The following is a 243,793-nucleotide window of genomic DNA, read 5'->3' as shown; positions in this document are numbered from 1 at the left end:
GAAATCAAAGAAAAACTGGGAATGAACTCTATAGATGTAGCAGTCAGGGCGAACAGGCTTAGATGGTGGGGTCATGTTACACGCATGGGAGAAGCAAGGTTACCCAAGAGACTCATGGATTCAGCAGTAGAGGGTAGGAGGAGTCGGGGCAGACCGAGGAGAAGGTACCTGGATTCGGTTAAGAATGATTTTGAAGTAATAGGTTTAACATCAGAAGAGGCACCAAAGTTAGCACTGAATAGGGGATCATGGAGGAACTGTATAAGGGGGGCTATGCTCCAGACTGAACGCTGAAAGGCATAATCAGTCTTAAATGATGATGATGATGATGATGATGATGATCATAAGTGTTCATGTATTCTTTCGCTGTTACACAGTAGCCGCCACTGGTAATACTAGGGCGTGATGCGACGCAATAACTAAAAGTCGTAAATAATAACATAATAATAATAATAATAACGACAATATTATAAAAACTGTCTGGTCACGATATAAAACACGTAGCTTGAGTGCAGGTATGACATGGTATTGTAACTGACCTTCATTTCCCAGTAACCAGGAACAAGAAAGGAAAGAGAAGTGTAGTAATACTTCCAGAATGAGATTTTCACTCTGCAGCGGAGTGTGCGCTGATATGAAACTTCGTGGCAGATTAAAACTGTGTGCCCGACCGAGACTCGAACTCGGGACCTTTGCCTTAGGTCCCGAGTTCGAGTCTCGGTCGGGCACACAGTTTTAATCTGCCAGGAAGTTTCATGTAGTAATACTGTTACAGTTCTTCCCTATTAGTTTCAAAGTATATCCCAGTTCTGCTCAGAATCTAACAATTTTTCGCAACATTTATCCCAACGTCTACCAAAGGGATGTCCATCGTGGGCGAAACGTAAGGTTCTCCTCCTGTGTGTGCGTGCAAAGTTCAAACATAGTGGTGGCTCATAGGTATACACCCTGGATGTTCACAAATTTTTAAATAAAGATAAATATCAGAGTGCGAAATTAATGGCGTCTGCTGTATAAACTTATGCTTATCAACATATTTATAGAACTTCAGCTGCTGTCAATAATAATAATAATAACATGCATAACTTGTCTGAAAAGAGAACGAAGTGTTTTTGTGAAATTTTGTTTTTTGTACGTAATTATGTACAGTTTACGGCAAGAACGATATAATGTTTAAGCTTTCGCTACTCTCCGTTTCACTTTTTTGTGTAAGTGACAGTTTTCGTGCTTTTCTATTTTCCAGACAAATGAACTAGATCCCTAATTCACGTACTGGTTAACGAATAAATTTCTGGGATGAAAATCAGACGTTTTTACGTTGCACCCACACAACAACTTAACGCTTGTTATACACTTCTTTGTTAAATATTCGCTTGTAGTCACCCTTATTTGATTTCGTCACTTTCTGAGACAACTGGTTTGTCTGGGGGCCCTACTTTCTTTGCGGCTAATTTTTCCTGGAAATTTTCTTTTCTGTTGGCGCTTGATACAGGTTCATTAGAGTTAATGTTGACTCAGCTCAGGAAAGTCGATTCCTGAACAGTAAACAACCAACTCCAAACACAGACTGCCGTTGCGGTAATTATTAAATTCAAGTACTACTATCTACCGACAGGGTCACTGGATTAAAACACAAATGACGCGCTGAGAGCCGTAAGGATAAAAAGCATCCCCTCTTCGACACCCCCCCCCCCCCCCCCGATATTTAAATGAATACCATGTACTATGTCTCATTCAGAATTCCACAAAATAAGTTTTTCTGTCAATATAACTATAACATATACTGACGACCGATCTAATTTCACTGTATAGTGAGTGAATTGGTACACCTGTGGAATGTGCTACCGCCTAGCGCTATTTATGTCAAGCGAACGTAATAAGTCTCCTGGGACGTGCTACCACCTGGTGGCATTGACATAAACATGCAGTTGAGTGATAAGGACTAGCAGCGCACGACGCAAGCCATGCACATTGTTTATCATATCAGTATGTATTTGGCCCGTAAGACACTTACATTATGCCAGTTGCGCATGCACAGAAGCTCCTTAAAATGTGCACAAGTGAAGGTGTGGTCACGACCCTAATGCCAAGTTTCATCGAGACGACCCTAATGCCAAGTTTCATCGAGTGTAGAGGAGCAAAGATGAACAGCGTGGTAGATTTAGTGCAGTGTATTTCAGATTATGGCATCTACATTATGTTTAACAGTGTTCAAAGAAAAATAACTAATAAATTCGCAAGGTGTCAAAAGTTAGGGTGTTCAAGTGCTCTTTCCCAACAGCTGCCACTCTGTAAACATTAACATGCGATGTATTTTGCCACACCAAAGGTTTATATTACAATGGTTTTTCTCTCTGTCCAAGATAACTGTGTATAATCAGGCAATACCCTATATTTAATTTGGTTAAAGTGAGTTTTTTCCATGTGCTAATAATCAAGGCTGGAAATTTTGTATGTTTTGTTCTTCATACAAGAGGATGGCATAATTTATCACGGTGTGTCGCGTACATGCATATTTCGATACTGTATCGGCATCACCAGTGTCCTGGATAGCTTTTTCGATGAGTTGTTCTCTGTCTTTACTATGGTGCTTAACACATCGGTTAATGCGAAATTGCCGGAGAGTGGATCAGTGTGACATAATCCCTTTTCAAGTCCTATGTTATGGAAAATTCAAAAATATTCTATGGCACTTGAAAACATACGTTGACATTCTAGATTGTTTGTAAAGGCTCGTGAACATTATAGAACAATCTCTAAATTTCTGTGTTGAAAACCACGCTGCTGCTAAAGAGACAGAAGATGTCTTGATGACAACAAGTATGTGATTTCGACCACTTGGAACACACAACTTCACCTTTAAACACTTTTCTGCTAAGAGCTGTCGGACGCATTTTCTCTGGTGTTTCGGCAGGTATCTGCAATTTCGTTTTTGCAGCGTTTAGCTAGAATGCGCCCAAGTGAACACGTATTTCATGCAACGCCGAGCGTCGACGGAAAACATGTTTGTGCCCCGTTACCAACAAAATAGTTTTTAAATCGGAATTTTACGTGTCCATTCGATAGACCAGTCCTAAACAATACTATCGATGTGTATTAACAGAAACATTAAAAAACGATGACTAACCAGCATTCCAGTAACGAGTGGACAGAACTACTGCATGGTGGTCACAATCAGCGCGGGTTAGGGCGATGCTGAAGTGTTGGTTATTCATCATGTATCACTTTCCCACCGCTGCGGAGAAGCTCCACGTTATAGTAATAGCTCTGACTCAAGTTCAATATGAGGCCCGCGTGCACCACAGTTACTAACAAATTACGCTTACACAGTTACTGGAAGACATCGAACCGGACGTAAGGAAATCCAGGTGGTAACGATACTGGCAGCTACCCCTCCACAACCCCACCCCTCACCCAACCAACGCGCACAGGAGATAAACTAACATTTTAAAGACATTTGGAGATCGTTGGACCCGCCGTTCGGGATGGTACGCTCACCAGATTTGACAACTGTGGACTTTTATCTCCGGGATAAATTGAAATAAGAGATGTTCAAGGAAACGATGACGATCTCCAAAGTCTTGAAATGCCGAATCAGATGGATCTGTGCTGTGGTAAGTCCAGATGAAATTCAGTGTGATGTGTGTCCGGAATCTCATTGTTGTTGTTGTTGTTGTTGTTGTTGTGGTCTTCAGTTATGAGACTGGTTTGATGCAGCTCTCCATGCTACTCTATCCTGTGCAAGCTTCTTCATCTCTCAGTACCTACTGCAACCTACATCCTTTTGAATCTGCTTAGTGTATTCATCTCTTGGTCTCCCTCTACGATTTTTACCCTCCACGCTGCCCTGCAATACTAAATTGGTGATCCCTTGATGCCTCAGAACATGTCGTACCAACCGATCCCTTCTTCTAGTCAAGTTGTGCCACAAACTCCTCTTCTCCCCAATTCTATTCAATACCTCCTCATTAGTTTTGTTATCTACCCATCTAATCTTCAGCATTCTTCTGCAGCACAACATTTCGAAAGCTTCTATTCTCTTCTTGTCCAAACTATTTATCATCCATGTTTCACTTCCATGCATGGCCACACTCCATACAAATACTTTCAGAAATGACTTCCTAACACCTAAATCTATACTCGATGTTAACAAATTTCTCTTCTTCAGAAACGCTTTCGTTACCATTGCCAGTCTACGTTTTATATCCTCTCTACCTCGACCATCATCAGTTAGTATGCTCCTCAAATAGCAAACTCCTTTACTATTTAAAATGTCTCATTTCCTAATCTAATCCCCTCAGCACCCGACTTAATTCGACTACAATCCATTGTTCTTGTTTTGCTTTTGTTGATGTTCATCTTATATCTTCCTTTCAAGACACTATCCATTCCGTTCAACTGCTCTTCCAAGTCCTTGTCATCGGCAAACCTCGAAGTGTTTATTTCTTCTCCATGGATTTTAATACCTACTCCGAATTTTTCTTTTGTTTCCCTCACTGCTTGCTCAATATACAGATTGAATAACATTGGGGAAAGGCTACAACCCTGTCTCACTCCCTTCCCAACCACTGCTTCCCTTTCATGACCCTCGATTCTTATAATTGCTACCTGGTTTCTGTACAAATTGTAAATAGCCTTTCGCTCCCTGTATTTTACCCCTGCCACCCTCAGAATTTCAAAGAGAGTATTCCAGTCAACATTATCAAAAGCTCTCTCTAAGTCTACAAATGCTAGAAACGTAGGTTTGCCTTTCCTTAATCTAGCTTCTAAGATAAGTCGTAGCGTCAGTATTGCCTCACGTGTTCCTATATTTCTACGGAATCCAAACTGATCTTCCCCGAGGTCGGCTTCTATCAGTTTTTCCATTCGTCTGTAAAGAATTCGCGTTAGTATTTTGCAGCTGTGACTTATTAAACTGATTGTACGGTAAGTTTCACATCTGTCAACACCTGCTTTCTTTGGGATTGGAATTATTATCTTCTTCTTGAAGTCTGAGCATATTTCGCCTGTCTCATACATCTTGCTCACCAGATGGTAGAGTTTTGTCAGGACTGGCTCTCCCAAGGCTGTCAGTAGTTCTAATGGAATGTTGTCTACTCCCGGGGCCTTGTTTCGACTCAGGTCTTTCAGTGCTCTGTCAAACTCTTCACGCAGTATCATACCTCCCATTTCATCTTCATCTTCTTCCATTCCCATAATATTGTCCTCAAGTACATCGCCCTTGTACAGACCCTCTATATACTCGTTCCACCTTTCTGCTTTCCCTTCTTTGCTTAGAACTGGGTTTCCATCTGAGCTCTTGATATTCATACAAGTGGTTCTCTTTTCTCCAAAGGTCTCTTTAATTTTCCTGTAGGCAGTATCTATCTTACCCCTAGTGAGATAAGCCTCTTCATCCTTACATTTGTCCTGTAGCCATCCCTGCTTATCCATTTTGCCCTTCCTGTCGATCTCATCTTTGAGACGTTTGTATTCCTTTTTGCCAGCTTCATTTACTGCATTTTTATATTTTCTCCTTTCATCAATTAAATTCAATACTTCTTCTGTTACCCAAGGATTTCTACTAGCCCTCGTCTTTTTACCTTCATGAGCCTCTGCTACCTTCACTACTTCATCCTTCAAAGCTACCCATTCTTCTTCTACTGTATTTCTTTCCCCCATTCCTGTCAATTGTTCCCTTATGCTCTCCCTGAAACTCTGTACAACCTCTGGTTTAGTCAGTTTATCCAGGTCCCATTTCCTTAAATTTCCACCTTTTTGCAGTTTCTTCAGTTTTAATCTACAGTTCATAACCAATAGATTGTGGTCTCATTATAGCAAGCATAAGTGTTTACGATCAACGTTTTGAGCACTGTATACGATAGTCATAACGATAAACACACGAACTGTATCCGAGTTATGTTTTTGCTTACATTTGGTACAAAAGTGTAGATTTTGGTAGCATCTCTTCTCCTGACGATGGGACAGTCGCCTGCAGTGTTGTTACTGTACAGCCAAGTTCCGCTCATGTCATTAATTTTTTGACATTTATAGAGAATTAATAGCGTGACCTGTGCTGACCGCGGCATGCTCTTCCGATGCTGCCTGGGCCACAGTATCTCTTCGCACCTGCAAGGCCGGTGGAGATGCTACTGGTTTCGCGGCATACGACGTGTCTCCGGGAGCAAGTTACTTGTTTTTCCCAAGATGGTGATGCCTTCCAAAAAGTATTTTGATTTTATAATAAGATTGTTTTATTCTTTGTGTTCTGTTTTATGAGTCTACACATTCTAGTGCATCATTTGGCTTAGTTTTAGTTCATGGGGCAGAGTTTTATTAACCGTTCACCGGTAGGCACAAGAGAAAATACAAATTTTATAGTTACAACGTCGTGTTGAGGCAAAATTTGTTTAATACTGAAGTTTTTGCTGCTGTAGTGTAGATACTTCTGTAAAGCAGATACAGTGAGTTCTTGTCAAATTCATGTGAACTCTACAAGCACTAATTTCCGCCACTTGAACATTTACTTTTATGAACGTACAATGCAAAGTTTCTAGTTTATTTTTGGTATTCAAGGGAAGTGATCTGAGCTTTATATTGTCATTGGATGCGTTATATTTCATATCTGTAGGCTAAACATTTTCCAAACAGTAGTTATCAACATGCGATATGTTTCGCCACATGGATTCTGAGTACAAACACTGTGATCCTTAGTTGCTAGTGGTATTGTTGCAGCATCATTCTAAGAGAGGCTAGAGAGTAAGTCGGATGATGGTTATACTACTGAGTGGTCTGAAATAGTTTGAGGTGTACAGAGATAAATATACAGAGGATGATGAATTTTGGGATATGATTTGGTAAAGATTAATTTCACAAATGAAGATATGAGATAATGTCGTTGCTGCACTGCTTGCTTGTGCGTAGTTATGATGTATTTGAATAATGGAAGATATAAAGGAATTTTTCTTTTTTTGTTTGGGTTAGTTAATTTCATTGCTCAGATGTGATTAAATAAAGTTATCAGTTCACGTGGCTTGCATTTAGAGGTTGTATATTTACCACTCCTTTGCCAATTCAATAGTTAATTTCACGACAGAGTAATATTTGTTGTAAAAAGTAATTTTTGTAAATATCGTTGTAAATGTCAAAAGATGAGTTTTAGTTTTCGCAATACAGTTTTGTAAAGTTTAGATTTTTTCAGTCATTTAGCAAGTTGAAATGCCGCCCCCGTCTCCTCAAGAAAGAATTTCTTTTTATTTGATCGTGTGTCACCACATTGCACTCTACGGAATACAGTGGCTAAACTCCTAGCATGATCTACTTAGAACAGTCACATGTCCTCGCATTGCACTGTACAAGGTTTGGTTTCCTGTTAGCTAGCTTGCTACTGCGCTATATTTTTCGTTTTCACTTGGAGCAGTTCCGAGTTTCCTTTGCCACAGGTGAACAATATGAAATTTGTTAGGCCGGTTTCAAAATCCAGTCAGATTGCAGTTGGCCGGCCGCGGTGGCCGTGCGGTTCTAGACGCTTCAGTCCGGAACCCCGCGACTGCTACGGTCGCAGGTTCGAATCCTGCCTCGGGTATGGATGTTTGTGATGTCTTTAGGTTATTTAGGTTTAAGTAGTTCTAATTTCTAGGGGACTGATGACCTCAGATGTTAAGTCCCATAGTGCTGAGAGCCATTTGAACCATCAGATTGCAGTTGGGCTATTCTCAGCCAGCTTCGGCTATCAAAATTTATTATCAGTTGAATTAGAAAAAAGTTCATTTCAGTCTGTTTCTCACAGTGCAGAGCTACATATGCATGTGTGTCACTTAGTGTTTAGATATTTGTTTAGCGAGTTTGCGTATATACTATGTAAATCACAGGTTATTTTTATAGAAATATATCGGTCATTTATTCTTTGAAAATTAGTTTGGCAAATTTATGTGTGATTTAAAAAATTCTGTTAGCTTTTTGTGTGTTGGCATTGCAAGACACGTATTGTGATGCCACACGTTGTAGCAGTGCTCACTGTACCGCACACAATACAGTTACACAGGTCAGCGTGTTTAGTTTACAGTTCTGGCTTTCTAATTAAGTTTGTGGAAGTTAATTAAGATACAATTGTACAATTTAACTTTTGGCGACTCGTTTATCTGACAGCGTTTCCGCAACTACTCCACTTGCATGATTCAGGATCACAATACAGATACACAAAGTTAAAGGTAGGATACTAGTCCAGTCTAGGTTCATTTCACAAGACAGTGGACACCCCGTTTCGGAATAGGTTTTACTGATACCAACACTGAATGTTGTTTTACGTGTTATGAGTTTTGGTAATCAAACTTTTGAAAAATTAACATTTTAATTTTTTATCTTTTGTAGCTTGACAATGTACAGGGTGTTTATAAAGGATTTTCGGGGGTTTAACGCTTTATAATATTTGTTACATTAAACTTAGTTATGAATGATATGTCAAATGAAAGAGCAAGTCAAACAGTTTTACCAAGAACCTTACAAATGTTCAATGTGAGCACCATTTGTCACACGGCACACATCAGGTGTTGAACTTCACTGTACCCAAGCGCTGGATAGGCCGCAAGGTGCCCAATGACAGGGCTTGCTTTGCGTGGCCTCCACGTTCACCTGACCTAGCGCCATGCAATTTTTTCCTCCCGGGCTTCCTCAAGGATCGTGTGTACGTGTCTCCGCTACCAGCAGACCTCCCTGAATTAAGAAACCGGATTGAAGCAGCTGTTGCTACAATCACTTATCAACGTTAGGGAAGAACTCGGCTATAGACTTGATGTGTGCCGTGTGACAAATGGTGCTCACATTGAACATTTATAAGGTTCTTGGTAAAGCTGTTTGACTTGCTCTTTCATTTGGCATATCATTTATAATTGTAAGTTTAATATAATAAATATTATAAAGCGTTAAAACCCCGATATTCATTTATAACCCTGTATAATAAACACCTCTCGTTCTTTATGTTCATTTAATCTCAATTACAGAGTTTATGATGGCAGTAGCGGAAGCGATATTATAAATTATTATTTTATTAAGCGATCTAGACGGTTTTATTCACAAAACTTCCGGGCAAGACGTAGAAATTCTCTTTGGAGCGCTTTACAAAGTCACAGAGAACTACAGGGTTACATTAAAAAGCGGTAGTCGGTGTCATAATCCGGCAACTATAAGCGATAGAAATTACTTCTATGGGTCGTAAAAGTCGTTGCATTGTCTGTTATAACTTGGTGTAAAGCGCACTTCAATGTATTTACTCGGCCTGGGTATACACTATTGACGAAAGCAACCTCTGCATGACGTGTCATTACCAAGTAACATAGTTTGATGAAACGTGAACCATACATAGAAAGAACTGTTACAGTACAGTACAGTACAGAAGGTACCCGAAACAAATAGGCAATAACACTAATAGAAATGACACTTTTATTCAAAGACAATAATTAAGCTGAAGACACTGTGATTCATGATGGTCCCCTGGACATCGCAAAATGTGGGACGTAGTTCTCAATATGGTGTGTGATCACCACGCTCTGCAACGTGCTCCCATGCTGGGCACAAGTTTGGGAGGGAGTTATTCTGGCAGGACGTTCCGTTATTCCAACAGCGAGGTTGGCAAATGATGGATGGTCGTTGGTGCATGTGGACTCGTAGCAATACGCCTCCCCGGCGCATACCACACGTGGTCGATGAGAGTTAAGTCGGGAGAATGGGCAGACCAGTCCATTCACCAAGTATTCTCTCTTTGCAAAAGCTCCTCCACCCGTGATGTTGAGCTTGTCATCCAAAAATATGAAGTCAGGGTCGAATGCAGCCCTGAAAAGGCACACGTGGTGAAGGAGTACAGTGTCACAATAACATTACCGGCGAGCGTGCCGTGTTCTCTACAGTGGTTCCCAACAGGTGGTCCGCGAGCTATGCCAGAGGGGTCCGCAAAAAGTTAATAGAATAAAAAATATATTAAATATATTTCGTATGATAACAGATGTTTTGTTTTGGCCGCTTCCTGCATGAGCAGAGCTTTAGCGAACTCTAACTTTTGCGTCTAGCGTCTTCCTAGAGCCAACTGACACTAGCACACTCTAGCGCAAAACTAGAATTATATAGAGGCAAATAGTTCTGCTGTACGCCGTTAGGCAGCGCGCGCTGCCGCTTTGCAGCTGACAACTGACAGTCACTTTACACAGAAATTCGCATTTCAGATGACAATCGGCCATTGTTAATTTATTGCCAGTGCTTTCAAAGACCGTGTTGTTTACGTATTCAGTATTCTGTATTAAAACAGTAGCGTTCGTAAAGCGTTGTTTTTCGCGGAAGCTACAGTTCGCGTAGTTAAAAATGGACCGTTGGTTAAAAAGTGGCTCGTTAAAACGAGAAAGGCCTACAGAAATAATGGACTCAAAGGTCAGATTGAACTCATCTCATTAAGAACTGAAAATTAAAACTAACTGTATACTGATGGAGTACTATGTTGTAACTGTATTTTTTCAAATAAATAATACCTTTTATGAAATTAGTGTTTTCTTATTTTTCACACATGTCTACTCAATGCCATCTCAAGTGTAGTACACTTGAAAGACCAATACACTCAGTTTTAATTTTTTCCTGTCATTTTCAGTTCATACTCAATTTTTATTTTTTTAAGGGGTTTGTTATACTAAAAACCCAGATTTGAAGACAAAGATTTTGAGCAATAATCAAAAATTTAACAATGATGGCTAAATTGAAAAAGTTTTAAGCGCAATATTTTTTCAATAACGAATGTGTCAATGTTTTTTCTAAGTACCAAACAGAAAACGTATGAAAAGACTCTTAATTTGGCTTTCTTAGGTACTTGATACTGTGATATGACAAGGTACCAATCATGCTCGATGAGGGAGTCATCGAGAAAAGTTTGTTGGGAACCCTTGCTCTACGGAGCTGCGGCAATACTGAAGCGTAGCCATAGAGACGTATACAAGAAAGTAGTTACGTGATTGGTGAGGACGACGCGCGAAGCAGCCACACCCAGCCCACTGTAACTGTCAAGAGTTCTTTCAGTGACTCTGCTATAGCCGGCATTGGTCGCTTTAACCCTCATATACCTGCATTTAATGATTTATTTGTCCTATAACTGAAAAAATCCATTATTTTTGCTGTGTAGTGATCTCTTTTACTATACAATCAGTATCGAGGTGCAGAAATGGGTGTATAAACAAAAATTATGCCGTGTATGTGCACGATTTCATCTAAAACTGAAGGGGGCGTATTCTTAAGTAAAAAAATCGTTATATACGTCGCTATATGTTAATTTGTATGTAAAGTGATTCTTTTATTCCAGAGGCTTCTGGACAGTGATCGAGAACAGGTGCTAATTGAATCGCAAAAGATGCGGGAGTTTTACTGTAGCTTGGATCGCCGCTGAACTGTGCACAGAACGGTTGCTAATAACTGCTTATAGATATTTTGTTCTCTATCCACTATTTTACCACCAACAGGTTATACAGGGTATTACAAAAAGGTACGGCCAAACTTTCAGGAAACATTCCTCACACACAAATAAAGAAAAGATCTTATGTGGACATGTGTCCGGAAACGCTTAATTTCCATGTTAGAGCTCATTTTAGTTTCGTCAGTATGGAGCACATTATCATGATTTCATACGGGATACTCTACCTGTGCTGCTAGAACATGTGCCTTTACAAGTACGACACAACATGTGGTTCATGCACGATGGAGCTCCTGCACATTTCAGTCGAAGTGTTCGTGTGCTTCTCAACAACAGATTCGGTGACCGATGGATTGGTAGAGGTGGACCAATTCCATGGCCTCCACGCTCTCCTGACTTCAACCCTCTTGACTTTCATTTATGGGGGCATTTGAAAGCTCTTGTCTACGCAACCCCGGTACCAAATGTACTGTAGAGGCTCTTCGTGCTCGTATTGTGGACGGCTGTGATACAATACGCCATTCTCCAGGGCTGCATCAGCGCATCAGAGATTCCATGCGACGGAGGGTGGGTGTATGTATCCTCGCTAACGGAGGACATTTTCAACATTTCCTGTAACAAAGTGATTGAAGTCACGTTGGCAGCGATCTGTTGCTGTGTATTTCCATTCCATGATTAATGTGATTTGAAGAGAAGTGATAAAATGAGCTCTAACATGGAAAGTAAGCGTTTCCGGAGACATGTTCACATAACATATTTTCTTTCTTTGTGTGTGAGGAATGTTTCCTGAAAGTTTGGCCGTACTTTTTTGTAACACCCTGTATATTTATTTTTACCTAGTTGAGTTTCAAATGTGAAACGTCAATCCTGTAAAAACGCGGCTTCATAAACATGTCTAAAGATTTTATAAATAAATGTTTCCCTGAGACATTTAAGTCTCTTTTTATTATCTATGATAATGATCGAAACAGATGAAATAATTAAAATTTGTTCTGTAGGCGGGGCTCGATCTCGGGTTTTCTTGCTTGCTAAGCAGAAATGCTAACCAATTCACTTCCACAGCACGGTGGTCAAAGTTGCTGCACGAAGCATTACGTCCAATGCTGGGGTGCTTGCCAATGTCGGAGACCCCTGGCAAAAAAAAATGGTTCAAATGGCTCTGAGCACTATGGGACTTAACATCTATGGTCATCAGTCCCCTAGAACTTAGAACTACTTAAACCTAACTAACCTAAGGACAGCACACAACACCCAGCCATCAAGAGGCAGAGAAAATCCCTGACCCCGCCGGGAATCGAACTCGGGAACCCGGGCGTGGACCCCTGGCAGTAGTGACAATATGTAAGGGGAAAATGAATTGAAGTTTGTGTTGGGGAGAGCACTCAGGTTAGGTACTTTCAGCAGCAATGATGTCTAGCGAGCTGTGGTAGTGTAATGGTTAGCGTTTCTGCCTCGCTACCAAAAGACCTGGGTTCGAGTCCTGGTCGCAGTACAAACTTTTATTCATTTCGTCTGCTTCGATCATTGTCTAAAGATTGTTAATGAAAATAAGTATTCAATAATTACGAATCTGTAACTATGTTGTGACAGAAGATGTAGAGAAAGAAGAAGAATGGCAACCAATTACAATTTTTTATAAAGGAAAGAAAAGGGAAGGAAATAGAGCATGCAAGACACATCAGTGCTCAGTTTATGAAAATCAAGCGCAAGAGAACGTTCACTGTTTTTAAAGATGCAGCTTTCGCCAGACATATATCGCTGGTCATCATAATTAATACTGTCTGCAGAACTATACACAAATAAATCGGGTAAAGATTTAACTACTGAGATGAGTAGGATTAAATGATACCCATAGGCTGTAAAAGGTAAGAATTTATTTAGTCTGCAAGAGCAACATTTCCAGTAAACATTATGTCCATAAGCTACTTTACGATAGGTGGATTCACCGAGTAGCTCACTGCAACCTGTCTGCCGTTCCAGTGAAGAAGCCACAATGTGTCGCTTAACACGCTGCACACTCCATTCCTTCGTAGATAACGCGACGCAGGTTGAATGCACAAGTAGCCCGGGCCACGAAATCATACATCTGGGTCAGCCCTCCACGACTTGTGGTTTGCAGCTGACCCTTCATCTAGAAGGACTGGTTATGTACAACCGTTAAACAGAACACATTGCCTGCAGTACGAGGGTGCAGTGAGCGCCCAGCGTCTCCGACAACATAATTATAGCTAGTTTGCTATTTCACATTATTTCTATACAGGATAAACAAAAAATATATATAGAAAACTATCCTATGCAAAAGATATAAAGTTTCAACCATTATTACAAAAGTGTTTACAGAATGATTATGTGTACAGCTTATCAATGTTCAAACAGAGGAACAAGAGTGTAAATATCACAATAAAATGGTAACAGAAGTAGTAATTAACATTACCGCTTGTTTCCTTGCACTTGAATGAGTGTTTAAAAAAATACTGAACAAATCACATGAGTACAAAATACTGAGGACACGGAACAGTAGTTAAATTTTGAACAGTCTGCTATCGTCAATCGGGGTATATTTATTTAATTGTTAGCTATTTCAGACAATTTTGGTGTGAGATGAATTTGTTCCTTCTTCGAACGTAAAGCAAGTTTCCGGACTTAGGGCAATGGAAGAAGAAGGAAAGGGAACTTCACAGTTCAGAATACATGACAATTCTCAACAGAAAATAAACTAAGTATCAAATATTTCGCGGTCAACAGGTATGTGATGCATGTTTAGGGGCTTCATACTTTGGCTTGAAGAACGTGTCCAGAAGGTGAGAGAGGGAATGTACTGTGCGGAGCAGTTAGTGTGGGTTGTTGGAGAACACGCTGGGCGCGGACTGGATGAGGCTGACGATGTCCTGCTGGAAGGAGAGCGGCTCCGTGCTGGGGTCGTACCGCTTCACTGGCTGGCCGTCCTTGGACACCAGGAACTTCTCGAAGTTCCAGCGGACGTCCGACAACAGGAATCGGTTGTAATCGAGGCTGTGCTTGTCGGAGAACCCAGTGCGGGTGGACGGGCACCGACTCTGCGAAAATCAGCACGTTAAACATTTGACACAAACTCTATTCTACTACTTGAAATAAGACAGTCTCGGTTGCTGTCTTATTTCAAGTAATTCATAACCGGTTGCTGTACCAGGTGTCCAGTACGGAATGGAACGTTTTACTCTATTCCATGAGTTGTTTTATGACACAGAACGCGAGAGGAAGTGAGAGGCACTTTTACACAGGAAAAAAATGAGCTACTAAAAGTCTTTGAATAGACAAAGGCGCATATGTCTGTTGAATTCCCCTTTAAATGGGTGAACGAGGACTTCCCTCCTTTCTGCAGCTCCATTTCGTTTAAGTAAAGGGTTGCAAAACAGTACTTTTGTTTTCCTAATTATGTTTCACTATCTTCAAATTTGTGAGGGAAAATCGGTCTCTATTTTTTATGTAAAATAAGAGGTGGTATAAAGAAGTAGCCTTGTGAAACTTCAAATGAAATAATTTGTGTGTGACAGCCACTTTTTATTTTCTTTCATTACGCGTTTCGAGAGTTTATACTCTCATCTTCAAGTGGAAAACGGCGATATCTTCTTAAGTGTGTATCAGCTGGGTGCACTAGCTATTTGTTTTGATTTCATTTTGCCACAGAAAGTGTAGCAGGCACTTGTTATCATCATATGACACTAAGATTATACATCTGAAATGTTGATGGAGTTACAGTCTGCTCCAGTGTACAGAGCCCTGCAGTTCGTCATAAATGAACACACCACAGATTGTAGCGATATAAAGATATGGTACTTTGCCTCATGGATCATTCGTGGTTAATTTACATTGTGGATCAGAGGTACTTATATCAATTATAAAATTATTTCTTTCTTTATAATATCTCGTTGAAAGTATTACACTGCAAAACATATGACAGTAACATAGAGTAGATAAAGTATATATACATACACTCCTGGAAATTGAAATAAGAACACCGTGAATTCATTGTCCCAGGAAGGGGAAACTTTATTGACACATTTCTGGGGTCAGATACATCACATGATCACACTGACAGAACCACAGGCACATAGACACAGGCAACAGAGCATGCACAATGTCGGCACTAGTACAGTGTATATCCACCTTACGCAGCAATGCAGGCTGCTATTCTCCCATGGAGACGAGCGTAGAGATGCTGGATGTAGTCCTGTGGAACGGCTTGCCATGCCATTTCCACCTGGCGCCTCAGTTGGACCAGCGTTCGTGCTGGACGTGCAGACCGCGTGAGACGACGCTTCATCCAGTCCCAAACATGCTCAATGGGGGACAGATCCGGAGATCTTGCTGGCCAGGGTAGTTGACTTACACCTTCTAGAGCACGTTGGGTGGCACGGGGTACATGCGGACGTGCACTGTCCTGTTGAAACAGCAAGTTCCCTTGCCGGTCTAGGAATGGTAGAACGATGGGTTCGATGACGGTTTGGATGTACCGTGCACTATTCAGTGTCCCCTCGACGATCACCAGTGGTGTACGGTCAGTGTAGGAGATCGCTCCACACACCATGATGCCGGGTGTTGGCCCTGTGTGCCTCGGTCGTATGCAGTCCTGATTGTGGCGCTCACCTGCACGGCGCCAAACACGCATACGACCATCATTGGCACCAAGGCAGAAGCGACTCTCATCGTTGAAGACGACACGTCTCCATTCGTCCCTCCATTCACGCCTGTCGCGACACCACTGGAGGCGGGCTGCACGATGTTGGGGCGTGAGCGGAAGACGGCCTAACGGTGTGCGGGACCGTAGCCCAGCTTCATGGAGACGGTTGCGAATGGTCCTCGCCGATACCCCAGGAGCAACAGTGTCCCTAATTTGCTGGGAAGTGGCGGTGCGGTCCCCTACGGCACTGCGTAGGATCCTACGGTCTTGGCGTGCATCCGTGCGTCGCTGCGGTCCGGTCCCAGGTCGACGGGCACGTGCACCTTCCGCCGACCACTGGCGACAACATCGATGTACTGTGGAGACCTCACGCCCCACGTGTTGAGCAATTCGGCGGTACGTCCACCCGGCCTCCCGCATGCCCACTATACGCCCTCGCTCAAAGTCTGTCAACTACACATACGGTTCACGTCCACGCTGTCGTTGCATGCTACCAGTGTTAAAGACTGCGATGGAGCTCCGTATGCCGCGGAAAACTGGCTGACACTGACGGCGGCGGTGCACAAATGCTGCGCAGCTAGCGCAATTCGACGGCCAACACCGCGGTTCCTGGTGTGTCCGCTGTGCCGTGCGTGTGATCATTGCTTGTACAGCCCTCTCGCAGTGTCCGGAGCAAGTATGGTGGGTCTGACACACCGGTGTCAATGTGTTCTTTTTTACATTTCCAGGAGTGTATGTATGTATGTATATAAAACTTACAGACTTGGTACACACACACTATATACAGGGTGTTTCAAAAATGACCGGTATATTTGAAACGGCAATAAAAACTAAACGAGCAGTGATAGAAATACACCGTTTGTTGCAATATTCTTGGGACAACAGTACATTTTCAGGCGGACAAACTTTCGAAATTACAGTAGTTACAGTTTTCAACAACAGATGGCGCTGCAAGTGATGTGAAAGATATAGAAGACAACGCAGTCTGTGGGTGCGCCATTCTGTACGTCGTCTTTCTGTTGTAAGCGTGTGCTGTTCACAACGTGCAATTGTGCTGTAGACAACATGGTTTATTCCTTAGAACAGAGGATTTTTCTGGTGTTGGAATTCCACCGCCTTTAGAACAGAGGATTTTTCTGGTGTTGGAATTCCACCGCCTAGAACACAGTGTTGTTGCAACAAGACGAAGTTTTCAACGGAGGTTTAATGTAACCAAAGGACCGAAAAGCGATACAATAAAGGATCTGTTTGAAAAATTTCAACGGACTGGGAACGTGACGGATGAACGTGCTGGAAAGGTAGGGAGACCGCGTACGGCAACCACAGAGGGCAACACGCAGCTAGTGCAGCAGGTGATCCAACAGCGGCCTCGGGTTTCCGTTCGCCGTGTTGCAGCTGCGGTCCAAATGACGCCAACATCCACGTATCGTCTCATGCGCCAGAGTTTACACCTCTATCCATACAAAATTCAAACGCGGCAACCCCTCAGCGCCACTACCATTGCTGCACGAGAGACATTCGCTAACGATATATTGCACAGGATTGATGACGGCGATATGCATGTGGGCAGCATTTGGTTTACTGACGAAGCTTATTTTTACCTGGACGGCTTCGTCAATAAACAGAACTGGCGCATATGGGGAACCGAAAAGCCCCATGTTGCAGTCCCATCGTCCCTGCATCCTCAAAAAGTACTGGTCTGGGCCGCCATTTCTTCCAAAGGAATCATTGGCCCATTTTTCAGATCCGAAACGATTACTGCATCACGCTATCTGGACATTCTTCGTGAATTTGTGGCGGTACAAACTGCCTTAGATGACACTGCGAACACCTCGTGGTTTATGCAAGATGGTGCCCGGCCACATCGCACGGCCGACGTCTTTAATTTCCTGAATGAATATTTCGATGATCGTGTGATTGCTTTGGGCTATCCGAAACATACAGGAGGCGGCGTGGATTGGCCTCCCTATTCGCCAGACATGAACCCCTGTGACTTCTTTCTGTGGGGACACTTGAAAGACCAGGTGTACCGCCAGAATCCAGAAATAATTCAACAGCTGAAGCAGTACATCTCATCTGCATGTGAAGCCATTTCGCCAGACACGTTGTCAAAGGTTTCGGGTAATTTCATTCAGAGACTACGCCATATTATTGCTACGCATGGTGGATATGTGGAAAATGTACTATAGAGTTTCCCAGACCGCAGCGCCATGTGTTGTTGAAAATTGTAACTACTGTAATTTCGAAAGTTTGTCTGCCTGAAAATGTACTGTTGTCCCAAGCTTATTGCAACAAACGGTGTATTTCTATCGCTGCTCGTTTAGTTTTTATTGCCGTTTCAAATATACCGGTCATTTTTGAAACACCCTGTGTGTATATATATATATATAAAACTTGAAGACTTGGTGTACTGTTCCTGTTTCTCCACAGTGTTTTGGGATATTTCATTTATTTATAACTGACTCTGGAAGGAGAAGGTAGAAAGAATTATAATGAATGGTCTAGTGTACCCATAAAGCTCTTAAAGAAGCTCATTCCCACTGTCTCATCTTTTTCTTTTAGTGTGTTCTTCCATGTTTTCTGTTGTGAATGAAAATTTCCAGCTCTTCATAAAGGTTGAGTTTGTGGTCTTTATTCATTTTGTGAAGTATTACCAGATTGTCCTCCATGTTACCAAACAAATGTCCTGTGTCCTGAATGTGTGTAGCTATAGCAGATTTGTTGGCTGTGTTGTACCTAAATGCATTAAAGTGATTCTTGAATCCAGTTTGAAAGCTTTGTCCAGTCTGACCTACATATTGTACAGAGCACATCTTGTATACACCTGAGTTGGAGAATTGGTCTTTATGGATTTTTGTACTGTGTGGCATTATATTACCAAATTTATTGTTTGTGGAGAAAGCAACTCTTACATTGTATGGTCCCAATACATTAGCAATTTCTTGTGATATGGTACCTAAGCTGGGAAGGCATACTATCCAGGCATCTGCTTTAATATAATCCATTATGGAGTCGAGGTAGCAGTTGTCGTTACACTGGTTATCACTGTTAGCATTCAACCGCGATTCTTAAACATATATTTTAACAACGTGTTTCAAGAGACAATGCTCCCATTAGATTTTACAACCTGATGATGGGAGCATTGTCTCTTGAAACGCGTTGTTAAAAATATATGTTTAAGAATCGCGGTTGAATGCTAACAGTGATAACCAGGCATCTGCTTGTTTGTCGTTGTTATTTATGTTTCTGTGTATTCCTTTCTTAACTTTCTTAGATATTTTCTCTATGGGTATAGGTTGAAAGCCATTTGCGGCTGCTATCTGTTTGATGGCATCAATTTCATTTTGGAGTGTTTCCATACTTAATGGCAACATAGATCTAAAGGCTGCTAATTTGTGTGTGTGTGTTTGTGGGGGGGGGGGGGGGGGGTTGCATGCATGCATGCAGAAGCTTGGAATTTACATCTGTAGCCCTGGGTTTTCTGTAAATAGGAAGCATGTGTTCACATTTTTTTTTAGTGATGGTGAGGTTCAAAGCACTTATTGACTTCTGACTTTCATATTCACAAGTGAACAGAATGTTCTTATGCAAGATGTTGAAGGCCTGAATTATTGCCTCAACATTTTGTTTGCCTCCCTCCTATGTTATTATTAACGTGTCATCATATCTTTTGCAAAACTTAATGTCTTGTACATACGGGTTTTTGAGTGAACACTTTTTCTTCAAGCTGGTTTGTGAAAACGTCAGCTATGGTCCCTGATATACTACTGCCCATTTCTAGACCATTCGGTTGTTTATATTTTTATTGTTGAAAGTGAAATAGTTTTAATTAAGTACCAGTTCAAGCAAATCAATGAGTTCAACTATTTCAGCCACTAATAATCTTTTGTGTTTTATGAGACTGTGTTTGATAATTTCCACTGCTTCATCTATGCGAATGTCGGTATATTCATAACATCTAGTGATATCATCTGGATCTGTCAGGAACAGGAATGTTTAGTGGCTCATGCCCTGCTGTTTTCGACAGATAAGTCTGTTTCAAATGTGTAGTTGTTCCTCAGAATCTCATTTAGTTTATGTGTCAACTTATGGCATTGGCTGTTTCTAGAGTTAACAGTAACTCTCACAGGACAGTCCTCCTTGTGAATCCATAACTATGACTCCAGTTGTGGTGCTTTTGGGTTCATGGATATGCATCTGTATTTCTCCTCCTCAGTAAATAAGAAGTCAGTTTTCTTTAAGAGTGCCTTGATCTCAGCTTGAAATTTGTCTGTTGGATCTTTCTTTATCGCTTCAATATTGTTTTGTTGAAGAATTATGACGTTTTCTCAATTTAAGTTTGTTCATGTACAGTCATCAATGTATTGCCCCTGTCTGCTTTTGTTGCTATTGCTTCGTGTTCTCTTGGTTTCTTGTTTGTGGTTTTGAGTGTTTTACTGTCCTTATTGGATTTATTTGTGCGTTTTTACTGTCCTTATTGGATTTAAAAGTCCTGCATTTTGTGCCACTGAGTTCTCATTCCAATATATTGTTTACTTGTGTGCTACTGAATTTTTTGTATTATTACTGCCGAGGTTGGCAATAACACAAAAATTTCAATAACCCACAAGGTAGTGTATTAGAACGAGAACTGAATGGCACAAAATGAAGTGCTTTTAAACCAAATAAGAACAGTAAATCACTAACCCAATAACGACAGTAAAACACTCAAAACCATAAACAAGAAACTAACAGAACATGAAGCAATTGTAACGAAAGTACTGACACAGATATTTCTTTATTTGAACTTTTATTGTCAAAACAGTCGTAGTTTCCTTTTAAACACTTCAGCATGGGCGACATAAGGAAGTAACCTTACAGTGAGGTGAGAAAGTTATGGGATAGTAATATGCTATAGATGACGTGAAAATGTTTCCGACGGGATTATGGCTGCAAGACGCGACCTTAGGACCAAGATTTGCAAATGACTGCAGAGATAGTCTTCTGCGTTCGACGTTCATCTTGAGGACAGACCGTAAGTACCACATAAAGCTACGTTCGCAGTGAGAGGTTTGCCTCGGAGATTTGTGTCCGCCAGAAGTCGCGATGAAAAGTATCTCGGCTCATGTACTTGTATATCGCGACTTAGTTCAGGTACCTGTGCCCGGCAGAAGCAGCCAACGTGAGCAATTTGACTGGCGACATGTAGCCAGTCAGTTTCACGGAACATGGCGTCGAACGCAAAACTTCTATTCCTTTACGTTAGCGCTGCGAATATAACTGTAAAAAGGAGGAATAATCGGAGAAAGGAATGTAGGTGGTGGGTGCGTAGCTTTCTCACTAAACTGTGTGCTCATGGATCTTGCAGTTCAGTGATGACTGACCTAAAAGTTCAAGACATACAGGGTTCCAAAAATTTTGTTCATGGTACCTATGACGGACTTTTGAAGTATTACTAGACATGACACCTAAATATTAAACATTACATGATATAAATTTTCGAGAAGCTGTAACCCCTGCTGAACAACTTGTCGTTACATTTCGATTTTTAGCTACTGAAAAATCATACAGCTCCCTCTACATCTACGTATATCTACATAGATACCCCACAAACCACCGTACGGTGCGTGGCGGAGGGTACCCTGTACCACCACTAGTCATTTCTATTCCTGTTCCACTCGCAACAAAAGCAAGGGAAAACGACTATCTATATGCCTCCGTATGAGCCCTAATTTCTGGCATCTTATCTTCGTGGTCTTTATGTTGGCGGTTGTAGAATCATTCGGCAATCGCTTCAAATGCTGGTTCTCTAAATTTTCTCAATAGTGTTCTTCGAAAAGAATGTCGCCTTCCCTCTTAGGGATTCCCACTTGAGTTCCCGAAGCATCTCCGCAACACTTGCGTGTTGTTCGAACCTACCAGTAACAAATCTAGCAGCCCGCCTCTGAATTGCTTCGATGTCTTCATTTATTGCGTCCTAGCACGGATCCCAAACACTCGAGCAGTATTCAACAATAGATCGCACTAGCTTCCTAAATGCGGTCTCCTTAACAGATGAACCACACTTTTCTAGAAGTCTCCCAATTAATCGAAGTCGACCATTCGCTTTTCCTGCTACAGTCCTCATTTGTTCGGCCCATTTCATATCGCTTTGCAACATCTGAGGCCCAGATATTTAAACGACGTCTCGAGCAGGATACTACTAACGCTGTATTCGAACATTACGGATTTTTTTTCCCCACTCATCCGCTCTAACTTAACATTTTTTTACAATTAGAGTCATTCATAACACCAACTATAAATTTTGTCCAAGTCATTTTGTATCCTCCTACAGTCACTCAACGATGTCACCCTACCGTACACCACAGGATCATCAGCAAACAACCGCACATTGCTGTCCACCCTGTCCGTCCAATCATTTATGTATATAGAGAATAACAACGAGCCTATCACACTTCTCCGGGGCAGTCCTGACGACAGCCTTGCCTTTGATGAACGTTCGCCGCCGAGGACAACATACTGGGTTCTGTAAGCCACTCACATACCTGTGTACCTATTCCATATGATCGTACCTTCCTTAACAGCCTGGAATGGGGCACCGTGTCATACACTTTCCGGAAACCGAGTAGTATGGAATCTGCGTGTTGCCCATCATCCGCAGTTCGCAAGCTGAGTTTCGCACGAAAGATTCCTGGACATAATCTTCTCGGCCTCAAGAAAATTTAGTACGTTCGAGCTGAGAATACGTTCAAGGATTCTGCAAAACGACGTTAGGGATACTGGTCTGTAATTTTGCGGGTCCGTTCTTTTGTCCTTCTTATGCACAGAAGTCACCTGCGCTTTTTTCCAGTCGCTTAGGACTCAGCGCTGGGCGAGAGATTCGTGATAAATGCAAGCTTAGTAAGGGGCCAATCCCATAGAATACTCTTTGTAAAACCGAATTAGGATTCCATCCGAACCTGGTGACTTATTTATTTTCAACTCTTTCAATTGTTTCTGTACGCCTGGGACGCTCATTACTATGTTGTCCATTTGGGAGTGTCTGTTCGATGGTCAGCCGACGGTATGTTTGTACGATTCTCCTGCGTGGCCGACTTCCTGGAGGTGAAATTAAAAACTTTGTCTTTCGCTTTGCTTTCTTCAACAGCCACACCAAACTGATAGACAAGTGACTGGATGAAAGCCTTAGACCCAATTAGCTAGAATTTTCTCAGGCAGATCTTTTACTAAGGTATGACGGTGGTAGCAGCTCTATGCTTCGCGCATAGATCTTTTCACAGACGCAAGAATCTTCATTAGCCGCGCGGGATTAGCCGAGCGGTCTCAGGCGCTGCAGTCATGGACTGTACGGCTGGTCCCGGCGGAGGTTCGAGTCCTCCCTCGGGCCTGGGTGTGTGTGTTTGTCCTTAGGATAATTTAGGTTAAGTAGTGTGTAAGCTTCCCGTGTGGGGTTGCTAGTCCCCCATCGGGCGCCTCCCCGGGTGGCGGATTGGAGAATGCTCTCCAGATATGGGGGGTACCGGGGAAATAAAATACCAGGGGTGGACCAAAACTAGCACGGGTAGGGAAGACTCGTTAAGCCATGGTGAAGGCAAATCCCTAGGGGTAGAGTACCCCAAAATCAAGACTCCTGGTCCTCCAGGTTGGGGGTTGTGCAGAGGGCTACCAACCCACTCATGTAAAACAATGGCCGGTCAGGACACTCAAGGTATGCCTCGGAAACAGGACAGAATTTACTGGAACAGAAATTGGCAAAGTTACAAGGATTTCTCTTTTGGTTCGTGGAATGTCAGAAGTCTATACCGCCCAGGAAGCGCACAAATACTAATAAACGAACTAGGAAAATACAAGGTACAACTGGTAGCGCTCCAAGAAATAAGATAGCAGGGAACGGTATCAATGAAAATAGGAGACGGGACAATAATGTATGGAGACTGCGGTCAGCGCCATGAATTTGGAACGGGCTTTTACATTCATAAAACAGCAATTGACACAATAAAGGAATTCAAATCAATTAATAACCGAATATCACACATTACAATTCAGGCTCAGTGGTTTGATATTACATTTATAAATGTTCATGCACCCACAGAAGATAAGGAAGATGACGTGAAATAAGAATTTTATAGTCAACTGGAACAGACATATAATTCAATAAGTAGACATAATGTAACAATAGTGTTAGGAGACTTTAATGCCAAAGTAGGAAAAGAAGAAATCTACAAACCAACCATTGGGAATTACAGCTTACATGATGAAAGTTCAGAGAATGGTGTGCGACTCATAAACTTTGCAATGGCAAATGGTCTCACATTAAGCAGCACAAAATTCCAACACAAACGCATTCATTTAGGGACATGGATATCACCAGATGGAAAAGTAGTGAACCAGATTGACCATGTCGCCATCCAAAGACGATTTCAAAACAGTATTAAAGACGTTAGAACTTTTAGGGGAGCAGATTGTGAGACAGATCATATGTTAATCATAGCTCAAATGAAAATAAAGCTAAAAAAGAAACAAAGTACAAATAGGGTTGAAATTAAAAGGTACGATGTAGAAAATCTGGCAGAAGAAAAAATAAAAGAAAACTTTAGGAAAGAAATGGAAATTAACCTATCGGAATCTAGACTGACACATAGTGACCAGCAAGACGTGGAAAGTAGATGGAGACACCTCAGAAACAGTATTCAAAATGTAGCTTCCAAAACTATAGGTAAAAGAAAACGAACTAACAAAATCTGGCTTAATATAAAGTGCCAAGAAAGAGTACTGGAGAGGCAAAATGCGGGGAAGGCATGGTTACAAGACATGGACAATATTACACTAAAGGAGAGGTACTATAAAATCCGCAAGGAAACACAACGAACTCTAAGACAAGAGAAGAGAAAACACTACAACAACATGGTAAGAGAAGCGGAGGATGATTTCAAGCATCACAGAGCAAGGCAGATGTACCAGAATATAAAAAAGTCCTTGGGAGAATTCACTAAAAGGGAACAGTTTATAAAGGACCATAATGGGAAAATACTTACAAACAAGAATGACATACAAGAAACATGGAAGACATACTTTACACAGCTGCTCAACTGTAATGATCCACAATATTACTTTACATTTGAAGAACCAGATACAGTTGATATACAAGTCACCACACCATCAGTAAATGAAATAAGACAAACAATAAAGAAATTAAAGAACAACAAGGCCTGTGGGGAAGACCAGGTATATGCTGAGCTTTTAAAAAATGGAGGACCACAATTGGAAATAGAACTACATTTCTTAATTGAAACAATTTGGGAGACAGAAAACATACCGGCCGATTGGAAAACTGCAATTATATGCCCCGTCTTTAAGAAGAATGATCCCCTTGTCTGTGATAACTACAGAGGAATTGCCCTACTCGATGTCACGTATAAAATTTTGTCGATGTGTATACTACACAGACTGATTCCCATAACCGAAGAACTGATTGGGGACTACCAATGTGGTTTCCGCACTAACAGATCCACTTTGGATCACTTATTCACATTGAGACAAATAACTGAGAAGGCATGGGAATTTAATGTAGATATCCATATTCTATTTATAGACTTCAAGAAGGCCTATGATAGCATACATCGACAGACACTCTTAAACACCATGAAAGAATTTGAAATACCATTAAAATTAATCAAATTAGTTAAAATGTGTTTGGTAGAAACCATATGCAAAGTTAAGACACCTGCAGGAGAGACTGAAAATTTTAAGGTGTACACTGGACTGAGACAAGGGGATACCATCTCACCTATTCTATTTAATATTATCTTAGAGAAGATTGATAGAGAATTCACCAAAAGTAATCCACAAGGGATCCAACTGCAGGGACAGAACATTACTAGACTTGCTTATGCAGATGATGTAGCCTTAATAAGCACTTCAAAAGCTGAATTAATCAGGTTGATGCAAAATTATTACAAAATAGCTGAGAAAGCTGGACTTCATGTGAATGAAGAAAAGACAGAATATCTAGTCATAAGTAAAAAACTCCAAAAGAATACACCACTGACCGTAAATGGTCTCACTTTCAAGGCAGTTGACCACTTCAAGTACTTAGGGAGTCTTTTTAGCAGAGACAATAGAGCAGAAATAGAAATAGACGCCCGTCTAGCAGCAGCTAATAGAACTTTTTACAGCTGTATCAAAATTTTAAGGATGAGATCACTTAGTACTGAATTCAAAATCCGTTTTTATCAGTCAACTATTGTACCAGTAGCATTATATGGATGTGAAGCTATTACATTCAGGAAAAAAGATGAAGAAAACCTGTTGATATTTGAAAGAAAAATACTAAGAAAAATATTTGGACCAATCTTCGATGAAAATGTCGTGGAGTGGAGGATAAGGAAAAATGAAGAACTACGGGAGCTGTACAAACATAGTACCATTGTGGAAATGTTAAAGAAGAGAAGACTGAACTGGGCTGGTCATGTAGCAAGGATGCCGGAGAACAGACTACCCAAAATAGCATCCACTAAGAAATTAGAAGGAAAGAGAAGAAGAGGAAGACCTCGAATTAGGTGGATGGAGAATATCTGGGAAGATGCAGCTAGGATGGGCATCAACTCTGATTGGACAACAATTTCCCTGGATAGAAATAATTGGAAGAGGCTCGTAGAGCAGGTGTATGGTCGACAAGGCCTTAGCCACGTGTAAAGTAAAAGTAAAGTAAAGTGTGTAAGCTTAGGGACTGATGACCTTAGCATTTAAGTCCCATAAGATAAAAAAAAATCTTCATTAACCTTTGTTTGTTGTCATTTGCGTGTTCTCTTTTCAAGGGAGTGCAACAGCCTCTGCTTTCTCAACAATTTCCGAATCTCGTTATTAAAGCAAGGTGGGTCTTTTTCGTCCTTAATCTTCATACTAGGCACATAATTCTCCATACCACGATTTACAATTTCCTTAAACTTTGCCTATAATTCGTCCACGTCCATCTATTGGACGTGCCAATTCACTGTCTAGGTGAGATGCTAACAACTGCTTATCTGCTATTTCTAGCAATAACACTCTCTTAGCGTTCTTCACTGATTTATCAGCTTTCGTAACCGTAGTTGCTGTAATGACATCATGATCACTTATCCACATTTGAATAATGGCGTTGTCGATAAGGTCCGGCCAATTTGTAGCTACAAGGTCTAAGATACTTCCACTCCGTATGGGCTGCCGGGCTATCTGCTCATGACAGTTTTCAGAAAACGTGTTCAAAAGTATTTAAGTATTTCGCACGACTGTTTGTAACCCTCCCCCCCCCCCCACCCCCCACCCCACCCATCGCGCGCGCAATGAATCCGCAGACATCCCAGTCTATACTTGGTAGGTTGAAGTCGCCTACAAATAACAATGCTTGATATAGTAGCCGCGCAGTCTGAGGTGCCTTGCCAAGGTTCGCGCGTCTCCACCTATCGGAAGTTCGAGTCCTTCCTCGTGCATGGGGAGAGTGTTGTGCTTAGCGTAAATTAGTTTAAGTTAGATTAAGCAGTATGTAAGCCTAGGGACCGATGGCCTCAGCAGTTTGGCCCCATACAAACTTAGCACGAATTTCAAATTTAATCTGGTATTTACGCGCTACTAGCAGTAGGCTCTCTTTGAATGACTAAAACAGTCACAGCGGAAACGGGTGGCCGGAAAAAACATCCAACAATTAACTTGTTTTCACCTACACCTGTTGTATGTGACAGGATAAGTCCATTGCCACACTCCACTTCGACCTCAACAGACACAATATTTTTGTCAACTGCAATGAACACTCACCCTCCTAGGGCCTATAATCTGTCTTTCTGATATACGTTATTATACGCATAGCTTTTCGAGAGCCAAAATCAGTGAATTAATACCGAAACTGTTGGTTCGTTTACATCCTTCAGGAAAAGAAGCGAATTGTAGGCGTACCACTTCCCTGTTAGATCGTGGTGTCTTACAGGACAAACACTTGTTAAATTCACGGAGGAATTGTGACCTCAGATTGTGAATTTTCCTGCCTAATTCTTGATCCGAAACGTCGAATAAAAATGAGAGTTGGTGGACTGCAAAACGTTTGGCGATGCGGTTTTTGAATTCGTGTGATGTAGGATCCATAACTAAAGCCTTTCGTGAAATTCTTCAGTTTGTTTAACGGCGTTTTTTTCGTCTACTCCATCTTCACAAACTGTTACTGAATGTACACAGCTGATCACCTTACCCAAGATTCTACGCGACGAGTCTACCTGTAAACTGATTCCGAACGCACACGCGCAATAGAAATTTTATCAGGGATTTGTGTTGTGTTTTCGATGAGCGAACGGATACAGGCGCATGTATCACAATAGAGTTTTTCTCGGAATTCTAGCATTCTTGTCGCAGCTATATGTCGCAGGAACTTGAGACTTGTGTTACATGTCATCTGCTAAATGTGACGGTCACAATTCTATGCAACAAATTTCTCAGTGTGAACGTAGCTTAAGAGAGATTAGGACGACAGCCAGTGATTTGTATCTCGTTCCATTTGAGAGTGGAACAGGAACGGGAGTGAGTGGCAGTGGTACAAAATACAGTCCGCCATGCACTGTACGTTGGTTGCCGGAGTATTTAAGTAGATATAGAAGTAATGAGGACGTAGCTCTGAATTTCTTGGTAGCGAATCTCCCTCACACACACACACACACACACACACACACACACACACACACACACAGAGCCTCTGCCTCTAGCTCTGGTGAACAAGAACATGCCGTTTTGTACATGGCGCGCACCTTGAGGAATGTGAAGAGCGGGTGCTCGTTCTCTCCGTTGACGTCCGTCTTGGCGAACATCTGGAAGTTGGGCTGGAAACCGCTTCCCGGCCGCACGTAGGCGATGCCGTTCAGGATCTCCGTGGCATTGGCGCCCGGCTCTTGCTGTGGAAAACACACTCAAACTTAGCACCTACATATAGAAGAGAATGTTGCAAAATGATTCAGCCGATTTCTCTAGACTGATTCTTCCACGCGAATAAAGCTACAAACTTAGGGTGAATTTCAACTTATGCATCGAAACTAGAAGTCTACCTTGGCCCCAGTTGTAAGTTGCTGGGTCATGATGTACTGGATAAGGGTCTCACTGGTGCAGCAATTCAGTTACATCTGTGAGGTGTGATTTTCACCGAGAGAGCACCACTGCACATCGTACAGCTCTTATCATTCGACGACGGCACCATAAGTTTCAAGACAGGGTAGGCAACGTTCCCTGAGAAGGTCATATGCATATATGGCAGGAAGTGCCTTCCATTGGAGGTACGCCGTCTTGAAAATGGAAGTAAAAGATCTTTGAGAGTGTGGGCTTCATAGACTGAAAACACACATGAGAACATACTAGGCAAGTGGTAATGTTCTGTCTGTATTAGTGTTTTATCTCCGCATTGAAGAGGCGGTCGCCGACAATCCTTGTCCACACATTAAGTCTAAAACTGTGCTGACGGTTTGCTGGCACCATACCATGGCAATTCTCCGTACCCCACAGGCGAATTTCGAGAACGTTGAAAATACTGCCCCTCGTAAAGGTGGCCTTATCTGTGAATAGGATGGACGACAGAAATCCCAGCCACCGTGATGGCCGGCCGGAGTGGCCGTGCGGTTCTAGGCGCTACAGTCTGGAACCGAGCGACCGCTACGGTCGCAGGTTCGAATCCTGCCTCGGGCATGGATGTGTGTGATGTTCTTAGGTTAGTTAGGCTTAATTAGTTCTAAGTTATAGGCGACTGATGACCTCAGAAGTTAAGTCGCATAGTGCTCAGAGCCATTTGAACCATCTGAACCACCGTGATGGCCTGAGCCACAAACCAGTGACAAAACCGTCGCCGCGGAGGCAAGTCCATTGGTAATATAGAGGCCTGCACGCATTGTAAACAATGCAGGTAATGACAGTTACCGTTGAGAATATTCCTCACGATCGTATCACTTAGCCTACGCTGGCATACCATATTCCTGGTGCTGATAGCGGGGTCATATTCCACAGTGTTCAAAACCTGTTATCTCTACCTTCAAGTGGTTGTACTTCTCTTGAAACGCATTTCCGACCGTAGATCATTTGACCTTTTTTGCTCCTTATCCTCTCAGTAATCTTTTGTTGCCGTTTGTCTCCATTTAGCAAAGTGAACCTGTATAAACGGAAATCCACGTCTCCCCCGTGTTCTCGTTCAAGATGTAGAGCGCGTTTAACAGCGTTTTCCGTTAGTTCACAGAAATCCACTCTTCGTTCCAGCTGAGAGTTAAGACATTCCTTATGTGCTTGTCTGGCATGTTTATCGAGGACGTTTGTATTTCAAACCATACGCGATCCCGTTAGTAGAAGCTCTTTGTGATTCTGGTAAATAACAACATGAAGTGATGGGCTACGTTCCGTTTAAGTGGAAAGATAAACTGCGGCAACCTAAGAATATCACATACACGACAGTCACATACTTTAGTCGAGTAAGAGAGAGACTCTCTAAAGCTTCAGGTATTTTGTGCCGTTTCCAGAGAAAAGATTTACGGCCTGTTCTCCTCTGTGGAAAAAAAAGGTTACAATAATGATCCACGTGGATACGTTTCACATTTGCGACTACGTAAAAAAATTTCATTTTTCAACAGGACGGAGCATCATCGCACTGGCACCTGCAGGTGACATAATTTCTTAAAAATGAACTGCCTGAATGATCGATGGAGCATACGGATGTCGCAGTCCACCATTAGCCTGCAAGGTCCCATGCATAAGTAACAATTCACCCCAAGTTTCTGACTTCATTCATGCAGAAGATAAGGTCTTGTCCAATCAGATGAATATTTTTGAAGGACCCTGTACTAGCGAGAATTAGTAAGCGATGCTTTAAAAATGAAGTAGTTAAATAAGCTAAAGGTAGCGGGCAATCATATTTGTAATAGATGAACTTAATAGTATGTGTTCTAATTTGTACTCAAAGAAATAAAGGAAATTTCTTTAATTTTTGTCCCATTAAAAACGTTAATAATTAGTAATCACAAAATAACTATGAAAGCCGAGCTCGGTTCAGCTGTGACTCACCAGACCAAACTGATTACAAGGAAAACCGAGGACCGCGAGGTCATCCCCCATACTGGATTGTAGTGCATTCAGTCCATAGTAATGGGGAGTGAAACCTCAGTAAGTCGCCACGTTGACGACTAGCACCACCTGTTCAAGAATAAAGACAACAACGTTTTTCGAAAACATGCGTATATTAGTCTCATTAAGAAAAAATAATGTTAATGTGGTAGTTAAAGTAAGGCTCGAACAAAACAACAGTTGTGTCTGTGACAATGTCAATCTTTACGTTTAGCGTTACAACTATCAGGTGAATATTTGCACTTTTCTCAGTTAATTATTCAAAACAAATATAAAGAGTTAGCTTTGTTGAGATTATTTGAGATTTTAACTCTTTTCTGAGTCTTATATAGCCTCTAGATGATGACTCCGGCACTGGAAGACGGAACGTTAGGCGAGAAATGTGCCTTGGACCGCGGACTAATGTTCGTAAAGCAAAAATCAGCATGTCTTAGAATTTTTCGTTCAAAGTTTGAACTAAGTTATCCATTGCTTTCTTTATATTTCCGGTCTTCCCTTTTTGTAGACTGGTATCTCGGGTTCTTAACTGGGATTCGGTTTGTCGAAATGTGACATCGCTCCCCAGATTCCCGTACTCATTACGTTTCTTAGTCACTGTATGGTTTTAGCTATGTTCGTCAACCCTCTTAGCTCGTCTTCACCAGTACATCTCGAAAGAGCTCCCACTCAGTGGACAGGACAACAGTGGCTAACCTTTACAAAGGATCCACATTCCACTCCGCATAACATAAACTCTCTGTCTGTGGGACGCTAATATGTAACAGTCCTTGTTTCGTACAGAAACATCGGGAGCACGATCTGGAGTCTTCTGTTGCTCCAGTCACGTGACTGGACTCAGTTCTCCTTTTTCCTTCTTCGCAGAGTTGGTTTGTCTTTTAAGCACTTTAGCCCGCATCTCGTGGTCGTGCGGTAGCGTTCGCGCTTCCCACGCCCGGGTTCCCGGGTTCGATTCCCGGCGGGGTCAGGGATTTTCTCTGCCTCGTGATGGCTGGGTGTTGTGTGCTGTCCTTAGGTTAGTTAGGTTTAAGTAGTTCTAAGTTCTAGGGGACTGATGACCATAGATGTTAAGTCCCATAGTGCTCAGAGCCATTTTTAAGCACTTTTCCTCCGAGCAAAATTTCTGAAGTGACAGTCATTTCTTCCAGTGATGCAATTATTGTTTATTTTCCAATATTGTCCGATTTCAGCTATTATGTCATTTTAAAGTGGTCGAAAGCTTTACATTTGCCCTCCATATCCTGGTAACTGGAAAGCTTGGTGACTTGTCCTCGTTCACGCCCTCGCACGATCTCTGACACTGAAACGGGGTTGCGTGTTTGCACTGCTTACTTTCACTCTATTATCTCGTATGGTGTTCTATTCTGTGCAACACCGTGCGCTCACTAAGCCTACAAAATGGCAATTTAACAGATCTATTGCGCCAGTTCGCGAAATTTACAGAGACCTTTGTACAGATGTCCTGGAATTCTAAGTATGGTACCCTTGTGCAAATATGCCATTATGGGATCATTTGTTGAGAACAATGACTCATTCAGAAGAAACTGCAACATTAATTCAGTGGACATTAGGCAGAATAACGATGTGCACTTGGGTAACGTTTGCTTGAGAGTGATACAGAAAGGCGCGCATGGTACCAAGGAACTCGAGAAATACATTAAAAAAGCGCAACACCGAGAAGAATTTGTACGACATAAACGAAAATTGGTAGGCGTGTTTCTACATCTGACAGACAATGTCTATTCAAATTTTACGCCAGTCGCATAAGAGTGGGGCTAGTGGCGTCACTATGAGGATGCAAAACAGCTTTGCTTTAAATACACCCTTTGACAGTGTTGAGCGTTAGTTACCTTTGAGATCGGACGTGGTTAGTTGACGTCTGTCGGGAATACTTTTCAGGCGACAAAGACGCCATTATCAACATCTCACTGAGTTCGAACGAGGAGCTGGATGTTTTTCCTACGATATTGCAAGAAGGCTTGGCAGGAATGCAGCCACTGTACATGATTGCTGGCAGCAGTAGTGACGACAATATACAGGGCTATTACAAATGACTGAAGCGATTTCATAAATTCACTGTAGCTCCACTCATTGACATATGGTCACGACACACTGCAGATACGTAGAAAAACTCATAAAGTTTTGTTCGGCTGAACCCGCACTTCAGGTTTCTGCCGCCAGAGCGCTCGAGAGCGCAGTGAGACAAAATGGCGACAGGAGCCGAGAAAGCGTATGTCGCGCTTGAAATGCACTCAAATCAGTCAGTCATAACAGTGCAACGACACTTCAGGACGAAGTTCAACAAAGATACACCAACTGCTAACTCCATTCGGCGATGGTATGCGCAGTTTAAAGCTTCTGGATGCCTCTGTAAGGGGAAATCAACGGGTCGGCCTGCAGTGAGCGAAGAAACGGTTGAACGCGTGCGGGCAAGTTTCACGCGTAGTCCGCGCAAGTCGATGAATAAAGCAAGCAGGGAGCTAAACGTACCACAGCCGACGGTTTGGAAAATCTTACGGAAAAGGCTAAAGCAGAAGCCTTACCGTTTACAATTGCTACAAGCCCTGACACCCGATGACAAAGTCATGTCGGTCGTGGTGGAGATCATGATCAGCAATTCATGTCATGGCCTCCACGCTCTCCCGACTTAACCCCATGCGATTTCTTTCTGTGGGGTTACGTGAAAGATTCAGTGTTTAAACCTCATCTACCAAGAAACGTGCCAGAACTGCGAGGTCGCATCAACGATGCTTTCGAACTCATTGACGGGGACATGCTGCGCCGAGTGTGGGAGGAACTTGATCATCGGCTTGATGTCTGCCGAATCACTAAAGGGGCACATATCGAACATTTGCGAATGCCTAAAAAAACTTTTTGAGTTTTTGTATGTGTGTGCAAAGCATTGTGAAAATATCTCAAATAATGAAGTTATTGTAGAGGTGTGAAATCGCTTCAGTCATTTGTAATAACCCTGTAAGGTCGCCAGAAGGCTGGGCCTCGAACGGCCACGTGGTGCTACCGAGAAGGGAGACCATCGTGTTCGGCGTATGGCAGAGGCGCATCGTACTGCCTCTGTAGTAGCAATCGCAGCAGCAGATGGCACCACAATGACAGAACGAACTGTTAAAAATGGGTTACATCAAGGACAGCTCGGAGCCAGAAGCCCTGTTGCGTGCATTCCACTGGCCCCAAAGCACCGCCATTTACGACTTCAGCGGTGTCAAGGGAGGGCAGGGAGGAGGTCTGTTGTGTTTTCTGATGAAAGCTGGTTCTGCCTCAGTGCCAGTGATGGCCGTTTGTTGGTTAGAAGGGATCCAGGTGAGGGCCTGCAACCAAAACGCCCCCGTGCTAGACACACTGGACCTGCACCTGAAGTTATGGGCTGCGCTGTGATTTCGTATGACAGTAGGAGCACTGGCGGGGTTATCCCGACTGTAAATTTGTACGTCCATCTGGTAATTCGACCTGTTGCGCTGCCATTCATGAACAGCGTTCCAGGGGGTGTTTTTCCAACAGGATACCGTTCACCTGTACTCCGTCAATGCAACCCAACATGCTCTACAGAATGTCGACATGCAGCCTTGGCACGGTCAGTCACCAGATCTATCTCCAGTTGAACACATAGGGAACATCATCGGACGACGTCTCTAGCAACCGTCCCTGTACTGACCGACCAAGTGCAGCAGGCATGGAACTCCATCCCATAAACTGAATACGGCATCTGTACAACACAATATATGCACATTTGCATGCTTGAACTCAACGTTCTGATTGTTGCATCGGTTATTAATGTAGCAGCGTTTCACATTTACAATAGCTTATGTCGCACTTATATTAACGTATGATCTTGCTATGCTACCCATTTAAATATATTAGCCGGACAAATTTATTTCATTACTCTACATTAATTATTATTTGGTGTTGCGTTTTTTTCTGTCAGCGTAAGTAAATGAATGTGAAACTTTCTGGCAAATTGAATGAAACTGTGTGGCAGACCGGGACTCGAACCTGGGAGTACTGCTTTTCGCAGGCGGGTCCCGTACCGACTGACCACTTCAGCGTACAGTCCACTGCAGAGTGAAAACACATTCTGGGAAATAAATGTGAACTGGACAACCCTACCCTAGTGCTTTCTTCTGGAGCACAACATGATAATGCTGCACTTATTGCTGAGGCAGATACCTGGCTTAATCGGACTATAGCGAAGGGATTCGTAAGAATAGTGTTAGTGAATGGTGTCGACCTTGCCGCGGAACTTGGAGAGGCTGATGTTGCGCTCGCCCCAGATGTCCTCGGCGGTGTAGTTGTAGATGGAGTCGCCGTCGTTATAATCGTTGGAGCACTCGACGGAGGCGACCCGCTGCACGGCTTTGGCCGCCCCTTCGCCCACTGCCAGCGCCGCCAGAAGCAGCAGCACCGGCCCCATCTTCTGCAACACAAGTGCACACTACCTCAGCGCATGCGCCAAATATGTGATAACATTCACTGAAGAACCAAAACATGAAGACAACAGTCCACGGCGAGGCTCACTGTTGCCTCGTGGTGTTGCTGCCACGTGACGCGTTAAACAAAGTATACAGGGTGGTCCATTGATCGTGACCGGGCCAAATATCTCACGAAATAAGCGTCAAACGAAAAAACTACAAAGAACGAAACTTGTCTAGCTTGAAGGGGGAAACCAGATGGCGCTATGGTTGGCCCGCTAGATGGCGCTGCCACAGGACAAACGGATTTCAACTGCGTTTTTTAAAATAGGAACCCCCATTTTTATTACATATTCGTGTATTACATAAAGAAATATGAATGCTTTAGTTGGATCCCGTTTTTTGCTTTGTGATAGATGGTGCTGTAATAGTCACAAACACATGGCTCACAATTTTAGATGAACAGTTGGTAACAGGTAGGTTTTGGTTCAAATGGCTCTGAGCACTATGGGACTCAACTTCTGAGGTCATTAGTACCCTAGAACTTAGAACTAGTTAAACCTAACTAACCCAAGGACATCACACACATCCATGCCCGATGCAGGATTCGAACCTGCGACCGTAGCGGTCTCGCGGTTCCAGACTGCACCGCCTAGGAACCGCACGGCCACTTCGGCCGGCTACAGGTAGGTTTTTTAAATTAAAATACAGAACATAGGTACGTTTGAACATTTTACTTCGGTTGTTCCAATGTGATACATGTACCTTTGTGAACTTATCATTTCTGAGAACGCATGCTGTTACAGCGTGATTACCTGTAAATACCACATTAATGGAATAAATGTATGTAGTTAATGTTTATAGACAACTGGTCCAAAAGAGGTTCGTGTAATTAAAGTTAAAAAAGATGATTGGCCCTGAAAGACAAAGGAAATGTGGAAACCGTAACAGACAATAAATTGGAAGAAAATTAGAAGTGAAGCGTGACAAGAAGGAAAAAGAGATGAAGAAGAGCGGGATAAGGAGAATATTTGTGTTTCTATAAAAATGGTTCAAATGGCTCTGAGCACTATGGGACTCTACATCTTAGGTCATAAGTCCCCTAGAACTTAGAACTACTTAAACCTAACTAACCTAAGGACATCACACACACCCATGCCCGAGGCAGGATTCGAACCTGCGACCGTAGCAGTCCTGCGGTTCCGGACTGCAGCGCCAGAACCGCTAGACCACCGCGGCCGGCTGTGTTTCTATAGCTGCACAACCTTTTTAAGAGGAACTTGTGGATTTTTTGTTTGGGTTTGTAATTTCTTGATACGGAGAGATATGGAATATCCTGTATTCGCTTAGTATTAACAAACATTTCTAACAGTGTTAAGCGTAGTGACAAAATTATGCGGACCACCTTCTCGTTGTGTGACGTTAAGCCCATCTTTGTGGTTACGGAAGAACACGCTTTCACCCTCAAAGCACAGTACCTCTCAAAAAGAGGGCCTGAGCGCGTCTAGAACTGAAAAACTGTGCAGCATGCTTTAACATGATAATGCAGGACGCCAATGCAGGCGCTGTAAATTATATATAAACTACAACTACCTGAATATGACGCTGAAAAGCCCGCAACACGGATTCAATATTTACAAAATCACTTGTGTCTGGTCATAGACGTCAAGTTGTTTTCTTTATTCTCAACAAATCTTGTAACGTATTTTATTGTTACCAAAAATTCTATATGAAGTATAGAGTTACGTTATGAAGCAATAAGTTTCGTTCAATCACGGCATACCAGCAATTATTGCCAATGTAAGCCGGCCAGTGTGGCCGTGCGGTTCTAAGCGCGTCAGTTTGGAACCGCGTGACCGCTACGGTCGCAGGTTCGAATCCTGCCTCGGGCATGGATGTGTGTGATATCCTTAGGTTAGTTAGGTTTAAGTAGTTCTAAGTTCTAGGGGACTGATGACCTCAGTAGTTAAGTCCCATAGTGCTCAGAGCCATTTGAACCAATTTTTTTTATTGCCAATGTAAATTACGCCATATTTGAGTTTTATTTCATCATTTACTAGAAGAGCCTACCTTATCTCAAACAATTTGTAGCCTGTAATGAATATGTATATAATTCAGAGACTGCTTCTCAAAATGACTACCTATTAAAAATGCGTGATTGGCACATGCATAACATTTCTTTTCTCAGATGGGAGCTTGTCTGCTGGTTGTCACATCAGGCACGTATCCAGCGTATAAGTTATTGGAGGGAAGGAGGGGAGGGAGGGAGGGAGGGAGGGATAGGACTCACATGTTGTTATTGTTTTCTTCCCTCCCCTCTCCCCTAGATATAAATCTGCGTTATCATCACTTTTAATGTGTCACAGATGATTCTGATAGTAACAATAATAATATTGTCTTTAATTAGAATAAAATATATAAAATATTTTAACATGCTAATAATAATAATAATAAAAATAATAATAGTCTGTTTATATTTGTGCTTAGTATTTAGTTATAGCACAGCTTCCGACAAATCGCAGTTCTGAGAAATACAGCATTTGAAAAGTATTCGTCTGAAAATCTGAGACGTACACGTAACATCATAGTGTGCGCTCACCACTGTCAATTTTTCACTTAGCACTACAATGGGAACAAAGGTGTGCAAACTATGGCTATGTAGATGAGAGGAATGCTGTTTCTTTGGTCGTTTCCACCTACAGTCACAAAGTGGGTCCTTCTATTAGTTTTTCCTAGTGGACGGTCTCTGCCTTATTCAACTTCCTGCAGATTGCCGGCTGTACAGGGTGGTCAGGAAAAGTCTGAAAAGCTTGTAAGGGTGTTCCAGGGTTGGTAGCGCTGGGAAATAATTGTTAACAAAAAAAATCCGATACGTTGCGTCGTTTCTGAGTTCATTAGCGCTGAAGTTAGCCAATCAGGCCACTGAGCGTGCAATTCAAGCCGCCCGCCAGATACAATTAGTGTCAGTTCTCATAGCTTAGGCGACAACGCAGGATGCTGCTCAGCCTTTGTCTCGGGCTAGATCCTTACTGTCCTCCTAAGTCCAATTTTTATGTCGCTCTCTTGTTCGGTTTTAGAAAACCAAGCGAAGAACACGTTTGGCGACACCATCTCTAGCGGGCCGCTAGTGCAACTTGTGCAACGGCCTGTTTCGCTAACTTTAATGTTAATTAACTCTGAAACGGCGCAACGTCTCGATTTTTTTTCTTAACAATTATTTTTCACCACAACCTAGCACGCAACACATTTGGAAGCCTTTCAGACTGTCTCTGACCACCCTGCATATATGGACTTGCGAACCTTCGGATTTGTTGCTGACAGCAGGTACGATCAGTGTGTGAATGTGTTTTACCTACCTAGGCCGCAAACCTATCCACGTGGGTAAGCCCTCACGCAAAACAACAGAAAGTATCCTGTGTCAAAACGTGGTGCGTGATTTCTAAGGTTTGGTTGCCATTTTTTGAGACTCTCACTTTTCATACTACTTTACTCTCTGAAATTCAGATGACAAATTTTGGAAGTGTTGTACGTAAAACCATAAAAGCTTTTACTAGAATGTTTTAATGAGTCATAACCGCATGACCTGGTCATTTGTTGCGCTCCTGGATCAGATGAAAGACAATACTGAACACTGAAACTTCCTGGCAGATTAAAACTGTGTGCCGGACCGAGACTCGAACTCTGGACCTTTGCCTTTCGCGGGCAAGTGCTCTACCAACTAAGCTACCCAAGCACGTCTCACGCCCGGCCCTCACAGCTTTACTTCTACCAGTACCTCGTTTCCTACATTCCAAACTTTACAAAGCTCCCCTGCGAGGAGAGCTTCTGTAAAGTTTGGGATGTAGGAGACGAGGTACTGAGCAGGAGAGCTTCTGTAAAGTTTGGAATGTAGGAAACAAGTTTATCACCGCACACGCCGCTACAGAGTGAAAATCTCATTCTGGAATACTGAACTCTGTTGTATTAATCTATCTCCTACATCATCGCATTGTTGATCGCACGTAGTAATTCTCTTCTTTCCAACGAACATGCTGTGGCAGCAGCCAGTTGAGGATTCCATACGCGCCACAGGAGTTTATGTTAAAAAAGTTAGTTACCATTATATAACTTTCATGATAAATTCTGCTCTCGTAAACTGCAATTCTGCGTCGACAGACGAGATCACGAGCCAAGGCCTTCCTGGCCTTTCGGTTACGGCACGGTAAGAGGTAAATACGTTAAGCGCCGAAGGCCTCGCGACAAAACAAGAGTTGTTCTCCGTGACAGGTTCAGTCACAACTGCCTCCTTGACTCAGCCAGTTCCTGGAACTACGGTTCGCTTCCGGTTTGTGAAAAGAGATCGCCGTCCCCTTTGCAGACTGTAGTACGCCGTGCCCTTGCTGTTGCTCTCGTCTTGCGACAGGCGAAGCTTGTCGTACAGACAAGATTTGTTTTTACTATCGTTGACTGAAGGTCAGTGTGAGGTGAAGTAAAGGATTGAAGAAAGAACAAATAAAGGTCATAAAATACAGGAAAGTCACCATATTTCGCCTGCGAACATTGGGAATCACTATCGGGAATCCATGGTGGATTTTATAATAAACAGTTTTCCTTATAAATATATTTTGAGGCTACAGCTGGGGCGATCGTAAAAAAAATTCATTTGTTGAGCGCACATAGGCGCGATAGTTCACTTTTTGAAAAAAAATCAACTCCTGACGAATGTAATTTTTTCCCAAGGTTGTTTCCAACGGAGCGCTGCACACCATTTTGTTGACGGATTCTCGATAGCCGACAATGTTCGTAGTGTGGATGAGTGTGGCAGGTAGCTGATACCCGAGTGTGATACCTAGTGCTACCACGTCGCCTGTTCTTGCTTGGAGCCGGTCGCGGTGGTCTAGCGGTTCTAGGCGCTCAATCCGGAGCCGCGCGGCTGCTGCGGTCGCAGGTTCGAATCCTGCCTCGGGCATGGATGTGTGTGATGTCCTTAGGTTAGTTAGGTTTAAGTAGTTCTAGGGGACTGATGACCATAGATGTTAAGTCCCATAGTGCTCAGAGCCATTTGAACCATTTGTTCTTGCTTGGAAACTTGGACGGAGCCATCTGTTTTAATTATTCCAAAGACAAATTATTTTTAGGCTGACCCCGCAGCGCCCAGCTGATGATTATGCTTGACATTTGTCTGGATGGAGAGTAGGGGAGGGGTAGGAGGGGGAAAGAGAAAAGGAGGGGGCCCACCTCGTCAGGGTGATGTAAATACTTTGGCCGTAAATGATTGCAGGATTGTACAGAGGCTGCGACATGGACATTAGCTTCCTTAATAATCCTCACTTGCTTTGTGTTTTACGATGAAAAGTTGATTAGTTTTACTTGCCTGTCACATGGAAAGAATCAACGAAGCAAGATACAGTCATTATTGGTTGAGCCCCATTTGGATGGGAAAAAGGTCATTCGAGCTATGGGCTGTATTCTGTTTAAGGAATCGTTCTGACGCTCGCCTTAAGTTATTTATGAAAGCCACGGAAACAACAGAGTGTCTCAAAAGCTAAGCTACGACTTCAGTGTGTTATAGCACCCAATCTAACTAAGATATTCACACCGTGTTTGGCTTACGTGACAGACAAACTCACGAAGTTTTGTTTGTGCGTGTTCCAGGTTGTCGTGACTGAAGCATAATGACAATGGTGTAAGAAAAGGCTCAGAGTGTGGAATGGTTATTCAGGCCGAATCTGACACGCAGGTTGGTGATACAGGATATCTGTGCAGACAGAAATCGTTGATGTGAAGCATCATACTGAACGACCTGGAAAAAGTGAAGGCGACACAGAATGGATACGGTTTGCTTTTCAACGCCCACCGTAGAACGCTGTTCGGAGGGTTTCAGAGAAACCCCTAGGGCGACTATGCAATGTGTCCTTCGGAAACATTTACATATGTATCCGTACCGACTGGAACTGTTGCACGCAGTGAAACCGAACGGCAGGCCATAAGATATGAAATTCGTTGTGGGTGTGGAAGTTCTTCACTGTTTAGAGGCCGGCCTTGGTGGCCCAGCGGTTCTAGGCGCTACAGTCTGGACCCACGCGACCGCTACGGTCGCAGGTGCGAATCCTGCCTCGGGCATGGATGTGTGTGATGTCCTTAGGTTAGTTGGGTTTAAGTAGTTCTAAGTTCTGGGGAACTGTTGACCTCAGAAGTTAAGTCCCATAGTGCTCAGAGCTATTTGAACCATTTGAATTGTTTAGAGGAAGAGGGAATTTCCTAAAGAACCTAGCGTTTTCTGACGAAGCAACATTCCACGTGTATGGTAAGGCAAACAAGCACAATGTTCGCATCTGGGACACAACCAAATCACTTATTGTGACGGAAGAGATACACAATTGATGCGGATACATTGCGATGAGTATGGATAGAGCTTGAGTATAGAATGGATGTTGTGTGTGTCTCCAAAGGAGCACATGCTGGAGTTGACTGAATGGCATAACAACTTTGTGAGTTAGGGCATCACATAAGCCAGGCATGGTGTGAATATAATTAGTTTGGATGCAGTAATACTTTAAAGTTGTGTCGTACCTTTTGAGAGAACCTGAATTCGTAACGGTAGATGGACGGAAATTCCGTACCCTGTTCCTTCTGAATATAGGTCTGGTGTCACACCTGTGAGTAGTAGGCTACTTTACTTCGGCGTTCTGTCGAAAGCTGCGCTAAATACAGGGTGTTTATAAATGAATATCGGGGTTTTAACGCTTTGTAATATTTATTACATTAAACTAAAATAATTGTTCAATGTGAGCACTGGCATAGCGAAGTACGCGATTGGTTGAACTTCACTGTACCCAAGCGCTGGGTAGGCCGCAAGGTGCCCAATGACAGGGCTTGCTTTGCGTGCCCTCCACGCTCACCCGGCCTAGCGCCATGCGATTTTTGCCTTTGGGGCTTCATCAAGGATCATGTGTACGTGCCTCCGCTACCAGCAGATCTCCCTGAATTAAGAAACCGGATTGAAGCAGCTGTTGCTACAATCACTGAAGACACACTCATCAACGTTTGGGAAGAACTCGGCTATAGACTTGATGTGTGCCGTGTGACAAATGGTGCTCACATTGAACATTTATAAGGTTCTTGGTAAAACTGTTTGAGTTGCTCTTTCATTTGACATATCAGTTATAATTTTAAGTTTAATATGATAAATATTATAAGCGATAAAACACCGATATTCATTTATAAACACGCTGTATATACACTCAGCCTGAATGGAAGTTTTGCACTGTTTGACAAAGTATTTGCCGTAGCACTCATAAAGAAGCAAGGGACGAGCTTAAAGACCTTTGGACAGTGTGGTCATTAGAGCATGAGCAGTTGCACAGTTGGAAGAGACGCGGGAAAGGCGTCTGAACTTACTTATCATAACCGTGGAACACACAAATCATGGTGAGAGGACAGGGATATGAACTCCGCTACTGCGGATTATGAATCAGTTGTCCGCTAAGCTCAGAACGAACGATTTAAGATCGCGTGGTTAGCTTCTAGTGTTAAAATCGCAGTATTCGTGATGCATAATCCTGTACCCTGTGTACCAGAATCGAGTTGGCAGTACATCCCGCTTATCCTATGGTTAGTTTTGGACTTTCGTCAGTTTGGGTACACAGTTTCTCGAGGGCTAACACCTAGCACATTTTATTGAAAGGCGTCGACTAGAATATCGGAAACAAAGCTTTTATTTTACTTGGCATATCTCTGAAATAGTAGGACGAGAAAAGTGAAAGGAGTGATTAGAAGTCGCCAAAAATTAACGTCAGCGACTATTAATTGTTTTAGTAAGAACTTCATGCCTAGCACTGTGGGATGTCAGTGTGAAGTGGGCGGCTGATTGTAGTTTCGACAACACCGATGTAACCTGTAAGTAGATGATCAGCAGAAGATACCCTGATATTCCGTTTTATCTAATCGATAGAAAAGAAATGTAGTTCACTGCGTCCCTCCAATTTATTTCGGTACTACTTATTTTTCACAGCGTGGATTTCATTAGCAGCGGGGACGACACAGTCTTAGGTTCGGAAAATTTCTACAGCATTTTTAATCAACGCATACTAAAACAAAATTATGGTAGTAATTGTTTAAGTGTCTATCCTGACTGATGCAAAATCAGCTAAGTGACTAAGGCGCGTGTGTAGCGGTGTTGGGCTCTGATGAGTGAAGTGATTCATCATATTTTATTCTACACTCACGGCAGCTTAGCGCCAGCATCGTCTCGTATTGCACGAGCAGAACAGCAGTTGGAGGATGACAGAAGAAGTGTTAGTGTCTAGCGTCCCGTTGACCTATAAGTCATTATTGATTGAGAACTTAGTTGTAAATGGCTGGGGGAAGCAATTTGTCGCCAGAGGAACCATCCAAGTATTTGCCTGAAGTGATTTAGAGAAGTCACGGACAATATAAATCTGGACTGCGAATCCCGTGTGTCAACCAATGCGCCACATTTTTCGATTGTAACAGCCGACTTGCTACTAAAATTCCTATGGAAGAAATATTTCAAAATAATTTCGTAACAACAATACACAATACTATAACAGATGACAAGAAAAGTATGACGGGTATTAAAAGAAGAATTGCAATGACTAAACAATCCTTCAGAAGTAAGAGTAATTTTGCTAACAAGTAGAGGGACAAGGAAAAAACATTAATCAAGACATGTATGTTGAGCATTGGTTGTGATGGGCGGACTATGGAGAGACAAGAAGAGACAAAATTAGAAGCAATAAAGCAGTGGATATGGAAAAGAATCACAAAAACATCCTGGACTAAAAGAAAGTCTAATGAACACATTCTAAAAGACAGTAAAGAGAAAAGGACATTGATACACAGAAGAATTGGTACGAAGAAGAAAACTGGGGAAACAAAGAGACAGGGCCAGAATATCCATAATGCGAAGTGTTGTCAGTGGAATGAACTGAAGCAACTAAAACAAAATGGTAAAAATTGCGAGGGTCAGAGAAGGATGGATACAACAAGGCGTCGCCTGTAGTGTTGAGTGATGAATAAGCCTCTGCGTCAAATGTGCGAACTGTGCGCAGTATTACACGCACGTAAAATTATTCTACACTACTTCGGGAAGTATTTCTATTCCTTGCAGACATATTTCTCTATCTCGCCTCGAAGATTATGAAAACAAACAATAGACGATAACATCGGCAGCCGCTTATAATAGGAGAGAAAATCACTGTACAGAGCAGTAACTATGTTACAGGTGTCGCCACAAAGACTTTGCTTATCTGACTAGATGAGGAAAAACTGAACGAGCAATAAAATATTTCCTGGAAGTATGTTCGCAACAACACGAGTTGAAAACTTCACTTGCCTGATTAGACGAAGAACTGAACGAGTAATATAGTATTTCCTAGAAGTTATGTTACATAGGTATATGTCCCGGCTACACTATGCATACTGAAAGCAAACTCCAACGACAAAATTTGTAGTTTGTTCAGGGACATTTTCTGAGTATCTAATGTAAGGGGCTGGTGGTCTCCGGTGGCTTACTAACGAGTAATAATGTAATCACAATTAATCATGATTTATACAGCTTGTTACCCTTATTACTCATTTTTGCGTTAAAATACCTTCGCGACAGTGAAAAAGCCTGAAACATACCATCATTCCAATATGGAAGTAGTCGGTCTGTCGTAGGTGCCTATGTACAGATGCAACAGCATAATTCGCAGTGCCGCTCTTCCATTGCATTAGGTGACCCAACACATTTTCATGTCGGCTAACTCTTCATCAGTAAACCGATTCATACTGCTGTGTATCACTGCTAACGTACAACGCTGCCAGAAAAACAAACCAAATACATAATCGGAAAGTGCTGAATGCAATCTTGAGAGTAAGTGAGCAATATGTTGTCAACAGCAACTACTGTTAGTAAATGGAGCAAGACTGTTTCCAAATAAGATAAACATCGCACTTTTGCGCATATATTTGCAGTGGAGTACAGGTACAAAGACAAATGGGTGTAAGAAATAAAAAATGCAATCATTCTATAACGAGTCATAAAAGGCTACGGATCACTTGCACCAAAATAGTTAGAAATTATCCCTCAGCACCGTTCAGAATTTTCTAGGCCGAGTTAGGGTTTACCCTGTACATTCGACGTAAGGACGATAATAATTACATGACATGTGCTATGTGGAACAAACTTTACGTGTTTAAATTTGAAAGTACAATGAACATTGTAGAAACAATGTTCGTTGAAACCCACAGTACGTAAGGGCCGTGATTGCCAAACGTTTCATTTGATGAACTAAGACTCTTGGTATGTTTATTTTGAAGGTTAATAAAACTTTTAAAATGAAAAAAACTTCTCACGCAATAACTAGTAACACAGGAATCATAACAAAGTTTTAAAAAATTACTGTCGTCAAAATGTCCAAAAGAGAAACGCCATATTATTAATAGTTTTTCGTGGAGCGCGTATTCATTTCCCGTGGACCACCAATGTTATGCGGAACGGTTTGGGAAACCTCGCACTAGCCACACATTTTTGACAAGTTCTTGACTTTTCCTGTAGGGCACATCGTGAATGCGCTCGCTTGAGGTTTGCTGCTCCCAATGCAGCTGTCTGTCCATATTTCGAAGACTAAAATTAATAACATTCTACAGGTAACAAACAACGGGAAAACGTTATCTAAACCTACGATCCAAGGCGTGTAATTTTATTTGACTACCACTGTAAATATCTACAATACTTGCTGTGGTAGCTTCCACACGTTAAAAATCTATGAGCTGCACAGCAGTGCTTTCCTGTCCTTAATGATTAGTTCATAATAATTAATTTTGAAATAATTTCATTTTTTACCTTACGTCGTTCTTACTCTGACTCACAAGCGAACAGGCAACCTTTCCCAGCCGATCCTAAGTGGCGTTGTGAGACAATCTTGACAATACCTGCTTTAAAGTTAGCCGTTGTAAAATTCTACCGGTATTTCCTTTTGTCCTTTCATTCTGCAATATTTACTTCACGGAGTTTTGTAGTCGTTGGCCTATGCCTCTCAGTAGGAATATCTCTGGAGAAGGCATAGCGTTTTGAGAATGTCACCAACAGTAAACATTAATTGTCACGTGATTCACGTATAACGTCACAAGTTTATATTTTGTGCTAAGAGTGAAACCTCAACTGTACTCTAATTTATCCTGTTTTTAAACAAGTAATAGCAATCGTGAATAGTTGTTGCTGCTACGGATGAAATCGGAATACGTTACAGGAGGAAAGGCTGCCTCTCATGGGTAAGTACTACAAATACGTAATTATATTTTTATACTAGTAGGAGGTACTTTATTTGTTTAAAAATATCGAGACGGCGTAATTAATGTTGTAGGGCTAATTTATGTCACTGTATTGCTATATATTTATGACAAGTTCTAGATGAAATCGGTAGTGAGGGAGTGTGCTGCCATTCAGTCCGCTGAATACATACAAACTTTGAGAAATGTTAACCTGTAGATAAGGGTTTAACTATCATATATAAATCTTATCTCCAGATTATGCAGATTTCCAAAGTGATATTCTTGTTTGTAGTTGTTACAACGGTAAACTGTAGCTCTAACTTCTATGATGTGTGTAATGAAAACGTTCGCTAAATATTTTAGTTTTTCTAACGATGAACAAAGATTAAGCGCTTGGCACCATAAAGTGAAAGAGGAGGGATTCCATCGCAAAAAATTTCTTGGTTTGATAAATCGCTAATTTCCTGCATGTCATAGTTCCAAATTCGATGTTTCTCTTGACGCTTTCACTTTGGCACACAAGGATGCCATTTCTCAGAACCGCCGCAGTGTAATTTATTAACACAGAGACTTGGTATTAATCGCGCAAACAGTTGACACCCTTTGCGGTCGCTTCCATCAGCCACCGCGGTGAGTGTCAACTTTGTTTGCGCTTGCAATAAATAATTAAGCGCCGCGCAAACCGTAAACAAAAAAAGAAGAAAGTGGCGCGGTTCTGCCTTCTTTTTCTACACCAAAAATATTAGCGACATGTGACCCTTGACGAAAACAAGCGAAATTCCCTTCTCTATAAGTTGACGATTTGCGTGGTGGCTGCTTAACTGACAGTTCCCTCGGATCGAAAATCACCTAATTTGTTTACTTATTCATGCTCGAGAGTCTTACCTACGATTTATGTATTACTTATCGACAGTAATGAAAAGTTAAAGTAGATAAATTTACGACTTACGACACTATGAATCGAATGTCAAAAACTGATTTTTGGAATATGTTTGCACATTGCATTTATTAAACACAGCATAGCAGTAATGTTAACAAAGTGTAATTAAATGTGTCTGAAAGAATTGTCAAAATGACGTTCGCTAAAGATCAGTGTCATCCGTGTTTGATTCGAGATCATTATCATCATCATTATCACAGCTTGAGGGCGTGGTATTGCTGGTAACTTAATCGACGACCATTTCCATTATTCCTTATCGTGTCCAATATTCTTGCTCCAGCTGCTGCACTTACCTGCAGTAACATTGCCAGTCCTAGGCAGTAACTCAGAGGAAAGCAGTATCAACAAGATTCTGCTATTTTTCTTCGACATGTCGCCAGTGACATTCTTTTTCGCGAAGTTGTGTTTTATTTTGGCCCACGCCAGTTCTGTCGGAATAAGATCGCTGTTGTAGTGCTGTAAACGGACTGCTTTGTGGTCTCTGCTCTGGGCGATTTTATCCGCGACGTACACATTTACGGCTGATTTGTCTTCTTGTATTCTAGATAATAGTTCGGCCCTTCTCATTGAGTAGTTGCAGTTTATTTGCCCGTCTCGCAACCACTCTAACATCGCAATCCTGAAATCACATTTATTAGTCATTCTGTCGAACTTCCTGCTGTGGTGTGGCGCAATATCCACAGAATCACAGAATTGGGTGGAATATTACGAACTACCGTGTCTGCACTCCCACGTCGACGTCCGTTAGTTTAATACACTTCAAGAAATTCGCGACTTAGTAGAAACAGTTTCTTGCATGAAACTTCCTGTCAAATTAAAACTGTATGACAAACCGGGTTTCTAGGTTCGAGTTCATAGTTTCAATTTGCCAGAAAAGTTAAAATCAGCACGCACTCTGCTGCTGGCTCAAAATTCGTTCTAGTTTCTTGCATTTTCCTGTAAGTACTTGCCGAATTTGTCATTTCGTGGAAGTTTTTCTCAAACTTGCGGAAGCTGTGTGTGTTCAGAACCGATGCGAAAATATCAGTATCGAAAAGGAGAATGATACAAAGACAAATGGGCCAAAAAAAATTGTACCATTGGAATCCATGATCACATGTAATTGGCACCATCAGTCAAGGAAATGCGAAATGAGTTTACCAGTAAATTTGTTTCAGAAGTAGAGAAAGTAGAATGGCAGTACAGAAGTTTTTACATTTTAGCTGATTATTTAATGTTACGGCAAACATTAATGCTTTACATTTTTGATAAAAGTATAAATACTACTTGCATCGAAGAGTCTCTTTGTGTCATATTACGATTATCTTTGTTTCCTAAGGAAAAGAAATAATGGTTGGTAGAAAACTGCCGTGGCACTGAAAAGTTCAGCTAGGGACGTGAGACAGGCGATAAATTCATTAGATGCTTGCATCAACTGGGAGCGGAGTGATGAAGCACAGCCTTTTATTACTTTTTATTAAAATGGGGAAGCACAAAAAATATCTTTGAAAGTAAACAAGTTCGAATGTGTGTTTATTGTGCTGATTAAAATAGAAATATACGAAAGACCTGATCATTTTTATTACTTACGTTCATGGTATCTGTAATTATATGGCTGATTCGTCACAGTTAACGTTAGATATTTTTGTTGATAGATAAAAATGATTTATCCGGGATCACTCTATCTACCGCTTAACAAACTGCAGAACACAGCACATTTTATCAAGTTGCCTATTTGGCAGGTGGTATGTGTATTTCACATTTCAATAATAATGTTTTATTGACGTTATCTTCCTTAGATATTCTTCAATAAAATCCTTTAACTGCTTAGCATATCCCAATGCAGATATCAGCAACTATATGAGATATTGCAGCTACTTAAATGGCAAACAATCATTAATATGTTTCTCCAGTTCCTAAGAAACATAGTGTTAATGTTACTCTTTCTTCGTGTTAGGCTGGTCACTGGTAATCAGCATTCTATTGTGAAATTTCCTCGACTGTAATTAGAAGCCAGCAGAAAATTTCAATCGACTAATGCACGAAGTTTTGAAATAATGATACGGAAAGCTGGAGCTGTAATTAAGTGTTACGTGCACTGTCTCTAAGCATTTCACGCGAACTGCAAATCCAGACGCCGACATTCTTCTTTTTCTACGCTCTTTTGCGTAATTAGTCAAAAACAGTGCTCCCTCCAGGCAAAATAAACCTATCTGAATATCAAAGTTTTACATCGTGAGTGTAGCCACAGTATAACAGTTACAGTCAGGATTCTGCTCACTTTTGTTATACTCTGCGACAGCGGCGCCCCAGGCGGCCAGCAATCTATACTTAAGAATTCGGTATCAGATGAGTGCGAATAGTATAGTCTTTATTGACTTGTAACACAGTTTTTTTAACAGAGAGCGTATGTTGTCATAAAAAGACAATAATTAAAAAATGATACTACATCTGCCTAAGGGCCCAGGGAGGTATGAAACGGTATATTACAGAACAGCTTATTTACGATTCTCGTGTAACCTACAGATATTTATTGAAGAATTTCGTTTTCTTGTAAGATACAATAAATGGCTATTAAACAGCAGAAAACTTGACATTTGCAGGAAAACATCGTATGCCTACTCAAAACGTGAAGTTCTGCTCTCTACGCTTCCACCACAATCAGTGAATGAGTATGGAACGCATTACCTACATCATTTCACGTACCAAATAAGCCACCACATCTGTAGATAAAAGGAAAAGAACACAGACGAAATAATAAAACGTCAAAAGCAATAAAGCTGTTTTTCAGCACAAAAAAAACAATTCCTCTATTGTTGCTATTGGGCCACAAACGGCAAGTATCTTTAACACATTCGCCTTTCAAACAAAGTAGTTACATTTACAAAAATATTGGTGCGTTGGAAAGCAGAGTGAAGTGTAAGAAGTTATAAGTCATTAGACTCCATACAAAATTGTTGCGTGTCAAGAAAAGTAGCCGTTCTATATTCTCCTGATTTCAACGATATAAGCTGCAATTATAAACATATTCGAATGCATTTCTTCGCCAATAGGCTATGTTGTAGCTTATGGCACTGAATCAATGAGATTCGTCTGTTTTTACATTTATTTCACAATCATTTAGGTCTATCGATAATTTACTAATGCTTGGAACGGAAAAATATAACAACTATTTCGTTAATTAAGTAGAAAAATATTAAAAGCGAACGTTAATCGTACGGATTCTTTCTCGTCGCTAGGGGCGCTGGTGTCGTTCCGACTTTCAGGAGGTACAATTTTCACACCAGTGAGTGTCGCGGCTTTATTTCTTAGTCTAGTTGGTGTAACTATATAGTGTTGTGTCCTGTGTGCCAATTATTAATGCCAAAAAGCAAAAAAGGAACGTTGATAGACTATGCCGGTTATCTGGTGTCCGCTTCCATTCTATTACGCGTATCAGAATGCTCGTACTGTATAACCTACGCGGGAGATATTACAATTTTTGAAGGTATTTATCGTTTACTGGGAGTACAGATGGCCTGTTATCACTTTCATTATTTAGAGACTCAACGCCTTTTTTAAACATTCAAAAACTTAATAAGTAATTAACAACAACATTATATACAACGTGTCGGTGATTTGCCAAATACAACGGTATGTGTGACCAAGTGCACAATCTGAAGTACAGTACAACAAAAACAACTAGCAAAATATTTTTATAGCTACCTTTCCTTCATCACAAAACGAAACAAAAAATAATCTTATAGAAAATGATGTACGTGTAGTTTTCTGTAGTCTGTCAAAAATAGCTCCTAGAAATAGGAAGGTTTATGCTTCGGTACGTTAACAGAAAATCTTTTGCACTTAGTGTCTGTTCTGTAGTTCCGAAGGTCCTCAAAACAGATCGACTCTACTTAACGGCAATCCGTTTTCAAGAAATTACTTACTTTTTAATTCTTTGTAAAAAAAATTCGAAATGCGTTCATATTGATGTTTCGCCGATCAGCATTTTTTACTAATTTCTTCGCCCTGTTGGGGAAAAATGGAAACTACTACAACAGAAAACGACTTATCTTTCGAAAATTATGCCCAGAAATATACATAAATCGCCCCCATGAAACTGCTTTCGTCGTTTCTCTGCCTACCTGCTGATATGTAAATATTTTGGTCAGCTGATATGACAGCTCTCTCTCGCCACTTGTAGAACTTCGTCCAAAACGATTTGTGTAATTCGAGATAAACAGGGAGTTCGCGAGCGCGTGTGCGTGCGTGAGTGTCTGCCAGCACGCAGTATGAAACCTCTGGTGACGCAGCTTCAGTTGTGTTTGATATGAGCAACGGACACCCACAGAAAGCGAGCAATAAATGAGTCTGTAGCGCCAATGTCATAGCGAGCGTGATGGTACAATATCACAAACTCAGTTAGTTGAAGAAGTCTTCTTCAAACTCCAATCCAGTTATGTTTATCTGTCTGGACTGTCTCTCCTTCGGACAGTTCTGGGCAATTTCCCAATGGATCCTGCAGAGTATTATCTTGCCTAGATCAGTAAGAGATTCTTCTCTATAAGGAATATGTTATCAAAGGATTGCACAGGATTGGATACGCCTTTATCGTGTCATAAATAAAGACGCATAATACTATGCACAGACGCCGTAAGGCAGTTATTGAATCACTGGTACACTAGGGAATGTTCTGGCCTGCATGTCACTTGGAAGAGCGTGTCTGGGCGGACTCCAGGAGTCCGAGTTTATCGTAGCACAATGATCCGACGGGTCGGACAGTTCAAGGAGCATAGATAGCGGGGAGCGCCGCGTGTGAGACATGGTTGGATATCGCTTCACTCTTTTGTCGCTCACAAAACTCGCAGCCATTTACGGATGGCAGGCCTCAGTACGCAAATCTTTGCAAATCACTTAGAAGTACATTACTATAAATGTGAGTCGAATTTCTTGTTCGACGTGGCAATGATGGACTGTTTCTTAGATTATTAATTCAATAATATTTCCGATTTAGTCGCGTTTCACCTCGCGTAACATTTGTCCAGTAGTCATTCTGGAAAATCTGCAAAATATTTATCTGTGGTTGCGATAACTTCATGGACTCAGGGCGTCTTCCAAGAACACATTTCTTCAGATGTGCAAAAAGATGGGAGGCGAAACATCTTTGTGGGAACTCATATTGACTAATGAAAATTTTCGCAGTGCAGGACTCGTCTCACATATTTTTAACACGTTTTTATTAGGTCCTTTCTTCTCCGTTTGTCTGTTTATGAATTTTGCAATTAATTTTAAACTAATTTCGCCATAAAATAGAGTCTCGAAACTTTTAGCATAGCTCAGAGCTGGATGACAATGCAATAAGAACTCACTTTCTTGTCTGGTGAGGGCTCAGCATACTTTGTGTACCACTGCTACTTCCCTCTTTCCCTGTCTCAGTCGCGAATTATTCGTAGTAAGAACGACTGCTTCGCGAATGTCTCGCAGTAAGAACGATTGCTTATGAGCACCTGTGTAAGGTCGAGGGTGTTTCTTTTTTACCTTCAGCTCTTTTCGAGAGATACACGTGAAGGAACCAATATACTGTTGGCTCAGCTATGCCTGTTGTAACCTGAACAAATTGTTCGAAATCGATTGAAAAATTTCATACACACAAAACCTAAAAGGAGAAAATTATTATTTAAATATTTTTTAACATAACACGTTTTGAAAAGGAATTAAAAACTATAAAATAAATTGTTTTAGTCCCGTACTCATTTCTAACACAATACAATTAGTCCTGAAAATGTGAGCTTGTGAATTTTTAATAGCTACGAAAAAAATTGTAAAATTTAAAACTAAAAGCGCGGGGTGCATGCATTAGGTAATAGTTAGGCGTGTAGAGAGTAGCTGTCGTTGAGAAAAGTCACTCAGCAGTCTGTATTATTTGCAGCGCTATAAAATTGTTAGTGACTTAAGTGACCTGTTCATGCGCATCAGTTATCTGTTGCATGCGCTCCAAGTTTTTTTATTTCCAACTTTACAAGTATTGTCCTAGTTGTTAAAAACATACAATAGCAAATTTTCAGGACTATCTGTATAGGGTCAGTAATCTGTATGAGGCTGGGAGAAATTATTTTATAGTTTTTAGTGCGCTTTAAAAATCTGTTATATTAAAAAGTTTATTTAAATAATTATTTTCCATTCAGTCGATCCAGATTACCTGTACATTATTCGCAGTTATTGTTTTGCCATTTGCAAGATAGTTACACTGACGGAAATGGAAAATGATTACCATGAACAACTTGAACAAACGCTACCAAACTGATGCTCTCAAATTTCCATGGTTCTGGGATGTGCCGATGAAAATCTCATCCTCATGCGAGCTTGTTGTCAGTACAGAACAGAGCCATTCCCACGGATGAAGAATGGTGTGAATACACGATGGTAATTGCGTGTATCTAAAGTTACTGGAACTTTTGAAGTAGAAATCGCAATACAGCCTGCCCACAGGACATGCGCGTGCAGTTTATTGCTTTCTTTCGGATTTGGTGGAAGGTGAATCATTGCCATGAGGAACATGGGGACATCATACTAACCCTAGTTCAGTGCCTGCATAACGAGCGGTGACGAGATAAGCTTTGAACAAGAGTGGTGCAGTGACATTTGTCACAGGTCCTTCCAGGAGGAGGACTTGGCGAGGAGGTAGTAGGCTTGTTCAACGGACACTGACAAATAGGCTGATGACAACAGCTGAAATCCGGCTGAAGTTATAGGCAGAGTGTCCCGTGAACCATGCCCGCCCCAATAGCTGCATGGTCAGCGTGGGCCCGGGTTCGATTCCCGGCTGGGTCGGCGATTTTCTCCGCTCAGGGACTGGGTGTTGTGTTGTCTTCATCATCATTTCATCCCCATCCGGCGCGCAGGTCTCCCAATGTGGCATCGAATGTAATTAGACCTGCACCAAGGCGGTCAGACCTGCCCTGTAAGGGGCCTCTAGGCCAATGACGCCAAACGCTCATTTACATTACCATGAACCGTCGGGAACAGAGTACTGGAAGATAGATTGAGATTTCTGGTTGGCATGCGGCGTCTACCGTTGACGTCATACTTCTGCAAGATATTGCAAGACCCTACAATGTAGTCCACACCACGAACGCCTTGAGGAATGTACGGACCCTTGACTGGCCTGCCAGATCCCCTGATTTGTCGTTCACCAAGTACGTGCTGTATATTTTCATGCAAGCCACTAGCCAGGAATCTTAATGAACTGATATGCATGTGTTTCAGGCATTGCAACAAATTCCTCTTGAGGATATTCGGAGGCTGTTTGATTGCATGCAACAACTAATATAAGAGTGATTTCGTGTTACTAGGGTCACACTTTGAGGTGTGCATGTTATTTTGGTCACTTTATATCTTCAGTAAATTGTCTTCCTTACGTAAATATTGATATGTGTAGCTCACACAGAGCCGGCCGCGGTGGTCTAGCGGTTCTGGCGCTGCAGTCCGCAACCGCGGGACTGCTACGGTCGCAGGTTCGAATTCTGTCTCGGGCATGGGTGTGTGTGATGTCCTTAGGTTAGTTAGGTTTAAGTAGTTCTAAGTTCTAGGGGACTTATGACCTAAGATGTTGAGTCCCATAGTGCTCAGAGCCATTTGAACCATTTTTTTTTGAAGCTCACACAGAGCAGAACCATGTAGCTGCGTAATCTTTCACAGGTGCTACAATATCCTTGTGTTGCTTCACCGGCGCTGCCTGAGAACGATAACAAAGTTACCGATTGGTGGAATTGGATTGTGAGTACTTTTGATGCAATTATAGAGAGAGAAGCTAAGGCGATTATTTGTGAGTTTTTTCGGGAATGTTGAGAAATTGAGATAAGCGTGCAAGCACGTAGCATTGTTTTGTGTTATTAAGATTGTGGGAACGAAGCTCAGATAGTAGGATTGTTATATGGATTGCTCTGATCGGAAGACGAGATTCCCCTTGCTTAAAGTTATTTATTAAGTCATGTTATGTATATACTATTGTGAACATTCATTTGATTTTTGAGGCATTACTTTTGAACACAGAGTTTCTTGTGAATTTTGTCAGAAGTCATTTATTAGCAGTTAAAATTTCCACACTTCATTCAGGTTAGTATATAAGTACGCAGATTGCACTTTCTTGCACGGAATTTTTCGTCGTAGTTTTTTGATGTTGCTTTGCTGCTGTATGTTGTGAGCTGCTTTAGAGAAGTCTGCAAAAATGTTTGTCAAGACACAAGGGAAGTTAAAATACAGTTTAGGTCCACGATTTTTTTTTAAAGTTCAGTTGCGTATTTATGTCAGAAGTCAGGTTACATTCAGGGTAGCATCGCATTTTTATAGAAACATTTAGCTTCAATTTGTAGTGTTGAACAAATCATATTAAGTCTTCGTACAATTCATTATAGTCAGAGTTTTGCACAGGGCACGAGTTTAAGTTACGAATTAGTTTGTCCAGAATTTTCTTTTTCTCTCTCTTTTTGTTTTTTTTTTTTTTTTAAAAAATTTTGGTTGACAGTTCTAAGAAGATTCATTCAGACAGAGAGAAGCAGAAAAGCAGTTAAGTTACAACACGTGAAACTCGTGATTACGGATATCGGTTCCGAACGGAATTAAACATTTAATACCCATTACGTGATGAATACTTTCACAAAGTTTGGTAAACACTGAACCGATGCTTCGTGGTTCGCACCTACTGTTTCAATTTTTTTTAAAAGAAAATATATTCTCAATTCCAAATAACACTGGGCATAAAATTTCTAGCAGATGAAACCGACTTCGCCTTAATTGGACCACGAGTTTCATCTACTTCTCTTATTGTTGCTTCTTTCACAGATTGAAGCTGTGAACCCAAAATCTCGGCCACTGTAGCAAATCAGCGTGCAAAATCAATTTGATTCTTTTTAAAACTGTAAATACTGCAGAGTGTTTTTGCGTTTCCTTGTATTCAGCATTCAACAAATGCGGCATCACTAAATGCGGCATCAATCTTTCACAAACCTTTATCAAAGATAATTATTCACGTGCAATGTTGTGTACTCTTTCCTCAGTTACCGGCAATAGCTATTCTTTACACCTTTAATTTTCGATCCTTCAGTAACATATTGTGCACTTTGTGGTGTTTTCTTTTGTAACTGCAGTTTTAGGAGGTTCTTTATCGGTATCGTTTTCAAGAACAGTACGGTTGTATTTCAATACACCCGCCTATTTCGTAAATAGAGAAGGTGAAGGAGCCGACTGCCTATAAACGTTCACGAATTTCCGACGAATTTCTGTATGCAATGTATCGTAGGGGGGGGGGGGGGAGGGAATAAAATTATATATAAAAAGCCAGAGCGATTTTTCAGTCCGTCTACTGATCTAAACAGGCTGAATACCTCCAATTTTTTATCCAGTAGCAATGGTTGGTCTATTTATAACTGCTTTGTTTACTGTGATTACAGTTTTGGGGCATTATTTACCGTGATCATGCTCAAGAGGCAAAGGAAGGTCGCTCTATACTGAAGAGCCAAAGAAACTGGTACACCTGCCTAATATCGTGTAGGGCCCCCGCGAGCACCCAGAAGTGCCGCAACACGACGTGGCATGGACTCGACTAATGTCTGAAATAGTGCTGGAGGGAATTGACGCCATGAACCCTGCAGGGCTGTCCATAAATCCGTAAAATTACTACCCATAGTGCCAGTAGTGACAGTGTCGTCGTAACTGCCGCCTGCTTCACGTCTGCTGTGCAGCGAGCTATCTTAAGTATTAACTGTATTTTTCTTACTTTTCACTTCTTCTTCGGTGTGTTTTTGCTTTTAGGAAGCTTTAATTGTCGAGTGCTAGTAATAGTGTTCCATAGATTTCGTGTTTGTTTTGAATACAGTCAGAGAGAGTCCCTTTAGTCAACCATAGTGGTAGTAGTGCTAGTGTTTATTTTCAATACAGTCCAGAGGCAGGTAGTGCTATTTTCATTGTTTTCTACAAGAAGTGGCTAGCAACTACAGTTTAGTCAACGATAAGCCGCCTTTAGTGAATTAGCAGTCTAGTTAAAAGTTGATTAACTCTCTATTGTAAATTGATACCTTAGGATGGATAGGATGTGTGACTGCTGTGTACGGACGCAGGAGGAGCTGGCCACTGTTCGCGAACAGCTGAGCGTGTTGATGGCCGCGGTCAGCCGTCTTCAGGCTGCTGCCTCGGAGTGTAGCGGCAGTGGGGAGTCCGGTGCGTCGCATGGTACACCGCAGGTGTTACATGCTTCACCCACTCTCCCTGCTGTCGAGACATCTTCGCGGATACCGGGCGCGGTTGGGCCACCCTCTCCCCAAGGGGAGTGGCGTGTTCAGCGGCGTTCGCGGCGCACGAGACGGAGGGTAAATGTGGAGGCTGGCCGTGTGGCATCGCCCGCTCTGCCTGTGAGTGGACATGTGGCTGCTCCTTCAGCAAGGTCAGAGCAGGCACATGGGGGGAGGGGTTTATTAGTTATTGGGAGCTCCAACGTTAGGCGGGTGATGGAGCCCCTTAGGGAAATAGCGGAAAGGTCGGGGAAGAAGGCCAGTGTTCACTCTGTCTGCTTGCCGGGGGGTCTCATCCGAGATGTGGAGGAGGCCTTGCCGGCGGCGATAGAGAGCCTCGGTGCACCCGACTGCAAATTGTTGCTCATGTCGGCACCAATGACTCCTGCCGTCTGGGTTCAGATGTCATCCTCAGTTCGTACAGGCGGTTGGCGGAATTGGTGAAGGCGGAAAGCCTCGCTCGCGGGGTAGAATCTGGGCTAACTATTTGTAGTATCGTTCCCAGAACCGATCGCGGTCCTCTGGTTTGGAGCCGAGTGGAAGGCTTAAACCAGAGGCTCAGACGATTCTGCGGAGATCTGGGGTGCAAATTTCTCGACTTCCGCTATCGGGTGGGAAATGGAGGGTCCCCCTGAATAGGTCAGGCGTGCACTACACGCAGGAAGCGGCTACAAGGGTAGCGGAGTACGTGTGGAGTGCACATGTGGGTTTTTTTAGGTTAGAGAATTCCCTCCCTAGGCCAGACAAGACGACTCCTGAGACGCGACAAGGTAGGAGTAGGCAAAATGCAACAGGGAATAACAATATTAATGTGCTAATAGTAAACTGCAGGAGCGTCTATAGAAAGGTCCCAGAACTGCTCTTATTAATAAACGGTCACAACGCCCATATAGTAGTAGGGACAGAAAGTTGGCTGAAATCAGACGTAAACAATAATGAAATCCTAAACTCACATTGGAATGTATACCGCAGAGACAGGCTGGACAGTGAAGGGGGAGGCGTGTTTATAGCGATAAGAAGTGCAATAGTATCGAAGGAAATTGACGGAGATCCGAAATATGAAATGATTTGGGTGAAGGTCACGGTTAAAGCAGGCTCAGACATGGTAATTGGATGTCTCTATAGACCCCCTGGCTCAGCAGCTGTTGTGGCTGAGCACCTGAAGGATAATTTGGAAAATGTTTCGAGTAGATTTCCCCACCATGTTATAGTTCTGGGTGGAGATTTTAATTTACCGGATATACACTCCTGGAAATGGAAAAAAGAACACATTGACACCGGTGTGTCAGACCCACCATACTTGCTCCGGACACTGCGAGAGGGCTGTACAAGCAATGATCACACGCACGGCACAGCGGACACACCAGGAACCGCGGTGTTGGCCGTCGAATGGCGCTAGCTGCGCAGCATTTGTGCACCACCGCCGTCAGTGTCAGCCAGTTTGCCGTGGCATACGGAGCTCCATCGCAGTCTTTAACACTGGTAGCATGCCGCGACAGCGTGGACGTGAACCGTATGTGCAGTTGACGGACTTTGAGCGAGGGCGTATAGTGGGCATGCGGGAGGCCGGGTGGACGTACCGCCGAATTGCTCAACACGTGGGGCGTGAGGTCTCCACAGTACATCGATGTTGTCGCCAGTGGTCGGCGGAAGGTGCACGTGCCCGTCGACCTGGGATCGGACCGCAGCGACGCACGGATGCACGCCAAGACCGTAGGATCCTACGCAGTGCCGTAGGGGACCGCACCGCCACTTCCCAGCAAATTAAGGACACTGTTGCTCCTGGGGTATCGGCGAGGACCATTCGCGACCGTCTCCATGAAGCTGGGCTACGGTCCCGCACACCGTTAGGCCGTCTTCCGCTCACGCCCCAACATCGTGCAGCCCGCCTCCAGTGGTGTCGCGACAGGCGTGAATGGAGGGACGAATGGAGACGTGTCGTCTTCAGCGATGAGAGTCGCTTCTGCCTTGGTGCCAATGATGGTCGTATGCGTGTTTGGCGCCGTGCAGGTGAGCGCCACAATCAGGACTGCATACGACCGAGGTACACAGGGCCAACACCCGGCATCATGGTGTGGGGAGCGATTTCCTACACTGGCCATACACCACTGGTGATCGTCGAGGGGACACTGAATAGTGCACGGTACATCCAAACCGTCATCGAACCCATCGTTCTACCATTCCTAGACCGGCAAGGGAACTTGCTGTTCCAACAGGACAATGCACGTCCGCATGTATCCCGTGCCACCCAACGTGCTCTAGAAGGTGTAAGTCAACTACCCTGGCCAGCAAGATCTCTGGATCTGTCCCCCACTGAGCATGTTTGGGACTGGATGAAGCGTCGTCTCACGCGGTCTGCACGTCCAGCACGAACGCTGGTCCAACTGAGGCGCCAGGTGGAAATGGCATGGCAAGCCGTTCCACAGGACTACATCCAGCATCTCTACGATCGTCTCCATGGGAGAATAGCAGCCTGCATTGCTGCGAAAGGTGGATATACACTGTACTAGTCCCGACATTGTGCCTGCTCTGTTGCCTGTGTCTATGTGCCTGTGGTTCTGTCAGTGTGATCATGTGATGTATCTGACCCCAGGAATGTGTCAATAAAGTTTCCCCTTCCTGGGACAATGAATTCACGGTGTTCTTATTTCAATTTCCAGGAGTGTAGACTGGGAGACTCAGACGTTCATAACGGGTGGCAGGGACAAAGAATCCAGTGAAATTTTTTTAAGTGCTTTATCTGAAAACTACCTTGAGCAGTTAAACAGAGAACCGACTCGTGGCGATAACATATTAGACCTTCTGGTGACAAACAGACCCGAACTATTTGAAACAGTTAACGCAGAACAGGGAATCAGCGATCATAAAGCGGTTACGGCATCGATGATTTCAGCCGTAAATAGAAATATTAAAAAAGGTAGGAAGATTTTTCTGTTTAGCAAAAGTGACAAAAAGCAGATTACCGAGTACCTGAAGGCTCAACACAAAAGTTTTGTCTCAAGTACAGATAGTGTTGAGGATCAGTGGATAAAGTTCAAAAGCATCGTACAATATGCGTTAGATGAGTATGTGCCAAGCAAGATCGTAAGAGATGGAAAAGAGCCACCGTGGTACAACAACCGAGTTAGAAAACTGCTGCGAAGCAAAGGGAACTTCACAGCAAACATAAACATAGCCAAAGCCTTGCAGACAAACAAAAATTACGCAAAGCGAAATGTAGTGTGAGGAGCGCTGTGCGAGAGGCGTTCAATGAATTAGAAAGTAAAGTTCTATGTATTGACTTGGCAGAAAATCATAAGAAATTTTGGTCTTATGTCAAAACAGTAGGTGGATCAAAACAAAATGTCCAGACACTCTGTGACCAAAATGGTACTGAAACAGAGGATGTCAGACTAAAGACCGAAATACTAAATGTCTTTTTCCAAAGCTGTTTCACAGAGGAAGACTGCACTGTAGTTCCTTCTCTAGATTGTCGTACAGATGACAAAATGGTAGATATCGAAATAGACGACAGAGGGATAGAGAAACAATTAAAATCGCTCAAAAGAGGAAAGGCCGCTGGACCTGATGGGATACCAGTTCGATTTTACACGGAGTACGCGAAGGAACTTGCCCCCCTTCTTGCAGCGGTGTACCGTAGGTCTCCAGAAGAGCGTAGCGTTCCAAAGAATTGGAAAAGGGCACAGGTCATCCCCGTTTTCAAGAAGGGACGTCGAACAGATGTGCAGAACTATAGACCTATATATCTAACGTCGATCAGTTGTAGAATTTTGGAACACGTATTGTGTTCGAGTATAATGACTTTTCTGGAGACTAGAAATCTACTCTGTAGGAATCAGCATGAGTTTCGAAAAAGACGGTCATGTGAAACCCAGCTCGCGCTATTCGTCCACGAGACTCAGAGGGCCAGGTGGATGCCGTCTTTCTTGACTTCCGCAAGGCGTTCGATACAGTTCCCCACAGTCGTTTAATGAACAAAGTAAGAGCATATGGACTATCAGACCAATTGTGTGATTGGATTGAGGAGTTCCTAGATAACAGGACGCAGCATGTCATTCTCAATGGAGAGAAGTCTTCCGAAGTAAGAGTGATTTCAGGTGTGCCGCAGGGGAGTGTCATAGGACCGTTGCTATTCACAATATACGCACATAAATGACCTTGTGGATGAAATCGGAAGTTCACTAAGGCTTTTTGCAGATGATGCTGTGGTGTATCGAGAGGTTGTAACAATGGAAAATTGTACTGAAATGCAGGAGGATCTGCAGTGAATTGACGCATGGTGCAGGGAATGGCAATTGAATCTCAATGTAGACAAGTGTAATGTGCTGCGAATACATAGAAAGATAGATCCTTTATCATTTAGCTACAAAATAGGTCAGCAACTGGAAGCAGTTAATTCCATAAATTATCTTGGAGTACGCATTAGGAGTGATTTAAAATGGAATGATCATATAAAGTTGATCGTCGGTAAAGCAGATGCCAGACTGAGATTCATTGGAAGAATCCTAAGGAAATGCAATCCGAAAACAAAGGAAGTAGGTTACAGTACGCTTGTTCGCCCACTGCTTGAATACTGCTCAGCACTGTGGGATCCGTAGCAGATAGGGTTGATAAAAGATATAGAGAAGATCCAACGGAGAGCAGCGCGCTTCGTTACAGGATCATTTAGTAATCGCGAAAGCGTTACGGAGATGATAGATAAACTCCAGTGGAAGACTCTGCAGGAGAGACGCTCAGTAGCTCGGTACGGGATTTTGTTGAAGTTTCGAGAACATACCTTCACCGAAGAGTCAAGCAGTATATTGCTCCCTCCTACGTATATCTCGCGAAGAGACCATGAGGATAAAATCAGATAGATTAGAGCCCACACAGAAGCATACCGACAATCCTTCTTTCCACGAACAATACGAGACTGGAATAGAAGGGAGAACCGATAGAGGTACTCAGGGTACCCTCCGCCACACACCGTTAGGTGGCTTGCGGAGTATGGATGTAGATGTAGGGTGAAGATCTCTTCTGGACAGCACGTTGCAAGGCATCTCAGATATACTCAATAATGTTAACGTCTGGGAAGTTTGGTGACCAGCGGGAGCGTTTAAACTCAGAAGAGTGTACCTGGAGCCACTCTGTAGCAATTCTGGCCGTGTGGGGTGTCGCACTGTCCAGCTGGAATTGCCCAAGTCCGTCGGAAAGTGCACTGTACATGAATGGATTCAGGTGATCAGGCAGGATGCTTACGTTCATGTCACCTGTCAGAGTCGTATCTAGATGTATCAGGGGTCCCAACTGAACACGCCCCACACCATTACAGAGCCTCTACCAGTTTGAACAGTTTCTTGCTGACATGCAGGGTCCATGGATTCATGCGGTTGTGTCTACACCTGTACACGTACGTTCGCTCGATACAATTTGAAACGAGACTGGTCCGACCACGGAACATGTTTCCAGTCGTCAACAGTCCAATGTCGGTGTTAACGGGCTCAGGCGAGGCATAAAACTTTGTGTTGTGCAGTCATCAAGGGTACGCGAGTGGACCTTCGGCTCCGAAAGTCAATATCGATGATGTTTCGTTGAATGGTTCGCACGCTGACACTTGTTGATGGCCCACCACAGAAATCTGCAGCAATTTGCGGAAGGGTTGAACTTCTGTCGTCTTCAGTCGTCGTTGGCCCTGTTCTTGCGGTATCTTTTTCCGGCCGCAGCGATGTCGGAAGTTTTATCTCTTACTGCATACCTGATATTCATGGTACACTCGTGGAATGGTCTTACGGGAAAATCCCCACATCATCGCTACCTCGGAAATGCCGTGACCCATTGCTCGTGCACCGACTGTAACACCACGTTCAAACTCCCTGTAATCTTGATAACTTATCTTTTAGCAGCAGTAACCGATTTAACAACTGCGCCCGAAAATGGCTCTGAGCACTGTGGGACTTAACATCTGAGGTCATCACTCCCCTAGCGATATGCACATATACAGACGGCGGTAGCATCGCGCACACAAGGTATAAAAGGGCAGTACATTGGCGAAGCTGTCGTTTGTACGTAGGTGATTCATGCGAAAAGCTTTACGAAATGGCGTCGGCCGCACGACGGGAATTAACAGACTTTGAACGCGGAATGGTGGTTGTAGTTAGGCGCATGGGTCATTCCGTTTTGGAAATCTATAGGGAATTCAATATTCCGAGATTCATATCGTCAAGAATGTGCCGACAATACCACATTTCAGGCAGAAATCAATATGGGTCGTACGGCGAACCTATTCTTTAGGACAGTGCGCGAAATTTGGCGTTAATGGATTATGGCAGCAGACGACCGTCGCGAGTGTCTTTGCTAACAGCACGACATCGCCTGCAGCGCCTCTCCTGGGTTCGTTACCATATCGGTTGGATCCTAGACGACTGGAAAATCTTGGCCTGTTCAGATGAGTCCCGATTTTAGTTGGCTAGTTGTGTTCGAGTGTGGCGCAGACCCCACGAAGCCATAGGCCCAAGCTGTTAACAAGGCACTGTGCAAACTGGCGGTGGCTCCGTAATGGGGTGGGCTGTGTTAACACGGAATGGACTGGGTCCCCTGATCCAACTGAACAGACTGAACAGATTATTGATTGGATATGGTTATATTCGGCTACTTGGAGACCATTTGCGGACGTTCATGGACTTTATGTTCCCAAACAATGATGGAATTTTTATGGATGACAATGCATCATGTCACAGAGAGACAGTTGTTCGCGACTGGTGTGAAGAACATTCTGGACAACTCGAGCGAATGATTTGGCGAGCCAGATCGCTCGACATGAATCCCATCGAAAATTTATGGGACACAGTCAACAGGTCAGATCGTCCACAAAATCCTGCACCGGCAATTCTTTCGCAATTATGGATGGCTACAGAGGCAGCGTGGCTCAGTATTTCTGCAAGGGACTTCCAAGTACATTTTGAGTCGATGCCACGTCTAGTTGTTCCATTATGCTGGGGAAAAAGAGGTTGAACACGATATTAGGAAATACCCCAGACTTTTTCACTTTAGTGTAAGCAGTGTAATGGTACTTGAATTACGCAACCATTACGGCACCTCACCTCAACCTCTCGATACCAGCAATATTCTACTGTGTTTCTGTAAAATAGTTAACATTTTTCTGTGACAACATTCAGATTTGATTTCATTAATGTAGAGGTACTTTGATACATCGATATGTTTATATTGCAATGATATTATTCTTATGTGTATTCTTTCTTTTGTCACTATGATCTTTGATGTACTTGTAACTCTGATTTTTGGGCGTGTAAGCGGTTATTAGAGAGTCAAGATTTGGTCGTCATGTTGAAAAGACGCAAATTGTAGTCAGTTTATGAAATGTGAACTTTAACAGTGAGGAAGATATTTTCAAGTATGTTTTATATTGTGAAGTGATGTTGCAACAAAAGTAATAAAAAAAAGAAGTGTAACTTAAATTCGGAGTGCTGATTACTTTTTTACATCACCATTGTCCTAACTTGCAAAAGTTCAATCTTCAAGAATGGTTTATGAAACACTTCTATAATACTATTGAATATCGCAGAATAACACCTAGGCCTCTTTGCATCCGAGCTTTGAATCATCACTACCTAAATTTTCGACGATTGAGCCATGAGTTCACAACGAGACCAGCGAGACCAGCGTGGGAAACACGAAAAGATGAGAGCCTAGTTTATCCATTATTTCATGAAATGACTTTATTAACTGTGCTCTAATGACACCGCCGGCCGGAGTGGCCGTGTGGTTCTAGGCGCTGCAGACTGGAGCCGAGCGACCGCTACGGTCGCAGGTTCGAATCCTGCCTCGGGCATGGATATGTGTGATGTCCTTAGGTTAGTTAGGTTTCATTAGTTCTAAGTTCTAGACGACTGATGACCTCAGAAGTTAAGTCGATAGTGCTCAGAGCCATTTGAACCATTTTTTTCTAATGACACCTGCCACATAATGTAACTTTGTTGCTGCCCGAAAATGCAATATTTAGCAGCGTGAGCAACACTACAATCGTAATTAATTTTTGACTGTTGTTGTAGTAGGGTTGTTAGGGCAGGAATTAACAATTTTCTACAGTAATCGTATTGATTTATAAAATACAAGACACGGGAAGTAAGAAAATCGGATCAGATATTAACATCGGAAATTCCGAGAAGTTAACTTCCAGATCCTTTGGGTCATGGGGAGGGGGAGAGGGTAATGTTTCCTTGTCGGAAACATTCTCCTGAAGATAATAAATGATGAAAGGACAGCATACATTTACGAACTGTAACAAATCAGTTACAAATACCTCACAGAGATCTCTTTGCAAATTCTGCTGTGATTGCGGTGACTCCTGACAACAGATAAAACTTCCTTAATACTCTCCGGAGTCCCTGACAAGAAAGGAGAGCCCTTCCGTTCCAGCACTTTGACAACAGCTCCAAGGTAAACGTCCTTGTCGTCCTTGGAACGCAGTCGGCGCTACGTCGAAGACAACTGGTGCGGCTGTTTCTCAGCAAACGGCTAGCCGGCATATCGCATTAGCTAGAGAACAATGCTTATGTCGCTTCAGTGGGCGGAAATGGCAGGTGTTGTTGCTAGACTGAAACAGCCATTTGCATGATTTCTCAGTGTTGAGGTTTTCCATTGCGAGTGGCTGCTGTGCTTCAGCATGAGCGGAAACGATTTTGGTAAACCACGACGGCCTGAATCGGGAGGACAGGGCGGAACTTTGAACATCAATCCTCTAGAATTCGTGTTCTGTGTGTCTAACCCCAGCACCACCTGAATAAGCATGTCCAAGAAACACAATAGAGGTATGTGTAGACATCATTTATACATTCTTTGCTAAGACGGTATGTACTGAGTAGTAATAAAAATGTCTGGCGAAATTTAAAATAGAACAGTAAAGATAGATTTTTGGTAGTTACTGAATAACGCAACCAGCTGGTTTCACCCGCGTTACCATGTAATATCCCGTATGTTCCCCGCTTACCATCGTTGTCAGAAATTATGAGATAAGTTTTTAGTGCAATATTAAGCAGTAACTCAATGAGTAACCTCGATTGGAGATAACTAATATCACAGACAAGGGTCAAATACATATATCTGCCTTTCTGCTTACGTTTTCCCTTCCATAAAGGAAGACCATGTGTATCCATTTTAGGACTCAATCATGCCATTAGAGACAAGCATATGCAATTAGTCTATTGTCGCCATTGTATCGAACTCGAGAACTGAGGGGCTGAGAATACAAATGATACAAGCGACATCTCACAACCAAAGCTTAAGTGAGGATCTCTTGTGAGTGAAAGATGTTCAAGCGATTTCGACATAGTTTAGAATACTCTTGTATAAGTGAAACTGAGGACAGCTGGAGAATTGCTGCCATCTTTAATGAAGATTGAGACATACGTTTATACGTTTTTTTTTTTTTGAAAGCACAGCAGTAGCTTAATATGTACGCTTTTAAGAGAACTTATAGTAATATTTAATATATGTTTAAATTGGCCATATTTTGAAATACCGCTGTACATCTTAAGACAAAACCAGTATACTGACATAATACACCATAGCGTCCTTGAACCTTACCTTATACATATGGAACGCTACTAAGATTTTGGATTCTCTGAAAAGGCAAAGAAACTCTTCAAACATTTATTTGTTCTTCAAAACAAGATGGAACCTGTGAAACAGGTCAGAAGAAAGTTCTCCGTAATGGAAATGAAAAGTGAAAACTTTCTTTCAATTAAAGCAACGGATGCCACAGCAAAGTTGCTAAAGACACAGAAGGAAACAAAATACAGTGGAGGAATATCAGGTGCATTTGAAACAGCAAAGAAAATCCTCTAACAATGCGGTTCATGTGTTCACTAAACGATTATCTTGAGTTTAAAGTAGCGGATTTTAGGAGGCCCAAGACTTTTCCCGTGTCAGTACCTATTCCACAATTTTTGCATCAAGATGACTTTGAAATAAAATTTGAGAAATGGAAAAAATCCAGGAGATGAAGAACTACATCCCACCACTATATCACGAGTTCTATAAGAAAATATAACATTCCCAGACAGTAATTACCATGGGTGTAAGAAAAGGGAGTGGAGAAAAATAAGGACGTGGTCAAACAAGAGGACGAGGAAGAAATGCGAAACACAATGGCACAGCATCACCAGTATTGCCCAGGAAGGACGTTCTTCTACAGATACCATAAAAGGAAATGGTTATGGTTCTGTAGACACTGACTGTGATGGGATTGTGGAAAGTAGCTATGAAAGATCTCTCGTATCTGTTGAACCCCACCAGTATTTTAATTTAATTTGCTATTTACCTATCGTTTTTCAGCTTGTTGTATTAGTTTTGCTTTAACAAGGATATGTGAACTTTGGTAGTCAGTTATTCTATTAGCTTCAGCAATCACTTGTACCACTTGTACTCTCAGACCCTCAATTACGCTGATGTGTTTGAAATTCATTAAGACTCATCATCATCATCATCATCATCATCATCATCATCATTTAAGACTGATTATGCCTTTCAACGTTCAGTCTGGAGCATAGCCCCCCTTATACAGTTCCTCCATGATCCCCTATTCAGTGCTAACATTGATGCCTCTTCTGATGTTAAACCTATTACTTCAAAATAATTCTTAACCGAATCCAGGTACCTTCTCCTCGGTCTGCCCCGACTCCTCCTACCCTCTACTGCTGAATCCATGAGTCTCTTGGGTAACCTTGCTTCTCCCATGCGTGTAACATGACCCCACCATCTAAGCCTGTTCGCCCTGACTGCTACATCTATAGAGTTCATTCCCAGTTTTTCTTTGATTTCCTCATTATGGACACCCTCCTGCCATTGTTCCCATCTACTAGTACCTGCAATCATCCTAGCTACTTTCATATCCGTAACCTCAACCTTGTTGATAAGGTAACCTGAATCCACCCAACTTTCGCTCCCATACAACGAAGTTGGTCGAAAGATTGAACGGTGCACAGATAACTTAGTCTTGGTACTGACTTCCTTCTTGCAGAAGAGAGTAGATCGTAGCTGAGCGCTCACTACATTAGCTTTGCTACACCTCGCTTCCAGTTCTTTCACTATGTTGCCATCCTGTGAGAATATGCGTTCTAAGTACTTGAAACCGTCCACCTGTTCTAACGTTGTTCCTCCTATTTGGCACTCAATCCGTTTATATTTCTTTCCCACTTTCTTTCCCACTGACATTACTTTCGTTTTGGAGATGCTAATCTTCATACCATAGTCCTTACATTTCTGATCTAGCTCTGAAATATTACTTTGCAAACTTTCAATCGAATCTGCCATCACAACTAAGTCATCCGCATATGCAAGACTGCTTATTTTGTGTTCACACATCTTAATCTCACCCAGCCAGTCTATTGTTTTCAACATATGTTCCATGAATAATATGAACAACAGTGGAGACAGGTTGCAGCCTTGTCTTACCCCTGAAACTACTCTGAACCATGAACTCAATTTACCGTCAACTCTAACTGCTGCCTGACTATCCATGTAAAGACATTTAATTGCTTGCAAAATTTTGCCTCGTATTCCATAATCTTGTAGAACAGACAATAACTTTCTCCTAGGAACCCGGTCATATGCCTTTTCTAGATCTATAAAGCATAGATACAATTCCCTGTTCCACTCATAACACTTCTCCATTATTTGCCGTAAGCTAAAGATCTGGTCCTGACAACCTCTAAGAGGCCTAAACCCACACTGATTTTCATCCAATTGGTCCTCAACTAATACTCGCACTTTCCTTTCAACAATACCTGAGAAGATTTTACCCACAACGCTGATTAAAGAGATACCTCTGTAGTTGTTAAATCTTTTCCGTTTCCATGTTTAAAGATTGGTGTGATTACTGCTTTTGTCCAGTCTGATGGAACCTGTCCCGACTCCCAGGCCATTTCAATTATCCGGTGTAGCCATTTAAGACCTGACATTCCACTGTATTTGATGAGTTCCGACTTAATTTCATCCACCCCAGCCGCTTTATTGCACTGCAATCTATTGACCATTTTTTCTACTTCCTCAAATGTGATCCTATTTCCATCATCATTCCTATCCCATTCTACCTCGAAATCTGAAACATTACTGATCGCATTTTCACCTACATTGAGCAACTCTTCAAAATATTCCCTCCATCTTCCCAAGGCATTCACAGGATTCACCAGCAGTTTTCCTGACCTGTCCAAAATACTTGTCATTTCCTTCTTACCTCCCTTTCGAAGACTGCTAATTACACTCCAGAATGGTTTTCCAGCAGCTTGACCCATAGTCTCCAACCTGTTTCCAAAGTCTTCCCACGATTTCTTCATTAAGAGTGATTAAATTAATTACGAGTAGATATGGAGTTGTAGAAAATTAAAAATGTTATTTGATAAGTAAACGTTGTACATTCACATGTCTTGGAGAGAACAATAAAAACAAAAAGGTGTATAAAATATTGTCGTTACTATTTTATAAATGGTACTAATCCCATTTAAAGTTTTGTTCACCGATCCTGTCTCTATTCCGTGGCCCAAATTATTTCTTAAATGTTGCCCCATATTTCATTGCCTTCCCTGAAGGCACGGATAATAAACTGTAATATTTCATGCCAGCGGGATGTATGCTACAAGCAGAAGCATTGTCTGCTTGCAGAATACAGAGCGAGGTGGCGCAGTAGGTAACGCAGTGGACTGACATCGCGTGGAGCAAGGTTCAAACCCCTGCAGTGAGCTAGACTTAGGTTTTACATGGTTCGCAAAAATAGCTGGAGCTGGATTCCAGGATGGTTCCTTTGAAAAATATTCGGTCTACTTCCTCGTCATTCATTACAAGCTTATGCTAAACGTCAATGGGACTTTCAGCCGTAATCTTCCTTCCGCATATCATAATCGCGCATGTGTCATCGGCAAATATTTATATGGACGTGCAGGGCACATTCGAACCCTTAAGTGCACGAATGTATCATCAGAATTAATTATAGTTACAGCAACGAAAGCACGTCCGTTAACAGATTCAAAAGTGTCAGAGGATACTACGCTGAATTTCATATAATGAATATATGCAACTACATGTAAAATGACTGGTACCAGCACAACAAATTAAAAATATTTACAATCTATCCCATTAGATATTTAGAGTGACTGTAACCAGAGGTTTAGCTTTAGAAGAAAGACAGTGCAATTTAATTACGATTTACACCTGTGAAAATATATTTCAATCAGATTTAATTTGTGACAGGACCTGGCAAAGAAGGTAACAAGAAACCAAATATACAGACGAAACAGAAGACATTTAGCATTAGAATGCATGATTAAAATTAATACTGTATTTCTGGAATACTGAATCACAATTTACTGTGATGGAATAAGGCGAGAGAGTAACAAACAGTTATGAGCCGGCTGGAGTGGCCTAGCGGTTCTAGGCGCTACAGTCTGGAACCGCGCTACCGCTACGGTCGCAGGTTCAAATCCTGCCTCGGGCATGGATGTGTGTGATGTCCTTCGGTTAGTTGGGTTTCAGTAGTTCTAAGTTCTAGGGGACTGATGACCTCAGAAGTTAAGTCCCATAGTACGCAGAGCCACTTGAACCATTTTGAAACAGTTATGATGCAAAAGGGATACTGATTATTAACCAGAGGAATAGTGAACAGCGGTCTAAGGCGCTGCAGTCATGGACTGTGCGGCTGGTCCCGGCCGAGGTTCGAGTCCTCTCTCGGGCATGGGTGTGTGTGTTTGTCCTTAGGATAATTTAGGTTAAGTAGTGTGTAAGCTTAGGGACTGATGGCCTTAGCAGTTAAGTCCCATAAGATTTCACACATATTTTTCAGTAGTGAACAAATTGTGAAATTAGTGAGATACTAGTAGATGATGATGATCACGTGTGTCGAAAAAAGTTTTGAAAACTGATAAATAGTAGTAGAATAATCATTATTTTATCCCCTATTATTATAAAATTGGTTTGAAGCATTTCTGGTACCATTAATTGGCTCCAGTTTGGTCCCCATTTAGTTTTTGTTACTATTTTCCATCTTAGAATTGTCTTGCATTCCCTAGCTCCTTTGCTCATAGATCACCTCAAGCAGTCGGTTGTAAGAGTAGATTAGGCCTCCGTGTCAACAGGAGACTAAACCTGCCTCCTATCCCCTGTAACACGGAAGACGTTGGGAAGCATGACTCGTAATTTTATAACTACTCTTTTTTGTATTTCCTGGTGGTCGCTATACTCTCCATAAAGCTGTTTTCACGCCATTGTATCGAGATGTTACGCGAAGGACGAGAAAGAACTGAGCAGCTATCGCTAGCGTCCTCCAGACCTTGGCGCTTCTTCGCAGTTTTCTACTGCCAGTGGTTACGCAAATGGCTCATCAGGGAGAACGCGACTGCCGCCATAAGGGTAGTTATTACTTGCGGTTTACTACTTCCGTTCGCTAAAATGGCAAAGATAAGCGGACTAATTGCCATGTGAAGCTACAGGTTTGTAATACGATGAAGCTGACCACCTCTTTTAATTCACTTTCACTGTGATTGCCTGGTGGTGTGGTACGGGTAGTAATATGTTCTCCGCGTCCACACTGTCTGATAGAAGTACTCGGACACTGCTATGTAATGCGGACCACTATTAGATGTCACCAGAGGCGGACACGCCAGTATGAAAGAAGGCGGGCCATATAGTATTGTCAGTAGAGAAGCAATAACAGGCGAGTGGGTCTGCCAAGACAGTTCAGTTACTTTGAACGTGGATAAGTCATTGGATGTCACTTGAGAACAGTTCCGCAAGGGACATATCAGCCTTCTAAATCCACCCAAAAGTCGACTGTTGGTGATGTCATTGTGAAGTGATAAAACGAAGGAACAGCCACAGCTAACTCAAGCCATGCAGGCCTCATATAGGTCTACTGACGGACAGGGATGGTCTAACATTGCGAATGTTGAAACTTCCTGGCAGATTAAAACTGTGCGCCAGGAAGTTTCATATCAGCGCACACTCCGCTGTAGAGTGAAAAATTCATTCAATTGCGAAGGTTGGCTATAAAAAGTCGAATGAAATCAGGAGGAGGACTCACTTGTGAGTTCCATAGTGCTGCCACTCGTCGCGCTAGCACAATGACTGTACGTACGTAGGGAGTTAAGGGGGACAGGGCGGACTGACGTACGGCAGGAGAGGCACCAAAGTGCATTTCCGTTTCCACTCTCTATAATTTTACAAATAAATTCATAAAACTTTGTCAGCATGACCAGGAAGGATTCAGGATTCATACTCATAGCGGTGGAACTTAAAAGGCATAACAAAATAAATTTTTTTGTACATGTGAAATTTCATAATTTTTCCACTTACTATTGGCTATACTAATAAGACCCCATGTCATTCCAAGCATGTGTGTCAATTTTTATCTCTCTATCTACATTATTCCGTGGTGTATTAAGTTTTCAAATTTATACTGACTTTTTGATCACCCGGTATATTATGGATTAAATTAGGAAATATGGTCTCTGAGCGCAACTCAAAAATGACCATTTGATTAAGGAAAAACAAAACTACGAAATGTAGTGCATCTGCTATTCACAGCCGGCCAGAGTGGCCGAGCGGTTCCAGGCGCTACAGTCTGGAACCGCGCGACCGCTACGGTCGCAGGTTCGAATCCTGCCTCGGGCATGGATGTGTGTGATGTCCTTAGGTTAGTTAGGTTTAAGTAGTTCTAAGTTCTAGGGGACTTATGACCTCAGCAGTTGAGTCCCATGGAGCTCAGAGCCATTTGATTTTTGCTATTTACAAATGAACCATTAACGGCCACTGTAACATACACCTTTTAAACGACCCAGTGGAGAACTAGATGTTTGTGAACGTCAGGTGAAAAGACGTCAACAACTCCTTTCGATTCGGAACGAGCTTCATCCAGCCTTTTGCTTAAGATGGTTACGGTGAAACTTCGAGATATTTGACAACCATACTAAAATATGGTAACTGAAATAAACGAGTAACACACACACACACATACACACACACACACACACACACACACACACACATTGAATAAAAATATCCATAGCCAGTTCTTAAACATTTAGCTTAAATAAAGTTTTTGCTGACACGCTCACCCAACAGTGGCAGACGCTACAAGAGAGTCGTTGTGCAGCACTGCGGTTTCTAGAAGGGCAACGAATATATTCCTTCCTGCTACGTAGGCCTTTATATAGCGAAAAGACCATGAAGGCAAAATTAGAGAGGATCTATCTCGCGCAGTGGCTTAGCAACAAACGTTCGTTCGGTGCACTGTTCGCGAATGGAGCAGATTGGGGGGAGGTGATAGTGGTACGTAAGTGCCTTTCGCCACACACCATAAAGTGGCTTGCAGAGTGTCAATGTATGTGTATATGGACATGTAGATGAAAAAGAAGGAGAAAGAGACGTACGGTGACTTGAGTTACAGTTATTTTACGTCTTACCTTCTCTATGCTGATGTGAACAAAGTGAGCTGAAGTCAGTGGGCTGTACTCAGATAAATGTTAGGCACTTCTCGAATAACACACACAGATTGCGTCACGCGGTGAGGAATACAGCGCACAATGTAACAGAGTAACCTGCGTCGGAGGTTAAGGCGGGAGATGACTGGAGGCGAGGTCAGTCCCCCAGAGATAGCCGGTTGTGAATCGCACCTGCAGACGGCGAGGTGAGCTCACGGCAGAGTCACGTATGCTGCGGGTGGCGGGCTGGTGGGCACGTTCAACAGCTGTTTATCTGCCGCCGAGGTATCCGACGCCACTTTCTTCTGTTCCCGGTCATCGGTACGAGACGCCGAGCACGTCAGCTGGTGGCCGCTGGCGTTGAATCACAGTAACAGATAGTGAGAGGCAACAAAGGCGGCCACCTCACCACTGCTTTCAAGAGCAGCATAGCAATTAGAAAAGTTCGTCACAGTGAACTTTGAACAAATCGGAAGCTTTTTCTGGCCGTTGAGAACTGTAGAACAGCGCCCTCGCGGACAAGGTTTTAAGAAATTTTGACACTTTTGAGGTCGAATTAGAGTGATAACGTTACTAAAATGAAACGTGGATGTTCGAGAGAATTTTGGAACAACCGATTACGAGTAATCGAGTAATTTCTGGAGTATCACGCCTTTTGGAACGGCAGCAAGCCTTCCTTACTTTCAGACTGATCGGCAGACTCAAGAAAGCGACGTTGTTACGTTGCTGTAGTTAATTATGAACCATACAGGATGAACCAAAATTCGAGTTTTCGGGCGCCAAAGAGTACTGTTAAGCAGTCCTGGCAAACGCTGATATGTTGTGAAACGTGGTTGTGGTGCAATTAGAAGGTCTGCTTAAATTATAAGCTTTATAAGAGTAAACTCTTGTTTAAGGTATTGTAGATATTACAAGGTCTGTGTTGTTAAGAAGAACGATGCAATACTCGTTCGGACAACACAGGTCGTATGTACCAGACAGCTACTTTCAATTAAAATGTCCTTCCCTGTACGGGAATTACATTATGTGTATACGATTACAGGTTGTGGCGCAGGAACGACGATATACGGACGTCTGGGTCTGGCCCTAACTCGTGCATAGATAGCCAAAGCGGTTAAGGCGACCGCTCGTGTGAAGCGGGAAATCCGGGTTCGAGCCCCGATCTGGCACAAATTATACTGTCGTCATTCCATTATACAGATGATGATTTTGGTATTCGCAGCTCCGAATACATTTAATATGTATTAAAGTATTTAGTCAAACATTACCTGTATTATGTACAGGAAGGAAAGTAGGTGAAAAAACCTCATCGTTTGAGTGATGATATCCTTACTCAGAAAAATGACAGAAAAACCTATAGAGTCTATGCGTTGTCAGGTGGCAGACAACCTGAATAAAGGATTCCGACAATACGATTCCCAAGTAAGCACTCAACCGAGAAGAAAAGACATCGCAAATACGCAAGCCCAGATAAGAAAAAAAATTGGAATGGCCAACTGAGATTGAGATGTTTCGAAACAACTTGAGAATGAGAACATTGGATCTGTTCATGAACGAATGCTGTATGTGATAGAGTTTGTGTGTGTTAAGAAGATATTCTACAGAATGCAATTGTGATGTTTTGATCCTTCACCAATTTTAGAAAAGTCTCAGTTTCAACGCACTGGCGCTATGAGAATGTCGCCGCGCGGGATTAGCCGAGCGGCTTAAGGCGCTGCAGTCATGGACTGTGCGGCTGGTCCCGGCCGAGGTTTGAGTCCTCCCTCGGGTATGGGTGTGTGTGTTTGTCCTTAAGGATAATTTAGGTTAAGTAGTGTGTAAGCTTAGGAACTGATGACCTTAGCAGTTAAGTCCCATTAGATTTCACACACATTTGAACATTTATGAACATGTCATCATTGAGAATCGTAACCCTGTTAAAATACAGTAATTAATGGGAGAGTAGCTTAGCGAGCTGGTTGTATTGGGATCGCATCTGGGATAATTATGAGTTCTGCTGCAGCAGAGCGACGTCGAACGCAGAGAGAAGTCGCACGTTAACGGTGCCGCCATATTAGGGCTCATGTCTGTCGGAGAAACGTGTGAGACAGTCCGAAAATGTAGGTTTCGATTACGTCAGCCATTGCTGTAGGAGTAATTATCGTTATCGTTGTGACCACAAAAACTCAAAGTACAATACGTTGAACGAGTTTTGTTATGTCTGCTAGAGATGCGCTTGAGGTCGACTGTTTCCGACCACGCCAGTCAGTGGACTTCGGGATTTAAAGTGGCTTAGCAGCGGAAACATGGAAATGCAGCACAAAGATATTCAGTGAGCTCCACCTGAACACCAATAGAGAAAACCGAAGCAGTCATCAAGTACGTCGCGTATCTAGACGTTCAGTACGGTAGGTCACGATTCGATTTGCATTCGTGATGAAAGACGTAGTAACGCGCCGGTGAAGACCAGTCTGCAACTGTTACATAATTTGTGATGCAACATCCATGAGGAAATGTAATTACACGGATAACATCACTTTTACTGAGCCTCGGGTACAGATCTTTGCTGACATCTGCTGGTACTGTGTCTTCATCAGCTCGTTAACTCGAAGCAGCTCGGCGCAAGTATTAAGGGTGTCATGGTAGAAAGTTTCTACGGTTTACAAAATATACAACAGCTGATGCTAAAGTAAGGAAGGTAACGCCAACCCAAGGCGATGACACGCCTTTTCGCCACTGATTGTCGATTTTCTCTGGTTCTGGCCCGTTGTTGAACATCACAAATTAATAAGCAAACATTTTTGAATGCTTTTAGGTGTGAAGTAAAGAACATGTAGCGTTTCTGGTTTTAAATTTAGTGTCATAAAATGTCTTACATCGTTACAATAATACCTTTAACACCTAGCAGACAGCATCCCTGAGGACTTGAAAGACATTAGGTACACACGTCAGTTGCTTCCAATGAAAATCTGATTGTGAGCGTATTGCTATCCGTACGCCATGTATTGCGAAAAATTTCCCCATTGAGATTAAATGTACACACGTTGTTGAGGAAAATTAAAGTTATCATTAAAATTCGTAGTTATTCGTTTGAGAATGCCAGAATACGTGAAATTTGTGACTTTTATGGTTTGGGAATGTGGCGCAAATAAGTAGGCTTCGAGGGTCCCAGGCAAATGTTACTTAGGTGTTGCCGTTGGAGCAGTTCGGACGTGCAGTCTTTATGTTTAGAATAAAGTGAAGTGTGTGTTTCAACAGTGACAATTCTTTGCCGAAGAAGCTGTATACCAACCCAAAACTGGTACTTCCAAACGGCAAAGTACTGAACATCAAATCAACCCCTACAGAACCAAAATAAACAGTAACCTGTAACGTGAAGATTTCGTAGCCCCCAGCGTCACTTAGGTTATAATCTCTCATCAGTAACTTATATTAAAAAAAGCCTGATTTAGAAATCTGTCAGGTATAGAAAATAAGGGAGTGCACAAGGTGTTTAATATATTCTGAAAGCTGCTTTAAGTCTTTCGAGACAGTGGACAGTAAACAACTATAAACAACTAGATCCAGTTGAATAAGTTACGCTGTAACTCATAAAAGTACAACTGAACGTTCCGTTGAGCCCGATAATGATGGCACTAGTGTAACCTGAGAATGAAATAGATTTTAACTGTCTGCACAACGGTCGCTGTTCCCCTCAGGTAATACGCCTACACTGCGTGAAAATGTGACCTGAATAACATATAGGTATAGGAGTAGGATAATGTTTTGGATTGTATGTGTGAGATGTTTTGTAATGTTCTATTTCATGAACTAGCTTAAATTTCAGAATGCTGTTTGTCGTAGTATTACTAGCAAACTGAAATATAAATCGTTAGGAGTTAGATGCAGAAGAAATTGTGGACTGTCACTTACGGGATATATTTTGTACAAATGTCGCGATGTAATTTTGTGCTTCGTTAGAGAAATTAGGTCGGATTTGGTCATCACTACCACTAGGGACTACGACATTGTTAGCCTCAGTGAAAGGAAAAGGATTACAGGATATGTTGAATAGAACGAACAGTCTAAATTGAATTGGGTTGAGAGTAAACCAAGACGGAACTAAGGAAAAGTAGCAGCGCTGAGTTTAGCGACAAATTCAACATCGAAAGTGGGTATCACGTGGCGGACGAAGTGAAGGAACAGTCCTAGATTGGAAGCCAAATAACAAATGGAACACGAAACAAGTAGCCTATAAGAAACAGATTAATATAGGCAAAGAGGGCATTTATAGCAGGCGGAAGTCTATTAGCGTCAAACGTACACCTCAGTTTGAGGGAGAAAATTCTGGAAATTACATCTTTGGCGCAGCACTGAGCCATGAACAGTGGAAAAATCGGAAAAGAAGACATAGTGTTACATACAGATGCTGAAAATTCAGTAGAATGATAAGAAATGAGGTGATTCCTTCAAGAATCGACGAGAAAATGAATATGTGGAAAACACTGACTAAAACAATGGAGAGGATGATAGTAAGTTTAAGACATCAGGTAATAACTTCCATGGTACTAGAGGGAGCTATAGTAGACAAAACCTGGAGAGTGATTGGAATATAGCCTACAGGTAATTGAGGACGTTGAATGCAAGTGCTATTCTCAAGTTGTCACAGGAGAGGAAGTCGTGACGAGGCGCGTCCAACCAATAAGAAGGCTGTTGAAGAGAAAAAAAAATCATAGACGTGGAGGAATGGGGTGTGATACACTTGCCATCCTGTGGACAAATAAGTTAATTCTTGAAGAAATATCGGTGTGTTGTTTACATGCCCCACCAGAACTACTGTCCAACGGTGGGTAACGCATTGCATGAACCTGCTGTCTGTTAGGAGGCCAAGGTTCTGTGTAGGCTGTAGCGCAGATGAGTGCAGTCAACAGGAAGGAGTTGTTACGTGTGGCACACAATATCTTTCTGGAGGAGAAAACGTAGGCGGCACATTTATTCAGCGCTCTAGGCCGAACGTAATCACTGTCTAGCGGCAGCGGGCAACAATCCAAAATGTACATGTCAGGAAGTGCGGCAAAGTGTCAGTGATTATGCCCATATTGCCAAGGTCATCATAAATCTCCCGAGCAGTACGTGTAGATGCATGAACGTATACTCACCCGACGACATTTAACTTCCAAAGTGTGGCGCGGTCATTAAATTACTTTACATTTTTCGAGGCATGGAACCCAGAGGCGACAGTAGCTAATGATAAAGTCGTGGTTCTAAATACTGGGAACGAACCAGTTTCTGCATTACCGTCCCGTCGAAAAAGTCGTTAGAGATTGATAAAGGAAAACGTCCTTCAGCGACGAGGTAACTAGAGAATAAACAGAAGCTCGAATTCACGGAAGGATGAGGAAAGAAACCGGCCGTCTCTTTGTCACAGGAATCATCTGACTATTAGCCTTAAGCGATTACTGAAACAACAGAACGATTAAGTTCTGACGGTCATACAAGGATATGAACGGACATCCTTCAGAATGCGAGTCCTCAGGAATGGAGGAGGAAATCGCCCATGACCTTTTCAGAGTTACCTGTAATTCACCTTAAGCGATTTAGTAAAACCACAAAACACCATACTCTCTTTGGGCAAACGTCGATTTGAACATCACATCCTTTTAGTGCCTTAACTCCATCTACTGCCTCACATCTCTCGAAATCTAAATGTTTTCATTGAAATTGTAGAATTTTCGTAAAAGACTAAAATTCACCTTTTCACGGTATAACAAATATTGCGTTACACTCTGCAAGAGTATGTGTTATCTTACAAAGAAACAATAATTTTTGTCATAATTTGAAGCGTAGTAGAAGGTTTTAGTAATATATTTTTTGCATATGAATGTAAACACCTGAAGATGAAAAAGTATCTCGAAACCGAGGGTCAGTAGACGAAAGAATCCTAATGGAAGTATTTGGTTGTCGGTAATTAAAAAGTTCTCCAAACAAAGTAACTGTGACTAATTTGTTACTGGATGTTTTGGAGAAAAATCTAGGAGCTTGTTATGAAGATTCCATGGCAAAGAATATCGAACTAAATTTTTAAACATTACTGCGTGACCTTTTCGGAGTCAGGCAGTTATGTAAGAATCTAAAAACTGTGTACTTGTTCACCGCTTATATTAAAGCGTAGAACAATATACCACTTTCCTCTATTACACTTCAGCAGTGTCTCTAGTATGCACCTAAATAGCGTCATGTCGTTCTTTCCAGTTCTGAATGCACAATGAGCGCTTAGAGATGACTAGAAAATAGCGTCTCCCGCCAAGTATGGCTGCCAGCAGAGATATTTCACCTGATTTCACCCAACCCCACATAACGTAACTGTCACGCATTTCCGTCTTCATGACAGTTCCCGACCGCACACTGCAGCGCCAATGAGGACACTCCCACATTTTTTTCGACGGGAAGTGTTTTATCGCTCACCACAGAGCCCAGACTTGGCTCCTCCTGATTTTCATCTCTGTTGAAATGAACCGCTGGCCATGAAGACATTTTGGCGCAAACAACGAGCTGCAGTACAGCCTAGAAAATTGCCAGAAAGCACAGGAGGCTGCCTTCTATGAGGAAGGTATTGTAAAGTCGGTACAACGCTACTACAGATGTCTAAGTGGGAGCAGCGACTATGTAGAGAAGTAGCTGGAAGGTGTAGCTAACTGTTGCAAATAGAACATTTTTGATATTCACTGTGTGGTCTCCATTTCGCGACCAATCGTTCCTTACTTGCCTTCTTTCCGAATAGTTCTCGTGTTTCGTGCACCCATTGGTGAAGAAACGTGATTCTTCTGATCAGGTGGTATGATGTCGATGATCCCGCGCACACTGTAATCTTAACTGACGATGTCGTGGGGTCAACGTAAGGGGTCGTCTGGCGCAGAGCCACTTGTTGAATAATGTGCGCTGAACGGTATGTTCTGAAACATTTAACCGAGTGACGCGGCGCAATGGTTAGCACACTGGACTCGCATTCGGGAGGACGACGGTTCACATCCCCGTCCAGCCATCCATTTACGTTTTCCGTGATTTAGAAAAATCGCTTCAGGCGAACGCCAGTGTGGTTCCTCTGAGAGGGCACGGCCGATTTTCTTCCCCTTCCGAGTTTGTGCTACGCCTATAATGACGTCGTCGTTGACGGGGAATTAAACACTAATCTTCCTTTCTTCCGAAACACTTGTATCTGCACCGGCAAAGTACTCCGTTTCAGAATTGCCAAAGGTAGCCGCCGATTCTGCTTTACATAGCTGGCGAGCTTTCAGCCTCCATGTCTGTCTTGAGGCGTAAACTTCCAACGCCTTTCGCCTATTCGTACTTTCACCGTCGCTCAACCACTCACCACAGGTGCTCACGATAGTAGCACCGCGAACGGTCTACCAGCCTCGCCGCTTCCGACGTGCTCGTTCCCAGGCCGTAACAATCCGTCGTTTGTCAAAGTCGCTTATGTCAATGGATTCCCCCATTTTCGGCCCATTTTTTCGCTTGAGTGATTCCCCATTCATCTTTCCCCGCTTACATGCTTTCTTTAGCGCTTCACGTGTCCGGAATTTCAGCCTGCGGCATTCAGTCTCGCAGCGTGCAGTATTCATAATGTTTTGACTTATCAGTTGATACTGTTAACGCCCGAATGACAGGCATCTGCTGTTTGTTGAAACAAAATGCTGCTAGTGTTCTGAAGGATTGTCGACTTCATGCTGTGCGATTTTCTTGTTATAGATAGAGCTAGTAAAATCGGCATAGACGGTATCTCTTACTGCTAGATGAATGCGATGGTCCAAAAGGCTTATTATAACGTGACAGATAGCGAAATTTCGTATAGCGTTCTGGTGCACGTGCGGGCGCTGTGGTGGTCTATGCTAAAAAGAATCCTGTCCGGATCCGTGGCCTGCTGCCAATACACACGGTATTTCTGTGCCCACGTGCCGAACGCTAGCGTGGAGCGTGCAAGGCTGTGGGCTTATTTCCCCACCCACACATTTTTGCACACCCCAGGGACGAACGGCAGGTCAGTAATTTTAGATGAGAACTGGATGTGCAGTCTTAGCACTAGGTTCCAGCATGACCAAACTCAGTTGGTATCTTCACATTCAATACATGTCAAGACGTAAATTGCTTTTGATAGCCCCGACTAACTGATTTATACGAGTGACCTCTGGAAACCGGCTGTTCGGGTTCCGCTTTAGTCACCACGATAGCCGACCCTCTTCAATTAAATGCAGAACGTGGGTAACTTCCTACCGAGTCTAATTTTTCTTCTCCTTCGCTGAACAAAATATTCACTCCGGCCAGGTTTACCAAAATTTTTAAGAACAAGTAGGAACCCGACAACTAAAGCTCGTGTGTCTAAAAAACAGTAGAGCGTTTACAATGGAGCCAACGTCGATCGTGGAACTGAAAATGCGGCAGCTGGAAATGAAGTTGCAAAAACGATTTGGAATGTTTTCTTGACCAGCCACAAGCGTTATTGGAAAATCGGTTTACGAAAATCAGATTTGGTAGGTATATGTAAACGATGAAACGAATCTCTGGATCATATCCAACTTCAGCAGGTATTAGCTGTTGTTTAGTTTACCCTATCCACAGGCATATCGCCGACTGAATAAGTATGCTACGTTATCAAATTCAAATTGTTCAATCACTACGGAACTTAACTTCTGAGGTCTTCAGTCCCCTAGGACTTAGAACTACTTAAACCCAACTAACCTAAGGACATCACATATGTCCATGCCCGAGGCAGGATTCGAACCTGCGACCGCAGCAGCAGCGCGGTTCCGGACTGAAGCGCCTAGAACCGCTCGGGCACAGGAGCTGGCGTGATGATATCACACAGAAACGAACGTGTCAAATTCGTATGTTGTCCTATCTAATTACTGCAAGTTCATATAGAAGCAAATCGCTTGGCATTAGCGCGGATAGTCATTCAACGTCCGCTCTTATGCAACACTTGGTTTCGCTGCGGCCTGTAAGCATAACGTGGCCAGGATAGCATTTATCGATCTTGTGTTTATATCTTTTATTGAATTAAAGCTGTGCGCCAATTAATTCCACGCAAGCAGAATAATCCAAAACAGCAGAATGACAGTAAGCGCTGCGAACAATACGATATTCTTTTTTTAAATAACCTCATTAATGCGTGCTTTACTCCTCTGTTAAGTTTCAGGTTTTGCCTGTTTGTTGTAATTTTGTTCCATCTTTAACTCATTTTAATATTATAGTATCGACTTTCATCGTTGGCTGTGACATCTGGGTACTCTGTAGCGATTCCACCGCCTTAGGATAACTTCATTCATTCATTCATTTCATTGTTGCCCTTATGGACAGTGTTTGAACTCGAAAATCACATGATGACACAATTTTCACTTCTTTCCTTTCTTCCTCTTCTCTTCCCAAAATCTCTTCATCCTTTGGCTGTGCTCCTGTTTCCTTTGCTCTGTCCATAATATTCCTGTCTTCTTTCTCTCCTTTACAATAAATTTTGCACTCCTAACTTTGTTTCTGAAGTATTTCCTGTCTCCTATCATTTGCCTGTTGATCCCTATCTGCCTTAAGTCTTCGTCTATTTCATGATACCAATTTGTTTTCTTGCTTGAGCTGTTTACTACATCAAAAATTTTCTTTGTAAGTCGGTTGTTGTCCATTCTCTGTATGTGCCCATAGAAAGTTAATCTGCGTTTTCTGATCGCGTCTGTTAGTCTGTCAGTGTGCTGGTACAGCTCTTTGGTAGGTCTCTTCATCCATATGCCATCTCTGTGAATTGGTCCAAATATTTTTCTGAGAATTTTGCGTTCTATTTTTTCTGTGTCTATGATGCCTGATGCTCCAATTGTGGTTGTTTCTGACGCGTACAATGCTTCTGGTAATACAACTGTTTTGTAGTGCCTAAGTTTGGCCTGCCTCGATATGCTTTTCTTATTATAATGTGACCATGTGAGTTTGTATGCCTTCTGGAGTTTCTTCGTTCGTTCCATGTTAGCCGCCTTGTTTGATCCTCCCATTTGTATGTACTCCCCTAAATACTTAAATTTTTCGACTCTTTCTACGGATCCATATACAGTATGCATGGTGTGTACATTGTTGGTCTGTCGTTCCATATATTGTGTCTTCTCGTAAGATACCTGCAGACCTGTTTTGGCAGCTATTTCATGCAAGCATTCCAGTGCTTCCTTTGCCTCCTGTGTATTATTGCTGAGTATGGCTATATCATCTGCAAATGCCAGACATTTTATGATTGTTTTGGTTTCACGTGTTCTTCCCAGCTGTATTCCTTTAACTTGTTCCTCCCACTGCTTGATAATTTTGTCTAACACCATGTTGAACAGGATTGGTGAGAGCCCGTCTCCTTGTCGGACACCTGTGTGTATGTGGAAGGGTTCCGAAATTTCTCCCATGAACTTAATCTTGGAGGTAGTGTCTGTAAGCGTCTGTTGTATAAGTGCCCTGGTTTTTCTGCCGATACCATATTCTTCCAGCACGTCAAAGAGTGTCTGTCTGTCCATGGAATCATATGCTTTTTTAAAGTCCACAAAGGTAACTACAGTGTTTCTTGCCTGTCTGACTTTCAAAAGTGTTCTCAAGTTCCAGATCTGTTCGATGCATGATCTCCCTTTTCTGAAGCCTGCCTGGTATTCCCCAATTTGCAGATCTGCTTGTGGTTCTAGTCTGTTTAATAGCACCTTAGAGAAAATTTTGTATGTAACTGGTACTAGCGAAATGCCTCTGTAATTGTTTGGATCTGACTTATCACCCTTTTTATGTAATGGATGGATCAATGCACATTTCCATTCCTCTGGCACTTTCTCTGTGATCCAAATTTCGGAGATAATCTTATGGATTTTTTTGGTGATGTTTTCATCTTGGAGTTTCCAGATCTCGGCGATAATACCATCTTCTCCGGCAGCTCTGTTATTTTTCATTTGTTTTATGATTTCCTCTACCTCTTCTATTGTGGGTGGATCAGAATCGGCATTAGGTGTGGTCTTTTGGAATGTTAATTTTCCTGTAGGTTTTTTGCAATTAAGAAGTTTATCAAAGTAATGTTTGAGAATTTTACAGTTTTCTTTTGTGTTTGTTTCCAGGGATCCATCTGTTCTTCGGAAGCAGAGGCTAGGGGGTTGATAGCCCTTAATATTTTCTTTGAAAGTTCTGTAAAAATTTCTTGTGTTATTTCTTTTGAAATCTTCCTCAATTTCTTTTAGTCTGTTATTGTCATATGCTCGTTTTTCCCTTCTGATTTCCTTCGATGCTAGTTTCTGAACTTCGTGAAATTCTTTCCATGTTTCTGAATTTCTGTAGCTACTGAACTTGTCCCATGCTTGCTTTCTTCTCTCAATGGCTTCATCACAATTTGCGTTCCACCACCTATGTTTGCGTTTTCTAGGTGGTTGTCCCCAGCACATAGTCTTCTGAACTGCCTTCGCCAGATCTGTCCATGTGTCTATTGAATGCCTATTAATTTCTTCAACGATTTTATCCCTGTTTATCTTCAAGTATTCCGGATCAGGTTTGACTATTTTGTTTTGCGCTGTCTGTTTCAGTCTTGGGATTGGCCTAATCTTAACTTGTAGCAAATAATGATCAGACTCGAAGACTCCTTTACGTGTTCTGACATTTAGAATTTCCCGCGAATTTTTCTTGGATATGGCCACATGATCAATCTGAAATTCTCCCCACACTGTGTTGGGTGCTTTCCATGTTGTAAGTTTTCGTCTTGGTTTTTGAAATTGTGTTGACATGATTTTGAGGTTAAAGTTTTGACAATATTTTATGAGGTGTTCCCCATTTCTGTTCGTGCGAATATGTGCTGAGTATGGGCCTGTTATTTCTCTGAATTTTCTCTCCTTACCAAGCTGCGCATTGAAATCACCCATTAGAATTTTCACATGTCTTTCTGGTACGTTGTTAGTTACTTCCTCCATGTCTTCCCAGAAGTCTTCAATTTCTTGTGGCTTCTTTCTGTTATGGTCATTTGTAGGTGCATGTGCGTTGATAATTGTGTATGCTTTATTACCTGATTTGAAGGACAGTGTCGAGATACGTTCTGATATTGAATTGAAGTCTATGATGTTATCCATGACTGATTTGTGCACTGCAAACCCTGTACTAAACAATAATGGTGTTCCTCTTCTGACAGCAGGTTTACCTTTGTAAATCCTGTAATGTTCTGTGTCGAAATGGTTTTCATCTACGAAGCGCGTCTCTTGAATGGCAAGAATTTTGATGTGAAATTTATCTAGCATGTCTGTCAGTTGTTTTAGTTTTCCAAGTTTGAACAGAGTGTTTGCATTGAGAGTGCCAAGGTAGTGCTTGCGAAGAGGTTTTGAGAAGCTCCGACTCTTCTCCTCATGATGTTCCTGGTCCCCCAGAATCCGATGACCAGGAAAGTCCAGTCCGTTGACTGGGGCCTGGGGTAGCGGATTTCTTTCCATTTGTTCCATCATGATTACTTCAAGTTGAAGTTGGTTGTGGTGACCTTTAACAAGATCACGGTAATTGCAGACTTGATTGTTGAGATCAAGCCATATTTCACTGCCGCACCAACTAGGTAAACAGACGCAGACCACTAGTCGCTGGATACCAGAACAGACACTAATGGATAACTATTTATACCATTTCTAAGTGCCTGGTGGTGACTGGATTTTCATCTATTTCATTGGGAAGTTGGTAGCTCTGCCTTCAATTTTCTCCCCCTCCCCCTTTTTTGTACTATCCCATGAATTTCAGGTGCCCTAGTCCAAAAAGTTACTCCTGGTGCCTAATTTAAGCGTTTGTTTCGTAGCATTTTTAGTTGGTTTACTTTTGTGTTACAGGTTGTTCCACATACTGCACTTGCGTGTACTTGTGTGAGTTCGATAGTCGTTTGGTATAACTGCAATCTGTTGTTGTATTTAGATCTTGGCTTCGTAACATTGACATTAGCCCTCGGATAATTTTGAGAGTTGATTTTTTTTGTCTTTGTCAAAATTTGATGGGTGAATGTCAGTTCTTTGTAGAGCCAGGTTCAGAAGTGTTTTGTTTTTATTGCGAAAGTATTCCATATTCGTAGTCTTGTAAATTCTCAATACAATACGGACCGTTTCATTGTAAACAGTATAGCCGCTGTTTTGGTTGCGTTGATGGTGATTTTTTTATATGCGTTCGGGATAGAGATTTATCCAATTGCCTTTGCATGTGGTCTAACATTTGTGATACATTTCTTTCTGAAGTGGAGAACGCTGCTTCGTCTGCGAATAACTCGTACTTACGTTAATTCCTAGTGTTAAGTCGTTTATATAAAAAATTAGATAATAACGGTGAGATGACTGATGTCTCAGGAATTGCTGCTGTTGTGAACTTGATTTTTGACATTTTGCCTTCTGTTTGGACCATTATTCTTCAATATTGAGGGCAATTATCAGTGACCTTGATACAGCTGTCGATGTCTAGCGCTCTCGCGATTTGGCAGAATTTGCGATGTTAATGTGATTACATACCATACACATATTAGTCAGGGAAAGTAATCATAGTATGGCACAATGTATTCTCACTCGTGTTTTTTTCCTAAATGAATTTAATTGACGTTTGTAATTTTATGAATTGACATTGTTAAGGTAAAATTACGTTTGACATTCAAGCAGGTATTTTAGCAATCTCCATACATATCCCAAAGAGAAGATGACATTGATTAGGAAGACAACCGAACTTTGTAAAAGTGCCGCATTTAATAGGATGGCGTTTCAGATCTCCTCACAACTACCCTGATTTAGGCTTTACGTGGTTTCTCTAAATCAAATGATGGGACAGTTCCCTTAAAAAGAACACAACTGATTTGGTTCCACAGTTCTGGTTTGTGGTTCTACATCTACATATATACTCCTCAAGGCACGTGACGGTGTGTGGCGGGGGGGGGGGAGGGGGGTACTTCTGTTACCACTGACTGATTCCTCCTTCCCTGTTCTATTCCAAATGGTGCGTGAGAAGAATGATTGTCGGTAAATTAGTTCTAACTTCTAGAATTTTCTCGTTTTGGTCATTTCGCGAGACATATGCGGGCGGAACTAATATGTTGTCTGACTCTTCCCGGAACATACTCTCTCAGAATTGCAATACTACACCTCTCCGTCGTGCACAACACCTGTCTTGCTGTGTTTGCCACAGGAGTTTGTTGAGCATCTCTGAAACGCTCTCGTACCGTCTAAACGATCCCGTGACGAAACGCGCCGCTCTTTTTTGCTTAGTTTCTAACGACATGGTCATGGACTGAACTTTAGAGGCAAATCTTCTATTTCTCCTTTTCAAACAAGCTACGAGGATGATTTAATAATTAATGAGACAAATTGATCTGGAGAAAAAAGCGTTTATTTTTACAAAACAATACTTTTTCTATTTTTCAACATAATCCCCTTGAACGTTTATGCACTTGTTCCAAGGGGCTACAAGCTTTTTTATTCCGGCTGCAAACAACTCTTTATCTTGGTGTTTGAACCAATTTTCCCATAATTTTTTTCGCGTCCTCGAACCTCTTCCCACGTAATGCCTCCTTCAGTGCACCAAACAAATGGAAATCACTAGTTGCTAAATCAGGACTGTAAGGGGAATGAAGCAGTACTTCCCAGCCCATTTTGTCGATGGTTTCACAGGTTAGTTGAGCGATCTGAGGACGTGCGTTTCTTCCTGGAGAATCACACCTGTCGTCTGAGATCCATGACGTCTCTCTCTCATGGCTGGCTTCACCTTCTTTAAAAGAAAATCCCATTAGTATTGGGTGTTCATTGTACGCTGCTCTTCAAGATAATCACAAAAAAGTGGACCTTCAGCATCCCAAAACACCATCAACATGACTTTTCCTGCTGATGGTTGGGTTTTGAATTTTTACTTGACAGGTGAGTTGGTGTCCTTCCACTCCATGCTTTGTCTTTTTGATTCTGGCTCATAACAGTGAACCCAAGTTTCATCACAAGTTAAAATGTTGTTGAAGAAGTGCTCACTTTCTCTTTCATAACGATCCTTTAGCTCTGTGCACTCTCTCAAGTTTGTTGTCTTGTGTAGCCGCGTCAACTCCTTTGGGACCCATCTTGCACATGTTTTGCGGTACTTCAGCTTGTTACAGATAATGTTATGAACCGTACCAGTACTAACTTCAATATTATCAACTATCATTTCCACAGTCACATGGCGGTCGGCACGAATAATGTCATCAGCTCGACTTTCGAGTGAGGGAGTTGGAACTGCAACTGGTCGGCCAGAACGGTGTTCGTCAGTTACTGAGACGGGACCATTTTTGATCTGCTCTTCCTACTTGTAAAAATTTTTCTCGTTCATTCAACCTTCACCATAAACTTTAGACATTTTACAGTATATATTCACTGGTTTCTCGCCTTTAGCGAGTAAAAAACGAATAACAGAACGTTGTTCAACTAATGAGGACGTTTCAAGTGGACTCACCATTTTGAAATGTGTTTTTGAGGCTATAAACAAAGCAATGTTCAAAAAATGGTTCAAATGGCCCTGTGCACTATGGGACGTAACTTCTGAGGTCATCAGTCCCCTAGAACTTAGAACTAATTAAACCTAACAAACCTAACGACAACACACACACCAATGCCGGAGGCAGGATTCGAACTTGCGACCGTAGCGGTCGCGCGGTTCCAGACTGTAGCGCCTAGAACCGCTCGGCCACCCCGGCCGGCAAAACAATGTTGATACATCAGCTGATCAGGACTCATCCCCAATGATGCCAACTTAAAACAATAAAAGTACCAAAGTTGGCCTACTAACAGTTTTTTCCCCAGGCCAATTTGTCTCTTTAGTTGTTGAATGATTAAATGACCCACGTAGTTTTCTGTCCACGAGATATTAAACCAAAGCCTTCATTATTTAACCTGTCGCTGCGATAGCCAGAGGTCTATACTGCAGCAAGCGGTAAATTCACAAAATACTAATTTTGCTCTAGAGGAAAGTACTCCGGTTAAAATACTTTTTTACCACCATTACTCATACGTGGCAAAAAGTTACAGGCGTTGTTGATGACTAGCATTTGACGTTACTCTTAACTACAGCGAAAATGCTGCTTTTTATCGAATCCAGTGTAGAAAAACAACCGCCTCCCAACAGAGCAGCTGTTCCGGGATATCAGTGATACGAACACAAACAAGCGTAATGCAAGCTAGTGCGCCAAAGGGCCATTGTGTATCGCTGTGGGAGCGCACTTCCTGTCTGTATATCGCTTTCCGGCTACGTGTTCACACTTGGCGTGTCCCCGTCAATCATGCTTTTTACGCCAGTCACGGTGTAGACTCATAAAGCGACACAGTCTGTAGAACTGACACTTTCAGTGCCCTGTACGTGACACCGGACGAGACATTAGCGATAACGTGATTCACTGCCGTATGACTACACAACTCACTCGTGTAGACCGCAGTGTACACAATAGGCGGGCAGGACAAGAACGAACGTTAGCACCACCATTGTTACTGCCAAACCACGATATTATTGCACTTGTCATGCCGTGGCCGTGATGGGAAACTTGCGGCAGCGTTACAGTAAATAAAAACCATTCTCACTTTTTCGACTGACGTATACACTTCAGAAGTCCGAAAAGCTTCACGAGCATGTTGTCTGGTGGTTACAAACGTAGAGAACATTCTGGTAGGCATAAGTAAATACGATCCGAGCGAAGCACTCTCACTGCAAGGTGCAACAATATCGTGGTCAACTAATACTGGATCATCGGATTACTGAAGCGCTGAGCAAACGAAAAAAAACTTGTTCGCTTCGGTGTGAACGTGCCATTAGCTAAGTCACTGTAGTAACATCAGTCCGCGCAGAGGAGCAACGTTGTTCGAAGAGTAACGCTCAAAATGCAACAGGAAGTCATTCTGAGGTCCCTAAAATCTGTCGCCAGTTACGAAGACAAACAGAACTGCTAACGTTCCGGGTACACAAACGATTTATCGGGTTCAAAATGGTTCAAATGGCTCTGAGCACTATGCGACTTAACTGCTGAGGTCATCAGTCGCCTAGAACTTAGAACTAATTAAACCTAACTAACCTTAGGACATCACACACATCCATGCCCGAGGCAGGATTCGAACCTGCGACCGTAGCGGTTACGCGGTTCCAAACTGAAGCGCTAGAACCGCAAGGCCACACCGGCCGGCGATTTCTCGGGCAGGATCTACATTATTATCAGATTATTTGCTGACGATGCTGTTGACCACTGATGGTATCGTTGTTGATGAACGTAGGGGGAAGCATAATGACGTAGATAGTATTTTCCCTTGTTGTACTTCTTGACAGCTCTCTTTCAATACGCAGGGTGGTGTCCATAGTAAAGAGAAAGATACTGATATTGTCTGATTACAAAACTAGTGGGAAATTCCTGAGCCAGCTCCATCGCTGAACCCTTCAAATCCCGAGGTGTAGTTTCTCAGACCACGCGAAAATTTTCGTACTCGCTATTCAAGGTCATTTCTAGCGGAATGCTTCTATATTCCCTCTAACTCTATAATGTCATGTTGTCGGTAGCGTTATCCCCTTCTTTGTACGCTGTTGGCACACGTTATTGACACGTGTTGTGTTCTCCTAGATCACGCCTCGTGAATGACGTACCTGTTTTTCCAGTATAGTACAAAATGTGTTCGCAAGACCACGTCAGTTTTAACGATCCTAGGTTTCATGAAACTGTTAATTGGTGGATGGATGAAGATATCAGTGATGTAGGTCAAGAAATAGACGAAAAAGACGATTTTACAATAGCGAGTGATCAAAAAATGGTTGAAATGGCTCTGAGCACTATGGGACTTAAACAACTGAGGTCATCTGTCCCCTAGAACTTAGAACTACTTAAACCTAACTAACCTAAGGACATCACACCCATCCATGCCCGAGGCAGGGTTCGAACCTGCGACCGTAGCGGTCACGCGGTTCCAGACTGAAGCGCCTAGAACCACACTGCCACACCGGCCGGCCGGACTTCTCTCCGTTGAAAATGACATCAACTGTGCTACAACTCTTAATCCAGTCATACAACTGGTCTGATCATCCGTATGTTCGTCTTTTGTTCGTCAGGGGCAGGGCAGAGTGACTTTCCAGTCGGCGTCGTATTTCCCCAACACCTGTGTCACAAGTCGCAAGACTCAGAAAGGCGCCTGTAGGACGACGAAGGTTAATTACAGCGGCAGCTCATACGCGCAGTAGCCGCCGTGACGGGATTTCCTCGGCCAGGTAGACGCCGTTTATAGCTAATCTAATATGAAGCGATCGCCATTTACTCACTTTAACGCGGTGGCAGATGGATACTGGGAAGCCCGCCTTACAGCCCCGGCCGCGCAGAGACTCTCGTGAAGCACTTTTTAAAGCTCTAAGCATCTTGAGACCACTGTCCTATCAGTTCTTCGGAAACAACTGTGGGATGGCGCGTAATGCATCGACCAACTTTAAGCGATAACAGAAACGTGGTGAATGCAAGTAGTGATTTAATAAAATTATGAATTCCGAGTACATACACTATCTGATCAAAACTATCCACGCACCAGTATGTAATGCGGATTTGATTACTAGAGTCTCGAGAGACGGAGCCACCGGTATAAAATGAGGCGAGGAGTATTGCGTTGTCAGTGGAGAAGCAATAACAGCAGATTGGTTCGGTCAGGAGAGGTCAGTGACTTCGAACGTGAACTTGTTACTGGCTGCCCATGTGAACTGCTGCTGATATGACATTGACGTGGAAACGCGAAGGAATAACCACAGCTAAACCAAGACCAGGCAGACACCATGCACCGATGGACAGGCACGATCGAGCTTTACGGAGGGTAGTGTAAAAAATAGTATGCAATCAGCAGAAAGAATCACTCGTGAATCACAAAGTGTTTCCAGCAGTCCAGCTAGCACAATAAGATTGCGTAGCAGGTTAAAAAGAATGGGGCATATTGGTCGAGCAGGTCCTTATGTGCAACTTACTTCTGTAGTGAATGCTAAGCGACACTGTAACGACCCGCCAAAATATGTCTTAAATGTTCAGACAATTTGATAAGCAAATGCGAATAAGTTCCGAGGGGCTGTATGGGTTTGAAAGATACTGATTCTTATGCAATATGTCTTCAAAATATTTGACAAGACTGGAAAATTCAGATTGTTCGAAATGTTTCATAATTGTGATGCTATGTTTTACTCGGTCTTGAGTAGCTTGAGATCAATGTGCTGAGAGGAATGCATGATAAAATTCTCCTTCACTGTGACAATCGCGAATGATCGAACGCATTCTTACAGCATGTTCATTTTCCAAGTAGCCACACATAAATTCCAATCTGTGCTCTAATGACCAGCTGGGAGGTAAACAATGTGCGAATTGATGAAGCCACGCTTGTGGATGAATGTCGTCGCCAGAATTCTTAAATGTTTTGAATTTACGTGTAGTAATAAACAGCTTATAGTCAAAATGAACATGTCGGCGAGTCTCATATCGGTGATTGTTACGTCGTGTCGGCCGTTCCATCTCAAAATTCGGTGCACCATGCCAATTTCTTTCATAATTTCCAAACTACCGTGTGTTGTTACTTTGTGACTTTTCCTTATTTCTGAATCCCTCTTCCCGTGTCGGAGCGTGTGGTTCCTCTGAAATATGTAATTCTAGTAATACTTGTGACAACTGATCTTGTTCTTCCCGGATTCCTCTTTTGCCTTGCATATTAATTTGATTCTGATTTTGTTTGAATTTTCTAATTTGTTCGTACCAAGTTTCAACACTTGAGATGGTGTAAAGAGCAATGACGCAGGACGCGGGTGACAGGAAGCGAATGAACTGGAGTGATGAACGCTATACCCTGTGGCAATGCGATGGAAGGTTTTGGGCTTGGCGAATGCCTGGAGACCGTTACATGCCATCATGTGAAGTGCCAACAGTGAAATACGGAGGAGGTGGTGTTACGTTATGGGAGCGTTTATCGTGGTTACGGTATGGTCCCCTTATTGAGCTGAACAAAATGCTACATGCGGAAGGACATGGCTGTTTACTGCTTACAGTAGAGGAACATTTCTAAGAGGATGATTGTATCAGCATGTCAATGCACCCTGTTATAAAACAGCATCTGTGACGCAATGGTTCGTGGACAGTGACATTCCTGAAGTGTACTGGCGTGCCCAGAGTTCTGACCTGGACCCATTGGAACACCTCTGGTATAAGTTGGAGCGCCGTCTTCGCTCCAGACCCCACCGTCCAACATCACTACCTTCTCTGCATTCGGCTTTTGAGGTAGAATGGGCTGCTATTCCTCCACAGACATTCAGACACATCATTGAAAGTGTCACCAGGAGAGTTCAAGCCGTCATAATGTCGAAGGGTGGACACACTCCATAATAATGTCCATTAATAGGTCTCTGGACACTTTTGATCACACAGTGTAAATTGGCAATTACTGAAGCAAGAAAAGCAAACTGTCAGACCCCACTACATCTTGAAAATGACTTCCAAATGTCGCCTACTTGCCTGGGTGTACTGCTGAAGGCGTCGCGGGAAGCCTTCCGTAACACGCCTTAACTTATTCCGCAGAATGACAGTCAGTTGTCTGGAAACGCTTAGCAAAGATCCTTTCCCTTGCATAACAGCAGAGCAAGTAATTCGGAGCTGTTATATTTGGGGAATGTGATGGCCATGTCACATCGTCAAAGTGAACATCACACGGTTTAGAAACGTTCGTCGGAGTACAGCCATACTTCGGCGCACTGTGTGAGCCGTTGCATTGACTTACTGAAACCAAATATTATTCAGCAATCCTATTGCCTACAATTCAGGAATGAGGAAATTCTTCAGGATTTTGCAGTGATCGTCACCATTCACCATTGTTACACGTTCTGAGTCATTATAAAAAATTTAGCAACCAATACATGCTAGTGTATAATATACCACAACTTTTGGACTCGCCTGGGGCTTTTCATGTAAACGTCGTGAATTTTTCTGGGGTCATTACCAAAAGATTTACTCATTAACATACTCAGTCATGAAAAACTTCTCTTCATCAGATATCAGCAGTTACTGGAGAAACAGTGGTTCTCCGTTAATCACGCAAGAATTTCGGTGCAGTTGTAGAGTGTTTCGTCTATCAGTGTCTCTCAACACTTTACGCAACTACAGTTTATACGAATGAAACTCTAAATCATCCAGTAAGCAGCCCATTGAAAGTCGCGCGCGACAGTTGTAATGTATGAGCATGTCCCCATGCGGAACGTCCGGGACTGTGTTCGTGACACGCGCTCTCGCTCCAGGTTCGAACACTTCCACTGTCTCGCTCACCTTGGAGTACAGACAAATGGCACTCATTATTTTTCCAACGCAACGCTTTTGAGACTATATACCAGAGCCAGTTTGGATGAAGGCTTACACCGCCAATACGCTTCTGCATAGATCACCGCTCCACGGCTTTACTACTTGCCTGGTCCTCTCCTATTCAGCGATATACACATGCGCAGCACTTCAACCACATTTGCTCGGCGTTTCCAACTGCAGTTAGTACATACAATAGATACTACCTTGTACGTTTTGCGCTGAATGCGCACTATACTTTCCTTTCAGATTATGTAAGGCATTATTGTCAATAGCGTCTTTAGTCCTCATAAAGTCCCCTGTATTCGCTGCTGTTAATCGCCTACGCGAGAAACTGAAATGAAATACAGCCACGTTTAAAGTTTAACGTCTAGTAGAGTGTGAGAACATAAAGAAACGATGGCTCAGTTAGAGTGGAACGGGGAAAGTAATGGGTCGTGGTGTTAAAGGAACCAACCTAACATCCACGTCAATTCACTTCGATAAATGACATAAAAGGTAAATGGGGTAGTTTCTAGACTTGGATTCAGAACTCCCTCACTAGTGTAATACTCCGTTGTCATACCCAATAATCCTCCTCGCCCGGCAAATGAAAATTTAAACACATTAATTATAGTCATGGAGAGACATTAGGAGTCTATAAATGGAAGAATTTTATCGTTAGTGAAACGCGAATTGTGTAATTGGAGTGAATAATAGTAAATGAGATTTCATTATTATAAAGAAAACCTTGGATGAAGATATATGTTTAATAGAAAATAATTTCAAGAGTAGTGTATTTGTGGAGCACCTATAAGCGCAACACAGTATAAGGATTGGGAATCTTGTGCTTATGGAATAGATTAATATTAAGAGGAATGACGAGCACTAAAAGGGACATCTGTATAGCATAAGAAGGAAATACATTATCATTTATGCGCTCTAATGGAAAGAACACGAGGGCCTTGAAAGTAATAAGAGAAACACAGCCTTAAAAGGACACGGCTTAATAAGGAAACCATTCGACGTTTACAGTTAACGGGTACCAGCTTTCAACGAGGATTTACTGTCTCAAATGAAGTTACTATTATACAGGAAACAATGTCGCAGTGAGGCGGCCTCCACGTATGTCCAAGATACCGGAACAGTGAGTCGACGTAACTGAAACACGCATTCCTAACTGGTGGAGCTGGAAAATGTATTCTGGAGTGTTGTACGAGGTGTTACAGAGCAGCCATTAGCTGTCACGCACAACACGCAGCCTCAAGGCTTGGTCTCCTTTCAATGAGTAGACTTCCGAAGACAAAAGACTAAGCTGCCATGTGGCCGCCCGGTTAGCCCATGCGGCCTAACGCACTGCTTTCCGGGCGGGAAGGCATGCTGGTCCGAGGCACGAATCCGCCCAGCGGATTTGTGTCGAGGTCCGGTGTGCCGGCAAGTCTGTGGATGGTTTTTAGGGCGATTTTCCACCTGCCTCGGCGAATGCAGGCTGGTTTCACTTATTCCGCCTCAGTTACACTATGTCGGCGATTGCTGCGCAAACACTTTCTCCACGAACCGTGGGTTAGGTGTGGGGCGGCGGTGGGGTGAATGGACTGCTGTAGCGTGTTGCCGGCCGCGGTGGTCTAGCGGTTCTGGCGCTGCAGTCCGGAACCGCGGGACTGCTACGGTCGCAGGTTCGAATCCTGCCTCGGGCATGGGTGTGTGTGATGTCCTTAGGTTAGTTAGGTTTAAGTAGTTCTAAGTTCTAGGGGACTTATGACCTAAGATGTTGAGTCCCATAGTGCTCAGAGCCATTTGAACCATTTTTTTGTAGCGGGTTGTGGGGTTGTGAACCACTGAGGGCTACGGCGAAGACGAAGCCTCTCCTTCGTTTCTAGGTCCCCAGTTCCATCCATCACAATATAATATAATACAATACAATACAATACAAGCTGCCATGTAGAATCTTTTTTGTTGCAGGGGGGAAGAGGATGTCAACAGTCTTTAATGCACTTTTGTGCTGATCTCTTCATCTCCGAGTAGCACTTGTATCCAGCATCCTCAACAATACTAACGGAAAAAAATCACAGCACCAATAAGCGCGCGACATAAACGAAAGTTAGTAGGCGTGTTTCTTCACCTGAAAGATGATGTCGATTCAAATTTCGCATCAGTCGCATAAATGTGGCGCTAGTAGCGCCACTATGAGGATGCAAATCAGGTTTGCTTTAAATAGACGCTGTAACGATCGTGAGCGTCAATTACGTTTTAGATAGGACGTTGTTAGTTGATGTTAGTCACGAATGCCTTGAAGGTGTAAAGCCGCCATTATCAGCACCTCACTGAGTTTGAACGAGATCGTGTAATAAGGCTACGAGAAGCTGGAGGTTTTTTCTGGGATACTGCAGAGAGACTTGGCAGGAATGTAGCCACTGCACTTGCTTGCTGGCAGCGGTGGTGACGAGAATGTACGGTCGTAAGAAGACCGGGTTCTGGACGGCCACGTGGTACTACCGAGAGGGAAGACCATTGTTCGACGTTTGGCTCTGGTGCATCGTACTGAGCAGCAATTTGAGCAGCAGTTGGCTTTACAGTGACACAACGAACTGCTGCAAATCGATTACTTCCTCCGAGCCAAACGCCCCGTTGCGTGCATTCCACTAAACCCAAACTACCGCCATTTGTGACTTCAGTGGTATCACGCAAGAGCTCATTGGAGAGGGGGGAGGAAGTCTGTTGTGTTTGAAAAAATTCGATGAAAACCTAACATTACTGGTAGTCTATATAAATACAATTAATTCTAGTTAATAACTCGTTGCCTACTGTGCATTTAATCTTAAGATGGATGTAATTTTACATCGTTGAAACAAAATGGTAACATTGGCATTTATGACAAAAAAATAGAAATATGCTGATGAAATATTATCATCATATCCGTATCAAATCAATTTACTAATAATAAAAAATAAGAAAATCGTTTGAGATGCAATACGTAAGTTTTAATAAATATAGCTTTTGGGTCTCTCTCAATCTCACCGAATCAGCTGTACCAGAATTGGAAATTATAGGATTTTGTCCAGTCTTGGATAAATTTCTGCGGACGTCCTCGGTTCTTACCAGTTTACATCCTGCTGATCCTAAAAACACTAGAGAATGAAGACTAAAGCGATATAACGGATATAGCTGGCGCGTGACCCTGTAAATGAAAAATAAAACTTCTTTCCATGTTTAAAAGAAAGGCAGCACATTTTGTATTATCGCTAAATATGGGAGAGAGTGTCACAGAAATGATACAGGATTTGGGCTGGACATCATTAAAAGAAAGGCGTTTTTCGTTGTGACGGAATCTTCTCACGAAATTCAAATCACCAACTTGCTCCTCCGAATGGGAAAATATTTTGTTGACACCGACCTACATAGGGAGGAACGATCACCACGAGAAAATAAGGGAAATCAGAGATCGTACGGAAAGATGTAGGTGTTCATTCTTTCCGCGCGCTATACGAGATTGGAATAATAGAGAATTGTGAAGGTGGTTCGATGAACCCTCTGCCAGGCACTTAAATGTGATTTTCAGAGAATCCATGTAGATGTTATACGAAATAGAAATTGACAGTGTAGTTCTTAACTGTACATCCCAATACGTTAGCTTACAAGCGTTTTTGTAGACACAATGCTATCTGCCCCTTGATAACTCGCCAGAAGACGCGGTCTCTGAACAAACAGGAACAGCTTAGTTGTGATGCAGCACGAGGGATGATACTACTGGTACATGTGTTCTCAGAGTCTCCGTTCAGCCAAGTACCCAACTGTCAACGTCGTAGTTGCTTCGATTCTATCTTCATGCGACGAGGCGTATATCTTCAGTGATTGGTTTAATTGCCTTCAGGTGGGATTTGTTCTCTAGAAGCTTTAGCTGCACCTATGTGAACCGAGCAACGAATTTCCGTTTTGAACCTATTGCGTATTTTTGCCTTCGTTTAGAGGAAAAAGGGCTAAATTACAGTGTTCTTACACAGTTGTTTTGGGCGCACGCAAATCTGTTCTTAGAAGAGCTTCAGTACTCCGTAACAGTGAAATCTTCCCGAACTACTCTTTACAGGCCGGCCTCTGTGGTCGAGCGGTTCTAGGCGCTTCAGTCCGGAACCGCGCTGCTGCTAGGGTCGCAGGTTCGAATCCTGCCTCGGGCATGGATGTGTGTGTTGTCCTTAGGTTAGTTAGGTTTAAGTAGTTCTAAGTCTAGGGGACTGATGACCTCAGACGTTAAGTCCCATAGTTCCTAGAGCCATTTGAACCATTTTACTCTTTCCAGGAGAAACCACAATTTATTCAAGTACAGCTAGTCAGAGTCCTAAGGTTATATATTAAAGGTTAAGCTCATGTCGATAAATACAAGCACACAGTTGAATTCACGTTATTTGTTCTAGTTTGAAGTATGCAGACATAAATATTCAACAAGTAATTCGCTGGAATAGGATTTCGGTATCCTATCCTCTCTTTCCTGTCGAGCTGAAATTTTAACACAGTTTCTAGTGTGAGAAACCGGTGCCGTCTGTGTGAGAAGCACGTGGTTCGCAGCACTTGTTAGCGAGGTTATAAAGGCGAGACCATCAGCGGTGATATCAAAGGTCGGCGCAGCATCGCAACTGCCGCAGGCGTCAGCGCTGCCTGTGGAGGAGCGTCCTACTTGTTGGCTGCACACAGAATAGGCGCATCGGGAGAAAGCGACCCAGGCGAGCTGTTATGTGAGAGCAACAACCAGCCTGCCGTCACACCTCTGCAGGGAGAACCGGAGCTTCACCGACGTAGTTTCTTAGGTTGTTCAGGGGTATTTACTGAGTATTTTGGTACAAGCAATCCGTAGACTGCGGTGGCTCATTACAGCATGTATACATGTTACTGAAAGTACCCCGCTGTTTTTTTCTGCTCAGGAAATAGCGTAGGGGTTTTGATACGGTTTCTACCAAATGAAATACAGACTCACGATGAAGATTTGTGTATATGATTGTAAAATTGTAAATTTGTGGTAAGATCTTATGGGACCAAACTGCTCAGATCATTGGTCCCTAGGCCGGCCGGTGTGGCCGAGCGGTTCTAGGCGCTTCAGTCTGGAACCGCGCGACCGCTACGGTCGCAGGTTCCAATCCAGCCTCGGGCATGGATGTGTGTGATGTCCTTAGGTCAGTTACCGAGCGAGGTGGCGCAGTGGTTAGCACACTGGACTCGCATTCGGGAGGACGACGGTACAATCCCGTCTCCGGCCATTCTGATTTAGGTTTTCCGTGATTTCCCTAAATCGCTTTAGGCAAATTCCGGGATGGTTCCTTTGAAAGGGCACGGCCGATTTCCTTCCCCATCCTTCCCTCACCCGAGCTTGCGCTCCGTCTCTAATGACCTCGTTGTCGATGGGACGTTAAACACTAATCTCCTCCTCCTCCTTAGGTCAGTTAGGTTTAAGTAGTTTAAGTTCTAGGTGACTGATGACCTCAGATGTTGCTAAGGACAACACACACACTCATGCCCGAGGGAGGACTCGAACCTCCGACCGTGACAAGACGCCTTAGACCACGCGGCTTTGTATGATTGATTACCACTACGCCGGACTAGTGGGGTGATTCTCATTAACGTTTAAAAACCGCCGAAGCAACGTAGATGTCTTTGAGACAAGAAATTTAATATGACACATGGGACGGCAGATGTCGGGAAATTCACCAGAAGTGGATGGCAAATGTTGAACATTTGACGTCACCAGATGACTTACCTCGCCACACATGCAGCGGTTGGGCTCTTCGAGTCTACCCTCGTTTATAAGGAGCTGTGTTGTACATCGCTCCGCAACGTAACTCTTCTTTCGAACCTTTTATAAATACGGTATGTTGTAAACGTGGAAGTACAAAGTTAGTTTCGTCGCTGTAACCAAGCGAAAACTGATCTTATTTTGTGATTCTTACCTTTCATGACGTCTTTTTTTTTGCCAACCAACTTTATTTAGTAAGAAAAACGCACGTCATTTACTGACAACTACGCTATTCGGAAGCTTATACTCATTTACTTGCGACACAATACGGCAGGTTTATGTTGTACGGTACTGTATTTTGCAATAAACCAGCGGACACCGCGAGACCGGCAAATAAAATAGCAAATATTACGTCAGTGTAAACAAATAATTGTCTCATTGCAAAAAATTCTGCCTGCCACACACAAGATCCTAACCGTGAGCCCCGCGCGCTGAAGTCGCGCACGTAGGCACAGAGCCACACCGACGTGAATGCTCGACTTTGGCTGGGATGATCAGGTGCGATAGACCGACATGCTCAACCGCTGCACGTTCGGCGAGGTACGTCGCCTGGTGACGTCAATTGTTCTACAGTTGTCATGCACTTTTGAGGGGTATTTCCGGATATTTGTGGCCCCATGTGTCTTATATTAAATTCCTTGTCTCAGCATCTACGTCACTTCGGGGAATTTCAAACGTTAATAAGAATCAGCCTGCATACTTAGTGCTACCCGTACCGAGCTTGGGCGGGTCGCAAGTAATAATGTACACTACTGGCCATTAAAATAACTACAGCAAGAAGAAATGCAGATGATAAACGGGTATTCATTGGACAAATATATTATACTAGAACTGATATGTGATAACATTTTCAGGAAATTTGGGTGCATAGATCCTGAGAAATTAGTACCCAGAACAACCACCTCTGGCCGTAATAACGGCCTTGGTACGCCTGGGCATTGAGTCAAACAGACCTTGGATGGCGTGTACAGGTACAGCTGCCCATGCAGCTTCAACACGATACCACAGTTCATCAAGAGTAGTTGGGTTGGGTTGTTTGCGGGAAGAGACTAAACTGTGAGGTCATCGGTATCATCGGATTAGGGACGGATGAGGAAGGAAGTAGGCCGTTCCCTTTCAAAGGAACCATCCCGGCATTTGCCTGGAGCGATTTAGGGAAATCACGGAAAACCTGAATCAGGATGGCCGGGCGCCGGATCGAGAGTAGTGACTGGCGTATTGTGACGAGCCAGTTCCTCGGCCACCATTGACCAGACGTTTTCTGTTGGTGAGAGATCTCGAGAATGTGCCGGCCAGGGCAGCAGTCGAACATTTTCTGTATCCAGAAAGGCCCGTACAGGACCTGCAATGTGCGGTCGTGCCTTATCCTGCTGAATTGTAGGGTTTCGCAGGGATCGAATGAAGGGTAGAACCACGGGTCGTAACACATCTGAAATGTAACGTCCACTGTTCAAAGTGCCGTCCCCCCCTGCGGGTTCGGGGGTTAGAATAGGCCCGCGGTATTCCTGCCTGTCGTAAGAGGCGACTAAAAGGAGTCTCACATGTTTTGGCCTTATGTGATGGTCCCCTCTCGGGTTTGACCTCCATCTTTCTAAATTATTCCGAAGAGCGAGCCAATTGGGGAAGGGCGCCTTACGTGGTGCACTGTATCCGTCGTGCAATTAGACCTTTAGCCGGCTTTCACGTCGTTGCCATGGTGTCCCGCTCGTTTTCGATCTTTAGGGCGGGGATACGTCCCTGGGTGTGATTACCACGCTGCTCTCTGCAGTGTTTCTTTTAACTGCGGCGACGACCTTGGACAGTTTTGCACCTAAGATCCAGCACGGTAGCCAGTCCGTTGTGGTGGGGCCGCCATGTACCCTCTTGGTTGTAGCCCCCTGACAACACAGGGATCGCTCTACTGATGCCTGCGCCGTTAACTCCCCACGTATGCCAAGGAGTAGATGCCTATCCTCCTGGGGTATCAGGACTCCCGGCAACGGCCATCCTGCCAGGTGGCCTTTGCTGTGGCTGGGTGGCGCCCGTGGGGAGGGCCCTTGGTCGGAGTAGGTGGCATCAGGGCGGATGACCCGCAATGAAGCGTGGTCCATCATCTCTCGCTGGCGGCCAGCCGCCAGCAGTCTCTAAGCGTTCTCGGGCTCAATTTAATGCTCAGAAGTACGATCCGAAAACGTTCCCCTCCCTGGCCACGCCGTGGGAAGAGCGTAAGTCCCAGGATGGAGGTAACAGTTATTCGCCCCGATTCTTAGTTTGCACGAGAGCTGATGGGGAGTCTTTTCTCTCCACAAAGCCTCAGTTCTTCGTCGAGCATTTAGAGGACAAGTTTGGGGAGGTGGAGGGCTTGTCTAAAATGCGCTCTGGCTCAGTACTGATACAAACGGCATCCTCCGCCCAGTCACGCAGGTTACTTGCTTGTGACAAGTTGGGGGATGTTAACGTTACTATTACTCCACATAAGAGTTTAAATATGGTCCAGGGTGTTATTTTCCATAGGGACCTCCTTTTGCAGTCTGATGACGAGCTGCGCGCCAACTTAGAACGTAGAGGTGTTCATTTCGTCCGGCGCGTTCATCGGGGTCCGAGGGACAATCAGGTTGCTACCGGTGCCTTCATCTTGGCCTTCGAGGGTGATACGTTACCGGAAAAGGTCAAGGTGATGGTCTACCGATGTGACGTCAAGCCCTATATCCCTCCCCCGATGCGGTGCTTCAAGTGCTGGAAGTTCGGCCATATGTCTTCCCGCTGCACTTCCAGCCTCACATGTCGAGATTGCGGACGCCCATCTCATCCCGATACTCCATGTGCCCCGCCTCCCATCTGCGTCAACTGCGGGGAGCACCATTCACCTTGCTCGCCAGACTGCAGAATATTCCAGAAAGAGCGCAAAATCATGGAATATAAGACCCTGGACCGACTGACTTATACTGAGGCCAAACGGAAATACGACCGATTACATCCAGTGAGAATGACAACTTCCTACGCCGCTGTTACAACACCTGTGCTAGCCCCATCAGTTTCGCGCCTTTCGGCCGGATCGACGAGTGGTACAACTCCTCCTGCCCCCTTGCCAGTGGGGGGCTCTACCCACCCGATTGCTCCTGTGCCACCTACCTCAGGAGCAACACCATCCCCCCCATCGGGGACGTCGGTCCCCGCTTCTACGCCGGAGAAGTGTCCAACTTCTTTGGCTTCTCACGCTCGCAAGGGGTCCCTTGGGTCCCTCCCTTCCCAGGTTTCCACCGGCGGGAAGGCTGACGATAGACAGTGGCGTAAGTGCCCACAATCTGCAGGTCGAAGGGCTTCCCGATCCTCCTCAGTCCCGGAGACTGAATCGGTGAAGCCCTCCCAGCCAGTTAAACCCAAGGAGCAGCGTGAGAAATCAAAGAAGAGCAGCTCTAAGCCCAAGGAACGCGCGGTGGTAGCCACCCCATCGCAACCTTCTAGCTCTGCGTCTGAGGACGCGGTGGAGATTCTGGCGTCCGCTGAGGACCTCGATCTCGCCGGTCCCTCAGACGCCGTGAATAGCAATAGCACTAGCACGGGTGCTCAATCGGAGGCAGCAGGTGACCCAGCGGCGTAATCTGCCGTCCCAGTCCCGGCACGCCTTTCTCAGCCATGAACAAAACCATCCTCCAGTGGAACTGCAGCGGTTTCTTCCACCATCTAGCTGAGCTCCGCCAACTTATCAGCCTTCACCCTTTCCTCTGCATTGCTCTGCAGGAAACTTGGTTTCCAGCAATGCGCACCCCCGCCCTCCGTGGCTATCGGGGTTATTATAAGAACCGAGCAGCTTATGAAAGGGTGTCTGGTGGCGTCTGCATCTATGTCCTTAACTCACTTCACAGCGAGTCTGTCCCTCTCCAAACAGCTTTAGAGGCTGTCGCTGTTAGGGTGTGGACGCCGCAGGCTCTTACCATCTGCAGTCTTTACCTTCCACCGGAGGGTGATGTCGCGCAGCATGTCCTGGCTGCGCTGATAGCCCAATTGCCGCCACCTTTTTTATTACTGGGCGACTTCAACGCCCATAACCCTCTGTGGGGTGGGTCAGTGGCAACAGGTCGAGGCGCCACCGTTGAGCATTTATTGTCGCAGCTCGATCTCTCGATTTTGAATGATGGTGCCTCCACACACTTCAGTGTGGCGCATGGCACCTACTCCGCCATTGACCTTTCAATCTGTAGCCCTAGCCTCTTACCATCTGTCCACTGGAGTGTGCATGACGACCTGTGTGGTAGTGACCACTTTCCGATTTTTCTGTCACTACCACAGCGTCACTCTTCTGGGCGCCCTAGCAGATGGGCTATGAATAAGGCTGACTGGGACTTGTTCTCCTCCACTGCCGCTATTGAGCCTCTCTCAACTGATGCCATTGATGTGGTGGTTACATCGGTCACCGCCGGCATCGTCACTGCCGCCGAGTCTGCCATTCCCCGTTCTTCTGGGTCCCCTCGGCGGAGGGCTGTGCCTTGGTGGTCGCCTGAGATCGCTGAAGCGATTAAGGATCGCCGGCGGGCACTCCAGCGTCACAAGCGACATCCCTCCATGGACCACCTTATCGCCTTTAAACGGCTGCGTGCGCGGGCCCGCCTCCTTATCCGCCAAGGCAAGAAGGAGTGCTGGGAGCGGTATGTGTCCACCATTGGACTCCATGTCACTCCATCGCAGGTCTGGGCCAAGATTCGACGGGTCTTCGGCTATCGGACCCCTGCCAGCGTCCCTGCGCTCTCACTGAATGGAGCAGTTTGTACTGACTCCGACGTCATTGCAAACCGCTTAGCAGAGCATTTTGCTATGAGTTCCGCTTCTGCGAATTACCCCCAGGCCTTCCGCTCCATTAAAGAGCGGATGGAACGTCGGAGCCTTTCTTTTCGCACCAACGCTTCTGAACCCTACAACGCTCCATTCAGTGAGTGGGAATTTCAGAGTGCCCTTGCCGCTTGCCCTGATACCGCTCCCGGGCCAGATCGCATCCACTGTCAGATGCTGAAACACCTTTCAGTGGACTGCAAGCGACGCCTCCTCGACCTTTACAACCGTCTCTGGGTCGAGGGTGAGTTTCCATCGCAATGGCGGGAAAGTATTGTCATCCCCATTTTGAAACCTGGAAAGAACCCTCTGGAGGTGGACAGCTACCGCCCCATTAGCCTCACCAACGTTCTTTGTAAGCTTCTCGAACGGATGGTGAGCCGGCGCTTAAATTGGGTACTGGAGTCTCGGGGCCTTCTGGCTCCGTCTCAGGGTGGGTTCCGGAAAGGCCGCTCCGCCGCCGACAATCTGGTGAGCCTGGAGTCGGCCATCCGTACTGCCTTTGCCCGCCGTCAGCACCTGGTCGCTGTCTTTTTCGACATGCGGAAGGCGTACGATACGTCATGGCGTCATCACATCCTTTCTACGCTTCATGGATGGGGTCTTCGGGGCCCTCTGCCGATCTTTATCCGCAATTTCCTGTCGTATCGTACCTTCCGCGTGCAAGTCGCAGCCTCCTATAGTTCCACCCACGTCCAGGAGAACGGTGTGCCACAGGGTTCTGTTTTAAGTGTCTGTCTGTTTTTAATAGCCATTAACGGGCTCGCTGCGGCCGTGGGAAATTCTGTCTCTGCTTCCCTGTATGCTGACGACTTCTGCCTTTATTACAGCTCTACTGGCATTGCAGCTGTTGAACGTCAGCTACAGGGCGCTATCCGTACGGCGCAGTCTTGGGCTGTAGCGCATGGGTTTCAGTTTTCGGCAGCCAAGACCCGCGTTATGCATTTCTGCCGGCGACGAACAGTCCATCCTGAGCCGCGGCTTCATCTTGGCGACGAACTCCTTGCTGTGGTGGAAACCCACAGGTTTTTGGGGGTGGTTTTCGATGCCCGGTTGACTTGGCTGCCTCATATCCGGCAGCTTAAACAGACGTGTTGGCGGCATCTCAACGCTGTGAGATGCTTGAGCCACACCCGCTGGGGCGCCGACCGCTCCACCCTGTTGCGGCTCTACCAGGCGTTAATCCAGCCCCGTCTGGATTATGGGAGCCTGGCTTATGGCTCAGCATCCCCATCTGCGTTACGGGTGCTGGACCCAATTCTCCACAGCGGGATACGCCTTGCCATTGGTGCTTTCCGCACCAGCCCTGTGGACAGTGTGCTAGTGGAGGCAGGTGTACCCCCACTGCGGTTCCGGCGCCAACGTTTGCTGGCCGCTTATGCTGCCCATGTTCTAAGCTTGCCCGGGCATCCAAATTATCGTGTCCTGTTCCCGCAGTCAGTCGTCCATCTGCCAGACCGTCGGCCCCGGTCGGGTTGTCCGATCGCCGTACGCGTCAAGGAGCTTCTCTGTGGGCTTGGGTTTTTCCCTGTTCCACCTCCTTTCCGGGCGCCTCTGCGTACACCCCCGTGGTGTGTTCCTCGCCCTTGCCTTCGGCTCGACTTGGCACAGGGCTCGAAGGACTTGGTCCCTCCAGAGGCCTTCCGCCGCCGCTTTTATTCCATCCTGGCCACGTATCAGGGCTCTGGAATTGTTTACACCGACGGTTCGATGGTTGCTGGTCGTGTCGGGTATGCGCTAACTCTAGGGGACCATTCCGAACAACGGTCCTTGGCGGCTGGCTGCAGCGTTTACACTGCTGAGCTAGTCGCCATCTTTAGAGCCCTAGAGTATATCCGCTCCTGCTCAGGTGAGTCCTTCGTTATCTGTAGCGATTCCCTGAGCGGTTTACGAGCTCTCGACCAGTGTTTTCCTCGTTCTCGTCTGGTGATGGCTATCCATGAGTCCCTGCATACTCTTGCGCGTTGCGGCCGCTCTGTGGTCTTTGTGTGGACCCCCGGTCATGTCGGTATCCCGGGCAATGAACATGTTGACCGCCTGGCGAAAGAGGCCACGAATAAACCATCTCTGGATGTTGGCCTCCCAGAGGCTGATTTGCGGGCAGTCCTCCGCCGAAAAGTTTTTGCGCTTTGGGACGCTGAATGGCGCGATCGGATTACACCCAATAAACTCCGTGCCATTAAGGAGACGACGACTGTGTGGCGGTCCTCCATGCGAGCCAACCGCAGGGACTCAGTCGTCCTTTGTCGGCTCCGCATTGGCCACTCCCGGCTAACACACAGTTATTTACTGCGCCAGGAGGACCCTCCTGTATGTCGCTGCGGGGCGGCTTTGACGGTGGCCCACATTCTGTTGGCCTGCCCCCTTTTAGCTGTGGTCAGGCAGACATTTGCGCTGCCTGATACGCTCCCTGCCGTTTTATCCGATGACCCTGTTATGACTGCCTTAGTTTTACGTTTTATTCGGGCAGGGAGTTTTTATTCTTTCCTCTGAGTGTTTCTGTTTTATTTTATTTTTTGTTTTGATTCTGGCCTTTGGCCTATGATTTTACACTGATCTTTTAATGTGTTTCTAAGTGGTTGGCTTTTCCTTTTTTATTTCTATGGTCGGCCAACCACTGTCACACTCTGTGTGGTTTTAGTTCGTTTTGTCTTGTCCTTGTCTCCGTTTCTTTTGTTCTGTATCGTCTGTGTCTATTCTGTTCCTCGTTTTTATTCTCTGTGGATGTTCTTTGTCTTTGGAAAAAGGGACCGATGACCGTAGCAGTCTGGTCCCTTTCATCCCCCAAACCAACCAACCAACCAAAGTGCCGTCAATGCGAACAAGTGGTGACCGAGACGTGTAACCAATGGCATCCCATACCATCACGCCGGGTGATACGCCAGTATGTTGATGACGAATACACGCTTCCAATGTGTGTTCACCGCGATGTCGCCAAACACGGATGCGACCATCATAATGCTATAAACATAACCTGGATTCATCCGAGAAAATGATGTTTTGCCATTCGTGCACCCAGGTTCGTCGATGAGTACACCATCGCAGGCGCTCCTGTCTGTGATGCAAGGGTAACCGCAGCCATGGTCTCCGAGCTGATAGTCCATGCTGCTGCAAACATCGTCGAACTGTTCGAGCAGATGGTTGTTGTCTTGCAAACGTCCCCATCTGTTGACTCAGCGATCGAGATGTGGCTGCACGATCCGTTACAGCCATGCGGATAAGATGCCTGTGATCTCGACTGCTAGTGATACGAGGCCGTTGGGATCCAGCACGGTGTTCCGTATTAGCATCCTGAACCCACCGATTCCATATTCTGCTAACAGTCATTGGATCTTGACCAACGCGAGCAGCAATGTCGCGATACGATAAACCGCAATCGCGAAAGGCTACAATCCGACCTTTATCAAAATCGGAAACGAGATGGTACGTATTTCTCCTCCTTACACGAGGCATCACAACGGCGTTTCACCAGGCAACGCCGGTCAACTGCTGTTTGTGTATGAGAAAACGGTTGGAATCTTTCCTCATGTCAGCACGTTGTACGTGTCGCCACCGGCGCCAAACCTTGTGTGAATGCTCTGAAAAGCTAATCATTTGTATATCACAGCATCTTCTTCCTGTCGGTTAAATTTCGCGTGTGTAGCAGGTCATCTTCGTTGTGTAGCAGTTTTAATGGCCAGTAGTGTAATTATGATTTACGCTCACGCAACGCGCCGGCTGCTGTTGCCACGACACCGTGTGACATTCTCTTCCATATCGGAGGACCTCACACGGTCTCTTTCTTACATCCGAACACGAAAGGATTCTGTTTTCCGTAGACTCTTACGTACAGAGGCATAGGTCGTGGTTGCCGTCGGTGCGAGAGCCGCGCAACACAGTGTAGTTGTGCCGCTATTCGATAGACGAGGAGCATATAGGCGAAATCATCGTTGCTAAACCTGTCCATACTGCTGTATTTTATCGTTAACATACAAATGACACTGCGCGAGGAACAAACCCGAGACAGGACCCAGCAGTATTGAATGCAGGCTTGATGGCGAAGAGTAATATGGGCATTACTGTTACCAACAGCAGGTACTGTGACTGAACACAGTAAGTTTGTATTGAAACAAGGCAACACAGCGCAACCCTGTCAGCTTTTGCACTGTTGTACACATATTCCAGTGCAATAGAGATGTGAAGATAAATCGAGAAAAAACCAAATGCAAATACTCCGTAACTACCTTTATACCAAAATATCCAGAAAAACCTCAGAACAACATCGGAAATTTTTGTTGGTGCAGTTCCGTTCAACACGGTATATTGTCTGACAATAGTTGCAGGACGATTATCAGGTACAGTACCTCGTTCCACTGTTATTAAAAACGAGTTCACTGTACCTCCATAGTGACATGTTTGTCCAATTACGCTCAAGAAACTCATCTAAGCAAAATACATCCATCTGTGTCACATAAGAAAGAGGACATCCAGCTTTTGGCGGCGACAACTAATCCTGGAGACTTTTCACGAATACCATCTCATTACTCAATGATGGAAAAATTATGAATAACCTTCTGTTGTTACGATCAGTTTTGCTGGACTCTGTTATCGAAAACCGAACTTCCACGAGATTTTATTTTAATTTTGCGCAATGACAGAGCTCAGATTGAATAAAAGGCTGTGTGTGTTTGTTGCGACAGTTCTGGACTGCACTCTTTCGGCAGGTCGTCATAGCTACACATGTCATTGTTTAGTGACTCGCTGAGAACCACTTTGTTTAAGATTCATGGGGTGTTTTGTTTGGAATGGACGGTAGGAGACCATAGCCATTCTTCTGATGAAAGAGTCATCTTAACATTCGAGTGAAACTGTAATGCATTAAGAGGCCCAAATCTAGGTCTAAACATTGAAAGGGCTTAAACATCATAACAATCCGACTGCGTTACTTTAATCGCTGTGCTATCTCGCTTTGTGTTCGACATCGAAACGATAGTTCTACTCGTGTACTAGTGACTGAACGATGTGGCTCATTCTTAGGCACTGGATTCGTACTCCGGAGAACGGCGGTTCAAAATCCTTCCGGCCATACAGGCTTAGGTTTCCCCTGATTTTTCCTAAGTAGGTTAGGACGAATTCCGGTTTTGTTACTGTGAAAGAGAATGATCTCTTTCGTTTCGTATCCTTCTTCAACCTCAGCATATGCTTCGTTTCTAATGACTTCGTATTTGAGTGCCCGAACAAATCGATGTTTCGCAGTAGTTAACACTGGACTCTTATTTGAGAAAACATCATTTCTAGTCTTCATACTGCCGTACTGGTTCAAATACTCGTAAGGCTCTTCAACAATGTATCGGCTGAGTTCTCCATCCAGCTTCGTTCAACAGAGCGATTGTCTAAACGGCTTCGTGACTGATGGGATACCAAATTAAAATTGACTTTCCACGATTTCCCTAAGTCACTTCGGCAAATGTTGCGGTAGTTTCCTCGCTCATTGTGAAGGCACAGATTCTGTCTAACGGCAGTATTGAGTGAAGAGGCACATTGTCTAAGAGAAAGGACTCGCATCCCAGAAGACTGGGGTACAAAATATACGTGGGCCCAATCAGATTAACTGTGTGGATGGAAAAATCCGAACGGTTAAAAGCACCACCGGTATTTTAGTTCTGAATAACCAGTATTTTTCGGCATTCGTTTGGTCTCGATTACAATTATTTTTCCTTTTTAATGAAAACCGGGTATAAAACCGATATAACAATTTGCCATAGCAGACATGCTACCATTTTTTGGATTTAGATAAAACTTCCAGAAACTTTTTATAAAGCGAGTTTGGTAGGACGTTGTGTGACTTCTGAAAGACTGATATCGCCTTTGAATGATAAAGTTTCTGATTGAAGGGGTCAACTTACAGATCACCTCATTATAGAACAAGTACTATGAACAGATTGGACAGTAAATATTTCCCACTGGATAAATTCATAATTGACATGTTAGCTATTGTCATAATTGTTCCTGGTAAGAGTTATATTTTGCCTACAATTTAAATAATTGATTTGAATTCTTTTGAAAGAGCGTTTTTGGTTTTGTGAACAAAAGGTCAACTATATTCAAATTCCCATTAAAAAGTAAAGATGTATATTTGATTAAACGGGTTTTTCCTTCGAAATAGTTAAGGATAAAGAACACTGAAAATCTTGCACAAATACTTATTATTTGTCTGCCATTTCTATCAAATAACAAAAGAGAAAGGAAGTTACAGCAACAGCAATAAATTAAAAGCTTGTCAACACATTCATAGTTTAAAATAAAAATAGAAAGTTGCTGATCTGCTGTCTGTGAAGTAGTATGTCTTTATCTGTTGTAGCCCTTTGGAACGGACAGCTTAAAACGAAAAATAAATTTCTCCAACCTTAGTTTTCATTCTTTGACATGACCCATTTCCTGCACCAATTTTGTGCAATGTGTGTTTGTTCCATTCTCTGTAATGACCTCAAGATAGACAATATGAACGAGATACCAAACTAGAATTTCTCTTCCCAACTCGTAGGCGGGAAAAAAAGCGCTGTTATTCCACTAATAACTTCTGGGGCAGAAATGTGGACGGAAAAAGCCACCATTCAGAGAGAATTTTAAAGGTCAAGCGAGAGGAGCATCGTAACAGTAGATATAAATACATATGACTATTTGTTTTTTACCGTAATCACTGTGTACTGGTGACGCAAAAGTTCATGTCCGAGAGCTATCGCTATAGGGCTGGAGGTTATCCCATTTACCCAATGGAAGGCACATGATCTATTGGCTTACATTTTTGTACTTTCTACAACACTTCATTCGTAATAGCCTGATGTACGAGACGTGTAACATCTTAGATAATGCACAAATAACTTTTATTCTGATTTATTCAATGATTCTTTAAATTCAGCACGTGTTCGATGGTGATGGTATCTTATTTTCAACGTCGTCGTAAACAAATGGATTGCATTCTGTTTACATCTTAGATTGCATTTGTCGCATGTACGTACATAACATCTTTTTGGCAGACAGCGGTGAGATGAGAAGTTTGTGCGTTGCCTTCACTATTGGGGAAACATTTAGTTGACCAAGGCATTGCAAGGAATTTTACTCATTTGTATCCGTATGTAGAGACTACTTACTTTGTGAAAACATAATAATTGGATCCTTTTACCGACCTTCCAATTAAGATGATACAATTGCTGAAATGTTCAAAGTAACCTTGAGTCTTGGAGCGTCTTGCCACGGTTCGGGCGGCTACCCCGGTCGGAGGTTCGAGTTCTCCCTCGGGGCATGGGTGTGTGTGTGTGTGTGTGTGTGTGTGTGTGTGTGTGTGTGTGTGTGTATGTGTGTGTGTTATCCTTAGCGTAAGTTAGTTTAAGTTAGATTAAGTAGTGTGTAAGCCTAGGGACCCGATGACCTCAGCAGTTTGGTCCCAAAGGAACTTACCACAAATATCCAATTTTCCAAATCCGGAGGTACGCATAAAACATCATCCGAAATTATCCTAAATGCATTCCCTGAAAATTATTTCGAGCAGTTAGTCTATGAACCTACACGAATAGTAAACGGTTGTTAAAACACACTTGACCTATTAGCAAGAAATAATCCTGAACTAATAACAAGCATCAAGACGGATACAGGGATTGTGAACACTGGGTGCTCGTAGCGAGATTGAATATTGTAATCCTCAAATCCTCCAAAAATAAACGAAAAATGTACAGATTCAAAAAAAAGCGGATAAAAGTTCAGTTGACGCCTTCCTAAAGGACAGTCTCCTCCACTCCTTCCAAATTAACAATGTAAGCGTGGACCAAATGTGGGTTGAATTCAGAGAAATAATATGGGCAGCAATTGAGAGATTTATACCAAACAAATTAACAAGCGACGGAGCTGATTCTTCTTGGTACACAAAGGGGGCCAGAATACTCTTACAGAAACAACGAAAAAAACTTGCCAAAATATACGGATGCAAAATCTTCAAAATTGTAGATCTTTTACAGAAGCTCGAAATTTAGCACGTACTTCAATGCAAGATGCTTATAATAGTTTCCACAACGAAACTTTGGCTGGAAATCAGACAGAAAATCCAAAGAGATTCTGGTCATCTGTGAAGTATGCTAGCGGCTAGCCCGACCGGTTAGCTGTGCGGCCTAACGCACTGCTTTTCGGGTGGGAAGGCGGATCGGTCCCTCACACGAATCCGACAGGCGGATTAGTGTCGTGGTCCGGTGTGTCGGCCAGTCTGTGGATGGTTTTTAAGGCGGTTTTCCATCTGCCTCGGCGAATGTGGGCTGGTTCCCCTTATTCCGCCTCAGTTACACTATGTCGGTAATTGATGCGCACACACTGTCTCCACGTACGCGTACACCATAATTACTCTACCACGCATACATTGGGGTTACACTCGTCTGGTTTGAGACGTTCCCGGGGAGGTCCACTGGGGGCCGAAGTGCACAATATCCGTGGGTTCGGTGTGGGGCGGCGGTGGGGTGAGTTGACTGCTGTAGCCTGTTGTGGGCTTGTGAACCACTGAGGGCTACGGCGGGGACGAAGCCTCTCCGTCGTTTCTAGGTCCCCAGTTCCATACAATACAATACAATACTAGCGGCAAATACAATCAGTGTCTTCTCTGCGCGACAGCAATGGAAAAACTATCGACGACAGTGTTGCCAAAGCAGAGTTACTAAACACAGCCTTCCAAAATGCCTTCACAAAAGAAGACGAGGTAAATATTCCAGAATTCGAATCAAGAAAAGCTGCCAATACGAGTAACGTAGAAGTAGATATCCTCGGAGTAGTGAAGCAACTTAGATCACTTAATAAAAGCAAGTCTTCTGGTTCAGACTGTATACCAGTTAGGTTCCTTTCAGAGTATGGTGATGCAATAGCTCCATACTTAACAATCGTTCGCTCGACGAAAGATCCGTACCTGAAGTCTGTAAAGCTTCACAGATCAAACCAATATTCAAGAAAGGTAGTAGGAATAATCCACTAAATTACAGGTCCATATCGTTAACGTCAATGTGCAGCACGATTTTGGAACATGTTTTGTATTCGCACATTGTGGATTACCTGGAAGACAGTCAATACGGATTTAGAAAACAACGTTCTTGTGAAACACAACTAGCTCTATATTCAAACGAAGTGTTGAGTGCTATTGACAAGGGATTTCAGATCGATTCCGTATCTCTGGATTTTCGAAAGGCTTTTGACACTGTACCACACAAGCGGCTCGTAGTGGAATTGCGTGCTTATGGAATATCGTCTCAGTTATGTGACTGGATTTGCGATTTTCTGTCAGAGAGGTCACAGTTCGTAGTATTTGACGGAAAGTCTTCGAGTAAAACAGAAGTGATTTCAGGCGTTCCCCAAGGTAGTTTTATAGGCCCTTTGCTGTTCCTTATCTATATAAACGATTTGGGAGACAATCTGAGAAGCTATCTTCGGTTGTTTGCAGATGACGCTGTCGTTTATCGACTAATAAAGTCATCAGAAGATCAAAACAGATTGCAAAACGATTTAGAAAAGATATATGTATGGTGCGAATCCTAAATAACGAAAAGTGTGAGGCCATCCATATGAGCGCTAAAAGGAATCTGTTAAACTTCGGTTACACGATAAATCAGTCAAATCTAAAGGCCGTAAATTCAACTAAGTACCAAAGAATCACAATTACGAACAACAAATTTGAATTACCAGAATAGTAAATTTACGGATTGCTGATGGCTAAAGCGATAGAAAACTTTGGTACAAGGCTCCACCGTGATTTCATGTCAACTGAAATACTTAAAAGGTACCGTGCCAGTCCGGTGATTAGGCTTGCATCCCAGTTGAGAGAACGGAAGTAAGTATTTCGAGTATATTGTGGTCCAAGAGAATTACGCTCGAAGGAGGATTGTGGAAGTCGTTCAAAACATTTCCTCTGCGGCAACATCTCTACCAGCGGCTTTATGATATGTAAACCAATCGAGAACTCGCTAGTAGCAACTATATTAAAGGAATGAAAAAGATGTAAGGAATTGACTCAGAATTAGAACTGTTTTTATTGCTGGCGTGGAATTAATTCTCACATTTTGAAGAGCAATGAAATCAAACGAAGTTAGAAACACTATTTCATTACCGTTTTTCGTAGTTTCCTTAAATCTCTACCGGGGTGAGAGAGGGGGAGGGAGTTCGGACAGTACGTTGAAAAACGCCACACCTGACTTCTACCCTACTATGATCCGCGTAAGCCAATATTCGGTACGCTAGGATGCCTTTCAAAGGGCGCGGCCGATTTCCTTCCCCATCCTTGAAAGCTTCCGAGCTTGTGCTTTGTCTCTAATGACTTCGATGTCAACGTGATGTAAAACTCTAATCTTTGCCCCTTCCTTCCAGTATTGCGTCTCCAATGACTTTTCCATCGACAAGATATTCAGCGTTAATCTTCGTTTCTTCCATACATCAACTTATACTGACGATTTCGAGTAACACCTTCGATTTGGGGAGGATTTTAGACTGTCTATCCTTCACCTATGCCGGCCGGGGTGGCCGAGCGGTTCTAGGCGCTACAGTCTGGAACCGCGCGACCGCTACGACGGCAGGTTCGAATCCTGCCTCGGGCATGAATGTGTGTGATATCCTTAGGTTAGTTAGGTTTAAGTAGTTCTAAGTCCTAGGGGACTGATGACCTCAGAAGTGAAGTCCCATAGTGCTCAGAGCCATTTGAACCATTTGAACCTTCACCTATGCAATGATCAGTGTTATAAACCTATTACAGCATTTTAAATATAAATCGCATAACAAGCGTCATAAATCTGTTATCTCAAAGCTAGTAAGACAGTAATTACAGTTGCGTAATGAATAGTGGCAATTACCTGCCCTAGGTAGCTTAAAGCAAAATCTTTACGGTGATGGCCTTTCATGGTCGCAGTATCTGAACAATCATAAATTTCCTAATTGTTTCAGAAAAAAATCAACTGTACGCAAAAAAAAAACCGTTTTATAATCCTGTGATGGGGGCGGACATACGAAAATGTTTATTGAAATGTAATAGCCCGCTGTAAGGCAAGCTATCGCGATTCGTTGGTGCAATAAATGATATCTCCCCAAAATACAGTACGTTAGTGCCTGTTACTGAAGCGGGGACAGGATTTGATTCTTCATTAGTGCAATTCCTACACGCTTCTCGTTGTAATATTATGTGCTGCTTTTCGTTTTTTACCCGCCTTGGGTTACGCAGGGGAAGGTTTGGAATGTGGAAGTCTTCCAATTTCAAGATGAGCTATTGGACTGTTCACAGAGAAGAGACGATCTCTCCCCAACTCTTATCTCTAGATCACAACTCTTGAAAGAAAAGAAATTTGGATTTACCGTCTCATCGATGACGACGACATCATTATAGACGAAGCACAGGCGCGGACTGGGAATGAGATGAGGAAGGAAATCAGTCTTGTCGTTTCAAAGTGACACTCCTGTTAATCGCCTTAATAGATTTAGGGAAATGACGGAAAACATATATCTGAATCACCGTCCTCCGGAATACTACTACGCCACCTCTCTCGGTCAGAACAGTTTGAGCTGACCTAGAGCCAGCGTGTGAAATGTCAGGACAGTACGACCTAGTGAGAGCGGAACGCCCTTGAATGCTTTACCTCAGCATCACCTCGCTAACAAGTCAGCAAACAACCCTTTGTGTCGTCCCTGTCACCGCCTCGTACCTACTCTTACATACGTCAGTCGTCCACAAGCACATTATCGGACAAAACAGCAGGAAAAATCCATCAGCATAGGAGGAAACAGCTGTCACATAAGTGATTAATATGTGAGTAAGTAATAGATTTAAGTTACGGAACAATGCGAAAAGTACCACTGATAACTGAACGATGCAAAATAATTGTTTTCTGGAACCACCACAGGCTAGAATATGGGTGTTTCATGTATCCCCTAGAAATTCACCCAGGATACTTTGAACAGCGTACGCTGTTCGTCAACAAGTGACCATGTCGTAAAAGAACGCGTTATGGAGCACTAACGCCACACACTTTTAAGACGAAATGTGAAATCTGGGGTAACGGAGCAGCAGGCCAGATTATAGGTTTAATAATTTATGAGTGCTAGCCAAAGAATGCACTATTTATAGAAGGAAAGCCCGGGAAGCAACTGGAATCTCTAAAGAATGAGTGTGCTTTCGACAGAGATGAAGCTAATGGCTTCTGGCTTCGTGGTTCCCCACCATCAAGGACGCAACTACTCAACCACGGCACTCGTGGAACATAAACAGTTACCAGGAAGCAATCTTAACAACATCGAAACAATAATATTTTGATAATATATCTGATCTGTTTCGGTTCCTAGGTTAGTATGTACCCAAAGATGATGTCTCACCCATGGTATCTTGAAGATTTTTGCCCAATAATAGTTCCACTTCATTAAAAAAGCTTTGGAAAGAATTATAAGTGGACGCGACATTGATTTTTCGCTAATTTCCACCTACCAGAATATTATTGAAGACGATCCCAGCAGAAACTTCGAAGCATAGTATTTTTAAGAAGTTTGTAAAGCAATGTGGCGCGGCCTAACAACTCAGAAGATTTTACCTTCTGTCGATATTCATTGTGGAGCCAAACTCCAACGACAAAATGTCTGAGATTGTCCTGAGATTGTTACGAGTATTTAGGTATAAGGGATTTGTGGTCTCCGGTATCCCTTTACAATTTAATTATGATTTAATCCATTTGATACCGCAATTATCTTTCACAGTAGTGGAAAAGTATATAATTTGCAGGCACTAAAATGCACAGCAAAAAATCCAGGGTAATGCAGCAGTCATCAGACGAAACACGTAGACTCCTATCACAGTGGGTTCAGTCTGGTATGCCAGTATATATAGTGTAAGGAACAAGCCCACAATTGAAAATAATTTACAATCGGCACAATTACACCAATTTCAAAGCGAAATGACTTTTTTCGGCCGTCGTCGACCATGTCAGATTTTAAAACACATGGCGTGGTTACCTTCGACCACTGTGGGAAGCACACTGTCAATTGAGTGTCATTTAACTTTGAAATAGTATAATTATGTTGGGCAATAAATTATTTTCAAAACAAAGTGTCATTGTACATAGGCAGTTCGACTGAGAGGTTATTCTTTCCACACACACAACTGTTCCATTACAGGTATTCTTGAAAATGTGGACTACCAAAGTCACGGCAGAGTCTACAGGTTTCGGGTTCGTCTAGGACAAATACATCAGTGATTAAAGATGTTGATATCCATATAACAGTTCTGCCAACTCGTAGCAGTCATTTGAGTTTTGCAAAGAATACTGTTTTTGGTGCAATGAAGTCCTTTTCGGAGCCAAGTGGTGAAATTTCTTTGGCCAGAATTGTAAATACGACAGACGTGCTACTTGGAGGCAAAGCAGGCGCAGCTACGCAGTGGATGCGGTTAAGTACTCCACGCGCTTGCGTTGCACGCGTGCGTCGGTGACGCATCGAGCCGACGACGAGTGTTTTGTGTGACGATGCGGCCTTGACGCCGCCCACGCGCGGGCTGACCACATGTGTGTCTCGGACATTACGCAAGGCAGCTACGCTCATCTCGTAATACTCGGAGCATGTCAAGGAACTTGGATATGCAGGAGGTGGTATGCTAATAGGACACATCCAGGCCACAACAATGTGCTAGAGAGGTCACATTTCTGCTCAGCAGCTGCGTAAATACGAACTTTCCACGGTGGACTACAAACTGGGGATGCTATTTGTTGTAAAGTATTGATGGATACACTAATGAATACATATTAATTAGCTCTTTACGTAAAATAATGGCAAATGAAGATCCCAACAGTTCTTTCAAGTAAAGACGTCGCTTGTCGTACTGTCTGTTTAAAGTGCGACCCGCAATGGAATAGTCACTTTACGAAAATGTGGAGCCCACATGAAGTGGGCACGAAGGCGGAGTGCACCCTTTCTTTGACTAATGTGGAAGTGACAGAAAAGATGAAATATTTCCGTTAGCAGAGACATAAAGACTAACATAATATACAAGCAGTTGGTTAAATTGCAACATAAAGAAGTATACATGAGATTCAGACTGAACTACCAAGAGACACGGAATGGACATGAATAAGGAGAGTGCTTTTGATCAATGGCTTCTTTTATTCGTGCGGCTGTGACAGAAAGGATGAAATATAATTAGGGAAGACGCAAAGACGAACGGGTAATATACAAATAGCTCGATAAATAGCCATGCAAAGAAGTGTACATGTGACTGTATTGAAATGTATTGCACAAATTGATGAGATACCACTAAAAATTACAGATTTGCGAAACTGTAGACGATTTATGAGTTTGTGAATTTCGTATAATGCCGCTAAGTGCAGCAGTCAGTTTCTAAACGACATGGCGTGGAATCAACGAGACCTTGGACGTGATAATAGGATATCTATCTGCATGCTCCTTGAATACCATAGAATCAGCAGTGGTCGCTGCAAAATTGTGCCGAACAAGTCACTGACGAACGATATCCCAGACGAATTCGATGGGTAACATGTTGGATCAACGCGTGTGGCAGGAAGCAATAGTATCCGTCATTTTACGATGGAAGCTTACAGATTCCTCGTAAAATGTGGCGGGACATTGTCCTTATATACGAAGGGAAATATGTGTGTTTACTTTGGTGCCGGAGAATGTAGCCTGTCAGACTTAGGTCACCACGACAAGGTCTAACACGTATGAGTCGATCAGTGTAGGATGGGTTCAAGCATGACTCGTCCATGAACACAACATTTTAAACCTGTTTTGTTGGTGGGTGATATTTTACACGTTCCGTGGTTGTACGGTACAATACGTTTTATTTCGACTACCAGTCACCAAATAAAAAAAAGTCTAAAAGATTTTATTATTGCTTGCCATTAACCTTTCAAACATTTTTTTTTATCAGATGGTTACAATGCATGTGTAAGACGAAATATTAATCAGTTTCTGAGTGTTTACAGCGCCATAATGCCAATAAAAATATCCCACTTATTTCCGAAAACATGCACTTTCCATTTAACGCTAAATACATCGTAGACTCGCTTGTCACTGTTGTGTGTATTGCTATCAGCACCATCACAGATGTTTCGGGTGAATGGGTCGATGTTATGACTGTGAAATTGAACAGCCTGATTTCACATGGTACTGGTAGTACATATTAAAATTTGTGTGCACTAATATAGGTATTAAAAGTTGTCATGCATTCATAGTGCGTGTTAATACTTCTGGCGTTAGTGTGTAATCGAGTTGTTCGGTATCAAAGTGCTAATAGAAAACGCATGTTTTCGGAAATGACGTCAATGTTTTATTACTATCATGGCAGCGTTTACCGCTCAGAAACTGATAAATATTTCGTCACGTAACTGTATTGCAGCATTCTTAGGATGAACGAAATGTTCGAGCCTGTAACGATAACGAAAAATAAGATGCTTTAAAAATATACCATTTATTTAGTTATTGGTAGCGGTTATAAAAGTATTTTACACAAACGAAAGGCAGATTACGATTTAACGTTCTGTAGACGACGCACTACATAGAGAAGGAAGCACACGTTCGAAGAGTGGAAGGATGGGGAAGGAAATCGGTCGTACCCTTTCAAAGGAACCATCCCGGAATTCGCCTTAATCGCTTTAGGAAACTCACCGAAAACCTAAATCTAGATGGCCGGATGTGGATTTGAACTGCTGTTCTTTCCAATGAGTCCGTGTCTGACCTATGCGCCACCTAGCTGGGCTCTTTTTTCCCCCATAACATTTTGCCGAATAGCACATCATAACGCCGTTTAATCTGAGGCATCTTTTGTTCCTGAACAATGGAAACACTCTGCGCAGATTGGTCCGTAACTGCTCAATCGCCTTTTCCAACATTGCGGAAGAATCTGTACTGCTCCTTATGGCCTTGATCATAAGATGGCGGACATTGGGATCATATTGTGTGGTTCACTACCCACCAGTCACAGCAAACGACCCTCTTTTATCCCTACCGCTGTCTCAATTACGCGTGGAAGCCGGCATGTCACGGTATCAAAAACAGATTTTCTGGAGATCAATCATTCTGAACAGTTCACATGCATTCAAATAATGTTTCAAGAGGAATAGTACTTATTTTAGGAGGTGGTAGTATATAACAATTTGAGTAAAACATCCAGAAAAACCTGAAGGAGGGGGCGCTAAAGATATCTTGAGCTACCTTTACTTCCCCGGTGATGGTTCAAATGGTTCAAATGGCTCTGAGCACTATGGGACATAACATCTGCGGTCATCAGTCCCCTAGACTTAGAACTACTTAAACCTAAGGACACCACACACATCCATGCCCGAGGCAGGATTCGAACCTGCGACCGTAGTGGTCGCGCGGTTCCGGACTGAAGCGCCTAAAACCGCTCGGCCACCGCGGCCGGCTTTTCCCGTGATAAAAAATAATTAAGTCACATGCAAAGTTTAAGAAAGTTTTATTGAAACTGATTATACCCATATGGAAGACAATGCCATCATATAATATAAAAAAGTTACAGTTTGGTTCGCTTCCTTGATGAATTCTATGCGCATATTCTTTCTGGCAAATTGGTTAATTACGTCGTCAATAGGACAGTCAAAGTCAGGATGAGTGTTCAACAGAGCTAAGCCATTAAGTCGATCCTCCTCGATTGTCGACCTCAGCCATGTCTTTGTACGCCGCAGCGCTGAAAAACTTCTTTCTACTGTGGCAATAAATGCAGACAGACAAGCAAGTATTTTGTACAGCTCTCTCTGTGCCACACAGAAACGAATAAAATGCGATGACGCGGACGGGCGTGATACATAAGAAAGTACAACTAGTCGATAATTGGGTTCAGTTGAATCGACTGACGAATGAAACGAACGAATAGCATGCGGGCTGCCTGTCGGGGGTGACACGGGTGGCAATGGAGGAGGTCTCGAAGGGGGCGGCGCCCACCCCACATATGTATCCGCCACGATCTTCCATCTTAATAGGTTCCAGAGATAATACTGGTTACAGAAATACGTGTTCACTTTGAGCGTTGGTACTCCAATTGCTATCGATTGTCGTTTTTGTTTTCAAGTTCAAGTTGTGAAACGCCTGTTTGAGTTTGTATAATTTAATTTTTCAGCCGTGATTGTGATTTGTTAGACAGTTCTTCTATAACGTTTAAGCATGCTGCGCTATTTAAAAATGCTGAGTATGGGGATATGGTATTTGTGCAGTGGTTTTATAATGGAAACTCTGCTGCTACTTGTAGAGATTGCGATGGATGATTTCCTAACTGCAGAGTGCTAGATTCAGGAGTGTTTACACGTGTTTTCGCTGAAGTGCGTGAGGATGATGTAGTGTCTAGCAGCTATATTTCATCCTTACGTGCAAATGAACAAAGTGAGGATGAAATGGAAGACATTATTCAGTTGTTAGAATGTAGTCCCTCAACAAGCACAAGCAGAAATTCTAAACGTCGTGTCGTTCAGCGTTTCGTTGTTCCAAATATAAGTGTGTTGAAGATCGCCGATTAATCCCATTAGACTGTTTACGGATGAAGACACTTTCATTCGTAATTCACATCGGCAACCCGAAAATCCACATGCCTTTATTGGAGACACATCTTCAAGAACGCTTTTCTGTAAATGTGTTGTATGGTGCGATAAATTATCAGTTGACTGGGCCCCTTGTGTTAGTGTTCGTCATACAGGGCCCCGTTATCTAAATTTTCTTCAAGACAAGCTTTCAGCGTTATTGGAATAGGTTCCTTTGGCTACAAGGACGTGTATGTTATTTCAGCATGGCGATGCCTCTGCACATTCTATGTACTCGCCGTCAGGTCACACGTCACCTAATACTAACAGCCCCGGAAAATGGAAATGCGGAAATGGTCACTTTTTTGGCCAACAAGATTTCCATGTATCACGCCTTCAGATTTCAGATTGAAACGTGTAGAAAGAAAGAGAAAACACAAGAGATGAATTTATTATTTGAGTTACGAACAGTGCTGCTTTCTGAAAAGTACGCCAAGAGAACCTCAGAGGAGCTACATGTGATGTGAAGAGATTTCGAAAGTACACTATTGGCCATTAAAATTGCTACACCAAGAAGAAATGCAGATGATAAACGGGTATTCATTGGACAAATATATTATACTACAACTGACATGTGATTACATTTTCACGCAATTTGGGTGCAGAGATCCTGAGAACAACCACCTCTGGCCGTAATAACGGCCTTGATACGCCTAGGCATTGAGTCAAACAGAGCTTGGATGGCGTGTACAGGTACAGCTGCCCATGAAGCTTCAACACGATACCACAGTTCGTCAAGAGTAGTGACTGGCGTATTATGACGAGCCAGGTGCTCGGCCACCATTGACCAGACGTTTTCAGTTGGTGAGAGATCTGGAGAATGTACCGGTCAGGGCAGCAGTCGAACATTTTCTGTATCCAGAAAGGCCGTACAGGACCTGCAGCATGCAGTCGTGCATTATTCTGCTGAAATGTAGGGTTTCGCAGGGATCGAATGAAGGGTAGAGCCACGGGTCGCAACACATCTGAAATGTAACGTCCACTGATCAAAGTGCCGTCAATGCGAACAAGAGGTGACCGAGACGTGTAACCAATGGCACCCCATACCATCACGCCGGGTGATACGCCAGTATGTCGATGACGAATACACGCTTCCAATATGCGTTCACCGCGATGTCGCCAAACACGGATGCGACCATTATGATGCTGTAAACAGAACCTGGATTCATCCGAAAAAATCACGTTTTGCCATTCGTGCATCCAGGTTCGTCGTTGAGTACATCATCGTAGGCGCTCCTGTCTGTGATGCAGCGTCAAGGGTAACCGAAGCCATAGTCTCCGAGCTGATAGTCCATGCTGCTGCAAACGTCGTCGAACTGTTCGTGCAGATGGTTGTTGTCTTGCAAACGTTCCCATCTGTTGACTCAGGGATCGAGACGTGGCTGCACAATCTGTTACAGCCATGTGGATAAGATGCCTGTCATCTCGACTGCTAGTGACACGAGGCCGTTGGGATCCAGCACGGCGTTCCGTCTTACGCTCCTGAACCCACCGATTCCATATTCTGCTAACAGTCATTGGATCTCGACCAACGCGAGCAGCAATGTCGCGATACGATAAACCGCAATCGCGATAGGCTACTATCCGACCTTTATCAAAGTCGGAAACGTGATGGTACGCATTTCTGCTCCTTACACGAGGCATCACAACAACGTTTCACCAGGCAACACCGGTCAAGTGCTGTTTGTGTATGAGAAATCGGATGGAAACTTTCCTCATGTCAGCACGTTGTAGGTGTCGCCACCGTCTCCAACCTTGTGTGAATACTCTGAAAAGCTAATAATTTGCATACCACAGCATCGTCTTCCCGTCGGTTAAATTTCGCGTCTGTAGCACGTCATCTTCGTGGTGTAGCAATTTTAATGGCCAATAGTGTACATTGACGTTGAAGGTGACATTTATTAATATCAACTTTGAACTTAATTATTTGCACCTCTTGTGAGTACTTGCTTTGGGTTACATTCTAATAGCCGTGTCTCTACAGCAGATAAAAAAGTTGGCACATGTTATATGGAAAGTTGTTTTTGAATTAGTCTATATTGCAATCTCCTAAAACATTAACTATTCGTCCTGAAACGTCCTATAAATGAATAATATGCAAGAAGTATGTAGGTTTCATAGAACTTAGGTTCAGCATGTTCTTTAAATTTGTTTCAAAATGGTGCAATCAAATCATAGTGTTAATAACAGAGTGTGGAAGACTCAAGAAAACCCTGACCTATGTGCTGCTTCTTTGGATTAATAGAAAGTGGCGTGATTAGTTTCTAAAATGAAATACGTCTTCATGATGATGGAAGTGTGAGCCAGTGCCCTGTTTAAAGTGCGCGCCCGTCCTACACAAATAGAGGACTGCGGAGGCGCTCGTGACTCAAGCGGCACTTAACCAGCGTATATGACCTGCAGTGCTGCCAACACACGGCTACTGATCAAGGTATGTGATCAGATGGCAGCAAGTCCTCGGCCAATGGACCTCAGAGAAGCTAACAGCCAACAGCATTCATACATTACTTACTTGCCAGAATAATGAAAGATCTTTGATGTTTCCAGTCAACGCTAGTTATACTGTAGTCCTTCGGTAACGGTGATGATATCCGTTACTTATCATATGGTAAAAGCCTTTAAACGGTGTTTCCCTCTATTTTTTACATTATATGAACATTGTCTTGTTCCTTTTGTAGCATTATTACTGCACGACTGTATATCATCAGCACCCTAAGCACACGAAGAAATCTTGAGACCGAAAAGCAAACAAATGAAATGCTTAAACAAATATTGTCTTCATGGGATGTAATTTTTTCCTTTTTTGATACATTATTTTCTTTTATTTATTGAGATGATTACTGCAATACTGACAAGGAAAAAAATTGTTTCTCGTTAGATCGTCATGTCAGCACCGAACATATTACAACTCTTTGACTGCATAGCTCAAAACGGCTCATCAAGAAGAAAATTAAATTATGTCAGTCCACTGAGATATATGCACTTCTTGAATTATATTTCAGTATATTTAAAAGGATACCAGGTCGTTGTCTGAAGCGCCAAAGGACTTTGGTGCTTACTTTGTTCGGCGTGCAGCGTTCTGCTCGAAGCTATCGTAATGAACTATGCACTCTCTATGACTCGGCAAGATAAGGAGAGGATATTTTGACAGAATTGTACAAAGGAATATTGAATATTTGACATAAATGGAAACAGCGTCTCTCCGAAGCGAGATCAAGCTGTTCTGCTTACGAGTGGGCAAGGATACCGAAAAACAATTACCGGTACGCAGTAAATATCATTAGTTTTTTGTGGAATGTCAGTGAGCAAAATACATTCCAGGAACATAACTGGACAGATTCGATAGATTTTGGTTTAATGTAAGCCTTGATTAAAGCTTCAGTTTCTCGATATCACTCTATGGAAGTAATACGTGAGGTTGTTTAATGGAAATCGCAAGTGAAAAGTATGTATGCTGCAAGCATGAAGTTGACGTTAATAATTTAGAAAGTCCACATCAAATACAGAAAAATACAGACAAGTAGTTCAGGAGGAACGAAAGGCTTATATAACACCATCCGCAGGATAGCAGCTGCACAGTCATTATATACAGCTGCAACTGGCAATATGCTAATGCTAGGCCTCTGCTTCCGTTAGAACCACTTGGGAAACAGTGAAACAGTGGACGTGGATCTTACACCAAAATACATACAGTTAAATTCTGAATGAAATCTACATCTTCATCTACATGGCTACTCTGCAAATCACGCTTAAGTGCCTGGCAGAGGGTTCATCGAACCAGCTTCACAATAATTATATATTATTCCACTATCGAGTGGCGTACAGAAAAAAGAACACTCAGATCTTTCCGTTCGAGCTCTTAGGTCAGCGTCAACAAAATATTTTTGCATCCGGAGGAGAAAGTTGGTGACTGAAATTTCGTGAGAAGATCCCACCGCAGCGAGAAACGCCTTTGTTTTACTGATGTCCACTCCAGATACTGTATCATTTCCGTGACACTCTCTCCCCATTTCTCGATGATACAAAACGCGCTGGCCTTCTTTATGGATGTACTCCGTTAATACTATTTGGTAAGGACCCCAAACCGCGCAGCAGTACCCCAAAAGAGGACGGACAGGCGTAGTGTAGGTAGTCTCTTTAGTAGATCTGTTGCATGTTTTTAGTGTTCTGCCAGTAAAGCAGTCTTTACCTTCCCCACAACATTTTCTGTGTGTTCCCTGCCGGCCACAGTGGCCGAGCAGTTCTAGGCGCTCAGTCCGGAACCGCGCGACTGCTACGGTCGCAGGTTCGAATCCTGCCTCGGGCGTGGATGTGTGTGATGTCCTTAGGTTAGTTAGGTTTAAGTAGTTCTAAGTTCTAGGGGACTGATGACCACAGATGTTAAGTCCCATAGCGCTCAGAGCCATCTGAACCATTTTATGTGTTCCTTGCGATTTAAGTTGTTCGTAATTGCAATTCATAGGTAGTTAGCTGAATTTATTGCTTCTAGATTTGGTGAATGAAATGAACTGAAACAAAGAAAGGTCACCACAATGAACCTTAATTCATAGAACTCGTTCAAGGTGGAACTAATATATTCAGGGTCTACATTTTGTACTCAGTACTCAAATAAACCAGGAAGAATCAAATTTATTAACATAGTATGCTGTTCATTATATTTTGTTATTAATTTTCAATCTCTGTCCGCAATCGTTGAAGAATGACTCTTCTGATGTTAACTCTGTTAGGACGAATTGTTGGAACGTCTCCCTATTCACCAGAATTCGCATTCTTTAGCTTGTAGATATTCCCACAAATCTGTAGCCGGAAAACGTTTCAGACTCAAAGAAGTAGTATCGAAAGATGTACACGGGCCTTTAGCCGACATTCCGAATCACTCTTTAGAATTGGAACTAAATCAATGGAGACTGTTGAGCAAAGTGCCGTGACTTAAAAAGTGACTGCATGGGAACATAAATAGATTTTTTATTTTATAAATAGCTTCACTGACAGGCCGAGGAGAGTCTTCTTGGCCTCGTACAAATTATACGCGTTCTCTACTTACCGTTGATCGGAGGTAATCGAAGCCAACAGGTGTTTGACCTGCACCAACGCGACAGAACAGGTTTCAGAGAAGATGGCGAATAGCTAATCAGGTGTAGAGTGGCAGGGCAGAGCCCCGATTCAAGTTGGCGGACTGGTTTTGATGTGAAGGAAGCCGCTGGTTTTTCTGGATTCATTCATTCACCGCCGCTCAAAGTCGTCTCGGTCAACGCTCCCGCCAGCACGAAAGCTGGGACCGGTTCCCGATCAAGGTGTGTGGGTCAACGCTGCTCCACAACTTGTCTCTGTGATGCGCATTTCTTCTTTGCACTGATTAAGACCTTAGTGCTGAAATGATAGAACATGTTACAGTATGATGATATACCCAGAATTCTATTACTGAAACTGTAATTTTCCACTAGTACACAGAATTGGGAAAAAATAAAATGGAGACCACGGTATACTCCTCATTTGCGGATCCTGTTTCCTGTACTGGTAAGAAACTGATGATTATTTTTGTGTTATAACTAAGTGAAACAAGAGATGCCCGGCTCACATGGGTTTCTCATATTACTCAGCTGAAGCAAAAATGCTGGCGGCACCTCAACGCCCTCCGCTGCCTTAGCCATACGTCTTGGGGTGCAGATCGCTGCACGCTGCTGCGATTGTACAGGGCCCTTGTGCAGTCCCGGCTTGATTATGGGAGCCCGGCCTATGGGTCTGCATCACCCTCAGTGTTGAAGTTGTTAGACCCCATACACCACTGTGGGGTTCGGCTTGCAACTGGCGCTTTTCGTACCAGCCCCGTGGATAGTCTACTGGTGGAGGCCGGGGTTCCCCCGCTGCGGATTCACCGCCATCGACTGCTCGCCGACTATGCTGTCCACGTGCATTGCTCGCCAGGCCATCCCAATCGTCGCTTGCTTTTCCCTGCCATGGTCCTCCATCTGCCCGAACGGCGACCTAGGTCTGGGCTTTCCGTAGCTGTCTGTGTCCAGTCCCTGCTGTCAGAACTGGGGTCGTTCCCTCTTCTGCCTCCCTTCCGGGTCCGTACACCTACGCCTCCCTGGTGTTTGTCCCGGCCGTCCGTCCGTCTGGATTTGGCACAGGGACCTAAGGACTCGGTTCCGCCTGTGGCCCTCCGTCGCCGTTTCTTGCGCTCCTCGAATCATTTCCGGGCTGTGAGCCTGTCTACACTGATGGTTCCCTGGTTGATGGTCGCACTGCCTACGCTTTTGCTCACGCTGCCCATGTTGAGCAACGCTCCTTGCCGGCTGGCTGCAGTATTTTTACTGCAGAGCTGGTGGCCATCTTGCGCGCTCTTGAGCATATGCGTTTCTGCTCAGGTAGGTCCGTCGTCATCTGCAGTGACTCCCTGAGCAGCCTTCAGGCCATCGACCGCTGCTATCCCTCTTCTCCTCTGGTGTCCTCTATTCAGGAGTCTGTTTCCGCCATTGCCAGCTTTGGTCGTTCGGTGGTCTTGGTTTGGACGCCAGGTCACGTTGGCATCCCGGGGAACGAACGTGTTGACAGGCTGGCCAAAGGGGCGATCGACGCCCCAGCTTTGGAGATCGGCCTCACAGCTCGCGACCTGCAGCTGGTGTTGCGCCGTAAGGTGCTTGGGGTGTGGTCTGTTGAGTGGCATGGCATGACAACCCAGAATAAACTGTGGGCTGTCAAGGAGACGACCGATGTGTGGCGCTCCTCCCTGCGGTCTTCTCGCAGGGACTTTGTCATCCTGTGTCGGCTCCGCATCGGCCATACATACCTGACGCACGGCCATCTTTTGCGTCAGGAGGATTCCCCTCTGTGTCGGTGTGGGTCCCGGCTGACGGTCGCCCACGTTTTATTGGAGTGTCCCCGACTGCGCACCCTTCGGCAGTCTTTTAATCTCCCGGGCACCTTGCCTTTGATTTTATGCGACGATGCCTCCATGGCTGACAGTGTTTTACATTTTATCCGTGCTAGTCCTTTTTATGGTTCCATTTAGAGTGGTCCTGCACCTTTCCCTTTGTGTGTCTCTTGTCCTCGAGTCTCTCATATTTGGTTGCAGCTTTTAGTGTGTTGTCGGTTGGTTGACTCTTTCCCTTTTTTGTTGTCGTGGTCAGTCAACCAGTCTCCGGCCATCTTCTTTTCTTCTGTTTCTTTCTATCTGGTGTTCATCTGTCCTCTTCGTGTCTGTCGTATTCGTTACCGCATTTGTGCTCTTTTAGGGCCTGGGGGGGGGGGGGGGGAGTATCCTTCCCCTAGGGGTTTTATCTGCTCCGCGCCTTAATGTCTCACCTGTTTTTGGAATGGGGGACTGATGACCTTAGCTGTTTAGTCCCCCTTAAACATCCTAACAACCACCACCACCAAGAGTTGGACAAAAATACGTAAACATCAAATACACAATATATTACGCTGTAGGAAATCCCTTGTCACTCAAAACAGCTTCCAGTCGCCTCAGAATGGATAAATATGGGACCTGTATGGTTAAAAATGGAATCTTACACCATTCTTACTGCAAAATAGTGACAAGTTCAGGTAAAGATGGTGGGGTTGAATAGCGATCCCTCATATACTCTCCAAATTAGACCACAAAGGCTCAATAATATTGAGATCTGCTGATACACCACTGGCCATTAAAATTGCTACACCAAGAAGAAATGCAGATGATAAACGGGTATTCATTGGTCAAATATATTATACTAGAACTGACATGTGATTACATTTTCACGCAATTTGGGTGCATAGATCCTGAGAAATCAGTATCCAGAACATCCACCTCTGGCCGTAATAACGGCCTTGATACGCCTGGGCATTGAGTCAAACAGAGCTTGGATGGCGTGTACAGGTACAGCTGCCCATGCAGTTTCAACACGATACCACAATTCATCAAGAGTCGTGTCTGGCGTATTGTGACGAGCCAGGGGCTTGGCCACCATTGACCAGACGTTTTCAATTGGTGAGAGATCTGGAGAATGTGCTGGCCAGGGCACATTCGAATATTTTCTGCATCTAGAAAGGTCCGTACAGGACCTGCAACAAGCGGTCGTACATTATCCTGCTGAAATGTAGGGTTTCGCAGGGATCGAATTAAGGGTAGAGCCACGGGTCGTAACACATCTGAAATGTAACGTCCACTGATCAAAGTGCCGTCAATGCGAACAAGAGGTGACAGAGACGTGTAACCGGTGGTACCCCATACCATCACGCCGGGTGATACGCCAGTATGGCGATGACGAATACACGCTTCCAGAGTGCATTCACCGCGATGTCGCCGAACACGGATGCGACCATTATGATGCTGTAAACAGAACCTGGATTCATCCGAAATAATGACGTTTTGCCATTCGTGTACCCAGGTTTGTCGTTGGGTACACCATCGCAGGCGCTCTTGTCTGTGATGCAGTGTCAAGGGTAACTGCAGCCATAGTCTCCGAGCTGACACTCCATGCTGCTGCAAACGTCATCGAACTGTTCGTGCAGATGGTTGTTGTCTTGCAAACGTCCCCATCTGTTGACTCAGGGATAGAGACGTGGCTGCACGATCCGTTACAGCCATGCGGATAAGATGCCTTTGATCTCGACTGCTAGTGATACGAGGCCTTTGGGATCCAGCACGGCGTTCCGTATTACCCTCCTGAACCCACCGATTCCATATTCTGCTAACAGTCATTGGATCTCGACCAAGGCGAGCAGCAATGTCGCGATACGATAAACCGCAATCGCAATAGGCTACAATCCGACCTTTATCAAAGTCGGAAACGTGATTGTACTGATTTCTCCTCCTTAGACGAGGCATCACAACAACGTTTCATCAGATACGCCGGTCAACTGCTGTTTGTGTATGAGAAATCGGTAGGAAAGTTTCCTCATGTCAGCACGTTGTATGTGTCGCCACCGGCGCCAACGTTGTGTGAATGTTCTGAAAAGCTAATCATTTACGTATCACAGCATCTTCTTCCTGTCGATTAAATTTCGTGTCTGTAGCACGTCATCTTCCTGGTGTAGCAATTTTAATGGTTAGTAGTGTAGTTGTGGCCAGGAAAGGTGTAGCAATTCACTCTCGTGCCCGCATAACCAGTCTTGGACGATGCGAGCTTTGTAAATAGGAGCCCTGTAGTCTTGTAACACAGCCTTACCACTGGGGAACAAACATTGTACTATGAGACGAACCCGACGAGCCAGAACCGTCACTTAACCGAGGCAGTAATGCGCTCTCGAAGAGCAACCATGTGGCCCATGGAATACCACTACATGGCTGCCCGAATCATCACCGAAGCTCCGCCATGTTTGCGAGTCGTACACAATCCGTCAAGAAGCCGATTCCAAGTTTTACAAAATCGTTCTTTGCACCGACGTAGCGACTGTTAAGGTGAATGGCAGAGGGAACAGACACAACTGTGTCTACGCGGATTCTACGAATCCCCGTGTGGCGATGGAGACAGAGAATTACACTCTTTTAGTGTGAGGGAACAGACAGGGACTTGCAGCGGTGGGCTGTTTTTTTAACGGTACTATCGATTCTGTAACTTAGCTAGGTATGCTTTAAGCAGTGTTGTTAGAATTGGAAAATATTCACTTTTTCAACATCTGCGCTGACCGAGCGAGGTGGCGCAGTGGTTAGCACACTGGACTCGCACTCGAGAGGACGACGGTTCAATCCCGTTTCCAGCCATCCTGATTTAGGTTTTCCGTGATTTCCCTAAATCGTTTCAGGCAAATGCCGGGATGGTTCCTTTCAAAGGGCACGGCCGATTTCCTACTCCATCTTTCCCTAACCCGAGCTAGCGCTCCGTCTCTAATGGCCTCGTTGTCGACGGGACGTTAAACAACACTAACCTAACCCAACATCTGCGCTGGTTAAGCAAAAGTTGATATGGCAACAAGATGGAGCATCTCCGCATTATAGAGTTAATTCGAGAGACTGTGTGAATTAAAAGTTTGATGAATGGTTTGGCAGAAGAGACTGGCTTCCACGCTTCCTAGGTATCATACCCATGGATTTTTCAGTCTGAGGTATACTAAAAAATGTGGCTTACTGAGTGATCATTCGTGATGTTGAACATTTGAAGGGACAAAATTTGAAAAATACAATCCGGGAAGATTTGGGACAAAATTTGTAAATCTTTGTTGAAAAGATGCAACATGGAAACCACTTTGAGCATCTTTTGTAGTTTCGTTGAACTCTACACGTGTTTCTGTGTTGATAGTAAATTTCAATTTTCATTTATTTGGTTTTATTACACGAAGTGCATTTTTGACAGTTGACTTACGGCGCGTCCTGTATACGCTTTGAGAAGTCAGTCTGAACGAAAACCCTGCGGCAACTGCACGAACAAACCGTTCATGGCAGCACCATAGTGAAGGAAGAAAGACTAGGGCTTAAGTCTCTTCGTTGGCGAATTCATTAGAGACGGGGCGCAAGTTCGGATTGGAGCGTTCGCTCTAAATGGTTTATGGGAATCACGGAAAATGTAACTCTGGATGGCCGAACGTTTAGTTGACCAACTATCCTTCCAAATATGAGCCCACTGTCCTAGCCCTGCGCCACCTCGCCCGGTAGAACTGTTTCTGCCAAACGTACTATAAACTAGGCGAATGCAAAGATTTGGTGAAAGCAATACCGCCCAGGGGGAGTGCAGTCTGGTCTGGCGAGTCTACTTTTACTTTGTTTCCAGTCGCAGGAATTAATGCGTAAACACTACGGGAAGCAAAAATATGTGTGTCCTAATAGTGGGACATGATGGTGGTTCTGTCATGGTTTTTTCCTTGATTTGCAGTGGGTACTATCGCCACACTGAAAGATTGTTGATAAGGCTTATGTAGCCGTTCTACGTCATCATGGTTGTTCAATGGGCAGACATTATTACTCTCAGGGAACAGCTTGTTTCGAGATGACCATGCTCCTACGAACATGTAAGAAAGTGACCAAGCCTGTTTCATTGAGAGCGGGAGCGAAATAAAACGTTTCCCTTAGGTTTCCCAAAAGGTTAATCTGCTTGGGAAAAACGATCTCTCAAGCAAACAGAACAGTTTCCATACACAAAATGACACCGAACAATATTGATTATCATTCAGAGTTTCAAAGCTTCGATTCTCAGGTAAATGAAAACCAAGTTATTCCCTCTACTATATTAGATGTATGATTATTATTTTACCCATTCCCTTTATTTCGAAATACGTAAGGCCAGAAATATCTAAATTTCCTTAACAATGGTAAGACTGTTGTACCTAAACGGCAGCAGCACAAATGGTAATCAAACTGTACAACAACAAAGCAATCAACCTACAGGCAAGGCGTACCAGTCTGCTGTATTATAATTGCCGTAAACGTGATCTCTGTGTTTCCTGGTGAAAGTTAGCTTCACTGGGAATCTCTCTGCAAACAGACATATTTACTCCTGCAAAATAACGGGGAAATCCCTGGACCTGCCTCATTTCACTCACTTTCTCTGCTACCGATGAACCGCCATTAGCGTACAATTTGTGTAAATTCCCATCTTCATAACACACTTTGTGCGAACTGCCTATCAAATTTTTTTGTAAGACAGTCACTGTAATATCGCCGAATAAAACATACAAACATATAAAACGCTTTCCTTTTATGGGCGTCGTGCCACTTTCACGCATATGTATTTTGATCTCTCTCTATCACAGTCGCTTAACGTGTTTTTGCCCGATGTAACTGCGCTTGTTTCGAAAGGCTTTCCGGTATACCAAACTTCAACTTTGTGTTGATAAAAAAGTAAAAATATTCCTATCCTATGAAGGCAGTACGGTGGTACAGTTCTCATCGAAGATAATTTTTTAGAATGATAACCCAGCACCTGTAACACGCTGAAAGTAATGAAAAAATAGTTGTTACTGTGTAACACAATAAGTAAACTGCACATGGCTGGTATATACTTATTTTTTTTTGTAAATTACAACCTTGGAATCTGTTTATTCCGCTATTTTTCTCTGGGGAAATCTCAGCATTTTTACGTACATATTTCAGAAATTTGCATTTCTTTCTATCGAAGAATCTGCTTACTTTTAATTTGCATTCTACATCTGCAGAAGAGACACTCCATAAAGTATATGTACTACCCACATCCATGGCCGATGTAGCAATCGAACACTCGATCTCCGCTAGGTTTTAATTAAGATGTGCAACAAATGGCTGACGAAAGAAAACCGACAAATTATTCCTAACAAATGGAGGAAAACAAGACCACATTAAGAACTTCCTCGGAATCTGTTGGGTATTAGTTTATTGTACGTCGCAAACGGAATCGGGTGAGAATATTGTCATTTTTCTGACAACTGCAATTGGTGTGTACTTTGATACTTTGAACGCAGGTTTTAAAAAATTGGCAAAGAGAGAAATGGAGAGACTGAAACTTGGTAAACAGATGTCTTTTGTTCCACGCGATAAGCTACACCGGAAGAAAAAGTATTCCAAAAAAGTGAAGAAAAGAAGTCTACTGACGCCAAAAATTACTATTAAAATGGGAGAGGGCTGCATTCCACCTCTCGTTGATGTCGAATATTTAGAGATGTGACACCAGTTCAGTTGGAGGACAACAACCTTGGCCCTGTTCGCATGAAGCGATGTAGGAAATCAGAGATGGAAATGGAAATGCCGTGTGGTTAGGGCCTCCCGCCGGGTAGACCGTTCGCCTGGTGCAGGTCTTTTCGCCTGGTGCAGGTCTTTCGAGATGACGCCACTTCGGCGACTTGCGAGTCGATGGGGATGAAATGATGATGATAAGGACAACACAACACCCAGTTGCTGAGCGGAGAAACTCTCCGACCCAGCAGGGAATCGAACCCGAGCCGTTAGGTATGACATTCCGTTGCGCTAACCACTCAGCTACCAGGGGCGGACATCATAGAGATCTTAAATCAGGATAGTCTGGCAGCAATTTAAACTACCTGATGAGCCCAATACCTTAACTACGACGCCCCATCGCTCGTACAACTGATTAATTGTGGTATAAAGTTTGCGGTGCTACGATGATAACACCATGAAATAAGCAATGTAATCTTAAATCACCATGAGGTAAGATAATACTCTCCCCAGTAAAGATTGTGAATCGGTGTGTAACTGATGAACTGGCAGGAAGGAGATGGCTTTGGCTTATTTGCCTCTTAATTTACTCTGTAATTTATAGAATTTTAAAAACTTTGTTAAAAATTGGGAATGAATCCAGTTCGTAGTGCTTTTGATCGTCGGTGAAAACCATAGCCCAAGCCTAAAACTACAATAGCGGGTAGGCGAATATAGAGTACTTAATGAACAAGTCAGCACTTGTCATAATTCAGTTTTTTCCGACGTATACTTGCGCGAACAGTCCACGGGTGTACTGCCGGTCCATAGTGTCCAACGGGCACAATGTTTCGGCGATCAGACATGTCGCCATCGTCATCGCCGAAATATTGTGCCCGTTGGACACTATGGACCGGCAGTACCACCCGTGGACAGTTCGAGCAAGTCAGAACTTGTCTGCGTCAATAGCAATTTCTTTAGCAGATCAGTGTATCTTAATCATGTTCTGCCTGAGAAACTGTATTCGACCATGACACCTAGGAGAAGGAAGTGAAACCTTTGGCGCGTAATAACTCTTGTTTTACTCTAGTTTCATAAACGTCTTCACTGATTTATTCACCAACAGGGTATACAGATATCTGCGTCTATCTTCTGTTTACTTTGTATCATTCTTAATGTTATGTCTATCCCTTCCTTCAATGAACTTTTGTATCATTCTTGATGATAATAATGGGAGTATGCTGCGTGTGTTTTTTTTACTAGCAAGAAGAAATCAACAAAAATTTTACTTCTTATAGTGAATCAAAGAACAAATTAATGTCATGCATTACGCGCATAGCCCCTAATATTATGAAAAAATTCCATATTATTAACAATAATATTTTTTCCGAGACGTAACAACAATCAACAAGATGCGTGGAGTTTTTACGGAATCAGAATCAACTTTAGCCAAGCCAGTAACTAGTCTGCCGAGGAAAGTGGCACAGTTGTAAGACAGTGGATTCTTCACATTCTAGAGGACGGAGGTTCAAATCTCCGTCCAACCATAAAGACTTAGGTTTTTCGTTGCTTTCCTCCAAATAATTTTAGACAAATACCAGGATGGGTCCTTTCAAAAGGGCAGCCGATATCCTCCCTCAGTCTGGGCATGTACTCCGTCTCTAATAAACCAGTTGTCGACGGGACGTTAAACTCTTAAATCTTCCTACCTTCCTTTTTCAGTAACTGGCGTGAGCGCTGTCAATGCTGGCTCGTTTAGCTTTGCTTAAAATTATACACACGTAGGTATTAGGCGACTAATTAGTAAGTCTGCACACTTTCCATGTCCCCTGATATGGGTCCTGACAGATCACGGAAAGTGTTAACGCATACAGAAAAGAAAACTTGCTGTGGCTTAATGCACTGTGTTACGCTCGTCGTTGCTGCGGTCAACCACTCACGCCCCATTCCCGCACAAATCGCTCCCTTAATAGCTCCCAATTGACCTTGTTTGCATCCTCGTCGGTCGTGTAATGTCATCGTGGCGCTTTGCCCTCTACCTCGACCTTCCTCAGTGGTCTCCTCATACTTACGTACCATTTACATTTCACTATCTTTGAACACGTAAGACCTTCTTTTCCTTCTTTTTTCTTGGCAACTGTTTTTCATTACGTCTGTCACTCGCAATCACTCATTGCTGTTACTCTTTGAGTAATTTCTGTTGTTACTGTACGAGAAGTAACTCCAACGAGCTAACTAGTTTCTGTGGAACTTTCTGAAAACTATGCGCCAATATGAAACAGTAGATATAGATTGTCTTTTCTTGAGAAAGATGCAGTCCGTAGTCATGATGCAGTGCAACTGCTAAACAAAACTTGGTTCATTCGTTGTAAATAGACGTCTGTCGATACGTCCAACAGGATAAAAATAGACAAAGCATCCTATCATTAATCAGCTACATTCCTTACAGTTCAAAAACTGGACAGAGTGTGCTTTAAACTAACTTTTAGTGGAACAGAGTGCTTTGCTTCACTTTTGTGGCTTATGAAGAAAGAGAAGGCAACACACTGATATATCATATCGTGTTACGTACTTAAATTGATTCTCGCTGTTTGTTGGACAGAAAATACATGTTTATATTAGTAGAACGGTATAAAATAAATGACTCAAAGTAGTGTCCTTCGGGAGCTACATTTGCCCTTTGGGTAGCAAATGGATTCCACGAAATAGGGTTCTTTATAGGTGATCCCCCAATGGAACCAGTTTTAGAGACCGTTAAGAGATGTGGACTATTGTTTAGAAAGACCATGCTGCATCGTCCAAAACAAATGGTAATTGGAAGGGACGATGTCTGGTGAATATGGTGGGTAGGGCAAGACATCTCATCGAAATCCCTTCAAGGTCTCATTCACTCGGGTTACAACATGTGATTTGGTACTGTCATGAAGCAGAATAACTGTGTCATATCTCTGACCATATTGCGGACGTTTATCTTTAAGTGCACGATTCAGATTGAGTAACTGTTCTTCATAGCGTTCACCGTTCGAGCCGGTATAAGCAGCCCACCACACCGACCAGCAAGCATTTTGCCACTAACTTCAAAATCATTGTCTTTGAATCGTCGAAACCAATCTCTGCACGTTGTTTCCGACAGAGCATGTTCTCTATACGCTTCCGATGGCAAGCGATGACTTTGTGTGGCATATTTCTTGACACGAAAGCGGAAGAGTACCACTTTTCGCAAATTCTGTTTTGTAGGCGCAAAACCCGTGTTGAAAGCACTGAACAGGTAGATTCTGTTAATTCCACTCGAAAGACACGCACTGATCTGAAAGCCTGATGTTTCTACTGTTCAGTAGCTCTCGTGTCGCTGTGCTGTAGTGATAGAACTACTACCCTCTCTTCGTCAAAAACGACAGTTAATTCAAACTCCCGACAGTTCCACTGCCCTTTGTTGGCATTTAAAAGCATTGAGCAAAGTCAAGAATCTTCTAAGAATCCAAAACTTAGCGAAAATAAGTTGAACTATATTTATAACAACAAACAATTATCGAAGTGCTAAACCGTAAATACAGCTTCATTTTTGCTTCGTTTGGTAAAAACGCTTCAATATCTGTTTCCTACTGCTATTAACACATCTAAAGTTGACATTACTTACTAGTTTGTGATAATTCTTAAAGTTTTGTTTTATATACCGTTTAAGCCGTATTTGTGTAAAATATAAATATAAAAAAGCGCAGTGGTTAGGTTCACACGTTATTTGGGAAACTGAAGAAGTACCTGAATCCGAAAGAAATATGAGAGAAAAACTTCAAAGCCTGAGAAACTACTGTTTTTTTGGCAATTAACAAAATTTTTTGAAAACAACATTGGAAAATCTTATAGCTTAAATTAAGCATTTTGCTCAATCATCACCGAAGACGAAATAAGGAAACCCAGTGTATTTTGAAACAGGTACCTGACGTTCGGATGATTATGAACGAGCAAAATGGTTCAAACGAGACGAAATAGTTAACAGGTGGACGGCCGGACCTGTGCCCCAAGTGCACAATATTTTGGCACGCGACCACGTTGCGATCATAAAGTTCGCTGATGAATATTGATGTCCAGCCGTTCACCCATTAACTATGTCGTCATGAATTGCGCCGAGAGAAGCTACATCGGAAAGGGCACCAGTGCGGCTCCAGTCCGATCGCCTAAACTTTGCCTTCCGAAACAGGAAGCGACAAGAAGAAATTTTCGAACTACGTAAAATTGATTCAAGAAGCTTTGTAGATGAAAAAACTGTATAAAATAGCCAACACCCAGCCAAAATGGGGAATTACGAAGCAAAAGAACGCATTAATAGTGGCACAGCAATACTGGTACATGCCTGAGCAAAGCCGAAAGAAGATAAAACGTTGTTCGAGATGTAAATTTGTAAATATTTTGATGCTCTGTTTAGATGCATCCAGGCAAATGGAGATTTACGAACGAAAAGAACGCATTAATAATTGCACATCAATGCAGCTACATGCTAATGTAAAGCCGAAAGAATATGAAACGTGGTTCCAGATGAAAACCTCTAAATACATTGATGTTTTGTTTAGATGCAAAGGTATAATGAAATGGAGACAGAAACCGGTCATAATTATTTACACCATTTCTTTTGGAAAAATAGTGCTGTTATTCATTTGATATTTCTTCATCAGACGGCAGTACGCGATATTTTTTAACGCAATATATAAGAAGTGGTCAACTTTTTTAGGCATGAGGTCTACCACATGCCACTTAGTTTATTTGTGCATCTACTGAGTTAAATATTCGTAAAGGTTTAAGCACGAAAAAGAGCGCCATAGCCAAAATTAAACATTTCAATTACACAGATAACTTAACAGAGATTTCTCTTCCCATCAACAGTTTTAGGCGTGTTACCAGATTGAAAGATACTACACATATCGAAAAAATTAAAATATACACCATCACAAAGTTGAAAAAAGTTCAGTGAGATACTAGGCTTTTGCATATCATTGCGAAGTTTATTACAATCTGGTGAATAATTTGTCATAGCCGACGTTACACAGTCTGAAAGATGAGGATCAGTGAGTTTCTTTCTACACATAGGTTTTACTGTGTTCATCGTTGAAGACGCTGCCTCACATAGACAAGTTGATCCGAAAAACGATAAAACCTATCATGCTACTTTTACAGTGTTAGAGTAGATTTTTACGCTCACTAATTCCCGAAAGAAAAGTTATCTTAATTGTATTCTGACTTCAAGGAAACGTCATTCGGAAATCGAATTGTTTCCTTGTCTTGTTCAGTCTATGGTTCAAATGGCTCTGAGCACTACGGGACTTAACTTCTGAGGTCATCAGTCCCCTAGAACTTAGAACTACTTAAACCTAACTAACGTAAGGACATCACACACACCCATGCCCGAGGCAGGATTCGAACCTGTGACCGTAGCGGTCGCGCGGCTCCAGACTGTAGCGCTTAGAACCTCTCGGTCACCCCGGCCGGCCTTATTCAGTCTAACTACGAGGGAAAAAGAGTACTTATTTTCTTGGAATATCTTTCACAGCCACTTTTTGAAAAAGCTGAGCTATGAAAGCTAGTATAGGTTTCATTGGCTGGAAATCAGCAAATCGGTTTTCAAACTCAACCTTCAATGCTCTCAGATTGGCCGTATATTTCTTTGAAGTTTCTGGATCCAGTGATGTTTGTTGATATGACGGTTCTGACTGTATTTAAGGACAATTTCCGACATTTAATTTCTGTAGCAGTGCTAGCCAAAGATCAAGTCCCGCAGCAAGCTCTGGGTGCTCTTCCCAATCAGCGCAAACCCCGCTCACATCGCGCCAAATCACAGTGCACAACGCAGAAGGAAAGACTGTGACTTGTCGCGAGCTTTACCATCTACAAATACGGTGCGAAACACTCATTGTCAAAAAGGTGCTATTTACAAAAAGATTTTAGCTAAACAGATTTCGCACAAAGGTATTTAAAGGTCGATTCATAAAGCTGTGCTGATCGACCGGTCGATCACGACGGGATGAGCATTTCTGCAATATATGTACGTCTGTTACCACCTGATTTTGAACCAACTAATTTTAAAACTGCGAGAAGACAGCATACGTTTTGCAAAAGATCTTCAACAGTGGTGTTAATTATCGTCTCAGGATAAAAATTGACGCCGGCCGCTGGCCGAGCGGTGCAAGGCGCTCCAGTACGGAACCGCGCTGCTGCTACGGTCGCAGGTTCGAATCCTGCCTCGGGCATGGATGTGTGTGATGTCCTTAGGTTAGTTAGGTTTAAGTAGTTCTAAGTTATAGAGGACTGATGACCTCAGATGTTTAAGTCCCATAGTGCTCAGAGCCATTTGAACCATAAAAATTTACTAAATTGCCTAAGCTAAATGTAATTAAGCGACAGTGTAAAGGCAACAATAACACTTTGTAACGAACGCAACCAGTCACAAAAATTTACAGTTACTAGTATGGTGAGGTTTGAAGCCTTAGTTTCAGAAGAAAATTTTGAATTTTAATACAGAAAAGCTCTCGGGAAGGCAACATCGTTACGAGTCCTGCAGTTTTGTCAGGTTCGCGAGGTGACAAGTTCAAATGTAGGTCTCGCAAGGCTAATGTACAACGCGAATGAAACTGTACAACTTGACAGTTTAAGATAAAATCACCGATGCGACCAATACAGTATGGGTTATACGATAGTAACTGTGACTGATTGCCGACTTAATTGGTGTAAAAAACTGTTGAGTCATTCCTCCCGTTACCATGTAACTGAAACGTCAGCATAGAGACAGGAACCGCAGCAGGTGCGTGGCTAAATGTAGGCGCCGTGCATTAGCAGCGTACAGTGAGCGTACTTACGGCGTCGTCCGGTTGTGTCAGCTAGCTGGGACGCTCGTCGCGCTGCGGTGAGACGACGGCAATGTCCGCCGGCTGAGTACTGTTGGCGGGGCCCCGCCGTGCTTATAACGGCCCCGTCACAGGCCGGCGAGGGGGGGCAGCAGCAACAGCGCTGCCCTCTGCTCTCGCCTGGCGCGGCGCGCATCTCTCTCATCCAACCGTCGGCAGTCTTAACTACACTGCCGGAAAAAATTAGTACACGCGGAAAGAGGACGTCCATTTTGATCCGGTGATGGCATATGCCACCTGAGGGATAGCAGATGCACTGATAATGGATTCAGCGTCGTCCGCCAACAGATAGCGTAGTGGCATGGCTACCAGAGCACCATCTGTGTCTACAATTTAATGAGGAATGCTCACAGCCAGAAGGTCCCGGATGATGAGCTTCGCCCTGACATCTACCCTTCCTACCAACTCTAACCCCATCTTCCTGCCTCCTCCTCAGGGCTCCCTCTCCTCCCCCTCCCTTCACCTGAGCAGCTTTCCCTCTTACTCCCCCCCTTCTCTTATGCTCCCTTTCAGTGTCTCTGCACTCCCTCCTGCCTTGTCTTCCCTCTTCATCTCCTGCCCCACCAGTCTCCTGCCTCTTTGTGTACCTGCTGATGCCCCTACTCTCTTCATCCTGCCGCCTCCCCTGCTGCCCCTTGCTCTCCCCTACTTTTCCATCCTCTCCGACCTCTCCCTCGGCAGGTCCCACCTGGCAGTTTTACACTTCACCGTGTGTGGGTTTTAAGTGTGTTTTTCTGGAGTGTTTTTAATACTGTGGCCGACTTTTAACCTGTGCATGTGCATTCAGTGTCTTCTTTGTGTTTTAAGAATCGCCAGCTGTGTTTTTTAACTTAATGTTGACTTTTTTTTTTAATTGTCCCCCATGAACGTCTTCCTGTCAGTGTATCTTTACCTCCATTATCTTCTGTTACTCTGTTTTATGTTCCCCTTTTTTATCGCCTTATATATGTAGCATTTTATTTTGTTTTAGTTGTCATGTCACTCAGCTGAAGAGCGGCGGATTGTGCCGCTGACATCCCTCCCCTGCCATATGGCGCAGGGGAATGAAATCACAATAAAGGAAAAAAAAAAACAGCCCGAAGGCTCAGTGCAGTGCAAACCTGTGAACCAAGCACGCAACCGGCCATGGACATGCACCCTCGCTTCCTATAGCCAAATGAGGTTGTTTGAAAAGGGACAAATGGTGGCCTTTCAAGGGATGTGATTGGAAAATTGCTACACCTGTAGATGATGATCTGGACGTCGGCGCAGCACAAATGCCCACCAGGACTGTCCTATTGTAAGGGCTGCAGTGGCAGATCGCACAGCTACACAGCACAGATAAGAGGGCCTGTAAGCCCAGGCCTGCCAATACTTACTGTTGTCAACTGTTTATTAGTTGTGGGACTACGGGCACGCACACCTCTAGCCTGTCTTCCACTCACGTCACGACGTCGACGTGCTCGACTCGACTGGTGTTGTCAGAGAATTACCTGGAAGATGGAATGGCCAGCCGTGGTCTTCAGCGATGAAAGAAGATTTTGTCTGTACATAAGTGAAGGTCGTTAGTGCGTGCGACATAGACCTGGTGAGCGCTGTCTCGTAGAGCATATTTATCCAAACACAGTGGCCCCACCCTTGGTCTTATGGTCAGAGTGCGATAAGCTACAACTCTCGTCCACATTGGTGTTTCTGGGAGGGAAGCTAACAAATGCTCAGAACGTGCAGAATGTTGGTAGGCCCATCCTTTGGCCATTATTGTAACAGGAAGATGTGTCGTTCCAACAGGATAATGCCCACTCACACGCTGCCTGTGAAACTCAACATGCTCTGCAAGACGTACAGCAGCATCCCTGGCCTTGTCTCCAGTCGGGTATGTGTGGGCTATGATAGGACGAGAAGGGATTCGTGCAGCTCTCCAACCAGCAATTCTTATAGAATTTCATTCACAGGTCGAGTGGGACATGGCATAACGTATCCTAGGACAGTATTCGCCATTTGTACATTCGACTGGATGCCAGTCAGTGCCTGTATTGCCGTCTGTGGAGGCAATATCACTTACTAATTTGCGTGTTTCAGCATGGGTCGGTACCTGGTACCTCAGAAGCACTTGATCTGTAAATGTAATCATTTTATGTGCTCGATATGCACTGTGTTGCAACTATAAATCTTCAGTGAATTGGAAACCTCTAAAATAGTGTACTGATTTTTTCCCAGCAATGTACTTCACACAACATCCCTTCAGTCTGAACAGATTAAAGCGATGTAAGCCTACTGTGTCTGGTTGTCGCAAGTAGAGTGCCATGGTCAACATGCATTAAACCCTTACCGAAACAAATGGTTCAAATGGCTCTGAGCACTATGCGACTTAACTTCTGAGGTCATCAGTCGCTTAGAACTAATTAAACCTAACTAACCCAAGGACATCACACTCATCCATGCCCGAGGCAGGATTCGAACCTGCGACCGTAACGGTCGCTCGGTTCCAGACTGTAGCGCCTAGAACCGCACGGCCACTCCGGCCGGCTTACCGAAACACTAAACATGATATTAAATCCACTATTACAAAAAAGCACAACGCTGCACCCAGTCATGATTCCGTCACCTCCCACAATACTTTTTCTCTTTTCTGAAATCTTATCCTCCCTGCACAAAATCATCCTTTATGTTGGTTTCCATCTAGACCTTGGTTGTGCCGAGGGAGTGGCGAAACAGGCCCGTGTTAAGGGCACAAGCACACATAGGACACTGAAATCGACCAAAAAGAAAAAAAAATCCTAAGAAGTAAAGACGATGTAAGAAATGACCGGACGTGGTGCGTGACATCTTTCCTGATATTCGTATCTTCTACCTACGAGAAGAAGCATTTCCCTCAGCCAGCGACAGTAAACACATGCGGTTGTCTAAGTACAGTTTCGTCGAAGTAGCGTCGTAAAAAAAAAAGACTGCTACCGAACAGACGACAGACGTCTATCGCCAACATGGGTTATATGGCAACAGCGTGTTTAGTCCAGCCATCTGCCACATGCACAACACGCTCATGTTGAGCAATGGAGTTCTTGCTTCTACTTCCATGCTGTTTTGTGGTGTATCAATCACTGAGGTGGCAAAAGTCATGGGATAGCGATAAGCACATATACAGATGGCGGTAGTATCGTGTACACAAGGTATAAAAGGGCAGTGCATTGACGGAGCTGTCATTTGTTCTCAGGTGATTCATTTGAAAAAATTTCCGGCTTGATTATGGTCGCATGATGGGAAATATCAGACTTTGAACGCGGGATGTTAGTTGGAGCTAGAAGCATGGGACATTTCATTTCGTAGATCGTTATGGAATTCAGTATTCCAAGATCCACATAGTCAAGAATGTGCCGAGAATAGCACATTTCAGACATTACCTCTCACCACGAGCAACGCTGTGACCGACGGCCTTCACTTAACGACCGACAGCAGCGGCGTTTGCGCGGAGTTGTTAGTGCAAACAGACAAGCAATACTGCTTGAAGTAAACGCAGAAATGAATGTGGAATGTAGAACGAACGTGTCTGTTAGGACAGTGCAGCGAAATATGGCATTAGTGGGCTAAGGCAGCAGTAGGCGGATGCGAATGCCTTTGCTAACAGCACGACATCGCCTGTGGCGCCTCTCTTGCGCTCATGATCATGTCGTTTGGTTCCTAGACGATTGGAAAACTGTGGCCAGGTCAGATGAGTTCCGATTTCAGTTGGTAAGAGCTGATGGTAGGGTTCGAGTGTGGTGCAGAGCCCACGAAGCCATGTTGGACTCCAGTTGTCAATAAGACACTCTGCAAGCTGGTAGTAGCCCCATTATAGTGAGGGCTCTGTTTACATGGAATGTACTGGGTATTCCGATCCAACTGAACCGGTCATTGATTGTCAGGCTATCTGGAGGCCATTTGCAGCCATTCATGGACCTCGTGTTTCCAAACAACGATGTGATGTCACGGGGCCACAATTGTTCACTATTTAAAGTACATTCTGGACAATTACAGCGAATAATTATAGAATATAAGTTTCCGCCGTTTTGCAAACACACTGTTTTTCCATTTTACCCAAACATATTTCAGTACCTCTCTGCGATCATCAGTTGGCTTCTGTTTATTGAAACCTGTAAAAAGTGTACATATTTTAGGTTACAGCTGATCGAACAATGCGAGGCCTAAAGAAAGTTTTCGTTAATTTTTGCTTCTTACCGTTATTTTAAATTATATGGTTTTTCAGGACCATTTGTATGGTTTCCTGCACTGATAGCTTGTCAACTGGAAACCAAACGATATAAATGTGAATTTCATCGATGAATTAACACATCCCTTTTCTTTTCTTTCTTCTTTTTTTTTTAAATGTCACTTTCGTCTTGCCAAATTATTTTTGCGTATGTATTTGTTACTACTCACGTTTTGTCGTGATTGATCCTCCTCCTTTTTCCTTCTGAGGTCAGGGCACAAACATTTTAATATACTTTGTATAATTTCGTTTTTATAAACGTCTTTTTACTGCGCAAAACGCGGTGAGTACTGTGTTGTTTTTCCTAAACCCGTCGGAATTCATTTGTTCCCGAGAGAGTTTGGCGCCGAATTTGAATGGGTGACAGCAACGGAGGCGGCCAGAAACATTTGCGCTGTGTACGGGGTTAATGCCATTCGGCAGAGCACGGTAAGAAAATGATTTTCTCGTTTTAGGGAGGATTGTTTTGACTTTAGTGACTCTCCACGTTCAGGAAGACCTTCAGGGTTTGATGAAGATCGTTTAAACGCATTGATCCACAATGACCCACGTCAGTGCAGTCGAGAACTGGCAAATGTGATGAACTGTGATCATTCCACCATCGTGCGGCATGTGCACGGAATGGGCACGTTCAAAAATTGGGTGTAGGGGTACTGCATGCTCTAAGCCAAAATCATAAAAATCAACTGGTGACCGTATGTGCATCTCTGTTTGCTAGTCGTTAATTGGCTCGTGAACAACACCAACCATTCCTATCCTGTATCGTTACTGGTGCCGAGGAATGGTGTGTTTATGCTAACATAAGGAAAAGGAAGGAATGGTTGAACTCAAAAGTAGCAACTCCCTGTAGAAAGACCTGTGCGCATCCACAATTGATAATTTTATGCATCTGGCGGAACAGCTACGGTGTGGTGTACTACGAAATTCTATCCCGAGGTTGAACCACCACTGCTGACATTTGTCAACACATGAGACCTCTACCAGACGCAGACCAAGAACAACGGGCAGGAAGACTGCGTGAAGTGATGCTACTCCACGATAACGCCCGCCCGCATTCTGTTAGAATGACAAAAAACACTATAAAGGAGTTGGGTTGGGAAGTAATTCTGCACCCACCTTATTCACCTGACATTGCACCATAAGATTTTCACACTTTTCCACTCTCTATCGAAAAGCCTTCAAGGAACTTTCTTTCCGGATGAAAATGCTCTTCGTCTAAAAACAACTTGATTTTTACTGTCGCGGAATCGAAAAGTTATCCCAGCGGTGGCAGACTGTTGTAAGTACGAGGTGAAGGTGAATATAGTATTGGTGACTGAAGTCTCTGTTATGTGTATTTGTTGTGTTTATTAAACATATGAAAAAACGGTATGAACTTATGCATCAGCCCAATATCACAAATGTTATTGTTCGTATAGTACACTACTGGCCATTAAAATTGCTACACCACGAAGATGACGTGCTACACACGCGAAATTTAACCGACAGGAAGAACATGCTGTGATATGCAAATGATTAGCTTTTAGAGCATTCACACAAGGTTGGCACCGGTGGCGACACCTACAACGTGCTGACATGAGGAAAGTTTCCTACCGATTTCTCATACACAAGTAGCAGTTGACCAACGTTGCCTGGTGAAACGTTGTTGTGATGCCTCGTGTAAGGAGGAGAAATGCGTACCATCACGTTTCCGACTTTGATAAAGGTCGGACTGTAGCCTATCGTGATTGCGGTTTATCGTATCGCGACATTGCTGCTCGCGTTGGTCGAGATCCAATGACTGTTAGCAGAATATGGAATCGGTGGATTCAGGAAGGTAATACGGAACGCCGTGCTGGATCCCAACGGCCTCGTATTACTAGCAGTCGAGATGACAGGCATCTTATCCGCATGGCTGTAACGGATCGTGCAGCCACGTCTCGATCCCTGAGTCAACAGATGGGGACGTTTGCAAGACAACAACCATCTGCACGAACAGTTCGACGACGTTTGCAGCAGCATGAACTATCAGCTCGGAGACCATGGCTGCGGTTACCATTGACCTTGCATCACAGACAGGAGCGCCTGTAATGGTGTACTCAACGACAAACCTGGGTGCACGAATGGTAAAACGTCATTTTTTCGATGAATCCAGGTTCTGTGTACAGCATCGTGATAGTCGCATTCGTGTTTGGCGACATAGCGGTGAACGCACATTGGAAGCGTGTATTAGTCATAGCCGTACTGGTGTATCATCTGGCGTGATGGTATGGGGTGCCATTGGTTACATGCCTCGGTCACCTCTTGTCCGCATTGACGGCACTTTTAACTGTGGACTTTACATTTCAGATGTGCTACGACCCGTGGCTCTACCCTTAATTCGATCTCTGCGAAACCCTACATTTCAGCAGGATAATGCACGACCGCATGTTGCAGGTCCTGTACGGGCCTTTCTGGATACAGAAAATGTTCGACTGCTGCCCTGGCCAGCACATTCTCCAGATCTCTCACCAATTCAAAACGTCTGGTCAATGGTGGCCGAGCAACTGGCTCGTCACAATACGCCAGTCACTACTCTTGATGAACTGTGGTATCGTGTTGAAGCTGCATGGGCAGCTGTACCTGTACACGCCATCCAAGCTCTGTTTGATTCAAGGCCCAGGCGTATCAAGGCCGTTATTACGGCCAGAGGTGGTTGTTCTGGGTACTGATTTCTCAGGATCTATGCACCCAAATTGCGTGAAAATGTAATCACATGTCAGTTGTAGTATAATATATTTGTCCAATGAATACCCGTTTATCATCTGCATTTCTTCTTGGTGTAACAATTTTAATGGCCAGTAGTTTATATTGTTCATGTAGTTACCAATGTATATATAGAACATATAATAAAAGAACTCTTATCCACACACTCCTATCTGCTTTGTATGCAGAGTCGCAGTCCATTAATATTTACGTACTTGGTGCGTACACCGAAACCCGTAGTCGCCACTACGTGCGCGCTTCTCCGACCACATCCCACGCTCGACTTCAATCACCCCAAACAGTTTGTTCGGCTCTTATTGTTGTTATATATTGGCACACCGAAGGCACATGAAGTGCTTCGTCTGAATTACATAATGTTAACGGTATGAAAATAATGTAATGGGAAAAAATATAATGAAAATAATTTGATTGTTATGTATGGTCACGTGCTATTGAGGATCTCTGCTAAAATGGATGTCAATCAAATCAGAATTTAGATATGAAAGAATATTAATAGGCGGAAGTTATCTCTGCCTCACTCGATCACTTACGTCGTATCGGGTAAAATTAGCCTGTCCAGTTACTAAGTGAGGTAGTGGAGTGAACGCTATAGCTCACAGAGCCAGTATCGCAGAACATTCCTCTCCTAACTGGCATCACGCTCCTGTCTCAACACCCACACCGCAACTACCAGTTCCTTCTGACCAAGACATCCCTCGTCCGTCTCCATCCAATATCCTCCCCAATGCCTCCCTCATCCCAATCCACATTCACAGTTACGAGGAGCCCATTTCACATCACCGTCACTATGATTTTGGATGTACATCACATCACCATTCTCTAAAGATTTTATAATGTACCGGTGGAAGGCATGACATAATTCGAAACCAGAGGCGGTAAAATAAATAAAAAAATATTATTACTACAGTAGTACGCATTTCAATCTTCCGTGTCGTGATGAATTTCGTATTATAGATTTATCCACAGCGTTGCGAATGCTAAGTGCGCAGATGAGTAAAGTGTTACACACCAGTGTCACGTCTCACATACTTTTAATTAATTGTGATTTGGAGAATTATAGATCATAAGCGGTTCGTCACCGTCAGTGTTTGAACTGTTATAAGCATTCGCATTAGGTGGGGCGCCGAACAAATACAATTTTCTCTAGTGAAGTACGTCATTCATATGACAGCTCAGCGCATCCACAGGAAAAGACGCCGGCCGCGGTGGTCTAGCGGTTCTGGCGCTGCAGTCCGGAACCGCGGGACTGCTACGGTCGCAGGTTCGAATCCTGCCTCGGGCATGGGTGTGTGTGATGTCCTTAGGTTAGTTAGGTTTAAGTAGTTCTAAGTTCTAGGGGACTTATGACCTAAGATGTTGAGTCCCATAGTGCTCAGAGCCATTTGAACCACAGGAAAAGACAATTATTTCCTTATTTTCGTGAATAGTTAGGCTGCCAAAAGCAGTGATGCTGGTACCGACTAGTAGGTAGAGAATGATAGTAATGATTTACCACGGAAGATCCAGCCGGTTATTTATGAACCGCAGCTGCCCACTCCGCCACTAGTTCACGAGGCGTATCTCACACTGTGCGGTGAGTGAAAGATCTTTACTACAGAATCATGGCTAAAGAAGAATAATGGTGCAGGCAGATTTGGCTCTCTGGCCTCCCATTATTCCCATATACAAAGAAAATTTTTTGGATACAGTGAAGAGATTATTGCTGCTGTGTATTGGTATTTTGCAGAGCTTCCAAAGTGGCACCTCCATAGATGAAATTAATTCTCTGTAACGCGGACTATATGGGAGACATGAATATGAGACAGAGCCGGCAGCTAATCCGTCTAGATCCAACGAAGCCCGATGTTTTAATGTCCAGTTTACAGTTTCACATGTGTAACCAAAGGACTGTGGAGAGCTGCAGTCAGACGGTGACGAACCGCTTATGATATATAATTCTCCAAATCACAATTAATTAAAAGTATGTGAGACGTGACACTGGTGTGTAACACTTTACTCATCTGCGCACTTAGCATTCGCAACGCTGTGGATAAATCTATAATACGAAATTCATCACGACACGGAAGATTGAAATGCGTACTACTGTAGTAATAATATTTTTTCATTTATTTTACCGCCTCTGATTTCGAATTATGTCATGCCTTCCACCGGTACATTATAAAATCTTTAGAGAATGGTGATGTGATGTACATCCAAAATCATAGTGACGGTGATGTGAAATGGGCTCCTCGTAACTGTGAATGTGGATTGGGATGAGGGAGGCATTGGGGAGGATATTGGATGGAGACGGACGAGGGATGTCTTGGTCAGAAGGAACTGGTAGTTGCGGTGTGGGTGTTGAGACAGGAGCGTGATGCCAGTTAGGAGAGGAATGTTCTGCGATACTGGCTCTGTGAGCTATAGCGTTCACTCCACTACCTCACTTAGTAACTGGACAGGCTAATTTTACCCGATACGACGTAAGTGATCGAGTGAGGCAGAGATAACTTCCGCCTATTAATATTCTTTCATATCTAAATTCTGATTTGATTGACATCCATTTTAGCAGAGATCCTCAATAACAAGTGACCATACATAACAATCCAATTATTTTCATTATATTTTTTCCCATTACATTATTTTCATACCGTTGGTGATTAAGGAATTACTATCCCAGCGAACAACTTCAGATAAAAGCCTTTGCTCCTACGGCATTGATTACTGCTGCCTCAGTCAAAAGCTTGAGACTGGTCGGTTTGAGAATGATGTGGTGGAAGATTTCATAACTTACTAAACAAATATGACAAATAATACCAGCAATGGATATATTTTGACTGCAGATCATTCATCTACTACAGATCAGCCTGTGGTTTGTTTTCAGTACGAACTGAGAACGTTTCTACAGTTCTGCAGCCATAAATTCTGCAGTAAGTCGTGTCTAATTACATGAGCATCACACACACACACACACACACACACACACACACACACACACACCACACACACACACACACACACACACACACGGGAGGAATGGTCAGTATTCAAGGATTTGATAGGGACAATCATTCGAACTAAAGAAGTCTGAATAAAAATGCCTTCTACACAATTTTTTTCTCGTTTTCTTTAAACAGAAGATATATTTCAGGCCGTGTGGGTCCATCGTCAGATATAAACATTCTTAATGCATGATTTAGTTCTACTTTTGAGTGAATTGAAATATACCGAGATGACCAGTGTGCTAGGTGTTTAGAGAGTGGTTGTGCTAAGCCGTCAAATAAACAGCTTCACGCAACAACAATTTTATTAAAATACCCGTATACCAGCACTGCTCTCATTAAGTAACAAAATACCTTTGACAAACTGCCTATTGGCTTCTGTCTCGGGTTCTTCGGCCGACGTTCATCTAATGATTTTTCTGACGTTTCGCCAGCACGAGTGGCTGGCATTGTCAAAGCTTCACCCTCCATTGCCGGTGGTGAACTGGAGCCGAGCTCGCGGCCGAAGACTATATGTACCTGGCGCGCCAACGTCCTAGGGCTTCTCCGCGGTCATTTCCGGTGCGGTTCTCCTCTTGCTACCTGCGACGGTCGTTTGCTGCAGTACGGGAAGCCAGGATCCGTTTACCTTAAGGCTTGAAACTGTTCGCGTGTTTTTGGATTTCTACAGCTTCTCTGAACAAGCACGTGTGATAGTGGTTCTCTACAGCCAGAACTTCCGTGTCGGTGAATTTTATTACGTGGTCGGTCTCTTCAGTGCGTGCTCTGCCACGGCCGATTTCTCCACCTGCCCCAGCCTGCAATGTCGCTTATGCTCTTTGACCCTGGTGTTGATGGATCGTCCAGACATTCCGACATAAACTTTTCCGCATGTGCATGGTATACGGTATATTCCAGTCATTGCAAGTGGGTCTCTTTTTCTCCTTCGCCGATCTAATGACCGCGGAGAAACCCTCGGACGTTGGCGCGCCAGGTACATATAGTCTGCGCCCGCGAGCTCGGCTCCAGTTCACCACCGGCAATGGAGGGTGAAGCTTTGACAATGCCAGCCACTCGTGCTGGCGAAACGTCAGAAAAATCATTAGACGAACGTCGGCCGAAGAACCCGAGACAGAAGCCAATAGGCAGTTTGTCAGCAAGTGGCCACGAAAGCCTTAACAATTTTGTAAAATACCTTTGGTTGCCGAACGTTCTCAGAGCAATCATAAACGCCAATAAGGCTCCAGCAGGCTTCCTTTTACAATCATCTGAGTGTAGGCAGGACTCAAAACCGGCAGCAGTTCATAGTACTGGGCGCGCCATTCAACTGAATGCTGGCCAGATAACGCAACCATCGCTACTTCTAAAAGATGTAAATAAAATACGTGTAACAAACACACACTAACCAATTCACAAACAGTGGACGGCTCTTCAAAGTATCAAGGATTACATATTGCATTGCCAGCGCCCAGAAATATATTTAAAATAACCTCTCACAAGACAAATAAATAATTTAATCCTACAAATAAGTTAAAGCAATTGTGTTTCTGTCTAACACCAATAGCGATTAAGTCTTGAGTAATATACCAAGATAAGTCCAGGAAAACCTGGTGCAAGCGTAATACATCAAGACTGAAACATGCAAGAAACAGTGCCGATGACGGAAGACTAATCGAATATCACTTAACAGACTGGACTGTTTGTTAAACTCAGCTTCATGGCGCAAGCGCACAGAAACAGAAAATGTTCTGAAAGATGCTCACCATATTCACTTCTTTTTTAGTTGAACCGGGTCTGTTCCAAGTGGTAACTGGTACTCTATTCTTCCTTTGTTCGCGTCTCTACGATTCCTACGCCCAACTTACAGCTGCCCACTTCCCTCCTGACTGCGCGCTGATATGGACACCGCGCTGACGTCAGCACTCGCCCACACACTGCTCTGGAGGAGCCTACTCAGCCTGCCTGCTTGAAATGGACTCCACGCTCCTATTGCCAGTTGGAACCTACCTTCTTGACCACCAGATAGACGTGACTCTCGGAAAGCCCGGTATGCCAGTAAGAGTCTCGGAAGTCACCGCGCACGCCCTGTCAGGCATTGCTGGGTAACCGCCAAAGGGCGTAATCATGCGCAATATCAATAAGAGTTGGCATAGCTCAGTTCTTCCCCCTTAAACTAAAGCACCCTGGGATTGCGCTTATAAAATTTTAAGTACCAGGAGCAGTCTTAACGTGGCTCATGTGTACTCGGTGTGTCTTAACTGTGGGTTGGTTCTCAACCACAGCACTTACTGGAGTTAGTATTTTTACAGTCTTACAAGGTCCCACAAAACAGTGTAACTACTTATTGCCGGCCGGTGTGGCCGTGCGGTTCTAGGCGCTTCAGTCTGAACCGCGTGACCGCTACGGTCGCAGGTTCTAATCCTGCCTAGGGCTTGGATGTGTGTGATGTCCTTAGGGTAGTTAGGTTTAAGTAGTTCTAAGTTCTAGGGGAATGATGACCTCAGAAATTCAGTCCCATAGTGCCCAGAGCCATTTGAACCATTTGAACTACTTATTAGAGATTTCCTTTTGGCCTTCCCTTGGGCACTGAAGTTCTTAATGAAAACTACATCTCCAATATTCAATTTGATGGGGCACTTGCCCTCGTTGCATCGCTCTGCTTCCCTATGATGAACATGGTCAATATCATTCTTTGCCCATCTCCAGTCATCCTGAATGATTTCAGGGGTCATCTGCTCTGGGAGGAGGTCGTTCATTGACCAAAGATTTGACAAAGGAGAAGTGACAGAATAAGTGAACATTAAACCCGTCGGGATTATTTATGGTCCTCGCGAGTGGTAGTGTTCAGTGTTGGATACAACCAAGGAACAGAGATACCCCATTTTGTCTGAGCTCTAGAATGGTATATTGTTAGATCAGATTTCAGATTACTGTCCACCCTCGCAGCGAAAGAAGGTTGAAGGTAGTATGTAATGGTTATTATATGAGATACACCATACTGAAAGCATAATCTACTGAATTCCCTTCTAACAAAGACAGGTGAATCATCACCGGCTATACTCTTATGTGGCCCAACTATCGAAAATATTCTGGTAAGATGCCTAATCGTTAATGCAGCTGGTACTCCTCCACTAGGAATCATCATCAGAAACGCGAAAAGGCAGCAAAGCGTATTTATTATCCTTCCGTGTACGAGGCACCGGCCCTACATGGTCATTAAATACCTTGTCCATTTATGAATGCATTGTTTCGCGGTGATATGCATTAATAAAATTTCTCGGGCTTCCAGCCGCGTCAGGTGGTTAAAATCCCACGAGCTTTCGACCGAGCTCTCCCTGATCATTGTCAAGTGGTAAGACTGACTGCTGTGTCGCCTTGACCACGTCGTTATACAGGGTGGTCCATTGATCGTGACCGGGCCAAATATCTCACGAAATACGGTAAACGTCAAACGAAGAAACTACAAAGAACGAAACTTATCTAGCTTGAAAGGGGAAACCAGATGGCGCTATGGTTGGCCCGCTAGATGGCGCTGCCATAGGTCAAATGGATATCAACTGCGTTTTTTAAAATAGGAACCCCTATTTTTTATTACATATTCATGTAGTGCGTAAAGAAATAAGAATGTTTTAGTTGGACCACTTTTTTCGCTTTGTGATAGATGGCGCTGTAATAGTCACAAACATATGGCTCACAATTTTAGACGAACGGTTGGTAACAGGTAGGTTTTTTTTTAAATTAAAATACAGAACGGAGGTAGATTTGAACATTTTATTTCGATTGTTCCATTGTGATACACGTACCTTTGTGAACTTATCATTTCTGAGAATACCACATTAATGCAACAAATGCTCAAAGTGATGTTCGTCAGCCTCAACGCATTTGGCAGTACGTGTAACGACATTCCTCTCAACAGCGAGTAGTTCACCTTCCGTAATGTTCGCACATGCATTGACAATGCGCTGACGCATGTTGTCAGGCGTTGTCGGTGGATCACGATAGCAAATATCCTTCAACTTTCTCCACAGAAAGAAATCCGGGGACGTGAGATCCGGTGAACTTGCGGGCCATGGTATGGTGCTTCGACGACCAATCTACCTGTCATGAAATATGCTACTCAATACCGCTTCAACCGCCGCAAGCTATGTGCCGGACATCCATCATGTTGGAAGTACATACTGTTCTGTCATGCAGTGAAACATCTCGTAGTAACATCGGTAGAACATTACGTAGGAAATCAGCATACATTGCACCATTTAGATTGCCATCGATAAAATGGGGGTCAATTATCCTTCGTCCCATAATGGCGCACCATACATTAACCCGCCAAGGTCGCTGATGTTCCACTTGCCGCAGTCAGCATGGATTTTCCGTTGCCCAATAGTGCATATCATGCCGGATTACGTTACCGCTGTTGGTGAATGACGCTTCGTCGCAAAATTTAATACGTGCAAAAAATCTGTCATCGTCCCGTAATTTCTCTTGTGCCTAGTGGCAGAACTGTACACGACGTTCAAAGTCGTCGCCATGCACTTACTGCTGCATAGAAATACGATACAGGTGCAACCGATGTTGATGTAGCATCCTCAACACCGATGTTTTTGAGATTCCCGATTCTCGCGCAGTTTGTCTGCTACTGATATGCGGATTAGCCGCGACAACAGCTAAAACACCTACTTGGGCATCATCATTTGTTGCAGGTCGTGTTTGACGTTCCACATGTGGCTCAACACTTCCTGTTTCCTTAAATAACGTAACTATCCGGCGAACGGTCCGGACACTTGGATGATGTCGTCCACGATATCGAGCAGCATACATAGCACACGCCCGTTGGGCTCTGAGCACTATGGACTTAACATCTATGGTCATCAGTCCCCTAGTACTTAGAAGTAATTAAACCTAACTAACCTAAGGACATCACACAACACCCAGTCATCACGAGGCAGAGAAAATCCCTGACCCCGCCGGGAATCGAACCCGGGAACCCGGGCGTGGGAAGCGAGAACGCTACCGCACGACCACGAGATGCGGACCGCCCGTTTGGGATTTTGATCACAATAACCATACATCAACACGATATCGACCTTTCCCGCAATTGGTAAACGGTCCATATTAACACGTGTAATGTATCACGAAGCAAATACCGACCGCACTGGCGGAATGTTACGTGACACCACGTACTTATTCGTTTGTGACTATCACAGCGCCATCTATCACAAAGCGAAAAAAGTGGTCCAACTAAAACATTCATATTTCTTTACAAACTACACGAATATTCAATAAAAAATGAGGGTTCCTATTTTAAAAAAAAACGCAGTTGATATCCGTTTGACCTACGGCAGCGCCATCTAGCGGGCGAACAATAGCGCCATCTGGTTTCCCCCTACAAGCTAGACGAGTTTCGTTCTTTGTAGTTTTTTCGTTTGATGCTTATTTCGTGAAATATTTGGCTCTGTCACTATCAATGAACCACCCTGTATAGCCGCACTGCTGGCTGTGAGGTCACTGGTGCTCTCTTCCTCGCCATATACGGTAATGTTTTCATCCCGCGTCCGTTACGCCCATTTTAACATCGCGATAGCCGGGTCCGAGGCTGTACTGAGCTGTGAACCGCCAAACCGCCGTCCTTTGATAGCACAATTGTGGGACTGTTTAAGCACACATTGACATCGTCGTACTTCCTACATGGCGGCCAGTATTTCGACCAATTGGAAGCCCATTAGCTCCATCCATAGCCAACTTTTCATGGAAAGATTTGATGACATCTCCGTGGACACGGCTCCAGCTAAGCCAAGTTGCTTTTATCGCGACGTCGATGACACTTTTATCATCTGGCCCCATGGTCGCGAAAAACTGGGAGAAATTTTTAGAACCCCCGAACAGCAATTCACGGCCACATCAAGTTTACGATGGAAGTCGAGACATATGGTGCATTGCCCTTCCTTGACGTACGTACTCGTTCGACGGAAAACTAATGGGCACCTCAGCCACAGTGTCTACAGGAAACCGACACACACAGATCGGTATCTGTACGCTCTCAGCCACCACCATCCGGCACAAAAATATAGCGTTCTGAATACCCTCCCTCGTCCATCGTGCTAAAGTCGTCTCAGACGCAGAAAGTCTGCCACTAGAACTGAGCCACCTCCGAAAAGTCTTCCGGGAAAACGGGTGCTGCCACGGACAGGTGTCACAGGCTATATCTGGTGTGACATGCAAGAAACACATGAACAAAGAACACCACCGAAGAAGAAAGCAAGAAACTTGTGTTTTTGCCTTTCTGTGGTACATTGTCGGGAAAGATTAGCCGGCTCCTGAAGAGATATAACATTTCATCGGTGTTCAGGCCCCCATCAAAAATTCGTCAGCTCATGAGGTCTGTGAAGGACGATCTAGAGCTTAGAACGCCTGGAGCGTACAAGATACCATGTCAGTGTGGCTGTTACTACGTCGGCCAAACAGTACACACTGTGGAGCAACGCCGGACAGAACACGAGAGGTGCTTACGCCTACGCTATCCAGAAAAATCAGCAGTGGCAGAACACGCCTTAGAAAATGGACACCGAATTCTATTCGACGAAACATCTGGCATTATGAAGACGAAGGGATTTTGGGATAACGTCAAAAAGAAGCTATTGAAATAAAAACCTCTGAAAACACCATCAACAAGGACGGCGGTTTGCAGGTTAATACAGCCTGGGACCCGGCTATCGCGATGTTAAAACGGGCGTGACGGACGCGGGATGAAACATTACCGTATATGGCGAGGAAGAGAGCACCAGTGACGTCACAGCCAGCAGTGCGGCTGTATAACGACGCGGCCACGGCGACACAGCAGTCATTCTTGCCACTTGACAATGACCGGGGAGAGCTCGGTCGAAAGCTCGTGGGATTTTAACCACCTGACGCGGCTGGAAGCCCGAGAAAATTTTATTAACCTTGTCCATTGGTCTCTCAACCTGTATGGACTAAAGAAAACTCTGGCGTGTGTTGTGATTCGGTTTGGCAAACTTAGAAGTTTCACAATGATTCTCCAACCCCATCACGTCTTTGTTTAAAGAGGGCCAAGAATGATACTCCTTAATTTTCTGAATTGACCAAGCACGTACTCGTGAAAATATTTGAAAACTGCCAGCCCTAACTTCTGCAGAAGGCCCCACTAGTAAGATAGCAGAAGCAGCTCTTTTGCGGGTGGTAACCAGACACTTTCTCTGCAGCGACAGATCACTGTTTCACGTCCTGAAGGCTAGGAACTTGTTCTTCTCTCTCTCTGAGATCTCCAAATGACGAGTATCTCGGCTGATAGAATGGAAATCGAAGTCCCACCCTCGATGTCTTTAGGATTACAAGATCCTCGACATCCTCTTCAAACATGCGGCTTAGAGTATCGCCCACAGGATTGTTGGAGCTGCTTACGTCTTTGATGGAGAAATGGAATGTTGAGATATGGATGATCCAACCGACAGAGAGACCTATTTTAAGTTTCTGCGCTACAACCTAGTTTAAAGTCTGATTATCCGTTTCAAGGTGCTCAAGATCGAACATAAAGTTTTCTAGTGCGAAAAAGACCACCAAAGCCTCCAGTTCGTAGACCTAATATTTTCCCACGGCAAGACAAAGGCTTGGATGCATGCGCAACAGAATGTCCATCACCGTTTTGTTCATGCAGCAAAATTTGCCGCCACGCATGAATTCGAGACATTGGTCTGGGCTATGGATAGCTGATCAAAGTGCGGGATAGCCGTAAGGGGGACGTTGCTTAAGGCGGATTTCAGTGGATCAAGTGCCGCCTTACGGCTTTCAGTCCAGTGCAGCGTCTCTCCTTTCGTATGTAATTGGTTTCAAGATGCAGCCAGCTGGGCATATCTAGGTACCAAGGGGATTTCGTCATGGCCCTGTAATATCCCTTGGCCCGTGCTGACCGAAGGGAGTTATCGGTCCAACCAAGGTTATTTGGCCCGAAGCTAAATCGGCTGTGATTGGCTGGAGCAGTGACGTCACTGTAGGATCAAAGCGAGGCAGCGGCTAGCGCAGCAAGCGACTCTTTAAAGACAAACAACTACTTGTAGCAGAAATAAGTTCTCAGGAAATTATTTAAAACAGTTGATTTACCTGTTTAGATGTTTGTAGTGGAAGAAGAATGCCACTGTCTTGATTTCCGCTGCCGTGCTGCTGCTGCCTTCTGCATTTTATGCTTCATATTATGGGACCGCATACGAATGAAAAGTCGTGTGCTGACATACAGTTTTATAACTTGTGAGGAAAACTCCAGATATTTAGTTTAGACAGCAGTGCGTATTGTTTTCACTATATTTTTCCCTTGGAAATCCTATCCAATCCATTAAATTTACCATAATTTTCATTTGTTGGAGGACTTAAAATATCACCAGACGGCGTTCCCAGTGTGTTGTCACAGTTCTTTGCACGATATGCAATGCAGCCAGGCAGGTAACGGAATCCTTCTGCAGAGCAGTCTCATCCCTCTTGGACAGCAGAGTCTTCTGGTGCAGGCAGAAGAGGAAAGTTAATATCTAGCAGCTCTTTTTCACCACCTATCATTTGCAGTGCTTCGCTCATGTCGGTCAAAATTCCTGTGAGCAGATGTGACGTCAAAAATTCCTTCACACTCATCTGCCTCTACTGATGTGTCATTTGACAGAGGAATATCATGAGCATTGTGTCCCAGCAGTAACAGACGTAATCGATATTTTACTTCTGTTGGAGAAGGGTTCAAATGGAAATGACCAGTTCCTCTGGTCTGTGAGAAAAATTTTTCCAATGTATCCTGGTTCAATGTTGCAGTTAAAATATATGTCATTTGTAGTGGCTGAAGATCTGAAAACAGTCCAAATAATGACCGAACAGTTGTCATTATGCCTACCTGGAATGGGAGCAAGTGATTTGTATTGCCTGTGCGCATTTTTGCAGCACACGTATACAGTTCTCTTATTATTCTTTCTTGAACAGCATTATGTATTCCATAACCACATGATAACGCATTCTTGTTGTACCTCCGAGCATTCAGAATGTCAAATGCGTCGTTTGCTAACTGAAAAAAATACACTGCTTCCTCTTCTTCAGGGATGACATACGTTATGGCTTTAGCTGTGGTACTCGACAAAAGTTGCATTGCCAGATAAACCCTTTGACGCTCTCTCCCCTTAACACTGCGGTGAAGCTGTGAGTTTAGGACACAACTTCATTTCACACCTATTTAATGCGAGCAGTCTTTCTATAATAGATCTATTAACAATTTTTCCCACTTGGAAGCTTTAGTCCGTCATCCACAAAGTGGTTCCTCATTAATTTAAACAAATTTGGAACATCTGAAAACACCCAGATTCGTTTCTTTTCATAATGCAGATTGGAAAAAGCAGGAATTTATTTCTGTCACATTAAAATCTTTCGACACAGATCGAATTTTTTTACAAGGTCGCACACTACCGCAACATCTTGTACGGAGCAGATAATACTGTGTAACTGATCAGCTATTATTTGTGTGTCAAAATCATAGTAAATGGGCTGCTTCTATCCAGAAAACAAACCACGTACCATAACAAATAGCACGTTAGTGTGTGACCCTACAACACGATCTTCAACAGGATCATAAGTAATATTGCTATCTACACTCATTTCACTGCGTGAAGAGTTTGACAGAGCACTGGAAGACCTGAGTCGAAACAAGGCCCCCGGAGTAGACAACATTCCATTGGAACTACTGACGGCCTTGGGAGAGCCAGTCCTGACAAAACTCTACCATGTGGTGAGCAAGATGTATGAAACAGGCGAAATACCCTCAGACTTCAAGAAGAATATAAGAATTCCAATCCCAAAGAAAGCAGGTGTTGACAGATGTGATAATTACCGAACAATCAGTTTAATAAGCCACAGCTGCAAAACACTAACACGAATTCTTTACAGACGAATGGAAAAACTAGTAGAAGCCGACCTCGGGGAAGATCAGTTTGGATTCCGTAGAAATACTGGAACCCGTGAGGCAATACTGACCTTACGACTTATCTTAGAAGAAAGATTAAGGAAAGGCAAACCTACGTTTCTAGCATTTATAGACTTAGAGAAAGCTTTTGAGAATGTTGACTGGAATACTCTCTTTCAAATTCTAAAGGTGCAGGGGTGAAATACAGGGAGCGAAAGGCTATTTACAATTTGTACAGAAACAAGTTGGTAGTTATAAGACTCGAGAGACATGAAAGGGAAGCAGTGGTTGGGAAGGGAGTAAGACAGGGTTGTAGCCTCTCCCCGATGTTATTCAATCTGTATATTGAGCAAGCAGTAAAGGAAACAAAAGAAAAATTCGGAGTAGGTATTAAAATCCATGGAGAAGAAATAAAAACTTTGAGGTTCGCCGATGACATTGTAATTCTGTCAGAGACAGCAAAGGACTTGGATGAGCAGCTGAATGGAATGGATGGTGTCTTGAAGGGAGGATATAAGATGAACATCAACAAAAGCAAAACGAGGATAATGGAATGTAGTCGAATTAAGTCGGGTGATGCTGAGGGAATTAGATTAGGAAATGAGACACTTAAAGTAGTAAAGGAGTTTTGCTATTTGGGGAGCAAAATAACTGATGATGGTCGAAGTAGAGAGGATATAAAATGTAGACTGGCAATGGCAAGGAAAGCGTTTCTGAAGAAGAGAAATTTGTTAACATCGAGTATAGATTTAAGTGTCAGGCAGTCATATCTGAAAGTATTTGTATGGAGTGTAGCCATGTATGGAAGTGAAACATGGACGGTAAATAGTTTGGACAAGAAGAGAATAGAAGCTTTCGAAATGTGGTGCTACAGAAGAATGCTGAAGATTAGATGGGTAGATCACATAACTAATGAGGAAGTATTGAATAGGATTGGGGAGAAGAGAAGTTTGTGGCACAACTTGACCAGAAGAAGGGATCGGTTGGTAGGACATGTTCTGAGGCATCAAGGGATCACCAATTTAGTATTGGAGGGCAGCGTGGAGGGTAAAAAACGTAGAGGGAGACCAAGAGATGAATACACTAAGCAGATTCAGAAGGATGTAGGTTGCAGTAGGTACTGGGAGATGAAGAAGCTTGCACAGGATAGAGTAGCATGGAGAGCTGCATCAAACCAGTCTCAGGACTGAAGACGACAACAACAACAACAACACATTCATTCCGTCGAATGTCCGAGCGCGCGCGCGCACACACACACACACACACACACACACACACACACACACACACACACACACACACGTTCGGGTTTTGTCAATACAGATTAGTGGGCTTTCATTAGTTGCAAAACATCTGTCAGCACACCAGGAAAGCATCTGAAAGAGCGTGACGTCCATCTCTTAAGTGTTGACAGTCCTGTAAGTGGGAAATCATCCTGATTGCTTAAAAACAAATAAACTTCCTAGATACAGCACGAAGTGCAACCGCTTTACAAATATCTTCCCTTTGCCTCTTTGCTCGTGTCTTCCCACTCAACAAGCAGTTTATCTGTGTTTTTGAAAACAATTTGCCTAATATTTGAGTCACTTTCTCCTGCACTTGCTTCTTTTGACACTTGTTGATATTTTATTTTCTCACCACAAGCTTTCACTTTGAGTTTCAAGCACTTCTCACTATACCTGAGGTTTGCACATATAGCTGTCAGTCTGCAGTTCTTGTATTCTAAGTCTTCTATAAGTTTATAGAGTTCGCTGATTTGTTTACCATCAGTGTCACAATCATCTTTCGCTGTTGACTGGTCTATTTTTCTTTTTTTCGGAGACACACAGGCCAAGTGCTCATTTGAATTTTTCATTGTCTTTCTTGACTGCAACCGGTCTGCCCTATTCGGAGAAACTATATCATCAGCGCCGGAATTTCCACTAACTCTGGGAACACTTCCTGGTATATTTACACTCGACACTGCGTCTGGTTTAAGTGTTTTCTTCGGTAGTAGATTGAGAAGTTCTGCTCGCAAGTCACGGAGATAATCATCTGATGTGAAATGTAACTAACAAACAGTTGACGTCGCAACATTGAAGCGATCTTTTCGGTGGCACTTCATTATCCCGACTTACTGCACTTTAACGTCTTTTGGGAACGAATGATAAAATGATAAATTATATCCGTGCCTTTTCTCTTTCTGCTGTACGATAGACGCCCTGTTACAGCACACCCAGGCATTTTGCAAGGCTTTTGGCGCCTCGTCACGACGTGCTCCTATGCTGGCGTCATGCGCAGGACGACGAAATATTCGCCGAGCTGCGCGAGCCATTTGGACCCCCCTGGGTCCGATATCATACGCGGAGCGGCGGGGTATTCGCCGATCTGGCTCCCCCTGGGTTCGCCGATCTGCGGAGGCCATTTAGCTCCCCTGGGTCCAACAACCTTCTTATTGTTATCGGCTTGAAGTGAATATGTACCGCGAGGCGGTGCGTTTGTCCTGCACGAGCGAAACATATTGTCTCTGATATCGCGTTGCTACACAGCGAGTGAAGAAAAGTAAGAAAACCGGAATGTGACGGGATTTTGTTACGAAACAGAATAACGAGAGGACTTGTAGGAAGTGCGCGCAATGAAACAGTGTTTGTTAGCCGCCATATTATATAATTTGTGTTTTTGAGATTCACAAGCAGTATGTAATGTTAATGTGGAGTTCAGTAACGGCCAGAATACAGTCTGTTGCATTTTAAAGGTAACTGCGCGTATTTAATTTTTATCAAACGATTCTGTGAGGAACTATTATGCACTACAAGCTTGTATAGGGCTTCTAACATTTGATCGTCGATGTTTGCGGTAGAACCTGCTTCTATCACGCGGTCAAAACATAGAGAAAGTTTTCTCTGATAAAAATTAATTTCCCTCGCAGACAATCATCGAATGACCAATTATGCGAATGGCAGAGTTCCAATTTGAAAAGATCCTATAGAAGTTTTCTTTCTCTCACATTTCAAGAATTGTACAGGCAAACGTCGGAGTCGGCAGCTGCTTCTCCACCACGAGAGAAACTTGTCTACGTGTACGAAATTGCGTAAGCTGTGGGGATCTTCGACGCCGATAGAGATAGTGTTCTTCACAGACATACAAAGACACTGCGCAGACTAGTTCAGTAACAACGAGTTTAATATTACCAGCGGGGAAAACATTAATTTATTATTTTCAGCAGTAGTAAAAATATACAATAGGCCTGATTAACCTCAGACAGCTTTACTATAAGACCAGAGCTACACAGATGTGCCGATACCCGGTTGAAGTATTGGAGAAGCTCAGAAAATGTGGTGTTGTATATCACAACGTCGTTCAGATAATTATAAACAAATATTAATTTCAAATTCCCCAAAACAGAGTTCAAATGCCTCGAAAGTACAGGCCCCCCAGTAGATACACGAAAGGGAACCGGGTTAAACTTTCTTAAAAGTCACAGTCAGTGCAAAAGGCGGTAATAGGCTTCGATATCATTAGCCAAGGGAATTTGAAGGTAAGATTGGTTGGGATGTAAAACAGTTAAGTGCCATACGCAACGAACCAGGCGAAGCTGTTGTGGAGATTGGTCAAGGGAACCGATTCGTAAATGAACGTTTGATTTAAGACCCTATAATCCAAAACTGCGCGGACCGTGACAAGACGCCTCAGCCCGTGCGGCCCTCCTGTGGCAATCTCAGAGGTCGGACGTGAAGGAAATGCGGACTGCGGATAGGTGGCGCTCGATGGGAGTGTGTATCGGCCGTGAGGCGTACCGAGATAGTCCGTGCACTTGCGATAAAGTTGACTCCCGGATGGATTTGTGGTTCCCGGGTTCGAATCCCGGCATTCGTCGCCGCTGATTCCGCGTCCCGATGCAGCTGACAGCAGTGATCTCGTGTCTTTCCTTTCGTTTCTCCTCCTCTCCACCTTCAGTTTCCGTAGAATACATTTAACAAACGCACAATACCCAATTCACAAAAAGCGAGTGTCTCTTCGAAGTTTCACAGGATTACACATTGTATTGCACATGCCGAGAAATATACTTAAAATAAAAGTCTACAATAAAAATAAGTGGTTTAAACCCTACAAATAAGAATAAAAACAAAAATAAGTTTTAGCCACAGTGCTTGCATCTAACGCCAGTAGCTCTTAACTCTTGAGTAATAAACCAACAAGTCCGAGAAAACTAGGTACAAGTGTAATACACTAGCAAGAAACAGATGATAGAAGCCTAATCGAACAGAAAGACGCAAAAGCTATGACACTAAGACAAGTAACAATACTCACATAATAAAAATCTTAGAACGTGACTTACGCACTGAGCAAGTTCGGACCCGCTGTACCTCTTCTGCCTGTTCAAATGGGTACTCAAACAAAAAATCGTCGATTTAAGCATGGGAAAAATAATACTTGATTCTGATCCATGGTAACAGCAACTAATAAATAATCAGCTCTTCTCAAATCTATCGGAGCAACAACTAACAGTAAGTAAGAAAGGGGTGGAGCCTTTCCGTGTCCACACCGGCATCATGACCAACACAAAAGGTCTACTGCCATCTCTGCAGAAGGGTTAGTTTTCACTAAAAGTGAGGTCTCGGAGGGTGTGGGTACTGCGATGTTTGCGTACGTCTGGTTAAGATTAACCATTAATACGCGCGCATTTGGAGATAGATTGGGTCGAAAGTTGAACGAAGGGCAGCGGTTTGAAGGCCAGAGGGAAAAAAGTGCCAAGGCAAGAGCCAAGGGAAAAAAAACCTTTACGATAGTTGGGTCGGGTTGTAAGAGCAGTAGCGGTTTTCTTGCTGCCTGCGACAGGTCATGCGAGGGTAGGCTTTGTTAGTGGTGGTGAAACATTCTCTTAGAAAAATTAATGAATTACTGTGCTGATAAATCAAAAATTTGATTTTCAAACAGCTGAGCAGAACTGAACGTACTCAGACATTTCTCTCTTTACTTATTCTGATCAACACTAAACTGACACACAATATTTTTAGCGCAACGCAATCTGACTTCCAATAATCCCTACAAAAGAATGGCCCTGACTAACAATAACGAATACCTTTCATGAATCACTTACCTCACAAAAATCTTCGTTACTCGAACTACTGCAATACAGCGAACGCCAATACTGCCAGCTAAATAAAAGATTCTAACTACTGAAGGCACTAACTACTGATAGGCATAGTTAGCAAATGAAAGATTTTGATAGAGAACAAACAATGTATTTACCTTAATAATATTTAAAAGTCATCATATATATATATATATATATATATATATATCAGTTCATTACAAATTTCGTTTTTCTGACGGACACACGTCCAGTTGTTCCGCTGTCAAAACTCTGCCATCTCTCTTCCCACATCCACCACTGCTGGCGGCTCACCTCCAATGCGCAACACTTCGCGCTGTTCACATTCAACTGCCCAACACTACAATAGCGAATATTACAACAATGCCAACCAGCCGCAGACTGCACACACCACAGCCAGTGATTTTCATACAGAGCGCTACGTGGCGTTACCAACATAAAAACCTAAACAGCCTACTTACAGTAGGTATCATGCAGGTCGATACCTTTGACGTTATGCAGTGCTGTTACTCGGCGGCTGCCACTGTGTGCCGGTGTTGATTTCTCGGTCAGCGTCAGCATACCTGTAACAGTTAGGTTCATCATGTCCGATAGGTCATATACCACATTCACAGTGTAGGGTAATGTTGGCGATTTGTTTGTGCGTCAGTGTGCGAGCTTTTCTGTTTCCCTGCTGTAGCCTATTTGTCGGATTTAATTGCAGCTGGTATATCCAGTCAAAGTTGCTGATATGCAGGGGCTTGCCGACGTTGTCACTTGTGGGTGTATGTTAGCCCTAGCTACTAGTGTCGTTGACCGCTTATGCTTCCACTTATGGTTGTGATCATAGCTTCCCAGAGTAAGAATGAAAGAATTGTTCGAGTGTCTCGAGTTCCTGTACAGTCGTGTGGCGTGTTTTTTTGAACACTTCGTTGAGGATTTCAAGGCAGTATTCATTGTGAAGATCCACGGTGCGTGTGTAGCGTTGCTAATGATGCGTAGCACTTTGTTCTGTATGATCTGCATGCGGCGCAGGCGTCTAGGAGCTACGTATCCCCAGACGGGAGCTGCGTACGTCATCAGAGGTCTAATCAGTGTCATGTATATGGACCTCGACACCCTCATATTTAGTGTACTTTCCCTGTTGAGCCTTGGGTAGAGTTATTTGAGCCTTGCGTGCGCTCTGTTGGCAACTTATTCGATGTGGTCCCGCCATGTAATTTTACGGTCCAGCCAGACACCGAGATATATGACTTTCTCTCGGAAAAGTTTTGGACGTGTGTGTAGTGTTACCTGTCTACAGTGTTGATGTTCGCGCAGTAGTTTCGGTCTGCGTGTGAACAGAACAGTTTCGCATTTGTCGCTGGAAAGTCATTAATGTACAGGTTAAATAAGATAAGCCCCAGGATGCTTCCCTGGGGTACTCCAGCTTGGATACCATGTTGCGTCGATTACTTGCCCTGCACGTCAGTGTTAAAACATCTGTTCGTGAGATATGAGTGTGTGAGACGTCCGGGAAACCAGCTTCGCTTAGTTTGCGTATTGTCAGAGACGGCCGAAAGTTTTTTTGATGTCCAGGAACACGGCCTCTGTGGCTTTGTTCGTGTTGTAGCCGTCTGTTTTATGTTCGACTACGCGAAGGAGTTGTGTTGCTGAGTGGTGATTCCTAAAACGGAATGGCGCCGGTCGTTGGCGATGCAGTGCCTAGTGTTGCGTTTTATAGTATTACGTTCTCAACAATCTTACTGAGCTAGCACAGCAGACTGATGGGCCGGTAATATTTTGGGAGGGAGTGGTCTTTCCTTGGGTTCCTGAACATCAGGACCTTGGTCGCCTTCGAAAAGTCAGGGAAATGTTGGTGTTTTAAGATGGCATTCGTTATGTGTACAAGGTATTCTACAGCTCTATCCGTTAACTCTTGGAGGATACAGTTTTGAATTCCATCAGGCCCACGGCCTTTCCTAGCATTGGTATGCTTGATAGCCCAAGTAATTTCGTTTGTACTAGTGCGTCTGATTTTGTTGCGCGAGGGCTGGGCTACAAGTCGTGTAACCTCCTGGTCCGTTTCAAGTGTGAATACTGGATCTGAAGGAGCCAGATTCGGCACGAAAGACGCTGCAAGTGGTGTGGCGGAGGTTCGAGTCCTTCCTCGGGCGTGGGTGTGTGTGTGTTTGTCCTTAGGATAATGTAGGTTAAGTAGTGTGTAAGCTTAGAGACTGATGACCTTAGCAGTTAAGTCCCATAAGATTTCACACACACATGTGGTGTGGCCATAAACTCGACCTTCTTCGTCGCGGAGTAAGCTGGGCCGTCTGGTCCTTGTAGAGTGGGAATGTAATGTTTCTCCCTGGTGAAGTGTCTGGATAGTTTCCACACGCCACTAGCCCTGCGAGTTTCTGCCCCCATTGTTCGTCTCGAAATGTTTTTTATTTTGTCCCGTATTAAACCCTGGAGTCTGTTGACGTGCAGGTTATAGAAAGGGCGTCTGTTACGCTGCCAGTATCTCCTGTGGCGGTTCCTCATTGAGATAAGGCCCAGGATGTCCTGGGACAGGGCCGTCGAGTGTTGTTTTGGTGTTGTACGTCGAACGGCGTCACTCTTTGCTTTTTGGACGGCAGTAGTAAGAGCCTCCACCGCCTCATCTATTTGTTGCGTGTATTTAATTTCGTGGGTGCCAGGAATACGACTATCGAGGATTTCCTTCGACAGGGTCTAATGTTCGCGCTTGTAGTTTAGTACCCTGCGTGGTTCTGTGTCCTGCAGTGTTTCTTCCGGGTGCAGTATTACAGGCATGTGGTCTGAGTTCAGTTCGTTTTCAAGCAAAAGGTTGAGTGTGCATGTGATGCCCTTGATGAGGGCTATGTCTAACACGTCTGGCCTGTGTGGGGCCTTTGCAGGCACTTACGTGGGAACCTCCGGCCCAAGTATAATGTAGTTTCGGCCATGTGCATGTTCGTATAGTTTCTTGCCGTTGGAGGTACGTATTCGTGAGTTCTTGTCGGGGTGTTTTGCGTTTAGATCTCTAGCGGCGATTACCCGTGAGGCTATGTTGAGAACTGTGCTGATATCGCTTGTTACTATGTTTTTAGGAGGATTGTACAGCGATACCAGTGCGGTGTTGGCTCCGTTGAACTGCCGCCGTGACCTCTAGTCCTCAAGCGCAGGGAGCTCGATGTCCGTGTGTTCTATTTCTCTGTGTGTGATGATTGCTGTGCTGCCTCCCTTCGTGCCGACCGCTCGTTCGGTACGATAAACGCCATAGCGTGGGACGTTTAGCTGTTTGTGACGCGTAAGCAGAGTTTTGTTCACTAGGGCGATTCGGATATCCTTTCGCTCCATGAACACAGCCATTTCGGCTCTTTTGTTTGTGATGCCGTTGGGATTCCAGAACAGGATCTGTGAGTTTGTGTTGGCGTCTGCGTTTCGGGGTGTAATCTCCCCACGGAAATTTACCCTCTACCACGCAATAATTAATAATGGTCAACCAAATCATCCACATTTATTCACTTTTGGAAAGTATCTGATCGGATTTCTAGTAATATATGCGCCGACAGCTCGTCGACGCCAAGGTATTTTTCTAGTAAGACTATTCTTTGGAATAACAGAGATACATAGATGTATTCTCCATGGTTATTATAGAGGGAGAACGAGTACAGCTTCGGAAGTATCTGTTGGAAGATTGTTGGGTTGCTAAAAGAGACATATTTGCTCTTCTTCTCGCTAAAGCGAGCTATTAAAGTTTGTGCCACTAGCGGGTTATTGGTGGATAGAGAAAAACGGTAAACGAAAATTAAGTAAGACTTGGAATCAACAGAAAACGGAACATGTAATGGAGATGGATTGAATATACTATTTTCCTCAGAAATAAGGTTTGTGACCCTTTTATTCTAGAGTGAATGACGAATGAGTTCTCTGTCTGAATCATTGATGATTGCCTTGGCCCTGTAATTAGTGGGGAAGTTTCAGCTGTGACGAAGAGAGCCTGCAGTCACCGAGTTTTGATAAAATCGTCCAAAAAGGCTTCGTCCACATCTGAAATTCTAAATCTGTCGTAAAAATGAACGAATTGTTCAAACGATCGATTTTTCCCAACTGAATGCAGCGCTTAACAATAATAACAAATGTAAAGATCTTTTCCAGCAAACCAGCCGCTGAATATTAAGACGAAGGGCTCCACCAGAGATTCTATTGGGCTGATTCCACGTAAATGAAATAATATATTTAAAACTGTACACAGATAAAGGACAGAGAGAGAGAGAGAGAGAGAGAGAGAGAGAGAGAGAGAGAGAGAGAGAGCGAATGAAATTCGAGAAAATACTCAGAATCCTCCATTAGCATAATTGTTTGCCTGTCTTATCACGGATCAGTCTCAAGATAAAACAGGAGGCCCTAACTGTATTGTACCGATTTGTGTGTGAGAGTGAAGGGGTAACAAATGCGACAGATACACCTCTGTACAGACAAAACATTACACCAAGTTAGCGGCAAGCTGCATTCACATACTTTCATCAATTACAGTAGAATTCATTATAGGGGTTGATGTGGCGTGTTATCCATGTATTGGTGAAGATAGTGGCGTGATAATGGCTTGTATGCTAGTCCAGTTGAGTGAGCCCTACATGAGCTACGTAAAGAATTGTGAACCACACCCCATAATCTTCATGACTACTTCGGTGGTCGTGAGTCCGGGGAATAATGTCTCCATTATGCTTCAGAGTGTTGAGGTAATGTTAGGAGTGTCGGGGTTGTCGGTTGTGGTGGCGATCGCTAGTACTTGATTGGCGTCTAGTGTGGGCTGGTTTGTGTGACAGCTGTTTGAGTGATCGACTAAGTAAGAAACCGACGGCAAACCAATAGGTCGTCGCCGCAGCGCAAGCGCACACGGACAGGAAAAGTTCTGAAACGTCCTCACCAAATTTGGTTCTTTTTTGGTTGCACAGTGGCTCTTGGAAGTGGTAACTGGTACAGGAGTCGTCCTTTGGATGTTCCGTACGACCCAACAATTCCTTCGCCCGATGTACAGTTGCGCACTTCCCCTCCTGCCCGCACGCTCGCATAGGCACCGCGCCGGCGTCTTGCTCTAAACCATGCGCTGCTCTGGAGCCGTCCACTCAGCTTCCCCGCTCGAAATGGACTCAACGCTCTTCTTGCAACTCGAACCTTCCTTCTTTACAGATACGCCTCTCCGCGAATCCGGTACCCCCGTAAAAGGCTCAGAAGTCGCCACGCACGCGCTGTAAACCGCCACACGTGAAGCCATTTATGGGTAACAACCAAAGAGCGTACCAAGTGCAGTATCGGTAAGAGCCGACACAGCTTATGTAGCAGAGGTGAAAAAAGTCATGAGATAGCGATGTGTACAGAAAAAAGATGGTGGTAGCACCGCGTACACAAGGTATAAAAGGGCAGATTCAAGTGAAATGTTTTCCGACATGATTTTGGCAACGCGACGGGAACTAACAGACTTTCAACACGGAATGGTATTTGGAGCTAGACGCCTGGGATATTCCATCTCGTAAATCGTTAGGTAATTCAATATTATGAGATCCACAGTGTCAAGAGTATGCCGAGAATACAAAATTATGGGAACAACCTGTCACCACGGACAACGCGTTGGCAGACGGCCTTCACTTAACGACCGAGAGCATAGCGTTTGCGAAGAGTTGTCAGTGCTAACAGACAAGCAGCACTTCGTGAAATAACCTCAGAAATCAATATAGGAATTACGACGAACGTATTCGTTAGGAAAGTGCTGCGAAATTTGGCCTTAATGGGTTATGACAGCAGACGACCGACGTGAGTGCCTTTGCTCACAGTATGACATCGCCTGCAGCGCCTCTCCTGGGTTACTGACCATATCGGTTTGGTACTAGACGACTGGAAAACCGTGGCCGGGTCATATGCGCCCTGATTTCAGTTGGTAAGAGCTAATGGTAGGGCTGCAGTGTGGTGGAGATTCCACGAAGCGATGAACCCCAGTTGTCAACAAACATTGTGCAAGCTGATGGTGGCTGCATATTGGTGAGAGGCTGTGTTTAAATGGAATGGACTGAGTCCTCTGATGTAAATCAACCGATCATTGACGGAAAAAGGATGGGTTAGGCTGCTTGGAGACGATTGTAGTCATTCATAGACTCCATGTTACTAAACAACGATGCAATTTTTAGGGATGACAGTGCGCCATGTCACATAGCCGCAGTTGTTCCCGGTTGTTTTGAAGAACATTCTGAACAATTCGAGCGAATGATTTGGCCGCCCACACCGCCCGACATGAATCTCATCGAACATTTTGGAACATAATCAAGAGGTCAGTTCGTGCACAAAATCCTGGGCGGATGTTGAGGCAGCATGGCTCAATACTTCTGCAGGGGACTTCCAACGATTTTTTAAGTCCGTGCCAGATAAAGTTGCTGTACTATATCGGGCAAAAGGAGGTCTGACACGATATTACGTCACCTCAGTGTATGTTCCTGCTGTGAGGAAGTTAGATACTGTGTTTTTTATTTAGTGGATCAACGGAGGAAAATATGGCGAGAAACAGTAGGACAAAGATGTAAAACTTAACGAACAATCAAGGAAGAACATTTTTAATCCTTCACGCTAGCAGACGTTGGTTTGTCCTTGCTTTCATCGCACTTCACGTTTCTCAAGGTGGACATTTGTGTATATATTTTATAACATTTCACAGATGTACCTTAACATGATTTGATCAAGATGAAGTTTATCACGTAGTGTCAGTAACTAAACTGACATATGAAACGGATAAATTCGATATTAATCTTTAAAACTTCCAGAGTCACTTTGGCTAGCGAAATCGATCTGTTCATCTAACACAGCTTCAGACTTTTCAGTTTTCTGAAGATATGTTTTCAGTTGTTCTAACATCTTTGGGGTCTTACATTGTTTTCATTGTGTCGCATTACCTTGTTATTTTCTATTTTTTTTTTTTTTTTGATAACGTGATTGGTTTCCAGTATATCCTGTTCAATAACTTACTTTTCTAAGTGCTTGAGTCAAAGCATTTAAGTGTTCTTCGAAACGAGTTGTGAAATTTCTGACCGATTTACCTACGTATTACACAGGACAACTGACGCATGATACTTCATACACTCCTCTGCTGTTGAATGTTTGGGCATCTGTTTTCGTGTTGTGGACTAGTATGCGTCCTAACTTTTTATTAATGGAGAAAGAAGGTGGTACATCGCTTTCTTTGAATAGGTTAGACACAAAATATATGAAATTAAGACAACAAATTTTTGCACTAGCAAAGAAGAGAAAATTTTTACCAGCATCCCATATCTAGGCCCTGTATCACAAAGAATTGTTACTCTATAAAAAAGACAATGTAACAATTGCATTCACCACTGTGGTAGGGCGTTCCACTCATCCACTAGGCCGGATGACAACTGCTGGATGGTCGTTGTTGCATGTGGACGTGCTACAATACCCTTCCCCAACGCGTCCCATACGGGCTGGAAGTGATTTAAGTCGGGGGAACGCGCCGTTGAAGAGACGAGCATGGGGAATGAGTACGATGTCACAATATCTTTAACCGGTGAGTGTATTGCGTTTAACCACGCTTCATTGTGCTTCCCCACATCACAACACGTGGGTCACCGAACCGTTCATATTCGACAGTGTTCCTCAGCGTATTACCTGCTCACACATCTCGTCATGTTAGGGTACGTTCAGCATTGTCGAACGCACCAAGGTATACGACATGTTTGGACAGGACTCGGGGAAAATATCCCCGATTTTACGCAGAAAAGAAAGAAACTACTCTGATTTCTACCGGTACAGATGAACAGTCAATTACCCACAAATGATCGGACTACGGAGATTATTCGTGGCGGGGATTAACAGAAGGAAAGAGGTTGCTGATGTGAGACACAAATAAAACAAATTTGTCCCAATGAATTTTTCCCCAAGCACAGTGTAAAAGTGTAATAAAAGATAGAACAAAAGTAAGCGTCTAGGCTGATTACAAAGCAGAAAATGTCTAATAGCTCCTACGTAAATTACAGATTATCACAGCCTTAATTTAAAAATGATTCAAATGGCTCTAAGCACTATGGGACTTAACATCTGAGGTCATCAGTCCCCTAGAACTTAGAACTACTTAAACCTAACTAACCTAAGGACATCACACACATCTATGCCCGAGGCAGGATTCGAACCTGTGACCGTAGCAGCCGCGTGGTTCCGGACTGAAACGCCTAGAACCGCTCGACCACAGCGGCCGGCTTAATTTAATGGACGAAAACTTAAGGTAGGTAACGTCTTTGTCCTTGAAACAAATTAATGACAATTAATAATTACACCCAGAAGAAGAGTGACTGAAACAAGACTCGTGTAAGATACACATTATCTTCTTATTAAAAGGAAAAAAAAACCTTTAGCAATTTACTTTCGCCCTCACTTAGGCCATACGACAATTGTAAACACTTGCAACATGTAGTTGCAAGAATGATCCGAAAGGGACAGACGCATTCTCGGAGGAGCTAGATGATATCCTCTCAAAGATACCCGACAAATACTCCGTCATTCGCTTGGGGATTTCATTGCCCTGCTTGGCAAGGAAAGAAAATGTCGGAAGTTTATTGGAAACTATCTAGCTCTCAGGAGAATCAACCACTATGGAGAGAGACTTGCGGAGTTATGCACAGCATTCAGTCTTATTCTGAAACGAATAGCTTTCAACCATTTGCCTTGGAAACCTAAAACCTGGATATCTCCAGACCGTAGCCTCGATGAATTCCAAACTGACCATGTCGCCACTGCACGGAGAGCAAAACGAGAAATTCAGAACGTAAAGGTATTGAGGAACGCCAACCTAGATTCGGATCAGTGCCTTTCGAACATCAGTGTTAGGCTAGTTCCAACAAATACCAAAGAGGTTAATCCCAGAAAAATTTTAAGTTAGATAGATACAAGCTAAGGAGCAACCAGGAATTCACTCATATGTTGGAAACTTTAAATTCGGAGAACTGGGAACAACCACAAGAGGCTATAGTCAGAGCAACTATGGAGCTTGTCCTCTCACGAAAACAAAAAGCTTGCTTAGTACGATAAGGAATGCTATGCAGCAGTACGGCTGAGACAGAAGTGGAATTGCAAGAAAAATTAAGCGAACATGATCGACTTCCTAAACGTGAGAAAATCTGCATCAAAAACCATCCGCGGTGTGAAGCGTGCGTTTCATAACATTCATTTGATACAGAGTGAGCAAGACTTCCAAACACATAACTTCTCTAAGACCTTCAGGCACGTTCTGAACAGTTACAAGCCCTCGAGCATACAGTTCAAAGATTCCAAAGGAAAAATAGCCCACTATGATGAACATAACTGCAGATTCTAGCAAAGTATTTTCAGTTTCTCTTCATCTGCGAGGCGTCAGAGATCACATTCGTTTATGAAAACAATCCTAGCATCCACGAGATACGTCTCCACTTACGAAGGAAGAAATCAGGAAGATCATCCAAGCACTCAAGGACAACAAAGCACCGGGTGAAATTCAAGTAATTGGTGAACTGTGGAAGCATGCAGGAGATAGCTTGTAATTATTCAAAAGACTTGGGGAGCGAAAAACTTCCAAGTGGATGGACTTCTATCGCACTTCAACCACTACACAAGAAAGGGGACAGAACAGGTGTGAACAACTTCCGTGACACCTCTCTCCTGCGTACAATTTATGAGAGCCTCTCAATAGCTCTACACAGAAGGCGGAACAACAGGTCGATACACAATTGGGTGAATACCAAAGGGTTTCAGGAAAAGGTGATCTTGCACAGAATAGATTACGAACATTATGTTCACTCTTTCATAACTGAAACTAAGTAACAGGGAATACTTGCTCACCTTCGGAGACTTCAGGAAGGCGTACGATTGAATTATTGAATTTAAGGAACTAGGTTATTACATTTTTTGATATTGATATTAATTTTGATCAGCTGTCTTCGTGTATAGACGTAGTAATTCTCTCTCTTTTTTTTTAACTTGTGTCCTTGTACGTCAAACGTGAAACTATAACTCAAACTAATGATTTATATACAGAAGTCAGCAGCTCATGGTCTTATGATTAGCGTTGCTGACTCTTGGCGACGGGGCCCCAGGTTCGATTCTCGGCCGGGCATTAAAATTTTTTTTGTCTTACGTTTTAGAAGATTGAATTTCAATGTAACTATTAAACCAATAACGATTGCTTCTTCGTTTTTCGTTTCGTTCAACTGGGGACTACATGAATTCAACTGTCTCTTTTTGCGAGCTACAACTGCCACCCAATGCTTCTGCATTCGTTTCCGGTGTTGTTCATTTATCTCCATTCCTTCGGCTTTTCCTCGGAACTGATCTTTACCTCATAGTAAGCACTAAAGAATACGAAGTAAATATTCTGCAGTTCGCATCAAGAACAGCTGCCAACATAAATAACTTAGAAGTAGATAACCTCGAAGTAGTGAAGCAACTTAAACCACTTCATAAAAGCAAGTCTTCCGGTCCAGACTGTATGCCAATTAGTTTTATTTCAGAGTATGCTGGTGCAATAGCTCCGCACTTAACAATCATATACAACCGCTCGCTCGACAGAAGTTCTGTGGCCAGAGACTGGAAAGTTGCACAGATCACACCAATATTCAAGAAAGATTGTAGGAGTAATCCACTATATTACATGCCCATATCATTAACGTCGATATGCAGTAGGATTTTGGAACATATATTGTGCTCGAACATTATGAATTACCTCGAATAGAACGGTCTATTGACATATAGTCAACACGGATTTAGGAAGCATCGTTCTTGTGAAACGCAACTAACGCTTAACTCACACGAATTGTTGAGTATTATTGACAAGCGATTTCAAACTAATTCCGAGTTTATAGATTTCCAGACGGCTTTTGGCACCACACCTTAGAAGCGGCGTGCTTATGGAATGTCGTATCAGTTATGCAACTGGATTCATGATTTCCTGTCAGAGTGATCACAGTTCCTAGCAACTGACTAAAAGTCACCGAGTAAGTCTGAAGTGATTTCTGTAGTTTCCCAAGGTAGTGTTGTTGGGCTGCTGCTGTTCCTGAACTATGTAAACGATTTCGGAGGCAATCTGAGCAGCCGTCTTACGCTGTTCGCAGATGATGCTGTCCTTTATCGTTTGGTAATGTCATCAGAAGATCAAACAAATTGCAAAACGATTTAAGAAAAGATACCTGTGTGGCGCGAAAATTGGCAACTGACCCTAAACAATGAAAAGTGTGATGTCATCCACATGAGTGCTAAAAGAAATGCGTAAAACTTCGGCTATACAATAAATCACTCAAATCTAAAGGCCGTAAATTCGACTAAATACCTAGGAATTAAAATTAAGAACAACTTAAACTGGAAATAACACACAGAAAATGTTGTGGGGAATGCAAACGAAAGCTGCGTTTTATCGGCAGAACACCTAGAAAAGTAACAGATCTACGAAAGAGACTGTGTACACTACGATTGTCCGTCCTTTTTTTGAGTACTGGTGCACGTTTTGGGGTCCTTAACAGATAGAATTAACGGAGTACATGGAGAAAATTCAAAGAAGAGCAGCACGTTTCGTATTATCGTGAAATAAAGGAGAGAGTGTTAACTGACATGATACAGTTAATTAAAACCCTCTGCCAGGCACTTAAATGTGATTCGTAGAGTATCCCTGTAGATGTTGAAAGACATTTTCCGTTCCGTCGGGATATTCTCACGAAATTTCAATCACAGCTTCCTCCTACGAATGCGAAAATACTTTGTTGACAGCGACCAATATAGGGAGAAACGACCGTAATAAAATAAGGGAAATCAGAGCTCACACGGAAAGATATTGGTGTCTGTCTTTTCCCATGCGCTGTTCGAGATTGGAATATTAGAGAATTATTGTGAAGGTGGTGCGATGAACCCTCTGCTAGGCACATAAGTGTGATTTGCAGAGTAGGCATGTAAATGTAGACGTAGATGTAGATGAATACAACAAGAAATTGGTAAAAAATAACAATCACTTACTTTAAGGAGGTGGCTTCACTTTGAAATATAATTTTTAAATTTTTGACAGTATTAATTTTTATTGTCATAGTTAGCAACGAATACAAGAATAAACAAGCAAAGAGGAAACAGTCAATTGTTTTAAAGTTATGGTTTCACTTTGGAATCACTGGGACATAGCGTTTTGAACAACCCATCGTTTCATGAGATACGTTTAAAAGCAATTTCACATTTTTCCTAGACACAGTCCCACATCTCGAACCTTCGATGAACTCATAATGACTAAAATAAAATGTAGTCCCAAGTAAGAAGCAAAAATGGACCTAAAATTTAATAAATTTTTATGAAATATACCATACATACTGCTTCAGTGGTTTCATTTCGAAACCATTCATTACACCAGTTGTACAAACCCAAATGTACTTTACAACAGTTTTAGATATATTTATTTTCACTGTCAATGATCTCCTCAGAGTGATCAATATTTAAAAAAAATCACACAATCACGTATAAGTGACTTCTACAATGCACTACATTCGTAGAAGTTCCTCATTCTACCACTGTATATTTGTGTCTTGCAATAGCATCGGTGGTCTTATGTGATAGGCACTGATACTTATAATAATAATAATAATAATAATAACCCCCGTGGAGGCCCGGGAAAAGAATAGGCCTCCGATATGTTCTGCCAGTCGTAAAAGGCGACGAAAAGAACAAACCACTAATAGGGCTAACCCCCCTTTTGGTGTGATTAGTTGGTTCAGGACAGAACTAATGAAGCCTCAGACAAGCGCTGTCATGGTCGGGGACGACGCTTGAACCCTATGTCCGTCCACAATGGTAACGACACTGCTAGCCACACGGAAAATGATTTAAATCCAAATAGAGGTGTTTTGCAGGATATGCTTCCTGCAACCACTCTAGAAGGAAAACAAAGACAGAGGATGAGATGGTCAGATGAAGTTAACCGACACCTCATGTTCTGTTATTACCAAGCAACAAACTTAGGAACAAACATAACTGGATACAGACCACAAGTATACACAACATTTATTACCAGAGACCCAGAATTAAAATTTTTAACAGAACAACGACTAGCTGATCAGATCCGTGTAATAATAAAAAATAACAGGATACCCCAGTCAGAATTAGAAAACATCAAACAACAAGTACAACAAATACTGGAACAAAATAACGTACAGTCAGAAGAAGAAGAAAATACAGTAATGGACTCAAACATCCCAGAGCAAACAAACCGAGAACAGATTAGATTAGATTAGATTAGATTAGATTAATACTAGTTCCATGGATCATGAATACGATATTTCGTAATGATGTGGAACGAGTCAAATTTTCCAATACATGACATAATTAAGTTAATTTAACAACATACTTAAGTTAATGTAACAACTTTTTCATTTTTTGTGTTTTTTTATTTTTATTTTTTTGTTTTTTAATTTTTTTAAATTTATATCTAAAAATTCCTCTATGGAGTAGAAGGAGTTGTCATTCAGAAATTCTTTTAATTTCTTCTTAAATACTTGTTGGTTATCTGTCAGACTTTTGATACTATTTGGTAAGTGACCAAAGACTTTAGTGCCAGTATAATTCACCCCTTTCTGTGCCAAAGTTAGATTTAATCTTGAATAGTGAAGATCATCCTTTCTCCTAGTATTGTAGTTATGCACACTGCTATTACTTTTGAATTGGGTTTGGTTGTTAATAACAAATTTCATAAGAGAGTATATATACTGAGAAGCTACTGTGAATATCCCTAGATCCTTAAATAAATGCCTGCAGGATGATCTTGGGTGGACTCCAGCTATTGTTCTGATTACATGCTTTTGTGCAATAAATACTTTATTCCTCAGTGATGAATTACCCCAAAATATGATGCCATATGAAAGCAACGAGTGAAAATAGGCGTAGTAAGCTAATTTACTAAGATGTTTATCACCAAAATTTGCAATGACCCTTATTGCATAAGTAGCTGAACTCAAACGTTTCAGCAGATCATCAATGTGTTTCTTCCAATTTAATCTCTCATCATTGGACACACCTAAAAATTTGGAATATTCTACCTTAGCTATATGCTTCTGATTAAGGTCTATATTTATTAATGGCGTCATACCATTCACTGTACGGAACTGTATGTACTGTGTCTTATCAAAATTCAGTGAGAGTCCGTTTACAAGGAATCACTTAGTAATTTTCTGAAAGACAGTATTGACAATTTCATCAGTTAATTCTTGTTTGTCAGGTGTGATTACTATACTTGTATCATCAGCAAAGAGAACTAACTTTGCCTCTTCATGAATATAGAATGGCAAGTCATTAATATATATTAAGAACAACAAAGGACCCAAGACTGACCCTTGTGGAACCACATTCTTGATAGTTCCCCAGTTTGAGGAATGTGCTGATCTTTGCATAGTATGAGAACTACTTATTTCAACTTTCTGCACTCTTCCAGTTAGGTACGAATTAAACCATTTGTGCACTGTCCCCCTCATGCCACAATACTTTAGCTTGTCTAGCAGAATTTCATGATTTACACAATCAAAATAATAATAATAATAATGATAATAATAGTCCTAAGACAGCCACCAGAACAAGCACAAATAGAACATGAAGTGACACACATGTTTGATATAGAAGAAAAATTTCAGCTAACATATATAGAATATAAAGACACAAATACAGACACTACACCATTCTTGCATAAAACACCAAATAACCCACAAGTCGAAACAACAATAACAACAATCAACACAATCATACACAACAAAATAAATGAAAATACAACTATGGAAGAGTTGCAACTACTGGTTTATATAGGAGCACTCACTACACTAAATACACACACTAGGCAGAGATCAGAACGAACCAACACACAGAAGAAACCCACAAAACCAGCATGGCAACACAGGCTACAGATCAGAATATAAAAACTGAGAAAAGACATCGGACAGCTAACACAATTTATAAGAAACGAAATATCAGACAACAAACGAAAAAGGTTAGGTAAAATCTCACAACAAGAAGCGATAGACCAATTAGATGAAAAGAAGCAGAAATTACAAGCATTGGCCAAACGACTTAGGAGATACAAAAAAAGTGAAAATAGAAGGAAACAAAACCAAACATTCAACACAAACCAAAAGAGATTTTACCAGACAATAGATAACACACACATTAAAATAGACAATCCACCAAACATAACAGTCATGAAACACTTCTGGAGCATCATATGGTCAAACCCGGTACAACATAACAGACATTCACGGTGGATACAAGCAGAAACAGACACGTACAAGATGATACCGTGGATGCCTGAAGTGATAATTTTTCAACATGAAGTCACCCGAGCAATTAATTCTATGCACAATTGTAAAGCCCCTGGAAAAGATAAAATAGCAAATTTCTGGCTAAAGAAGTTCACCTCAACACATTCACATCTAACTAAATTATTTAATAGTTACATTGCAGACCCATACACAAAATTATAAATGAAGAACAAAAAGGCTGCTGCAAAGGAGCACGAGGATGTAATGAGCAACTGATAATAGATACAGAGGTGACATATCAAGCTAAAACTAAACAAAGGTCCCTACACTACGCATACATTGATTACCAAAAAGCCTTTGATAGTGTATCCCACTCATGGTTAATACAAATATTGGAAATATACAAAGTAGATCTTAAATTGATACAGTTCTTAAAAATTGTAATGAAAAATTCGAAAACAACACTTAACTCCAAACAAGTTCAAATAATATCACATCACAGCCAATACAGATTAAGCGTGGAATATACCAAGGAGACTCATTAAGTCCTTTCTGGTTCTGCCTTGCTCTGAACCCACTAGCCAACATGCTAAATAATACAAATTACGGATACAATATTACTGGAACATACCCACACAAAATCACGCATTTGCTATACATGGATGATCTAAAACTACTGGCAGCAACAAATCAACATCTCAACCAATTACTAAAGATAACAGAAGTATTCAGCAATGATATAAATATGGCTTTTGGAACAGACAAATGTAAGATAAATAGAATAGTCAAGGGAAAACACACTAAACAAGAAGATTACATATTGGATAACCACAGTGACTGCATAGAAGCGATGGAAAAAACAGATGCCTATAAATATCTAGGATACAGACAAAAAATAGGAATAGATAATACATATATTAAAGAAGAACTAAAAGAAAAATATAGACAAAGACTAACAAAAATACTGAATATAGAATTGACAGCAAGAAACAAGACAAAAGCTATAAATACTTACGGTATACCAATATTGACCTTCTCATTTGGAGTAGTGAAATGGAGTAACACAGACCTAGAAGCACTCAATACACTTACACGTTCACAATGCCACAAATATAGAATACATCACATACATTCAGCAACAGAAAGATTCACATTAAGCAGAAAGGAAGGAGGAAGGGGATTTCTTGACATAAAAAACCTACATTATGGACAGGTAGACAATTTAAGAAAATTCTTTCTAGAACAAGCAGAAACTAGCAAAATACACAAAGCAATCACTCATATAAATACATCGGCTACACCACTGCAATTTCATAACCACTTCTACAACCCTTTAGATCACATAAAATCAACATATACGAAGAAAGTAAATTGGAAAAAGAAAACACTACATGGCAAGCGCCCGTATCATCTAACACAGCCACACATCGATCAAGACGCATCCAACACATGGCTAAGAAAAGGCAATATATACAGTGAGACGAAGGATTCATGATTGCAATACAGGATCAAACAATAAACACCAGATATTACAGCAAGCATATTATTAAAGATCCCAATACCACAACAGATAAATGCAGACTATGCAAACAACAAATAGAAACAGTAGATCACATCACAAGCGGATGTACAATACTAGCAAATACAGAATACCCCAGAAGACATGACAATGTAGCAAAAATAATACATCAACAACTTGCCATACAACATAAACTAATAAAACAACACGTTCCCACATACAAGTATGCACCACAAAATGTACTGGAGAATGATGAATACAAATTATACTGGAACAGAACCATTATAACAGATAAAACAACACCACATAACAAACCTGACATCATACTCACCAATAAAAAGAAGAAATTAACACAACTAATCGAAATATCCATACCCAATACAACAAATATGCAGAAGAAAACAGGAGAAAAAATTGAAAAATACATCCAACTGGCTGAGGAAGTCGAGGACATGTGGCATCAGGATAAAATTGACATTATACTATCAACTACAGGAGTCATACCACACAGTATCCACCAGTACATCAACGCAATACAGCTACATCCAAACGTATATATACAACTACAGAAATCTGTAATTATTGATACATGTTCAATTACCCGAAAGTTCCTAAATGCAATGTAACAGATACCGTACAGTTAAAAGGAAATCACGCTTGATCAAGGTCCGCGTCACTTTTCATTTTTAACCAGACATAACGTCTGAGAAAGGAAATAATAATAATAATAATAATAATAATAATAATAATAATAATAATAATAATATAATATGGTGGTTTCAGGCAGAAACCACTGGTGCTCAAGGGGCCAAGTGGATCACGCCCCTGTATATCTTTGGGAGAGCTTTCCAATTCTGACAGATCTTTCTCGACTTCTGTAAATCATGCCCTTTTGGTTTTCTTACCTTGAAAGTAGATTAATATACTTGCAGATGATATTCTTGGGCTCATTCGTGTCACGTGGCCATAAAAGGCAATCTTTCTTTTCCAAAACGTATCACGGATCTTGTCCAAGCGTTTATAAAGCTTATTGTTGTGACGCCTTGGGTACTCGCTGTTTCTTTAATGGAACCCAGGATCCTTCTCAAAATCTTTCGTTCCTTGGCCTCAAGTTTCTCCATTAGACCTTTTTCGCTGATTGTAAGTGTCTCTGCCGCATATAGAGCCTCCGTTGTAACAACAGTGCAGTAGTGTCTAATTTAAGCACTTACAGATATCGATCTCTTATTGTATATGACTTCAGTTGGTTCATAGCCTGTATCCATTCTATTAATACGTGGTACAGGGTGACAGTTATTGACTTATATGAAATAAAATCGTCATAACTTCTGAACGGTTTGCGTTAGGGCGTTCAAACTGCACGGTTGGTCGCGGGGCATGATGGGAATTAGTATGCGCATGTGTGGTTCAGTTTAGTGACGAAGCCCACTTTCATTTGGATGGGTCCCTCAATAAGCAAAACTGGCGCATTTGGGGGACTGAGAATCCGCATTTCGCGATCGAGAAGTTCCTTCACTCTCGACGGGTGACTTTGTGGTGTGCAGTGTCCAGTCACGGAATCAGCGGTGCGATATTCCTTGTAGGCACAGTGACTACCGAACTGTACGTGAAGGTAGGTTTTGGAAGATGATTTCATCCCCATTATGGAAAGTGACCGTGGTTTCGACAAGATGTGTTTCATATAAGACGGAGCTCGACCTCATCGAAGCAGGAGAGTATTTGATGTCCTGAAGGAGCATTTTGGGGACGACATTCTGGCTTTGGGAAACCCACAAGTCATTGGCATGGACTTCGATTGACCGTCATATTCTCTTGATCTGAACACATGCGACTCCTTTTCGTGGGGCTATATTAAAGACAAAGTCTACAGCAATAACCCAGCCGCGCGGGATTAGCCGAGCGGTCTCAGGCGCTGCAGTCATGGACTGTGCGGCTGGTCCCGGCGGAGGTTCGAGTCCTCCCTCGGGCATAAGTGTGTGTGTTTGTCCTTAGGATAATTTAGGTTAAGTAGTGTGTAAGCTTAGGCACTGATGACCTTAGCAGTTAAGTCCCATATGATTTTACACACATTTGAACATTTTTTGAGCAATAACCCCAAAACATTGTTGAGCTGAAAACAGCCATTTAGGAGGTCATTGACAGCATCGATGTTCCGAAACTTCAACGGGTCATGTAGAATTTCGCTATTCTTCTGCACCACACCATTGCCAATGATGTCAAGCATATCGAACATGTCATAACCTAATCTAAACATCTGTAGTAACGTTTACATGTTGAATAAAGTGTGTACACGCCGTAGTTCGTAACTAATTTACATTTTATTTGCATAGAGTTCAGTAATAGTCACCCAGTATGAAGGCTTCTTTCTCTGATACGTTACCTTCTGTCCATTCACCTAACTCTTTAAACTTTTCTACCTGCTTAATTTTATCCTTATCCGGCCTCCAGTTTTCTTGCTGCTGATCTTCTCTGGTTAAGTGTTGGTTAAGTGCTTTTGCTGCAGTAGCTGTGGAGTTTAAAACGGTCACTAAATCATCCTCAAAAGCTAGTCAGACAACTGCAGAATTTGCCGACTTGTATCTTAGTCTTACCCCACTTTCCAGCGTTGAATTGTTCAGTTTTTACCGTCACTTTCGGATGACCTTTTCTAAAATACAGGTGAAAAGCAGAGGCTGTAGTCAATCTCCTTTCTCCCTCCTGTACTGATCCCAAAGGCATCAGACATCTCTCCTCTGAACTTCACTTTTGAGGTGGTGTTGATTAGGTTTTACTGCATAATCCATTTTGCCTTCTTATCTAAATCTATTTGAAATATGATGGTTCGATCACCTGAATCATACGCTTTCCATAAGTCGCCGAAAGTCGCCACGAATTCCCTGTTTCTGAGTTCAGGTATGAAAGGATGGACTTAAGGTTCATAATGTGTTCTGTGCATGATCGTCCCTTCCTGAAACCGTCTTGGTATTCCTCAGTTGTGGATCGATCCGTTGTTCCACCCTGTTCTGTAGAGCTTTTGAGAGGATCTGAGAATTGAACAGAAGTGTCCTCATCAGGACAGTACTAATACTCCACAAAGAAAACAAAGTCACATGGAAATATGAAGTATATGGATGTACCAGAAACTCAACATAAAATATTCACCTCCTGGTAATAAGAGACATACCACGGATTGGTTTTGTTACAACACTTCTTAACGAGCCCGACAGAGCCAAGAAGAAAGTTGATGAAAGGGTTTCATCAAGGTGCGCATTTCTTCTTAATGCAACTTGGGAGGTGGTCATGGGGGGATGAAAAGTACCGGTGATGTGGTTTTCTTGAAGTCTTTCTTAATCAGTTACATGAAACGTCACTCCCAGACACACGTAAATGGGTTGTCTCTCAATCTTATACTGAGGTGACAGAAGCCATGGGATACCTCCTAATATAGTGTGGGACACGAAGTGTCATGGACTCAACAAGTCGTTGGAAGTCCTCTGCAGAAATATTGAGCCATGTTGCCTCTATAGCCGTCCATAATTGGGAAGGGGTTGCCGGCATAAGGTGATATGTGTGAACTGAAATCTCTATTATGTCCCAAACTGTTCGAAGAGATACACGTCGAGTGATCTGGGTGGCCAAATCATCCGCTCGTGTTGTCCAGAATGTTCATCAAAACAATCACGAACAGTTGTGGACTAGTGACATGTTTGCGAACGTGGCGTCCATATAGCAAATAGTCTCCAAGTAGCCGAACATAACTGTTTCCAGTCAATGATCGGTTCAGTTAGACCATGGGACCCACTCCATTTCATGTAAACACAGCCCACACCTTTGTGGAGCCACCAGTCTCCCCAGAACATTGTTGATGACTTCAGTCGATAGCTTCGTGTGGTCTGCGCAACACTCTAGCTCAACCATCAGCTCTTACCAACTGTAATGGAGACTCATGTGACCTGGTCACGGTTTCCCAGTCGTCTTGGGTCCAACCCATATGGTCACGAGCCTAGGAGAGGCACTGCAGGTGATGTCATGCTACTATCAAAGGCACACGCGTAGCTCGTCTGCTACCGTAGGCCACTAACACCAGATTTCACCACACTGTCGTAACGGATACGTACGTCGTACGTCCACATTGATTTCTACGGTTATGTCACGCAGTGTTGTTTGTCTGCCGGCACTGCCAACTGTAAACAAACGCCGCTGCATTGTCCCTGGTTAGAGGTAATGTCTGAAATTTGGTATTCTCGGCACATTCTTGACACTGTATATCTCGGAATATCGATTTCCGTAAAGATTTCCGAAATGGAATTTCCCATGCGTCTAGATCCAACTACCATTCCACGTTAAAAGTCTGTTAATTCCCATCACGCGGCCTTAATCAAGTCGGAAACCTTTTCGCATGAAACACTTGAGTACATATGACAGATCCGCCAGTGCACTGTCCTTTTATACCTTTGTACGTAATACTAACACAATCTGCATATGTGCATATCGCTGTCCAATGACTTTTCTCACGGCAATGTAGTTGTATCTCATTATTACTCTGTACCCTTACTACGAACCGGTTCTATCTCATTTAGTCAAGATTCAGTACATTTCATGGAAATCTCTGTGGACTACCACCCATCTTCTCTAGCAGGAAATGTTCTCAGGAATCCACATTAATACTACACGCTAGACAGCTTATGCTTGAGGAGTTTTTTTGTCATTGTCGTTCATGACTGCCTGCTGGTTAAAAGAATTCATCTTTGCCTATGACCTTTTTACTTCTGATAAGTGTCAGTTCACAGGTACTTAAATTTTGGATTCAAACAAATGTCCTCTCCTCTCTGCGTTTGACAAAGTTCATCTCATGGTAACTGAAAGTGGCCGGCCCCGGTGGCCGTGCGGTTCTAGGCGCTCCAGTCCGGAACCGCGCTGCTGCTACGGTCGCAGGTTCGAATCCTGCCTCGGGCATGGGTGTGTGTGATGTCCTTAGGTTAGTTAGGTTTAAGTAGTTCTAAGTTCTAGGGACTGATGACCACAGCAGTTGAGTCCCATAGTGCTCAGAGCCATTTTGAACTGAAAGCAAAAACATTCAATTAATGCTTATGGCGTGCTCACCAGTAATTGTGTATCAAAATGTACAAACATACATATTCCACTTCAAAGCAGAACATATTTTTTGAGCTCATGGACTCACTCCACATACAGCGATAGGGCCTTTCAGTGCGTACCTCCTCGCAACAAACAACGGACGACCGTTTCAGCAAAAACCTTTGCCGCAACGACCTCGCATGTGGATGGAGGCAGTTATAGAGGACAGTGACTTGACTATAACGTAATGTCATGGCCAAGGCCGTTGGGAGATGTTCAGTGGGAAGTGCGTCTATTAAGACAGAGGCTGACATCTGGCTGCTCATCAACCAGCACGCTCTGCCTTCAGGTGAGCTAGGGAGGATGGTGCAGCGACTGCTGTGGATAAGTCATAATACGTACAGCTGCTCACGGGCGGCAAATGGTCTGAAATACACTGACGGGAAAAAATTGCGACACCAAATAATAATTAATCTAGAGTAATGAAATTTCGAAAATACATTTTTGTAAGTAACACCAAATGGTTTAAATGACTCTGAGCACTATGGGACTTAACTTCTAAGGTCATCAGTCCCCTATAACTTAGAACTACTTAAACCTAACTAACCTAAGGACATCACACACAGCCATGCCCGAGGCAGGATTCGAACCTGCGACGGTAGCGGTCGCGCGGTTCCAGACTGTAACGCCTAGAACCGCTCGGCCACAACGGCCGGCCTAAGTAACATATTTAAGTGGTTAGCACTGCAAGATCACAGGTTCATGTACGAGCGAGATAAGCAATTGAAAGTGTGAATTGTTGGTACATTAGAAACCTGTGTAAGTCACTACACACTCTTCAAGGTAGTGTAGATTACAAGGCACATGTTCTGACAGAGGTCCTACAAAGAGCACAGGAAGCAGCTATACCCCAGGCAAAAGCTGAGTGAGGACGTAAATAACAGTGGGCGACAGAACTGGCAGGAATAATGGATTCACGAGACAGGAGAAGTACGAGGTGCATTCAAGTTCTAAGGCCTCCGATTTTTTTTCTAATTAACTACTCACCCGAAATCGATGAAACTGGCGTTACTCTCGACGTAATCGCCCTGCAGACGTACACATTTTTCACAACGCTGACGCCATGATTCCATGGCAGCGGCGAAGGCTTCTTTAGGAGTCTGTTTTTACCACTGGAAAATCGCTGAGGCAATAGCAGCACGTATGGTGAATGTGCGGCCACGGAGAGTGTCTTTCATTGTTGGAAAAAGCCAAAAGTCACTAGGAGCCAGGTAAGGTGAGTAGGGAGCATGAGGAATCACTTCAAAGTTGTTATCACGAAGAAACTGTTGCGTAACGTTCGCTCGATGTGCGGGTGCGTTGTCTTGGTGAAACAGCCCACGCGCAGCCCTTCCCGGACGCTTTTGCTGCAGTGCAGGAAAGAATTTGTTCTTCAAAACATTTTCATAGGATGCACCTGTTACCGTAGTGCCCTTTGGAACGCAATGGGTAAGGATTACGCCCTCGCTGTCCCAGAACATGGACACCATCATTTTTTCAGCACTGGCGGTTACCCGAATTTTTTTTGGTGGCGGTGAATCTGTGTGCTTCCATTGAGCTGACTGGCGCTTTGTTTCTGGATTGAAAAATGGCATCCACGTCTCATCCATTGTCACAACCGACAAAAAGAAAGTCCCATTCATGCTGTCGTTGTGCGTCAACATTGCTTGGCAACATGCCACACGGGCAGCCATGTGGTCGTCCGTCAGCATTCGTTGCACCCACCTGGATGACGCTTTTCGCTTTTTCAGGTCGTCATGCAGGATTGTGTGCACAGAACTCACAGAAATGCCAACTCTGGAGGCGATCTGTTCAACAGTCATTCGGCGATCCCCCAAAACAATTCTCTCCAATTTCTCGATCATGTCGTCAGACCGGCTTGTGGGAGCCCGAGGTTGTTCCGGTTTGTTGTCACACGATGTTCTGCCTTCATTAAACTGTCGCACCCATGAACGCACTTTCGACACATCCATAACTCCATCACCACATGTCTCCTTCAACTGTCGATGAATTTCAATTGGTTTCACACCACGCAAATTCAGAAAACGAATGATTGCACGCTGTTCAAGTAAGGAAAACGTCCCATTTTAAGTATTTAAAACAGTTCTCATTCTCGTCGCTGGAGGTAAAATTCCATCTGCCGTACGGTGCTGCCATTTCTGGGACGTATTGACAATGAACGCGGCCTCATTTTAAAACGATGCGCATGTTTCTATCTCTTTCCAGTCCGTAGAAAAAAAATCGGAGGCCTTAGAACTTGAATGCACCTCATACTACGAACAAGCAAAGACAGATTCTGAAAGACATATAAGACTCGACTTGTACCATGACACTAAAGAGGTATATATATATATACATAAAGGAAATAAGGACAAAAATAAGGACCAACTGGGAAGACTATTGGATCAATTTCGTCAAAAACTAATTACAAAACGACATCTGGGGACAACTAATCAAGATAGACACAGATTGCGACAGTTCTATCGACGCTAAAACAACCACACGGCACAGTTACGAAAGGATTGAGAAGCACAGCAGAATATCTCTCGAACAAGATTCTCCCAGATGACGACCCCACACAGGACTAGCGACACCACACTGACCGAAGAGACAGGATGAGCCAGCCATATGTTATTGACAGTGTAACAGAACGATTCTCACAAGAAAAAGCTGTGACACCAATCAGCAGGCTCGAAAACCGAAAAGCACCTGGCCCAGATAAAATACTTTCAGAAACATTAAAACGAACACTAACACAAATCACAGCTTTTTTTACGGACATGTTCAACGAGGCACTATTAACAAGCAGAATTCCGAAGCCCTGGAAAACTGCTAATGTAGTAGTAATTGGGAAATCAAAAGACAAAGAGCCAACAGACCCCAAAACGTACCGATCGATCTGCCTCTTAAACACTGTCGCCAAAGTCCAGGAAAGGCCTTTGTGTGACCACCTCCAATCGCCCAGACGACTCTTCGGCCTAACACCCATTCAATTCGGCTTCAAGGAAGGTAGATCAGCAGAACACGCTGTCAACCAATGACCGCAATAAATAACATCAGCGACAAATATGTGTCCACCGTAATAATCGACATAGCCGGGGCTTTCGACAATGTGGCGACTGACCCCCTTGACAGCTTAAGGGAAATGCGGCTGTCAATGTCCTTCTATAATGGCCTCCTCGACTACTGCAGAGTGGCGGAGTGAAGGCCTCGCACACCCAAGGTTGTCAAGAGAATGACACAGGTGTGTCCACAGTGCTCAATCTGCGGGTCAATATTTTGAAATATCGCAATTGAGCCCTTGTACACTCTGGACGGTGACGACAGGGTAAGAGGTGTGGTGACGTACACGGATGACCTGCTCGTAGTGGTGCCAGCCAACTCGAGAGCAGCATTAGAAACAAAAGACATGCAACTGCTCCAGAAAATGAACAACTGGTGCAAAGAAAATAAAATAAAAATGGTATCCAACGAAACTGTATATTTACTGCTCAGAGGGACCCAGTTCTAAAATTGGATAATACTAGCATATACAGAAAGCTCGCCACATGCTGTCTAGGACTGCATTTTGAAGAAAAACAAACTTTCAACGAACATATCAAAGTGACACTTAGCAGAGCCTCTAAAATTATGCACGAACTAATAAGACACAACACAAAGCAGTACAAATTACCTATGACATTAATGACCTACCACTTGCTATATTTGAGCCTATCGCACGCTTCGCCGCAAGTGCTTGGGCCCACAGACTGAACATACAGAATAACAAGACAACTGCAAGACGAGGTGAACGTAGTGTATTCGTGAGAATGAGCGGTGCGATCAACGCCACATCCCTAGAGGCACTCTGCGTTGTGATGGGGACTTGCGCCATACACATAACTATACGTTATAGAGCTGCACTTTACTGGCTTAAGTGGGACAGACTCGATAAAGTCACCTAGATTACAGGAACCAACATCGGATTCAAATATGGCACATAGAGTGGGAGGCATCCTACAAGGGTCGCGTGTACACTCTTTCTTCCCTGACGTACGCCAAAGATTACAACTAAAACATGTCGACCCAAGCAGTAGAATGGTCCATTTCATGACCGGACACTAAAACCGCATTGGACTAACTAACAATAAAGTATGCATTTGCGGAGAAACTGAGACACCAGAACAAGTCACACTACAATGCAACACGCTAGCACATGTGAGGCCTATACAGAACGACAATAACATCGCCAGAATAATATGGAATAGCGTAGCCGATATTGGATGGAACACACTGTATGAAGAATGCAAGCGCCAAAATCCGTATGGAAGGAGGAGTAGACAAACACAAACAACACAACAAGCAACGTGGGAGGACACAAATACAACCGCATATTCCGAAACCGAGGAAGGAATCAACACATTAAATGAACATGACTCAGCCGGCCGGTCTGGCCGTGCGGTTCTAAGCGCTTCAGTTTGGAACCGCGTGACCGCTACGGTCGCAGGTTCGAATCCTGCCTCGGGCATGGATGTGTGTGATGTCCTTAGGTTAGTTAGGTTTAAGTAGTTCTAAGTTCTAGGGGACTGATGACCTCAGAAGTTAAGTCCCATAGTGCTCAGAGCCATTTGAACAATTTTTTGTTTGTTTTGTTTTTGAACACGACTCAGAAGGGATGAACACATAAGGGATTCCAACCAACAACACTTGACACTGCATGCCATAACACAGCCACAAAGAACACAACCGGCAGTAAGTCATAAAACAAACAGAACACAGAGACAAGCAGTGACACCATACTAAGACTCTAGTAATGAGGCAAACGTCACTTCGGCGGGTAAGGCTCGAAGAACTTTTACTCTGAGGCGCCTCCTCCTGTAGTTTGTGTGTCAAATGTAAACAGTATAGTACACTGAAAATGTAATTATTAAGTTAAATGAGGAACACTGCACTCAAGTAGCAATGAATTACATTCTGTTTCTACTAATGAATTTACAACCAAAAGTTTATTCTTCATGTAAAGCTAAACTTCATGTATTCCACGTATTAGATACTCAGTCAGTATGTAATTTGTATGACACTAGGTGTGTATGTATCTAGAGCATCACACAGAATATATCTCAACTACAAAAAATCAGACAAACAAACAACGACTTGTGGTACGATGAACCCTCTGCCAGGCACTTAAATGTGATTTGCAGAGTATCCATGTAGATGCAGATGTACTGTTCTTTCACGAAACACTCCGAGTAATATATCAGTACACCCAAAAACAACGAAAGTACGTAAACAAACACTATTTCAGATGAGAATAGGTAGAGTTTCTACCGAGACCTACTCACCTGAAATAGGTAGAAATAGGCTGCTGTCAACCATCAAGCTGTTGTTGTTGTGGTCTTCAGTCCAGAGACTGGTTTGATGCAGCTCTCCATGCTACTCTAGCCTGTGCAAGGTTCTTCATCTCCCAGTACCTACTGCAACCTACATCCTTATGAATCTGTTTAGTGTACTCATCTCTTAGTCTCCCTCTGCGATTTTTATCCTCCACGCTGCCCTCCAATACTAAATTGGTGATCCCTTGATGCCTCAGAATATGCCCTACCAACCGATCCCTATTTCTAGTCAAGTTGTGCCACAAATTTCTCTTCTCTCCAATTCTATTTAATACGTCCTGATTAGTTATGTGATCTAGCCATCTAATCTTCATCATTCTTCTGTAGCACCGCATTTCGAGAGCTAATTGGACTATACTACACATCTAAATGTAGCATTTTACTTCCCTTTACATTTTGCAACTTATTTCTACCAAACTTATTGTATTACTTTTTTTAACGCTTGCATTATATAAATTACATTCTCCTCAGCTAGGCATAACGAATTATATAGAACCACTTAAACAGTCGAAAAATATTACGTTTTCTGCAACCTTAGAGAAAATTTTATGCTCTTTTTTTATTATTGGAAATAACATTACAAATGCATATCAGTAAGAGTGTGACAATAAGACGCTTTTCCATTAGATACAGTCTCAGCCAACCCACCTTATATTCCAAGGCGGTGGGCAACTTTGTACTGTTGATGAAATAAGTAAATAAAGCACTGAAGTCGCAAGGGGTGGTGGTTTGGGCTCAGCGCAGTGCACGCTATAGGGCCTCTGGCTCAGAACTGTCCGTGAAGTAACCTATATGTAACAGTTCGTTGTGTCTTTGTCACTGTGGTGCCAACTGCTGCTCAAATTGCTGCTGCAGGTTCAGTATGATGCGCCAGAGCCATACGCCGAACAGGGTGCTCTTCCCTCTCGGTAAAGCCATGTGGTCATCTGGGGTCCCGTCTTCATCCGACCTTATATTTTCGTGACCACTGCTGCCAGTAATCATGTATGGTGGCTACATTCCTGCCGAGCCTTTCTGCAATATCGCAGAAGGAACATCCCGTTTTTCGTAGTCCTACTACACGACCTCTTTGAAACTCAGTGAGGTGTCTCTAATGGCTTCTTTGTCGCCTTAAAGGCATTCTTGACTAACATCAACTTACCACGTACAATGTCAAAGTAACTAACGCTCAAGACCGTCACAGCGAGTATTTAAAGTAAATGTGATTTGCACCCTCATAGTGCCACTACTAGTGACACTCTCTTGGAGCGAAATTTGAATAGACTTCATCTTTCATATGTAGAAACACGCCTATGAACTTTCGTTTATGTTGAGCCACCCCTTCCTTGTGCTGTAATTTTTTCCCTTCAGTGTAGTTCAGCGTGTCGAAAACTGGATAATGGCTCTTTAAAGTGATCTAATGTTGCAAATTAAGATCATATCGATTGCTCCAACACAAGCACGTGAAGCGATAAAGGAAGTTGGTAAAGAGCAAGCGAAAATTCTCTAGAATGTGTGCCAGCAAGTTATGCTGCACAACGAGATCTTAAAGCGAGACGAGAACGTAGACAAAGTAGCGGACAAGTTCGAAATAACAACTCCAGCAGCTGAGCAACTATCACTTCGCAGTTATGCAGATCCTGATCACACTCGTCCTGTTGCAGTAAGCGACGATGACGAAGTTTAATATTTACTACGCTTTAAACAAAATCAGACCAATATTAATCGGAGGAACTGCGAAAATTGTTGTTTGAGCGTCAGTGGCCCACGAGTCATGACAAAGCTGTGGCAAGTAATGAAACGATCAATGAAGTCAGCAGTGGAAATAAAAGAAGCAGCACTGAGTTCGAGGAATTACGTGACTTAGAGAAAGGCTATGTCGGGTACGTGGCACACCCATGTAGGGGAAACCAGATGAGTATGAAATGGTAAATGACCGGTACGAAGATGAGAACAGACATTTCATTTCTGTCCAAAAACGTACGCCCTTCTCAGATCCTACAAACGATCAACATCTATGTATACTGATTGATCAATTCGAAGATGCCCTGCGCATGTCATGCAGTCCGTTATAAAAACGAATTTTGTGTGTGGTTACCTGAGGGAAGAGGCAGCATCAAATATGTGTTTGCTAATGCGTGACTGTAAGATCTGCCCAGCACTTAAACATACATTCCTGACTGAGTTTTGGTCTAAAGCTATTCTGGACCAAGCAAAATGAAGTATTTCATTGCAGAGGCGTACAGTGACTTAACGCAATTTTTATTTTTTAAAGGGATGGTTAGACGAAACCAGTACCTTGATGTGCTGTATAAATCGGCAGAATTAGTGAGAATATGTCTAAGTCCGCCATTCGGATCTCCGGGCGGGGACTACTCAAGAAGACGCCGTTATCAGGAGAAAGAAAACTGGCGTTTTACGGATCGGAGCGTGGAACGTCAGATCCCTTAATAGGGCAGGTAGGCTAGAAAATTTAAAAAGGGAAATGGATAGGTTAAAGTTAGATATAGTGGCAATTAGTGAAGTTCGATGGCAGGAGGAACAAGACTTTTGGTCAGGCGAATTCAGGGTTATAAATACAAAATCAAATAGGGGTAATGCAGGAGTGGGTTTAATAATGAATAAAAAAATAGGAGTGCGGGTAAGCTACTACAAATAGCATAGTGAACGCATTATTGTGGCCAAGATAGACACGAAGCCCACGCCTACCACAGTAGTACAAGTTTATATGCCAACTAGCTCTGCAGATGACGAAGAAATTGACAAATACGAGGGCAGTTCAATAAGTAATGCAACACATTTTTTTCTGAAACAGGGGTTGTTTTATTCAGCATTGAAATACACCAGGTTATTCCCCAATCTTTTAGCTACACAACACTATTTTTCAACGTAATCTCCATTCAATGCTACGGCCTTACGCCACCTTGAAATGAGGGCCTGTATGCCTGCACGGTACCATTCCACTGGTCGATGTCGGAGCCAACGTCATACTGCATCAATAACTTCTTCATCATCCGCGTAGTGCCTCCCACGGATTGCGTCCTTCATTGGGCCAAACATATGGAAATCCGACGGTGCGAGATCGGGGCTGTAGGGTGCATGAGGCAGAACAGTCCACTGAAGTTTTGTGAGCTCCTCTCGGGTGCGAAGACTTGTGTGAGGTCTTGCGTTGTCATGAAGAAGGAGAAGTTCGTTCAGATTTTTGTGCCTACGAAAACGCTGAAGCCGTTTCTTCAATTTCTGAAGAGTAGCACAATACACTTCAGAGTTGATCGTTTGACCATGGGGAAGGACATCGAACAGAATAACCCCTTCAGCGTCCCAGAAGACTGTAACCATGACTTTACCGGCTGTGGGTATGGCTTTAAACTTTTTCTTGGTAGGGGAGTGGGTGTGGCGCCACTCCATTGATTGCCGTTTTGTTTCAGGTTCGAAGTGATGAACCCATGTTTCATCGCCTGTAACAATCTTTGACAAGAAATTGTCACCCTCAGCCACATGACGAGCAAGCAATTCCGCACAGATGGTTCTCCTTTGCACTTTATGGTGTTCGGTTAGACAACGAGGGACCCAGCGGGAACAAACCTTTGAATATCCCAACTGGTGAACAATTGTGACAGCACTACCAACAGAGATATCAAGTTGAGCACTGAGTTGTTTGATGGTGATCCTTCGATCATCTCGAACGAGTGTGTTCGCACGCTCCGCCATTGCAGGAGTCACAGCTGTGCACGGCCGGCCCGCACGCGGGAGTTCAGACAGTCTTGCTTAACCTTGCGGCGGTGATGACACACGCTTTGCCCAACGACTCACCGTGCTTTTGTCCACTGCCAGATCACCGTAGACATTCTGCAAGCGCCTATGAATATCTGAGATCCCCTGGTTTTCCGCCAAAAGAAACTCGATCACTGCCCGTTGTTTGCAACGCGCATCCGTTACAGACGCCATTTTAACAGCTCCGTACAGCGCTGCCACCTGTCGGAAGTCAATGAAACTATACGAGACGAAGCGGGAATGTTTGAAAATATTCCACAAGAAATTTCCGGTTTTTTCAACCAAAATTGGCTGAGAAAAAAAATGTGTTGTATTACTTATTGAACTGCCCTCGTATATGATGAAATAAAGGAAATTATTCAGATAGTGAAGGGAGACGAAAATTTAATAGTCATGGGTGACTGGAATTCGGTGGTAGGAAAAGGGAGAGAAGGAAACGTAGTAGGTGAATATGGATTGGAGGGAAGAAATGAAAGAGGAAGCCGCCTGGTAGAATTTCGCACAGAGCACAACTTAATCATAGCTAACACTTTGTTCAAGAACCATAAAAGAAGGTTGTATACATGGAAGAAGCCTGGAGATACTGACAGGTTTCAGATAGATTATATAACGGTAAGACAGAGATTTAGGAACCAGGTTTTAAACTGTAAGACATTTCCAGGGGCAGATGTGGACTCTGACCACAATCTATTGGTTATTAACTGTAGATTAAAACTGAAGAAACTGCAAAAAGGTCGGAATTTGAGGAGATGGGACCTGGATAAACTGAAAGAACCAGAGATTGTACAGAGTTTCAAGGAGAGCATAAGGGAACAATTGACAGGAATGGGGTAAAGAAATACAGTAGAAGAAGAATGGGTAGCTTTGAGGGATGAAGTAGTGAATGCAACAGAGAATGAAGTAGGTAAAAAGACGAGGACTGCCAGAAATCCTTGGGTAACAGAAGAAATATTGAACTTAATTGAAGAAAGGAGAAAATATAAAAATGCAGTAAATGAAGCAGGCAAAAAGGAATACAAACGTCTCAAAAGTGAGATCGACAGGAAGTGCAAAGTGGGTAAGCAGGGATGGCTAGAGGACAAATGTAATGATGTAGAGGCTTATCTTACGAGGGGTAAGATAGATACTGCCTACAGGAAAATTAAAGAGACCTTTGGAGAAAAGAAAACCACTTGCATGAATATCAAGAGCTCAGATGGAAACCCAGTTTTAAGCAAAGAAGGGAAGGCAGAAAGGTGGAAGGAGTATATAGAGGGTCTATACAGGGACGATGTTCTTGAGGACAATATTATGGAAATGGAAGAGGATGTAGATGAAGATGAAATGGGAGATAAGATACTGTGTGAAGAGTTCGACAGAGCACTGAAAGACCTGAGTCGAAACAAGGCCCCGGGAGTAGACAACATTCCATTGGAACTACTGATAGCCTTGGGAGAGCCAGTCCTGACAAAACTCTACCATCTGGTTAGCAAGATGTACGAGACAGGCGAAATTCCCTCAGACTTCAAGAAGAATATAATAATTCCAATCCCAAAGAAAGCAGGTGTTGACAGATGTGAAAATTACCGAACTATCAGTTTAATAAGCCACGGCTGCAAAATACTAACGCGAATTATTTACAGACGGATGGAAAAACTGGTAGAAGCCGACCTCGGGGAAGATCAGTTTGGATTCCGTAGAAATTTTGGAACACGTGAGGCAATACTGACCTTACGACTTATCTTAGAAGCTAGATTAAGGAAAGGCAAACCTACGTTTCTAGCATTTGTAGACTTAGAGAAAGCTTTTGACAATGTTGACTGGAATACTCTCTTTCAAATTCTGAAGGTGGCAGGCGTAAAATACAGGGAGCGAAAGGCTATTTACAATTTGTACAGAAACCAGATGGCAGTTATAAGAGTCGAGGGACATGAAAGGGAAGCAGCGATTGGGAAGGGAGTAAGACAGGGTTGTAGCCTCTCGCCGATGTTATTCAATCTGTATATTGAGCAAGCAGTAAAGGAAACAAAAGAAAAATTCGGAGTAGGTATTAAAATCCATGGAGAAGAAATAAAAACTTTGAGCTTCGCCGATGACATTATAATTCTGTCAGAGACAGCAAAGGAGTTGGAAGGGCAGTTGAACGGAATGGAAAGTGCCTTGAAAGGAGGATATAAGATGAACGTCAACAAAAGCAAAACGAGAATAATGGAATGTGGTCCAATTAAGTCGGGTGATGCTGAGGGAATTAGATTAGGAAATGAGACACTTAAAGTAGTAAAGGAGTTTTGCTATTTGGGGAGCAAAATAACTGATGATGGTCGAAGTAGAGAGGATATAAAATGTAGACTGGCAATGGCAAGGAAAGCGTTTCTGAAGAAGAGAAATTTGTTAACATAGAATACTGATTTAATTGTCAGGAAGTCGTTTCTGAAAGTATTTGTATGGAATGTAGCCATGTATGGAAGTGAAACATGGACGACAAATAGTTTAGACAAGAAGAGAATAGAAGCTTTCGAAATGTGGTGCTACAGAAGAATGTTGAAGATTAGATGGGTAGGTCACATAACTAATGAGGAGGTATTGAATAGAATTGGGGAGAAGAGGAGCTTGTGGCACGTGTTCTGAGGCATCAAGGGATCACCAATTTAGTACTGGAGGGCAGCATGGAGGGTAAAAATCGTAGAGGGAGACCGAGAGATGAATACACTAAGCAGATTCAGAAGGATGTAGGCTGCAGTGGGTACTGGGAGATGGAGAGGCTTGCACAGGATAGAGTAGCATGGAGAGCTGCATCAAACCAGTCTCAGGACTGAAGACCACAATAACAACATGTCTTAAGTTTCCACTCTGATCACAGTGACACACCGTTATAGGTGGTAGAAAAGTGAATGATGTGAAAACTTTCGAATGCTTATTACAAGAACGATGCGCGAGGAATGATTCTTCTTCAGAACACCGTACAGGAGAGCAGAGGCATTGGTAACCTCAAAGCACTTGCATTACAACAATAAAAGCTGGACTAGTAATTCCCAGAGAGGGCACTGGTCTCGAAAGAACCGATTCACTGGTAGGCGCGATTGTGGCAGAGATTGTAACACTCCGAAATCATGATCCACTGCAAGGAGTTGTAGACTATAGATTCACCTAATAATGCACCGAATGTGGGAGAGACAAATAACGCGTGAAACTGACTGGCAGTTGACAGATCAAGCAATGAATTAAGTACTGAAAGGATGTTTGCATCTTGACAAGTTTTGAAGAACTTATGGATATATTATTACAAGAGGAGGATGATGCTATAACTGCTGGCTTCCCAGTTATTAGGATGACAAAATCACGGAGGTAATAAGTTTTCCAACCGCTAGGAGGAGCAGGCATGCAGAAATTGTTTGCGTGAAATCGAACGAATACAGCAAGCAGGACAAAAGCAGAAGGACTGTCAAAAGGGGCACTATGTGTCAGGCACTTGGCCGTCTGAGAGAGAGTTTTAGTCAAGCCATTTTCTTTATTGAGAAAACAGAAGTTCTTGGGCAATACGTTTTAATGTGCATTGTGGGCCATGTGGCGTACGCAGAGTTTTCCACCCAAATGTGGTCGAGATTCACTGAGGCGACAAAAGTCGTGGGATAGTGAATACACATATACCCATGGCGGTGGTAGAAGGACGCTTCATTGGTGGAGCTGTCATTTTTGCTTGGCTCATTCTTGTGAAAAGGTTTACGATGTGATCATGGCCGCACGACGGGAATTAACAGACTTTGAACGCGGAGTGATAGTTGCAGCTACATGCATAGGACATTCAATTTTGGAAATCCTTTAGCAATTCAATATTCCGAGGCCCACATTGTCAACAGTGTGCCGAGAATACCACATTTCAGACATTATCTGTCACCAAGGACAACGCGGTGACCGAAGACCTTCATTTAACGACCGAGAGCAGCAGCGTTTGCTTAGAGTTGTCAGTACTAAAAGACAAACAACACGGCGTGAGATATCCGCAGAAATCAACGTGGGACGAAAGACGAACGCATCTATAAGGCAATGCGACGAAATCTGCCGTTAATGGGCTATGGCAACAGACGACCGACGTGAGGGCCTGTGCTAACTGCACGACATCGCTTCCTGCACCTCTCCTGGGCTTCATGACCATATTGTTTGGACCCTAGACTACTGGAAAACATTGGCCTTGTCACTTGAGTCCCGATTTCAGTTGCCTGATATTAGGATTCGAGTGTGGCTGATGTTAGTGTTCGAGTGGGACGCAGACCCATCGAAGCCATCGACCGAAGTTGTCAAGGTACAACGCAAGCTGATGGTGACTCCATAATAGTGTGGGCTGTATTTACAGGGAATGGACTGGGTCATCTGGTCCAGCTCAATCAACTGAAACCCTTTGCAGGAATTCATGCAGTTCATGTTCTCAACAACGATGGAATTTTTATGGATGACATGCGCCATGTCACCAGGCCGCAATTGTTCTCGACTGGTGTGAAGAACTTTCTGGACAATTTGAGTGAATTATTGGCCGCGCGGATCGCGCGACATGAATCCCACAGAAAATTTATAGCACATAATCGAGAGGTCAGTTCGTGCACAAATCGTGCACCGGAAACACTTTCGCAGTGATGGACGTCTATAGAGGCAACATGGCTCAATATTCCTGCAGGGAACTTCCAACGGCTTGTTCATTCCACGCCACGTCATTTTTCTGCACTAGGCCTTAAGGGGCTCCGGAAAGGCTCAAAATCATGAAAAGGTCAATTTTTACTTTTTTGCGTTTCCTGAATCTGCAGACTATTACCTTTTAATAGATATATAATTTATTCAATTCCGAAGACTACAACTATTTTTAAATTTTTTTTGAAATGTGCTCTACATGGGCGTGACCCACTGTGGCGCTGTTAAACTGCTGTCAAATGGTGTTATTATTAACGTCCGTGTTCATCAGGTACATTTTAGTGATGTGAGATAAAGTATGTGTTGTGGCTAAGCTGTGATGGTTCAATATACACTCCTGGAAATGGAAAAAAGAACACATTGACACCGGTGTGTCAGACCCACCATACTTGCTCCGGACACTGCGAGAGGGCTGTACAAGCAATGATCACACGCACGGCACAGCGGACACACCAGGAACCGCGGTGTTGGCCGTCGAATGGCGCTAACTGCGCAGCATTTGTGCACCGCCGCCGTCAGTGTCAGCCAGTTTGCCGTGGCATACGGAGCTCCATCGCAGTCTTTAACACTGGTAGCATGCCGCGACAGCGTGGACGTGAACCGTATGTGCAGTTGACGGACTTTGAGCGAGGGCGTATAGTGGGCATGCGGGAGGCCGGGTGGACGTACCGCCGAATTGCTCAACACGTGGGGCGTGAGGTCTCCACAGTACATCGATGTTGTCGCCAGTGGTCGGCGGAAGGTGCACGTGCCCGTCGACCTGGGACCGGACCGCAGCGACGCACGGATGCACGCCAAGACCGTAGGATCCTACGCAGTGCCGTAGGGGACCGCACCGCCACTTCCCAGCAAATTAGGGACACTGTTGCTCCTGGGGTATCGGCGAGGACCATTCGCAACCGTCTCCATGAAGCTGGGCTACGGTCCCGCACACCGTTAGGCCGTCTTCCGCTCACGCCCCAACATCGTGCAGCCCGCCTCCAGTGGTGTCGCGACAGGCGTGAATGGAGGGACGAATGGAGACGTGTCGTCTTCAGCGATGAGAGTCGCTTCTGCCTTGGTGCCAATGATGGTCGTATGCGTATTTGGCGCCGTGCAGGTGAGCGCCACAATCAGGACTGCATACGACCGAGGCACTCAGGGCCAACACCCGGCATCATGGTGTGGGGAGCGATCTCCTACACTGGCCGTACACCACTGGTGATCGTCGAGGGGACACTGAATAGTGCACGGTACATCCAAACCGTCATCGAACCCATCGTTCTACCATTCCTAGACCGGCAAGGGAACTTGCTGTTCCAACAGGACAATGCACGTCCGCATGTATACCGTGCCACCCAACGTGCTCTAGAAGATTTACGTCAACTATCCTGGCCAGCAAGATCTCCGGATCTGTGCCCCATTGAGCATGTTTGGGACTGGATGAAGCGTCGTCTCACGCGGTCTGCACGTCCAGCACGAACGCTGGTCCAACTGAGGCGTCAGGTGGAAATGGCATGGCAAGCCGTTCCACAGGACTACATCCAGCATCTCTACGATCGTCTCCATGGGAGAATAGCAGCCTGCATTGCTGCGAAAGGTGGATATACACTGTACTAGTGCCGACATTGTGCATGCTCTGTTGCCTGTGTCTATGTGCCTGTGGTTCTGTCAGTGTGATCATGTGATGTATCTGATCCCAGGAATGTGTCAATAAAGTTTCCCCTTCCTGGGACAATGAATTCACGGTGTTCTTATTTCAATTTCCAGGAGTGTACATCGCTGGTGTGATTGTCGATTGTTTCATGTTTATTTACTCTGTCGTTATCTCGAAAATATTCGTAATTAATTCTGTTTCTTGAGTCTCTGTTTTGTTGAAGTATAATAATGAGTAAAAGTAAAGTTGCTGTTGCGACTTTCAATGATGGCAACATTGTAAGGTGCAAGGTATTTAGAAATATGGGAATGAAGATAGGTTCTAACATGGTACGAGCGATGCTTGCTTTAGACATGGAACGCCTTCGGGCTGCAGACAGGGCTGTAAAGAGTCTAGAAATACAAGCAAGAGTAAACAGGAGGAGGAACAAGAGGAAGCTGGAGGAGGAGTTTGCAGAGGATGAAGTTAATCCATCCTATGGACCTGGAATGCACTAAAAAGTTAATCCAATCTTTGTCGCTCGATTCCCAAAACTTTTATTTTCTCATACTAATTACATGTTTTCTAAGGATCTTCCAAACATATTTGTTTCAAACTCTCAGTAAATGTTACACAGTACCTTCTGCATAATTTAACACAGCCTTTTTCCAAAAAACTGTATATTTTTGAATATATAAATAAAAAATTGCAAAAAAATGTGAATTTTCATTACAATTGAAAAAAAAATCATCTTTAATAACTGAACTAAACTTTTGTAAAATCCCTGTGTTAAGTTGTAGCCCATATTCCAATAAATAATCTGCAAAAAGTTCAACTTCCTACCTTAAATACTTTGTGAGGAAAGATGCAATTTATAAGCGTTATTTTAACATTGCAAGTATAGGGCGTTCCGGAGCCCCTTAAGAAAGGTATCCTGACACGATATTAAAAGGTGTACATGGCTCTTGTCATCTCAGCGTATTGATCAAATCATTTTGTGTTAATAGAATATTTGCGTGTCTCGAGAATGTGTAATGTCCTACAAGAGACGACTAAAGAGAAACTGAACTATTTTTGTACATTGATAATTATATGTACTGAGTGTCATTGTATATTTTCTAATGGATTATGGAGACTGTTTCTGTGTTGTAAAGCAGTTCGTGGCACGGTGGATAATCTGGAGAAATGGCGCTGGGCCTGCGGATCAGAAGAGGTTAACACTCCGTTGGTCTTTTGTCCTGCTGCCACTAGCGAGGGTAATTGTGGTACCACTAACTGATACCGCTACCCTGTTCCACACGCGAATGATGCGTGGAATGAATGATTGTCGTTAAGCCGTTGTATTGGCTGTAATTTCTCGAATTTTCTCCTTGTCATTATTTTGTGAGGCATACGTTGGAGGGAGTAATATGTTGTTCGACTGTTCCCGGAAAGTATTCTCTCGAAATTTTAGTAGTAAACCTCTGCGTGATGCACAACGCCTCTCTTGCAGATTCTGCCACTGGAATTTTTTGAGCACTTCTGTAATCGCTCTCGCAACGAGCAAACGTTCCCGTGACGAAACTCGCCGCTCTTCGTTGCATCTTCTCTGTCTCCTCTATCAGTTCTACCTGCCCTCCTGTGGATCCAGGGGTTAGAATAGGCCCAAGGTATTGCTGCCTGTCGTAAGAGGCGACTAAAAGGAGTCTCCCACCTTTAGGCCTTTATGTGATGGTCCCCTGTAGGTTTTGACCTCCATTTTTCAAAATTTTCCCGAAGAGCGAGCCAACTGGGGAAGGGCGCCTTACATGGTGCATCGTGTCCATTGTGCATTGAGATCTTTAGCCCACTTTCTCGTCGAGGCAGTGCAATCCCGCTCATCCTCCATCTCTTGGGCGAGGACACCTTCCTGGGTGCGTTTTCTGCACAGACGATGACCATGGAATTCTTTGCACTTCATATCCAGCACTGCAGCCAGTCCGTTGTGGTGGGGTCGCCACGTACTCTGTTGGTTGCAGCTCCCTGACCACACAGGAATCGCTCTGCTGATGCCTGCGCCGTCAACTTCCAACGTATGCCAAGTAGTAGATGCCCACCACCCTGGGGCAGCAGGATTCCTGCCAGGTGGCCTTTGCTGCGGCTGGGTGGCGCCCATGGGGAGGGCGCCTGTTCGGGGTGAGTGGCATCAAGGTGGATGACACGTGCTGAAGTGTACCACGTCATCACTTCCTGCTAATCAAATGCCAGCAGTCTCTATGCTTTCCAAGTCTCAGTACAGTGCAAGGAAGTATGATACTAAATCGTTCCCCTCCCTAGCCACACCATGGGAGGAACACCAGGCTAAGGATGGCAGCGAATCTTATTCACCTCAGTACCTCCTATGTACAAGAGCTGCTGGGGACTCAGTTTTTTGTAGAGCATTTAGAAGACATGTTTGGGGAGGTGGAGAGCTTGTCCGAAATGTGTTCAGGGTCAGTCTTGATAAATATGGCATCCCCTGCCCAGTAATGTGCATTACTCGCTTTTGCAAGCTGGGAGATGTTTCCGTTACCATCACACCTCATAAGAGCTTAAATATGGTTCAGGGTATTATATTCCACAAGGACCTCCTTTTGCAGTCTGACGACGAGCTGCGCGCCAACTTAGAGTGACAAGGAGTTGATTTCGTCTGGCACATCCATCAGGGTCCAAGGGATAATCAGGTTGCCACTGGTGACTTCATTTTGGCCTTTGAGGGTGACGCATTACCCGAGAAGGTCAAGATGATGGTCTACGCTGTGATGTCAAGCCATATATCCCTCCCCCTTTGTTGTGCTGTAAGTGCTGGAAGTTCGGCCATATGTCTTCCTGCTGTACTTCCTGCATCGCATGTCAAGATTGTGGACGTCCATCCCATCACAATATTCCATGTGCCCCACCTCCCATCTATGTCAACTGCAGAGAGCATCATTCACCTTGTTCACCAGACTGCAGGAGTTTACAGCAAGAAAGGAAAATCATGGAATATAAGATCCTGAACTGACTGACCTACAATAAGACCAAGAGGAAATTTGAGCACCTACATCCTGTGGCTACGACAACCTTTTATGCAGCCGCTACGAGAACAGTTGTAGCCCCATCAGTTACATGAGTTCCAGTCGGCTCTTAGAGCTGGAAGACTACACCTGCCTCCTTGATGGTGGGGGGCACTTCCCTCCCTGTTGCCCCCACACCACCTACCTCGGGAGCACTGTCCCTCCAACCATCGGGGACACCAGTCCCCACTTCTCAGCTGGAGAGTCATAAGTCTTCTTCAGCTCCTCTCGCTAGGAAGGGGTTCCTTAGGTCACTCCTTTCCCAGTTTTCTGCTAGTGGGAAAGATGACACCCACCAGTGGCTGTAGTGCCGGAAAGCAGCTGGTCATAGGGCTTCATGATCATCCTCAGTCCTGGAGACTGAATCAGTGAAGCCCTCCCAGCCAGATAAACCCAAGGATCAGCGAGAGAAATCCAGAAAGTAGTCCCCCAAGACCAATTGAATTGTGGTGGCACCAACACCACTGCTGCCTACCAGCTCTGCATCTGAGGAGGAGGTGAAGATTTTGACGTCTGCTGAGGACCTAGATCTCGCCAGACACCATGGATATAGCCTGTTCAGGAAATAAGTCGGTTACAGTAGGTGACCCTAAAGCCTTTGACTGCCTAATTGAGTGTTTGATGCCGTCCCAGTCTCACGATCACGTCATCCTCCAGTGGAAGTGCGGCGGTTTTTTCACCACCTGGCTGAGCTACAGCAACTGTTAAGCTTTACACCTGCTTTCTGCATTGCTCTCGAGGAAACTTGGTTCCTGGTAATGCAGACCCTGAACTTCATGGCTACAGGGGATATTACAAGAACTGTAGCGAATATCATAGAGTGTGTCAGGGGAAGTTTGCATTTATGTCCTGAACTTGGAATGTAGTGAACCTGTGCCCCTTCAAACTCCTGTTGAAGATGTGGCTGTCAGGGTATGGACAACGCAGGAAATAACTGTCTACAGTGTATATCTCCCTCCAGATGGTGCGGTACCCATCAACTTATTGGCTGAACTGATTGATAAACTCTCTAAGCCTTTCCAACTTTTTTTGAGATTTTAATGTGCATAAACCCTTGTGGGGTGGGGCCATGCTTTCTGTCCATGGCAGAGATGTCGCAAATTTACTGTCCCAACTCGACCTCAACCTCTTAAATACTGGGACCACCACACATTTTAGTGTGTCTTTGATTTATCAATTTGCAGCCTAGGACTTCACCCATCTATCCACTGGAGAGCACATGACGACCTTTGTGGTAATGACCGCTTCCCCATCTTCCTGTCACTTCCATAGCGTCATTCCCCCACACGCCTACCCAGATGGGCTTTCAACAAAGCAAACTGGGTAGCCTTCACCTCGGCTATACCATGTAATCTCCCCCACGTGGTGCAATCGATATTATGATTGAGCAGGTCACTACAACGATAACTGCTGCGGCGGAAAACGCGATCCCCCGTTCTCTAGAGTGCCCCTGGCGAAAGACAGTCCCTTGGTGGTCGCTGGAAGTCGCTGAGGCAATTAAAGAGTGTGGGCGAACTCTACAGCGACATAAGTGGCACTCTTCCCTAGAGCACCTAATAGCCTTCAAGCATCTCTGTGCCAGCGTTCGCCTGCTTATAAAACGACGGAAACAGGAGTGTTGCGAGAGATATGTCTCGACCATTGGGTGCCACACGTCCCCTTATAAGTCTGGAAGAAGATCAGATGTCTTTTTTGGTACTAGACCCCAACAGGTGTCCCTGGCGTTAACATCAATGGAATTCTCTCTACCGACGCAAATGCGATTTCCGAGCACTTTTCTGAGCAGTACGCTCGAGCCTCTGTGTCGGAGAACTACCCCCAGACTTTCGCACCCTCAGACGGCGGATGAAAAGGAAAGTCCTCTCGTTCACTACACGCCACAGCGAACCCTATAACGCCCCATTTAGAGAGTGGGAGCTCCTCAGCGCCCTTGCACATTTCCCCAGCACAGCTCCTCGGCCAGATTGGATCCGCAGTCAGCTCATTAAACATCTCTCGTTTAACTACAAGCGATATCTCCTCGTAATCTTCAACCAGGTATGGTGCAATGGCGGGAGAGCACCATCATTCAAGTGCTAAAACCCGGTAAAAATCCGCTTGATGTGGATAGCTACCGGCTCATCAGCCTCACCAACGTTCTGTGTAAGCTGATGGAACATATGGTGTGTTGGAGGTTGGGGTCACGTGGCCTACTGGCTCCATGTCAGGGTAGCTTCTGCCAGGGTCGCTCTACCACTGATAATCTTGTGTCCGTCGAGTCCACCATCCGAACAGCCTTTTCCAGACCCCAACTCTTGGTTGCCGCCTTTTTTTACTTATGTAAAGCATACGACACGACCTGGTGACATCATATCCTTGCCACATTGTATGAGTGGGTCCCCAGGGCCCGCTCCAGATTTTTATCCAAAACTTCCTGTCGCTCCGTACTTGCCGTGTCCAAGTTGGTGCCTTCCATAGTGCCCCCCTTATTCAGGAGAATGGCGTTCCGCAGGGCTCCGTATTGAGTGTCTCTGTATTTTTAGTGGCCATTAACGGTCTAGCAGCAGCTGTAGACCGTCGGTCTCCCCTTGTCTGTATGTGGATGACTTCTGCATTACGTATTGCTCCTCCAGTATTGATGTTGCTGAGCGGCGCTCACAGGGAGCCATTCACAAGTTGCAGTCACGGGCTCTAGCTCATGGCTTCCAATTTTCAGCCGCGAAGTCGTGTGTCGTGCACTTCTATCGCTGTCGTACCATTAATCCATACGACGTTTCGATTCTTAGGATTGGATTTCGATGCCTGATTGCCTTGGCTACCTCACATCCATCAGCTTAAGTGGGAGTGCTGGAAGCACCTCAATGCTCTCCGCTGCCTGAGCATCACCAACTGGGGTGCAGATTGCTCTACGCTGCTGCAGCTCAACGGAGTCCTTGTTCAATCCTGTGTTGATTATGGGAGTCTTGCTTACGGTTCGGCAGTGCCATCAGCATTGCGTTTACTCGACCCAGTGCACCACCGTGGCGTTCACATAGCGACGGGACCTTTTAGAATGAGTCCGGTGACCAGTGTCCTGGTGGAGGGCGGCGGCCTTCTGTTGCGGATCTGACGTGCACAAGTGCTCGCTGGTTATGTTGCACAAATTCATCGTTCTCCTGAGCATCCGAGTTACTGTCTCTTTTTCCCACCCACGGCAATTCATCTCCCACATCGGAGGCCCAGGTCAGGGCTCACGATTGCAGTTCGTGTGCGAACCCCTCTCTCTGACCTGGAGTCCTTCCCTTTACCACCTCTACTTGAGGTCCATGCACGTACACCTCCATGGTGTACAGTCGTGGACAAAACGAGCGAGACCCCTCGCCTTTTCGTTATGCTGATCCGCACGGCTTTAAAGTCTGCTACACAGCATAACAGGCAAGGCGACGAAGTGCTACCAACATACTATGCACTTGCGTGAAATTGACAAACTATCTGAACTTTTTTAGGCTGTTTTCAATAATTTGTAAGACTATATTAATGCTGATTAGTGTGTTAAATACAACACGTAAATATAAGACAGAACTGAAAGAAGAAACGCTAATTGGTATGAACTGTACCAATAAAAATGAATTTCAGCTTATCGAGATAACATAATTGTTTTAGTAATACAAAGAACGCCGGATCGTTACGAATTAGCAAAATATTATCCGCTTTCGGCCGCGGAAGGTCTGTGTCAACGTTCAGACCAGTCATACTGGATTACCGTTGCTGACCTACCATGAAAGTGTGCAAATTTAACAATGCGTGAAGATTCATAACGAAATTCAGTTAAAAATCATTCAGTGCCACACTTAAGTCAAATCCATTATTGACAGAAGCGGAAAAAGTAGGCAGTAACATGTATGAAATTCTACAAAAGTGTCATATTGACATGCACAGGGCGCCAGTACAGAATAAAGGTAGCGATAAAACGTATTGGGGCCGCGAGAATTTCTTAAAATTGCTTTACTGATATTCTACCTGCCTCCATCGAGATTAGAACCGAAAACAAACCAGACCTTCCTTTCACTACGCTAGCAGACAACCCATGCAAACCTCTATTATTACCCCAGACATGAATAAGCCACCAATTTCGCAATTAACTAGGAGCTTTCTGGACTCAAAAACATGAATTTTCTTCCTTTATGTCACCGCTTATGTGACAACCATTCGGGATGTTTATCGAAATAGCAAAATACTGTTATTAGAGAGTAAATTTAGTAGGATATTTCTGCACCACCCCAGGAAATAAACGGCTCCACAGCTGCCAAACGTATTCTACACAGTTTCGAATTCTCCACTAGACTCGCCACAGCCGCGAAACGTTCATTAGCCTCAGTGTTTCTTAAGCTAGCTGGCAATTAGAATCTTGGCACTTCTAAAACGCGGTAGCATTAATACTGGGATGTGAACTACCACGTGTATAGGCAAATGGATTCTATTTGCATTCCTGTAAACGTGATTTGGATCGAAAGCGTAGCTACGATTAATATGCTGATGTATCGACTGCAACTAGAACATTTCGAATAAAGAGTAGGGGGTGTTATTTATGCAGCCCTCATCTTCAGTATCTGTCGTAGCTGTTTTCGTTGTTAGGATTTCGTCACCTAAACCGGTAAAAACGGAACCCTACAAGTCTCACTTTCTTGACCGTCTATCGGTCTACCCAAACTTTAAAACCCGTTTACCTCCAGAACGGGTAGACATAATAAGCGGAAATGTATCGCATTTCTTGTGGTAACCGGTCCCTTGGTGGTGTAAAAAAGTGAGCTTCTATGTCAACGCAATCTAAAGATACGGCCGTTTATGAAAAAAAAATTTACGTGAAAGGTCAAAAAATGGCTCCAAGAACTATGCGACCAAACTGCTTACGTCATCAGTCCCTAGCCCTATAACTACTTAAACCAACCTAACTTAACACACATCCACGCCCGGGGAAGGATTCGAACTGACGGCGCAAGCAGACGTGCGATCCGCGATATGACGCCGTTGAAAGCACGGCTAACCCGCGCCGGAAAGCTGTTAATATCATCTGATGTTGCTAACAAGTTATTTACTTCTGGTGAATGATTTTCTGCGCAGTTCATTTAAGATAGAATAACTAAAATATATTTGATGTTATGGAAGACGAAGGACGCCTAATTCATTTCCCTCTCTTTACTTATTATGTTATATTCGCAATCTGAGCATACGTATTATCCATAACCACACATTAGCGCCACACAGATACGTGAATGAAACACATTGGAGTACAGTTTTAGACATAAAAACTGACCGCTGGCCGCCTGCCACAGAGACAAAGTCCGAGTCTATTCACTTAACGTAGCCAATAGAACTGACCGGCCATCTGCACAATCTGGCAACACTGTAAGATGCGGAAGCGTTAGGAGGAAGTGTTGTCTACTTCCGAGATGTTCTCGGATTGTGTGAGCCCGTGGTCTAGTGCTAGCCGGCACGGTAGCTCAGCGTGTTCGGTCAGAGAGCCGGCTGGCCTCTGTAATAAAAAAAACTGAGTGGAAGGATCAACCACCGAACTTGAACAGGATGTCCTGCGACGTCCGCAATGACCAAACACAACGATCGATAATGAACAATAAAAAAAAAGAAAAGAAAAAATGGTAATCGTCATGCATTCTAAGCTTATGGTCTCCTGTTCGTGTCCAACAATTTTTTTTTTCCACATTTCGGTCTAAAGTTATGATTCTGATTGAGCATCGAAGATAATTCGCTTAACATTCTACCCACCAGCAATGACAAGTATTCCAGAAACAACTCCGCAGGACAGCTCGTGGCTGCGCCGCGATCATAACAGCTTACGCTCGAGCGTTTCCTCACGCTGCAGCGGCTACCGGCCACCGGCCAGACGCCACCCGCCGCCTGAAATCCGGCGCCGCCCATGTGAACGCGGCGCCGCGTTGTCAGTGTATGTATCAACCGTCATTTTCGAATTTGAAGTTCTAGTTATCATCAGGCAGTTAAGCACTGGATTTTGCATACTTGGAAATCATGAACTACAGTTAAGCATTGTAAAATTGAGTCGCAAGTGGAAAAAGGTGTAACACCTGAAACACAACGTTTATTTTTGGTATAACAGAGGGGTGAACGCAGAGGAGGCAGCTAGAAAGATTTGAACTATGTTTAGAGCGAGTGCTTTTGGTAAAAACACGCCAGAAAAAGATATTCGTGTTTCAACAAAGATCGTTCTGGCATGAATGATTTTCCACATTAAGGAAGTATCGACTACTGATATATGTGATAGATTACCATTTAACCACCATGCGACATTTGCATTCAACAGGCAAAGTTCAGAAGTCTGGTGTAGGAGTACTGCATGCTCTAATTCGAAACAACAAAAATCAACGGAGTGACTTATTGAACGTCATCAGGTCACTCATCGAGCATTCCTTTCGGTCGGAGTGTAAGAAAATCGAGCAACAAAACTACATCACCTGTGCTACTGTATGATAACGCACTATGTTGATTTGAGAAACAAAACAATCCAGGAGATTGATAGAAAAGTCGTCTGTCAGGCACTTGTATTGATAGGGAAGTCCTCTCTCAAGCACTTGTCCCTCTCGTCATATATTTGTAAAATTTTACCTTTCCCGCTCTTGATCGATCAACCGTCAAGGCAATTCATTTCTAGATGGAAATACTCTTAAAACTACTCTGGTTTAATGACATCGTTAGAACCAGTAGGTTTCTACAGGCGTAGAATTTGTAAACAACTTTAGCATTGTCAGATCGTTTTATATATCGTGAAAGAAAATTCTGCTGCTGATTAATTTCTCTTTGATAATTACTGTTGCGTTTAGTAAACTAATGGAAAATGCAATTAAAATATTCACTGTACTAATACAAATTAAATTCAGCTTCCTACAGAAACATCACGACGGCAGTCTATCTTAATAAATCATTAAGTGTCTGTGAGACGATTGAACCTATTTTAACACGAATTAGTGGGATATTACCAACTTTTGACTTCGAAAAGATCTGTATTTATTTCATTTCCTGTACCATTCGCAAGTATTATGAAAATGTGACATTTCATAGGTAAAATTATGTATTCACAACAACAAAAAATATGTCGGTAGAAAACAAAAGTGGCATTATGAATTTGGCAGTACCGTAAGGTTTTCGCTCTGACACTAAGAGTTACTGAAAGTAGCAAGACGAATTTTGCTCGAGCGTTGTCTTACGATTCCCTTATTGAGTTTTTATCAGCCTGCTTGTAGCTGTGCTACAAAAGAATTAAAAATCTGGCTTTCAGCGAGTCGCGAATGGCGAACGAAAGCAGCTTGCACCTGTTAGCTAAGCATGTTACCTGGGAACTGGTTTTTTCCTAAATTGGGAAGACGTCCTTTTGTGGTTGAATTGTTGGCAAATGTCAGTCAGACGTGTGGCGTTGGTCTAAGTGTTACGGTGTGTTGAATTTGTGCCAATGATTTTTCTACAGGTTTCTTCTGTCCCAAATAGAGAGTTGAAGTATCCCACTAGTATTTTCACGTCATCCTGGTGAAATTTGCTCATAGTATTTTCGAGTGTGTTCCAAAATTTTTCGACATTTTCGGAGTTTTTCTTATTTTCGATGTTGGTGGGGACACGTGCATTGATGAGTGTATATTTTTTACTGTGGCTCTGAATGAGCATAGTCATAAGTCGCTTGTTGATGGGCCGGCCACGGTGGCCGAGCGGTTCTAGGCGCTTCAGTTCGGAACCGCGCGACTGCTACGGTCGATGGTTCGAATCCAGCCTCGGGCATGGAAGTGTGTGATGTCCTTAGGTTAAGTTAGGTTTAATTAGTTCTAAGTTCCAGGGGACTGATGACTTCCGGTGTTAAGTCCCATAGTGCTCAGAGTCATTTGAACCTTTTCATTGTTGATGGGTGTGATTTCTTTGACAGAGTTGATGATAGATCTGTGTTCGAGAAATGCAATGCCGAAGATTGGTACGCCTTTCGCTACCTTTTGTTGTATTTGGCTTTTGAAGACGCAATGGTTTCCCTAATGCAAGGTTTCATTGTCAGTTAGTCGTGGTTCTTGAAGAGCAAGGATGGGAATTTTTGGTGGGTGGATTTCTTTTGTGAGATTATTTAGTTTTCGTGTTTGGATCATTGTATCGATGTTTACTTTTAAATGTATGTTTCTTCCTTGTAGGGAAATTTAACAGAGATCTTCGATATTCTCTGCCGTGCTAACCTGGACTCCCCAGAATCCGAAAATCCAACTGCCGCCTGTCGACAGCCGGGTTGTGTACCACCTGGGGTAAAGTTGACTTTGCTTGCATAGTTCATGTTTGCTTGTGTTTCATTGGTTTGGCTTGGGTGATACGAGGACCGGACAGGACCAGAGGGTGTTGAAGCCTTTGAAAGCAAATATTTTCAGCCAAGCTCATAGAGCTAAGAGACGGTGACCAGAGTAGCGGTGAATTTCACTCAGACGTGTCTGGATTTTGGGTTCAACAGATTTGGTAGCCGTTCAGGATTGTGTTAGTATTTGGTTCACCCCTAGTATTTGATTTCCTCGGTACCACCCATATGGGGGAGTGTTTCCCCTATCCGCCACACGCGATTATTATTATTATTATTATTGTCATTATGTCATCAGCAAATCCGATATGGTGTATCTTCCCACCACTGAAATAGATGTGTATTGTTCGATTCAGTATTTCCATCACATAAATGTGGGTTATAATTACGTTACATTGCGGCTAGAAGACATATTTCTCACTTTTTCTTAGCCACTTGCTACCTGTTACTCCATCATAGGAATTTATGTGCGCAGCATTGTTGCAATACAGACGTTCAAATTATCCGATTTCTGTAATTTCGTTTCGATACCAGATAGTTCTAATCGGATTCAGCTAGGCAGTCTTAATGTGGATATCTGACTACGACTCTCATCATGTGATAGACTGGGCAAATCACATTCTTAATCGGACTGTTGAATATAGATCACTTATCTCTGACAGGGCCTGAATTCTTAAACACTGTGGAAAATAATAATCCAATGTGCTTATTACAAATACGTTACTTAAATATAAATACATGGACTAACGAGATAACAGTTTATTTACAGGAGCAGAGCCCCATCCATCATAGCAGAGCAGTGCGTGATTGGTTTCAGGCCCAAGAGAGGATAAAGCTGTTGCCGTTTGTTCCACGATCACCAAACATCAACCAGATAGAGAATATGTGGGCAGAGGTAACAAGGCCATTGCCACGTGGATCTACAAAAGCAAGCGACCTTTGGACAAATATAGAAAACATATGTTGGGAAGTAAACCATCACGCTACACTGTCGACGACTTAATGAAATCAATTCCCTAAGCCTTCCAGAAATCTTACGTAATGATCGTGGGTGGGTTGGTTACTAAAAGTATAAAAAAATGTTCAAATGTGTGTGAAGTCTTATGGGACTCAACTGCTAAGGTCATCAGTACCTAAGCTTACACACTACTTAACCTAAATTATCCTAAGGACAAACACACACACTCATGCCCGAGGGAGGACTCGAACCTCCGCCGGGATCAGCCACGCAGCCCATGACTGCAGCGCCCAAGACCGCTCGGCTAATCCCGCGCGGCTACTTAAAGTATACTCGTCCACAAAACCCATGTGGACAATTATCTGATAATCGGTCAAGATTTGCTTTGTGGCAGCTCTTTAGCATACAAGACCATTTACTTTCAGGCTCCTCCTTACAATTCTTGCAGTGCAAGGTAATTGAAAAAACTCATCCACTCGACGCCAACTGAGGAACTGACTGGTGCATGTGTTGTTCAACACACAGTAGTTGTCAGCCTCACTAGAATCAACGACTGTGTGTCTGTGTGTGTGTGTGTGTGTGTGTGTGTGTGTGTGTGTGTGTGTGTGTGTGTGTGTGTGTGTGTGTGTGTTTTCGTGTTCATGCACAATCTGAATCAATACTATTAACAATAAATAATTCATCAAATATGACTGTAAAGTATTTTAATGCGATGGGAAGTTACTAACTGAATTTTCACCCAACCCACGTCCTGCATATTACGTTAAGTAAGATGTATTAACTCCATAGTATCGTTAGCAGAGACAGTGCGCTCTTGTTGTCGCGGCTCGCGACAAGCGCAGCGATCAGCAGTGCCCAATGCCGCCGCGATTTGTTTATGTTGGCTGAGCGTGGACACTGCAGCAGACGCTTCGCCATAAACAGAAAGAAATCACCTTGTCTCTGACCGCAGTGAGCGGATATCACTGCCTGCGTGTTCTTATAGTAACCAATGTGAGACTCTACTCACAGGAGCCATGGAGCAATTGCAATGGGTATCATGTCATTAGTCATCAGAATATTAACCAGTGATGAAATGTCCACTCTATGTGAATCCCAAGAAAATAGGAACCTTCTCACAAAGGAATGTGAGGTGATATCAAAATTTATCCAACATACAAAAATTAACTGCAGGGCTTTCATGTATGCAGTAGTAGCACACAAGGAAATATTATGTCTTGGAAGCGTATATTTCATTTCTTCTTCTCATTTTAACGCCCTTGTTTTAGTATGAAGTGGGAAAATAAACACGAAAAACTCAAGTTCATGAGAAGCATATAAGTCATTTCCTCTTCTCATATCATAACTTTTGTTTTAGTATGAGGTAAAAAAATAAACAGTTTAGGGTTCTGAAACATAATATGACACCAGATTCTTATCGTAGGCGCTATCGGAAACGCAAAAAGCAGGGAGCTGTCCATTGTTTTGTCCAAAAGTCAGTTTCCTTTCATGCATTACTCACGTTAGGAGATTCTTATTTAAGGACTTGTGGGCATCAAGTTCTTCAGCAGAACAAGCCTTATGTTATTGTGCTAATTACGGTATGGAAAAAATGCAACAAAGACGAGTTCCCCTGGAGCACATGTCTGTATTCAGCAATGACCGCCAGCTGCCACAACATTTCACAGAATCCTTGCGGCAGGCAACACAACTGTGCGTGCACTTCAGACTTCATTCAGTAAGACGTCAGGAGATGGATGGAAACGTCAAATTAACGTTTCTTTCCGAGTCGTATTCAACCCAGAATGAGGTGTTATTAAGGTAGTTGAACGTTCTAGCAATTACACTTATATAATTCCAATATGAGTATTCAGATAGCCAAAAGAACCCGTTAGTGCGAAACCATCTGGAACTGCATTAACATCAAACTGCAAGAACTTGAGACAATACGTGGACTCTTCTCTTCGCTAGGTGACCTATTACTGATATTTAGGATTCTCACCTGCCTAGGCGTAATGGAAACGGAACTTCAGAGGCGCTTTCCGCTATTCTTGACAAACATGAGAAACTTGTAATCACTGCGAGTTACAACTGCGTGATGATAATGGTTCAGGTTGTCAGTAGTTGTGGTGGTGTTATGCTGTCAAACTGCTTACAGCAACGTTAATGGTGGCGCACATAATTTAGCGCTGACTACCTACCTAAGTAAAGATAGTGTTGTGGCGTCGTCGCTTGTCTTTATTTGGCCTCAGCTTGAGTAATCCGATTTAACGAACATAGTACTACATTCGCGGGCTGCTAATGATACAGCATGACTACAGAGATCATCGTGCGGGTATTACATTAATTCTGCAATGAATTGCTTAATAAATGTTACCCTCAGCTATGCAGCTGGAATGACTCATTACACAGGTACTCTATGTTGCACTTGGTTAAGTGATCAGTTCGCTGCAATCCTGCTTCTTCTGTTTGTAAATGCTTGTATACGTCAAAAATGGTTCAAATGGTTCTGAGTGCTATGGGACTTAACATCTGAGGTGGTCAGTCCGCTAGAACTTGGAACTACTTAAACCTAAGTAACCTAAGGACATCAGACACATCCATATCGGAGACTGGAGTCGAACCTGAGACCGTAGCTCTCGCGCGGTTCCAGACTGTAGCGCCTAGAACCACTCGGCCACCCTGGCCGGCATACTTGTATACTGACCATTCGTTATTTGACTAAATATGAACTAGAATCTAATTCGCATGTATATGGCATGGGTTAGCTCCGGCACGAAGGTATGACTAAGGATTGGTTTCCGTTGGAGTCCCGTTATTTTGATGGCAGGACTAATGTTCGCAAATCACCTCTATTGCCTCAAAAAACAATTGCATCTTAAATATCGAAGGACCGACGTCCGCACTGTCACAGCGCGTTGAAATACAGCAACGACAGCAGATGAAAATTTGTGACCGACTGAGCTTCGAACCTAGACCTGCTGCTTACTAGACAGACGTTCTGACCACTGCACTATTACTTTTTTTTAAAGTTTGAGAAGAATTTCAGCACCCGGTAGGCGGAGGCAAAGAGGGCAGGGGTCGAAAATCCGAGGCCTGGCCACAGTGCCTCCCCCATACCTGTCACTGAGCAGCTGCATTATTCACATGTATTCCATGTTTGCACTCATATATTCCTTTAAATTGTTGAACAAAATTGAAGTAGTAATTAAGGTAAAATAAATTACAGATTGTCGCCTCCAATCGTGTGCGATCCTTGTGGAACATAACTTATAACAGTGAACAGGGTGACGGAAAAATAAATAACAAACATTCATTCAGCAATATATTCACAATTTAAGTTATTATGCACTGGATGCATATGAAGTCTGTAAGGAAGCCATATATTTTTCAACAAATGGAAGAAGTTTCGGAGCCGGAGGGGGTTTGCCAAATTAGAACAGTTGTGATTTAAGAACCGACGTAAAAGAATATTCCAGGAATAAAAAAAAGTGAAAGAATAGTATTCTGCTTCTAATCAATAAAACTGTCCATCTCTTTGTAGCCCACATAAAGCAATAGATAAATTTTTTTTAAAACATTCCTTATATTTGTTATTCTTCTTCAGCTTAAAATGTTCTTCTGCAATATAAAACGTGCACTCTTCTAAGTTCTAAGTTTTGTTTATTACGACGTACAACACAAACTGTCCCAGAAGCCACGAATAACTGTTATTCTTTGCGGACGGGTAACATTTCCAGTCAGGTTTAAAGCTTCAGTTATCGGTACATGACTTTCTGCGGTTCTGTGGATAGTGCTAATTTCTTCCTAGAACAGAAAACTTTAGATGAGCCGCGGAGACCCAAATAATTATACAGGAAGTTTCAGGAGGAATAATAAATATTGTAGGAGGTGGTAGTATAGACAAGTTGCAGAAAAAATGCCATATTACATGTGTCCAATTTTTATTTCGTACATACAGCTGGGTTCAATGCATTTATGTTTCGTATGTTGGTCCTTACAGGACCCAGTTGTCTACATTTCCTTGAAAATGACTTCCAGCGTTATTGGAAGAGGTTTATTTGGCTACAGGAATGCCTATGTTCCTCCAGCATGATGGGGCTTCTGCAAATTCTAGGCGTCAGGTGACACATTATCCAAACCTAACATTTTCTGGAAGATGGATCATTAGATATGGGCACTTTTCTTGGCCTTCAAGGTCCCTGGACGTTCTCTCTTTGGATTTTTGCCTGTGGGGATGGTTAAAGGCGAATTCTACAATGAAAAAGTAAACCCAAGAGCCGATTTGATCGTTCGGATTATGAATAGTGCAGCCCTCATAAAAGAACGCAAAGACGACCTCAGAAGATCTAGACGTGGTGTTATCAAGAGAAGTCAAATGTGCATTGAAGTTGGTGGGGAAATTTTTGAAAATCAACTTTGAACGTCCTCATTTGCCTTTGATTTGAGTTTGTTAGGCTTACGTACAATCTTTGCCATAAAACTAGACCGGCGGCCGGCCGCTTCAGAGGCTAAGTCCGCGCCGATCGCGACATGGGACAAAAAAACTGGCCAACTCGCTAATTCTCTAAGTCCGGTTATCTGCACAATCTGGCAACACTGTAGACTGCGGCACTTCCTGGAGGAAAACTTGTCCCAAGATAGAGAGACTCTAGGCTGATTACGCCTGTGGTCTAGCGGTAGCGTGCGTTGTTTCTGTTCATAATGTCAGTGGATCGAGAGCAGCTGGCATAAAATATTTTTATAGCCTCTTCTGTCTGAATGCTGAAGACGTGAATGTAATGGTAGCGCAGATTCAATCTATTTCGCTTTATGACACACCGATATCAAAATTTTATCTAGTAACGATTTTGCGGCAGATTTCCTGCAGACTGTCCTCCTCTGGACGCCGTATGCGGCAAAGCTCCGGGATCCATTTGCTGGCTACTGGCAGCGGCCGTGGCGACAGCAGCGGCGCTGCACTCCCCCGTTCTTTATCGAAAGCGCCTGCTACCGCTCATCGCTTTTGATGATTTAAAACGCTTTATTATTAAATGTTGCTCCACAGAAAATTTCTACAATTTCCATTCACGCTCAAAAGCAACTGAGACAGACGCCCTGATTAGTAGGCGGGTAATCGGCAAGAGCTGAGTATGGCCCGAAATTAATTTTATAGACTGGGACGAAATTAAACCACCTCACTACATTCGATGAATTTATAAATGCTTCATACCTCGTTTCTTTTCCTTTCAAACTTAATTATTTGTGCAACTTTTGGTCAATGTTTGGATGTTTTCGTCAAGCCAGAGTGAGCGTCTGTGGTGTAAAGTGTATTACAGTTCTTGTTTCATTCCTTATGGTAAGTCTATGCGATAAACTGTGTGAATACCTTGCAATGCATGCTCTGTAGCAGTGCAGGCACACTGCACATTTGGAGTTCCATGTACGGGTTCATGAAGTATTTATTGTTGATCGGAAGTGATAGTTAAGGTCATCAGATTTCAACCAGAAAAATTTGTCGTTTTGAAGGTTTCAGAGAACGGAAAGGAATTGCTAACGCCGGTGTTAGAAAACATCTACAGTTAAATGCTATTGCAAAAATTTAGAAGATGGGAACTATATTAATGAACAGGTGCACTTCATAAACAACCTTCCGACATGTTAGACCTATATGACGAACAAAGCTCAAATTTATATCGTTGACAGTCGGTTTGAATCTTTTCAGGACCTATTTTACAGTGAAGCACCTTGGAATTTGCAAAGCAGAAATCCATGATTTTAACTTAATTTACTAAGTCGAAATCGGACGAAGATTGATGTTTAAAGGCATTCTTCAGATTTCGCATAAGAAATTTTTACTAGCAGTTTGCAACTCCATTAATTAAAATGGAAAATAAAAGGTTGTAGTCAGCGGCTTCTACCGTGATTCGAACTTATAGTACAAGCACTGCAACGCACAAGGGAACCTCTGAGCTAACGACACACTGGCGGCCAGAGGCGGACTATAGTCACTGCGATGTTGCCTGAGCCTCAAAACGCAACCTTAAACACACAAACAGAGGAGGTGGAGATTACTGTTTTAACATCCCGTCGACCACGATGTCATTAGAGACGGAGCACAAGCTCGGATTAGGGAAGGATGGGGAAGGAAATCGGCCGTGCCCTTCCTAAGGAACCATCCCGGCATTTTCCTGAAGCGATTTAGGGAAATCATTGAAAACCTAAATCAGGATGGCCGGGCGCGGGATTGCACCGTCGTCCTCCCGAATGCACACACAAACAGGTGTTACTTATGTGAAGAACGCCGTTCTTGGAGTCCAGAAATTAAATATACTTTCTAATTGTGTCATCTTGCAGTGGATTATATCGTACGAGTCTTCGATGTGGAAAACGAATGTCAAGTGAATTTAGCGAGGTAACGCCGACCTACACCCGGAAGTAAATGCACTATCAGAGTGTTGACAAATACTTGCTACGACGCTGCCATTTCTCGGCTCTCTGACGAGGCAGTTCTTCAGCGAAATGCTTGCCGTGATTCTCCGATACGGTTCTTCAGAGTGGAGACGCGCGCGCACGTTTGGTTTTTATGCGGCGTTCTCCCCTGATGGTTTCTGACGTCGCCTTGTGGGCTATGTATACATATGAGACATTCAATTATCATTAGTCCAGAATGATACAAGTTTCAGCTTCCGGCGTGGAAGAAGGCTGTTGACGCCGACATTATATCATTTCAACGTAGGGAAAGCAAAACGGATCATTCAATGTTTCTCATTCAACATAAAGCATGTGAGATAAATTTCCGTAACGTTCATAATCATCTAAAAATACAAACGAAGTAAAAATACACCGGAAGCTTATTCGAATTGAATATAATGTAAGATACCAAACGCTTTGCACCTCGATGTCGAATTTGTCCACTTGCAATCGTTTGCAGCATGCACATAGAATGTCATGATTACCACGAGAATGAAGAAATATGTTGGTAAGGATGGAAGCAAGAAGAGACGCAGTCAACAAATATTCTATTCCTCATGGCATTCATTTCATTTGACACGTAAGAAGAGGTAAGGCGGGAATTTACTTTCGTTAACACGAAAGATATGCCGCACATATTGATAACGAGGAAGTCTGCGTCTTCATACGTTTCCTCCTTGAAATCTGTATGCTCTATTATATACTAAGTAGCCCGATCATTGTTTCAGTGATGTTACCCTCTTGTTTGACCCCGTAACGATGAACAGATTCCAAATGCATGTCTCTGCGTGAAAGTAGCTGTTCGAACCCTTCCTGGGTTGTTTTTTGTGTTTTATTGCTTGGAATTCCTGAAGCAGACCACTGTGCCTTCCCCCCTCGTGGGTTAGGTCTCAAAACTAAACCGCTTTGTATCCAATGGCATAATTTATTCATACAGCATCAGCATAAGACTCTTCCGAGTGAGAGAATGACAATAACAATCGTAACAAGAACAAGCAAATAATGAATGATGTTTATTCCAACGCAGAACGAGAATGGCTTTAAATATAAAAATCTATATCTATATCCATATCTATTGATCTTTGAGTTGGCACAATGCAAATATATTCTTAGCATTTAGTTACTGAATTTAGTTCTGGATGTTTGCAGAGAAAAGGAAAAGTCGGTACTTCTCGCTAGTGTAATATAATGTGAACACGACTCAAGCAGGTCCTCAAGCAGGCACTGCTGCATTCTGTTCCCTGACATTGCTCTGATGACGGTTAATGCAGATAGTTCCGATTATGAAATACAAAACGTATTGTAGGTTAGTTCCTAGGATAGTAACATTGAATTTGCGTTGTAGATGGCACATGAACGTGATGACTATCCATATTACTCATCAATATAAAAAGACAATATTTTGGGAATTTAGTAGGATTACTCAAAATGAATTCTGAAATTGGGTGACTGACCGCACAGGTGCTAAACGTCGTCAAGAGTATACGATGTCCTAATCGCATTAGGAATATGAAGATCGTCTTCGACAGCTCGCCACTTTCACATTGCTATCTCCACCCTGCTCCAGACAGCTCTCGGTGGAGTTGCACTACGTTGCCGATGTTATGGAAGGCCTTCAAACCGACAACAGACCACATACTGAAAAATACAAGCGAATTCTCTTGCATCGTAAGCTTATTGTAACTAATCTAAAAATTATTGGAGAGGAACATTGTCCTATTCAAAAAAAGTAAAATGTTACACACTGTTGACGTCAAACGGACATTATCTATGTCCTGTCTTGTGTCCTACTCATCTATAATATCAAGTGTACTATGAAAATGATTATATATAATGGATTATAAGGTAATGCATTGATACCAGATGGTGGGGGCCGGCCGATGTGGCCGTGCGGTTCTAGGCGCTTCAGTCTGGAACCGCGTGACCGCTACGGTCGCAGGTTCGAATCCTGCCTCGGGCATGGATGTGTGTGATGTCCTTAGGTTAGTTAGGTTTAAGTAGTTCTAAGTTCTAGGGGACTGATGACCTTAGAAGTTAAGTCCCATAGTGCTCAGAGCCATTTGAACCATTTGAACTATTTAACACAAAATGACATTAAAAATTTAAGTTATTCACGAGCAGCTAGTTGAGAATATGTATGAACATTAAATGACACGACGAACCGTCTTGTTCTGCATATGGATTCAAACCCAGCTCATGCAGACTAAGCAAAGATTTCGTGACTGACGGAAACTAACAGTCATTCCTGATTAGGCATACAGAGAGTGATATACCTCGATTTTAGACAGTATCAGTTAGCAAATATCAACTTTAAATTGCATAACGCAAACACTTTTAACAGACGCGAATTCCTACCCAGCATCTATTGTCCCTGTTAACGAACTACGAGAGATGTTAAATATTGCTTCTTCACAAGTAACTTACTTGAAATGCCGTGAGGTAAAGCTGTGTGTTGGACACGGATTCGAACCCGGAACCTAATCGGATTGCCATCGAAGCACAGTCAAATGTGACATATCGGAATTTCGCGGCAGTAACTAGATGTTTTAACTGAAATGACGAGACGAAACATTAATTTTTTCCTTCCCAGAACTCCAACCCGGCACCTATCGCTGTTATATTCTAGAGAAAACTAACGTTAAATATGGGTTTGTTGCACCAGCAGTGACATGTGAGCATGTTTGAACTGAAATAATATGACGAAGAGTTCAGCGCTCACTGGGAATAGAGCCCCACACATATCGTTGTTGACTACACACAAAGAGACGTCAGCTACCGAATTTTTCTCCACCAGCTGCTCAGAATAGCATCTTGAACTTACAGTCATCTCGCAAATAGTTCTGTGTCTCACTGGGAGTTAAAAACGTCGGATATCGTTAGTGTTGACAGCGAATGAAAATACATAAAAAATCAAAATTATTATCCACCAGCAGATAGGTGTTCTCATGCTAGAGCTTGATAATACATAATTAAATCTTTAGTGCCGGGCCAGGATTCGATCCCATTCACGCATAATATGTGAAGGTGTTGAGGAATCTGCAGTTTTGAACAAACAACAAATAGTAGTCCAGCTGTATTGCCACGAAGGGATCAAATATCGCGTTAAGGGCGGCCTGAGTTGCATTCCCAGTTCAGAACCAATTTTATCGACATACAGAAGCTCAAATAAAAGATGGAATAAGTGTCCTGTGACCATACATAGCGTTTGTGTCGTCACTTGAAATAAATAACTAGTATAAGAAAGGTTACTGGTGATAGAGTTTCTACATGTCGCCACTCCAGACTTTATTGTGGTTCAACCTACCGTCTACTTGGTAAAGACGGAATATCATCTTTAATGTGAATTTTCAGACCACGCAGCCATTATATCTCCTTCACTTGGTGTAGCCAGGAGAGAATGGAATCTGTCTCTCCCTATCTAAAATCATTGACAGAAGTGGGAATCGAACCCAGACCATAGGTATAACAACCTACCATCCGTCCAACAGACCACGAAATCCTCTTCTCTGCGAGTCATTTTTCTATCGTAACGCAGTTGCGCCACACTGGATGAGAATTCTGACACACAGGCTCCCTGTAGTAATTTGCAGCATGTTCAGTAAATTCATTTACTTGGTTGACCGAATCACCATGAACTAGCTGCCTCGGCTACCCAGTGCATACATTCGACTATTTTGTAATCACAGAAATAAAATCACGTTACTGCCACCTACACACAACTGCCAACATTGTAGGATGCAGAAGTTTAAATAGGAAGTGTTCCTTTCCACTTGAGCTATTCTATTGCGCTATCTGTTACTAGAAAACGTCGTTCAGTCCAAAAGAAAAGCTGTAACTGTTTGTCTCTCAGAAGTCAAGACCTGGCCATATGCATAATCTCACAGTGCTGTGGAATCCAAAAGTTCTGGAGGAATAGTTGCCGAGCTCTGGAGCTGTTGTAGCTACGTGTCAGCTTGTAGCATAGATAAGATGTCGCGAGTTCGAATACATGCAGTACTACATTTTTTAAAACGCAATTCTGCTCTCTGCTGAAGTTATCAATCTAATGGAACTTTGAACATAATTCCCTTCACTTCTCAACCCAAAGTAGTCGCATGTGGAAAAAGGACTAACTACTGTGACATTTTGTTCTATTCAGTTTTAATAGACAGCAGGCAGCAGATGCATCTCGAAGATGTGCAGGGAGAGCGCATCGTGCCATAATATGTCAGAAAAGTATTTTCTACATTAGCCGTCGTGTGGTAGTGATATTTGATTCTTCTTCAAACTTTGATTGACAGCTTTAACTCAGAACAAATTTTCTACATGCATGTAATCAATAAACTGCATGTGCATTGTCAGACTGTCATAGGTAACATCAGAGAATTCGCATATATCGTTGATGATTAATTTCTCTCTCATATTTACTATTGTTTTAACAACACTAAAGGAAACCTTACGAAAATTGTGCACTGTATTATAAGAAGTGAAATAAAACTAACCATGATAACCTTACGACGAAAGTATCTGTACACAAGCATGCCTCTATCGACACGAATTAATAAAATTCTACTCACTTAGATTTTGATTGGGTCTGTGTTTAATTGGTATGCTGTGTCATACTCAAGAGGTATGCAAATGTGGCATTTCATAAATATAGTTACGTATTCCTAGAAACCCAAAATTCGCTTGTCAGCAGCGGAAAGAGGCGTTACCTGTTGTGCAGCATTGTAAGTTTTTCAACATTGCACTATGAGCTGAAAGCATTTTCTTGTGATTTCCTTATTGGTGTTTGATCTGACTGCTTGTAGCTCTTTCACAGAAGGGATAAAAACGTTTCAGTCAGTGAGACTGGAACTGCGAACCGTAACAGACGCTGTTTCACAGGTCAGCACCTTACCACAGAGCTGGCGAGGAGGTATGGGTCTCAGCTTCCTATTACGACGGCAATAGTAACTAGAACTCGTAAACCGCTATTTAAAGGTCGAGATTAGTTGCGATTTCCACCTGCAACGACTTTCCTGGGCTGAAAACCGTAAATTTTCAATCTGTTGTTACCCTTCAAGCTATAATAACTCAGATTATTCAATGGAAATGACAGGTAAAATCAAGTGAACTTTGAGGCTTAATTCCGTGCACACCAGGAAGTAACTCGTCGATCACAGAGTTGCCAAACATACGTTGCCTTGTTGCCAAATCTCAGTTACAGTACCAGCAGGAAGAAGACGAACCGATGTGATTCTACAGCGGTCTGGGAAGTGACCATAGCTGGTGTCTCCAAGTCGCGGCTGCTACGGCCTGGAATACGTAATGCGTCTGATTCGCTTTCTGTAACTAGGTTTAGGGACTGGAGCGTAGTTACTAATAATACTCAGAACTGACTGCAAACTGAGCATCATAAATCAGTAACTCTCATTATTGTTTTTATATTTCTTTCGTAAGTGCACTCAAAACTAAGAAAGTCATTCACAGGCGTTTTCGTGCCTCGCCGATAGTCGAGCACAACATACAAATAAAAATAAAAAAGAATGTGTGTGTGTGTGTGTGTGTGTGTGTGTGTGTGTGTGTGAGAGAGAGAGAGAGAGAGAGAGAGAGAGAGAGAAATAAAAAGCAATGAGAGAGAGTGTAAAAAATTGTTGTAAAGAAATTGAATCATGGTATTTAAAGAAATCTTTCATTAAAATGACACGTTCCACATCATTACGAAATGTCGTATTCATGATCTATGGAACAAGAGTTAATCTAATGTAATCTAATCTAATCTAATCACATCATATTGATGATTAGCCATGAAGAGTCATGAATTACCGAAAGTTTTGCCAATACCAGTAACCAAATCTAAACTTGAAAATAAAAGACGACAATTTTTGTAATAAACTGTGACTCCTATCAAGACCCTTTCATCCCTGTTATCTAACCACGTAAGATGTCTGATATACCTCCATTCTGAAGTAACAAAGTGTGCATGCATTTAAAGATGAAGTGCATGATGTGAAGTTCTGTGACGGAGATACGAACCCAACACGTAATCCGATTGTTAACTAAGAAAAATCAAATGTTACGTATCGGTTTTTCTTACGAGCCGCTAGGTGTCTGAATCTAAAATAAGGATACAAACTTTTGTGCCTAAGCGACAATCGAACTGCACACCTACCGTGCATCCACGAATATAGCTTAAGTATCAGTTGCTTACTCATGAACAGTAAGATGTGTGCGTGTTTGACCAGAAATAACGACACCTGTTGCGATTGTTGGCAACACATGAACAGACATTGAAATTGCGCGTTAATTTTCACTAGCAGGTGGGTGTGCACTTGATAAAGCTAGAAATGAAATTATGAATATTTTTGTACTGGATCAGGTTTCAGACCCACATACTTACCTTTGGAGGAGACCTAGAGAAGATTGCAGTCTTGGGAAAAGGAACGAAATGACTGAACTATACTGTTCCGAGAGATTCAGATCCTCGAAAGAGGAGATACGAATTCGAATCACAGTCCAGCACCAAATTTTTAAACGTCTCTAGTTCAATCAAGTACAAGTAAAATAAGAGCCCTGTCCCTTTAAATGGCTATCGGTTCATCAAATAAAATAAAATTTTCTAATGTAAGTAAGCTTACTGGCGACTGTATTTCTTTTTACCATGACTTCCGCTGTGTCATTTCCCAACGTAAACCGGCTCTGCCCAGTTGGTAATGAAGGAACGTGATGTTTAATGCGGATTCTGGATTATAACGTCTTTCTCTTGAGGTTACCAGAGGTAAAATAAATCTGTTTGTGCCTCTTAAAAGTAAATGCCTGAACCCACGCATTGCACCTGTGATAGCTCGTTCCACCAGACCATTGTGGCCACATTACCCAGCCCCAGGAGTGTGCTGTAACGGATGATGTGCTTAGCTTACAAAATTAGTCACGGTGGAAAAAATGCGAGTCTATTAAATGGTCAAGTAGAATCAAGCTTCTGACGCAGAGATTATGCTATTCTCATGTCAGCAGGATGTAAAGACTCTTCTAGGCATCATAGGCTGGATGTGAAGCCATTTTGATTTTTCACAAATTCAGCAAATTTCTTAGTTCGAGAAAATCCACTGTGAAGTGTGAAGTTGCCGGATAATTCGATTATTACTGTTATTATTAATATCATTTTATTCATACCGCTGATGGAACACGACCGTAGTCTTGAGGTAAAACGCGAGACCAGCTAATATGACGTCTGGCGACCGAAAGCACATATCGACAACATTTTTATCGCCCCTTTCCTCTCGGTGCTGAAGCTATGAGTGTAATTCAAGCGAATCTACAATATCATATTAGCTGGTCTCACGTTTAACCTCAAGACTACGGTCGTAGTCAAGAGTAATGTACTAAGACTGGAGTCAAGACTTCCTCTGGGAAGTGCCGCAGTCTACATGTTGCTAGATCGAGCATATTGCCAGACATAGAATTCTGAGAGGAGCATGACTGTATTGTCCACCTTACGTGAACGACTCGGCGGTCAATTTTTTGGTCTGAGACTGTATCTACAACACATATTGCACGCTTAAGACCCAGAAGAATTTTTTAAAAAAAAGTAGTTTATGAGAGCAACGTTAACCATAGCGTTCGAAGTATTCATAGTATTGTATACGTGTGTGTAAACGCCTTCCAATGACCAGTCAAGAAAGACAAGGATACACAGTCTAGCTTCAATATTATAAATACTCCTCAGTTTGTGGATGAACTCAGACTTAGGTTGATAATAATTTTGAAAATATAGCAGCACTGTACCCATTGGTGTTAAACTCGTTTTCAACCAATGATTCCCACAGCTACAGGGATACTACTTGTGATACCTCCTAGACAAAATACTTAAGCAGTGTTATCAGACGAAAAGATCAACCTGACACAAACTGTGGGAAGTTTGTTTTACAACCTTCGTACCTGGATATTCAGCTTTTTCCTATTTGAGATATCTGCGAACGTTGCTGCTTAAGACGATTTAAGCATAAACTAGTTTCCCTCAGCTTCGACAATGTGTAAAGAAATCGTCTTATCGGCACTAAATCGTGGTTTGTGAATTGTTTACCGGCCGTACTCTTCCGTATTTTGCCGGTTGGAAGGCGAAAGCTTACTGACAAATTTCACACAGAAATTACTGTTACAGTGTACTTATGGAGCCAAATGAGTCAATTGCGTATTTTCCGGTGAGAAAGAGCACTGGCAAACAGTCTTCGCTACATTAGGTTATTTAATAAACTGGTGTCACTCTAAGCTAGAATTATGGTCAGCGACTAAGTGTAAGGTCAACGTTTCGAATGCGAGTTTTGCGACTGTGAAATACTTTTATACATTATAGAAGCGAATATTAAATTTGCACTAATATTGCGAAAATTTTGTACTTGGACAGCTTAGAATGAAAATACTTCTGTTTATTGCAAAGGGAAACAATATGTATTCTAAAACACTGTCTGTCATACACTACTTGAAACAGGTCATGTCCACCAAATCATGTGGAAGAACTAACAGCAACGTATATCGGAAGGCAGTAAGATCTCTTGCCTTTTGGTTTGTCAGTACTCGATAGCCATTTCTAGGCGAAAGTAAATGAAAAAAGGCAGTGCGTTTTTTTACCAAGTAACGTCTTCGTCAATTACTTTAGTTTTAATGTAATCTACGAGTAATTGCTGGTGTTTGATATTAACATGAAAAGGATTCCGTAGACAGGGAAAGAACCTGTTCTTGGGAAACTGCTTCTATAGTGACCAAAAGGCACTAAATGATGTTCAAGCACTTGTGTTACAGCAGCAGTATGAATAAAATGATATTAATAATAACAGTAATAATCGAATTATCCGGCAACTTCACACTTTACAGTGGATTTTCTCGAACTAAGAAATTTGCTGAATTTGTGAAAAATCAAAATGGCTTCACATCCAGCCTATGATGCCTAGAAGAGTCTTTACATCCTGCTGACATGAGAATAGCATAATCTCTGCGTCAGAAGCTTGCTTCTACTTGACCATTTAATAGACTCGCATTTTTTCCACCGTGACTAATTTTGTAAGCTAAGCACATCATCCGTTACAGCACACTCCTGGGGCTGGGTAATGTGGCCACAATGGTCTGGTGGAACGAGCTATCACAGGTGCAATGCGTGGGTTCAGGCATTTACTTTTAAGAGGCACAAACAGATTTATTTTACCTCTGGTAACCTCAAGAGAAAGACGTTATAATCCAGAATCCGCATTAAACATCACGTTCCTTCATTACCAACTGGGCAGAGCCGGTTTACGTTGGGAAATGACACAGCGGAAGTCATGGTAAAAAGAAATACAGTCGCCAGTAAGCTTACTTACATTAGAAAATTTTATTTTATTTGATGAACCGATAGCCATTTAAAGGGACAGGGCTCTTATTTTACTTGTACTTGATTGAACTAGAGACGTTTAAAAATTTGGTGCTGGACTGTGATTCGAATTCGTATCTCCTCTTTCGAGGATCTGAATCTCTCGGAACAGTATAGTTCAGTCATTTCGTTCCTTTTCCCAAGACTGCAATCTTCTCTAGGTCTCCTCCAAAGGTAAGTATGTGGGTCTGAAACCTGATCCAGTACAAAAATATTCATAATTTCATTTCTAGCTTTATCAAGTGCACACCCACCTGCTAGTGAAAATTAACGCGCAATTTCAATGTCTGTTCATGTGTTGCCAACAATCGCAACAGGTGTCGTTATTTCTGGTCAAACACGCACACATCTTACTGTTCATGAGTAAGCAACTGATACTTAAGCTATATTCGTGGATGCACGGTAGGTGTGCAGTTCGATTGTCGTTTAGGCACAAAAGTTTGTATCCTTATTTTAGATTCAGACACCTAGCGGCTCGTAAGAAAAACCGATACGTAACATTTGATTTTTCTTAGTTAACAATCGGATTACGTGTTGGGTTCGTATCTCCGTCACAGAACTTCACATCATGCACTTCATCTTTAAATGCATGCACACTTTGTTACTTCAGAATGGAGGTATATCAGACATCTTACGTGGTTAGATAACAGGGATGAAAGGGTCTTGATAGGAGTCACAGTTTATTACAAAAATTGTCGTCTTTTATTTTCAAGTTTAGATTTGGTTACTGGTATTGGCAAAACTTTCGGTAATTCATGACTCTTCATGGCTAATCATCAATATGATGTGATTAGATTAGATTAGATTACATTAGATTAACTCTTGTTCCATAGATCATGAATACGACATTTCGTAATGATGTGGAACGTGTCATTTTAATGAAAGATTTCTTTAAATACCATGATTCAATTTCTTTACAACAATTTTTTACACTCTCTCTCATTGCTTTTTATTTCTCTCTCTCTCTCTCTCTCTCTCTCTCTCTCACACACACACACACACACACACACACATTCTTTTTTATTTTTATTTGTATGTTGTGCTCGACTATCGGCGAGGCACGAAAACGCCTGTGAATGACTTTCTTAGTTTTGAGTGCACTTACGAAAGAAATATAAAAACAATAATGAGAGTTACTGATTTATGATGCTCAGTTTGCAGTCAGTTCTGAGTATTATTAGTAACTACGCTCCAGTCCCTAAACCTAGTTACAGAAAGCGAATCAGACGCATTACGTATTCCAGGCCGTAGCAGCCGCGACTTGGAGACACCAGCTATGGTCACTTCCCAGACCGCTGTAGAATCACATCGGTTCGTCTTCTTCCTGCTGGTACTGTAACTGAGATTTGGCAACAAGGCAACGTATGTTTGGCAACTCTGTGATCGACGAGTTACTTCCTGGTGTGCACGGAATTAAGCCTCAAAGTTCACTTGATTTTACCTGTCATTTCCATTGAATAATCTGAGTTATTATAGCTTGAAGGGTAACAACAGATTGAAAATTTACGGTTTTCAGCCCAGGAAAGTCGTTGCAGGTGGAAATCGCAACTAATCTCGACCTTTAAATAGCGGTTTACGAGTTCTAGTTACTATTGCCGTCGTAATAGGAAGCTGAGACCCATACCTCCTCGCCAGCTCTGTGGTAAGGTGCTGACCTGTGAAACAGCGTCTGTTACGGTTCGCAGTTCCAGTCTCACTGACTGAAACGTTTTTATCCCTTCTGTGAAAGAGCTACAAGCAGTCAGATCAAACACCAATAAGGAAATCACAAGAAAATGCTTTCAGCTCATAGTGCAATGTTGAAAAACTTACAATGCTGCACAACAGGTAACGCCTCTTTCCGCTGCTGACAAGCGAATTTTGGGTTTCTAGGAATACGTAACTATATTTATGAAATGCCACATTTGCATACCTCTTGAGTATGACACAGCATACCAATTAAACACAGACCCAATCAAAATCTAAGTGAGTAGAATTTTATTAATTCGTGTCGATAGAGGCATGCTTGTGTACAGATACTTTCGTCGTAAGGTTATCATGGTTAGTTTTATTTCACTTCTTATAATACAGTGCACAATTTTCGTAAGGTTTCCTTTAGTGTTGTTAAAACAATAGTAAATATGAGAGAGAAATTAATCATCAACGATATATGCGAATTCTCTGATGTTACCTATGACAGTCTGACAATGCACATGCAGTTTATTGATTACATGCATGTAGAAAATTTGTTCTGAGTTAAAGCTGTCAATCAAAGTTTGAAGAAGAATCAAATATCACTACCACACGACGGCTAATGTAGAAAATACTTTTCTGACATATTATGGCACGATGCGCTCTCCCTGCACATCTTCGAGATGCATCTGCTGCCTGCTGTCTATTAAAACTGAATAGAACAAAATGTCACAGTAGTTAGTCCTTTTTCCACATGCGACTACTTTGGGTTGAGAAGTGAAGGGAATTATGTTCAAAGTTCCATTAGATTGATAACTTCAGCAGAGAGCAGAATTGCGTTTTAAAAAATGTAGTACTGCATGTATTCGAACTCGCGACATCTTATCTATGCTACAAGCTGACACGTAGCTACAACAGCTCCAGAGCTCGGCAACTATTCCTCCAGAACTTTTGGATTCCACAGCACTGTGAGATTATGCATATGGCCAGGTCTTGACTTCTGAGAGACAAACAGTTACAGCTTTTCTTTTGGACTGAACGACGTTTTCTAGTAACAGATAGCGCAATAGAATAGCTCAAGTGGAAAGGAACACTTCCTATTTAAACTTCTGCATCCTACAATGTTGGCAGTTGTGTGTAGGTGGCAGTAACGTGATTTTATTTCTGTGATTACAAAATAGTCGAATGTATGCACTGGGTAGCCGAGGCAGCTAGTTCATGGTGATTCGGTCAACCAAGTAAATGAATTTACTGAACATGCTGCAAATTACTACAGGGAGCCTGTGTGTCAGAATTCTCATCCAGTGTGGCGCAACTGCGTTACGATAGAAAAATGACTCGCAGAGAAGAGGATTTCGTGGTCTGTTGGACGGATGGTAGGTTGTTATACCTATGGTCTGGGTTCGATTCCCACTTCTGTCAATGATTTTAGATAGGGAGAGACAGATTCCATTCTCTCCTGGCTACACCAAGTGAAGGAGATATAATGGCTGCGTGGTCTGAAAATTCACATTAAAGATGATATTCCGTCTTTACCAAGTAGACGGTAGGTTGAACCACAATAAAGTCTGGAGTGGCGACATGTAGAAACTCTATCACCAGTAACCTTTCTTATACTAGTTATTTATTTCAAGTGACGACACAAACGCTATGTATGGTCACAGGACACTTATTCCATCTTTTATTTGAGCTTCTGTATGTCGATAAAATTGGTTCTGAACTGGGAATGCAACTCAGGCCGCCCTTAACGCGATATTTGATCCCTTCGTGGCAATACAGCTGGACTACTATTTGTTGTTTGTTCAAAACTGCAGATTCCTCAACACCTTCACATATTATGCGTGAATGGGATCGAATCCTGGCCCGGCACTAAAGATTTAATTATGTATTATCAAGCTCTAGCATGAGAACACCTATCTGCTGGTGGATAATAATTTTGATTTTTTATGTATTTTCATTCGCTGTCAACACTAACGATATCCGACGTTTTTAACTCCCAGTGAGACACAGAACTATTTGCGAGATGACTGTAAGTTCAAGATGCTATTCTGAGCAGCTGGTGGAGAAAAATTCGGTAGCTGACGTCTCTTTGTGTGTAGTCAACAACGATATGTGTGGGGCTCTATTCCCAGTGAGCGCTGAACTCTTCGTCATATTATTTCAGTTCAAACATGCTCACATGTCACTGCTGGTGCAACAAACCCATATTTAACGTTAGTTTTCTCTAGAATATAACAGCGATAGGTGCCGGGTTGGAGTTCTGGGAAGGAAAAAATTAATGTTTCGTCTCGTCATTTCAGTTAAAACATCTAGTTACTGCCGCGAAATTCCGATATGTCACATTTGACTGTGCTTCGATGGCAATCCGATTAGGTTCCGGGTTCGAATCCGTGTCCAACACACAGCTTTACCTCACGGCATTTCAAGTAAGTTACTTGTGAAGAAGCAATATTTAACATCTCTCGTAGTTCGTTAACAGGGACAATAGATGCTGGGTAGGAATTCGCGTCTGTTAAAAGTGTTTGCGTTATGCAATTTAAAGTTGATATTTGCTAACTGATACTGTCTAAAATCGAGGTATATCACTCTCTGTATGCCTAATCAGGAATGACTGTTAGTTTCCGTCAGTCACGAAATCTTTGCTTAGTCTGCATGAGCTGGGTTTGAATCCATATGCAGAACAAGACGGTTCGTCGTGTCATTTAATGTTCATACATATTCTCAACTAGCTGCTCGTGAATAACTTAAATTTTTAATGTCATTTTGTGTTAAATAGTTCAAATGGTTCAAATGGCTCTGAGCACTATGGGACTTAACTTCTAAGGTCATCAGTCCCCTAGAACTTAGAACTACTTAAACCTAACTAACCTAAGGACATCACACACATCCATGCCCGAGGCAGGATTCGAACCTGCGACCGTAGCGGTCACGCGGTTCCAGACTGAAGCGCCTAGAACCGCACGGCCACATCGGCCGGCCCCCACCATCTGGTATCAATGCATTACCTTATAATCCATTATATATAATCATTTTCATAGTACACTTGATATTATAGATGAGTAGGACACAAGACAGGACATAGATAATGTCCGTTTGACGTCAACAGTGTGTAACATTTTACTTTTTTTGAATAGGACAATGTTCCTCTCCAATAATTTTTAGATTAGTTACAATAAGCTTACGATGCAAGAGAATTCGCTTGTATTTTTCAGTATGTGGTCTGTTGTCGGTTTGAAGGCCTTCCATAACATCGGCAACGTAGTGCAACTCCACCGAGAGCTGTCTGGAGCAGGGTGGAGATAGCAATGTGAAAGTGGCGAGCTGTCGAAGACGATCTTCATATTCCTAATGCGATTAGGACATCGTATACTCTTGACGACGTTTAGCACCTGTGCGGTCAGTCACCCAATTTCAGAATTCATTTTGAGTAATCCTACTAAATTCCCAAAATATTGTCTTTTTATATTGATGAGTAATATGGATAGTCATCACGTTCATGTGCCATCTACAACGCAAATTCAATGTTACTATCCTAGGAACTAACCTACAATACGTTTTGTATTTCATAATCGGAACTATCTGCATTAACCGTCATCAGAGCAATGTCAGGGAACAGAATGCAGCAGTGCCTGCTTGAGGACCTGCTTGAGTCGTGTTCACATTATATTACACTAGCGAGAAGTACCGACTTTTCCTTTTCTCTGCAAACATCCAGAACTAAATTCAGTAACTAAATGCTAAGAATATATTTGCATTGTGCCAACTCAAAGATCAATAGATATGGATATAGATATAGATTTTTATATTTAAAGCCATTCTCGTTCTGCGTTGGAATAAACATCATTCATTATTTGCTTGTTCTTGTTACGATTGTTATTGTCATTCTCTCACTCGGAAGAGTCTTATGCTGATGCTGTATGAATAAATTATGCCATTGGATACAAAGCGGTTTAGTTTTGAGACCTAACCCACGAGGGGGGAAGGCACAGTGGTCTGCTTCAGGAATTCCAAGCAATAAAACACAAAAAACAACCCAGGAAGGGTTCGAACAGCTACTTTCACGCAGAGACATGCATTTGGAATCTGTTCATCGTTACGGGGTCAAACAAGAGGGTAACATCACTGAAACAATGATCGGGCTACTTAGTATATAATAGAGCATACAGATTTCAAGGAGGAAACGTATGAAGACGCAGACTTCCTCGTTATCAATATGTGCGGCATATCTTTCGTGTTAACGAAAGTAAATTCCCGCCTTACCTCTTCTTACGTGTCAAATGAAATGAATGCCATGAGGAATAGAATATTTGTTGACTGCGTCTCTTCTTGCTTCCATCCTTACCAACATATTTCTTCATTCTCGTGGTAATCATGACATTCTATGTGCATGCTGCAAACGATTGCAAGTGGACAAATTCGACATCGAGGTGCAAAGCGTTTGGTATCTTACATTATATTCAATTCGAATAAGCTTCCGGTGTATTTTTACTTCGTTTGTATTTTTAGATGATTATGAACGTTACGGAAATTTATCTCACATGCTTTATGTTGAATGAGAAACATTGAATGATCCGTTTTGCTTTCCCTACGTTGAAATGATATAATGTCGGCGTCAACAGCCTTCTTCCACGCCGGAAGCTGAAACTTGTATCATTCTGGACTAATGATAATTGAATGTCTCATATGTATACATAGCCCACAAGGCGACGTCAGAAACCATCAGGGGAGAACGCCGCATAAAAACCAAACGTGCGCGCGCGTCTCCACTCTGAAGAACCGTATCGGAGAATCACGGCAAGCATTTCGCTGAAGAACTGCCTCGTCAGAGAGCCGAGAAATGGCAGCGTCGTAGCAAGTATTTGTCAACACTCTGATAGTGCATTTACTTCCGGGTGTAGGTCGGCGTTACCTCGCTAAATTCACTTGACATTCGTTTTCCACATCGAAGACTCGTACGATATAATCCACTGCAAGATGACACAATTAGAAAGTATATTTAATTTCTGGACTCCAAGAACGGCGTTCTTCACATAAGTAACACCTGTTTGTGTGTGCATTCGGGAGGACGACGGTGCAATCCCGCGCCCGGCCATCCTGATTTAGGTTTTCAATGATTTCCCTAAATCGCTTCAGGAAAATGCCGGGATGGTTCCTTAGGAAGGGCACGGCCGATTTCCTTCCCCATCCTTCCCTAATCCGAGCTTGTGCTCCGTCTCTAATGACATCGTGGTCGACGGGATGTTAAAACAGTAATCTCCACCTCCTCTGTTTGTGTGTTTAAGGTTGCGTTTTGAGGCTCAGGCAACATCGCAGTGACTATAGTCCGCCTCTGGCCGCCAGTGTGTCGTTAGCTCAGAGGTTCCCTTGTGCGTTGCAGTGCTTGTACTATAAGTTCGAATCACGGTAGAAGCCGCTGACTACAACCTTTTATTTTCCATTTTAATTAATGGAGTTGCAAACTGCTAGTAAAAATTTCTTATGCGAAATCTGAAGAATGCCTTTAAACATCAATCTTCGTCCGATTTCGACTTAGTAAATTAAGTTAAAATCATGGATTTCTGCTTTGCAAATTCCAAGGTGCTTCACTGTAAAATAGGTCCTGAAAAGATTCAAACCGACTGTCAACGATATAAATTTGAGCTTTGTTCGTCATATAGGTCTAACATGTCGGAAGGTTGTTTATGAAGTGCACCTGTTCATTAATATAGTTCCCATCTTCTAAATTTTTGCAATAGCATTTAACTGTAGATGTTTTCTAACACCGGCGTTAGCAATTCCTTTCCGTTCTCTGAAACCTTCAAAACGACAAATTTTTCTGGTTGAAATCTGATGACCTTAACTATCACTTCCGATCAACAATAAATACTTCATGAACCCGTACATGGAACTCCAAATGTGCAGTGTGCCTGCACTGCTACAGAGCATGCATTGCAAGGTATTCACACAGTTTATCGCATAGACTTACCATAAGGAATGAAACAAGAACTGTAATACACTTTACACCACAGACGCTCACTCTGGCTTGACGAAAACATCCAAACATTGACCAAAAGTTGCACAAATAATTAAGTTTGAAAGGAAAAGAAACGAGGTATGAAGCATTTATAAATTCATCGAATGTAGTGAGGTGGTTTAATTTCGTCCCAGTCTATAAAATTAATTTCGGGCCATACTCAGCTCTTGCCGATTACCCGCCTACTAATCAGGGCGTCTGTCTCAGTTGCTTTTGAGCGTGAATGGAAATTGTAGAAATTTTCTGTGGAGCAACATTTAATAATAAAGCGTTTTAAATCATCAAAAGCGATGAGCGGTAGCAGGCGCTTTCGATAAAGAACGGGGGAGTGCAGCGCCGCTGCTGTCGCCACGGCCGCTGCCAGTAGCCAGCAAATGGATCCCGGAGCTTTGCCGCATACGGCGTCCAGAGGAGGACAGTCTGCAGGAAATCTGCCGCAAAATCGTTACTAGATAAAATTTTGATATCGGTGTGTCATAAAGCGAAATAGATTGAATCTGCGCTACCATTACATTCACGTCTTCAGCATTCAGACAGAAGAGGCTATAAAAATATTTTATGCCAGCTGCTCTCGATCCACTGACATTATGAACAGAAACAACGCACGCTACCGCTAGACCACAGGCGTAATCAGCCTAGAGTCTCTCTATCTTGGGACAAGTTTTCCTCCAGGAAGTGCCGCAGTCTACAGTGTTGCCAGATTGTGCAGATAACCGGACTTAGAGAATTAGCGAGTTGGCCAGTTTTTTTGTCCCATGTCGCGATCGGCGCGGACTTAGCCTCTGAAGCGGCCGGCCGCCGGTCTAGTTTTATGGCAAAGATTGTACGTAAGCCTAACAAACTCAAATCAAAGGCAAATGAGGACGTTCAAAGTTGATTTTCAAAAATTTCCCCACCAACTTCAATGCACATTTGACTTCTCTTGATAACACCACGTCTAGATCTTCTGAGGTCGTCTTTGCGTTCTTTTATGAGGGCTGCACTATTCATAATCCGAACGATCAAATCGGCTCTTGGGTTTACTTTTTCATTGTAGAATTCGCCTTTAACCATCCCCACAGGCAAAAATCCAAAGAGAGAACGTCCAGGGACCTTGAAGGCCAAGAAAAGTGCCCATATCTAATGATCCATCTTCCAGAAAATGTTAGGTTTGGATAATGTGTCACCTGACGCCTAGAATTTGCAGAAGCCCCATCATGCTGGAGGAACATAGGCATTCCTGTAGCCAAATAAACCTCTTCCAATAACGCTGGAAGTCATTTTCAAGGAAATGTAGACAACTGGGTCCTGTAAGGACCAACATACGAAACATAAATGCATTGAACCCAGCTGTATGTACGAAATAAAAATTGGACACATGTAATATGGCATTTTTTCTGCAACTTGTCTATACTACCACCTCCTACAATATTTATTATTCCTCCTGAAACTTCCTGTATAATTATTTGGGTCTCCGCGGCTCATCTAAAGTTTTCTGTTCTAGGAAGAAATTAGCACTATCCACAGAACCGCAGAAAGTCATGTACCGATAACTGAAGCTTTAAACCTGACTGGAAATGTTACCCGTCCGCAAAGAATAACAGTTATTCGTGGCTTCTGGGACAGTTTGTGTTGTACGTCGTAATAAACAAAACTTAGAACTTAGAAGAGTGCACGTTTTATATTGCAGAAGAACATTTTAAGCTGAAGAAGAATAACAAATATAAGGAATGTTTTAAAAAAAATTTATCTATTGCTTTATGTGGGCTACAAAGAGATGGACAGTTTTATTGATTAGAAGCAGAATACTATTCTTTCACTTTTTTTTATTCCTGGAATATTCTTTTACGTCGGTTCTTAAATCACAACTGTTCTAATTTGGCAAACCCCCTCCGGCTCCGAAACTTCTTCCATTTGTTGAAAAATATATGGCTTCCTTACAGACTTCATATGCATCCAGTGCATAATAACTTAAATTGTGAATATATTGCTGAATGAATGTTTGTTATTTATTTTTCCGTCACCCTGTTCACTGTTATAAGTTATGTTCCACAAGGATCACCGAGCGAGGTGGCGCAGTGGTTAGACACTGGACTCGCATTCGGGAGGACGACGGTTCAATCCCGCGTCCGGCCATCCTGATTTAGGTTTTCCGTGATTTCCCTAAATCGCTCCAGGCAAATGCCGGGATGGTTCCTTTCAAAGGGCACGGCCGACTTCCTTCCCCGTCCTTCCCTAATCCGATGAGACCGATGACCTCGCTGTCTGGTCTCCTTCCCCGAAACAACCAACCAATCCACAAGGATCGCACACGATTGGAGGCGACAATCTGTAATTTATTTTACCTTAATTACTACTTCAATTTTGTTCAACAATTTAAAGGAATATATGAGTGCAAACATGGAATACATGTGAATAATGCAGCTGCTCA

General features: G+C 43.2%; 1 protein-coding gene across 1 annotated transcript; it reads right to left on the bottom strand.

The window, feature by feature from the left end:
* Positions 1-13,276: 13,276 nt before the first annotated feature.
* LOC126174830 (glutathione peroxidase-like) lies at positions 13,277-143,396 on the bottom strand. Its single transcript, XM_049921212.1, has 5 exons — positions 143,309-143,396; positions 35,410-35,595; positions 31,110-31,238; positions 28,826-28,969; positions 13,277-14,475 (listed from the first exon to the last, which is right to left on the bottom strand). The coding sequence occupies exons 2-5, from the start codon at positions 35,590-35,592 to the stop codon at positions 14,251-14,253; spliced, it is 681 nt and encodes a 226-aa protein (XP_049777169.1). The 5' UTR covers positions 35,593-35,595; positions 143,309-143,396; the 3' UTR covers positions 13,277-14,250.
* Between the last annotated feature and the right edge of the window lie 100,397 nt (positions 143,397-243,793).

Source organism: Schistocerca cancellata, chromosome 1 (genome assembly GCF_023864275.1).
Source record: "Schistocerca cancellata isolate TAMUIC-IGC-003103 chromosome 1, iqSchCanc2.1, whole genome shotgun sequence".
NCBI lineage: Eukaryota > Metazoa > Arthropoda > Insecta > Orthoptera > Acrididae > Schistocerca > Schistocerca cancellata.
This window is presented reverse-complemented; position numbering and strand designations above follow the sequence as displayed.